The sequence below is a fragment of the Sebastes umbrosus genome, chromosome 18 (genome assembly GCF_015220745.1).
Source record: "Sebastes umbrosus isolate fSebUmb1 chromosome 18, fSebUmb1.pri, whole genome shotgun sequence".
NCBI lineage: Eukaryota > Metazoa > Chordata > Actinopteri > Perciformes > Sebastidae > Sebastes > Sebastes umbrosus.
In genome coordinates this window covers 13,444,886-13,733,243 of record NC_051286.1, presented here as the reverse complement: position 1 = coordinate 13,733,243, position 288,358 = coordinate 13,444,886, and the positions used below count along the sequence as shown (strand labels likewise).

The following is a 288,358-nucleotide window of genomic DNA, read 5'->3' as shown; positions in this document are numbered from 1 at the left end:
TCTCGCAATTTTCTCTTTCCCATCCAAGATTTCAAACCGATAAAGTAATCAGGAGGAAACTGCAAAAAAAAAAAAAAAAAAAAAAAACAGCTTGGTGACTATTCAACACTTGCCACACATGTGAAATGTTCCTCTTTGATTGCTGCATAAAAAAAAAAAAAAGTGAAACGAGGACGGACGTTTGCACTGTTAAGCCCCCAGGGTCTACAGAGCTGATGACACCAAGCTGAGGTGCTTTTAACAGTTTCCTTTTTTCTCTTTTTTTCTTTCATGTGTCCCTGATTCCTGGAAGCATTCCTTCTGTAAACAACGACTGAAAAAAAAAAAACAGGCTTATTTGGAAAATGGCTAGCACCTTTTTTGCAGGGGCTGAATAATTAATGTATGCTAATGCTTAAAAAATGTATTAGTTATTCAAATGTGATCCTTTTAGACAACAGAACTGTTTACCCCCTATTACTCCCTCTGATCGTCCACTCCAAAAGGGGAGCGCATAAAGAGAAGAAAGCAAAGGAAGGGATGAGTGTATGTGACACTAGCAGACACCAGCCAACACAACAAAGAAACACAGTGAGATTAGCATGACAGAGAATGCTAGAGCTCCACACATTAATACACAACATGAACTATAGCCATAACCCTCGGGGGCCCGATGCAATATTCATCTCCTCTACCTCCTCCTTCAATCTTTCTCTTTTCACACCTCTCTGTCATTTTACATTTTCTCCCCTCTCTCCGGTCTCTTCTGTCCTCTGCCTCTCTTTTCCCACCCCTCTGCTCTTTCTCAGTAGACGTCTGAAGGGCCCTTCAGCCCAGAGGAGATGGGGGACTGGTCTTACCCGGGGCAGGGGCCACTGGGGGGGGGGCGGTGGCTCAGGAGGAAAGGAGAGGGCTCTCTGTCTGGAGGATGGTTATGTGTCTGAATGTTGGGAGAAGAGGAGGGCCTCCCATTGATAGATTAAGGACCAGGTTGGCTGTACTTGAGTACTATGGCTCTCTATCGCAAGGAGGTGAGACTGGAGAGCCGGGTCACACATTAGCATGCGTTTTGTTTTCGGAATCGGGCCGTCCCAGAGTCCGTTACTCAGTTGTATCACTAACAACCAGGGGGGATGTAGAGGAGGGTAAACCCACCGTCTTGTTTGCTGAGCACTATTTGCACAGCGTGTTAGGCTTATGTAAAGTATGTAAATCTTTCTAACACACATTTATACTACGCAGACAGGGGATTGGTTCAAAATGCTGCCCCATTGCTACCTTTTAAATATACTGTATGATGTCAAACTTAGTTTTGTAGCTGAGGAGCCTTAGACCAACCACACAGTACTAAATATAATCCAGCGAAGTTAAACTGTAAAGGAAAGTTTGAGGATTATCACGATAACGCCATTTACCCTGATATTTTTGGCCACAATAATCATGGTGTGAAAACTTGATAGAGGCACGTCCCTGTTATCAATGATTACGATTTAGATGCATCATTTTTCTGTGAACTTCTTGTGTTTAGGCAATCCGGATGCATTTTGGGAATGGCGCCATTACCATTAAAAACTACAATATAGAGGGGTAATTACAGATTGTTAATACATTGAATGGCTAATGCAGAAAAAAATGAGTCCATAAGTAGTATTGATTTAATAAAATATGAAGGATTATAACTTTAAATCACATCAAATTTAAATTTAAAGTTCATAATTAATGTAGATTGATTACAGATTGTCTTCTAAGCAGGAGAAAAAAGACTTAATATAGGCAGTAACAGCATCATTTCACACTAAAAAGAAGTGATTTCATCTTCAGGAAAGGTAGCTGGCAATCCATAAAGTACGCATGCGGTTGACAGTAGTGTTGGGGATTTTGTGTCTGTTACTTAACCGCAACTACACTTGTGTATCACTAGGGGTTTGTTGGTACGCCTGGTCTGGAGTAGTTGTAATAATGCAGCCCAGTCACACGAAAAGGCGTATGAATGACACAATAATGCGCAATAAGAATGGCGTTCTTGCTTTTGGCGTTTCACTTGTACGCCATGTAGTCTGAACTGACTGCAATGTAAATATATCTGCTTAAATATACCACGCTCAGAGATAGTGACATAGAACAAAAAGGTCTGGAATAGTTAACACTTCACAAGCACAAGAAGAAACTGATCAATCTGATTCTATGCGTAGAAATGAGCGAACACAATGTTCATGCACAAAACTGTGTGTGGAGGTGGATGAATTAGGACCCTGGTTTATTACAGTGGGTCTTATTTTTGTAGTTTTAGCCATCATTTCTATTGGCTGTGATAACATTGCACTCAACAAAGTGAGTAGCTGGGAATCAGAGAACACAGCAACATCTTGTCTGACCTCCCAGATCAGCTAACTTGTTGTACAATCGTATTATTACTGACAGGAGTGATGGCAAAACTACTAGTGAGAAATCTGAAGGACATCATTTTGAAACTTTATGTTAACATTAGATGATGTTTGCCTCGCAAGGACCACGGAGCCAAGTCAATTAGTTATCCATGTTCATATCCATCCCTACTTCTCTGCAACTTAACCAACCATATCCTTAAATATTAACCCCAGGATCTCGTTCTCCACATTAACTGCAATCAAAATTCAAATACTTGAGAATATTTGCATGAATGAGACACACCTTTGGTGGCTGAGGTTGTGTTCAGCGGTCACAATATCGTTTCAAGGGTCTTTTAAAACATATTTTCATGCCAGCTCCCATCCGCGAGCCGCTTTCATTTGTGAGTCAGCGGAGCTAAGACCGCCTGAAGCAAGCTCCTCAAGGTGATTCAGTCTGGGAATGTCTTTGAACCTCCCCGCAGCTACGCCTGCCTGCACAAAAGATCAATGCGTCTGCGATAAATGCAAGCGCAGTTGAGTTTACCCCCGCCTCCTCCCCTCGTCTACTCATCAAAGATGAGCTTGAATTAGGTGCAATTAAGGTATTTCCACAGCCACCATAAAACAAAAACCACATGATAGTAGAGCCGTGGCTTCACCATTACCAACAATCGCCCGCTAACTTCACACATTGTCACTCCGCAGCAACAAGGTCAAAGATGTGAAGCTGACCTGTTTTTAAAAAAACGTACATGCCAATCACGACAAACAGTAAAATCCAACTAAGGGGTTGTGAAACAAAGTCATTTAAACGCTGAAAGCTATAGACCCCTCCTCCGTTTCCCCTTTTGATAATGATATCAGTAATAGAGTCTTTTGTTTGATAATGAGAGCTGCTATTTCTGATAGGGAATAATAATACATGGCTATTACAGTTTCATCTGTTGGGATCGAATGAATAACAATGCTCTGTGCGATATTCAGCGTCGCGCCGAAACACACACATATTCTGTAATTGTGGGGTTGATATTGAAGTGGCCGGCCACCTCAGTCAGGCAGCATGGAGAGGAAAGCAAAGGTCCTTGGAGTTATTGTTACGGGTGTAACAATGAAGTCGATTTGGAGTGTTAATCATACGCTTTAGTCCAGCGATAAAGTCCCGGCTGTGTTCACCCTTTGATGAGACTGTTTTGATGCTAATTGTACAGCGGAATAATAATTAAGTTAATGACATGGACATTTAAGAGAACATGTTTGTGGTGCTGAGAAAGACTGGCACTCGTAATGAGTGACTCAGTCCTCGCTGTTTACAAAAGCTGGGAGAGGTCGAGATCACAATTCACTGTCGTAATTATAGTTCAAATCTTGCAATATGGACGTTAAGGGAAAGCAAAGTTTTAGCACACCCTGTATAAGAAAAATTCTGAGAGTAAATCTACTAGGGAGTAGGGCTGGGACGATACACCTATCGCTGATTCGATACCATCACGATACTTTGGTGCCGATTCAATATGTAATGCGATTTTTAAGTATTTCGATTCTACATGTATTGCGATTTTTGTTAACTTTTTAACACTAGACCATAGGAAAAAAATTTAATCATACACTTCGAGGGACTTTTACTTTGGAAAATATCTAAATTAATATGGTAACAATGTTTAATTTTCAGCATGTATGTAGTCAGAGATGTTCTGAAGTCAAATATATCAGTCATCGTCAGCCATTATTTATAATAAATATTATATAATTTCTCTCACAAATAAGTGGTATTTTCTTTTTAATTTATAAGGGGCAAGTAATGTTTTATACTTCTGGTGAATATAATCCAATCAATCTTATTTCCATATATGTATGTTGTATATACAGTACCCTTTGTGAAAACCTTATTTTGAAAACCGGACGTAGTCTCACATGTATACTTCCGCTAACTTCACCAAGTCTATCGCTACATCTCCCGTCAGCTCCGTTCTCTTTATACATCCATGGTCAGCTCCATCGGGGCCGTTTGAACGCATTAAACATAAATGTCAGTATATGGGTGCTCTACAGTTGTAATTGTGTCAGGTGATTTGACCACAGAGATGTGAGACGGTTAAAAGAAATATAAAAAATGAAATTAAAAGCTGAGCAAAGGTCAGAGGAGCAGCTTGTCACTTAAAGGAGAATAGCTAGTCCACCTTAAGTGAGCCTGAGCCGGAGTTGTTGCTGGCTTCGGGGCTGACCCCTTTCACTTTAACTAGCAGGTGGCAAGCAAGCAAGACACGGGAGTTTGGCTTTGGTCTTGAGGAGTTGTAGCATTTATTCACCGACAAATAAACTGTACACACACTGCCCTGCTACATTCACAGCTATAACATTACTGATAACTTCATACTCTGTCTGTCGGACTCTCGCTAACGTTATGCCGGGCTGACAGAGTACACCAGGTAGACACAGCTGACAACCTCGCAGCCCACTTTTACTGGGAAAGTGGCTGCATGTGTCCACGACAATACACGCAGCATCGTGGCTGCTAACCCTCCCGGACGGGTGAACTGGAGACTCCGCGTTGTCTGTTTTGCGCATATACTGCAGCTGGTGATAAATGATGGATTTAACCTGTTTGTGCATCGGCTTATCGTTGCAGCTGGGGGGGCTTGTTAGGCACTACCACCACAGCACCATGGCATGCAACACACTAATCTTGTCGGTTTACGGTTAATGATCGTTTAACGAGGGTCGGCTATCGGTCAGCAAAAAATTCAAAATTAGCATTCCTAAAATCTGCTCTGAAATTCCTTTTCAAAAGTTCAAGCACGACCAGTTGTCGTTTTCACGCAGCAACCTGTGAGAGTGAAAAGCTGAAAGGCTAAAAAACTCTGCAACAAATTGACAACTTTCTGCTGCTCCCGCCGCCTGCCAACTGCAATGACTCCAGCAGCGACTGCCAAAACACCGATTCACAATCTGACAAAACTGGATGATGACAAAAAAGCACATTCTTAACTCAAAACACTGTGCCGATGCTTGAGATAGAATTTCTCTCCTTTGTGGGATGGATGATAATAGGTGAAAACAAAGAAGCGGGGTGTAAAATGCTTCAGCTGAGCGTGATTACAGCTGTGGCCATCATTAGGCAGCCTCTTTAATGTAATTGATGGAGTGGATTCTCATAGCAGACCTCAATAGACTGGGCAGGGTCTCCTCGTTTATTTGGACTCATCTGCATTTGGTCCGCGTGTGTGTGTGTTTATGTGTTTATGTGTGTGTGTGTGTGTGTGTGTGCGCACGCACATGCAGGCATGAGGTAGAGCCAGAGTGTGCAATAATTACGACTTCACACTCTTCAGACACTTAGAGAAAAGAGCAAAACAAAGCGCAGTAATCAGTGTGTGTGTGTGTGTGTGTGTGTGGTTTGGTACATTCTAAGTGCAATTGTGCAAATGTGGTCTCGGTGTCTACATGTGTTTGCGCACACACGCTTGTGTGAATGTGTGTGCAGCAGCTACTGCACACAAGTGAGTCCCGTAAGTGTGTGTGTGTATGTATGTGTGTGTGTGTGTGTGTGTGTGCGAGACGGAGAGAGACTGTTTGCATTTGCTCAAGGATCCTGACCCTTCAGAAATGACACGTTTTCTCTATCTACCCCATCCTTTCCCCACACATTAGGTGCTTACAAAAGACAGAGCACTAATGCATCATCTAATTGGCCTAGGCTCCTGCCTCTGCCTCTCCCTCCATCACTCTATTAGCTCAGTAATTACCCATATGCCTCAGCGAGGCGGGCGTCCAGATAATGGCCGCCTCAAGGGCCCTTGAGCGCGGCAGAGAGGGGCCGCAGTCTGTCGCCGCGGGAACACAGCGAGCTCTCCAAACTATCCCAGCACCGCACTGGGAAAAACACAATGGGGAAGGAGTTTGGCAACTTCGTCTCCCCCCCCCCCCACCCCACCCACACCCTCTCCTCAAAAAAATTAAAAAAAAGTTATGAGTTGAGGGAGTGGAGATGCAAATTGGGGCTGTTCAAATTGGATGTTGTCTATTTAGCTAATTGTGTGTGTGTGTGTGTGAATGAACCGCAGACATACTTTTGCATTTCTTTAAAGGAGAGAGAGGGACTTTTTCACATCTGTCTTAATACAATATTCAAGCCCAGTAGCTTTACAAATATGTCCACACTGAACGATGCCGCATCACAACTTCTGTCCTATGTCAATGTTCCAAATGAAGGAAGTCATGTGCCCTATACTGTATGTAGTGAGGTGGATGGTAAGGGTTAGCGTTGTCACGATACTGGAATTTCTAACTTCGATACGATACCTTGAAATGTTGCTGGAGGTGTGTTGTTTCAGGTACCGCTAAGACGTAACATTATTCAGGAAGGCCAGTTTGAGTAACAGATTCAGGGGTTCGAAAGTGTAGCAGACGCCAAAACACTGCACACAGGTTTAAAATACTTTGACACTGGATTTTAAGACTTTGGAAAGTTATCACAACAGGGATTAGTTTCTCTGTAATCTACCCAGATTGTGTGCTTGCACTTATTTCATTTGCCGTGCCAGATGATGTCATGTCGTGTTGCGGCAAATGTTGAGCCGGGTTCAGCTTTTTTGACGGACATCCCTGAGATTTTTGAGTCCTCTACGTTGGTATTTGCTGTGTTGGCGGACTGGCCTCATTCAAATGATTCATACAGGGCTAGAGTCAGTCTGAATGTGACATCCTGTCAAAGAACCTACAATTAACATTTGCCTGCAACCACGATTTTTTTCCTATCCTTATCAATACCGTAGTTGACATGTGCATATTGTGGAAAGCGTGAATGTGAAAATGCAGTGCGTGTAGTCCAGGGTTTTTGCAGAATCATCCAGTATCAGTGTCTGGTGATGGTCGAATACTCACAAACCATCAGATGTCTCGGTCACTGAATATTTTTCCGTCATTGACTGAATTTTTTAAACAATGATGGAAAAATCTGAAGGCTGTCCGTCGGACAGTTTGACGGACTTGGAGGAGGCCTCGGAGCGCGTCTGACCATTTGGGTCACTGCGCGGTGCCGATGCAGTACCGATTTCCTCCCGGTGTAGTGAATCCAGAAATCCCACGTTCAGAGAGCTGGTAATTCCACTCTCCAGTGTGGCAGCAGAGCGCGGGTTCAGCACAAAATATAAACGGCCGTGAGAAATCGTCTGTCCGAGGAAAAAACATTCATCTGCTCCTGTGTGTTGACATGAAAAGTGAGCGCCCGGTCGGTCTCATGTCTCATGTCTCATGTTCATGTTTTCTCTCCGTGCCCTTATAAATGCATAATCTATAAGCTTGTTCCGTATATTCATTATTGAAAAACAAACACACAGCGCCGCAACAGCGAGTGCAGCCGCTGTGTGCTCCGCTGTGAGTCAGTCTTCAGTCCAATAGGCCTGCTCTAAATTTATTGTAAAAGATAGGGCTGTGTATGAACACTGGATTTTTTGCAGCGGACACGCGCAGAAGCAGACTGTGAGGAGATATTCGCCAAATAGGCCTATGTATTCTTGTCATTAAAACATTTAAATTAAAATGACGGGTAATAATGGATGAAAGATCAGTGATAAAAACCATCATCCTGTTCTGTTTAAAAACGCAATTCCAAAATTCATATTGTGAGTTGTATCAAGACTCACATCTCCTCTGTCTTCCTCTCTGTCAGCCGCTCTCTCCTTCCTATCTAAATCTCTCCATTTCACATCCTTTTGAAAATGGAAATCATAATTCTCCAATCTTCGATCTTCAGCCCTCTTAATTGAAATCGCATAATCTGTCACAGAATAGAAAACGGCCGCCCTCATCCCATCCCCAGATGACACTTCCGAAAAGGGTACAACAAAGAGCTTCTTAAATAATTCCCTCGCTCTCTGCGTCATATAATATGGATTACAGAGCGCTCTCCCTCTTCTCCTCTCTCCACCTCCCCGCTCTTGCTCCCTCAATCTGGGGATGTGATCTCATCCCTCCATCCTACCCAAGGCAGATTTTGGGACACTCAAGCTGACCCGGGCAGCATTATCTGTTTTTTAAAATCAGATAAATATATAAATAAAGCATCCGGCAGTAATGCTAATATATGCCCTAAGAGGGTCTAAGGCTTCAGATCTCTGGACTTAATCTGGGTTTTGGGAAGGTATCTTCCCTTGGCCGTTCAGAGATTTGCGAGATCACTGTCAGTCGTGGGCCGGCTGAATTATCTTTGCGTATTGTGTTAATCTGTTGGCATGCAGATTGTGGTGGACTAAGGTTCAAGTGGGAAGGATTAGGGGAGATCTGAGCAAAGCTGATGCAGGCAGCCTTCTCAAAAACGGTCCATGCGTTCAGGCCCCTCTGTGGGTTTTTTGCACACTGACCAAAGGGACCACTGAAGCATGCTCTCTCTCTCTCTCTCTCACTCCCTCTCTCTCTCTCTCTCTCTCCCTCCCTCCCTCTCTCCCTCTCTCTCATACACACTCACACACAAAGATACACACAAATCGCCTTCATTCCTCCCTCTCCATTCCAGATAATTCCCCTCTTAAAATCTCCCCTCAGACCAACCACTGCGAGTGCAGGACCCAAAATGCAAAAACCAGTGGCCATGCCCACTCTACAAATCCCAAAACCTTTTAGAGCTACTTGACAGAGAGAAATCCATCTGGAGAGGATATCCACCGTCCATTACTTAGAGACTAATGTCTAGTTTTAACTCAGCAGTATTTATTTACATCACAGCATCTGAATAAAGCACATTTTTATGCCCCAAAGTCACCCCGATAATACCTTATTAAGATGCTTCTAACACAGAGCCTGAACACGGACAAGGTTTGTAACTTTGTTAATTGTTCGCTGTCAGTTCAATAACCCAGCACTTTGTGTCGGACTCTCCATGATTATCTCTGGAGAGTGATAAAATCACTTCAGGTAAATGAGTGATTGGACTGGAGGACCGCTGAAGTACAACTTAGCAGTCCTTTAGTAGCTTCTGTTTGCTAAATGGAGCCGTGGAGTTGGGAGTATGAAGAGGCTGGAGGGGTCAGAGGGGTCCATATGGACCAGCACTTGGACGACTCTCGGAGAGACGAGCAACCAATCACGTTCTCTACGAATCCTCGACCCGGAGATCCAGCAGGAGAGCCCTGATTTCGTTTCCACCAATCACTTGCCTTCAATGAAAGCTAATTGGAACAATTCTAATCTCTCAAATCGTTTTTATTTGGTTTAAGTTCTCGGTGACAGGAATAACAGCGTTGGAGGTGCACTTGCCTTTATGGAAATGGAAGAACAAAATCTCATCGTGGAGTCGTCCAGACTAAACGGACTGCTTTGATTTTGTAGGAAGATGCGAGGGATAAAAAACACAGCTCTTGCACCAAATGACACACACATTAATGTATGAATTTATACATAATAAGCCCTCGAAAAAACTCAGTGTTGTTGAGACTAATGAGTCCACTAACCAAGACATTGAAACAGAGAGAACATCTAGTTTAATCAACCAGATGTCTTCGTTTGGCTTCCTACTCACAGTCCTGCTCTATTAGAGGCAGAATCTTCCGGGTCTTTCTGCCTGCGTTGATACGGTTAATAGGTCTCTAATATGGTAATCGTCTGGTCAGGGAGGAAGGAGACCAAAAAATTTTAATTAAGGAGCGAGTAGCTTTTTTTTTTTTTTGCCGTCCTCACTTCGTTTGTACTCCGGCCCTTAAATTATCTTCCAGATATGAAGACTTCCAGTTGTTTTGTCATCTCTCCAATTAAAACAAGCGGACGGTTGGGAGGAAGTCGCCGTCTAATTTCTTTTTTCCATTTGAGATCCATGAGCGAGCAATAAGGACACTAATAAGATCAGATTAGCGGCCGCCACAGGACTCCTTGATTGATTCTTGTCCGATATTGTTTTCCATAAATGTAATTAGGTTCAACTCTGGATGCTAATGCAACTCCTCCTTTCATCACTCCAGCATCAGTTTGCTCTCCTCGTATTCTTTACTAAATGTTCTACAATTATTACCAATTATTACTGCCCTCCTTTTCTCTTAAGAAATAAAAAATAAATGCGTTACAAATGATCAAGCAGAACAGAAGGGGAAATGCGGAACAAATAACTTGTAAGTCCGCCGGAGAAGTTACAAAGAAAGACAAAAGCTTGATTAGCATTCATGTCAAACAATTAAAGCAGGAGTATTCATAAAGGGAAGGATCTTATTAGCCGGAGAAAAACAGAACGAGACGGACCATTTCTCGGCTGCTTAAGCCTCAGGATTACTCAACCTTTGGTGGCACAGAGGAACAATGTGGCTTTTAAAAACCCATTTTGGAGAGAAGCGTTTGGCGGACAATTATATGCCTCTAAGCTGTTTAATAGGTGGTCGGGTAAGAGGTCTTTAAGATCCTCATTCAGGACGGGCGATCTGGGCCGCGGCGTTTGAGGCATCTCGGAGAGAGTGTGTGTGTGTGTGTCTGTGTGGTGTGTATGGGGGGTATGAGAAGGGTTTTAGGAAGAGCCTGACATAAGAAAGGACGGAGGGAGAGAGGGAGAGTTTTAAGCCTGCTAAGCAGATCAGTGTCTTTGTGTGCGGTCAACAGAGGCACTTGAAACTTTTCGTGAGCCCCAGCTGTCTGGAGCTAATTCTTTTTGTTAAATTTCTTTTGTACGAAAGACGAGGAAAAGACAGAAGAGGGACATTTTATGAAATACTTACAAATCTTTTTGTTGTACTTGTACACATGTTGAAAGATTTAGCTGCACAAATGTTACATATCAAGGGAGAGGAGGGTCCATGAAACTGAGATATAAAGCACAAACTGATGAGTAATGTTATTCATGACACTTTTTTAAAGTGAAATCTGAATGAACAGATAAAAATGTTAACTGTTTCTGACCCCTTTTGACTCCTTAAAGCAGCCTGTTTGTGTTTACAGATTGATTTAAAAAAAAAAAAAAAAAAGAAACAGTCAATAATCTGTTTTCCCAAACGATTTTTAATCACCCTTTCAAATATTTGTGCCGTCGCTTGTGTGGAGTCGTGTCCTTTAGGATTTGAGATGGCCACAAACAACAGGAGGAGAAAAAAAAAAGGCACCACCAGAAAAAAAAAGATCAACAAACAGGCGAAGCATAGAGACAGAACAGTTTGAGGATGAACGCTGCTAATCCTGACCTCGGCTAATGCTAATGCAAATGCATGTTTATCAAATATGTAATCGACATTAGTTAGAAAAACAAGGGTCTGCCAGCACTCTGCTCTTTGTTCCGTGATTGTGGAAGAGGGAGATTAAGATGGGCTTTAGTGATGCTCAGATGGATGGAAGGAGAGAGGGATGGAGGGACGGCTGGATGCGCTCGTGCTCACTGTCAAGAAAAGAAGTGAACCTTTGCAGTTGAATCTGCTCCTCTTTTTCATTCGAGCTGAGTGGAGCTGCATCCAGACAGTGTTGGCAATCTTTGCACCTGATTAGAATTGAGTTTTAGTCGTTTGACAGAAGTGTGTATTAGTTTTAGCCATTTTATTTTTTGGTTCATTTTAGTCTAGTTTCAGTCAACAAAAATGAAAGACTTCTTTAATTTAGTTCTAGTTTTCAAAAATGACATTTTAGTGTAATTTTTATGAGAGAATTCTTATACTGTAAACATTTTGAGGCTACAGCTGTGTGTAGCATTAAGGGGGATCTATTGGCAGAAATTGAATATTATATAAATAAGTAGTTTCATTAGTGTATAATCACCTGAAAATATGAATCGTTGTGTATTTTCATTACCTTAGAATGAGTCGTTTATATCTGCATACGGAGCGGGTCCTCTTCTACAGTAGCCCATAACGGACAAACCAAACACTACCTACCATTTGCGTTTTTATGTTGGCCGCTGTAGTTCTCCTACACGCTTGGCACACGGGAGAAATTTCCGTTGGTTGCAATCTGCAACCTCACCACTAGATGCCGCCAGATCCTACACACTGCACCTTTAAAGGAATAGTTCAACATTTTGTCAAATAGGCTACGCTTGTCTGCTTTCTGGCGTAGAGGGAGATGAGAGGATTGATATCACTCTCATATCTGTCCGTTAAATATAAGGCTGCCGGCAGCAGCCTGTTAGCTTAGCTTAGTATAAAGTTAGGAAACAAGAGGAAGCCGCTAACCCGACTCTGTCCAAAAGACACAAAATCCACCTACCAGCACCTCTAACTAATTACTAAATAGCACGGTATATCTTGTTTGTTAAAGCCATACAAAAACCATAGCAGTTTTACAGTTGGGTTATTCCATTTTGAATCCTCGAGTTCGGCCTTTTGGCCTTCGCCATCTTGGTTTTTTGCAACCAGAAGTGACGCGAGAGGGTGGAGCTAAGTGCAACCGAGCGTTGAATAAGACATTTGTAGGCAAACCAAAAAGGTTATAATTAGCTTTCGTGAACTGAAAACACACTGTGAAAAGGGTTCAAGTTGTAAGACGGAAACACGGACAACGCCGTGGTAGCAAACAGTCAATCACAAGGTAGCCACGCCCTAAAGCATTACAACATACACCTTACTTTCTATTTAGATTTAGTCTCATTTTCATCATGAAAAAAGGCTGTCAATGAATATTTTTCATCACAGTTTTTGTTAATGAAACTCTGACACTCCCACAACCAGCTTGTGTCATTATTTTAAATCTTCCAGCTAAACGAGGCATACATCTTTTGTTTCTAGAGTGAGCATTTAACTAAAAATGTCACACATAAAGCACATTATACGTCACACGTTCTCCTGTGTTACTGGGGAGTGTTGTCAGTAGTGTAGTGGGGCAGTTTTAGTAGTTAAATGTTTACAGGATGACACAGGGGCACAACTCTTGCCAGTTTGTGCGTCCCCTGGGCACCCGGAGAAACAGAGGTAACCTATTTTCTTTGGCAAGGTTGAGCAGTCACACGGAGACTGTGTTTGTGTTGTTGGATTTCATTGCTCCTTTAGGCTCTCTTACCTTGCTCTCTCCATCTCTCCTTTCCACTTTAACATCTCCTCTTTCTTTTTTTTCCTCCTCTCTTAGCCAACACTTTCTCCTCTCCTGCAATTTCTTCCTCGTCTCCACGTTTCCTTATTCCCCCTTGGCCTCCTCTTTCCTCCTCTCCTCTCCCTCCATCCTTCTTCCCCTCCGTTCACTGTCACACAGGGATAAAGGAGAGGTCTTGCTGCGCTGTGTGTTTGCCTGCTTGGTTGCAGGGTTTGTTGTTAGTAAATGAGGTCATTAGAAGACACTCTGACCTAACCAAAGGCATTTGTTCTGCATGCTTTATATTTTTTTTTTACCCTCTTTTTCCTCAGTATAAATATACACCTTTGATGGAACAGCCAGATGCTGGGATCATTAACATGTCATTATATCATCCGACAAATTAGGGTGAAAAATTCCTTTCTATATTCCTTTCACCTCTCTAAGCATTACACACAATGACAACTAAATATACACCCAGTGTCTATTCTTTGTCACACACTTTCAGACGTTATCGCCAATCCTCATCGCCGTGATGTTTCGGTACATCTTGCGGCAGGGTGACACCTCCAGGCGAGCCTCAGGGCCTTTGGGTCTAGTCTCTGTGGCATGTAGCCAGATCCCTGATGACACCTGTGAGCCTTGGCAGAGCTCCTGGTTTACAGTAGCTGTTAGCGGGCTTTTATGTCAAACAAAACACCAACACAATGTGTTCTCTCTCACTGTACCTCACCGATCCCCCCCCCCACACACCCCTCAAATGACTCCAGCCCACTTTCTCCTGCACTCAGAGTGGTCGCGGCTCTTTCTGCGATCATATGCTACTGTAAACACCGCCAGTGAATCAGTCTTTTTCTCGCCGTGTCAACGGGTTTTAATTAGCGGTGAATGTCAAGGATGTCTGCTGGGTCCACCTCATTTCTCTCAGAGCCAAACCCATTTCTTGTGTTGTGTAACATTCATCCCCCCCCCCATTGTCCGAGCGCACTCATAAACATACTTCATACGCAGCATCTCTGAAGTGTATTCCATTGTTCCTCAAGTGGGGAGACGAGTGTTTGCTGCTCTCCAAATGGACATTGGCGCATCTCCTGAAACAATACGGTTCCCCCACACCACATCGCTCGCATGTGTTTAAAAAACGCCAGACCTTGACCACTTACGCCTGGAAAGAAAATTACCTGAGCACAAAGCGGGAGCTCTTGTCTACACCCTAAAACACATCATAGCACTCTTGTCATTGCAAGTGGAGGGTCTATTATAAACAATTATTTTAGCCCTTCACGGACAGTTTGGTCTTTGTGATGCATTGTGTTTTTGAGCGAAGAAGTATAGGCGGTAATCAATGGAGGAGCCGTACGGTCAAGGTAAGGCTGCCGGGTGATCTAAACGCATACGTGCGTGGGAGGGAGAGCGGGGCGCTGTGAGTAAGATGCTGATGTATGATGTATTGTATGCATGAAGGCTGAGAATAGCACGACAACGGAGCATACTCGTTTCCGATTGGCTGGCACGTGTCCGTTAAAAATCATATAGAACAACTCCTCAAACATGGTTCTCATGGCAACAGTTTAACCGCAGTTGTGTACAATATATGTTTAATTTAAGGTGACCATAGCAACAGTGCTTGCTGCTACATCGCAAGTTTATTAATAGTAACAAGATGGTTTATAAAGACAAAAAAACACCATAAGATCACACATTGATGTTTGTTAATTAGGAAAAAAACACATTAGTACAAGTAATGTTGTCACGACAACCAAAATTCTTACTTCAATGCGATACCCTACCTAAATATCTCAATACCAATACTGAAACGATACCACGGCAATTTTTTTTTATCAATTCAAAATGTAAAAATGTATTAATTAAAAAATGTACACGGTATCCAATAATCTGATGTCGCCTATACTTGAGTTTGTGATTTATAGTTAACTTTATATTTGCAACCAGATATGACTTATTAAACATCATTTAATAAGGATTTGTTTTGGTAAAACAGCGCCCCCACCGGCGCATCAGTAACTGTTCAGGCGGAGAATGGTACTGCAGCACGGGAAACGGCGAGAGGCTTCCAAAACAATATAAAACATATGAAGTTCTGTGAGAAGTTATTGAGGAAAAAATCAGGAAGACGCCACAGTTACTATAGAAAGCCCAGTGTTGTGTCAAAGTGGTGTTTGTGAATAAAATCCCACTCTCGCCGCCGGACTGCTTTCCCTTTACGTCCACTTGATGTTACTGAGAAACACGACAAAACAATACTTTAACACGCGCTCTTTGGTGGATTATGTGTTTGCCGAATTACAGGAGATGCTTGGACCGATTCAGAAAAGATGGTGAATCTAATTTAATTGGTACATTTGGTTGGTAATTATAGCCGCGCTCTTATTTTCCTTGTTTTTTTTATCAGAGTTCTGCTGTCTAATATCGGTATATCGTGCAACACTAAGCACAACATGCAGTTGTTGTACTCTGCCACATTTTACTGTAAAGGTTTCTACTGTACATGTCTGTCATCTACATAAGATAAGACAAGAATTATTAATAATAATAATAAATGTGCAATAAACTAGCATACACCTCAATTAAAATCTACAGTTAAAATTTCACATTTAATGAGTTTTAATTTCAATTTTACATGTTATCCGTTTCAATCAGTCCAGATATTAGACTCCAAAGAATAAAATAACCACATAATAGAAGGAGATCAAGCGTGAGTATGAGGAAGGGTGCATAAGGGCGAAATAGAAATATGGAAGGAGAAAAGAAGGACAGAGATAAGAGACAAAAAGCGAGAAAGAGAGGTGTGAGACGTGTGGGTGGACACTGGGCATGGTGGCAATAGGCACAGGGGCTTAATGAGAGGTGAGCCAGAGGAGAAACGAAGCAAGGACAGACAGAGAGAAGGTAGCAGGGAGAGGGAGAGGTGAGAAGGAGGGAGTGAGTGATAGATGGTGCAGCAGGAGAGGGGAAATAGAGGAAGAGAGGGAGGACACGGGACTTTGGAAAACAGAAGCAGTAAACAAACAGCCAAGAATAGAGTCCAGGTGTGAAAAGTGAAGAAACAGGTGAGGGAGACAGGGATAGAGAAGGACGGGATAGAGGAGAACGCTGAAGGAAGAGCGAGGCAGGGTCAGCAGGAGTTGTCCTCCAAGTTAAAGCTGTGCGTCAGCCTGAAGGAAAACAAAGAGGAAAAACAAAGAGTTTTACTATCTATTTTTTCTCCATGTATAATCATAATAAAACTACTCACATGACACATTTTTACAGTCTTACAAAATATTTTATAAGATCATTGAAACGACAAACACGATGCAGATTCAGAGCAGCGAGCAATAATCAAACGTGAAACGGTATGCCTTCATCACAAGTTTCCAGATTTATGTAGAATTTGTTGTCATTTTTATTCAAACAAAGAGCTACCGTAGTATTGCATGCAATTTAAAAGTAATCTTTTCAAAAATTGCATCCTATTTTGTAGGCTGGAGTTAAACATTCGACTATTTGGATATTCGTTTGTTGGGCAGGTATTTGGTTTTCAATTTTGGGAATTTATTTGCTAAATATAGGCTATTTATTTAGGTCTATAATTTATCCATGATAAGAAACATTTTCAGAAACTGTCATTATGTCACAAAAATCGCATGATAGGACCTCGTTCAACCAAACCCCTCGGGATTATAAACATGCATAAACTAGGGTTTCTGGCAGTGTATTGCCAGTGGGGCCTAAGTTGACTAAACTAAAATGTGTTATACAGGTAGCGAACTCCTTTAAGGATTAACTCAAAGTGTAGGTTATGTGCATGACGTTAGTGTGTGATCAAGAGAGAGAGAGAGAGAGCGTATATGTGACAGCGAGTATGAAGTTGACAGTAACGTTATAGCTGTGAACGTCCTCCTAGGATGAGTGCCGGGCTTTGAAGCAAATTTTAGAAGTGGCCAAACGATGGAATTACAACTTCCGTGTTTGCCATGTCATTGGGCCCAAAAATACTTTTTCCCATAGACTTACATTGAGAAAGAGACATCTGTAACTCAGTGGATAATTTGTTTTTGAGGTAAATCAACTTCCCAGTATGAACACTTGAATAGCACTTATTTAAATCATTACGTCCTAAAAATTGTAAAATGCACTAATAGCCAAATCCAGAGTTATTTTCCTTCCTCTTAGGTAAGATTGTCGGAAGATCCGTTTACTTAATCACTCGTAAATCAAACTTTTTTTGCCTCATGCCCCACTGAGCAACTTTCATAGGAACAAACGGGAGCCCGCCTCCAACGCTGTATCCACTTCTCTTTATACATCCATGATTTGCACTGTCGACTTCTGTCTCATAACCGTCTGCAAACAGTTCCTCTTTTGTGCAGCAGTTTATACTCAGACAGAGGAGGTTAAATAAAAGTGGATGGTGCAACGCAGCTAATAAGCCACGATAGCTTCCTCCATTCTAGACACTCCGACTCTCCAACGAACCTAAAGGTCACCACTGTTAAGAGGGCTTGCTATTGGCCAGTGTTGGATAGTTGTGGGTCAAAGTCCACAAGACTTGGCCTTGATGCTAGAAATGTGCGTGAATTTACTTTTTTCCCCACAAACATATCCACTGATCATGGCGATACCATTGGAATTAATTGATTTCACCGTGAAATTTTGCTGTTCTAAATGCTGGCGCGACTAGGCCTTAATGCTACTGCGGCACTATTTGCAGTCAACTGCGTAGCTGAACATCTAAACCTCAATAAAACCACTTGAAGAAGGCTGATAATATTTATGTTTTGGGGATTCTGGGAGACGTGAAGAGTTTCAGAGAAAGAAAACAAGAGAAAACACTAAACAAAGAAACCCACTCCTCAGACACAAAGGAAAAAGACACAGGGACAAACTTGGCTCTGTCCCAACTTGTGAAGGAGTTTGGGACAGCACTGCGCCCCACCCTCCTCTACACCTCCTCCACCATCCCCCTATAAAGGTGATGTATGGCCAGGGGATGGATGTGCCCTTGTCAGAGCCCTGTGTCTGAAAATGCTGATGGATGGAGGGATGGAGAGGAGAAGGCGAAGGAGGAGAAGGAATGCAGGTGATGGGGAGATGACAATGATGAAGCATGGTAGCGCCACTCTGCCACATCTCAGACAGCTGTTTAGCGACGGGGGCTAACACTCTTAGTGTGTGTGTGTGTGTGTGTGCGGAGGGTGTAGGGGGACGCATATGTGGAGGAGGCTGCAGTGTGGTTCTGCAAGATAGGTGAAAAAGCATTTGAGTGTGTATTTATAGAAGAGTGAACATAAAGGACGTAAAAACAGAAATCAAAAGAGAAACGTTCCGCTGTACACAAGTCTATTTTTTGGTAGTAGCTTGTCAAAATCTGTTGGTTTGGTGTAGAAAAGAGTCAGCGTCTCCTCTGTCTGTATCTCATGTCCTTCAAGGCCTGGCTGTAGCCTCCAGGCAAGCCTCGGGCTCCAAGGCCTCCCTCCGTGTGGCAGGATACCAGATCGGACTCAGACACACACACAGCTGTGGCCCAGGGGCCTTCACTCCTCCCGGGGAATGACACTCAGACTCCCCAGAGCCATATTTAAGTGCAACAGTAAGTGATTATGTGTGTATCAACTGTATCTGTGTGTTTGTGTGTGACTTTTAGCCTGCAGCCAGCAGGTATTCAAGGGCCCTTTCAAATTAGAAAACGGGGTGGGGAGCGGTTGGCTGGCCGGCCGATTCCCCTCAGAGCCCGCTGGGTTTTCCGGAGCAAGGACTCTGGGAATATCAGGAATATCTGTCACAGTGGAACACGGCAGAACATCACAGCGGCGGTCATAAATCACACAGCGTGTCCCACTCATCATCCACCGGCCACAGGTTACACCGTGACCACACTGAAGTTTACTGGACTACAAATCAGGAATAGAATACAGTAGAATAAAACAATAGAATTAGAGGGAGACTGCCATTACACTGGAGCAATTAGGTTTGTCCAAGGAGCAAGGCCCTGAATCCGTATCAGTTTCAGAGATTCATGACTTTTAAAGGAAGCTTACAATGTTTTTGGTGTGGTCAGCCAGCACGTTGCCCACTAGAAATATCACCATGAGGAAACTTTCCCACCGGTTAATAACCTTGTGACAACACCGGTGTTACCGATGACACTGGACATTTTACAAGAAAAGATGATGCTTAATATATATATGTGCTTACTTTGATCTTTGATGTTGGATGGCTGTGTGTCTGGCCTCTCTGGTCGAGCTTTCACTGCGAGGTCGCAAGTTTCCACCTGGCTCCGCTACGTCGTGCACACCGGCATGCCTCATTAACGTTATGATTCACTTATAGCATTGGGTTTGAATCCGAAATATTGCCAAATGATATATGATAAATGATATGCAAAAATAAACTAAATGGGTTATATTTCTATAAAAAATTAAAGCAAAACAACGGTGGGGGCGGTGGGCAAGTAATCAATGTTTGCCCGAACACAGTGTAACACTGACTACCGCGGCAAGTCTATTGCCCACAAAGTAGATTTCAACCCAGAGCTGATTTTAGTGTTTTTTATTTACTTTTAATTAGAATTTAGAGACAGACTTTGAAATGGTTTAGGTAACATTATTACTTGTTGTTACATTACTTGTTGTTGAACAAGGACTAACCGCTGCTTGACTGAGTTACTGAATCTTTTTCCTTTCCTTTCTCTTGCTTCCTTCCCTCCCTCTTTCCTTCCCTCCTTGCTTCCTACAGTATCAGGGTCTCTCCTGAGGTTAAATAACACTGGTTTACATGAGCAGCAAAGAGCATTACACTAATGACAATACATGAAAACAACATAAGTCTTAACTGAAGGTCCACTTCTAGCCTTTTCTGGAGCTTTCAACTGACGAGGCTCCAGCTCGTCTGTGATTGGTTGTTTTCCTCCGGTCTGTGAAATCTTGCAGATGCCATTAGGAGCACCAGAGGACACAGAGGCACATCATTTTTTTCAGATTACCTGTCTCATGCACTACTGTCAGGATATAGTGACCGTTTTGATCATATTTGCTCCAATTCACTCATTTTTTTTGTCTATTTCAAGGTCAAGAATGAACTCCAATCAATATATTGAATATTTTATTCCACTAACTATACATTTGTGAAATTAAAACTTAATTTCTCTAAAACTAAAAATCCAACTTAAGTTGAATAAGTGCAGCTCAAGGAACTGAAAGAGTACTAGAGCGTTGAAATGAATCAAATGGGACACACAAAGTGCAACAGCAGCTCTGTTACTGGTGTTTGATTATAACATTCCTACATGGTAGAAAACAGAAAGAGAAAGATCACTGAGACCAGGAGGGCTTAATAATGGGAAGATGTGATGAAGGGAGGGATGTGAAAAAGTGGCAACATTGGGGGCAAGTTTAATTGAGGACTGGAAGAGCGGGAGATGAAGTGAAGAGGAGGGGCGAGGGAGAGGTCTGGCTTGGGACAGTGAACTGGAAGTGTGTGTGTGTGTGTGTGTGTGTGTGTGTGTATGTGTGTGTATGAGTGTGTACAAAATGCACTTGTGACACAGAGCAGTATTGACAAGCAGGACTGATGCCCCTGAGAAAACCTTCAGAATTCAATCTCATTGATTCCCACAGAGGAGTGGAGGACGCTGCCCCTGGTCCATACCCTGAGTCATTACACACACACACACACACACACACACACACACACAAAAATATTGTGTTTACAATTTTGCAGAAGAATTTTGCATTTCTTGTAACGTTTTCCACATTTCTTTCAAAACAAAGTAAATATTTTCACTCAAATTGCCCTCAGATGTTTTACACAAGAAAAATACATATATTATTTTTTTTTTTTTTAACCATTCACAGAACCACCCCTGAATCTCTCTGAGCACTCAGTGTTTTCATGCATGCTACTAATGTGACTCATTTCTATACTCATTTAAAACTTCAATGCATTGTTAATGCCTTTCCCTTTGTGCAAGTATGTATGATAGACTGAATGCATGCCCGCTCGTACATGCATGTGTGCACCACCGTGTGTGTGTGTGTGAGAGAGAACTAGGGAAGAGGAGGAAGAGATGGTGGTGGGTGTTGAAGGGGGTGATGGTAGTGTTGGGGAGGGGGTGGATGGGTGGCACAGAGTCCATGTGTTGTATGACCTTGGTCACTGCTGAGGGGACCTAGTTTCTTGCCAAGCCAATCAATAAGCTAAACAGGCGGAGGATGGCTATTTGGAGCATGGGAAGCCAAACTCAAATACTGATAGGTTATCTGCCTGTCCCAGCACCACTTCTGTGCAAATATTGGACCAGCACATTTTTCACGGTGACTTGCATTTGGAAAAAAAGAAAAGAGAGTCAGAGAGGAGTGAGAGGGGGGTGTTGAGAACAGACATGGTTGAGTGGATATGTTGCAGAGGGCAAAAACCTCCCTCCTCCCTCCATGTCTCTCTCTGCAGGCCCCCTCTTCTTACCCCCCCCAAAACCTTTAATCAACAAGTGCCTCTCCCTCCATTCCCCCCTCCCTCAATTGGGGCAAGTGTACAAAGCAGTGCACACAAATAGAAAACAAAACGTAAAAATAATGGTATAACTTGGATTTGACATTAATTCATTTTTTTTTAATGAATTTTTACCAATCACATTCAGTAAATACTTATGTACTTACCTAAAGTAACGCAAATTCGTTTTAACGCCACTAATTTCTTAAAAGCTTTAACGCAACTTGCGATTTTTAGGTTGTAGCGGGCTCAGTTTTAAAGCTATAAGATAGAAAACCTAAGGAATCCATTGGTACCAACCATGTCATACTAGCTTGTCACGAAGGAGGTTAAATAACATTACAAACTTGCGCTCAATTTTGGTGAGGAAAAACTGACATGGCCATTTTCAAAGGGGTCCCTTGACCTCTGACCTCAAGATATGAAAATGGGTTCTCTGGGTACTCGCAAGTCTCCACTTTACAGACATGCCCACTTTATGATAATCACATGCAGTTTTGGGCAAGTCATAGTCAAGTCAGCACACTGACACACTGACAGCTGTTGTTGCCTGTTGGGCTGCAGTTTGCCATGTTATGATTTGAGCATATATTTTATGATAAATGCAGTACCTGTGAGGGTTTCTGGACAATATTTTTCTATTTTATTTATCACTGTTTTGTGTTGTTAATTGATTTCCAATAATAAATATATACATATATTTTCAAAAAGCTAGCATATTTGTCCTCTCCCATGTTGATAAGAGTATTAAATACTTGACAAATCTCCATTCAAGGTAAATTTTGAACAGATAAAAAATGTGCCATTAATTTGCGATAATCGCGACTAACTATGGACAATCATGCGATTTAATATTTTAATTGATTGCCAGCCCTAGTTGTAACATATTTACTGCTATTCAATCCTTCTTTAAAGCACTTTGAATTGCTGTGGCGTGAGATTGCACTCTACAAATAAACTTGATTCACCACTGTCTAATAAGGCACCTTTTCTAAAGGGTTTAAAATATTGCAAATAAATGGATTATTAATGGTTAAGCCTTTATTAATGCTTTATAGATTATTATATAAGCAATTAATAAGAATAACCTTTTGGTTTCAACTAACCGGTGTAGATCCTCCTCCAGCATGACACTTGATTATAAATGCTGTTAAGTCATTGAGTGTTTAAGTGTTAAAATAAACTAAATCTGAAGTTATAAACAGTTGTTAATAAATGTATTGTGTTCCAAACTCTCTACAGATCATAATTATTATGTTTTTGTTCGTATTTAAATCGTTGAAAGACATGTAGTTCTACCTAATGAATTAAAGAGTATTTTATTTTATTTAAATTAAAATTTTTTATGTATTAAAAAAAAATACAAAGTCATCCAAAGGGAATTTGGTTTCACAACATGGCAACCCAAACGTTGTTTTTATTAATGACTTATAACTGATCTACGTATAAAGCATTGGTGAATAATTTATTAACCATTAATGAAGCTATATTATAATTTATAAACCCTTTATAGAGGGTTCCTATGTCTTCATTACAACCGTCTTTGACACACCCGTTCATTCATTGAGTGGTTACAGGTGTAATGAGAGAGCTGGGTGTTGGTCGTGTGCCTTGTATTTTGGGAGAAATCCATTCCCTCCCTTGTGGACAGAATGTAAAGTAATCCAAAATTCAATGTAGGAATAATTACAGCAAAAACTAATTATGAATTTTTCAGATGACAACAAGACAATAAGCGAAGAAAAAAATAGATGAGTTAGTGAGCGAGCAAGCAAGTTTGCTTGGGTGTGTGAGTGTGTATTAGTGTGTGTGAGAGCGAGACAATGGCGTATCTCTAAGTGATCTGTAGATGATGGCAGCTGGATCTAATCAATAATGGATGAGTGACACATGCCAACCACTGTATCCCAACCACTCTGGAGAGACACCAGACAGTCCAATGTGTGTGTGCGTGTGTGTATGGATGTAGAAATGTGTGAAAGCAACAGTGAGACCCCCTTCGAGACGATTCAAAGCTCAGAGAAAGAGAGGAAAAGTAATAGAGATAAATAGACGGAGGGAAGGAGGGGGGGAGCTGTGCTTTTCCCATCAGGTGTAGAAGTCAAAGCCAGCTCGCGTTGGTACAGCGGAGACTGGAACAATGACTTCAAGAGCAGCGCGCAGCAAAACCACATTAATTATTAGAGAGGAGCGATCAAAGCACAACTGTGACATGAAATAAATGAATTAAAGCTGGAAAAAAATATCGCCATCTGGACGAAGGGTTTCACATCCCAGAAAACAACTCACTGCTCAGATGCCTGCCTTTGTTTTTCCCCCCCTTTTTTCTGTTATTGCTCGTCAGTTGAATATTTCTACAGTATGTAGGCTGAACTAGATTCAGCAATTGCTCGTATTTATTTGCCTCAATGTTTTAAATTGTTTTACTGCCTGTTGGTTTTAGTGGATAAAACGCCTTTACACACCAGGGGCGTGACGAATAAACAACACAAACATGCTAAATACTCGCCTGCGAATATTATATGACTAGGGCTTTTATTGTGAAAGGTAAGAACAGAAGGAGTGGATCTGGTCTGCGCTGCTTTTGTCAAGGTTGAAAGGAGTAATAAAGTTTGCCGTCTTGGTTTGGACTCCGTGATGAATATAGGCACAACTCAACCCGTTCCGCACAACGTGATTGGTTGATGCCTTTATTTGTGGTGCGAAAGCTCAGAAAATTAGCCTTGTTCCAGAAAAAAAATTACGCAGCTTTATCGCCACATAAGTATTCGCGTTCTGTGTGGAAGCACTAATGACAGTTTGAAAAATATGAAAATTAATCGCACAAAGAAGACAAAAACGCTGCCGGTGTGTAAAGGCCTACACTCGAAAAGACCAATCTCATGTGCATCAAGTACGAAGATGGATTCAGGACATGGTTATCCTAGCTTAGCATAAAAACTGGAAGCAGGGCGAAACGGTTAGCTTGGCTCTGTCCAAAGTTGAAAAACTCGTCTACCAACACCTCTAAAGCAGACTTATTTACACCATGTTTCTAGATATAAAACATGCTGCACAGGAGTGTTGGGCTGTCTATGTCGACAGATGAACTGTTGTTCGGCAATAGGGAGTTACACTAGCCTACGTAACTGCCAGTGAGAAACCCCCGGGTCTGAAAAGTGAAGCCAATGCAGAAGTTCCTTAAACTTGCATTCTCTCTAATAACCAGCAGGGGGCGACTCCTCTGGTTGCAAAAAAGAAGTCTGATTGTATAGAAGTCTATGAGAAAATGAGCTTACTTCTCACTTGATTTATTACCTCAGTAAACATTGTAAACATGAGTTTATGGTCTCAATCGCTAGTTTCAAGTCTTCTTCAATACAGCATGATATTCATTTAGTAAATTATGGTCCCATTTAGAGTCAAATAGACCATAAAGCAGGGTATGCTTTAGGGCGTGGCTACCTTGTGATTGACAGGATGCTACTACGGCGTTGTCCGGTCTGGGAGTTGTCCACGTTTTCGTCTTACAACTTTAACCCTTTCACAGTGTGTTTTCAGTTCATGAAAGTTAATTGTAACATTTTGGTCGTCCTAAAAATGTCTTATTCAGTATTTGGTTGTACTTAGCTCCATCCTCACGTGTCACTTCTTGTTGCAAAAAACCAAGAAGGACAAAATGCTGAAGTCGAAGCTTTAAAACGGCAGTCCACAAACCAATGGGTGACGTCACGGTGACTACGTCCACATTCTGTGTAAACTGCCATTAAAATCACAACTACCAGTCTTGTAAGCGTACCAGAGCTTGGCTAGGTATTTTTGCTAAGCTAAGTTAATCGCCTCCTGGCTCCAACTCTCATAAAAAACCCTCTTCCAAAACTGTTGAACTATTCCTTTAAATCCTTCGCTGTTGTCATTGAGACCTTGAAGTGCTGGTGGAGACCACAGTTCAGTGGAGGCATGTGATTACAGATTGTGTGTGTTTGGTAACAGAGATGGCCCCTCTTTCTGTCTGTCTGCAGCGCTGGCTGGCTGAACTGGTGTGATGTTGTCTTCCTGTTTCAGCTCCTCCACTCGGCTCTGGCTGCCGGCCCTCGTCTCTCTCTTTCCAACTATCTCACTCGCTCCCTATCTCGCTTTCTCTCTCTCTTTCCATTTCTCTGTTTCTCTCTCTCACTGACACTGGGCACTGCTCCCCTCCCTGACCATCTGGGCCTCTCCTCCACGAAAGTGAGTGTGTTTGTGTTTGTGTGTGTGTGTGTGTGTGTGTGTGTGTGTGTGTGTGTGTGTGTGTGTGTGTGTGTGTGTGTGTGTGTGTGTGTGTGTGTGTGTGCACATGCAGACAGGCGAGTTTGAGAGCAGTTTCTCCTCAAGAGGGCATATATGTCTATGTTTGTGTGTGCGTGAGTGTGTGTCTATTTGTGTTTGTGTGTGTCGGTAGAAGGGTCTTCCTTCGCCAGGTGGACAGCTGCTACTTAGTAGCCTTACAGCCCAGCCAGCAAAGTCAGGGAGAGTGAGCTGGCGGACTTAACCCCTTGTATTCCAAAACAATGCTGAACACGGACAACACACTGGTGTGTGCGTGCGTGCTGCTGATGTGTCTTGTCAGTATTACTTTACTCACCAATACTTCATACCAGTGTATTGCTATATACTCAGTTTGTAAACACACAATATTTTAGTCATAGAGCTAAAATAGGGGTAGAACGGACAGTCCAATTCAAATCAACGTAGCAGGATGATAGGAGCAGCATTTTTAGGTGTACCGTTGCCATAGCGACTGTCGTTGCGGGCAAACTAAACCGACTTACGGCAAGTCGTGGACTTGGTTCTGCAGTTATGACTGTAACGAGCAGTGGAGTAGTAAAGCGGGGTTTATTGCCGCCGTAGTGTTTCCGGCGCGAAGGTGCGCAAGCCAAAAATGACATCATCACATATCGCGCTGCCGCTGGCCACCAGCCCACTGTTGGGGCTCATTTTCTGTTGCCAGTTTTAACATCGTGCAAATTCCTACCATGCTTTAATGCTACATTGGTTACAGAAAATGAGTGAAACAAAGTTGTCGCTCATCTGGCGATAGCAATGTGTGGATGAAGCATTAAGTTGTTCAATTTGACTCATTTACTCTGGCTCTCTATGCTTCGTACTGTTACGGTCCCTCCACTCCCCGCCGCTCCGGAGCTGCGTCCGTTCTCTTCCCGACTGGCTTACAAAGTGTGGTCGCAGCTTGCCAGCCGTGAACGCTGACGGAAACGCTCCGACGTGTGTTCCGTCACCATAACAACTAACAACAATCTGTTGTACTTGTCAAATGACCACAGAAAACAGTTCAATGTCCGTTCTACCCCTATTCTATTTCTATGGTTTTAGTTTTTCTTTATATTTGTGTGTGTATGTGTCGTTGACTTGTGTATACTGTATGTATGACGTGTGTGTGTGTGTGTGTGTTTTCAGTGTTGGGGATCATATGGTATGTTTATTTTAAATACTTTTTCTTCTGTTTTTCTTGTAATTTTTCCATTGAATTTCAAAACAACACACTCTCTACAACTCAAATGACAAAACAAATTAGTGCTGCAGCATTTACCTATAACTCAATACCTCAAAAGGTAATCTAACCTTAATGTAAAGTAGCTCAGAACTTAGAAAAACTAACCAACGTTGTAGTTATAAGATCTGCTGCTGCTGCTGCTGCTGCTGCTGTGTGATGTGCATATACTGTATATTTACCATCACTGACTGTGTGTGTGTGTATACATTGTGTACAATCTACATCTGTGTGTTTGTGAGCCTGGCAGTCAGATTTAATACTCTTATCCGTCCCGGCGGTCCCGTCTTTGTCTGGTCCTTAAATGGAGGTTTAGTCTGTGCAGTGCGGGCCGGGGCTGGATGAGCTTAATCAAACCATTAGAGTCCTGAGCCCTGAGGAGCATCTCACCACCTCCTACTGAGATCTGCTTTAAGACATGGTGGCAGTGGCAAACACTCAAACCTCTGGATTAGATCGGCTCTCAACGACTTAGCGGCGTCCCTCTCGCTCGCTCGCTCGCTCTCTCTCTGCTCTCTCTCTGTGCTCTCTGTCGGGCTTTATCTGTCTGTTGGACTAAAAGCACTTTCTTTAGAGACCTTTTTAAAATAGTCTTAGCAACTGCAAATGAACAGGAGACAGGTGAAAGCACAAACACAGGTGCACAGCAATAGAGTTTTTATGATTATTGATAGCAACAACTAAATTTAAACATTGTTCTTCACCTGTAAACTAGACTTGAGTCCTGCTACATCACAGAGTGGGATGTGCAGGTGTTTCCGGACTTGAATTGGACAACTTGTGCAAAGTAATGACCTCTATGTATCCTAAAAACCCATGTCCTTGAACATGCAAAATTCCCACTCTCCAAAGATTTCTTTATAGTGAGTCCCCCTCAGAGTGATCATCCACCCTGGTTTTCCACGGGCTCTCTCCTTTAATTGATTTCACATGCGACAACTGTGGATTGTCTTTCCGAAATGTCCCTCTATGGCCAGTGTGCAAATGACGAGCAGCGACAATGCCGGTTTTGTCCCTGGCCTCTTTTCTTGGCCGCTTGTGTTTCAGTGTTCTTGCTTTGATAAGCAGTATCGGAGCGCATTCTTCCTCGCCCCAAGAGGATGATGGGTATTAGTGTTTTCTGAAGAGTCTGGAGTCCACTTCCTCCGGCAGCCTTTTCGTCCAAGCGTATCAAAATACTTCCCCTCAGTCCGGCTGATGCGCCGTGTTAAAAGATTAGAAACAGTGGCTTAATTTGAAGGGAGAGCTTTGGAAATATCAAGAAGAGGCCATCTTCCCCTGTGTTTAGTTTGTAGGAAGTGGATAGAGATATCCTCCATTGTAAATCTTTCACTGTGACATTTGTCTGAAAAAAAAAAAGAGGGGAGAGGGAAAAGAAAGAAATGGGACATATTCTAAAGCCTTTCTGTGTTGCAGGAATTAAACAAACGCAAAAAAAGGGATAAAATCGGCTTAGACTGTTGAGACAAGTACATCTAAGAGAATGCACAAAAGGAGGGGTGTAAACGGCGGATTCTTCCCAGCTAAAAACTTATCAAGCGCAGGCTTTGTGCTCAATCCATTTAAGTGAGTCCCTAACACGCCCCTATTGTATGCCTTTAATGGTGGAAAAGTGACTTGTGCAGGGCTATCGCCTCTTCATGGGGATTACAGCTAAGTGCTTAAGTTGTAGTGAAACCCGGATTTACTGATGGCAAAGAGAAAAGGGCGAGGGAGGGAGGGCAGAAAAAGGACCCTTACCAAGGATTTGTGTCAGGATCGCACTGTTCCCCTCGTCTGTCTGTGGCAGAGTCGAGAGAGGACAACTGGTGTTCACATGCGAGCCAGCACGCAGACACACACAAGTAACAATGCTTTTGCACAACATCCTTTTTACTGTGCGTGTCTGTATTTTCCTTGTGATCTCTACCCGTCTGTCCCCCCTCTTTCTCTCTTACCCCCCCCTTCTCTCTTTCTCTCTTGTTCTCTACTCTCATCTCCTGTTTTAATTAATTTCTAGCTGTGCTGCCGTATGAGACTTGGCCGTGGAAGTGTCTGCTCCTGCAATTTCAGCCCTCATCTCTTGCGGCTGCCAGAAAATGACTCAATGCTCCTTGCGTTTCAAGAAGGGGAGCTAAAACAAGGCCAGCGAGAGAGAAACTGTACACAATGATTAGGCTTAATGATTTATACAGGTGCTCAGTGTGAAGGATGCGGTTTACTGAATTCAACTTGCGCTACTACACTTCCAATCAGCTACTGCCAAAGTTCAGAAACTCTGTCTCATATTCTCTCATTTTGCTTTAAATGGGCATTCCAATGAAGGCAAAGGTACGCTTGAAAACAATTAGCTCGTATTTTCGCAAGTGTTTTTCTGACCATGTCTAAAAACAAAGGTGTTTATGGCTGTTCCAAAAAGGTGAGAGAGACGAGAACTGAGAGTGGTTCAACTATGGGAATAATGGCGGACACTTTAAGACAGTCTGTACTCGAAGGCATTCATGGTGTTGAAAGTGAGAGAAGTAGTTTGTGTGAAGAAAGAAAGGAGGGCTTGAGAAAGAGTTTGCATTAAGGGGCCAGTATATATACCAGAAATGGTTGTTGGATGGTCAAACAGCTTGCACCTTTCCCACATCGGAATTGGGGGCACTGTGTCCGGCAGTTTCTTTAACTTTCTGAAACTGACACACTGAAAAATCCCGCTGCAGTTGGCCAGGTGTGCAGAAGCAGCCCAGTCTCACCAAATGACGTATGAATGACACTGTTATTTCTAAGTCATTTGACGTGCATTAACAATGCCTTGGTTGCTTATGGCGTGTCATGTGTACGCCATGTAGTCTGTACTGACTGCAATGCAAACGCATTTGCATGAATATGCTGCGCTCAGAGCTAGTGACGTAGAATAAAGAGTGAGAGTGACTGCTTATTATGGGCGCGTATAGAGGGTAGGCGGATGGGTCCAACAAACACATGATTTTTGACTAGGAGACCGGTGTTCGAGACCAATGTTAGTGTTATGAGTTATTTTGAAGTTACGTTAGTTACGTTAGTTACGTTAGTTACATTAGTTACATTAGTTACGTTTGTGACATGTTTTCCTTTAGTTATTTTAAGACCAATCCTTTTTCCTAAACCTAAGTGGGTTTGTTGCCTAAACATAACCACAACCATTTCATGGTAACGACGTGGCTTATAAATAATAAAACCGATAACGCTTACACTAACTCTTTAACAATAACATTTCAGAAAAACGCACTGTCGCTATTGCTCTTACTCTATAGTCAGATGTTCGTTTTGCTCTGCTGGCTTTGGTTGTTTCTTTTTGGGATCCTGAAATATGTCTCCAAGCACACACATGCTTGTGCCTCTTCTTCTGTAACGCTGGATCAGCAACTTCATCCAATAGAAACTGGCCTCTGTATCACAGCGACTCCACTTCAGTTTCCATCGTAGGACATTTACCGCAGCGGCACTGCGAGTTGATGTCCTCCTGTGGTGGCCTCTTCCTCCTCCATGCGCCGTAATTCCTCAGCTGTATTCTGGCTCACACAGCCTACTGAAAGTAGTGTCCGATTCCAGCATTGCAATGTTAAAATTGCTTTCTTCCATATCTACAAGAACATTGCCTTCTGCCATGGTCTTCAAGAGGTTGTTTTGATTTTGGAGCAGAGATGAGCCGTGGGGGCGGGCATAAAAAAATGCCGAAGTATAATCTGTAGTTCGAACAAACAGCCCTAGAGTCACCAAAAGTCAACGCATCATCAGGTGGACTAAATGAGCCGGGGCCTTTGGGTGCTGGCAACACGGAGGGAAGTTCAACATTGTTCATTTGCATCTACTACCCACATCGTAATGACACAAAGCTGGTTGAAAATCAGCAAAGTATCCCACCTTGACATGTATGATAACTGGAGTGCCCCTTTAAACAGCGAGCGTTATGTGTGTTTTCAACACAGGAAGTGGTTGCTTGTCATCTACGTGTGCCAGTGGCAAAGCGCTGTCACTTTCAGACACGAGTGATATGATACACCTTCATGTGAAAAGGAAGAGCTCATGATGATGGCGACGATAGACGAGTGTGTAAGTGTCGGGGAGAGAGCGCTTCTCCTTGAGCACTGTGTGTTTGTGTGTCTGTTCCCTGAGCTAACAAACTGTGCGAAGGTAAACTCAGGAGCACCTGCCCCTATTGTCATGCTCTCACCCACCCACACTCGCACACCTTTTCACTTGAGCACACAACACCCAATACTGAGTAAAGATGAAGAAAGGGCCAAGCCCTGCATGAGGCAATGGCCGCCTATTCAAATAAAGACGGCAAACCCTCTGTCTTTTCTCTCACTAAGCCTTGATATGTTCCTCAAAGCTACTGAGGCCCATTGTGTGTCTCTACCTTTGTTGTCTTGTGTTTAAGCAGCCTGATGATTATAATGATGATGATGATGATGGTAATGATGACGGCGATGGCTTAAGGCGAAGCAGCTGCCGAGGGGTTGAGAGAGGCGCAGACAATCGGCCTGTTTACTCAAGAAAAGGTACACTTTAGATGTTCAAAGTGACGGCTGCTGAATGGCGGCTGACTTGTGTGTGTGTGTGTATGTGTAGCAGGAGTGCCTTCAGGTCCATCTCGCACAGTCTGCAATTAATGCTTCAGGTTCCTGCTTGATTTAACCTCACCTTTCTGTTCATCGTTTCATTTGGAGCTTCACGTGCATATGATATTATCATAATGATGTCAAGTGACATGACAATTCAATAATATAAGTAAACAAGATTATGTACCTCAATCAATGCACATCTATAAGTGAGAGGAATAGCTTGGTTTCTATTACCCATGTGACATGGATGTCTTTTTTATGCCTTTGCATGCAACTCAAAGGTATGTTGACAAGTGAGATTAGAAGTTCAGCTCAGTTGCAGTTCACAATTCTTCTTAAAAGAGTAATAATTTATGTTTGGCTCCCTGGGAGCAGTGGAACAAGCTGTAAACGTTGACAGATTTTCACCCTTTAAAGTTGTTAACCAGCAGACATTCATTTTTAAGTCCAATATCTATGTTAGTTGCTGATTTTGTCTGTCATTAGGTGCTGAGCATCAGAGCTCTTTATGCAGAAAACTGCTGCCTTCTGCAGCTGGAAACGAGGTTGATGAATTCTCTGTGGGTTCATCACTGCAAGCAGCACCTCTCTACATTACATGTAGTCATTTATTACTGTTATATAAAAGCATTGATTATTGCAGCTTTCAGAAAAGCTTCCACAGGTGCAGACAAAGTTGTATTACTTATATAAAGTTGATCAAAAATAAGTAACTTTATGAAAAATGTAAATCACAACCTGTGGTTAGTTGTGGAGAAGTTTGACTGGAGTTAACCTGCAAACGGCTCACTAAGGGACTGGATGACTAGTCGAGTCAATGACGGCTAAAAAAATTGTGTATGTATGTGTGTGAGCATTGTAGTTTGTTATATTCTCACTATAAATGTTAATATCACACTGGCTAACACAGACAAATAAGGTATGATGTAACACAGCAAAATGCATTTTAAGTGGCTGCATTTAAAAATACTGTGCAAAAGAGCATCTTTTTTTTTAATAACCAGGTCAATAACAGCTAGTAGACTAGTCTAGACTGTCAGATAAAACCTAGTGACCAGTATCTGCATGCAGAGACGTATGGCATCCATGAGTTTGTACCCTTGTCAGTACAAACAGGGTTTTCCCTACCATTATAAGGCTTAGGCTCAGCACCCAAGTCGTTTTGGGCAACACCTAATAAGCCGAATGAATGTAAATGTACTGTGTCCTCACCATTGTTTACAAGAGAACAAAGTTTTTCATAGATCTAGCCTCTTAATTTTGCTCTCAAAGTGCACCAGATTGATGCATTTAACTTTAAAATATAGGCTACAGCATTTTTTTTCCTAAATGCATGACGTGTCCAAAGTCAATGAGTAATCATGTTAAATAATTGTGATCTCAATATTGACCAAAATAATCGTGATTATGATTTTTGCAGTAATCGAGCAGCCCTAATAATAATGGTCCAAAATGATGTGAAATTGTATATTTTTAAGTGAAAGACTTAACATTTTCTCGGGGGAGGACCCCCAAACTCTCCCACCAAATACGTGCGCCTAAGTCTTCCACAAACGTAGGGTAAATGCTGACAAAACTAGCCCTTTAAATAAAGCTGATGTTTATTTACAAAGAGAAAGCTGCAGAAAATGGAGTGCGGAAAGAACAATTATGTAAGCCGGGCTCCCCATTTAGCCTTTTTTTTGTTTTTAGCAAAGGCTTAGCATGTAATCGTATGCTGCGTAAGACACACATCAGACCGGTGTGTCTTTTACATTTGCGGTGCCATGACCCGCTCTTCCATCTTCCAGCCTGTTTCCAGGATTTGTTGTCCCCTCACCGCGGCGACAGTGATATTTCCGCCCTACTTAAGCTCCAGATGCTGAGAGGCTCCTTGTACTGGCACTGCTGCAAGAGGGCCAAAGAGGTTAATGCACCGAGGGAGGGAGACGCAACCAGCTGTTGGCCTTCTAATGTTTAAAACCGCCTCCCCTCCATCTATCCTATTCTTTCTCCCTCCCTCCGTCTCTCAAAGGAAGAAAGCCCAGGCAATAAAAAGCGCTCAAATGGTGAAACATCTGCTGGGAGCATTTCAGAGCAGCCAAGAGCGTCTTAAGTCCTCCTGAGCAACAATATGAGGACATTTTCTGGGCAGGGGCGACGGGGACTTAGAAAGAGATAAGAGGAGATAATGGCTGGATGGAGGACTTGGGAGCTGCAAATGCACAATCGGGAGGTCCACACGGAGATGGGGATAGGAAGGGAGGGACAGGAGGGGGGAGAAGGAGGGAGGAGGAGGGTCTAGGAGGCCAGAGGAAAGTGGTCTGGTAAACAATGCCTCCGCATTAGCATGATAATCTGAAACATGCCTTTATTTAGATAAAGATGTAGGTTATACTGGGGGAGGAGTATGTGATGTGCAAGTGTCTGTGTGTTTCTGCGTGCAGGAGTAGTACTGCTTCTGTTTGTATGTATGTGTTTCAGACATGTACAAGGATTTACAAAGGAGCTCTTGTCCACGGATGCATGGACATGCAGTCACAACATAGCAAGTCTGAATGCTAAGCAGCTTATGCCAGGCTATTACGGCCTTTCTACATCACACACTGTTTTACCATTCAACATTTATGAGACTGCGACTGACTTGAAATGCCCTCTGTGTCGTTAAAAACCTGGATTATAGCAAGACAATGTACCATTTAAAAGAGGAAATAGCACAATCTTCTTACAAATGAAAAGTTTAATTCATAAGCAATAAAAAAAGCACTCTTGTTTAATTCAACACACTCAGGGGTTTTGCCACTACAGCGTCACTTGGTCTGGTATGAGTAGCCCTACGCTTCAAACTATAATGTTCTACATACGCCTCTACAACGTCAGTTTTAAACGTGTCAATTTCCATTTGTTACATGCATACACTGTCTTTTCAAATTAAAAACTCCCGTGTTCACAGAAAATAACTTTGGTTTAGGCAACAAAACTACTTGGTTAGGTTTAGGAAAAGATTGCGGTTCTGGTTAAAATAAGTACGTTAGTTATGTAGTTAAGTAGGCTACCGTACGTACGCAATATAAGTTAAGTATGTTACATAATATTGCGTAACTTAAATGTTCTCAACAGCTGTCAACGTGTCAGTGTTCTGACTTGACTATTACTTGCCCAAAACTGCATGTGATTATCATAAAGTGGGCATGTCTGTAAAGGGGAGACTTGTGGGTACCCATAGAACCCATTCACATTCACATATCTTGAGGTCAGAGGTCAAGGGACCCCTTTGAAAATGGCCATGACAGTTTTTCAAAATTTAGCACAAGTTTGGAGCATTATTTAGCCTCCTTCGTGACAAGCTGGTATGACATGGTTGGTACCAATGGATTCCTGTTTTCTAGTTTCATATGATGCCAGTATTGTCACTCTAGCTTTAAAACAGAGCCCGCTACAACCTCAGGAAGATCGGTCTCGTTAATGCAATTGAAGAAATTAATGGCGTTAAAATGAATTTGCGTTAACACGTTATTATCGCGTTAACTTTGACAGCCCTAGTTCGGTTCCATTCAAAAGCCAGTGGATGTTGAAGGCTAAGACAGAAAAGGGAAAGTAAGAAGAAAGGTTTCAAGATGACACACACACACATGCACTGCTGTTTCATGTCCTCATCACATACTCTTGTCATGTACTCTGAAAGTGAGAAGTAGCAACAGCTGGTTCCACCGCTGTGTCTGGACGGCAAGACGGACCTGGAAGTGTGTGTGTGTGTTTTTAACAGCTTTTTTTTTTTCAATGATAATGATATCTCTGCCATCTACTTTCATGCTATAGTGTGAGTGTGTGTATGTGCAGATGCATTTGTATGGTGCATGAATGTGTGAGTGGTGTGAAAAATATGTGTATGTGTCAGTCCAGGCGCCACTCACCCTGATAAAAGCCCTTTGACACTCAGCTGTTTAACAGCTCAAACTGTCTTTGCTCCGTGGATTAATCACACATACACACACACAGCTTCAGTGACCTCCACGACACCTCCAACACACCCCTCCCCAATGTAACAAGGAATAACTTGTGAGTGCGTGCGTGTGTTTATGTGTGTGCGCGCGTGCAAATTGAAGCGTTTACACACATACTGTATCCAGTGGCCTGCTGAGGGCGTCCTACACCATACGACCCCTCTCCTCTGTGTTTTAACACTGCCGTGACAGGTGCTGGTGGTCCAAGAGACAATAGAGCTCCTCCAGCGCTGGCAGCCAGCACACTACAAAGAGAGAGAAAAAAGAAGAGGCGTTTGTAATTGTGAGTGCATGAGAGAGACTTTCCAAATCTCTTCTTTCTCCCAAGTTTTGCCTGAATTCAAAGGTGAGAATAAGTGCTTTGAGTTATTGTAGAAAACAGAAATGGAGACAGAATAAGTGAACTTGAGTGCTGCTGAGAGAAGAAGAGGTAAAAGGAAAAAAGGAGCATGAAAGATACGGAGCTACACCCAGCTCACAGCTCTTTCAGCTCGAAAAGAGAATAAAAAGCCTGTCGAAAGTTTTCGGCGAGTCTTTGATTCCGCCAGTTTGCAATGTGACTCCTCACGAGCACAAAGACGAGACGTCCGAGCACTTCTGTGTCATCGCGCCGCCCACACAATACAAACCCCTGCTGCCAAATTGGATTCTATGGCCCCGATTCAACATGTTTGGTGGTTTTTGGCAGTGTATTTTTAGTAAGAGTGTAATGTATGTTTCCTGGGTGAGGTCATGTACAGATAAAAGGTTCCCTTAGGCCTGTGGCTTGTTTCTTAATAAAGTTCATCTCAGGCCAGAACGCACGTCGATATAAACCCCCCCCCCCCCCCCCCCCCCCCCCCCCCCCCCCACCTTCAAAGTTCTTAGAAAGCCTTTTTCTGCGTGTGTGTCAGCTTGAATCCCACAGGGTGAGTGAGCGATTTAACCTAGCTAATAACTGTTTAGAAAAAAATTAACGCTTTTCACCTTTTGTGTTTTTTAATTTCAATTAATAAGCTGAGCTAATTTTAAGTTTTATTTGTGTCAAAAGTCTAAATCACCTTTAAAAATGCAGTCCAGAACACAGATGGATAATATATATTATCAGTTACCTTCGTTGATTTACTGGAGTTTTTCATTACTAGTATGGATTTATTATCTCATAAAGAAAACACAAGTTAGAAAATGTATTCCTACTTTCTTTGGTAGATTTTAGTCATAGAAACATGCCTTAAAGGTGCTGTGAAGGTGGAAGCAGTCTCCAGGCCTCAGCATGCTTCAAACAAATGGCGCGTTTCTGCCAAGCAGTCCAGTTCAGTTCGTTACACATTAGAACCGTTATTTTTACGTTTCCATTAGCAAAAGTTGTACCAATAAAACCACTCCATATTTGGTACCACGTCGGTCGAGGTTCCGAGCGAGCTGAGCCGATACTAGAAGGTGTGGTCAATAGCGACCACGATTTTTTATAAACTTAACCCAGATTAAAAAAAAAAAATGGCAGCTTGCAAAACTACACCGTACACTACGCCGTACAATTGATGAAGTGCAGATCCTCTGTTTGGTTGCCATTGAAATGATCCAGCGAGTGTTCCGTTGAAGATGATGTTACGGCAGTTTCATGCGCTGCTGTTACGGCGATCAGCTAAGAATCCCGCATACACTGAGGGGGTGCTATCCGCAGTGGAAACACGGCTAGAGAAAATGACCTAGTACCAAAAGTCGAGTCAAGCAGGGCCATACTATGCCGTGGAAACACAGCTAAAGTGTTTGTTGATGTGTCATTTTTGGAAACTCACAATAATGCTACAATATAGCGTTAACACAAATTTGTTTTAACGCCACTAATTTCTTTCATGCATTAACGCAATCAATCTTCCAGAGGTTGTAGCAGGCTCGGTTACAAGATACTGGCATCATATGAAACTAGAAAACTTAAGGAATCCCTTGACTGAGGAACCAGTTTTTCAGTTATCAGGTAAACTTGAACCAAGTAAATATTCACTAATTATTCATCATTTATTATTGGAAACTTTATGCTCGTCTATAGACAAATGTTCAGCTGACCTGCTGCACACTGACCAAAAGACTCTCTGGGTTTCGCTAGAAGTTAATTGGAAGTGTACCAAATGAATACGGTCATCATAAGAGTAGCTACTAACAACTGTGGATGTTACATAGTTAAGATTCTTGTACATACTTTCTCACAATTTCGTAGTCTTCTTGCATGTGTGTGTGTCATACATTGTGTATTTTATGTATCGGCCCGTCTTGTGTGAGTGGAGCAAGTTGTGTGTGTGTGTGTGGTTGGGGAGGGTACCAAAGTGTGCGTACTTGGCATGTCACTGGGGCCAGGTGCAGGGCTGGGTTGTAATCACGAGTATGGGTTCTGCTCAGGATAAACAGGGTCTCTTTCCCATCTCTCCAGGGGCCACCGTTTCCTGGTAGTCTTTGTAATGGGAGGAACACGACATCACAACAGCAGAGAAGATCAAACGGTGGTCGTTCGCTGAGTCAGGGTTAAGAAAAACCACCAGTTGACTCGAAAACATGCGTGACTGACTGCGGTAAATTGACAGAACAGCAAATCACGCAAAGTCACAAGTGTCTTATGATCACTTCTTCTATCTTAGCGATGTAGAATTTTATAATTAAATGTTTTTGTTTTGTTTTTGTTCATATCTGGCGTGTGCTACATGCCCTTTGACTTTTTATTTCCGTCATGTTTTGATGTTTGTTTCTTTTGCAACTGAGAAGCTGCTAGATTTGATCTGATTCAGTGAGTCTGACCTTTTCAATCCTTCAGCACAAAAGTCTTTATTTTTTCTCTCCAGAATTCCCCCTTCAGCCTGTGATAACCTGCCGTCCATCCCCACTACCCCCCCTCTCCCTCTCCCTCTCCCTCTGCCTTGCAGGGCAGGAAGCGGAGCAGCTCAGACATACTGTACGGTCCCTCGCGTCTGGGCCGGAACCAGGATGTGTTGCTAGGCGCGGGGATGATTGTGTCAGCACTTGCTGGCCGCTTCGTTTCCTTACAGGTGATCTCCTGAATGGACAACGACAGATATACGTTTCCTGCTATTTTTCACTTCAGCAGGAGGGGATCAGAAAAACACGGGACTCTGTGACCACAGGGCCACCTCCGCCAGCGAGTAAGCAGGCTCCCAAAGATAGCAGAGCTTCACACCGGGTGAGACAATGACACATTCAGCTGGTCGGCCACGAGACCTCGCGGTGACCCCCTGACCTCAGACTGGAGGCGGGTGTAGGGTTCAGCCAGTGGTGGCAACAAATCTAGGAGATGAGGGGCGGCGGGGGTGGATGATGAGGAAATATTGAGGAAGCCACTCTTGATTTCTGACGCGTTTGACGAACTTTGATGGGTAGAAGGTCGAGGAGGATGAGAGGGTGACGGCGTGGCAGGAGGGGGACGGGGAGGGGGGGGAGCGGGCGATGGCGTGTGGCAGGATAGCTGAGGTCGTTCTTTTGATTTATGATTTTTCAACTTTTCCTAACTGCTGAGAGTATATGCACAGCACGGGAGGGGAAGGGGGAGAGGGGATGGGAAGTGAAGGAGGGATGCGGCGGGGCGCTGAAGTGGAGGGGTGGTCACGCTCTTTTGATTTATGACGGGGGTGATTAATGCCCAAGGATATTACCCCTTGGAAAAAAGTGCTGGCCCCTTGACTGAAGTTGTGTTTTGCTACATGTCTGACAGGCAGGAGCGATTTGGCCTCCTTTTGTTTTGTGACGACAATGTGAAGAGGGGTCATCTCTTGTTCACGAGTCAGGAAATATCTTTTTGATGAACTTATAATGAGTATAAACCAGGGCTGTCAATAGATTCAAATATTGAATCGCGAATAATTGCATGATTGTCCATAGTTAATCGTGATTAATCGCAAATAAATTACACATTTATCTTTTCAAAATGTAACTTAAAGGGAGATTTGTCAAGTATTTAATACTCTTACCCACATGGGAGTGGGCAAATATGCTTGCTTTATGCAAATGTATGTATATATTTATTATCGGAAATCAATTAACAACACAAACAATGACAAATCAAATCATAACATGTTAAACTCAAATCCAACAGGCAACAACAGCTGTCAGTGTGTGAGTATGCTGACTTGACTATGACTTGCCCCAAACTGCATGTGATTATTATAAAGTGGGCATCTCTGTAAAGGGGAGACTCGTGGGTACCCATAGAACCCATATTCATTCACATAACTTGAGGTCAGAGGTCAAGGGACCCCTTTGAAAATGGCCATGCCAGTTTTTCCTCACCAAAATTTTGCGTAAGTTTTAAGCATTATTTAGCCTCCATTACGACAAGCTAGTATGACATGGTTGGTACCAATGGATTCCTTCGATTTTTCTAGTTTGAGATGCCAATATCTTCTCTCCAGCTTTAAAACTGAGCACTGTTACGACCTAAAAATCGCAAGTTGCATTAATGCGTTAAAGAAATTAGTGTCAGTAAAACAAATTAGTGTTAACGCGCTCACTTTGACAGACCTAAAATAAACCAGTGGGAGTAAACTGGTTAGTCTGATCAAGATTATTGAAGAAAAACATCAGTGGTAAAATTTTGTTTTGGTGAGATCAGCAGTAAATTTGCTGTTAAAATGAAATAACCTTGACCTGTCTAAAAATGCTCCCTACAATAATGTCATGTGTGTTAGTGAAAAGCTGTTCCTTAAGATTAGCACAAGTCATTGAAACTACATTAAATGCACAACACACAGTTAAATATAAACTGTTTCCTATATATAAACCGTTTCCTCTCATTCACACTGCAGCTTTAGCTGCGAGACAGTCAGTCGACAGTCTGGAAATACATACAATGCAACAGATCTCAAGATTTCTTGTCTTACTATGATAATCTTATGTCTCTATGTAGTGGCACAGTTTAAGTACAGCTGTGTTTTGTGAACCGTTCTGACTGAGTTTACCCTTCAGGACTTCAGATTGAGACATTCATAAATGCTGTAGAATCATTTATGTGCTTGTTTTTGAGTACTTATCCCCTGCTGAGCAACACACACACACACACACACACACACACAAAGACACACGAGGAGGTGACAGGAAGCACTAAGGTCAGCCATGGTCCGCTATCTCTGCTCGGCCATCTCGTTTTTAAAAGACATAAATCACACGAAATCCACCGGTTCCTCTCCTCTTCAAAGGCCTTTGTTCTACAGCCTCGGCACAGAGGTTATCAGCAGGGCAGCGGCAATAGTGTGTATAATAGACCTACTTACGCTGCCTGATAAGATGCATTGAGGGTCTGTGACTCTCACTTTAGGCTGTCAATAAAACCAGAGAATCAGTGTGTTTTTTCAGGCTTATGAATTATATCACATCAATGTGACAGCGGCACCATTTTTCGACGCTAACTTGTCTGCCAATATAAACCGTGGAAGAATTGTTTGTGTTCCTGTCTGCGGGTTTCTACCACTGACCCTGTCGGCTTGATTAAATGGCTCCGTGCGGCAGGTTTCAGCGCCATCATCCCCGGCTGGATCAGAAGGTTACACACACACACAGCCGCGTACAGTAGATATTGATGTCGTCAATAAAAGTGTCTTGGAGTTATGTCAGCCGACTAGACGCTCCAAGGTTAAGCGGTGTTAAGCACACCTTCTCCTCCTCGTTAGACACTGTTTGTCTCAGTGTCAATCACGCCATATGTCAGCCTCTTTTATGTTTGCTTGTTCGCTCGCGATGACGACTTTTTTTCTCGCTCCCAACCGCTGTGGCGTCCTCCTCCCCGCTGCAACACATCTAAATCGTAGGTCACCCTCACGGTCCTGCGTGTGTTGAACCAAGGAGCGGCGGTTGGGGAGGAGGGGTTGGGTTGTGGGGGCATCGGCTATCGCTAATCACTAACACTATGGCTAACGGTAGCGCTGTGGAAGCAGTAGCCTTGCAGCCGTGTGATCTCCAGCTAACCTTGCCCACGGGCCTCTTTTGTCTGCACGCCGCACACGGCTGGCTCCATCCTCTCTCTGTTATTGAGCGGGTTGGATGGGGAGGACGGGGGGGGCCGAATCAATGGCGAATCGCTGGCACTGTTCTCAGGACAGTGACCGAAGCCCAGTCTGTTGGCCCCCTTTGCCTCCCTTCCACCGAACTCCCCCCCCCCTTTCTCCTGCCTCCCTCAACCGGTCCTCCACCCCTCTGTCACCGCCGCCCCCTCCTGTCTGATTGACACTTGAAAGGTGGCCGAGGACGGGGCCGGAGGCGATGTTCCACGCTCTGGAACCCTCCGTGCAGGGGAACAGCTGGTGACATCTGCAGAGAGGCCCACAAAAGGCAGTTGAAAGCGTGCAATCGCGCCCCCTCCTTCTCTTCCTCCCTCACTCTCTCCTTCTCTGTGTCCCCCTCTCACCCTCCGTCTCTCTCTAACCCTGCTTTCTCTTTCATTCTCTCTGCTCCTGTCTCCCTCTCTCGCTCTCTCTCTCTGCCTCAGATGTCCCCTCTATCTCCTAAGAGCTGGGCCATTTGTCTAAAGCAGTGATACAGGCGCCTTTGAAATGCATGCTTTAAACTTGAAGAGCGTACGCCGGAGCATGTGTGTCTGAGCAAAGAGAAAGAGAGGGGGGGGGACAGAGAAAAAAAAGCGAGGGGACGCCTGTATGTTGTACAACAGCAAAACACTCCTCTCTCTCTTTAAAATAAACTCCCTCTAGTCATTTCATTTATTTATCTGTCTGCTTCTTCACTGAGGATTCACCCAGTGTCTCTGCGTTTGATCTTCTTACATGGAAAACTATCGGCTGTATTGATATCCACCCACGCCCAGTTAAAAGCGGCCTTTTAAGAGGGCCCCATTGTCCCTGTTCAATGGCATTACCCCGGCTCAGCTCACAGTGAGTGCTTGGGAAGCGGAAGGGGGTATCGACTCCCGTTAAAAGAATCCAAACGCGTTCACTGACGAGACACACATCGCCCACAGGAATGTCAAACTTCCGACCCATTCCCCGCTCCCTCCCTCTCTCCCTCTCCATCTTTCTCTCTCATCACTCCATTTCTCTGTCCTAGAGTCAAAGGCTAACTCTGTGCTATCTGTCCTCTAGTGATTGTTTTCTCTTAAATGGAGGTAATCATTTAAAAATTCATTTTTTTTTGTCAAACTACATATGAATCCCTGCTAGTGTCCGCCGTATGCATTGAAACAATTTGGTTTATCTGTACGTTTTCACATTATTAGTTGACACCTGGTCACATCCCGCACTTCCGGCCTCCTCCTCCTCCTCCTCCTCCTCCTCCCTCCATCTCCTCCTGTAAGAATGTAAAGGAGAGGTCAAAAGGTCGGCGTGCTCCAGGTATCAATATTTCAGAGCTGTGTGAATCCCTCCTTTCACGGAGCCGGCCCTCGCTGACTGAAGGTATCTTCAGGACCCAGGGGCCGGCTGACGGATGAGCACAAAGCGCCCGTCAAGCCCCGAGCAGCGCCGCAGCTCGCACGGTCCGCGTTATGTGTGTGTGCGTTGTGTATGTGTGTAAGCGGAAGGCTCGGGCAGCTCCCCTGCGGTCTCCTTTGTTGGGCTAACCTGCTGTTTGAATGGAGCAGGAGCCGTGAGTGACAGAGGAAAGTGTAGCTGGCGGTAAAGTGAGATATTGACCTCTCAATCGCCATGGAGGGTGAGCGGGGGGGAGTAAAGCGGTCAACGCTTGTGTGCGAATGTACAGCATGCGTCCGTGAAAGGCGTGTCGGGCCTATAAATAAGATTGTCGGTGAAGGAACTGGGAAGTGTAGATTTCTTTGAATAGTGTGTGTACATAAAACTTGTCTGTGAGTGTTTGAGAGTGAACCGCTGCTGTCAGGTGAAGTGACGGTGCACTCAGCTCGCTGGCCTCGCCGCTCAGTAACATGAAACAAGATTCCCCCCAATGATAATATTCAGTTTCAGCTCTGCCAGCGCGTCCTGTCTGCCCCTGTCCAGAGCCCCTCCAAGACAAAGGGGGAAGGAGCCTGGCGGGGGAACAGTAGCTTCTTGTTATTATGACATGTGGTAACATGAACTCCTTGGAAGACTTCTCCTGTCATCCCGGCCTGAGGTCCTCTTTATTCCACAGGCAGGGGACGTGGAGGTCACGACCTCCCGGACAGATTATGTTGGAACACGCCGCGCCGTGTTGAAACTGACTTGAATAAGTTTATTGGCTAAGCCGGTGACGGTCCTTTGTGCGCACTCCCTTGGGAGGCTGAATACAGATTAGTCCATGGATTGACTATTCATATCAGATTGTACTCAGCCGGAGTTTTATCTCGCATCACACTTCTCGCCGTCTTTACTTTAGCGTGAGGAATTCTTGCGCTGAGGGTGACGTGATTTCAAATCCCATTTGTAGATTCTTTTTTTTTCTTTGTTTTTTCAAAGCACTGAAGGATTTTTTTTTTCTTTTTCAGCTGTGATTTATGATGTGAAGGAGAGTTAATTCACCAGGGTTACGAGATGCATACACGTTTTATCAGTAACATACTGTGTCAAGCTTTAAAGTTAAAGTCTAAAGTTAAAAGGAAAAAAAAAAGGTGCTATTGATAACATTCATCCATTAGATGTTGCATTCTCCCTCCCATGTCCCATTGCATTTACTTCACAACAAGTCATTGCCAGTCTCGTACCGTCAATCTCAGCCATTTATCCGTTTTTTCCACACTAACTGACGACCCAGAGATACCACGTGATACCAACGTCGTTTTACTATTGGCTCACAAGCCTTGTTAGAAGTGGGACCCAAACATCAGATATCTTCCGCAGAGATAAACAAAACATTAATTTTGCGCCAAAAGTGGGGCTATCAAAGTTAACGCTATAGTAACGCATTAACCCAAATTCGTTTTAACGCCACTAATTTCTTTAACGCATTAATGCTACTTGTGATTTTTAAGTTGTAGCGGCCTCAGTTTTAAAGCTAGTGTGAGGATACTACCTAAGGAATCCATTGGTACCATGTCGTGTTAGCTTGTCGAGAAGGAGGTTAAATAACGCTCTAAACTAAGATGCTTAATTTTGGCGAGGAAAAACTGGCATGGCCATTTTTCAAGGGGTCCCTTGACCTCTGACCTCAAGATATGTGAATGTAAATGGGTTCTATGGGTACCCACGAGTCTCCCCTTTACATACATGCCCACTTTATGATAATCACATGCAGTTTGGGGGCAAGTCATAGTCAAGTCAGCACACTGACACACTGACAGCTGTTGTTGCCTGTTGGGCTTGAGTTTGCCATGTTATGATTTGAGCATATTTTTAATGCTAAATGCAGTACCTGTGAGGGTTTCTGGACTATATGTATCATTGTTTTGTGTTGTTAATTGATTTCCATTAATACATATATACATACATTTGCATAAAGCAAGCATATTTGCACACTCCCATGTTGAGTAGAGTATTAAATACTTGACAAATCCTTATAAGGTACATTTTGAACAGATTTTTTTTTTTATTTTATTTTTCAGGAAAGCCATACTTTTATTCGGCACCTTTCTAAAGGCTCTGTAGATGTATTATTAAAATAAAAAAAAGATTTGTCTACATACAAATGTTATCAATAAGACACTTAATTATCACCTTTTAAAGTGAAGCAATTAAAAACGTTATGGATTAATTCAGTGCCTCTAAAGTCATCATCTATTTTAATTGACATGAAAGTGTCAATATTATTATTCTCTATTATGCCAAATGCTTAGTTTCCTGTAGCAGCCATGGTGTCTTAATGATGAACCGGCACCTGTTGGAGCCACAGAAAGAAAACCCCTTACAACGCTCATTTTACTGTAGCCATCTCTGTCTCAAAGAAATATAAAAGACATCTTGAACCGACAATAAGCTGAATCCGATTTGTTTTATACAAATTATTTGGTGATGTGATGTGAGGTGACAAAACGAGCATTTCTTTACATGTTTATATAAGATCATGACTTTTGAGTCTCATAAAACCTGTCCTAAAACACGTGATGCTTTTTTTTTTCAGTCTGTTACACGAAAAGCGTCCGTGACACTCGGCCTCTGACAGAACTCTGCTATTTTTAAAGTCTTGTTTGTTGCACTATTAATATTCTCACTCTGTAGTCCGTGGCGGGGTTCAAAGGCGCTCGCCACGGCGCAGGAGATGACAAGTCTGCTGTGGCACCGAGCGAGCCAAAAGAGTGACAGCGACGTGGCCACTCTCTCTTGTTAACGAAATAAATAAATGTGCTCTGAAAAGCCAATAAGCGGCAGGCGGGAAGCGGAGCCAAGGATCGCTGCGTCAAAAACAACCGCTTCAGCCATTAATCTCTCTAACTCTCTTAGCCCCCCTTCTCACTTTCTCTCTCTCTCTCTCTCTCTCTCTCCTCTGAGAGAATTACTGCCATAGATGTATAATTCACGGTGGTTTGGCTTTAGAAGGCAGCGGTTCTGTTGGAAAACACGGTGACAGCCAAGTTAGCGCACCCTCTCATTCAACTCAGCCACCTGTTCACAGGGGAGGGGGCAGAGAGAGACGCTTGATTTATATTTCATCTTTCCTCCCAGTCTAATGACTTTGTTGCGCAGTCGGGGCTGGAAATCGTCTCATGTATTAAAGATGACAACTTAAAGGAGTCCTAAAACCCTGACATGATTGAGCACTTAGGCAGACACTTTTGGTTGTAGTTTAGATTGCTTGTGTCAAGTTTAACTTGTCAGCCCCCCTATTCCCAAGACCAACTCGTCATTTTCAAGTCCAATCAGTGTCATCAAGTTTAAAAGAATGACAAAACTTTGTGCATGTGTATTAAACTCTGGGAAGGCTGCCAAAATGTTCATCAGTCTCTCTCCTAATAGTTCATTCAAACTATATTATTTTTATGATGAAGCGTATTGTTTGTTTGTGGCCGTACCTGTGTCAGTGTAGCCCCGTACACGTGCGTGCCCGTGTCAGTGCCATTTATTAGCATGGCGTAATTTTTGGAGGTGAGGAGGAATAACAAGTTAGGACTTTGGCAGCCGCACGCTCTCGCCCATCTGCGCAGCCCCTGCATCAGTCTCAGGGTTTCCTCGCCGATGATGAGGGCTGTCAGGGGCTTTTTAACCTCCTAACTGCTGCTCCCCACCGGCCCTAATCACACATTAATGACATCAGGAGGACCCCGGGGCTGGCCGCGTCGCTGCCTGCGCAGACAGAGTACTGATGAAGAGGGCAATTACCGACCAGCAAATAGCATAACCTCCGCTGATCTGTACAGGGGTTATGGGCTATTAGCGCGCAGGTTACGCTCAAAAGATACAGCGCAGGCTTAAGGAAGGATCTGGTGCTGAGAGTAATTGGGGTGGTGTGTGTGTGTGTGTGTGTGTGTGTGTGTGTGTGTGTGTGTGTTCATGGTTTTATTATTCTTACTGAGAAGCGGTTGTGTCCATCTTTTTTTTTGCATTTCTTCCCAGATCTGTGGCCAAAGTCTCACCTTTGACAAACAAGTGTGATTACTGATTACGATGCACAAGGAGTCTAGCTGTGAGTGGGAGAACTATTCATTTTTTAAAATGTCTTTGATTTCTCACACACACATTCTCTTCACACACACACACACACACTTGCCCCCTTCACACACTCACGCTGCGCTCTCGCTCCTGTCCGTTTCCTTGCTCGGAGATGAGTGAGAGTGTTTGTATGAAATATTAACAGGCCATTTGCTCCTCTGCTCCTCTGTTTGAGAGCTGGATGTCGGCCCTGTGTCTCTGGTCCCTCTTTGAGGCCATCTGTTGGGTACGGGCACCAGGGAGGTTTTCCGGGAGGGGGGCCCTGTCACCCAGGCAGGGCCAGCCCAGAAAGCAGCACCGCCCTGGGGATCGATACACCCGACCTGCTGGGTGACGGAGCATCAAAGCTCCCCAACCTGCCAGATCACTGTACATGCTACGAGGACCACTGATATGTAAACGCTGCTGCTTACCATCAGGCCCTCGGGGAGCCGCCGCAGTCTTTGTGCCACTTCTGAGGGGGGCCGTTTTCAGTGCAGTTTATGTGCTATTTATGTTAACCTTTGTAGAACGGCGGTTTGGTCACAGAGCCCTTGACAAAATGCCCAGAATCCCTTTGGAGAGGTTTTCTTTTCCTTTAAAGCTTCCCTTGTTTTTTTTGTTTTTTTAAAAAACACTTAGAAGATAATTTTTTATTCCCTCACGAAATGTATTTTAAGTTTAAATTAAGTGTTAATTTCAAAGTTTTTAGAGCTTGAAGACGTCTCTGAATACTGCCAAATAAATCATCCGCAATATAAAGACACATAACTCCTCCGGCTTTTTCTCTAACAACTGGCATTAAACTAAAAACGAATCACAAAGGCGTGTCAATAACTATTGCCTCTGTGTTTTCTTCCCATTCAGTAATTGTGGCATTTCATAGAGACACTTCCCTCTCATGACATCAATCAAATACGCTTTGGAGCAAGTATATACAATCTGTGTGTGTGAGTGTGTGTGTGTGTGTGTTTGTTGACATTTGATGTCCTTGTTTTGGGTAATGGATTTGTCCCTGGCAGAGAGAGGGGCTGGGCCAGAGGCGGTCTTATGAGGCCCCTGGGTTAAGGAGGCTGCATTAGCCCACTGCTAACTGATTACTGATCAGACAGCTGGTGCACACACACACACACACACACACACACACACACACATGCACAGACATGCCGGCTTGCATACATATGTGCAAACACACACACATACATAGATACATGTGCACGTGCACTCACAACTGCGCTATTACCGTAATTAAATGCTCCTGAAATTAAAACGCACTAATGTAAATGGTCAGAAAACAAACGGTGAAAAGGCTTTAAGACGCTCCGGTGTTATCTCTTTACATAGTAAAGCTGGTAAAATAGATTTTACTTATTTACTTATTCTAACTGGCATTAAATGCATTGCATGACCTAAATAAGCTCCTGTGTGAAAGCCCTGCAACATAGAGCAAAGATTTGTGATATAAAGAGATGGATTAGCATTAACATGGGTATATCATCATTATACTCATCTGCATTCCAGACCAACACTGGCCTTCTCTCAGGCAGGAGAGTCACACACACACACACACACACATAACACCAGAACTTGTGTTAGCCATGTTGTATGCACGCACACATTCATCCACACACACGGTAGCCACACACGCGCCACGTCTTGGCCCTCCTCCGGTTGGCCGGCGTGTGCCAGCCAGTACACCGGTGCCATGAGTGTCCATGTGTGACGCTGGCAGCACCTGGGGCCTCACAATAAAAATACAGCCATCATCAGAGGTCTTATTCACAGACCAGCACACCGTTACCTCTCGAACACATGGAGATGATCCTCTGGCCTCCGTCTCTGAACTCAAACAGCATCTGATCTGTGCTTTCCTGATAGCAAAACAACACTTGATGCTTTTTATTTGTCGGGATATACAGAAGAGAAAATTAATGAATTTGCTTAAAATATGGCTGTCAAAAGTTAACGCAATAATAACGCTTTAACGCTAGTTCGTTTTAACGACACTAATTTCTCTAATGCATTATCGCATTCGATCTTTCAGAGGTTGTAGCGGGCTCAGTTTTAAAGCTAGAGTGAAGATAGTGGCATCATATGAAACTAAAAACCTGAGGAACCCATTGGTACCAACCATGTCTATTAGCTTGTTGAGAAGTAGGTTAAATAACGCTCCAAACTTGCCCTTAATTTTGGCGAAGAAAAACTGTCATGGTCATTTTCAAAGGGGTCCTTTGACCTCTGACCTCAAGATATGTGAATGAAAATGGGTTCTATGGGTACCCATGAGTCTCCCCTTTACAGACTGGCCCACTTGATAATCCCATGCAGTTTCAGCACACTGACACACTGACAGCTGTTAAGGTACATTTTGAACAGATAAAAAAATGTGCCATTAATTTGCAATTAATCTTGGACAATTATGCGATTAATTGCAATTAAATATTTTAATTGATTGACAGCCCTATCTTAAACATAACGTTCTGTTCTGTTATGAACTAAAATTGTCACCAAATCTAAACTCACACAGTGAGTGTTTTGGCTTTAGGGTCAAGGATTTGAGAAACTCTTTATCCATAAAGACGGCATCCTATTACTGCGCGCTGTGAACTACATTAAAGAAGCTGGGTAGCCAAAGCACTAAAGCACAAATGGCTCATGGAAGTGTGACACAACGGAGAAGAATAGATTTGATAGTGTGTTAATGGACGATTTTAGTGTCGGATTACACCCCATGGGAGCAGCTATACTGTACAGTGTGTGCTCATAATAAGGCTCAAAGGCTCTCTCTCTCTCCGTCTCTCTCTCTCTCTCTCTCTCTCTCTCTCTCTCTCTCTCTCTCTCTCACTCTCTCACTCAAACACACTCACACAAATATTTAGTTTGCAAAAAAATTGGAATACAATTTATAAAATTTGGGTTGGATTTAATTTCTAAAGACATTTGTGTGTGTCATGGTTTACTTAGCAGAGACAAATACTAAAACTGTGTCTGCATATATATATGTGTGTGTGTGTGTGTGAGAGAGAGAGAGAGAGAGAGAGAGCGTATGTAATGGTTAAATAAGGCCGATTGAGGTGTTAACATCATTATTGCACATTTCCTCCCATGAAATACCACATTGTTTCCTCTGTTGCCATCACGATGGGAATACCATAATCCCAGATTAAAAAGGATGGGTTAGCGGACACACAGCAACACACAATGAGCCTTTTGTGTTTGCGTGTGTGTGTATATATGTGTGTGTGTGTAAAGCGTTATTGTTTACTGTACTGCTTAAACACCTGCGGGAGGGGGAGAAATGTTCTCATGCATGCACTTTTCGCAACGTGCAGCTCTTTTTTTCTATTCAGCACCAACGGGCGTCCTCGAATGCGGCCACATGGTCACAAAACAGCAACAGACGTGTCGTATGGTGTCAAATGATTTGTGACACTAGCTGAAAGTTGACACATTTTCCTGTCAATGTGTAATTTTTGTCATGACTTGACATAGATAGATTCAATTCTGCAGTATTATTCAGTATTATCCTGCACGTCCGCTCCGTATGATTTTACTTAATGGTCGGAATGGGGTTTCCGAGGCCGTGTGCAGGGGCTAAGGCCCCCTTCTAAAACTCTCATAGTTCTTGGTCAGTCATGCAAGAGAATCCGTGGGTCACAGAGCGGGCTGGAAAAAAAAGCAGCTCACAAGTTGCTCACTGTGACAGATGTCCTCTGGAAGATTTCTCCATCTCGTTCCCCTCCCCTCCACCTCCGTCACCCATCCCTCCCGCCCCGACTCTCTCTGTGCTTCTAAGCTGGGAGAGAGCAGCGAGAGGTGATCCCGGCCTGCTTAACCTACTTCCCAAGACCTTGCTCTTAAAATGGGTATGTGTGTGTCTGTGTATGCGAGAGTGTTTATTCACCAGGATAAACTCTCCATACTTGTCTGATCGCCTGCGTTTGTGCCTGTAAACGCCTCCTGCACTCTGACATTATGAGACATTATGAGATCTCTGAAAATCATCTAGAGTCGGGACTCACCAGAGGCCCCAGGAGACGATCTTACTGTGATTCTAAACATTTTTGCTGAGTTTTGCAATAAGATATATTGCGATTTATTACCTTTATTCAAATGTAAATTATGCAGTTTGTTAACATCTGTTTTATCTAATAAGATACAGTTTTCACTCTGTTCATCTCAGAGTTTTCATTCACATATCTTGAGGTCAGAGGTCAAGGGACCCCTTTGAAAATGACTGTCAGTTTTTCCACGCCAAAATTTTGTGTAATTTTGGAGCGTTATTTAGTGTTCTTCCCGATGACCTAACATGACATGGTTGGTACCAAATGTTTTATTAGGTTTTGTAGTTTCATATGATATGATTATCTTCACTCTAACTTGAAGACTGAGTCCGCTACACCTCTGAAAGACAGAATGGTGGGCCATCCGATTAAGAGGTTAATAGATTATATAATAAAAGATTGATACTTGACGTCCGTGAATCGATACAATATTGCCACGCAAAATATCGCGATACTATGCTGTATCAATTTCTTCCCCAACCCTACAGTCATATCTGTCATATTGGTGAGGATGATTATGATCTTTAGAGCTAAACTACTGGTTGATTTTTAATTTAAATTAAGTTGCAACTTTTTTGATTATGCATGAATTGTTTTAATCACGTATCAGTCACAAATGTGACATTCCCTGTTTCCAGCTTCTCAGTTGTGAGGATTGCTGCTTTTTCCCCGTCTTATGTGACAGGAAACCGAATATCTTTTGGGTTTTGGATTGTTGGTTTAAGAGAAGAAGTAATTCAAAGACGTCACCTTGGGTGTTAGTAAAATATGACCATCACAATTTTCCTATTTTCTGACATTTTATAAAACGATTAACTGATTGAACGACAAAATAATCAGTAGCTGGTAATGACAACAATAGCTTGATGCAGCCATAATGACATTTGTCAATTCATGCTTATCACCATCCTTAGTATTTTCTCTGATTTCCTACTTTTTCTTGTCAGATACTGAATTTTCTTTGCATCCAAATCACATAAAAATACTTGAAAAAGGAAGTTTCATCTTTTCTCTCATCCATCTGCAGCTTTAAGGGGCTGTGAGCCAAAAATCTAAGCATTTAAAACATGTCTTCTATGTTAGTTATTTTCAGTTATACATGACATACAGGGCCATGAAAGTATTTCAATAGTTCAAACCAGGCAGAAAAAAATCTTTTAAAAAATCCCCATAAATTAACACTAATCAATAATACCTATGTCTTGTATTTTCTTTTCTTAAGACCCTTTCTATGATTTACATCAGTGCAGTATTTACTATGAGGATACTGTATATACTGACAATCTGCGTGGGTTTACCCTCCTGTGCTCTGCTGCGTATGTACACTACAAAGCCGACAATGCAAGCAAAATTTATACAAGTCTTGTCAGCAGTAAAACAGGTTGTAAAATAAATGCCTCATTTGTGCTACGTAGAACCATTTTTCATGAAGAGCTTAGCTCCGCGATGATAAAGTCGCCTCGTCTCCGCTCAGTCACAGCGTCCCCGTCACAAAGGTTGGATTAGGGACCTTGCAGTAACTAACTCTTCCATGTCATTTGCACTGAGACACAGATCAATCAGTCAAATGAAGAGAGGGAGTCTTTAGATAAAGAGAAATTAAACAGAGGGAGGGAGCGGCGTAAAGGGAGGAGGGAGTCTCTTAAATAAAGAGAAATTAAAACAGATGAAGGGGATGGTGTCTTTAAATACCGCTCAGCGACTGTACAGCCTCCCTCATCCTTTAATGTAATGAGAAGAGGCGGAATAAAAGGCTTGGCCCTAGGATGAAAAGGTGAGGCCGTTTTTTATTCTTCTTTTTTTTTTTCCTGAGCGGTGAAAGCCTTATCCTAATGTAGATTAGATGTTAAATCTGACAGAAGGGTGAAGCTTTGGTTAGAGTGTGTTCACCTCATTTCACTTGGCCTGGCCGAGGGTGACGGGAGGCTGTACGATGTTCTGGTAAAGACGAAAAGCAAAGTGTGTTAGCACTCTAAACTCTTGGGCTTTCTGGAGACTGGTTAAAAAGGAAAATTGGGGGTTTAATATGTCACAAAGTGGCAAAGACATGCTGTAAATGCAACACACACACACACTCTGAAGTGTATCACAATGTGTGTTCGTCTCCCCTGCACTGAATTTGAGGATAAATACCATTTGTTGGTCAAGCAGGTCATTAGTGAGTGACAGAGAAGAAAAAATCTGTCTGTCGGCGTGTGTGTTTGTGTGTGTGTGCGCATTTTCTCTGTAATAATAATCCCTATGAAATCCAGATTTCTCAATCCGGTAGCTCAAGCTGACACTTTAAATAAAATCATTCTAATCCCACATGGTAAGAGAAATGAAAATGAGGAGATTAACATCGGGAGGAGGAGGAGGAGGAGGAGGAGGAGGGGTGCCCGCCTCCCCCTCTGTCTCTCGCTCTCACCCCTCTCTCTCTCTCTGTCATCCTTGAACCCCTGTTGCTTCTTCCATTGAGACTGTCCTCTTTCCCATCATGCTCAGAGTGAGAGAGATAAATATATAGAGCTTGTGGCAGCAGGTCTGGAAGACTGAGGAAACTTTTTCCTTCAGTTTTTCTTGCGCGGGGAAGATTTAGATCGTGTCCGTTGGAATACGTGTGTGTGTGTGTGTGTGGGGGTTGCGATGTGTGTGTGTGTTGTACCAGGAGAATAGCCCACAGTGATTTGACACTGGCAGGACCACTGATCCAATCAAATGATGGGGAATGATCTCTCTTTCTTTCTCTCGCACAATCATACCCCCCTAAAAACAAACACATCCCGGTTCATTCACTCACACATATAAATTGAATGGGTGGAGTTTGAATGTGTTGGTATTTTGCATTCACACTAAACCCGAGGCCTTTCTACCCTATCACTCTATGAAGAAAAAGATCCAAACCTGTTGCAGGTAAAATTAGAAGCATACATTTATAATATTTCCTCTACCCTACACAGATCCTTTTCCAGATTTTTGTTGTCCGAAAGAAGCAAGTATTGAATGACTGACTAAATACAGAAGACGGCACACATGTAGACTGTGAATAGTGCTGTAGAGAGGTAATTCTGTGTAAATCCAAATTCTTTTGCGTGATACAACAAAAACTAAAGGCTAAACTTAATTGCAACAGAAAAACTGCTGTAGTTGTGTGTGCACGTAGTTTTCCTATGCAATGAGGGGTTATTACTGACGCTCACTTTTGTTTCTCCCTTTAAAGCGGCTATAATTCATACTTTTGTATTAACAATGGATCAAATAACTACATCTATATGCAAGGGGTTGCTCAAATTGACAAACCCACTGATAATTATCAGCTGACTCTCTAGTTCCCTTCAGCTCTATGTGGCATTTTAGCTTCATTTAGCTCATTGTTTTGGTTCACTTGCATCTGTTTTCAGCAAAAAAACAAACAAAATCTGGCTGCTCGGAAACAAAAATTAGCAACTACCTGGTGAACACAACGGAGCATTTAGCAGCTAAAGAGCCTGATATATCATTCAGGAGTTGTTGGAGACCAAAACAGAGCTAAAAGGAGAGTTAATAGTGGACTTCAGTTTATCCAGGTTGATACAAACACAACTCCAAATGAGTGCTAATGTTGCTCCATGTCTGATGGATGTGCCATTGTTTGCTTACACATTTGCCATTTCAACTTGCCGGCCTTGCTCGTGTTTCTTGGCCCATTTGACATAATTGTAGCAATGTTGCTGTGTTCCCAGATCTCAGCAAATACGAGTAAAGTACATATAATGGGCCGCAAACTGTAAATCAGGTCTTACTCTATATTGTTCTGTTGATGTTTGACTAATACAAGTCAGCATATAGACCCCATTACTCATAAAAAGCACAGCCAAAGGTCCTCAGTTTGGTTAGTGAACACTTCACAATCCCTGTTTTTACTGCTTAATCCAGCTCTTGTCCTCATCCTTCCTGCTTCCTCCTCTCTTTATCTCTCCATCTCTGCCTCTCTCCGTCGACCTCTCTCTCTCTCGCTCCGTCACCTCACCTCCATCTCAGCTTTTCGTTTAGACGTTTCCCTCGTTGCCGTATTTCTCTCCTCGCTTTTTTGTTAACCCGCTCCCACACACACTTTATCTCCATATGATTCATTTGCCCTCTCTCCATCACTCTGACCGTCCTCGCAATCTCTCCCTCCATCCGCCCCCTCTACATCCATCTCTTAAGCACATCCTTTTTTCTCCTTCTCTCCTCCATCTCCACCGCCATCCCTTCCTTTTAAAGGATAATCTTCAGCTAAGTGGACAGCACTTCGCTCGCTCTCGTTCCCTCTTAAGTGACCATCCGATAATCTCAGGATTCTCTGTTGAACCCCCCCACACAGAGGGGAGAGTGGACGGATCAGAAATGCCCAGAATGGAAGTCCTAAACTGGGTCAAGAAAAGGCCAGTGACTGGGCCCTCTGGGGCTGATGGGACCAGAGAGGGATGGAGAAAAGGCTGATGCCAAACAAAGTTGGAGAGAGATCATCAGAGCAGATGGACATCATCTCTCTATCCTTTTATCTGTCTATCTTCAAGGCTGCAAGGCCTCGACTTTGAGATGGAAAATAAAGAAATAAGAGCTGATCTGTTTGTTTAGAGAGCAGATAACAGGACATCACTTGGCCGATAAGGGGATTTAATGTTCTTTTTTTTCTATCTGGACACACAAAAGAGAGATGGAGCGAAGATGCTTTTCACGTTGTTGCGGTCAGTTATAGGACACAACACTGGATCCATGACATACACACATATGCAGAGGTAGTGCTGATTGCACAAGATTCATCGCACCTCCTTACTGCAGAGAAAAGAAGCCCTTAGTCAGGTTACACACACATGCACACACACGTACTTTTTCTTTTTTTTTCTTCCGCTGTCCTCTTTACGGGTCAGCGGGTGAATAAAGCCGCTGTCACTTTCCTTTGGGAGGCGTCAGTGACGGGCAGGCTGACCACGATAAACTTCCGCACAGGAAGAGGAGATTCCTGCAAGGAAAAGGCCAGGAGGATCAGGAACGGCCCTGGGCATCACTTGTCCTCTGGCTTAGCTAAAGACACTAAAAGCAGCAGTGTGTGGGAGTGTGTGTGCGTGTGTGAGAGGATAGTTGGGGTTGGGGGTGTGTAATACAACAGTCAGTATGTCACTTAAACAGAATAACCGAATTGTATTGTGTATTGTTTTATAAATTTAGCTTCCCTTAGACTATACAATACCTGGTTTATCTCAGGGTAAGAGGCAGCAGTAGTCTGTGATACCACCCACTGACTCTTTCTGCGCCATTAGATGTCAATATGACAAACTTGCCGTTTGTTTTTATTGGTTATTGACTCACTTGCGTTTTGAAGCCTCGAGTTTGGCATTTTGTCCGTCGCCATCTCCTTTTGTTGCAACCAGAAGTGACATGAGCTAAGTACAACTGAACGCTGAATAAGACATTTCTCGATGACCAAAATGTTACAATTAATTTTCATGAATTGAAAACACACTGTGAAAGGGTGAAAGTTGTAAGATAAAAACACGGACCACTCCCAGACCGGACAATGCTGAGGTAGCAACCTGTCAATAACAAGGTAGCCACGCCCTAAAACATACCCTGCTTTATGGTCTATTTGACTCTAAATGGGACCATAATTTACTAAATGAACATCATGCTGTATTGAAGAAGACTTGAAACTAGTGATTGAGACCATAAACTCATGTTTACAATGTTTACTGAGTTAATAAAATCAAGTGAGAAGTAGGCTCATTTTCTCATAGACTTCTATACAATCAGACTTCGTTTTGCAACCAGAGGAGTCGCCCCCTGCTGGCTGTTAGAAAGAATGCAAGTTTAAGACACTTCCGCATTGGCTTCACTTTTGAGACTCTGGAGGTAGCCCACAGCATATATTCTACTGAGAATATTCTATTTCGCCACTTGGAGAAAAAAGTGGCGGAGCTTTGTTCCGGTGCACGACACCTATGCATGCGCGCACACGCACGTCAGTTGAGTAGGTGGTCTTTCAATGTGGCCCTGGACACATTTGAGTACACACCGCTAAAAGAATGTGGCCATATGTGGCCCAGATCACCTCCGAATGTGGTCTGAGCGATCGGATCTCAATGCGTCCTCAATGTGTCTTGTTTGCATTCACACCTGTACTTAGAGCTGTCCACTTGTGATCGGATCACCCCAGATGCATGTTAATGCCAGGTCTGAGCAGGGCTTTACTTTACATTTACATTTCTTGATTCCTACAAGAGATGGTCGACAAATTACAGCACTTTTCACATAGCTGCAGACAACCCAAAAAACAAATAGCACCTATACTAAAAACCTCTTCCGTATATTTTTAAGATCTGGTAACATATTATTGCAAAATAGGATAGAACCACTTTGCAGTTGCATTTAGAGGATTCATCCTCTACACGGGATTTTCCCTTCATCGTACCAATCCCACAGGTACTTTCCCTGCTGTGTAAAAACACAATCTGCACCTCAGATCCAGTTCATCTCAGAACATTTACTGTACGGAGGAGGAGGGGACATTATTCTTAGAGCAGTTATTCATACCAACAGAACAAAAGACACAGCGTCCTATTATGGGACTCTCCTCTGTCCCAACACTGGATCCGTACCGGCACAGGTGCCACTGTGGCTCATTTATAGTCAGGTTAGCCCATGGTGAAGGCATGGAGCTGTGGCCCGGCATTCACACACACACACACACACACACACACACACATACACTAACGTACTGTACACACACTGCAAGCAGCCGAGTGAAAGAAGCTGCTTATGGGTGTATAGAGAGGAGATCACTCCACTGTCTCTTCTAGGAACTGCCCAGCGAGTATGTGGGCCTGTTGACTGATGAATGACCAATGTGTGTGTGTGTGTGTGTGTGGTGTGTGTGTTTGAGAGAGAGAGAGGTGTTTCTGTACATACATGTCTTCCATGGGTGGATATTAGAGTTTTTGTGGTTGTACCTCATGGTCCTGACCAGTGTTTATGTATAATATTTCACCTTGACTGTATGTTATGAACGCAGTGCATGATCGCTCATGCATGTGTGTGTGTGTGTGTGTGTACGTGATTGTGTGCGTGAGTGCAACCAGTGAGATCTTTTATCTCTATAACAATGATGCCACAAATAGGCACATGCCTCGCTATTCTTGTCCTCTCAAGGCTCCTCTGGCGTTCTGGTGGATGTACCAGGCGTACAAGGGGTTAGGGAGAGATTTGGACCTGTGTGTGTATGTGTGTGTGTGTATGTGTATGTGCAGGCCCTCATGCAAAGACATATTTGTGTGTGCTTGTGGCTGTATGTGTTTTGTAGGTGACTAAAGGAGCAATTTTGCTCCAAAATTAGAACCCCGACATCTAAAACATGCGTCTCCTTCCTCTAACAAAACAGCTTTTCAAATTAAAACACAGTGTTGCATATCAGTGAATTTATTGGCAGTTCTGAGCCTTTTACTTAGAAATTAAATTTGAGAGGAGGTAATCATTTTGTGTGATTGTATGCCAAGCAACACACTGAATTTTTTTGTTGTCTTTTCCAAAGTGAGATTCGTCTATAATAAGACCATCAAGTGGAATGCCAAGAGCCAACCGCTGGGCTGGATTGTTTGCTTAGCTTCTCCCTCTGCAGCCGTAAAAATCAAGGGAAACAATCAGCAGATAACCCAACACTCCACACATTCTTTATTCTTTGTTCACTTTTATGTCTCTGTTGGGTGGTTTATTATGAGCCTGCGCACGGGCAGTAAAAAAAATCCTCTCCTTTTCTTTCCAGAAACATTATACTGTACTTCCTCCAGAGGGGGTCATGAAGGAGAGGTGCACCTTCTAAGCCAAATTCGGCACACCCTGAGGTAAGTGGAGCGGAGGGAGCCGATTGGCCCGGAGCACCTGAACCAAGCCGGCACACGACAGGATGAGGGTGTCGGCATCCTCCTGTTAAACGCTTGCTTCCTGCTGTTTTTGCTGTTCTCTTTCTCCCTTTTTCTTTTCTCTCATCCCACTCTTCGAGCAGGAAGTCATTGGAATGGAGAAAAAAAAGAGTTAAATGAAGATGAGGAGGGGGTTGCTACAAACGAGCAGAGCCCTGCCCAACCGTCCACTGCAACAGCTTAAATTCCTAAAGATAGATAAGTTCAACAGAAGAGGAGGAGGAGGAACAATAACAGGGATGGGGTGAGAGATGAGATGGAGGAAGGGAGGAGGAGGAGGAGGAGGAGGAGGGGAGATGAGGGCATGAGGGGGGTCTCCTCTGGGGTCGTGCTCAGAGGGCGTCGGGCAGCACGAGAGGCAGGATGTTATGGTTTATTCAGCCCAGAAGTGGGGGCGACGTGGACAAGGTGTGCCTTGCCCTCAGCACCAGCCTCAGCGTGATTTATAGCAGCGCTGGCAGACGCTTCTGTCCGCGGGGAAGTCTTTGAAAATACCGGGAGTGATTTGCATGCGTGTAGACCTGTGGTGCATATACACAGTACATGTTTTAGTGTGCACGGCCTCACTGGTGTACATGTACATGAGCGCTTTATAGGCTGCTGGTTTTTAACCTGTGGTTGGAGCATGTTCATGCATGGGCCCAACAGAGGATAGATGGCCAAGCTACTCTGATTAATTACCAGCTACACATATACATTACACTATATAAAAACACCTCGGTCCTCTGGGCAATGCACAGCAATATAATCAAAATAGTATGGCGAGTGCCACTGAAAAAAGGATTCAGGTCCTTAGTAGGGCTGTCAATCGATTAAAATATTTAATCGTGATTAAACGTATGAATGTCCATTATTAATCGCAAATTAATCGCACATTTTTATCTGTTCAACATGTACCTCAAATGGAGATTTGTCAAGTATTTAATACTCTTATCAATATGGGAGTGGGCAAATATGTTTGCTTTATGCATATGTATGTGTATATTGATTATTGGAAATCAATTAACAACACAAAACGATGACAAATATTGTCCAGAAACCCTCACAGGTACTACATTTAGCATAAAAAATATGCTCAAATCATAACATGGCAAACTCAAGCCCAACAGGCAACAACAGCTGTCAGTGTGTCAGTGTGCTGTCTTGACTATGACTTGCCCAAAAACTGCATGTGATTATAATAAAGTGGGCATGTCTGTAAAGGGGAGACTCGTGGGTACCCATAGAACCCATTTTCAGGTCAAGGGACCGCTTTGAATATGGCCTTGACAGTTTTTCCTCGCCAAAAAATTAGCGCAACTTTTGAGTGTTATTAACGTCTGATCGCGACAAGCTAGTATGACATGGTTGGTACTAATGGATTTCATTAGGTTTTTTTAGTTCCATATGATGCCAGTATCTTCACTCTAGCTTTAAAACTGAGTGTGTCACATTAACTTTGACAACCCTAGTCCTTAGCTTAAATAAAAGCACGCTGTAAAAACACTCAATTACAAGTACAAGTTCTGTATTCAAAATATTACTTTATTAAAAGTACAAAAGGTATTAATCCTATAATGATAATCATGATTGTAATAATAAATGTACTTAAAGTACAAGTACACTGTAAATCATTTTAAGTTGAATTAACGTGAAATTAAATTTTTTTTTATATATTTACGTTAAAGGAACAGTGTGTAACATTTAGGGGGATCTATAGGCAGAAATGGAATATAATATTCATAACTATGTTTTCATTAGTGTATAATTACCTGAAAATACGAATTGTGTTTTCGCTAGCTTAGAATGAGCCATTTATATCTACATAGGGAGCGGGTCATCTTCACGGAGCCAGCCGCCATGTTTCTACAGTAGCCCGGAACGGACAAACCAAACACTGGCTCTAGAGAGGGCCATTCACGTTTTCACGTCGGCCACCGTAGTTCTCCTACACGCTTGGTACACAGGAGAAATTTCAGTTGTTTGCAATCTCCAACTTCACCGCTAGATGCCGCCAAATCCTACACACTGCACCTTTAAGTTACTGAGAAAGGATTAATTGATTCCATAATGTTTTACAGTGTAGAGCGGTAAAAAACTTACTTACTTTTTATTTAACCAGGCAATTCAATAAAGGACAAGTTCTTAATGCAAGTGAAAGCACAGTACTTAGTTTTCCACCATTGGAAATACATTGAATCATTTCCAGTTTCAAGTAAGCAGAAAACAACCCATCTCCTCAAATCTATGCCTGTTTGTCTGCGTCTCTGTCTCTGTGTGTGTTTACAGGCCAATTATAACAGCGTTACCCTCCTCCTGACCTCCCCTGAGGCAGCCGAATCTCCTCTGGTGTGAAAGGTCAGCGGGAGGTCAAGAGAGGTCGCCAGCGAAAGGCCCGCTCTAATGTGGAGAGCCGGCTGGGTGCCATGCCAAACATCCACGGTGGGGGTCAGAGGTTACGCAGATACATAAACCAGACAAAAGGGTGCCAACAGGTACAAGACGTGTGAATGTCCACTGTTGTAACAGGAGAGCGGACTGTTGCATTGGAGCTAAACTTATAACTGGGGACTAATGTGTGGTGAGAGAGGCACTTTAAAGCTACTTAAGCCTTGTATGTCACTTCATACCCTATAGACGCTGCTCTTTATGGTGTTCGGGGAAGTGCAGAAAGACTGAAACGCAGGTAACTGATCACTAATTACTCTTAATTGCCTCAGTCAGCTAGAAAAAGCTGTGTGTGTGAGAGTGTGTCTGTTAACCAACCGTAGTCGTAGAAGCTATTAAAAACTCATTAACCTGCGTTTTATTTGAAGCCCCCTGCCCCCGTCCATCATACCCCTAATGTATTTTCCGTGAGGCTTTTTTTTTTCTCTCCTTCAGATTTAATTTAGCTACTCTTTGATTTTACGACTCGCCTCTGTTATTGTAGGATATCTTCTCCTTTCCTTGTAATTTTATTTTATGACATGGAGTGAGTCGAGTACAATACGCCCCCCGGGGAGGACCACTTACCTCCACGCCAACAAATATAATTACCGCTGATCAGAGGAGCGAAAACAGACCGCCGCTTATCTGCCACAGCCCTTTTTTTTTTTTTTTTTTTAGCAGTAGTCGCACTGGAGGATAATGGCTGTGGAAATCTAAAGAGGAAAAACGCAGAGACCTGCACCCTGCATGTGGTAGACGGCTTGCTGCCACACTCCTTTGAAAAATTTTGAAATTCCTGTTGCTTTATTTATGGACAGGTAATCCATACATCCCAGAAATCATTGAAACCCATACTTACATTCGGCCGTCATTAAATCAGCAGTGGGTTGATTGTTTTTTTTTAACGGTCACTATATCCTGACAGTACTACATGAGACCGGTAATCTGGAAAAAATCATGTGCCTCTGGTGTCCTCCGGTGCTCCTAATGGCATCAGGAAGATTTCACAGACCGGAGGAAAACAACCAATCAGAGCCGAGCTGGAGCTTGCCGTCTCTGAGCAGCTGTCAATCACTCGCGAACTCCGTCCAAACGGTCAAACTAGGCAGCGCTGATCAAATATGAATCAATATTCTGTTACTGTAATGCCTATTTCTCGCCTCAAATGTTTTCAGAAACATCTTGTAGTGTACTGTTTAGCTATAAAATGAGAAAGTTTGTGACCCTGCAGCCATGTTGAGATCAGTTGAGGATATCCCAAGCACCGCCCACCAGCCGGAGCACAGCCAATAGGAACGCTCTCTCTCTGAAATGACCTGTGATTGGCCAAAGCCTCCCGTCACGCCTGAAAACAGAGCCATGAGGATTCAATTACAACTTTTATAACTGTTAACCTGTTATTCCCTCAAGTGTCTACATTTAGGGGGATCTAGAAATGGAATATAATATTATTAATAAGTATGTTTTCTTTAGTCTATAATCACTTGAAAATATGAATTATTGTGTTTACGTTTTCTTAGAATATTATACCTATTATAATATTATATCTACACATGGAGCGGGTCATCTTCATGGAGCCGGCTGCCATGTTTCTACAGTAGCCCAGAACGGACAAACCAAACACTGGCTACCCTACACCGTGGGGACGGTAGCGAGCAGAGTTGGCAAAATCTAAAAGTTGATCCACATGTCAGACTGATAGAATCAAACTAACTTGAATGTATGCCGGATTTAACCTATCGATGAGGCATACATTGTCAAAAAAGTATTCGTCATATTTAACAAAAGATGCAGGCTGCATTAAAAATTGTCACATTATTGAACGGAGTTTGGCGTGGATTTAACCTCGCCTTGAAACGCACTCAAAGCCCCTGTAGAGCCAGCTGTGACCGTGGCCTTGCAGTGAGTAAAATAGGCTAAGTTGCCGCCAGAAGTAAACAGCTAAAGTCCTTTCGTGTTTACCAAGTAAAGTCCTCTGCTCCATGTTGACAGGTGAGAGTTCATAGGAGCAAAGTTGGTCCCCTCCAATGGAGCTGCGAGCCTGACTGTGTAACCCCCAAGAAATGGTGAGTGTGTGTGAATATGTGTGTGTGTGTGTGTGTGTGTCAGACAGAGGGAGAGATAAACAGGGAGCGTTGCTGAGGGGGCTCTTTGACTTTGAGCGCATAAGCCCTTATTTCATGGTGCCATTGTTTGTTTTAAGGACGTCAGGCTTAATACAGTTCCAGGCGATTTCCCAACATGTCTGTCCGTCCAAGCACCTCCAAGGCGCTCTGCGTGCGCGTGTTTGTGCGCGTGCTCACATGTGTGCCGCGCGCCCTTCATTCCTGTCGACTTTAGCTATAACCTCCCTGTCATAGGCAGTGATATTACAAAATGTGTATGCTTTTCAAGGTTGTTCGTAAGACATGTTGAATTAACTCAGAATTTACTGCATCATTTTCTGCTAAAGAAATGTCAAATGTGTAGCTAATCTCCACAGCTAAGACTAATAACGGTGTTTTGGAGTATATCTGTGGTTTTAATGAGTTTGACTGCAGCCATATTTCCCATCAGCCTCACTGAGCAGCATTCTTTTAATTGCCTATTATTTCCACGCATAAGACATGGAGCCTTATTTAATGTAGGGATGCACCGATCCAACTTTTTCAGTCCCGATAGCGATACCTGGGCTTTGGGTATCGGCCGATACCGGTGTTTGATTAATAATAAGCTGTATGCTTCACTGTGTGAAAGTGACTAGGATCATTCTTTTATGTGTAACGCAACATCAGGCTTGACTTAAACATTGTTTTCCTAACTTTGTAAAACAAAATGTAACAAAACAATACATAGATATAACAGAAATATTACAAGATTCTTATTTATTATTAAAATAATAAATCGTGCACCAGCAACTTGGTAAAAAAATCTTCAAAATTAACAGGAATTACAATTCAGGTTCAAACCTTTTTAATGCAGCAACAAATTTTAATTAAAATTCCAGTATATAATGTCTGTAGTATATAAATATGGAATAGAATAGATCGGCCCCATTGTCACCGATACCCGGTCCTGCTATTTGAGTCAGTATCGGCCCGATATCCGATCCGGTATCGGTATCAGTGCATCCCTAATTTAATGTTCGAGCAAACTGTTTTTTTTTATTAAATGTTGAAAACAGGATCGTAGAAGTGTTGCAATATTGCATTTTATCACGAGGAAAAGTAGAGGTGGTCTAGAGAGTTTATAAATGTAAATTCTTATATATGAGAATGATTGTGCATACTTCCATTTCGCACATTATTGTTATAGATTGTTCATCATTTGGTTACTCAGTGTTTGGTTTGTGCATGTTGTCATTGTTGACTGTCACGTTGTCTTTACATTCATGCATTCACTTCTGCAACAATGGTCAATACCCATTCATGCAAATAAAGCATATTTGAATTTGAGAGTGTGTGTATAGTATGCAGTAGCCTATTGAATGGCTTGTATAAAACAAGCCAGAGAGGATGACCAACCTCTATCCCTCTCTCTCTCTCTCACACTCACACACTCACACACACACACACACACACACACACTCGCCTCCATAATCACCACTAGGCTACTTGTAGCCTAGAAAGAGGGATGTGGGTCATCGGGGGCCACACTGTGCCAGCTATCACAGCCCTGGCAGCCAAGGAGTAATATCACTAATAATAACATCTATGTAAATTATTGTTATTTTACTACAGACGTCTCTTATATATATATACTCACGTTCAGGTCACACAGACTCCCTTTCTGCCTTGACAAACAGAAACATAATTCCCTCCAGCATCCTCATCTTTGGTGAAAGCTGAATACATTAAGTGGTGGATGTGAGGCCCAACAAGGACTTTAGAGGAGTCAGACGCCTACTCACTTATTACACTCGGACAAATCCTCCTCTCCTCTCCTCTCCTCTCCTCTCCTATGTCCTGTCTCCTAAACCTTTTTATTCAGGGACCCGGAGACCTCTCCGGAACAAAACAGCTTTTAGTGCTACCATCTCTCTCTGCTTCTGTTTTCGCAAATAGCTCTCTCTCTCTCTCTCTCTCTCTCTGTCTCTCTCTCTCTCTCTCTCTCTCTCTCTCTCTCTCTCTCTCTCTCTCTCTCACTCTCTTATTTTTTCTTAAAAAAAAAACTGTCTGTGAAAAGAAATGGAGCTGCTGTAGGAGCACATCAAGTCATTATCTGATTAAGGCCATTTTATAACCAACTGCTGCTCAAGAGATTGCTTCTCCTCCTCACAGAATAATATTCACTCTTTCAATAATAAACTTAAATTCAGGAGACAGTACAGTTTGCTTATATATTTGTTGATTTTCTGCTTTCAATTTGCACCCAAAAAAACAAGACAAAGAACCCTATAATAATAATAATAATCCTAATAATAAGAGTAACAGGCCTACTAATAATAGTGTAAGATTAGATTTATTTTTTGTAAAGATTTATTTTATACAGTATACATATGTTATTCTGCTCCTTTAAAGTTAGATCTGGAACTATATAATATGGCTCACCTTACATGAGGTGAGTGATGATTAAGATTGGCGGAGCGATATGAAGTAAGAAGAGATGTGCCACCTTTTAGGTTATCGGTGTTAAATCGTCCTATATGCTGGAGTTGAGACATTAAAGAGTAGACCTACAGTAATTTAATTCAGTAACAAGTAAGATTATAGTTAAGGCAGCGAGAAGCCTGCCTTACAATAGTAGTAATGATAATAGTAATAATAACAATAATAATAATAATGGAAAGACAGTTGCCCTGTCTTTGATCCAAATTAATGCGCAGGAAAATAGGCCACTGTCTCTTCTCCACTCCTGCATACCATCACCGCTTGCGCGTACTTATTAGTACTTAATTGTGGTCAAAATGTGATAAAATGTACCTTTTATATCACCTCTGAGAGAAATATTCTCCCTCCTTCTGCATTTTGGTGCCCAACTCTAATAAATATGTCAATAAATGCAGCCATCATGAGTGCGCAGTCAGTGCCAGAGCGCATTATCAGTCTTGGGCATCGAGGTGTGTCGCACTGGACCCAAAAAGAGAGAGAGAGGAGAGGGGGGGGGGGGGGGGGAATAAAACCACGGGTTGATCATCCACCTGGACTGGGCCGCGATAAGAGCAGCTCACTGTGTTTAACCGACACGTTTCCTCTACACCTCATCCGAGTCTTCCTTTTCCAAACACGCGTTTCTTTTAATGTCCCGGCCTGTTTTTCCAGCCTGTGTTGCGCACTAGAGGCACCCAGAGGAGCCGAGGCCAAATCAGACGCACAGTGAAGGGAGCAACACCTGCTTTGGAAAAAAGACACTCCAGACACTATAAACTTTGCTGACTTCGTTGCAATTCGTTCGTTTTCCAAAAAAAAAACACTTGCTTTGCGATATGGAAAAAGAGACCTCGCCTTTTTCCCTTTTGGCACCTGACAGAGAGAGGCGCGTATGGAAAATAAGATTTCTAGTTAAGTGCTTTAGGATCCTGTTTTGTGCTGCAGAGGATTAAAAAAAAAAAAGAAGATTCTGTGAGCAACAAATGAATCCAAAGTGAAAAACAGCCCCCCCCCCCCCCCCCCCAAAAAAAAGCACGCTGATTTGATAATAATAGTGCATGAACAACTTTTTCTTTTCTGGCTTTTCTGCAAAGGATTTAAAAAAAAAAGAAGATTCTGTGAGCAACAAATGAATCAAAAGTGAAAAAGCTGGAAAAACAGCAAAAAAAAAAAAAGCACGCTGATTCTGATAATAATAATAATAGTGCATGACCAACTTTGTCCTTTCTGGCTTCAAAAAATTGACGAATACATGTTACTTTATTCACTATTGATGATAACATTATTTATAATAAGACTCTCTTTATACGTTCGTTATGAAATAAACGAGTCGACAATTTCTTGCTTAATACTTTTCTATAATTGCAGAAACGCAGGCTGAAGCAGATGGATGTGACCTGTTTTATCCAGAAATATCGAAAAAAAATAATTCTCCTAAGTAAAGATTAATTCCAATGGCACACATTTTTGTAATTATATTACTAAACTAATTTGTGCTGTACACCTGTTGTAAAGGTCGAAGGCTACAAACATATTTGCAGAGCGCAAAAAAACAAACTGCAGTGTTAATAATTATAAATACCCCAATTTGTCGGAATGCAGCCAGTCATCATTTCATAAATCATAAAACAGGTTTTTTTTCTGTTGGAGAGGATCAGATGTCAGTGTCCGCAGGGTTCAGCCGTATACAGGTGGGGGAAGTTTCAAAGGGAAAGAAAAAAAAATCTAATAATTCACTGAAAGATCTTTAGATTTGTGAACATAAAAGGTGGATTTTTGTTTTTATTTAGAATACTTAATAATATTTTTTTTTGGATGACAGTGCACAGTCTTTACGCACGGGGTTCTATTCTAGAATAGAATGGAATAGAATAGAGACTTTATTGTCAGTGTTCTAGTGGCAGACTGCGGATCCGAGTGACAGACGTTCCATGGTGATATTCGGCTCTTAACTGAGCGCTTCACAAACAGATAGTTCAGCTCTTCCTCGCATATATTGGCTTCTCTGGATAATCTGAATTCCAACGCAAAGCTCGGGAGCTTCTGCTGTGCCGCTTTTTGCTTGTTCATAAATCAGACTTTTGCTGCAACCAATGAGAAAACTCTGCTGCGTAAAAAATATCTCTACATGCCACTCTGAACCTCCTATTCCCAAGTGACCCACTACTATAGCTGCTGTTTATTCCCTTTAAGAAGTCTGAAATGTGCACCAGTTTGCAAATGAAACAAATGTTTCAAATTGAACTCTGCGTCGTTATATTCAAACATATTAAAAAGATCAAATTACAAAGTTGGTAATCATTAAAAGTGACTGCAGCTTGAAGGAATGTTAATAGACTCTCATAAACATAATCGAAACATGCGTTAACACAAGTCGTTTGGATTGTAAAATAGACTGTTAATTTTTAATTGTAATGCCACAAGAAAGGCTGGAAGATTTGCATTAAAATGGTTAACAATTCACTTAATGCTTGCATTCATCTTAAAAAAGTTGTATTCTCAAATGTGGTGAATAAACTCACCGGTTGTGCCAAATAAAGCTTAATATGAATTTTCTCAGTTATTGTGGTGAAATTGTTCTCATTCTGATTTTTTTTTCCAAAAAGTATTGACACGTTATTCAAAGTATGTTGGAATCAAATTGACACTTAACCATTTATTATAGAAAATATCTTGAATATGAGAATAAATAACATAATATGTTGTCAAGGTGCGTAAAGTATTGACACGTTATTCAAAATATCTTGAACTCAAACTGTCACTTAACCATTTATTATAGAGAATATCTTGAATATGAGAATAAATAACATAATAAGATGTGTGTTTATTGCTGTAAATGTCAAAGTGCGTAACGATTCTTACTCGCGCAGTTGGTGATTTTGGGAAGAAAAGAGATTAGTAAGAGTTGTATATCCTCTTTTTCTTTCTCCCCTCTCTCTCTCTCTCTCTCTCTCTCGCGCGCGCTCTCTCAAGTCCTCATTCTCTGGTCAAGTTCAGTGCGTCGTTTCTCCGGACCGGACGGACGCTTCTTATTGGTTAAAAGGTTGCGACAGTTACATCACGTCGCTCGGTGACGCGCGCACGTCTTCCTGTTTCCTTCAGCCTTCAGCGTCTTAAAGTGAATCTTTTTTAGTGGCGGAGGAAGCGCTCCAGCATCCACAGTCCTCCAGCTGCCATCCAGTGCGCCTCGGAGACGCACACACTCACTCTCTCTCTCTCTCTCTCTCTCTCTCTCTCTCTCTTTCTCTCCTCTCTCTCTCTCTATGTCTCTCACTCTTTCAGTCACAGCAGAGGATAGAGGGAGACACCGACGCGCAAGAGCTCTTTTTTCATCTTTTCCTATTTTGTTCCTTTATTCCAGCTCTTCTTCCTCCTCCTCTGAGTTCTATCCACAGCATCCAGCGGTGCGCACCTCTGCGTTTATTCTCTCTTTTTTTTGTGTTGTTGCAGTAGGAGTTCAGGTTGTCCCCCTCTTCATCTAAAAGGGTAAGTAACCTTGTCCTCGGATACCTCCCTCTCTTGTTCATGCCTGTTCTGATGCGCACGGTGGGCGGACAAAAAAAATAAACAAATCCAACATGATGAGTTTATTCTAGTGATCAAGCAGCTAATCATATCTTATACCACATTTATTTGTTTCGTTTCCCCTCATCCATCCATGATGATGTGTGGTTAAAGAGTTGCGTGTTGTTGTTGTTTTTGCGAGGATGATTTGCGGACCTGGTGTAGCCCAACCTTCCTCATCATCACAGCGGATGATCTTGAGTTGATTTGCAACTTTTTACAAGTAAGTTTTGGTTGGAGCGTGTGTTTTGAAAAGTTGATTTTATTTAGATGGAAACTGAGATTTAGTTGTTTGATCTCCGTGGATTTGCGGTTATACCTTATGTTGTCTTTGTCCTGTGGGGCTAAATCTTATTCTAACACCTCTTTTTATTGACACAAAATCCTCAAACAGGCTGTTACACAGGAGCTTGTCAGTCCTGTTTTGTAAAAATGTACTGTCTGTCTTCTGCGGCAGCACTTTTTGGAGGATTGTGCCGGTATATTGTTGTAAAGTTGGTCTCTCTTTGGTTTCGATATCTTAGTTTCACCAAATGCGCAAAAAAACAGCCAGATCCTCTTTCTCTTTTATCATTTTATAGCGTAAATGTGCCAAAAACTTACAGTAACTGTGTACAATTTTAATTTAGACCATGTTTTACACCTGAATTTATTATCTTTTTTAACTTTTTGTTATATCAGCCAAAGGGAAATAACACACACAATAGGTTTCAAGTGAAGAGCCAGTTTAAAGGTGACTTCAAGTGAACATCTACAAGTCGTTTGTTCATGTGTGTGTAGTTCATAGCTTGAAATTGTTGAAAGGTTTTGTTTTTTTTTACGAGAGAGAGAAAGAGAGAGTGCGCATGGGCAATGGGAGACAGGTGCGGTGTCGGAAAAGACAGGTGCTGGTGACTATTTCAAGCTCATTGTTAAGATCCTGAGGCGATCAAGTCAAGGTTTTTTTTTTTTTTCTTGGGAGATGTATCACCTCTTGTCTGAACTGCTGGATGTGGCTGTCAAGACTTGGGCCAAAGCCATTTATCAAAAGGGGGGTTTTATTTGAGAGAAGTCACTTCAATAGGACAGTTTTTAAGGGGGAAACATTTAACCAAACCTGTTTTTCATGTAAATTTGGATTTACACAGTATTGTCAGTTAAAAAAATGTCAAAATGTTTTCTTTTTTAGAGTGAAAAACCTGTAATGCATGCCACTTGTGTGGCACATCACACTACACAGTGTCTAACAAAGCCACCAGCAAAGTTGTGTGTGTGTGTGTGTGTACAGTGTGAATGTGTCTGTGAAGCTTAGTGACAAGAAATAAGCTGTTTTATTAAAAAATAATAATAATTTTCACATGCAGTGATAATGTAAAGATGATTCAATTTATTTTAGTCGCAACAAGCGAATATTGAGTTAAAGTAAATGTTTTAAATCTCACTGGGCTTTTCTCTGCTGTTTGCACACTGAAACTGAGCCTTCAAATTTGACGTCTTTGACTTTGGTTTTTTGTCTTAGATTATCATAGCAAAATTAAACAATCATTTGACTTTTTTAAAACTTAATTCTAAATTTGTATAGCTACTTTGCAGCTCTATCTTAAGGTTTTGCCTAAATTGTGTGTAACGTTTGCAACCTGTAAAATTAAAGTCAAAGAAAGATGTATTTGTTTCTATTTTATTATGTTTCACTGAGACACTGTGAGTCTTATTAAAGGCTCCTGAAGAGTGTAAAAAAGAAAAATGTAAATTGTTGCACCGCTTTTATGCTGTTAAGAAAACAAATTTAAACATTTACAAACCTCAGAAATATTTAAAATTTTTGAAAGACAGGCATACAGATTAAATAGCCTCTGATAATATCACTACATTTGAGATTGGATGCATCTGTTGTGGCTCTGACTAAGACACTGCCACTGCTGCTTACATAGCAGTATTGATGCAGGCCTGTACTGACAAAACGTTTTGCTTTCAGAGGGGCATTAGGGTTTTTGTAAGAGCGCTTTAAGTTGCTCCTTGCCAGAGTTGACCCTTGTGACCTATTCATTTAAGCAGAATTAACTGCCCCTGCCAGATGAAAAGACAAACAAAAAACACAGAAGTGAGCTCACGCTGGCACGAAAATCAATAGGCCTATTTTGTGTTTCTTTTATGTGTCACTCTCCCCGTTGCTTAAGATATGATGGCCATATTGATCAATGTGAACACAGGACTTGCATTTTAAAATTACGCAATGTGTAAACACGGTTTGAAATGAGAATATTTTGTCGAATTGACCAAACGATTGCTCACTTACGTAATAGAATTTAGTAAACGGTGTACAACCAATGTGCCTCCCCTTGTATACCACTTTTTTATTTATTTTTTTAGATACTCTTAACCCTATTTCTTTTTATTTTATTTTGTAAGTTAATAGCTCCTATGTCGGCTCACACCGCACAAAAATGGAAATGAGGACAAGTACTTAAGTAATTATCATAATTTTATGCAGCTTTGTGTTCCGTGGGAACTGGTTCAGTGTCGCGCGGCGTGTAGCAGGGGACAGGATAAAATGTAGGACTTTGCCCTGGAATGTCGAGCCAAGGCCTAATTCTGACCCCATCTTGCCTGTTCCCTTTACCCCTCTGTCACTCGTCCTTACTGCCTATATGTAATCATGGATGTGCCCGTCCTTTTAGAAACATATTAGGGAGGGATTGTCTGCTGGCTTGAGACAGAAGTCTCCACTTTATATGCATAATGTTGGCTAATGCAATTCTCTAGAGGTTGATGGATTTTAATTGTTTCAGTCTCAAAAACTTTCTGAAATTGAAGTGGACGTTTCCTGCCTGAGACTTAGATTCTGAAAATATTTTTCACTTTGTTGAGTCATTTATCTGGGCATTTGTGTCCACAGGCACTCAGAGGATTTGATCCTAGAGGACTGGCTTTTCGGGATATGGCCCATTAGCAGCAGCCCGTGATGCCGGACCATGACAGCGACTCCCTCCTGAACAGACAGACCAAGCGAAGACGTGTGGACATTGGTGTTAAGAGGACCGTGGGCAGCACAGCCTCCTCCGCAGCGGCAGCCACAACAACAACCACTGATAACATTGCCCGCGCCAAAGCAGCCATTTTCAGTGCCATGAACTCTCTGAGCTCCCACTCTCACCACGGATCAGACACCGACTCCATGGAGTGCTCTGTAGTGCAGCCACATGGTGGACCTGGCGTCGTGTCAGCCGGCGACAGCGAGTCCAAGTCCAATGTACTCCGAAAGCTACTGAAGAGGGCCAACTCTTACGAGGACACCATGATGCCCTTCCCTGGCACCACCATTATCTCCCAGCTTCTCAAGAATAACATGGCTAAAAATGGAGGAGGACACGAGAGGGGAGAACGAGGGGATAGAATTGATAGAGGTGATAGAGTTGATAGAGGTGATAGAGGTGATAGAGGGGATAGAGGGGATAGAGGGGATAGAGTGGATGTCGGCTTCCCCGGATCAGGGCTCTCCAATGCAAGTTCCGATGCTCCCCAGGAGGACGCGTGCAGTAACTCCTCCCATGACAGCACCCCTCAAGAGTGCTTGTCCCCCTTTGGTCGTCCTCCTGGCCTGGCCGCCTTTGACATTGAACGTCTCAATGATGAACACCTGCGTGCCAAGCGAGCCCGCGTAGAGAACATTATACGTGGCATGAGCCACTCACCCAGCGTGGTGGTACCTGCTGCTTCCCGTCACGAGCGTGACCGCGACCATGACATGGATGGAGACCGGGAGATGGATCTAGACTGCCCACCCCCTCAGTCTCAGCAGCAGGCCCCCAGCAGCCCACGGGGAGGCGAGGTGTGCAGCAGTAGCAGCCGAGAGAACAAGCGTAAGCAGCGTCTGCCTCAGCAGCAACAACAGAGCTTCACCCAGCTGGTGTGCCAGAGGAAGGAACAGAAGCAAGAAGAGCGACGGCAACTGAAGCTGCAGCTGGAGGACATGCAGAAGCAGCTACGCCAGCTGCAGGAGAAGTTCTTTCAGATTTACGACTCAACCGATGACTCGGAACACAACGACCTCCACAATGAACTCCACAACGACATAGGAAACTTGTCCGAGGACAGCCCAGCTAGGTCTGACACGGGCGGCGACGACCGGGGTGGAGATGACTTGCGCTCTGACAATGAGATGTCTGACTTGGACCCGGGCCACTTCCTGGACAGGGCGCGGGCATTGCTTCAGGAGCAGGCCTTGCTGGCAGGCCGAGAGAAATCAAGAAGAGAGGGGCTCAGTCGGAGCAAAGGACCGGGAGGTCCAGGCTCCTCCATGCATGCTGAAGGGAAACAGCTGGCAGAAACACTGAAGCAGGAACTCAATTCAGCCATGACCCAGGTGGTGGACACAGTGGTTAAGGTGTTCGCCAAACCTCCACGCCCTACACCCCAGCAGGCCTTCCCATCGCTTTCCATACCTCCTGAAAGATTTCCCACCACTGTCAACGGAGACAACCCTAACTTCCACACAGCCAACCAGAGGCTGCAGTGCTTCGGCGACGTCATCATTCCCAATCCACTAGACTCCTTCGCCAGCATGCCCGGGATGCCCGGCTCCACCACTGACCAAACCGAGGCGATACCCTTAGTCGTGAGGAAGACACCCAGTGAGCATCACCACCACCACCACCAGTCCTCAGCTGTGGGCGCCCACGGCGGGCACCACCACCCCGTCCTTCACCCTTCCTCGCTCTCTGCCTCCATGGGCTTCAGCCCCCCATCCTTTAGACACCCCTTTCCGCTGCCTCTCATGGGCTACCCTTTCCAGAGTCCCCTTGATGGGCCCACAGGTGGCTACCCAGGCAAGGACCGTTCCTCTCCAGACTCCATGGACCTGTCCCGGGAGACCACCAGCCTGAGGACCAAGATGGCATCGGGTCACCACCACCACCACCTGGGGCACCACCATCGCTCTTGTTCATCACCAGCGCACCCTGGCAGTACAGCCGGGGGACTCTCCCTGTCCCTCATCAAGTCTGAGTGTAGTGACCTCCAGGACATGGCTGACATCTCACCCTACTCAGGCAGCAATGTATCCTTTAAAACAAAATCTAAGAGTAGTTGTGAGAATAATAAGTGAATGTGTATGACCCTGATGTTTTATGTACGTGGTCCAGTTCAGACCAGCTCATGCCTGTGTAAGCCAGATACAAAAATCTGATTTCAGGTGGTGATTCCCTGCAGACACAGGTGCGAAACATCGCATCTGAACCACAAAGAGTTAAAAAATCAAATCTTTTTTAGCCTGTTTGAAACTAGCCTAAGAAACTGAGAAATTGTTGATGAATCACTTTTCCTCCCACTGCTGTTCTCTTCTCCATTGTACTGCATTGTTGTATTTATTTTTACACTCATACCTCTTCCTTCTCACAGCGCCGCGCAGCCTTTTCTTCCATCTTCAATCCTAAGTGCTTTAAAAGCTCTCTTGTCACATATCACTTACTCACGAAGATTAGGTCCCCACGACATTTACTGCCCCAATTCCTTTTTATAAAAATGGCCTGAAAGAACAAGGAGGGAGATAGCGTCGCGAAACTTGGCACACAATGGTGTTATATAGCCTCCCTTATAGTTTAACCCCGGTGTGCCCCAATCATGCCCTACGGATAAAGAGGCTATCCCCTATGGGAGGCTCAAATTGAGTCCCCCGGGGTCTCGGGACTAATAGCTTAAACAGATACGGTCAGTCCCGTCTCTGTTTCCCTTATACCTCCTTAGTTCCTAAGTATTCAACACCCCTTAACCCTTATGAAAGTTTGATTCGCGTCACACCGGTTGTCCTTAGAAAGCTTTGTCTTCAAGTCATTAACATTCATTACACGCTTAAGAAATTAATCCAACAGTTTTTTTTTTTACCTGTTTGGGCTTTATTAGTTAAGTGAATTTGTATATTTAACACTTTAGATGCCTTGTTTTTGCTATTGTACCTGAGCGCCTAGCCTTTTTCCTAGAGTGTGTGTGTGTGTGTGTGTGTCTTTGTGTGTGCATGTCACAAAAGGTTCGCCTGAGGACTCAGTAAAGATGTATATTTATGATTGCTTGTGTTTTCTCTTGTGTTCCTCTTATCATCCATCGCTGTTGTAAAAAGCCCACAATCATTGTCGTTTCTTTTCCCTTTTTTTTCATTTCATAAAGATCTGTCAACAGCCCGGGGGGCCCTTCGGCTGTTGCTTGGCAGCCAAATACTTCTTTTTTTGTTTTCCCTCCCTGCGAACCCCCCCCCCCCCTCCTCCTCCCTGTCTTTTCTTTGAAGCAGACGTTAACAGGTGTTTGCAGCGAGCTGTTTATCTTTCATTACCTCGCCTTGTCTTGTCTTCTGACCCAAGGGTGAACGCTTTCCAGAGATCCATAATCCTTTGCTTCTACGGGCTCCCGATGGAGGGATGAAAAGAGAAAAGGGAGAGAGAGACATACAGAGACTGAGAGAAAGTAGAAAACAATCAAACAATAACCACATATGCCAGATGCTGTGGCTTTCATTGTAGCATTTATAAATGCAGGGCATTAACAGATGTAGTCCCCTAAATACAAAGAATAGCAGAATGTCCACATCTTTTTTCATCTTTTATTTTTGATTTTCTCACGTTTAGGAACAAAGTTTGGCGTTATATACAAGATATAGTTTTGTATATATTTTATTATAATTAATATGACATTTGTGGCTTACTTACATTTGTACTCTCTCTGTTTGTTCCATTGATGTAGGATTTTTTTTTTTAATAATTTTGTAGCTTTCTTTTTTTTTTTGTTTGGAGCCTCAGAAGCCAGAGACAGCTTGTCAGACATTTTGCGAGGTGTGTTCAAGTTCACCAGCTCTCCGCAGCGTTGCGGAGCAGATGGCTGCTATCAATTTCCTCATTTGTTCTCAGTCCGACTCCAAATATTCTTGTCCTTACACCTGGAATTAGGAAATGGAGCAGCCATTTCCCTCTCATGACTTTGGGTTTTGGGGATGTGTCGTGAGAATGATGATGTCTTGTCAGATGTGGCAGGCGAACAGTGGGCCAGCTGGTATGAGTGCACCATCATGACAAAATAATAGCCTTGCACGCCACCCCTAAGTCCAATCACAATTACATTTGCAAGCTGTGAGTGAATTGGAGATGAAAATGCCTCATCAGGAGATATGAAGCTTCTTAATTGTCGTCTGAAGGGAGGTGATATTGTGTTTATGGCTGGAGAGGTAAAACCTCGACGTCTTTGTTTTAAAATCATTTCTAATTTCAGTGATAAGGGGAAAGCGATGCTAATCCTAATTGAAAAAGCAAAAACAAATTAATCTAAGTGTAAGTGCGCAGCTTTCACCGCAAACAAATCCCACCTTGCCTTACTGAGAAAGAGCTCTCTTTTTCTGTCTCTCTCTCTCTCCCTCTCTCTCTCTCTGTCTGAGGATCCATTGTATCCCCTCCACTTGGAGCAGATGGTGTGGTGTGGAGAGTGAAGTGCTGCTCTTTTGGCCAGGCCTGACAGAGTAACACCAGTCTGCCAGGGTTTCCCCCACAAGACCCTCGCTGCGTATACAACCAACTCTCCCTCTTTCCCTCTCTCTCTCTCCCTCTCTCTCGCTGAATCAGACAAAGTAGACAGGGTTTTTAAGGAGCCAACCCAGTGTGGTTCAGTATTTGCTGGCTTTGCCGTGTAACCCTGAGGCCAAGGGCAATCCAATCTAGCAGCTGATGCCTTCTTCCCACTCTATAGTTACAGCTACATCTGGACACTTGACTGATTTTAACGATCACAGCCACCCCTGTAGATCATAAATAACGCCGAGCAATGTATTTTATCCACTCGAGTGTAAACAGTCTTCATGAAAACTTGGGGCTGCTTCTTCTGTGTAATTTAAAGCCCCTGTCTTGCTTCAGCGTGATGAAAACCCTTGTTGAAACAGCCCGGGGTTTTAACATGCAGCCCGCCCCCCACCCCCCCATCCCCGTTCCCTTTTCAATGTCTTATCCTCCAGATTGATATTATCAGATGCATTATACGGCCGTTAATTCACCATGGAAATGGCTTGGGCCGTTCGGTGGCGCAGATGTGTTTCAGTCCCCCCCATCACTGGCTGAGTCCAAAGCCTCAGAGCCCCTCTTCTCCTTCTCCTCCTCCTTCTTTTGCTCCTCCAAGGGTTTGGCAGCGGCAGCGAGGCTGGGGGGTAGGGGTGGAGCAGAGGGAGGAGGAGGGGGATGTAATTGAAGGTTGGAACCACACTATCCCTCAAGGTGCCCCCACCAGCCCATCTCCATCCTCTCTGCTGTTCAATCCAGGCGATCCATTAGGAAAACAAGGCCTCTGACATCTGAATGTGGCCCTATGCGAGTGTGAGAAGGTTTTCCTCGTTGTTTGGGACTTTCTCCTAGACCTTGTTTTGTCACTGATATGACGCCAATATTAGACAGTCATATTCAAGCTTGGCATGCGTTGTCGCCAAGCCATTAGGCCTTCTTGCCCGTCACTGGCGTTAACTGCTGTCTTTGTCTGTGATATGCAAATGTCTCCTTTTTTCTTCTTCCTTTTTTTTTTTTGGGTGGAGGTTAGCGCGGGGTGTAGGCAAAGGCGTTCGCTTGCTTTGACTGTGAAATGAGCCTCCTTATGTAAAAGCATCGGCTGTAGTGCTGGCCAGTGTTTTATTTACCGTGACGCTCTCACACCTGATACGGACGATGCTAATTGCAAGCAAATGGTTTTGCTTTGGTGCACTGTCTTCAGCCCCCCCGTCCCTCCCTCCAGCAGCCCTGCACTCATGCCTGAAAGGAAATTTGGTTACCCATCACCCAAATGGTGAATTCTTGCCAATCTTACAGCCAATTATCAGCATGTACATGTTGTATTTGTGATCAATATAAGTAGCTACATTTGCTTGATCTTGTTGTTTCCCTCCAAACAATTGTTAATGTCCTTAACGGCAGCTACTTCCAGATCCAAGAGGGTCTCTCTCCCAATCATCTGAAGAAGGCCAAGCTCATGTTTTTCTACACCCGCTACCCAAGCTCTAATATGCTCAAGATGTTCTTCTCTGATGTCAAGGTAAGTCTGAACATGCCCTTTTTTTTAGTTTACAACCTTTGCCAATATCTTCCTTTTTAATTTTGGTACACATTTCTGTCTACGTTTGGCTATTTTCATTTGTTGTACCTTCATGCTGCGTGTAACAAGTGTAAAGATGGACAACAGGTTTTTTTTTCTTTTGCCTAATTTCTTACTTTTACATTTGTCGGCGCGCCTGCTTTAAAAGGGGGACGTTTGATTCATTAATTGTGATGTGCCGGCTTCAGTTGAAGCGCCTGCTTGTCTATATCGAAACGAGGCCCCTCTCGCTCGCTAAGTTATGGTTTTATGCAAAAGATGAAAGAAGAGGAAGTTGAATGGGTTTACATGAGGGAGCCGGAGAGAGCCGATGAGTATTAGCGGGATGAGTAATGGAGGGGTGGAGAGGGCAGAGAGGAGGATGGAGCCTGGAGACGGAGGAGTGGTTATCTGAGCAGGTGTAGGGAGGATGGTTTGATAATAGAGGGAGGGGAGAAGAAAAAAGAGTCGGTTTGGGGGAACATGGCAAGGATGAGCGTTGGCTCTACTGGGAGTTTAATGAAGGAAATTTGGAAAACAAAGCACAGTATGCGAGCTGCACAAAAACAACAAGAACAACAACACAATGGCCGTTGTAGTGTGTGCCGCCGCCGAGCTTGTTCGTGTCGTTGTTGTTTTGTGTGTGCGCGCCCCTCTCGGACCATACGGAGGGGTAAACACTGTGACATATCCAGGCCATCTTATTCAAATCAGAAGATAAAGGTCCCCCTTTTTTTCCCAGCTGCCCCCTCGCCACCAACCATGACTAGTGGTGTCACAGGGTTTTCTCTCAACGCATCATTGGTCAGGTTGTTGGCAAAGCGGGTAAGCACCTGTAAACGTCGACTCGTTACAAAACTCCTCAATATTAAAGCATCCCACTGATTTGATATCGATGTTATTTGCCGTTGAACAATCGCAGCGACAATTAAGATTTGAACCACTTAGTTTCACTGACTAATCGCTCCCGGGGAGGCGGCCTCTTCTTGGTGACCTCATCAGATACTTAAACAAGGTCAAGATAGTTAAGGGGATTATGAGTCACAATTGTTTGTTTTCAGTGGAGGACAATGGACTCAAGCTGTAAATTAGTAGACATGTATGGGAATGAGACTGACTATCTAATTAGATGCAGCCAGCGCGGCCTCTTAGCGAGTGGCTGTCCTCAGACAAAAGTCTTGAAGGCTAATCAGGTCTCGACTAATCAGGTCTTGACTGTCAAGAATCTAATGAACGTGGGAAGTGGGCTGCCCTAACAACCGGGGGGACGCCGTGGCTGCTGTTCCCCTTCATTAAGCTCCTTTTAAGACTGTTTTTGACTTTTGGTGTTTGTGAAATGTTTTGACAAATGCCATTGTTCCTCAGCCTATAGTATCATCTTGCTAGCTTTAAGACGTCTCATTATGATTGCAGATGTTGTTTTGATTCATTATAACAGATTAATGCACAGATTAAATAAAGATATTCAGTGTATTCATAAAGTCAGCAAAGGTTATTGCCTTTTGTAAAGAGATAGTGTGTGTACTGTATATTCATTATAGGCTTGTTTGGACCTTCATGTATTGTAGATATACACACTCACACCTTGCTTTCTTTATCTATCTCTCTGTGGCTCTTTTAGCGACAAGCTTCACTATTTGGGCCAGTCATGTGCTGTGGAGTAGCGGAGGTCAGGAGGGTTTTCCCTTTTCTATATGTCATTCCTTCTCTTTTCTTTTTTTTCGCTGATGGTGTGGCATGGTATGTGTGCCTCGGCGGGGCCGGGGAGAAAGAAAAGCCAGCCGCTGGATTTGAGTCGCCTGCAGTAACAAAAGCCCGCTTTCCAGGGCCCGCTTTTTGTGTGCAGTCAGCCAATAGGCAGCCGGAGATTATCTCCCACAATTCACCCCTGCGAAAACAGGAAACGTTGGAAAGCCCTGATGACTGTGAAGGGGCTTACGAGAGAGAGAGAGAGAGAGAGAGGGAGAGGGAGAAAGAGAGGGAGAGAGGGAGGCCCGTACAGGCTTCTCTGTCTTTCTGCTCTCCTCTCTGGTTGTTCTGGACGTAGCTTAGCACTCTGAGGTCATCTGTGTGCTTTCTGCTCCAACGCTGACCACCGTGTCAGAGAAAGTGTTAGCGAGAGACACACTTTTGGCTTTTCAGCCAAACGTCGTCATCCTAAACCACGAGACAGAACTTTAATTTCATTCTACATATTAATAAATTAGCCGAAGTATGGGACCGACGGTCAAAGCGCCGGAATACCGTTGGCAGGCGACTGATATAGTTTAGACCAAGGATACTTGAGTGTTTTCCTATTCTGGACTTAAGTGTGCGCCTGTGCATGAGCAGAACATATGTGTGTGTGTGTGTGTGTGTGTGTGTGTCACTTTCTATCTTGTGCTGTTAGCACTAAGCGCTGACCTTTCACAGGCTCTTGAGTGTGAGTGTGAGAAACACGCTCTCGCTGTCTCTCTCTCATCTGCCTCTCAGCCAGGCGCACACACACACACACACACCCTTATACACACTTCTAATGCGCAAACACACATTTTTCTCGCTGCATCTCATGTCTGTGCTGGCTGACCCCTGCCAGCTCTGATTAAGGAGCCGCAGTGATGCGCTCCTTTGAACCGATTCCCTCCTTTTTACGCTGAACACACTCGTCTTTAGCCGCTATCAGGGGGTCTCTGTCCCCCCACCGGCAACTTAATGAACCAAGACTGCTGGAAGCTGTAGGGGGGAACTTGCCAAAATTGAGTCCCTGAGTGTGTTGGGTTGCAGCTGATGCAGATATAATGTAATTTAGTGTATTTAACTGCATGCACAGTAAATATTGTATCTGTTGTGTGCTGTGTGCTGTGTAATAGAGCCACAGTTCAGCTCAGTCACACAGGCCCTAATACATCTTCTCCGGAGCTGTCCGTATAATAAAGTAATCCTTGTCCAAATGACAAATCTATCCGTCACTCTGCTGCGGTGACACCAAAGGTCTCCTGCATGAGCGATGGCAACTCTTTCCCTGACTTTAATCTCAGTATGTAGCGCTCAATCTCGCACGCGCTCCCATGCATGTACGCACACATGCTTTGACGCCAATTCACTAAATGTCTCAGACTCACACCCAGTGAGACTTGTTCTGATCTTGCACACGAGGAAAGGGTTTTATTTTACACTGACAACTTGGATGTTTTTGTGCTCTGTCACACTCCTGACTGTCTGCTACATTGTGTGGGTTTAAGAATAGCCCCGTGCGGACGGTGTATTTGTAAGTGTCAGTAGTTTGTTTGTTTGACACTGCGATGTCACGACCCCAGCTTGCTGACTGCTCACGTTCCGACCCCCCACCCCCCTCCACCAGCGAAACGCCATTGTCTGACGGCGCTGACCTGCACCCGTCCTCCTCTCCTCCCTCCCTCATTTCCCCATTTATGCTCACCCTGCACTTTAGGACAGCCACCATGCTCCCCCCCCCCCCCCTACATACACCCTCCCAAACCCCTGCCAAACAATGTCAAGCGGACTTATTCTTTTCCACTCCGCCATTATGTCATCTGCTGATCATTCCAGAAAGGCACGGCCCCTCTCCTTTCTAGCCCCGTCCCACCTTGGTCCGACTCTTTCCTGATTCGCCAACTTTCCTGCCACATCTCTCTGTTCCGCTGCCTCGCCCTCCCATCTTCGTGTGCTTGCGTGTGTTTGACTGCCATGCCAGATCGCGAAGAGTGCGTGTTTGTGCGTGTCTGTGTGTTGTCGAACAATAGCCGGAGCCTAATCTCCATGTCAAAACCGCTCTGCCTCCCCAGCGAGCAGTCCGCTCAGCGTTTAGTAGCGTTTTGTCCCCCCATTCTTCCAGCACCACAAAAAGAGCAGAGGGGAGGGAGGAGTGAAGGCCTCTGTGTGGGTGATGGTTAGGGCTATCAAGCTTTCACTGGCTAAGATTTTTTAATTTATGAGATGTCATTTCTGAGGAAAGAAGTAAAGATGTTATTTGTATGTTTTCAGGGGTTTGATGAGAGCTTTCAGTGGGGCATTTTAGGGTGACTGAGCTCGGCAGCTATCCCGAGCCCCTGAGGTCCTTATCTAGTGGTTTGGATGTTTAGACAGTGTGTTTTCACTGCTGAGACCAGGCGGAAAAAGAGCCGGGACCAGCCGAGGCTCTTAATAGGTTTACCTCGCCCTATTGAATCCAGCCGAGCGGCACAGATCAGATAGCCACAGCCTTCTCCCTCCGCAGCGCTTATCGTCTCTGTCTTCCCCTCTCTTTCTCCTTCTTTTTCTTCTCCTTTCTTCCTGCCTTAGAGGTGCGGAGAGGGGAGGAGAATCAGGGTGTAATTGGTGAACGGGGTTAAGTACATGTTTGAGCCCCCTGCGGGCCAGGGCGCTTCAGATGATGACTTAATCGTTTTTCTGGTCAATTATGTGTTTGCGGTCTCGCCCCCCCCTCTCTCCCACCTCTCTCTCCACTCTCAGGGTTATGATAGGGGGGAGGTCTGCTCCCAGTGGGGAGGATGAACCACACACACACTCTCACACACACTCCCTCCCCCCTTTCCTTGCTCGCTGTCTTACTTAATGTCTCTATTATCTTCCCTCACTCCACGACCTGTTTCTTGCTCTTTTATCTTTCTCTCTCGGTCTTTTAAGTCATCACCTCACGTCTCGACACCCTGATGTGAAATGACACGCTGTCACCCTTACGCTTCTTCTCAGGCTTAATAAGGTTTTAGACGTAACAGCCTCTCCTCTACACTGCTTGCATGAAAAAATATTTACAGATTCCATTTCACATCTCTTGCTTTTTCAATAAAACCTAAGCGGTGCTAACTCCTCTTCGTCTCTCGTTCCAGTTTAACCGCTGCATCACCTCCCAGCTGATCAAGTGGTTCAGCAACTTCAGGGAGTTCTACTACATCCAGATGGAGAAGTTCGCCCGCCAAAACATCAACGACGGGGTCACCGGAGTGGAGGAGTTGGGCGTCAGCCGCGACAGCGAGCTCTTCCGAGCCCTCAACATGCACTACAACAAGGCCAATGACTTCGAGGTAAAAACACCAACACAATTTAATGCAGAAAAAAAAGAATCGTTTGTATGTGAGAGGAGGAGCTGAGAGCTAATGCGGCCCGTATCAAAAAACGTTGAATTTCACCTGATACCTCGTGATGCAGACGGGTAGTGTGACACCGTCTCACTGTGTCCTCTCTGACACCGCCTCGCAGTGACTGTTCTCAATGCTGAGTTCAAGTCTCTCGTACATCCTGCCGCACTCGGCACACTGTACTATAACGTGTATCGTCGCTGTCCTGTGAAAAACATCTCTAGAATCTTACCTGAAAATTTGGAGCTACATGGTTTACACTGGACAGCAATATGGAGAAAATATATTTTTTGTAAAGCGTGCTTCACAGGTTTCAGTCACATAGAGGTGTGAGGAACTCTCATCCTAATGAGGAAGAAACCTTACTGACGCCTCGCTCGTTTTGCCTCTTCCTCACTGTTAATTTCCCCTTCTTAGTGTGTGTGTTTGAGAAACCGCATTTTACTTCCCTGTCCTCATTTACCTATCTGCGGCGAGATGTTTATGTGTCTTCCAGTGTATTGTATCATAAATTCTCGGCAGGCAACTTCACCTTTAATACGTTCCATTTTCCGCACTTCTCCTTTTGCCACTGTGTGTGTGTAAATGTGTGTGTGTGTGTGTGTGTGTGTGTGTGTTTGAGGATAGCCAGTGCTCTCTCAATGTCAGCTGACAATAGACCTTTAAAAGGCTTGTGTTAAGGAGTGATCTGGGTTTGTGTGTGTGTGTGTGCGCGTGTGTGTGTGTGTGTGTGTGTGTATTTGTCAGAGAGATCGAGTCTATGTGTGTGAGTGTTTTGTTGTTGCTGCATTTCCCAGTGTCCTGTTCACCTCGAAGGGTACAGCCGTCCCTTGGACCGGCCTGGCATGCTGGCAAAGCACTTCTCCAGTGTGTGTGTGTGTGTGTGTGTGTGTCACTTTGAGGGGGGAAAAAATCTCACTGTTATCAAGGTTAAGCGTCCTACTGTTTTAGTGAGAGGAAGGGGAGAGAAAGAGGGGGGAGAGGGGGAAGAGGGAGATGGATAGATAGGGGATAGAGGGTGAGAGCTCGGAGACAAAGGAGAAAGCGATGAAGGGAGGGAGGGAGGAAGGGAGAAAGGGAATGGGAAGGGGAGAAAGAAGGGTGGAAGGAGAGAGAGGGGGGAAAGAGAGATGACGTGCAGGAGAGAAGTGCCCTTGCGAGCAGTGGGAGTTTTGCAGCGCTCACATTTAAAGTGCTTCACTCTCTTTCTCTCTGTTTACGTCTATCTCTCTCTGTCCGTTATTTGTCCACTGGGGCTCCTCTGTGTGCACCCAAACACACACACACACACTCATACACACACTTCCCCACATCCATCTTCAGCCCTCTTAAGGGAGGCTTTGAAAGACTCTGGCAGGCAGAGGCACTTGTATATATGAGGTCTCAATAAGCCCAAAGTCCATCAGAGCAAAGCACAAAGAAAAATGACACGATTCCTCCTGTTCAGCTGCTCGTCAATAAATTATTTGTTTAGTGACGGGGAAATAAGTTTAAATCAAGAGGAAAGTGACCCTTCTTCACCTGCAACCCTTAAAAAAGTTTAGATTTTTATACCACCACTGGTAAAAAGCAAAGCACCGTCAGGAAAACAGCGTTAAAAGGATAACAACAGTATTTTTTTGTTCGAATCATTTAGGTTTCATTTCCTGATCCTGGAATCAGGGCACATTTTTCCTTGTCATATCAAATTATGCTCCGCTTATGGTAAATCACCTGACACCCACAACAGGAAATGGAAGTAAATAATATCCCCAAAAACACACCGCTTCACAAACTTGATTCTTATAGATATATGTCTGTGATTTTGCCCTTTCACAGAACAGAAGATGTGTTCTAAGACAGCGGTTTTCAAAGCGGGGTCCTTGAGGAGGGCCCCAGCAAAAAGGGGAGTCATTTATTTTAACAATAATTCCATCCATAAGTAACACAATGACATAATGTATGACTATTTTGGTCATGGGTTTCATGCACTTTGTGTAATAAAACATCTAAAAGCAAAAATCCTATCAGATGGGGGACCCTGGGATAAAATCTTATCAAATGGGGTTTGTGGTCTAATTCGTGTAAGTTTAGGAGTGCTTGATGTGAAAAAGTTTGGGAACCACTGTTCTAAGACATGCTGTATATATATATATACTTTTTTCCAAAAAAGAAATTTCAATTAGCATTTATAAAAATAGATTTATTCCCTCTCCCTCATCAATTATCCAGAACATGCAAATATTGTTCATTGTTGGAGACAACATGTTTCTCGCTTCACTGAAAAGCCCATCAGTGTCACACATTTTGGACCACATGGCTTCCAGACTAGTTGTTATGTCACCAAATCAAGCTTGTACGTATTGTACATGTGTTAAACTCAGATTTACAGTGAGCATGAAGAAACCTTCCCCCTTCAGCAGACTTCTAGTGTCAAACATCATTCTGCACAGTCAAACACTGAAGAGAAGAATCAATAAGCAAAACACATTTTTGGACTTTCATTCAGTGTAGGTTTTACTTTGTTTGTGCCTTAAAGGTCCAGTGTGTAGGATCTGGTGGTATCTAGCAGGGAGGTGAGGAGATTGCAACCAACTGAAGCCTCTCCCGTGTGCCAAGCGTATTGGAAAGCTACTGTGGCCGACGCGAAAACGTGAATGGCCCTCTCTAGAGCCATTTGGAGCAGAGCCAGTGCGTAGAGTGTGTGTGTTTGTGGGAAGTGAGTGGTGAAGCAAGAGAAAGAGAGAGGCGGCGACGGGAGCAAGTAACGTTATCGACTCCGTCCCAAGCAGGAAAGGTTCACAGTGTTTGTTTTTTTCGTTCTGGGCTACTGTGGAAGCATGGCAGTGCAACATGGCGAGCTCTGTGGAGAGGAGACCTGCTCTCTATGTAGATATAAACGGCTCATTCTAAGGTCACAAACAAAACAGTTCTTATTTTCAAGTGATTATACACTAAAGAAAACATACTTATTAACATTATTTTCCATTTCTGCCAATAGATCCCCCTAAATGTTGCACACTGGGCCTTTTAAAAAGTCAGTATTATAAATCTAACTACATGAGGCAGAGCAAATGTAACTGGTTGACACAAGTATATATCTTTGACTGACACTTTAAAGAAATGAAACAGAGATTTTAGACAGGTTTGTGTGACTCACATAACCTTTCTGAGAAAAAACACTGACAGAACAACTTCCTAGGAAGACTTAATACCTGCCCAAACACTGGTAACATGCCACCTTTCCCCCCCCCCCCGGACTAACCCCTTTTTTCTTTCTGAAGCATAACCTACCCCGTCACATCTCAGACAAAACTCTCATTCTTCTCCCGGCACCAGGAAGCTGCTGTTGAAACAGGCTTAAGGGGAACAGCCTATTTGCATACATAAATGTGAAAATTTGCAAGAAGACAGACAGAGAGGAAAAGAGTGAGGGAGGCCAGGTGAATAAGTCTTCTGTTGGCCGAGGAGGCGCTGCAGCAGTGGAGGAGGGAGGGAAGGCGTTTTGCATATTAAGGTTTTTTTTTTTGCTGGGCAGGTGTCTGAGAGAGATACAGGAGCTGATTAGAGTTTAGCACAAGGAAAATTTGCCCAGCCATGCAAATTCTAACCCCCCTGACAAACCAACCGCCTTGGTGAGCACGAAGACTCTGCGTGTAAGTGTTTGTGTGTGGCTGCTCGGTGTGTGTGGGGGTGTTATGTGTGTGAGTGTGTTTGTGAGTGCGGGTGCGTGGGTTGTGTGTGTTTTTTGATGTTTGGTGTGGGAATGGTGTGTTTGTGTGTGTGTGTTACATATGTGCGCGGACACATTTGTTATGTGTTTCCGTCTTATACGTGTGTGTGTGTGTGCGTGAGTCATAGAGGTAATGTGGAGATGGAAATGTACTGGATGTGTATCAGGATGCCCCCAAGGCCCTTTTCTGTGGATCTCTCCCCTTTCTCCTCCACCACCTCCACCACCTCCTCCTCCTCCTCCACCTCTTCCTCCCCTACCTGCCTGCACCACCACTTGAAACAGGAGCCTACGCAGATTCAGCACACACACACACACACACACACACACACACACTGAGTTTTCCCGTTGCCAGATTCTGCATCATCAAAGTTCCTATCCACCTTGGTGGCGTCTTTGGAATGAATATGTCCTCTGTTTCAGTGATCACACACACATAGACACACACACACACACACACACACACGTCTGTGGCCTTTCTTGTTTGATGCTAATCTGCTCTGTCACTGTGCTGGCCTAATACGCTCCCCATCTCCCTCCCAGCTCCTCTTTTGTCGCGATTGTTTCCCCTTTTCCTTTCATATCCCTCCTCCCTCGCTCCCTCTCGTCGTTCTCTCTTCCTTCTGTTGCCTCTCTCCTTTCATTCTTTCATCCTCTTTTGCATGTCTTCCGTTATCCCCCCCCTCCTCCACCTCCTCCTCCTCCTCCTCCTCCTCCTCTCCCTCGCTTTTTCCCCCCATTAGGAAGTTTTAATGGCATAATTGTCACATTCCTTCTGGCACAATGAACACCAGCGGTAATTAAAGAGCTTGCCGTTAATTACCTAGACCCCGGCTCTACTTTCCTCTTTTCTCAGCCCCCCTCCTGATCCCCTCTCTTCTCCTCTTTCTTCTCCGCTTCTCATTCGCTCTGTCCATCGCCATCAAAGTCTTCCCGAAACACACCCGGCCTCCCAAAGCCTTGACTTTGAGCGAGCAGCGCTTTCATGTGAGGACTCAAGTGAAAATTCTCGCTTAGTGTCCTTTTCTTTTTACTCTCCGCAGCCCCCCCTCTGTCTGTCTTTGAACCCCCAATGACAACACACATCATCTTTCATAAGACAGGAATGTGTGTGACCTGGTAATGGGTTAGAGAGAGAGAGAGAGAGAGGGGTGGGGTCTGATAGAGAGGCAGTTTTATGATGGCTCTGGGAAACTCTCAGATTTCCATAGGACAGACTAGGCCAAGTTTCCTCTGTCAGTGACCACTCCTCCCACAGAGGACACGCATACATACACACACCTCGGCATTTAAAAGAGGAAGTCCCTATGATCTCTATGTAGAGGGAGGTAACAGCGAACACACACACACACGCTCAGGTATCATGTGTCCTCCCTTATCAGCTGCTCTTTCTCCTATTGGAAAGATGTCTCACTCCTTTTGTCCCTCTTCCTCTTTTGTGTGTCCATCCGTCTGTCATCCCTCTATTTGAATTGATAACGCCCTTCCACACACACACAGTGGTTTATCATCCAAAGTGACAAAATTATGAAAGGAAACTTTAAGTTTAACTCTAGCTCTATTCCTCTCTCTGCCTTTTCCCTCTACTATCCGCTTTTTTTCCCCCCATCTTTTCCTCTCCGCTGTCCCTCCTTCCCGCTCTCCCGGTGTCTCCCCAACTCTCCATCCATTACCAGAGCCACAGAGAGATGAGAGCAGATGCTGTCTGTCCAACCGCCGTGCCCCATAGCATTGTGTGCTTCACCTCTCCTTCCCCCCTCACTCCCTCGTTCCTCCTCTTCACGTCCCTCTCGGGGCTCCATTTGTTCTCCACCCAGAGAGGCTAATGTCTATTTTCTCCTCCTCCTCCTCCTGCTTTTCCCCTCCCTGTCTTGCACTCCTTCATTCCTGTTGTGTTTTTTGGGTTTTCTCACCAACGTAGCGCATGGTGTGTTTGTGTGCGTGGGGTGCGTCTATGACCGGGCTTCGACCTCAGGGAATTAGAGGTGAAAAGGTCACGGCCGTTGCACTGGATGCAGAGGCAAAGACACGGATACAAACATGTATAAACATACATACATACGTACCTAAAAGCACACACACACACTTGCTCACAGGTGTGGTGTTCTCAGTAAAAGGCTCTAGGGTCCTCTTTGAAGGGCGATTGAAGACGAGAAGAGGTAGAAGATAGAGGGAGAGAGATGAAAAGCTGGTAGTATAGATTTAAGTTCAGAGCTGCCAAAAATACAACCAATACAATTTGCCAGTGGGTTTATGTCAACTACACACACACACACACACACACCTCCCCTAACCTGCTTTCTCCCCCTCTTATCTAGCGTCTACTGTCGCTCCCCTAATCTCTATTGCTCTCATTGAGAAAAGGTTGTATAAGTATACACCTATGCGTGCACATTACAGCTGCCATATTCAGCAACACATAATAAGTAGAGTACATGCTGTCCTTGTATACCAACACGTGTACACAACCTGCTTTTCCCACCAGAGCCAGCAAACACCTCTGTTTATCCAGAGATGGCATGATTAAGACAGTCATGATGACCTGAGCAGAGGCGGCGTCTTACGTTATCATTTTCAACGGGAGCCGAATCACAGATTTGATAGATAGTGATAGATGCAATCAGAGACGTAGAGTTCAACAAGATAATGTGATACGTACATATCAGATTCTCATTCAAACTTGTTGTGTTGTTATTTTACTGAAGTCATGAGACTGTGACTGTTAGGAGTAATAACTTTGTGATGCTAATAGTAGGTATGCACCGATACCGATATACTGGATCGAATATCGCGCCGATACTGATTCATATAGCTGGATCAGGTATCGGTAACAATGGAGCTGATCTATTCAATTAAATGATATGTTTATATACTTTATACATTATATACTGGAATTTTAATTCCTGTTTAAGTTTTGACTAATTTTTTGCTGAATTAACGAGGTTTCCACTTGAATTGTAATTCCTGTTAATTTTTTAAGATTTTTTTACCAAGTTTCTGGTGTACGATTTATTATTTTAATAATAAATAACAATTCACTAAATTTATATCTATTTATTTATTTGTCACATTTTGTTTTACAAAGTTAGGAAAGCAATGTTTAAATCAAGCCCGATGTTTGCTTACACATAAAAGAATGATCCCAGTGACTTCCACACAGTGAAGCATACAGCTTATTAATTAAACACTGGTATCAGATCGGTACTCAGTATCGAGTATCGGGACTGAAAAAGTCGGATCAGTGCATCCCTAGCTAATGGGCTTGAAAAAAAGAATATGTTTTCATTAAAACTCGCACAGATAGTTTCAGTTTTATTTACCCAGGTTTGGGGATATCCATCTCAGATGTCTGCTGCCCAATACAATGGAGGTGAATGGTGTTCCCATTCGTGGTGCTCACATCATTTAAAAAAAAAACTACAGCAACATGTCTCTCCAGAAGTGTCCTTGATACTCTGGTAGAAAGAAGTTGACAAGAACTTAGTGAGAAAATGTGTTTTTAAATAGACACTAACACCACTAGTGAGTTCACTGTACCCTAGTCGTTCCTTCTCTTCAGATATTACCCTGGGCCTTCGCCGTGCCGTGAGCATAATTTGCGACTTGTCTTGGCTTTTTAGCTCTCTTAGTGCGAAGAGTTAGGGAAAGAAAAGAATGGCGAGCGGGATCATCTGCTTCTCAGTGAATAGCCGGGGGCTATTGAGGGCCCCCGTTTGACGTAGCCTGACAGGCCTTTTCTTCACCGCGTGTGTGTGCGCATATGTGTGTATGTGAGAATAAGCCACTTTATTCTGTGCACTGATTAAATGACCAGAGCTGTGTGTGTAGAGCCTGGGGCACCGGGGGGGAGCAAGGAATCACTTAAACATAAAGAACTACATGATCCCCTCTCTCCTTTTCTCACCTGCTCACACAAACATCCTCTCACTGCGCTCGTCCAACACTTGATTCTCCCTCCTCCCTGCTTTTCCACCCTCCTCCTCCTCCTCCTCCTCCTCCTCCTCCTCCCTTCTTCTCCCCTCTCCTCCCTCCTTCTGTCCCTGGTCACCTTGTGAGGGGCAGCCTGCTCTGTGGCACAGCTGCTGATTATGTCATTATTTCTGGACCATTTTGGTCTCCCTCCGTGTGTGTGTGTGTGTGTGTGTGTGTGTGTGTGTGTGTGTGTGTGAGACTAATGAAGCGTGGCAAAGGGACTCATGCCAAAATGACCAGGGCGTGCATCAGAGCTGCAGATGTGTCAAAGCAACCCCCCCCCCATTCAAACACACACTTCCCATTTCCCTCGCCGATGCCAAACTCTCCCTCCTTCAATCCAATCTGCAGTTTATTATTTCTCTTTCTTCTCCTGCCATCTCTCACTTGCCCTTCCTTCCTCTCTCCTTCCATCCATCCATCCTCCCACCTTCGCCGCAGCTCCTTGCTCTCCATCCTTTATTGTTTGGCCCGCCCACCCACACCCTCCTTCCTCCTACCCTTCTATTCTTCCTCTCCCTCCCTCCCTCCCTCCCTCTGTTCTCCTCCTCTCCAGATGTCCTGTTCCTATCTTCCAGACTCCCTTGCTCCTTTCTTTCCCTTCTGCCTCCTGCTCTCTCGCGCTCTCGGAGCCGGGTTGACTTCCTGACCTCCGGAGGCCCCGTTACAGCGCTCTGTGACCCCCCCTTCGTTTAGATTGCTTTCTCCCAGCCTGTGTCCGCCATAGAAGCTCAAACGATGAATTTTTAAGTCTTTAAACGAGGGCTTGAACTGTGATTTCTAGCTTCCCCTGCTGGGTACAGATTATTTTTCTGTCTGTTGGTTTGATATAAAGCTCCCTCGCCACAACCCCCAATTTCTATAAAGCAAGGTAAAGAGTGGGAAGGGTAGACATGTCAAAAGAGGCCCTGTTATGATATGAATTTAGAGCCTGTGTGTGTGTGTGTGAGGGTGGGGGGTTGAGGCAAGTAAAGACGGAGGGAGGAGCGAGGAAGATGGGATAGGAGAACGACTTCATCAGCGTCTTTGACCCTGTCCCGTCCTTGACTCCCCGGCGGAGGTGCACCTTGAGAAGAGCCCATGTGACGCTAGTGCTCGAGCTCACATACGCACACACACCGAACCAGACAGCAAGACACACACACATGTATACACAACAGCCCCTCAAGGCTCCATGTTCTCAAGGCTATCAGTGGAGTGAGGGTGGCTGGTGTTTGCTCAGCTTTGAGGCCCGTTTCCCGTCCCAGTAGTCGCAGTAAACACGGAGAAAAACGGCACACTTCATGGTATGAGAGATTTTGGGATTTAGGAGGAATTTAGGAAAAGTGGAAAGGTTGAGAAATTGAAGAAAATTGAGCACACTTAAAATTAAATGATCCACTGCCTGTTTTCTGGACTCTTCAGCCATGGCACAGTCCTATCAGCGGGAGAGAGGGGGTTGGGGGACGAGCAGCGAGGGGAGTAGGAAGAAAGGGGACATGGGTTGTGTTTGCCTAAAGTGACAGTGTGGACCAAGGGCTTATCAAGGCCTTTGTAGATTATTGATCAGAGCAGATACGTGAGGCACAGGGGCCTGTGTGTGTGAGAGTGTGTTCGAGGTCCAGGAAGCTCTGGCTTGACTCACTGAAACGTCCCTGGCCACCTCAACTTCAGGTTCAACTCTTGTTTTTAAACGTTTGTTTTGCCATTCAGCAGAAGTGAGAATATTCGTAAGATGGAAACATATTATACATCAGTGCCAGAGGACCCCATCTATGATACGATGCGATACGTATCATGATACAGGGGTAATGATTCAATATATTGCAATACTGTAAGCAAGGCGATATATCGTGATTTTTTAAAATCAAATTCTAGGATAACTGTCATAGTATAAAGACACACCAGAAATACACCATCCAGCGTTATTTAGCCTCCTTCTCGACAAGCTAGTATAACATGGATTCTTTAGGTCCTCTAGTTTCATATGATGCCAGTAACTTCACTTTAGCTTTAAAACTGAGCCCGCTACAACCTCCAGAAGATCAAATAGCATCCGGGCACGATGGCGAAGTTAATTAAAAATCAAAACAGTATTTTGGAGAATCGATACAGTATCACAACACATGATATCGCGATACTCCTGTATCGATATTTTCTTACACCCCTAGTGTTTAGTGTATTACAAAATCTATAAATTCCCCGTCACGTACACAAATACAGTGACTGAAAAGCATGGGAAGTGTTGGTATTCCCATGCTGAGTTGGGGTTAGGAATTAACCTGGCTGGCAGCGGGGGCTTATGTTGTGTCCCTGCATTTCATCCTTCAAGGCTACAGCTCACCAGCGCACACACTCTCTTCCACACATACAGCCTTATCTTCCAGGGTCTCGTCTTGTTTGGCCAACGCTGTGCAAATAGAAGGTGCAATACATCTCCTGACAGTTCCCAAAAGCAAAGGGGAGAAACACGTTGGCCAAACAAACAGCTCAACCCTGAGTCACCGAGAGAGAAGAGATTTCTCAGGCTTTACCGAAACACATGCACTTGCACGCACACAGTGTGTGTGTGTGTAACAGTAGCCTTTATTCGAGGGCTTGGGCCTCTGGCTACCTTTTTTAAACGTTTGTCTAAGCAGTCTTAAGACAGGGGCCGCTGCCGGAGTGAATAGCTCCCAGCAAGCCGTCCACAGGCTCCTATTGTCCTCCGTCATATTTTATTATCTCATCAAAAAGCAGGAAATCCGATTCCCTCTCTCTGAAAAAGAGCTTATCCTTCTGTCTCAAAGCAACCTGTCACGGGAGAGGGAGATGGAGAGAATGGGGGAGAGAGTTGTGGGGGAGTCGGTGAATGAGAGTGATTAACTGCCTCATCGCTGCCTCTTGTTGAGACGTCCCTCTTTTCTTTCTTTATTTCTCTCTCTTTCTTTCATCCTTCCTCCTTGATTGGTATTTACCCAACACACAGCACGATGCGAAGGTTAGGGCGACGTGTGTGTAGTATTGCTGATTATATTCTCTCTTTTCCCCTCCTCCCGCTCCTCCTCCTCTTCCTCTTTTCATATTGTGTTACACAGGGGCAAAGCCACAATAATATCCCTTTTCATGAAAGCTTTTGTTTTTTTTTGGACCCCCTGCCACACACACACACACACTTCCATCCTCTCCCTCGTCTTCCTCACACCTTCTCTCAGAACGAAACCACTTATTTTTTCAGACGACTTTATCAACAGAGAGTCTGTTTGTGACACATGAAGAGGTCAACGGCAGTCATGCTCGACCTCTTTCATTCAGACTCATCCACACTAAGTCGGCTAGATTTTAAAATGCTGGATGTGTGTCCACTCTGGTGGGGTTTTCAGGTTGAAAATGGTTAATTCTTCTCCCTCTCCCTCTTTTGTCAGGCAAACTATAAAACTGTGCAACACAGCCGACATCTGCTAGAGAGTGGAACAGACAGACGTTTTATTCTGCTGAGTCTCAGTTGCTTCCCATCGTCACTTATACTGTATTTAATTACATGCAAACGTGATTTAGTTATTCTAATGATCCTCTTTCTTCCTTTCTGTTACCTGAGAAACCGTAAAATAGTGATCACAAGACTATAAATGCTCCCTGTTGACGAGGCAAACCGTGTTTCCCTGTTATGTCATGATTGTGAAGTCGCCTGGCAAAACAAAAAAACATAAATGCAGATTAATGACGACACCACCGTGTGATTGTGATCGCAGAGAAAGTTCGAGGTGACAGACAGTTATCTGTCAGTCGCTGAGCAGGCTGACATTATTTTCCAAAAGCCTCTTTTTCCACATGAAAACGCAAAGATTTTTCACGTGTCCACTTCTGGGGACAGTTTTCGAAAAGTTTTCAGGTGAGAAAAAAACGCTGCCGCAGTGTGGACAGAAACCCAAAGAGAAAAAAGGTGTGTTGTCAAATTTAGCCGGCATAGTGTAGATGAACTCTCAGTCACCTTGTTTGCCTTTTCCAGGCGTCATTCACACACACGACCCTCCATCCCTCGCTCTATACTCTTTTTTCCCCCCCTCCCTTCCTCCCTCCCTCTCTCTTCCCCTCTTTGTACATCTGTCCTTTAATTTTGGGCTCTGCTGAGAAGTTGTTAAAAAGCCCTATGAAATATGTATGAAGGATTGTGAGCCACGCGATTGGCCCCATTTACCGGACAGCCGAGCGAATGAACGGCCACACTGGATAATCCCCCACAATGCCTCTGGAACAAAGGCCCAACAGCTGACCCTAGAGAGAGAGAGAGAGAGAGATGAGGAGGAGAAGGGGAGTTAGGGGGGGGGGATAGAGTGGGACAAGGGAGGGGTTGCAAACAGTTAAGGCTCACTGCTGGTCAGCCTGCTCACATACACAACTCACACGTCCTCACAAAACAAAGGCTTGTGGGACAGGAATAACTCCCTCTGTTCTGTCGCTCCGCTCTCTCTCCTTAGACTCTTCTCAGCCCCTCCTTCCTCTCGCCATCGCTCTCTCCCTCCCTCCCATTCTCACTCTCCCTCGCTCTCTCAGTCAAGAGGATCTGAAATACCAATACCCTTTTCTCCTTGACATTGCTTTCTCCTTCTAGTCAGCGTTTTGCTGTCCTTTTATAGTCAAAACGTCAGGAGAAATTCCATGCAGGAATATTCTTAGTAATGCGGCACTCCCTGCGTCTAATGGCTATAGGGCGCTCGCGCTGCACCCGGCCCGTTAGCGAGGTCTTTTGGGAAAAGGTTGCGCATGCCCGCGCAGGCACTTACAATAGTTGCCCTCGCACCGGGGTCATTGTGCCAGTATTTCAGAGACGACAGCAGCCCAAACAATGAATTATATCCACTCCTGTCCTACCAGAGGGGAATTCAATATTTGGGGAATTGGGTTAGCGTGTGTGTGTTTTCTCTCTCAGTCAAACACACACACACACACACACACACACACACACGCACACACACACAGAGCATACAAGCTCCTTATTCACGACTCACCTTTTCACTCGAGCGCTGGACAGAGATATGCACACACACCAGACACACGGGCATCTTAGCCACCATTCATCACCCCGAGGGGGGGCGGGTGGCTGTCCCATGCGTCTATAAGTGTGTGTGTGTGTGTGTGTGTGTGTGTGTGAGAGAGAAGAGGCATGCCTGTGTGTACATGTCCGTGTCTGTGTGTGTGTGTGTTCCAGTGGCCACTAACCTTGCTGTGTCCTGACACTCCTGATGAGTATCTGCAGGACACTGGAGGAGAGGAGTAGAGCGGAGTGCGCACTGTCAGGCATTTGGGCAAGCTGCTGCTGCTGTATATGTGTGTGTGTGTGTGTGACAGTGTGTGTTTGTGTGCGAGCATCAAGGGAGGCGGGCAGGGAGACAGTCAGCATTATCCAAGCAGGTGACCCCTGAAGGCTGCGTCGCCCTGGAGCTTTGAGTCGAGGAAAGAGACTCAGCCAAACACACCCGGGTAGCTAGTGTGTGTGTGTGTAGCGAGCATTATGTGGAGCTCTGTAACAGTACAGGATGTGTCATCTCCTTGGCACAAGGAGGTGTGTGCGCTGGTGTGTGTGCTCACGCCTGCATGACTGTGTGTGTGTGTGTGTGTGTGTGTGTGTGTGTGTGTGTGTGTGACAGAGTGTTGGCTTGGGGGAAGGTGTCACAGATCTTTGCCAGACTAATCATCTCCATGGTGTCGGTGAGCGCTGCTGTCAGGGACACTAAAGAGGCGGCGTGTCTCCCCGTTCCCAAAGCATTTAGTACTTCCTCTTTCGCCAGCACCTCTCCGCCGCTCTTCACTCAGTCCCGCTCTCTTGTTTGGTCACAGATTTACAGTGGGACTCATAAAGATGTCACGCTCACCGTGTTGCGGAAGAGGGAAGTGGGAGGTGTGAGAAACCTGAGAATTCACAAGACTTTTCTCAGGCTGACGCCTCAATTGGTTTTTAAGGAAGTAGATACTCAAAGAGACGGGAGATTTATGGTTTTACATCCACTGTGAAAATGTGAACATATTCTACAAAGTGAGGAGATAACAGTGTTGTTGAGCATAATGCAAGAAAACACTGCTGTAAATGATAGAGATGTGAAAGGGAAGGAGTTGTTTTTGGTAATCCTGTGTGCGTCGCTAAGGGCGAGTGGAAGCGAAAGCCACGCATTATAGAAACCTGAACTTTTTGAGCTTATGTAGAATATACTTTCACAGGTGAATTAACGTTTCTTTCCTTCTTGTGTCCGTACAGGTCCCTGAACGCTTCATTGAGGTTGCAGAGATCACGCTGAGGGAGTTCTTCAACGCCATCGTGGCCGGCAAAGACGTGGACCCGTCCTGGAAGAAGGCCATCTATAAGGTCATCTGCAAACTGGACAGCGAGGTTCCCGATGTCTTCAAGTCCCCTAACTGTCTCCAAGAGCTTCTACACGAGTAAATTTCTCCTCCTCCTCCTCCTCCTCCTCTTCCTCCTCCTCCTCGCTCGACGCTTTGCGCTTTTTTTTATTTTCTCTGATTTCATAGAATTTCAAAATATTCTCTTTTATTGTTTTTTTTTTTTTTCCTTTCCCCCAACTTTTCTTTTGATTTCCTGTTTTTTTTATTTTTGAATGTATGAAAAGTTATGAAGTAGCATTCCCAATCTGAAGCCTCTTGTGGCGGTTCCTAAACGACCTAGCTATTGTGTTGTTGTTCTTATATGATAATTATCATAGAATGGTTATTATTTGTTTTGTTTTTGTATGAACTGAAGAGACTCTAATCTTATTGGGTGTTTTTTTGGACCGCGTGAACCCTCATCCGTTTGGCTTGTTTTATGATCAACACTAACAAAGTCCTCAGTGTGTGGAAGGAGTTACACTACTAAGAACATAGGCTGGGTTCCCCCTAAAGACTCGGCACCCAGGGGTGTCCCTCCAATCCAGTGGGTGTCCAAATGAACTGTCCCCGAAAAAGTGGGTGCCCAATAGACTGTGCTACTGAAGATGTCCCCGAGCAGGACAGTCACACACACACAAAAACAAGGCCTAGTGAGGTTATTGACTGGACTAAGACTGGACTCGTGCTACTGGTCTGTACTAGTCTGTGGGACTTGGACTGGTTTCAAATAGCTACTGAGCTCTACCATGTTTTGAAGTGTGTTTTCCCTGCAAGTAGGGCATTGTGTTTATTGGGTGTACATTATTATTTTGATTATTATTGTTGTTGTTTATGATTATTATTATTTGTCATCACTGCTTGCTGAAGATTGGCACTTCGAGATTTGTTTGTCCCTTGATGCCGTTGCAGAAAAAAAATAAATTATTGCTATTAATATTATTCCAAGAGTTTAGATTCTGAAATACTTTGCCCCCCATTTCCTTCTCCTTACTCTTGTTTTTGTTTGTCCAGCTCTGAAGTGGACTTTGGTTTTGTTTATTTAGTTTTTTTTTATGGTCTGGGGCAACTTGCCTGGAAAGTTTTTTGATTTAGGGTTTGAATGGAGGACCATCTCCAATACGCCTGTAGTGACTAGCCTATCCTGCAGAGGACCAGTGTGGAGTAAGGCTGCAGAAACACATGAAGTAAACGGTGCAGAAGTATAAAATTATGCAGAAGAAGTGTGGCCTTTTTGGTGCGTGACCTGCTGTTTTTTAAATGGCTAAATTTCCATAGCCGTTCCAGCTTTGATAACTAAACTGCTCCCACTAAAAAAGAGCCATTTTGTCCAGCTATCAAATAAATCGTATTCGTCTAATTACCTGCTCCAGATTGGTGAACATACACACTAATAACTGCATAGTTTTTCGTCTTTTTATAGTCACTAAATAGCTCGTGTGTGAGATGAAGTCAGCCTTTTATTGTGATTAGCCTACACAAGGTGTAAATGACATTATGAAGTTATTTCAATAGCAGAAGATACTTGAATCTATCAGAATACTGTGGCAATCTAGAGTACAGTGTCGCTGAAACAATACGAATGGAAGCATCACAGAGATAATTAAAGGAGGGCAAAGAGAGAGGTGGATATAAGCTGAAATCATTAATTCTGCTTCAAGTGGAACTTCCCCCACAAACAACACACGCACTGCTCCTTCCCTCCGTGCTCACCTGCCTTTGAGTGATCTAGCTCCTCTCTCAATGCAACAATACGAGGTCGGAGGTGAGCACTCACCCCAGGGGTAGACGGAGAAGCTCTCAGCACTACAAAGAGCGGGGACAAAGGCACAGAGCGAGGAGCAACACGCACCTGAAACCCTCCGCTCTGTCCCTCCGTCCCAAACTGGCAGCTTTTTAAAAAGACCCAAAGTGTGATTCTGTCGAAGCCACTGTGCCCAGTTTGTTAAACGCCATTCCTTTTACCTGAGATTCTAATCCCAGATTTTTTCCACTTGAGTTGCACATGTATACCTAGCGTTTTATGAATTTTATCCGCCCTCTCAGGCTTTTAAGAATTTTACGAAGCATTTAGCATAAGCTGCCCTTTTTGATGAGGTAAGTTTGAATGCTTTCTGGAGTGCGTGCGAGCTCGCTGTTGATCTCACCTTGGCGACATTATCTTGCGATGTGTCTGTGTATGTGTGTGTCACAAAAGATCAAAAGGGGCAGGTTGCTTAACCTGCTGACTTGTCTAAGCGAGACAAAGCGGCTGACAAAAGGAGGCAGAGAAAGACAGAGAGCTACTCCCTTCATTATGTCCCCCAACCTCTCCTCCTCCTCCTCCCCGAACACTGTTCTTCTTAAGATCCGGGAGCCCTGAGAGAGCGAGCCGGACACATTTCTCACTGAAGGATGGGCTCGGCCCCGCATGTCTCAGAGTCTCAAAGCACCAGCCAAGGGCTCTAAAGCGCCACAAACAAAGGAGAAAGGAAAGGACACTTTTATCTGATGCACAGATTATTATCGCTCCGCACCCTCCTCCTCCTCCCCTCCTCTTCCTGCAACCCCGCCCTAAAGTTAAAGAGTTCCTGCGCCTAAAAAGATTAATTCAGGATAATGAAGACTTATGTGCAAAAAGGATTAGCAAGACCTTAATACCGCGTTGAAAATATTTTTGTCAAGTTTTTCTTTCCTGGGGTCGTTTGATTTTAAGGATATTGAAATACATATATAGCCTTTTTTTAAGAATTGTAAAAGATAAATCTATGGGAAAAAAATATATACAGTAGTGGAAGTTCCTGAAAATTTGTTTCATAAAAGAAATCTTGAGGGTATTTTTAGTGACGGCTTTGTTTAAATCTGTATTCTGAATAAGTGAGTTGTTGGTAGATTAGGAGCAATAGTTGTAGGTTTTTTGCAGGTTTTGTGACCTTTTGGTTTCTTTACCTTTTTTTTTTGTATCGTGCTTGAATGGCTGTCTTCTCGAGATCAGAAAAATACATTTTCAGAGTATGAAATATTGTTACTGTAAATACTGTCAGGATGAAAACAAAGAATAGCTGTACAGTTTTTCTATTATCACTCAGAGTGCTAGAGAAGAGTGAGAGTGGTTTAAAAAAAAAAAAGAAGACCCGCTCTCTCCAAACCGGACTCATAACCACTCTTCCTAAAAAACACAGAGGAGAGGTTTTTGTTGTTTTCTTTCTCCCTGCCATGCCTTTAACGGGGGTCTGCTTCCCCTCGGCAGCGCCCTTGAAGTTGCACCAGCATCCGTTTCTTTAATTTTCGCTGACAGAACGATGCATTAGGCTAGCGGTCAGGCAATGATGATGTCACAGAGCGGCCCGTTGGCAGGACTCATCCAAAAAACGAGGGCAGACTGCCGCCGACGTAGCTCTAGATTTGACCCGGGGAGAGAGACAGGAACTCATTGTCATCAGAAGACTAGTGTCATGGAGGGGGCACATGTTGTACAGTAACACTTTAAAAAGAGACTGCAGACAGAAAAATAAGTGATTTATACCCTTTTTTACCGGGTTCAAACAGTTGGGAAAAGTTTGGACTTTTGTGGAATTTCTGTACGCTTTGCATTATGTGTGTGTGTGTGTAGATGTATATGAGTGTGTGTCTGTGTGTGTGAGAGAAAAGACCGATTATGAGAACCTGTGAACCAGTGAGTGACACAATTCTCAACACTGTGGCCCCTCCCCCACCCCTGGGAGTACCATCCTGACATGTAAATGATTCTCATTAAGCGTTGGCAACGTGTGTGTGTGTGTGTGTGTGGGTGAGCGTGTGTGCGTGTGTGTGTGTTGCGATAATTTCCTCTGATCTGTTTTCTGACCTGTTTGAAAGGGTTTTTTGTTTCTCGATGCTTTCAGTAGTAAATCTTTTTTTATTATTATTATTATTATTATTATTACATTGCTCCTCTTTTTTTTGTAAATATAAATGATGTGGACTTACAGTGATAAATACTGCCTTTGTGTAACTTAGCAATATGTTATGTAAATAGTGTTTTGTTGATGCTTTTTGTATGACATTATTATTCGATTCTAGTGCAGTAATTCCAACTGGAGCGGCCATGTTTCCAATACAGTCTGAATAGTTACACTCAGCAGGTTGTAAGATAAAAACTCATGACGTGGCTGCTTTTTTTTTCTGTTATCGGTGTCTATTTGTCTTGCAGATTTTGTGTAATTTATTGGTTTAATTTATCCTAATTTATTTGATGTTGTTTTCTTTTGTTTTTCAAACAGGGAAGGCTGTACTGCATTTCATTAAGTAGAACCAATTTAAAAAAAAAAAGATTTAAATCCTTATCCTAAAATTGAATTTAAAATAATTAGTATTCTAGCGTCCTCATTCAATTGAGAGAAATGATAAAAATGGAGATCTTGGCAGCTAAATGGAACCGGACAGTTTTAAAGAAAAAAAAAAAAGAAAAGGTTGTTATGTTTTGTTCCTGGACCGGGCCGAGGGTGGGCTACATAGAAAGCTGAAACTAGTTGGAAGCAGTTTTGTATTTTCTCTTGAGATTTTTTCCCCCTGTATTGCTTTGGCCCAGCCCAAAAAACAACCAGTAGTCAAATTGCCTTTCGTGCCTTCACCCTCTATGAACTGAATGTATGTGCAGTATATATGCAAGCTTGTGCAAAATGAATAAAAAATGGAAATAAAAATGAAAAAGAGTAGAAAACGTCTGCTGTTTGTGGTTTATTTGTATCACTTTCTGCAAGGTACATGCACACAAAAAAAATATTTTATGTGTGTGTTAAAGAAAGAAAGTGATTTAAGTGATATAAATATACGGAATTATCTTGGTATATGCTGTCTTTTTGATCCTATCTGACTAAAATGTATGTATGCTACTGTACAGTTAACTGTGTCCTGTTAGAATGAATCAGCGGCGCTCTGCTCTCTGACTGATTCAATGCACTAATGAGGAGTTTGACAGCAGAGCAGCAACCTCCCAGCCAGCCTAGTTCTCTCCACAGATGACTGCAGATGCCGCCTCATCGGGATAAATGCAACAGTCGCCATACCCAGGTACACACACACACACACTGAAATCATCTTTTCAACATTAAAGCTCAATAATCAACTTAATAAAATAAATAAAGTTAATAAACGCTTCGATAAAAGTTGAAGAAAACTACAGAAAGACAAACCTCTTGGAGTTTGTTCCAACTAAAGCTGCAGCTAACGTTTATTTTCATTATCGAGTAATCTTCTCAATGAATCATCTTGTCTATAAAATGTAAGAAAATGCCTGTGGCAAAAGCTTGTTATAATTTTCCACAGCCCAAGTATGTATGAAGATTTTTTGTTATATTGATTGTCTTTGTTGTATTTTCATTATTTTGTCACTCTGTACACACACATCTATTGCACGTCTGTCCGTCCTGGAAGGGGGATCCATCTTCTGTTGCTCTTCCTGAGGTTTCTTCCGTTTTATTCCCTGTTAAAAGGGTTCTTTTGGGGGGAGTTTTTCCTCATCCGATGAGAGGATCGCACTGTAAAGGACAGAGGGTGTCGTATCCTGTACAAATTGTAAAGCTCCCTTAGGCAAATTTATGATTTGTCATATTAGGGCTATATAAATAAAATTAACTTGACTTGAGATGTATTCAAATTGCTTGTTTTATTCAATCAACAATCCAAAACCCAAAGATATTCTGTTTATTATCAGATATGATTTTAAAAAAAAAATGCATCAAATCATCCCAATTTGAGAAGCTGGGACCAGATCATGTTTTTTAATTGTTAAAATGATTAATCAATATCATAATCGCTGCACTTATTGATTATTCAACTAACTGTATCAGCTCTAATTCTAACCAATAAACTGTGTATATGTAGTTTGTCTTTGTGTGTGTAGTAATTCAAACTCGGAAACATTATAATGAACAAAATTCTAATAAATGATATTAAAAAACTAAATATAAAGATATAAAAAAAAAAAATGTAATGACACATTCCCACATATTTAACGTTTTTTGGGGTTATTTTATTTGCTGATGATGTTTGGGCATATTTTAAAAAGAAATACAGGACTGTTTTAAAAAGGCTCGGTGTGTTCTCTCTGCGTCATTTTGCTGTTTTCTTATCGTGACCTCTGTTGTACTTTCCACCACGCCAGCCCGTTGCTCTGTTCCTTTTCTTCCTTTTGTTCTTGCCTGACTGCTTTTCACTCGTTTTGCTTTGATGCTCATTTTTGGAGTTGCTTCTTTTGTGTCTTTCTTGCTTGCTTGCTTTTATTCTTTTTTTTTTTCTCTCTGTCTCTCCCTCTCCCGTGTTCCTTTTCCCTCTCGTCCTCCGCCTGCCTCCCTCCGCTTGCCTTCACCGGAGGCTACAGCTCCTTAGGTTGGGCTGAGACAGCATCTTTGTACAACACCGACCGTCTGCTCTGTAATCAAATACCATCTGTCGCTACATCTGAAGACTCACTCTCTCGCTTCCTCCATCACACACACACACACACGCATGTAGGCACACACACACACACACCACATCTGTGCTTCCCACTCTTGAACAATGTGTGTGTGCGTGCGCTTTTTATGTACAATGACCCGTGTTCTTACAATCATTCCACCTGATTCATTCTTGGCCTGCAGGGAGGAAGTCACTGGAGTCACTTTCACCACTTCCTGTTTTTTTCCAGCTCTCCCGCTGGGGGTTCAAAGGTCATTGTCTTCAGGTATCCATGTTTGTTCTGTGGCTCTGTGTGTCAGCGAGACCTTGGCTGCTGTATCAGACGGGAGATAGTGGACTTTAGCTCCTCAGTCTTAGATCAACGGCCCACTATCTCAAAGGCTGCCAGCCTTTCCCAATGTTTGCCCAATGTTTGTCCCTGCTCCGGCACAGAAAACGTTGACACGGTCCCCAAGGTCCCTCTCCAAGTCCCCCCTCCCTCCGTGGTCACTTGTTATCACACGCTCAGGTTCAAGAACATTTTCCATTTACTGTTAAGAGTGTGTTTTTTCAGCCGAAATTGTTTTCTTTAAGCTTGCACATTAGTGGAAAGTGTTTTTTACAGCTTGGCAGTGGGGGATTTTTACAGCAACCCAACAACAAACAACATTTTTTTGGTATATAATATCACCACACACATGCACTGATGTAACCGGGGAACCTTTGTGACGAAGAAACACGAGGACCTCATTTCGATTTCTCCTCTGTGCGATCCTCCTACCAACGACCAAAATGAGCGATCCGCCGTTTGAACCACTTTGACACCTACACCTGCGAAATGACTGTGGGCTTGAAACTAACACAGCAGAATGTTATTGAAGTTTTTTTTTTCCCTCCATCAGAGGACTTTTGTGTACAGAGGACGGCAATCTGTATGTATGCGTGCATCCCCCTTCTATTTGCTTAACAGTGCATTTATTTCATCAACGCGTTTTCACACAAAAATGATTCCAGTTTCAATCAGAAAAGCATGAAAACAGATTTCCACACTGCACAGATTGATGGATTCATTCTGCATGTGTTCGTAATTAAACACTGGATTTCATCTATTGTGGATGGAAGCAACACACTGGTCTTATGCTCCAGAGCCACTGGCACGGGGTGGGATTAACTCTGGGTTGCCCACGTTTGGCATCAGTGCTGGGGACACCTAGTGGTCAGTATGTGCAGCTTACACTCTTCCGTGTGCTCTTTTTGATTTCGTCTTCGTGTCATCCTTGTGCAATCTTTGCCCTTTTTGTTTGTTGTTCAGCTCTATTTGTTCTCCCTCTTTTGATTAATTTGTTCTTTCTTTCTACCCCCTCCTTTCTTTCCATCTCCTCATCACTTGTGTGTGTGCATTTGTTTTGTAGAATTGGAAGATTCCAGTTGGACAGATCATTGTGCCCCCTTTTTCCTCCCAGTCTCTCTTTCTCTCTCTCTCTCTCTCTCTCTCTCTCTTTCTCTGGAAGGCTCCAACGCAACTGGAGCCTCGGAGGCTCAAGAGAGGAGCCTGGGAAAGGAGGAACAAAGGGCCGTCCGTCTGCAGCCATCACCACCTCCGCCATCTCCCCCCCCGTTCTTCCCTCCCTCGGTCCCCTCGCCTCTCTTCCCTCTCCCCACTGGCCAGCGCTCCAAATTAAGACTTCAGACAAGAAAATGGGCTCACTAAAAAAGGGAGAGAAAGCGCGAGAGAGAGAGAAGGAAGTCCATAACAAGCCAAGAGGAGCAGAGCGACAAAGCCTCTGTTGTTGGATGGCAGGGCCCCTCTGTCGCCCGGCGAGGAACTGTCACCGTGTCAACTTGGACCCCTTGTTGTGAGTAACACAAACACAAACCATAATGAACACACACATAAAACACACACGCACAGGCAGAAACATGAGGACGCACACTCATACCCACAAAAAAAAAAGCGTACAGTGCACATACAAATCATGCCAAACACATACTGATACTCCAAAATGAGTGTAGACAAGTGTAGGTGAGAAGACAGCAGCGGTGAATCCCCACAGCACACCTTCATTTTCACTGCCAAGAAAGGTGAGGGAAGGGGGTAAACGAGGGGGGAGGAAGTTTCCCTTAAAACTGAATGAAAGTTTGTGAATGTGTGCGCATGTGAAAACATGCTGTGAATGTAGACAATGGCAGGATAAATGATATATAAATGATATCAGGACACCCATTGATTCGAGGCCTTTAAGGTGCACTTGGGGGCAAACACCTGTTAAAGGCCGGTCCTTGATAAACTTCTCAATGAAAGATCAAATAACTGCAGGTGCCTTTAACATATCACCCCACACACCCTCAAAAGACACACTTCAAGAGAGGAAGTGGTCACAGGGAGTGTGTGTATGCGTGTGTGTGCTCGCATATAGTGCATCGGGGGCAGAGATAGAGACTGAACTGGTTTGGCTTCTTCCAGTCTAAACTGGGTCTAGTGGGTCCAAGACAGATGGCACTCAGGGCAAAGCTGGTCTCTCGCTCTCTCTCTCTCTCTCACACACACACACACACATGCACACATCTCTTTTAATAGCCATTATTGGCATCCTTTGCCTCTTCCAGATCCCTGAATCAGAAATCACAGAGGCCCATTATATTTCCTATTGACCCATTTGGCAAGATGGTGGGAGCATCGAGTGCTGGATTAAATCGAAAGCAGTTTATAATCCAGTAATTCTAATGTTTTAATTACTTAGATGAACAGGAGGTGTTTGAGCAAAGGCTAATCTCTGAGACATAAGGGGGAGAGAGAGAGAGGGAGAGAGAGAGAGAGAGAGAGAGCGAGGCGGGAAGAGATTTGTCTTTCTCCTTTGCAACACACACACATATATAGGCTTACTCCTGGAATATTAGCGGCGTATTAAAGTTTATCACCTGTTATCAACACAGATTAAAAGATTCACAGACTTTATTATTCATATTTAAGATGAGGCCCACGGAGTGGAGGCGCGAAATGATTACTAAACTCAGATGTCACCGTGTATTGGTATGTAATCTGCATTTGCGGCTGCTTTGTTTTCACATCTGGTTGTGAAAAATCCATATTTCCAGGCGAAATTCCTCAAATTATGACAAGTATTTGTCTTTATCGGAGATCTGCTGTACCTTGAGTGACATCCGTGGTTGGAACCGATGCCACAATTGTCTCTGATAGCCAACCCTCCTGTCAATCAGGCTGTAGGACAAAGGCTGCTAAACCAAGGCTGATGACCTCATGCTTGGGGTCTGCTCCATACCGAAGGGGTCTTAACACCGTTCAACTCGCCTTTTGTGTCTGGGGCCGTTTTTCAGACGCTGCAGAGTACTGAGAATCGCCTCGCAGTATCTCTCGGGGCCCCGGGATGCACGCACACACACATGCGCCGCACACATCCCCTTGATCCATGGGCTGGAGCGTTGAGCCAGGAGTGAGCCTTAAGACAAGGAGTGACAACCGGGACAGCTGCAGGGGCTGGAAGCCAGTCTTAGCCCCCCCACCACCATCACCACCACTACCACCACCACCTCCCATACCGCCTCCAGCCAGCCAAACAAGCCATTGTTTCTGGCCAGGGCCTTTGGTATTTCATTTGTCATGAAATGGATACGGACACGGGACGAGCATGAGGCTCTTTCTCTAAAAAAGAAGCTGCTACCGCGACTGCTGCTGTTGTGGCTGCTGGTTGCTAACTCCCCTCATCCTTAACCTTCTCGTGCAGCTTGCCCCAAGCACCCTGCTCTGAACTATTAATAAACCTGCTTTTTCCAAGGTAGAAAGAACGGGAGGGGGTGGTCCGAAGGGTATTGTTTTCCAAAGGGGTGTAAGAAGAAAGAAAAAGAGTGTGGGAGGGTTGGGGAGGCTTAGCGTATCTGTTGTTGTCATCCTTTATGATCTTCATTTTCTCAGGTTTCTCAGTGGACATTAGGCAGGTTAGGCCTGTGAGCCAGGTAGGTCGTCAACGTCCCGCTCAGCTGTCGTCAATCTCCGCCGAGAAGGAGTTTGGTTATCATGACAGAGGGGGCTATATGAGCCACCCAATAATTTGCCAACCTTTACACGTTCGCATGGCTGCTCGACGCTAAGCTGCTCGCAACATGCCGCGTCTTTAGAGCGACTTTCAACACGTTGTTAACAGCAATAAGGAGGAACTGTCAACATACAGCTGCGCTCCTCCTATCAGTCATGATAGCCGTAGAGATGCTAAGATGTTCATCACCCCTCGCGGCTCCATCATCCTCAAGTCTAAAAGAGTTCATGGGCGTAGAAACAATACCCCGCTATCTCCGTCAAGGGCATTCCTTGGCACAACAATAGGACCATCTCCCCCCCCCTGTATTTTCCTTTCCTCCCCTCCCTCCTCATTCTCCAGCCCCTCCATCAAAGAGCATTCCAGCTCCAGAGCCCCCTAAGCCCTTCACTCTGGGCCTGTCCATGTGACACGCAGACAGTCATCTTTAAGAATTGATTCACTCTGGTATCCAAAGCCTATGGAGCCTGGCTGCCAAGATACCCAGCAGGCGCCAATCATGGGGTCCAGGTACACAACAGCTGCTCCCCAACAATAAAGGCAAAAAAATGGGAGGCACTCAGGGGGAAGATGCGACCCTAACCTCCCTTCAAGCCCGAACTGGTCACCTTGAGCCAGTTGTTGCCCGCCTGCCTGCCGTTAGAGACGGCAAAGGATTGGGTCCAACTTTGGGATGAAGGGTGGCAGCTATTGAAAGATGCCAACAATTCAGGAGAAGCGCAGAACAAAAGAAATATTTCTCCCTTCCTTGGAAGAAGTCACAGCTGTGCTACCAAGATGGCACAGAGCGACACATGGAAGACCATAAATAAGACAATGGCATGTTGTTGTTCTTCTGAGCCACATTGGGTAGTAGCCTAGAGGTCAAGTGAAGGAGACGCAAGCCCATCCCAGAAACCTCACGCACACATGCACACGGGGGGAAGTAACGCCGGGTATGTCGGGATACTACAGATAGAGATCACAAATCACACCGAAGGAGACAGGAGAGATATTACCTCACCTGAAGTGTTTCCATAAACTCCAGTGTACCAAAGCCTTGGGAAGTGGTATCACTCTTCAAGCTGTGATTTATGATGATACAATCCAGCACATCATCCGTCATAAATAAGGGAGATTAAATGAATAGGCTGAGGCTGTGTATATAGTAATGCAACCCCCAGAAATTATGTTTACTGTTGAGCCACTGTGTCTAAAAACTAATTCAAGGATGGTTTCGGAAAATAGGAGACATGCATATGTCACCTTTTCCTTAAAGTTAAGGAGAGAAGCAGGAAACAGAGAGAGGAAGATGAGGACAGAGAGGAACTTGGCATCATCAGTCTTCCTGTTAAAGCGGAAAAGGCAGAAGAGGCAAAGCGAGAGCGATGGAGAGCCGGGGAGAGAGGGGGAATTTGCTAAAGCAGCTCAGGAGGGCCCTCATTACGATATTAAACAAGATTTAATAAGTGAGAGTGATTTGATGAGGTGATTATCCTGGCCCATTAATCAAGCAGGCTTCTGGCCTCGCTGTAATATGGCCCATCTTTCCCCCCTATACCAAAGCCTCTTTAGACGCTGAGCTCCTTACTGCACTAACGGCGCTTCAGAAACAACACCAGGCCAAAAAAAAAAAAAAAGGCATATTACGTCTCATCTCTGAAGCCTGCGGGTATTTTCGATGCTCACTCATCCCCCTGCCTCCCTGTCCGCTCTCGTGGTGCATCTGGTAAATTGAACTCCTTAACATCTGGGTCAGAAAGTAAAGTCTTATCAGAGGGAGCTAAGAGTGATAACTGGCAGTGATAACCAGAAAGCATCTGTTGGCTTTAAGGCTTTTGGTTCGAGAACAGAAGGAAGTTGTGCGGATTTCACTGGATTGTTGGGTTTTGTAGAGAGGTAGGGGAGGCGCGCCCGCGTGTGTGTTTGTGTGTGGGTAAATGTGTGTGGACGGGCTGATTCATAGAATGCTTCTTAGCAAAATGAGGTGCAAAGTTGCATCAGGACATGTGAGAGCGAGCACAGTCTGCTGTTTAAGCTTAAACAGACTGGCAGACCTTGTAAACCATATCTCCCCAAGGGCTGCAACTTATTTATTATTTTCACTATTGATGAATTTGTTGTTTCTTTTTTCTTTTCTCAATCAGTTGATCATTTTTTAATTTTTCAGTGAAAAATAGCCAAGTTCGCAGAGCATTTTTTTGTTGCACAAATCCCATAAGATGGTCCAATGCCTTCTCATCCCAACCCGTCATATACTGACACTTTGTCAAACCCCTTGGTGGCTCTTTTCGTTTTCAGTAAACACGTGTTTAATGTTGTGAAGTAAACAAAACCGCTTGCTGAGGTTCAGGCAATAAACCGCTATAGTTAGGTTTAGGAAAAACGATTGTACAGTGAAAATGACACTGAACGTTGTGAACACGGGACATGAACGAACAGCTGTGTGTGACGCACAGGACACAAACAGCGGTCTCCTGGATGAAAGCCTTGTGTTTGTTGGACCCGTCCACCTCCCCTCCCGCCCGCCCTATGTGTGTCTTTTCACTCTTAAAGCTCACCACACTCCCAGCGCATTTTCCCTGAATGTTTAATATTGAACCGGATGGGTATACATTGGAGTAAATAGAAAGCCTGGTGCGTCTCATATCGACGCGTCTCATAACCCTAACCCTAACGCCGACAGCCGCAACAAAGCGTTGGTATTTGACGCCCTGGGAATGAGAACGGGCAGCATGGTCACCTTACAGTGACAGAAATGTAGAAAATCCTCACATTTGTCAAGCTGCAACCAGCAAATGTTTGGCATGTGTGCTTGATAAGTAGCTTAAACAATTAATCCATTATCAAAATAGTTGGATTCATTTTCTGACAACTGACTAATCAATTAGTAATCGTTTCAGCCTTAACACCATCATGTCTGTGTATCGTACAGTAGGATAACATGTGATCTACAGCAGCTGTTGCCAAATAAACGTCAGTCAACTGTGATTAATTTTTAAAATTCTCTCCCCGTTTTTTAGGCAATAATCTTCTGTCTGTTGCGCTCTTTTTAAGCCATTTTAGATATAATTTCTTACGACCGTTCTTCAGCTGCGCTCCAGATAAAGTTTGATGTGGAGAGTTTTTACTTGATATTTCCAATTTTAGGCAAAAATGCCTTCCAGCACCACAAGCTGAGAGAGATGACGCATAAACAAAGAAAATGGCTGTAGCTGATAACTTGAGGTTTGTTTTGTAGGTGTACAACACCCTCCTTAAGCCAAATAAGATTTATTAATGAGCCATATGGGAATCTGACGCATGAGAGTCGATATTCCTTCTGAGTCTTGAATACAGCATTTAACTATTTAGTCCCAGGAAGCAGCTAGGAAGCAAAATGCATCACTTTCTCTGCACTAAAGGAGAGTTAGTTGAACAACATAAAATTAATTGGCAAGTATTTTGATGACTGAACAAAAATGCCAAACTCTCGGATTTTCTTTTTTCTTTTTTTTCTTTTTTTGCTATATATGATAGTAAACTGAAATCTGAAGGTTTTTGACCGGAAACAAGGAATTAAAAGGCTTCACCTTGTGATTGTGATTTTTCACTATTCCCTGACATTTGATAGACAAAGCAATTTGTTAGGAACCAAGCAGTGAAGCAACGAGGAAACAGGAGTTGTTGAAAGTCACTGGGCTTTTTATTTACCTGAAAAATAACAAAACATTATGAACCAAGAATTTAATAACCAGGCCTATAAAAGAGGCTAAAGCAACATAACTATACTTATTACCACAACTAAACAAGGTGTTGACTGAACAAAACTGACCTGACACAGTGACACATGAGGGCACATATAGGGGCTTGGCCAAACCAAATAGCACACAAGGGTAACCAAGATGGATAATAACTATAATTAAATACAAAGCAAAACTAACTAAACCCAAATCCCAACTAAACAATGTAAGGTTAAACGCAAATAAACAAATTCCAAATCAAAACATCAAGGTGATGTTAACTATGTGATGTTAATTGTTCAGGTGTGGTTGGCTGCAAATGAAATGAACCTGTGTAGGTAGCAAACTGAGGTTAGAGAGTGTGAACTGGAATGATGTTACCCTGTGTGGCATCACACAGTTAATCGGTTAATTGAGAAAATAATCAGCAGATTACTCAGTAATGAAATAAATCATTATCAGACTCAAGCTTTCACGAAGTTAACTGCAGGTTGAATTACTAACGTGCTATTTCGGTGAAAGCAAGGAACAATAGACTTTTGTGAATGCTGTACTGTAAAAGTCTGAAGGCACAGCTAAATCCTATAATTAGAGCACAATAATAAGACATCCTGTAGACACATTTTGATCTAAAGCAATGTAATGTTCTCCTTACAGTGGAGTAAATCATACCTCTAGGGCAGCCGTCAAAACTTTTTAAACCTTTGGTGGGTATACTGACTAAACAAGTCCAGTCCTGCACTACTTCAAATGCACATATTTATTAAAAGATTTATAATATACCATGTGAAATGATATGATAGAGCAGTTGAGTCAAAGACAAGAGGTTAAATGTAACCTCAAAAGTGGGAGAGAAATAGGTATTACAAAGACAGACAACCCCCCCTCCCCAAAAAAAAAACATTTTAAAAGCTCAAGTGGAAGAAGATTACCTTAAAGCAGGCGTGGGACGGAGCTTTTTCTGGGAACTGCCGGAGAGTATTAATACAATAAGCACAGAAAATATAATACAAGAATGTTTTTATCAACGTAATCCGGAGAGATGAGGCCGAACCAACCTGGACTGTAATCCCAAGGAGAAGGTCCCCTGGTTATCTGTCATCTGGGACACACACACACACACATACTTATGGAGACACACTCACACACAGTGTCTCGTCCTCGCTTCAAATAATCAACGGATAATCTTCAAGAGGATGTTGTCCCTTCAGTCTCATCTTTACTGTAATGTCCCCACCGGCAGTAAGGGTCAAGAGGTCGACTGCTGGGTTAAGCTATCAATGAGAGGTCAGCTTGTTAATATTCCTATTAATATGACATGTTTGACCTTATACTCCTTTTACTATTTGAACACTGGAACGGTTATCTGTTGGCGTAGATGCTACTGTATATTTAATATAGGCTGAATTTAACTCATCCAGTGCCTTTTTTTGCAACGTAAGAATAAACCAAAGCATCAAATAAGCCACTCAGTAGGTCCGTTAGATGTTTAGCATTTAACTGCACACAGATGGAATCAACTTCCTGCTGATTTTAAATGCAATTGCAAATTTAAATGACTCATTTAGTTTTTTCTCTGCACTATAATTTCCTTTATTAATTTTTTTGGCAACTTATTACTGTGCTGAAACTGAATTTACTGTATCTTATTTCATGTTTTCTATTTTAATTGCTTTTATTTTTCTCTTTATTGTTCTTTTAAAGGTGCTAAATACAGGATTGGCGGCTCTCAACATGGCGACGGCGATCCGTGGCTTGCAGCTAACGCTGCTAACAGCGCAAACAACAGCTACAGTGCTGACAGAGATAACAGTGTTTACCTGAGGGGTAAACGGAGGATGGATGCTACGCTTCCACGACGACGCCGTTGGTTCGGACGACGTTATCCGCTGTAACCGCCGTATGAAAGCAGTGCAGAGCGGCGGCCATGAGCTAGCCAGTGGGGCACGCTCACTGGCACGAACATGCCGTAAAAGCACACGTGGTCGGCCCGGCGGTGTCAACAAAACATCGGAGAAGCTCAGACTACACCACCCAAAGAGGGAGAGTGACTTCATTCTCTGCTCAGGTAGACATTACTCCTCTATATCCTCTATATTAATGCTCTGGATATCAAATATAGCACCTTTAAATGTTGTTTTAATGAGTTTCTTTGTCACATGTAAAGTCCTTTGGATCGCCTCCATATTTGAAAGGTATGAATTCACTTGCCTTGCCTTTATTATAAAACCACATAATAATGATAAAGCAAATAAAGCAGTTTAACTGCCATTAAGGAACACCTCGAGGGAAGAAAGTCGGGGTTTACTTGAAGGACAGATACAGAATTTGGTAGCTGACACTCTGAGGGCTGTAAGACAATGTCGCCTTGGCGAGTAACTTTCTCTCTCCAGCTCTCTCTCTCTCTCTCTCTCTCCCTCCGTGTATCTAAGCAGCGTAATTTGAGTAAATGACAGGGGAACATCTGCTGTGCATAAGAGAGAGGCCAACACTTTAACATGCAGATGTCTCTCTCCATCTGCATTAATTCAATAATTACCGCAATGGAGGGAGGGGGAAAAAAATCTTTTTTTATAGCTTAAGACAATGTTATCTGTGCCAGTTGGTATGGGGAGGGCGAAAGGGAGGGGAGGGGGGGTCGAATGAGTGTGTGTGTGTGTGTGTGTGTGTGTGGGTATGTGTGCATGTGCTGCTGGAGGTTTGTGAGAGGAGGGGTAGATTATTACACCATTTAGCCAGAGCAAGCTGTCACATTGCGGAGAATCTCACTAATTCCATTGTGCCCTTGGTGAGTCACTGGCAGACTCCAAGTGACCGACGATGCCTCAACGCCACCACTTTGTCACCCGCATGACCAACCTGCTTCACTCAGGGTGGAACTGTGTGTGTCTTATATTGTATGTGTGTGTGTGTGTGTGTGAGATGACTAACTTGTGTGTTTTATTATCCGTAGGAGTATGTGAGTGTGTGCTTGCATGTGTGAATGCAGAGAGAGAGAGAGAGAGAGAGAGAGAGAGAGAGAGAGAGATTATGGTAGTGCAACCCATCGGACGAGGTCTGTGAATCCCCAATTAAAGGGAATTTGAGGCAACACCAGAGAATGACAGGTCAAGGCTTTGACATACCGCTGAATCAGTCCTTGTGACATTTAAAATGTCAGGCAATCATATTTTGGCCGGCACCATCAATTACAACGAAAATATCGGGCCAAGGAGAACATTAACATGTAATGGTTTCCATTCAAATAGAGCTAATTACTTTATTGAGAGGTGGGCTCCAGTATCTCATTTTCATCAAAAGCATTTATAAAGCAATCAGACAAATCTGATTATAATGTCCTTGTTCAATGAATGAAAGGGATGACATGTGGAAAATTATTTTAATGATATTAAGAGGTTACTTTTTGCACATTAAAGACACTCATAGCAGTTTGACCAGAAGTTTTGGGGTTGGTGATTTTTTCCTTAAAAAGGATCCAACCGTCAAAAACCGAGCCCAGTGTTGCCATCTCTTTTCAAATAAAAATAGCTAGCAGCCCAAATTAAACATTTTTCTTACAGTCCTGTGACAGCCACAGCTAATTTCAACTAATATAAAAAAAAACAATTCTAAAATCTTTACCAACCCTACCTTTTTTCGACCTTTTACCTGGGGATAGAAAAAGACAGGTAACACTTTATTTTACAGGGCCGTAAATTTCATGGTAATTAGGTGATAATTAGCAAGTATGTAATCTATACCTGCAATTACTGCCAAATTATCCCAATATTTACTACAAAATGTATTGAAAATTACTTTATTATAAACAGTATTTAATAATCATATTCCAAGATTTCCAAATAGCAGGTAATTTATTTAATACATTTCCAGGAAAAGAATACAAAGTTAACTGACTTTATTTCCATGTCTGCTGATAAATAGATGATAATTAGCAAATAATTTATTTCAAATTTCTTTAAAAACTCCCTGAATCATGACATTAGCTACTAGGTTACATTTGTGTAAACAATAAGTCACACAATGGTAATTTTTGATACATTTCTAGGTCAATTTTGGGGTAATTTGGCGGAAATTCAAAGAAATTTCAAATAGGTCACTTGCTAATTATCATCTTATTACCATTAAGTTTGCAGACCTGTAAAATGAAATGTTACCAAAAGACAAATTCTTATTGTGCCGCACCAGAAGCAGGTTGTACAGTACAATAGATCAACACCAGAAAAGCATACCAACACTCCAACAACCTGTGAGGGCACATGACCTCTCGAAGAAAAAAGGTCACCGCTGTCAATGAGGGGCTTACAGATACACTCGCACAGACACACACAAACAATTAGAGGATGTATCACTGTACGTATACGATTACACACATAAATAAACATACAACCTGACATAATACCCACGAGCATGCACTCACTTGCTTGCCACACACACACACATATCTGACTCTTAGATGCCTGCCAAACATAGGGACAAAGGAAAATAGTTGTATACTTAGCAGGCCAACTTCCTTTGATTGCAGCAGTGCTGCTGTAGGAAACAATGCACAGGCAGGCACTATTAATACACCAAGGAGAAAGAGAATTCCTCTTAGAGGAAAGCTCAAAGGAGCCATCGGCCGAGCTATTTACAGACTTACTGACTGATTGGATGACTGACTGCACTATACTTACTGTAGTCGCTGCATCTTGTCTTACGCGACTCCTTCTTTTTTCTGCAAGGACTCCGACATGCTGACACATACAGTACACTGTGCATTAGAGGGTCAGTGGTACATATTCCTGCACAATACCTTCTTTTATACATTTCGCTGACTACTCTGGCAGTTTCAGTGTACAGATATCAAATTGTGCCTGAGAAATGTAACAGATCTCTTCCACTGCTGCATCGCGTCCACACGCTTGTGACATTTGACTGTTGGTAAATAGCCGCCCGGCCACACTTATGACCGCCTCTCCTTTCTAAAAGTGCCCAGTTAAAGAGCATCAAATCCCCACTCGCTAAACCCACACAAGCCCAACCTTCATTAGCATAGCTAACAAACTCCCTGAAAGAGCAACAGTGAGGGGAGAGAACAATGGCAGTCTATTAAAGGGGGAGATGAGGGGGTGAGAAGAGGAGACGAGGGGCGGTGGTGGGGGGGAGCTATTGTTCTGGTCTTATTTAGCCCTTGGTGTCACCCTGCAACTGTTGTCACTTCTAAGTTTAGCCGGACGGCTGAAGAGGACAGGGAAGAGAAGAAGGAGGAGGGAAGGCAGGCGGAAGAGGAGGAGGAGGAGGAGGAGAGAAAGATGGAGAGCAGAGAGAGATGGTGTGAGGAAGAGGGGAGGATGGAGGGTGGAGGATAAAATGGATGCAAATGGAAGATGGAAAGAATGCAGAGTGAAGTGATGTCAGTCTCTGTAAACCAGACACAAAATCATGACTCAAGTCTCACGACTTTGAGTCGGAGACTATGTCACCGTAACGTTCAGGCTTAACAATAATACAACTATTTATAGTCCTTTCACTGCAGATGAATGATATCCGATTACGAACAGTTCATATGGCTATAAATAAACAATGCGATCATAACTGAATACAATTAACAGCCTTAATGTTTTTAAAACTGTTTCTTTCAAATGGCCAAAGAACGATGGCAGTAATGCTCTTTTGACTACTAATGTAAGCAAACCTCTTTTATAAGATGTCTCTTAATACGCTACATGAACGAAGTTAACAAGCAGTCAACACAGTGGAACACCTGAAAATACAGACCTATTCATAAGGCTATAAAGTCTTTTTTAGGGCTGCAACGATGAACAATTATTTGATTAATAATCTTTTTGTCTATAAAATGCCACAAAATAGTGAAAAATTGCAATTAGATTTATAAAGTGGCGTCCTCAAATGTCTTGTTTTGTCTCCAAAACCCAAAGATATTCAGTTTACCATCATGTATGACAAACATAAGCCTAAAAAATCTGAAGTGAGTAAATCTTTGGCCATTTTGCTTAAATATTTTTGTACCTTATGTCAATGACGTTTAGTTCAAAGTCCTACAAGTCCCTGAATTCAGAGGTTTCAACTTATCGGACAAATCTCACGGAAGATGCTCTGAGATCAATTCAGGTGGTGCATGATGTGTTACAGTACGATTAACATACTTTGCATACAAAACTTTGCTTCAGCAAATATGTTCACGATGCTTTATTAAACTTTGAGATAGTTAAAGCCACTATTAGTGAGTCAAAAAGCCAACTCAACTCAGTGAATTTGAATTGCAAGTCGTGTAAGATTGATTTAGTTGTAGTATCCTGATGAGCTCAGGACCAGAATTAAACTTTTCTCCTGTGATTCTCCTACTCTCAAGCACAGAGGCATACAAATGGAGTAACTGTCTGTGTGTGTGTGTGTGTGTGTGTGTGTGTGTGTGTGTTTGTGTACCGTGGAAACAGAAAGAGCAGTGTCAGTGTTTGAAAGGCATGAGAGCAAACTAGACTACAAACAGACGACCGAAGGAGCCAAAAGAGGAGATGAGGCAAGACCCAAGGAGAAAGAAAGAGGGAGACAGATTAGCCCAGCTGTCTGCTCATAAAGCGGCCGAGGGGTGAGGCGCTAAGCCCTCCAGTGAAAGCAGAGCTTAGGTGGGTGACACAGGGCAGTGGACCCCACTCAGCCCACAGTGGTCTGCAGCGCAGGGCCCGAGCCAAAGCAAAGACACATGGATAAACAGTGGGAGATGAGGCTCCGCGCCTGCAAAGCCCACAGGGCTAAGACGGCCGGGCAGGCGAGCAGGCAGGCGTCACATTCCCCCCCAGCCAGGAGTGGAGACAGAGGGGTTAAGGCTTAAGGCTTGGCTCCCTAACTGACTGACAAGGGACGAGGCGGGATGGCAGACATTGTCTCAGTCGGTGAGTTCATCAGAAAGAATGTAGATTTATTAGTATATTGCTTAGGCTCAGCTCAGGAGAATAAAGGCACAATTACATAGGGTCTTGGCCATGCACCCCCCTCTCAAAACAAAGCCCAGAATGATCAATTACTCTGTCCCGACTCTCTCCACTGTACGCAAAACACACAGGGCCGTCCATCTCTCAAGCCGTGCCCTGCCGTTGACCCCTGGTTAGCACAGCAGCCTGGGAGTGGCCTGCGATGACAAGGTCTCGGGTATGAGAGGTGAGGAGGCCCCGGTTCACCGCTACCGCGAGACCGAAAGTAGCACAGGGTCTTTAACCGCGCTGGATTTCACACACAACCCTCGTCCACGACCTCGTGGCAGTTGAGGCATTAGCAGCTGCTGTTTTACGAGCTTCCCAATGTGACAATGTATGCATCGCATAATATCCATCAACAGTACGGTCATAAGTTATACCTATAGTGTCTACGAAGGGTGTAAAAACAGCCGGAGTGCTTATGTAGTTTGATCCTTGAAGAGGTGCAGGGGGAAGAGAGCTCTGACAATGTGGAGATAATAAATTATGAGACAGTAAAAGTGTAGATTTGCGATAAGCCTTTTAACACTGTGTGTCTTCCCTTGGATAGCTTATTGATACAAATACACAGAGAAATCATTACATGTTTTCAATGATTTTCTTATATTAACAATAAACCACTCCATCTACCTTAATCTGTACAAAGCTTATAAAGACCACACTCTATTGTTCATAATTTAATCGCCCAGTCTGTACAGTATGGTGCCCCCTGTTGAAGTATGATGGTCCTCCGTCTGCTTCGGTTTACAGCATCATTTACTGAATTGAAGATCTTTTCTTCACTGCTTTGAGCTTTAATATAAGGACCGAAAATGTGGACCTGGAGCCTATCCCATCATGCTCTGGGCAGAAGGAAAAGAAACACCACTACTTTCCATTCATTTTTCACACATGAAATTTAATTTGCAAATGATCTAGCAAATATTTACAAATCACCATACGGTGCAAACAGGAGCAGTTTTCCTTGTTATTTAGCAACTCAAGAATTTGTAAGCTCTTCATTTTCACAGCTCTGTTATGAAGAAGACAGAGAAACCTTCATAGATAAGAGTACACACAAGATGTATTCAAACTTTAAAGGTGTCCCTATCTCTGGCGTTACCCTGGACATAGTCACCTGTTTAGGGCTGCAACTAACAAATACTTTCATTACCAATTAATCTGTTAATTAATTGAACATCATTTGGTCTATCTAGAAAGTTTAAAAAAGTCATAGAATAGTATAACGAAAAAAGAAAAAGTCATCGTATAGTATGTCGGAAAAAAAGTTAAAAAACATTTTATAGTAAAGTAAGTCCAAAAAATTCAAAAATAGTCACAGTATAGTCTGTCAAAAAAAGGTCAAAAAGTCATAATATTGTAGGTCAAAAAAGTTAAAGAAAACAAAAAGTCATAGTATTGTATGTCATAAAAAGTAAAAAAAACAGTCATAGTATATTATGTCGAGAAAATGTAGTAGAAAATCCTAGTATAGTATGTTGAAAAAAGTAAAAAAAAAAAAAAAGTAATACTATAGTATGTCGAAAAAAGTAAAAAAAATAAGAAATAGTATATTATGTCAAAAGAAGTTATAAAAAAAACATGGTATAGTTTGTCGAGAAAAGTCATAAAAAGACATAGCATAATATGTTGGAAAAACATTAAATAAAACTCATAGTATAGTATGTTGAAAAAATTCCTAAAAAGTCAAAGTAAAATAGTAAAAAAAAAAAAAAGATGCTGATCAAAGTCCCTAAAGCCTAAGGCGAGGTCATGTTTCCTTGTGACTTTCTGTTTCGTCCAATGAAGAGTCAAGGCTTGCTTCTATCCAAGGCTGCAACTAGGGATTACTTGCATAGTCAAATAATGTGCATTTTCTTTGGCAATCAAAATGTTAAAAACAATGCTCAATTATATTTTCCCATAGACTAAGGGAATGTCTTCAAATATCTTGTGTTGTCCGAGCAATAGTCCAAAACCCAAACACTTTTTATTGTGATGTACGACAGTGAAACGCAGCCAATCTTCACTTTATTTTGTGCTTGAAAGGTATGAAACAATTAATGTATTAGTCAAAAAGACTACTTGATTAATAAACTAATCTTTGCAGCGTTACTGCTATCGAGATGCTAATTGCAAGAACATAACTTCTGACTGTCGAATGAATTCTATAATAACTTGCGTTTAAAACAACTTATTCTGAATCAATACAAATGTTATGGTGGGATTCATCTAATCTGAGTCGAGGTCTCTCAGACCGACTGTATCTATTTAATACCTCCGTCCTGTCTCTTTTCTGTTCTGTCTCTTATTCTGTTGATTCTCCCTAACAGGGTTTCCTTGAGAACTAAATCTACTTAGGATTTATTGTTTCTTATTATTTCTCATCATTGGAAATTATAATCCTTTCACCTAATCCCCCTCTCCCTCCCTCTCTTTCAGATCATATTCATCAAGATCATCCCCTCTGACAAAGCAAGAAATCAGCACAGTGGGGAGGTCTAACGAGAACGCGTACTGGAACATGGGGGTTTCTTCCAAATCAAATCAGGTTCCTCTGATGTAATCAAGACGAGATGCAAAGACGACCACATAATCTCCCAGGGACATGCCTCCCTTGCTTGCAGGTTATTAAAAAATGAGGAGGAACAAATCTTTAGATTGAAAGATTGGAAAAATGGAATTATAATAAATCGGGGGAATCTGGGGCAAGGTTGGATAAAGCCTTCAGATACAGATGACGGGCAAATCTTCACAGTGGTTTGTGCTTGTATTTATATGAGTGTGTGTGTATTAAATATTTCAATTTACTCAAGATCAAGTTCCTGAACTGAGCTCTCCCTCTCTACCTCTGTGTAAATCAGGAGTGCTGGTTGTCCCACTAGAAGTCACTCAGTGCTGTTGGATTATCTGTCTGCATCTAAGGTTAGGTGACTGGTGGACAGTGATGCATCATGGTGGGGCTTCTCAATCATTGGAGGGTGCACTTGCAAGTAACACCCACATGATGGCACAATATGACAAAAGTGGACAACTTGAGGGCTCTTAATGCTCTAATTAATGTAACCTGATCTCCATAATGAACACATATAATGTATAATGTAATCAAGGCCAGTGTGGTTACAGTTCAACCTTAATTTATTTAGTGAAGTTATTTAGTGAACTGATCTCCAGACGCACAGCTGCCACAACACAGAATAAACTTGTATCAATTGAGTAGGCATAAACAGCAAAGATATTATTGGCCTTCACCACCAGATGGCCTTCTTGAACTGCAGTAAAAAAAACAACAACACTATGGAGATGAACTGTGGGCAATTCATATATATGTTAGTTTTGGTTTTTAACAAACATTACTTTTTGATTAATTCATTACTTGCTATGTTTGAGATGGATGTCTGATGTCTGAGGGTAAAAACATTTCCAAAAATATACAAATCATTATGGTTGGTGTTCTGCCTGCACGTGCACAGCCATTTTGCTAGTATAGGTTGGTGTGCCATGGTGGCTTGGGGTTTAGGGCACTGACCACGACCCGCAATGTCCACGGTTGGATTCTGGTGAGGGACTCTTGTTGCATGTCATTCCCTATCGTCTCTCCCCTAATTTCTTGTCATTTCTCTACTGTCCACTACTTTTTTCAACATAATATACCATAACTTTTTTATGACTTTTGTTTAGACATACTATACAATGACTATATTATGACTTTTAACGTTTTTTTACATACGATACTGTGACTATTTCAAAAAAAATATTTTCAACATACTGTACTGTAACCTTTTTGGGGATTTCTTTTTTTTACATACTATACTATGACTTTTTTTATGACTTTTTTCGAAAATACTATACTATGACTTTTTTACCTCTTTTTTCGATACAATATAACATGACCTTTTTTTTCGAAAATACTATACTATAACTTTTTTATGACTTTTTTTTACATTCGATACGATGAATTTTTATTGGCTTTATTCAAAATACTGTACAATTACTTTTTTATGACTTTTTTCGAAATTATGTACTATGATTTCCATTTTTTTCGACATACTATACTATGACATTCTTTGACATACTATACTATGACCTTTTTTTGATTTTTTTTCGACATACTTTACAATGACTTTTTTTGATTTTTTCGACATACTATAGTATAACTTTTTTTCCGACATACTATACCATGACTTTTTTCTACATACTAATCTATGACTTTTATAAAAAAAAATGTACATATTATACTATGACTTTTTTTCGACATATTATACTATGACATTATTTTATTATTTCAACATACTGTACTATGGCTTTTTTTCGACAAACTATACCATGACTTTGCTTAATTTTTTCGACTTTTATTTCTACATACTGTACTATACTATGACTTTTATTTCGACATACTATACTATTGCTTTTAATTCATATTTTTGACATACTATAGTAAGACTTTTTTTTGACATACAATACTATGACTTTTTTTGACATACTATACTATGACCTTTTTATGACATTTTTTGAAATATTATGCTATGACTTTCTTCTGAAATACTATACTATGACTTTTTTATTTTTTCGACATACTATACTCTGACTTTTTTTTTTAAAGTTTTCAACATACTAAACTATGACTGTTTTCCGAAATACTATACCATGACTTCTTTTCCACATACTATACAATTACTTTTTTTTTTAAAGTTTTCAACATACTAAACTATGACTGTTTTCCGACATACTATACCATGATTTTTTTTTTCGACATACTATACGATTACTTTTTTTGACATACTATACTATGACTTTTTTTTTTACTAACTATATTATGATCTTTTTTTCATAATATAGCATGTCGAAAAATGTCATGAAAAAAAAGTCATAGTATTGCATGTCGAAAAATTTCATGAAAAAAAGTCATAGTATAGCGTGTCGAAAAATTTCAGGAAAAAAAGTCATAGTATAGAATGTCGAAAAATTTCATGAAAAAAAGTCACAATATAGTAAATCGAAAAAATTTCATGAAAAAAGTCATAATATAGCATGTCGAAAAATTTCATGAAAAAAAGTCACAGTATAGTACATCGAAAAATTTCATGAAAAAAAGTCATAGTATATCATGTCGAAAAATTTCATAAAAAAAGTCATAGTATAGCATGTCGAAAAATTTCATGAAAAAAAGTCATAGTATAGCGTGTCGAAAAATTTCAGGAAAAAAAGTCATAGTATTGTACATCGAAAAATTTCATGAAAAAAGTCATAATATAGAATGTCGAAAAATTTCATGAAAAAAAGTCATAGTATAGTATGTCGAAAAATTTCATGAAAAAAAGTCACAATATAGTACATCGAAAAAATTTCATGAAAAAAGTCATAATATAGCATGTCGAAAAATTTCATGAAAAAAAGTCACAATATAGTACATCGAAAAAATTTCATGAAAAAAGTCATAGTATAGCATGTCGAAAAATTTCATGAAAAAAAGTCACAATATAGTACATCGAAAAAATTTCATGAAAAAAGTCACAGTATAGTACATCAGAAAATTTCATGAAAAAAAGTCATAGTAAAGCATGTCGAAAAATGTCATGAAAAAAAAGTTATAATATAGCATATCGAAAAATTTAATGAAAAGAAGTCATAATATAGCATGTCGAAAAATTTCATGAAAAAAATTCATAGTATAGCATTTCGAAAAATTTCATGAAAAAAAAGTCATAGTAAAGCATGTGGAAAAATTTCATGAAAAAAGGTCATAATATAGCATGTCGAAAAATTTCATGAAAAAAAGTCATAGTTTAGCCTGTCGAAAAATGTCTATATGTTGAAAACTTTAATGAAAAAAGTCATAATACAGCATGTCAAAAAATTTCATGAAAAAAAGTCACAGTAAAGCATGTCGAAAAATGTCATGAAAAAAGGTCATAATATATCATGTCGAAAAATTTCATGAAAAGAAGTTATAATATAGTATGTCGAATAATTTTATGAAAAAAAGTCATAATATAGCATGTCGAAAAATTAGATGAAAAAAAGTCGTAATATAACATGTCGAAAAATTTCATGAAAAAAAGTCGTAGTATATCATGTCGAAAAATTTCATAAAAAAAGTCATAGTATAGCATGTCGAAAAATTTCATGAAAAAAAGTCATAGTATAGCGTGTCGAAAAATTTCAGGAAAAAAAGTCATAGTATAGAATGTCGAAAAATTTCATAAAAAAAAGTCATAGTATAGCATGTCGAAAAATTTCATGAAAAAAAGTCATAGTATAGCGTGTCGAAAAATTTCAGGAAAAAAAGTCATAGTATAGAATGTCGAAAAATTTCATGAAAAAAAGTCACAATATAGTAAATCGAAAAAATTTCATGAAAAAAGTCATAATATAGCATGTCGAAAAATTTCATGAAAAAAAGTCACAGTATAGTACATCGAAAAATTTCATGAAAAAAAGTCACAGTATAGTACATCGGAAAATTTCATGAAAAAAAGTCATAATATAGCATGTCGAAAAATTTCATGAAAAAAAGTCATAGTAAAGCATGTCGAAAAATGTCATGAAAAAAGGTCATAATATATCATGTCGAAAAATTTAATGAAAAGAAGTCATAATATAGCATGTCGAAAAATTTCATGAAAAAAAGTCATAGTATAGCATGTCGAAAATTTCATGAAAAAAAGTCATAGTAAAGCATGTCGAAAATTTCATGAAAAAAAGTCATAGTAAAGCATGTCAAAAAATTTCATGAAAAAAAGTCATAATATAGCATGTCGAAAAATGTCATGAAAAAAAGTCATAGTATAGCATGTCGAAAATTTCATGAAAAAAAGTCATAGTAAAGCATGTCAAAAAATTTCATGAAAAAAAGTCATAATATAGCATGTCGAAAAATGTCATGAAAAAAAGTCATAATATAGCATGTCAAAAAATTTCATGAAAAAAAGTCATAGTTTAGCCTGTCGAAAAATGTCTATGTTGAAAACTTTAATGAAAAAAAGTCATAATACAGCATGTCGAAAAATTTCATGAAAAAAAGTCATAATATAGCATGTCGAAAAATGTCTATATGTTGAAAACTTTAATGAAAAAAAGTCATAGAAATTTCATGAAAAAAGTCATAGTATGTCATAGTATGTTCAAAAATTTCATGTGAAACAATGAGTTTTAGGGCCATCTTCAAATGAAAAAGTCAAATACAATAACAAACACAACATCATAATATATAACCCTATATTATACACCTAACGTATATAATATTTTACCCTAACCCTGAATTATAATAATATATAACCCTAACACTAACCTATATAATATATAACCCTAAACCTAACCTATATAATATATAACCCTAACCCTAACCTATATATGTGCTGGTAGAGGATCTCTTCACATCTCCTTCAACATCTCCTCAGAAGCCCTAAAGTCTTGGCCGATGGACGTTACTGCTGGCACCACGACCAGGTGCTCAAGGTTGTTGCGGAAACAGTCACCACAGCCACTCAGTCCAGCAAACACCACCACAGGAAGAAAACCATCCCGTTCCTCAAGGCAGGAGAGAAGCCCCATTCCCTACCATAGATAAGACCACTGTCCACAGCCCCAGACTGGCAGCTGAAACTGGATCTTGGACAACAACTAAAGTTCCCTGAACACACTGATGATGCAGTGTAGTAAACACAGATTTTCAATTTCTGTTGCATAACACCCCAGTTGTACCTCTGGTAAACCCTGGGAGGAGACACTCGCCTCACTCCACTGTCGGGCACCAGGCATTGATGTGAGGGAGGGGATTGAACCCTGCTCTGCTGCAGCCAGAACCGTGAACTTAACAACCAAGCCACCAATGCCACACGCACCTGGGACTGTTCTCTTTGTATATTTGACTTCGTCATTAGAAGTTAGACCTGAAAACAAACTGTGCCACATAAGGATCAAACCCACAACCTCCAGTATTTCAACCAGATATTCCAACCAGTTATCTACCAGACTGAGCTATCTCACCAGATACCATGATGTGTTGTTTGTTATTGTTTTTGTTATTATATTTGACTTCTTCATTTGAAGGTAGGCCTCAAAACACATTGTGTCACATGACATTTTTCCACATGCTATAATATGACTTTTTTTTCACTACATTTTTGACATACCATACCATGACTTTTTTTCATGAAATTTTTCGACTTGCTATAGGCTACTATGAATTTTTTTCATAAAATTTTTCGACGTACTATACTATCACTTTTTTTTGCATAAAACATTTGGACATACTATACTGTCTTTTTTTCGACATATTATACTATGACTTTTTCATGAAATGTTTTGACATACTACAGTATACTATGACGTTTTTTCATGACCTTTTTTGTATACTATACCTTTTTTTTCATTAATTTTTCGACATACAATACTATGACTTTTTTCTCAACATACTATACTATGATTTTTTTCATGAATTCTTTTTACATACTATACTATAACTTTTTTTCATAAATGTTTTGACATATTATACTATGACGATTTTTCATGACAATTTTTCAACATTATATATTATGACTTTTTTTTCATGAAATTTTTTGAAAAGTATGTTGAAAAAAAGTCATAGTATAGTATGTTGGAAAAAACTCATAGTATAGTAGGTAAAAAAAACTCATAGTATAGTGTGCCATAAAAAAGTCATACTATTATGCCATAACAAATGCCATAGTATAATATGTCATTGAAAAAGTGTCATAAAAAAGTCATTGTATAGTATGTCAATAAAAAAGTCGTAAAAAAGTAATAGTATTGTGAGCCATTTAAAGAAACTGTCATTTACCTTCATTTCAATTCAAAATATAGTAGGTATATTTCATAAACATTCTTACTGAGGTGAACTGCGCAGGGTAGTAAAGTAGGTCCACCTGTCACTGAATGCATGCGCGCTCCCGCAGCCAGGCGCGCACCTCCTCCTATCAGAGGGGAACCACCTTTTCACGACAACTCCGGGCTCCTGGTGAGTAAAGGGTCATTTCAGAGGAATCCAACCCGCAGAAGGACACTATGACGGGCAGCATTGCGGGACTCGAGAGGTTTGATAGTCCGGGTAAAGGGCGAGGTCTCCGCGTTACCAGACCCTTTAAAGTTGGAGAGCTGCTGTTCTCCAGTCCGGCGCACTCTTTCGTGCTGTCAGTGAAGGAGAGGGGCTGCTACTGTGAGTTCTGCTTCACCAGGTAAAGTGGTTAGTTTTTTAATCCCTGCATGCTCTGACAATTTTCTTGCATAATTTTCTTTCTGAGCTTTATTGATAGTTCTTAAAGAGTTTCATTTGCTTGTATCACAACCTTTGTCATGATACCTGGCATGCTGTGGCTGCATATACCCTGCAACACACCTTATTACATAATATGTTTAATAAGATGCTATATCCCTGTACCTGCAAATCAGATTATGTTTTGAGTATTGACCACCCCACACACACACACACACACACACACACACACACACACACACACACACACACAGCACCATACAGACTGTTTCTCATGAAAATGTCACTCAATAGGATCTATTTTGGTTGTCTGGTTCATATCCTGTCCCACATGCCCTTTCTGACCCTCTGTGGGAGTATATGAATGGAGAGCAAAAGATTTGTGATACCTGAGTAGCATCAGGATTACATAATGTCTTTCAACTCTATAGCTGTAGCTGTGATTAATAATAATACAGTGGCTCTAAAAGGTTCATTATGGATGATTACTTACATTGAAGCTACTATAATTTGTACTCTTTGAATCCTTAAATGATATGCTGCTGTTTTAATGAAGTTCCTTTAAACCAGGGGTCAGCAACCTTTACTATCAAAAGAGCCATTTTAGGAAAAAAATAAATAAATGAAAACTGTCTGGAGCCACAAAACAATTGAGCATTGTGATGAAGGTAACACAGTTTATAGTATAAGTATATAGTATATAAGTCTAATGCAGTGAGGGCCCAAGTGCAAATGTACGACGAAGTATTAGGGCCACATTGAGGGAAAACAAATCGGATATTTCAAGAATTAAGTCATAATATTACAAAAAAAAAGTTGTAATATTACAAGAATAAAGTCATAAAATTTACGAGAAAAAAAGTCGTAATATTACGAGAATAAAGTCAGAACTTTACGAGAAAAAAAGTCACAATATTACGAGAATAAAGTCAAAAGTTTACAAGAAAAAAGTCGTAATATTACAAGAATAAAGTCAGAACTTTACGAGAAATTATGACTTTATTCTCATAATACTACGACTTTTTTTCTCGTAAACTTCTGACTCTATTCAAGTAATATTATGATTTTATTCTTGAAATCTCTGATTTATTTTTTTCCTCAATGTGGCCCTCTGTCGTACCAAAGACCCACAACAATGATAAATAAAATTGAAAATGTAACAAAAAAACAGTAATTCATTTCCACTAATTTTTTTTAGTCTGCTTTAAACGTAAAAGATGCCAAAGTCTAATTATGTGCACAGTTTGGATTCTGTGCAGTGACATTTTTTTATATTGTCACTATCTGTTGATAAAAAGTAGATGTTTGAAAAGCATCACTTGCTTTTTTTTCTATTGTAATCCACTGGAACCCTCTGACCTCAGCTTTACCTCCAAACCTCTATGTGACCTCCGGAAGCAAGCCAGCCTAACTTTCCTCAAAATATGAACTTAGTCTCGCATAAACAGACCTTGACTTTGTTAATTTCAGAGAGATCTTGGCAGAATAAGGAGACATTTTAAGATCTAGGGGCAGCCATTCAATATGCTGTAAATTAGAAAAGACAGCATTTCTTTAAAGGGAGCCACAAGCCTAGAGGACTTTTGCAGATACAGTTATAGACATCCAAAGGTGGGACCAATCGTTGTTTTGCAAGTCAAATAAGTCTCAAGTCTTTGAACTCAAGTCCTAAATTAAGGCCGAAGTCCTAAACTTTGACTTTCGAATTCTAAACCAGCCATAATACGCTCTTCGCCAGTTGTAATGCCATTTGCATCTCCGTCTGTAATCATCGACCCATGATTTCATTTTTTGGTGACCGCCGCATAGTTTTTGTACACGAACGAAATTATCTTTGGTATCATTTTTTCCAACTGGCGCTCGGTAACGTAACGTTAGTTCTTCATGGTTCTCCGATGTCAGATTGGTTCTAACAAAGTGAATCTGGGAGATTAGGTGTGGACTTGCTGGGAACGTTACTCGATTCAGGAAATTAATGAATTTGTCGCACACTTTTAAATAACATACTTTGTAATCTTTGGGCTTTGGGGAAGGTGTCAAGTATTTTCAAGTCAAAAGGCTCAAATCCAAGTGAAGTCACGGGTCATTGGTGTTAAAGTATCAGTTAAGTTATCAGCGTGAAACTGTAGTGCGTTCCCAGCTTTAGCCAGTCATGTTCACCGACCATTACGCAGCTTGTTCGACTTGGCCTGACTACCGACAGCAAGCCTTAAAATTAAATGGGTGGACTTTTGCTTTAGTTTTCAATGCGGTGGAGAGACAGCTGGTCCGTCATAAGGTCAGCTCTATTAATACCCACAGAATGTTTTAAAGCTCTTCATTGCTATCAGTTACGACGGGCCATCAGCAACTGCTGCTTCTTGTCTCAAACTAATGGAGCAGGATGTTTAAATGTCCACACACACACTTACACACTCAAGCAGCTACATAAAAGTAGATACTCACATACAGATTAATTCACAACATTGAAGTCTGATACCTGCAGAGCCATCTTTTGTATGCAGGTTGATATCCACTGAGCTCTGATGTCTACCGTTTGAGTGTTGTTTGTTTGTGTGTCTGGGAAAGTAAATTATATAAGGAAGTATGAGGATCTTTGAGTAACTTTTGAATCGTATGCTGTTTGCTATCTATAAGCTAAAACACCCTGTTTTTTTTGTCATAAATAGGAAAGAGGGCTTGGCAAGATGTGGGAAGTGCAAGAAAGCCTTCTACTGCAATGTGAAATGCCAGGTAGGAAACATTTGGAGTAGGGACAGAATGACTGTAATGTAATGATTCCTGTGTAAGATAATGGATCCTATATTGTAGCGTATAAGAGCTCCAAACTATTGTGCAATTCCTTTACAACAGGAATGATAATATTTGCTTGTGGACGGTCCTGACGTTTATATCAGGGGTGCAATATCTCATCTATTGGATGGATTGACATGAAATAGAGGATGAATCCGAATGATTTGGGTGATCTCTGACTTTGCATCCTGTGTAACCAACAGGCTAAATTTAAAGTCCATAACAGTTCAAGTGCAGTTTTGGCTATTTAACGTTGAGTTAAGTCTGATAATGTAGAGCTGAGCCTGCAAAGCTGAGTCTGAGATGACCTAAAATAGTCACTGGAGAGAGGATGAACTCTTGTGTTTTAGGCGACAGTATGTTCTGGTTGTGTTCATCCATCCTATAATTTAGTTTTCTGGTGTGAAAAAGAGCATAACAACGCCATGGATAATGATGAACTAAATCAGAGGGAGGGACTGAGCAGTCAATGAAGGGGTCTGTCTGCATGTGGAGGGGTAATGGGGTTGAGGGTAACATTAGGTCAACACAGTCTGGAGTGACATCCCAGCATGCCGCTTAATGCTTCAGCTGGTAGTGTAGCTCAGGGGCCATATATGCCAACTGTTAGGCCTTTTGTTGTGGTGGGAACTAAACCGTACATTTGTAGTTGACTCTATACCGTAGATGTTCACAATTGAATCAGCTTCAAACTACAGGGTTGCTCTTTTGTGTGCTGTTGTTAAATGTATGTGTGTTTGTGCGTAGAAAGCGGACTGGGCCATGCACAAGCTGGAGTGCTCGGCCATGACTGCGTTCGGAGAGAACTGGTGCCCGTCAGAGATATCTCGTCTAGTGGCCAGGATCCTTGCCAAGAAGGTTGGACAGTTAATAAAAGACAACACGTCATTTTGGACTGTAGTTCACTGAGGTCTTTTCTGTTAATTGTGCTTGTTTTCCACAGAAAACGCAGAAAGAAAGATGTGTTTCTGAGAAGATCTTGCTCATAGAAGAGATGCAATCACGTGAGTAATTGCTCCTTTAACACACATGCATTATTTTTTACTTTGATTGCTCTTTGGGGACAACCCTTATGAACCCTCCTGGAAAGTGTCGGATTCAATATAAAGTGTTCAGAGAGTTTGAGTTTGTACTTCAGTCCTAAGTGTCACTAGATATCCCTCTTAAAAAAAGCACAACCCATTCAGATTAGACTGAGAGAAACACCCATGGCTACATCTATATATATCCTATAGATGTGGGTCGAATGGCCATTACACAACGTAACATGTGTAACAACTTGAATGGGAAGCAGGGGCACTTTAGACTAACACACACAGTGCTGACTGCATGTGTGTCTGTAAGTCAAAGTCTTGTTTGATCGAGTTAGTCGTATTAGTAAAATTCATAGTTGAGGTTCAGTTCAAAATCATAAAAAAGTATTAACTAATATTTCCTGACGTTAGAATAGAATATTGCATGTATAAACGTATATGTTGTTTGCGGCACAGAAATCAAAGTCTAGGCTGTTGAAGGGGAACTCCACTGATTTAAACATCAAAGTCTGTTCACATGTGTTGGGGGAGTGCTACTGCACATGTGAAAAAAGGTTGTATAAAGCCTTTTGTGGCTCCAGAAGGAGCTGCGTGATATCTGATAAACTGCCTCAAGTGATGTCACTTGAGTCAGTGTCAGTTTGGGCTGAAGACTACAAGTCTGAACAGCCGATTAGACTGTTATCAGGCCATTAAATAGGTGTTATTGGTCGCTACATGCACCATAGATGTGGGTCAATAGGGGCCTACTACACCCACTAGTAGGTTTTTATCATCTATTCACATAGTCGATCACCAAAAGAAGGAATAAAAGAACACGACAGCGACCTTTTGCGGCCGTAGTAATTACAAAACAGGGATTTCCCCCAGGAGGCAACGCCAACAATGTGTAGTTGTTTTTGTGTTCACAAGCATTGAGTTTCGCTTTCACTTTTGAAACAGTTATTTTAAGCCAAAACATGTTTTTCTCCTAAACTTAACCAAATGGTTTTGTTGCCTAAACCTAAAGAAGCCGCTTTGTTAGTGTTCAAAACGTAACGTTTCATGCAATTTTTAAATGTTAGAACGTGTTGCTTTTAAGTTTCGCTTTCACTTTTACAAAGAAGTAGGTGTAGTAGGCTCATAATGACCCACATTTATGGTGCTTATAGCGAGCGATAACGCCTATTTAATGGCCTGACAACAGTCGAATAAGGTGGTCTGAAAATGAAAAGAATTTGGAGGTGTGGCATTAGAAAGAAGTGAGCTCTGTAGCCCGCTCCTCATTTCTGCCTGAGGCTACTCGAGGCTACATTAATCTCTGCCTCTGTCTTTCAAATCTCTGACCAAACCGTTGGTGGTCAAGTTGCATTGTGGGTAATGTAGGCACCAGGTTTTGACAAGGAAGAAGTAAGCGTGGAATAAAAGAGACAATATCTCTGGTTCTGCAACAGCTAGTATTTGCAAATATTACTTAATTGCAGTATGATACTCTGTAACTAGTAATACTGTGAAGAACAGCATGGCGATGTTAGCTGTTAATAACAGTTTTCTCAGTGTGCCCATGTTTGTGTGTGGCTTCGATCTTGCGTGTCTCTGTGTCTGGGTGGAAAAAACTAGTGTTTCATATATTAAAGGCAATCATAGTCTCAAATAAATTATGCTAAAGAGTATGCATGCTACCCTGGGTAAATACAAGTTTAAAAAGTACACATTTTAACAATAAAAAGGTCTATCCTTCTTCCTGTAACAGATGTGGAGGATGTAAATAATGAGAAAAGAGAGATGGACGAGACAGATGTTGCTGGACTGCATCGTTTTTTCTCCAAACATTTGGAGTTGCCCGGCCATAAAGACCTTCTCACACTCTTCTCCCAGGTACTACACACACACATACTGTATAAATGCCTGGAGATAATAATATCTATAGATTCTTGCTCTCTTTTTTGATGTCCTTATCAAGTAAGCATACATTTTGTAATACTAACAATTCTCTTGTCCATCAACAGGTTGCCTGTAATGGTTTCACTATAGAGGACGATGAACTGTCCCACATGGGTACTGCAGTCTACCCAGAGTAAGAAGGAAAACTCACATGCATACGAGCACATTTTCATTCTGTACTGTTTCAACTACGCATGTAAAGGTACAGTATATTACACAGTACATTCTCCCCTCCTTACACAGCTTCTTTTGTGTCTCTCAATGTGTTTTTCTCTCAGTGGCTTCTTTGGATATGTGTTAGTTCCTTCATTTTATTTTGGGACATTGGTCATTTGATTTGGACTCCAGTCATTGGGCCTCATGCAAGAACCACTCGTACGAACAGATGCGTTCTTAAGTGGCTTGTATAAGTGATTTAGGAGAACTTGTTGCATTCAACAATTTTCTCTTTTTCAGATTTTTCTCTAAGGTACGAACACATTTATGAGTCATGTGCAACTAATCTACTAGTTTTTCACTAATGGATTGAATATTTCATTACAAATATAAAAACAATTAAAAATTAAAAAATTAAATCCTATATAAATAACACATCATAATTATGTTGACATTATCCTGTTTGACTCTGCAATTGGAATTATGATATAATTATAAATGTATTCATATAGCCTAACGATATCATCATTAACTTAAATTGGGCATTGATGCTATTGTAGAACACTATAATATCAATATGAACATCTCAAACTGCAAAACAACTTTAATTATGCACTAATTGAAGGTTAATTTGTCTCTTTATATAATAAGGTTAACGTGAAGTGTAACCAGGCGCGTCATGGCTGACTTACTTCTTTTGGATGCGCATCAGGCTCTTGGAAGAGAGCGTGTCTTTAGACACTGTACTGATATATTGGCAGAAACAGATGAATGGGGCAGGGCGCGTAGCCATATATAGTATCATTGGGGCGTTATCCTATTTTACATTTCTTATGAATGCACGCTCATTTACACACAGGTGGCATTCATCATGTTTACGCAGGTAATTTACAGTTATAGTTATTAGAATCTGACGTGGCACACTTGTAAAAGCCCACAGTACGAAAAAAAAAATTAAGATAAGAATATGAAAATGTTCCTGCATGAGGCCCATTGTTCTTGAAAAAAAAACTGGAGAAGGACAGACATATTACTCCATGAATGCCACTTTTAGCGGTAATTGTTTCAAAGGTCAGTATTCAGAGCAACAGATATCCAAAGAGGCCAGATTGTCAATTCCTATCAAGACAACTATTCTTCTCCAGTTGTTCATTTGGTGGTAAAGTCAGCTGAGGCTGTTAAGTTTTAAAACTGTCTGTGTGAAGGAGAATTTGCCCTCTCAGCTCTTTTTTTATGCTATTTCCAGCCTGCCATAATAGCAAGGTCGCTAATATATTTCAGGGACACTGAAGACCTCTCTGTAAGTGCAGTTGTAGCGTAGTGTTAATACCACTTAAAATAAAGTTATGTCACTGTAATGTCATTAATAATAATGAGTTGGCACTTTTCTCACTGCTCCTACTACTTCATCCATTGTATCTGTTTCTGTCTGTCTCTCCATAGTGTGGCACTGATAAACCACAGCTGTCTCGCCAGCGTCATAGTCACATATAACGGGACGTCGGCGGAGGTTCGGGCGGTGCAGAACATGAAGCCTGGGGACGAGGTGAGGAAAGGGGACAGCTGCCATTAGAGGGGGATGGGTTGGTGTGTGAAGAAGAGAGCCATGTGTGAAACGTGTGTCTGTCTGTGAGCTCGATTCAATTCACTAAATTACTTTTAAACTAGTAAAGAACAGTAAATGTTTTATGTTTAAACGACACAATACTTCCTTTTCATCTTCCAGTAATATATAGGAATTGATATAACATTTGAATGATGTGTTAGCTAGGCATTGCTTTTTGATTGTGTTTTGTGCCACCTTGAGGTTAAAGGAATAGTTCAACATTTTGGCAATGCGCTTATTCACTTTCGTGCCAAGAGTTGGATAAGAAGATAGACACTATCTGAGAGCGGTATCTATCTTCTCATAACATATTTCTTTCTCAAGATGCCAAATTATTCCTTTAAATCTTGAAACAAACTTGATAGGTTGATAGTTTTGGATTAAAGTTTATTATGGATGAGACAGTAGCTTAAAAATGGAAAAGCCTTGGACACTTGACTGTGTGATTAAAAGGTAAAAAGGAAGACTTTGGCCTCAGCATCACTGCTGGTGGTGTATAGTACCAGGTCAATGACAGTTTACTTGTCAGTGTGTCAAGACAACATTGTGTGTGTGTGTGGTTTAAAGGGGGGATGCAGCTGCTGATTAAAGAGGCCGGCGGGGTTATTTTCAGTTGCAGTTTAGAATCTATCTGGCAGCAAATTGAGACATACAATTTGATGCAAAATTTTTTAAAAAGAGAGTGTGCATTACCTGTATTTAGGATTCTCATGTGCTGTTTGTTATTTCCACCTCTAGGTGCTCATCAGCTACATAGACGTCCTCTATCCAACAGACGATCGCAACAACAGGCTGAGAGAGTCCTATTATTTCACCTGTGAATGCAAGGAATGTAAAACCAAGTCCAAGGTACGACACAACAAGAAGTGCTGAGGAGAAAAAAACACAAAATCAAACAATCATACAATTGACATTGTAATTCATGTGTAAAATTTAGAAACAAAACTTCACAGTTTGGTTGACTTTCCTGCTCAGTATTCTGTCTTCACCTCCAGGACAAGGCAAAGTTGAAAGTACGCAAGCAGAGTGACCCCAAAGAGCCAGAGGTCATCAGCAACATGGTGCGCTACGCCAAGAAAACCATCGGAGAGTTCCGGGCCTCCAAACACATAAAGAATATCCTTTAATGTCACTAAATAACAGCGTCTCTTTTGTACAATTCATCATTAGAGGCCCTTTGACGTTTCACTTAAAGGTGCTCTATACGAAATCCAGAGCATTAATATAGCAGCAAACAACAATGTCTAACATAACATCTATGTAAAGATATAGAGGAGTAATGTCTACCTGAGCAGAGAATGAAGTCTCTCTCCCTGTGTGTGTGTGTTGTAATCAGAGCTTCTCCATCCTTTGTTGACATAGCCGGGCCGGATGCATGCGCTTTTAGTGCATGTTCGTGAACACTACGTCCTCCACACGGCGATTGCCTCATTAACGTTATGGTTCCCTTATAGCATTGGGTTTAAATCAGAAATATTGTCCAAAAGGCACTTTTGCTTTTCGCTTTGACACCAAAATCTCCTCCATCGTCTCGTCTGTCCACTCTCTCGTCCCGTGTGTGAAATCTGACTCCTGCTACTCTGTGCTGAGACTCCGTACGGAGCAGATGCATTCACTTTCAGTTTGTAACATCCGTCGTCCGAACGATGTCACAGAAGCGTAGCACCCACCCTCCGGTTGCCCCCCAGGTTAACACTGTTAGCTCTGTCAGCAGTGTTGCCTTTGTTTTCACTGTTAGCACCTTTAAAACTCAGCTTGTGTTGATGCAGTCCTTGACTCCGTGGCACCCGCCAGTGAGTTGCTGGAGATGTGTGAACAGAGCCTGGAGGAGATGGGAGCCGTCTTTGATGACGCCAATGTCTACATGCTCCACATGATGTACCAGGCCATGGGGGTTTGTCTCTACTTGGAAGATCCAAACGGAGCTATCAGATACGGCGAGAAGATCATCAAACATTACAGGTGACGAGAAACAGTGAACCCTGAAAATATGGCAGCAGACCATGTCACAGCGCCTCTTTCACTGTGACAACATGTAACTAAGTAACAGCCGCATATAGATTGCATTGTGGGGATTGTTTTTTTTTTGGAATTTGCACATACCTGGAACTAAAAGTTAGGATCTGCCTCGGTTAATCTGTCGTTTACGAGTCCATCAATTTCTGAAAAACTGTGAATTTGTGTCAAAAGTAAATCAAATCAATTTAAGTGTAATCAGTATGTATGCTCTCTTTCCAATGCAGCAAGCTGTATCCACCCTACTCTCTGAATGTGTCCTCCATGTACCTGAAGTTGGGCAGACTGTACATGGGCCTAGGCAGACTTTCAGTGGGTGCCAACGCTCTCAAGAAGGTAACTTGACCTGCTGACTTTTTACATCAGACTTTCATACTCAAATATAGCAGCTATAAGGCACTTTTTTACTAATTGAACACCAGTAAATACTGGATATCATTTGAAATCTCACAATATTAAGTTTTGGTACCGATACTTAAACTTTTTCCGACACCTTAGTTAGAGAAAAATGAAGTTGTTTTTCGACAAAATCCATGTTTTAATTCAAAAAATGAAGCCTTCTTCTCAAGCAGCCATTCAATAACGTCTAGAGACCATCTTGCGATGGGATCACACCAGCTGCAACGCCAAATCACACCAGGGGTGTAAAGTGGGGGGGGCTCGTAAATACATCTTGCACAGTTGAGATACTATCACAAAAATCTGTCCACAGACAGACTCACAAGGTGAAAACAATACCAGCCTCGCTGTAGCAGCTGGTAATAACATTCTGTCTGAAATTTAAATAGGAAACCGTCTAATCAAGGAACAGGTAACTATAAACAAGCATTGGATGATAGCTTTTAGAACTTGACAGTTTTCAATACTGCTGTATGCTTTAAATGCTGAAGACACATTTCAGTTGGGATCAAAAAGGTAGTGAGGTTCGATATACCAGACCTAGAAATGATGTACATTCTTGCATGCTGTAAAATTGTATTTGTTTGTTTGTACACAGGCAATGGCCATAATGGAGGTTGCACATGGGAAGGATCACTTCTACTTGACAGAGTTGCGCAAAGAGATGGTACGAAAATGACGAGAAAGTAAAGAAATGATGTAACACGGCTGACCCGTACGGACTGCATACACTCCTTTGACTCGGAGCTTCACGGAACTGAAGGCACTTTGTAGTATTTTTGGTACTGAAGCAAAGATAAAGAGCATTCATGTTTTTATGCAAAGTTTTATGCATTAAAAACATTTTTGGGATATTGGACTTTTTACATCAGTTTGCAAGTTTGTTGAATGCAGGATACTTTTGTACCAAGCATGCGTTTAATGTTCAGTTATGGGCAAATGTGAAAATCTGACATTGTGAACAGTGCTTTTTTTAAAAGGTTTTTCCAAGTTGTTAATGATTTCTTGCTTTTTTTGGCTCGTGAACAATGTCCGAAAATGGTGGAAATTGTTGATCGGTGTTTCCCGAAGCCCAAGATGACGTCCCCACGTCTTGTTTTGTCCACAACTCAAAAAGATATTCAGTTTACCGTCATAGAGGAGTAAAGAAACCAGAAAATATTCACATTTAAGAAGCTGCAATCAGAGAATTTTTATTTTTTTTTCTTAAACAATTACTCAAACCGATGAATCAATTATAAAAATGGTTACCGATTAATTTAATAGTTGATAATCGATTAATCTTTGCAGCTCTAACGCACATTAAAAGAAAAAAACATTAAAAAAAAAATATACAAAATAAATTAATTTGGGGCCACAGTCTTAAAGAAAATAAGGCTTTATTGCATAATAAGCAAGTACGACAGCTTCATACATGTCTGGGGAGAGAAAAACAAAAGACTTGATACACTGAAAACGCATATACAAAACATATGTACACATACTTTGAAAGGTATTTGGGAGTTTTTGCCAAAAAAAAAAAAATGAAGGGGAAAACTTAAATATAAACAAACAGTGGAATGCCGTGTGAGGAAATACTGTCACAAAGAGAACAGAAGTGCAACAAAACACTTATATGTCAAGAGAGCATAAAGCTTATACTTACTTGAGAATATATACATTGAAATATAAAAATGCATGCATAGTTTATTATGTTGCGGTATTTTTAGAGTACCAAGTCAAAAGAAGGAACTATATAAAACATTTGTAGAAATCTTTTTTTCTCACATGCCCATTATGTACAAAGTTACTTTGGACACGGCTGGCTTTGCATCACGATTCAGAAAAATAAAAAAGAAGGAAATTCTAAATTATATAAACAGGAACATGGCAATATAGTAATCTATTAGGTTTGGATCAGATTTATACTAATGGCAAAGTCAGTTGTGTCACTTTTACACTATTATCCTTCAAAAATAAACCAAGATATCAGTATTCTCTTACTGCCAATTCCTAACCCAAGAGTTTGGTAAATAAATTGAAATGTTAAAAAAGTTATTCTTATAAGAAAACAAACTATTAAATACCGATTTAAAGATTTAATCTTTGGAGGTAAAAGGTTTAGTTTACCAAACCCATCCAGAACCCTAAAACAATGATAAGGCTGTCAGCTTCTCCTTGTTTCATGTTTCAATAAGGCACAATGATTAGTATCAGTATCTGCTGTATAAGGACACAATTCTATATTGACTGCCAACTGTGAAATTATATTTATAAATGACCTCCAAATCATTGGACAAACACTTGAAGACTTTTGAAATGCTTTTAGGACACGTTTGATCACTGCAATTCAGTCTTAAAATGCACTTTGTGTGTTTGCATGTGGAGGAAGATCTTATTGAAATGTATCGCGGAAAATGGGAGCAATCCTTTTTGACACTGACAAGGAAGGCTTTCTGAAAAATATAGTAAACATTAAGACAAGTTCAAAAGATGACAAATAAAAACTGACAGGGCAGGGATCGACATGCTTGTCAATGCTCCGTTAAAATGGCGAAAGGTGACCACAATCTTGATAGAAATAAATAAAAACATTTGTTACAATGTTGAAGTAAATATTTGCTGTATTAATCAATACTCTGTTAAAAATAAAAAAGGAACATTTTTTAGAACAGTGATTCAAAGAATACTTTTGTTTGGCAAACTCTTTCAGAGTGTAGAAAATAGTAATAATACTGCTGCCACCTACTGTTCATGCAGCGTAGTGCCATTACTAACAATGGCTAAATAATGAAGGAGAAATGTAGCAGGCAGGCGATCTATCCCAACTGAAACTGAGATTTCTCAAGATCTTTGTTAAGAAATCTCAAGAAAACACATAGACAGACACCTGCGTGAGGGAAACGCACAAACATGCGTTCTCCACACAGACGGACCAGGTCGAAGAATTAAACCCAGGGGGAGAAAGAACTACATACACTGATTAGGAGAAAAATAGTTGTCAATTTTCTATACAGGCCTACACAAATCCTTTCCTCCCTTGAGGTGAGTGTGTATGAAAATCTGCCAGAATTTCCATAAACTGCCGAATAGAAAACTCAACATGAATCTGTGTATCTGCTTCCAACCAGCTAATTTAAAGTACCATTGTCGTTATCTGGTGCCATGTAAGGTCAAAGGTCCGAATCCCGGGGCTCAGATGAGGCGAGAGTTCTTGAGGAACTGGATGAGGACCTGGTAGACAAACTTGTACTGGGAAATGGTCTGCACCATCAGCATCCTCTGCTGCCTCAGCCCGGACAACATGGTGGGAACCTCCACGGGCTGAAAAAGAGAGACGGACGACATATGGTGATTGAAAAACAAGACATAAAAAGAGAAAAGGAAGAAAGTGAGAGACAATCCTTTGCATTGTCTCACTACAGAGGATTCACCCAGTGAAATAATCAAAAGGGATCATACCTGGAGTTACCTGATCTGCATACTTAGATGAGAAAGTATATAATGTTTTGCAAATGCGGTGTATCTTTTAAACAACTCTTCTTCAAAGTCACACGGTCTGCATCCTCATAGGCAACATCTTGATTTACAAAATAAAAGACCTGTGTATGCTAACCTGTCGCCGCATCACCTCCGTCTCCATGAGAGGAGCTCTCAGCCTCAACTTGACCTGTTTGTGAGGAGTGACTGGGCAGGAGAGGAGCTGCCAGTGCATGTGCTAGTCGCTGCAGAGGCACCAGCGTTAGCACCGGGTGTCTCCACTATGTTTTTGTTGTTATTCTGATTCAGCTTTTTAGAAGTTAGCAAGTAATGAACTTTGCTTTCTCTCTTTACATATTTCGCCGACTTGATGCGTACCAATCTGTATTTTTAACCAAGATTTTTAACCATGATGTCGAAGCAGAAAAAAAATCCACTGCTTTTGTGGTAAAAGTAGGTTTTCTAAACAACACACTTGCAACATCATTTACAACAGCGCCACCCATGGAAGAACGCCTTACCAAAAACAACCAGGTATTCAATGCCAATATAAGAAGAAACACCACAACACTGCACACTGCAATGGTTTCAAATGTAAAGTGCTTTTAGTTTTGTATGATGTAATGTTTATATTCTCTGTACCGCTGCCTGAATTTGAACATTTGATTACATAACTCTTTTGTGGAGTGACAAATATTTTTCCAGAGACCCTAAAAATGTTGCTGTTAAGGCTTTCAGGGGGCCTCAAGTATCAATCAAGATGATGATCAAGATTGATTGACACTTGAAACATATCTCACACACTTATATGAGACATATATCTTGTCAGAGAAAAGCTGTGATCCTAAAATTGACTAACACTTATCAGCCTCTTTGCAGCCCTGTAAGTCCTCCGTCCACCCACCTCGTTGTGCTCCAGGCAGCTGATCATGAGCTCAGTGAGGATGACCACTCCGGTGCGACCCACGCCGGCACTACAGTGAACCACCACAGGTGGATTGAGGCTCTTTGAGGTGTCCAGCATGGAGTTGGTGTGTCTCCTTACAGACTGGATCTCCTCCAGGTAAGCTGCAGGAAAGAAGAAGGAGACAAAGGTAAGATGTGGGCATTGTGTTTGCCAGGCTGAAGAGAGAATTCGTCGAACTGATTTTGTTGCTCACTTGTTGTATAATAACATCTTTTCAGGCTTCTTTAAAAGGAATGACATTTACACACTAACTTGCCGAGAGTTAGATAAGAATATCAATACCTTTCTCACATCTGTGAGAAAGGTATTGATTTAATACCTTTAATGACACATTAAATAATGAAGGTATATTGTTTCATCACTTCCTGTTATGTCTTGAAATTCACACAAACTGATGATGATGATAACGATGACACTCACAGAGGAACCCCTGGACATATTCGGGACAGCCCTGCTCAGGCCAGTCAGTGTACTGCAGGTGCCAGACCGTCCTCTCCTGGCCAGAGAGCAGGTGTTTGACCTTTAACCCCGTGGTGGCGTAGCAGCCGGAGTCGGTGCGGAATTTGGTGGTCACCTTGAACTTGCCGTGAGTGGCCGAGTTGTGTTTGGAGCCCAGTTTGGGCCAGTAGCGGTGACTCTTGGACCTGCCGCCCTCCTGGATGGAAGAGAGGGTGAAGATGGAAAAAAAAAAGAGAAAAGAAGGGGATGAGGGGAAATGAGATGATGAGCACTGAAACATAAAGACACAGTAACACACACTCTCACCGTCATCCTATTTCTCACTCACAGAGACAGACGCCAGCTGTCAGCCGCTGAAAAATATCCACATCTGCTTGTGCCATGTGTGTGCATATATGTGTGTGTGTGTGTACCTCCTCGGCAGTAACCATGGCGATGACGTTGACCCCCTGCTCCCAGACCATCTGCCAGAAGTCGGCACAGGTGTTCGCTAGCGGGCCCTGGGTGGCAATGTAGTGCCACTCCTCCCCTCTGATCATCACCTGGGAAAACACATAAAGAATCAATTAGTGCACATGGAGATTACAGTGACTGCAGCGCAAACAAGAATCAGCTGACACCTGGGTAAACAAACTCATTTGCGAGCACATTTCAATTAAATAAAAACTCAGAATTTATATTTATAATATATGAAATGTTAACAGCTTTATTTACACACATTGACATTAACCTCATCCACCACCGGAGGGCAGTATAAACACAATCTGTATGCACAGTTTGAGTCTTTTCTCTCATTTCGACCCCTCTTCTTTAGCTTTCTTTTGCTTTCCCTCATTAATAATCACAAGGCCACACACCGCACTGAAAAACTCCCCATCTTCAATACAACCACATAGACCTTACATAATGAGCATGTCCCAGCTAATTCCTCAGGCCCACCTCGTGACTGTAAACACTGTATTTAGAGATGGATGGGGAATAAACAAGGCCTTTTGTTCTGTGGCAGCTACCTTAAATGACGGGGGGGGAAAGTAAGAGGGTTACACCGTGATAGGCAGCGATTCGGCGCTGCTTTGGTGAAATGCAAACTCATGCATGCACACAAGCTTGTTGTGCGCACACACTGTTTGCAACTAAGCATGAATAGAGGGCCAGTGAGAGCAGCTCAGGTTGACTTAAGAGGGTTTGGAGTTTGGACCACATTCTTTGGGAATTCCACGAGCTCTGTGAGCTTAAAGGCCCAAACAGGCTTCAACAGCTGCCTTTCATCCGTTCCTCCGAGCCATTCGCTGCTTAGGAATGACCACAACAAAGACGGGCCGAGAGCTGAATGTGTCGAGTTTATGCTCTGCGTTTTAATTTATGGTGTATGATGTGGGTGTTGCAAAGCATTTTTAAGAGACTGATTAAGTCGAGCCAAACACATAAATTGGAATCTTATGAAACACTTTGTGAAATACTCTATCAGTTAAATGGACTGTTTTACCAGCATATGTCATCCTTTCCCTCTTTATTGGTTCACACTGAAAACTGACAGATGATCTATCTGTAGTTGCACTTGTTTTTATGCACATTTTAGATTTTTTTTGACACTGATATTTTAACAAAACTACTTTTACGCTTTGCTGAGGAGGAAAAGATGGTGAGCCGATAAAAGTGAAATGTGACAAAGTCCAATGGAAACAGCTCTTGGTGAATAAATCATGATACACACGAAGCATGTGACCTAAACTTCCACTGAAGAGACGAAAAATTGCAGCAGCCGAAAAGATCCGTGTGGAGGAAACTGTAACGTTCATTATTAAACAAACATTAATGCCATCTACGTTGTTTTTCCACCGTTTGAGGTTTGACTGCTGCTGGTTTAATTACATCATCTCTGCAATGGTATAACGGCATCTGACTGGAGAATCAGCGAGAACTGTTTATAGTAACAGCAGTTGATGGAAACGCACATCGATTTGCATTAGAGCTGGGAAATACATATAAATTATATCAATATCATGATATGAGACTAGATATTGTCATAGATTTTGGATATCATAACATAAGGCTGTGTTCACGATCAGATGGTGCGGCAAAAACGCAGGTTATCCCATTCATTTTGAATGGGGGTAGTGCATTTGAGCTGTGGCCTGCAGCGGAAAAGTTGAATCAGAATCAACTTTTGGAAAAACGCAACCCGACGTCACGCTGCAGTGGCCAATCACGTAACCGGTTATCCAGAGCTGTACAACCCAGCCATAAGGGAACAAAAGACGTTAATCGTCGCAGTAAATGGGCCATCAAAGTGACTCGCCCCGACCTCTGCACAACCCTGCAGAGAACCGCTGCAATGCCTGATCTAAAGAGAACGCAGCCTAAGTGTTGTCTTTTCCTGGTTTTAAAGGCTGCATTACAGTAAAGTGATGTAATTTTCTGAACTTATCAGACTGTTCCAGCTGTTCTATTATTTGCCTTTACCCACTTAGTCATTATATCCACATTACTGATGATTATTTATCAAAAATATCATTGTGCAAATATTTTGTAAAGGCACCAATGGTCAACTCTACAACATCGTCATTGAGGTATTCGGTCAAAATTATTGTGATATTGGATTTTCTCCATATCGCCCAGCCCTAATGTGCATTTCTTTTGACGATTTTCTGGAAATTTAGGTAAAATTTGTATTACATTTGAATGTTAATGTTAATATATCATGTTTATTGCTTCTGTCCAATGAAAACCATCTCCAATTTTGGTGATCTTAAATTTTTCAGGTAAACTAGACAATTAAGTGTTCCTTTATGGATTTAGCTACTTAAGATAAATAAACCATTTAAAAACCCATTAAAATTTCCTGAAAAATGTATTGTCACAAAGACATTTTTTCTTGGCTCATGAAAAGTTGACATTTTGGAGGTACCCGGTGTTCATAAAACGATATAACATATACAAAAAGACCTCCCACCTTTCAGGATTTAACGAATGAATTAGATAAAAGTCTGTTTTACAGACAGTTAGATGCTATAATCATCCCTTAAATTCCTGTTTACACTTGTTGACATTTTACCCTTGACCCCTCGAGCACACCTTGATATGCGAGGCGTTGATGTAGCCCGTGTTGTTCTCCTTGTTTGGCACAAGCTCGACCCGATTCTCTTCATACGGAACGACGTCACGGAAACGGTTGCGCTCTGTGTTTTCGGGCAGAGTTGCCGTGGTGAGAGCACAGTCTGCCCTCTTCTTGGGCACCTGCTCATACTCAGTGAAGACCCGCTCCTCTTCCAGCTTCAACTCCAAGGTCTTGCACTGGAGAGACGGAGAGAAAAAGAAAGAGAGAGGAGGAGGAGGAGGAGGGGTGTTAGTCATTCACATCATTCAGAGGTTTCTCTTTCAGTTCCCAAGGGGCTTTTATCCGTTTACATTCCACCATATCGAAAGAGACTATTCAGACCAGAAGAATCCAGAAATCTCATTATAATATACGTCCACATTTCTAAACCCTCGTCACCACTCGCAGCTGAATACTGACTTCAACATCAAAGAACTCAAAGCATGTATAATGCATCAACACAGCTGTAAAAGAGCAGACTATGCAGTGGTGGTATTCATCCTGATGGAGCTACATGTTTATTAGGCCAGTCATGTTTGAGAGGGCAGCATCTCTGTCTCTCTCTCTCTCTCTCTCTCTCTTTCTATCACTCTTTCTGTGTGGCTCGCTCTCGCTCTCTCTCGGGTCAAATTCTTAACATACCAACGGGCCTAGAGGCGATAAGCACCACCATGCCACGCGTTCCACAGCCCACTTAGGGCTTGCCCCCGTTAGCTTAGCAACAGACGGGACAAAGGCTGCGTTTCACACCTCCGTACTCAAAAAAGGGAGCCAACAGACAGTATTTGGGAAACGGGATGCATGAAATAGTGTGATAATCAGAGACTGTTTGATAATCTTCAGACAAGCCTCCTTTATCAGCTGCTCTTAATTCAGAAAAGCAGCAGTTGTATAATTATATTTTCAGTCTAAAATTGATTTGAAAATTTGGTTACGTACCTTTTGAGCAATAGTGAGTAAAAAATGAGCTATAAAGAGCTCGTTTTGTATCTACAGTACCATAAAATGACAAGAATAAACCTAGAATTTAGAGCTGCAACTGACAAATATTTTCATTCTCGATTAATCGATTAGTTGTTTGATCTATAAAATGTCAGAAAATGGTGAAAAATGTGGATCATTGTTTCCTTTATTAATCAATTGCACATACTATACATACTATCTAACTGAAAAACAAACAAAAAGGACATTTGCTAGATCTTTCAAAATACTTCCTGACACACTGTTAAAGGCATGAAATCTTAAAAACTCAAGCAACTGCACATATATTCAAAATAACATTTTTTGTAAACATCTTACCCGTTCGTCGGTTGCAGCCTTGGCGCCTTCTTCCGCAGGACTCTCGGGGACCGGCATCCGGGCCACGTAGAGGCCGTTGAGGGCGGCCATCATCAGCGGCCTCTTCATGGAGTCCACGGACATCTTCTGTCTTTCCAGCGTCTTCAAGAGAGAGGAAAACCCCGGTGTCATGGTTACAGTTACCGGCAGCATTGCAAGACTGACTGACCTGTGCTGGCCTCAAATATCGGCGAGCGCGCACATGTGAGTGTGTCGAAGTGGGTGGAGAGAATTTGACGTGCATATGAGTGTGTGTGTGTGTGTGTCCTGTTTGTAGGGCAAACCTGGCTGTACCAATCCATTTGTATTCTGTCCAAAGGTGTGAACTAACAAGCCCTGAATGCAAAGCCTATTAAAAGTAAACTTCTTATCCAGCTCACTTCCCCCTCAACTCCTTTCATCCTTGTTTTGTCTTCCCTCACATATTTCTCATTCTTTCAGTCCTTTGTTTTTTCCCCCACCTACCTATTTTGGCCTCCTTTTCTTTACAGAACACACGCTCCCTCTGTCACCATGTCTTTTTTCCCTCTCTAGCCAAACTCTGACCCACATTGTACGGTCCCTCCTTCCTCCTAAGGATTACCTCTCCTAATCTCTGATGCTATTAAACCTCCAGGACAGCTCCACCTCCTTCATTCCCTGTGGGACAGTCAAAACAACAGCTTGGGGGTCACCAGGGGTGTCCCTCTAGGTATGAGATAAAGCAGCTGAGGGATAATCACTTTGGATCGAAGCAAAATATTTTGGAATTTCATTGACTTGCGTTATAAACATCCGGGTCACACCAGGTCCGTCTTGAACAGAGAGGTTTATCACAATTAAGTGAGGCGATTAACTTATACCTGGACTCTGGTGCTGTGTCAAATGTTTGTGCTTTAACAGAGAGCCGACCAACACAAGAACACCCAACCCAGAGAATAATCTGAGGGATTTATAAGGGTTTAAGCTGCCCGGGGGGACTCAGAGCCTAGTGCTACCCTCTCAGGTGCTGAACCCCGGATTACTACTAATCAGGAGATATGAAACTAACTAGCAAACAACAGACTGAAACATTTAGAACTGTGCCAATGTGGTGGGTGTTTTTTTGTCCGGTACAGGATGATGTGCAGCATGGATTTTATCAACCTGTTGATTATTTTACTTATTTGAATGACTTAATTACTTTAATATAAATCGGATAAATTGTTTAGTGTATAAAAAGAATAGTGAAAAATACCAGACATCTTCAAATTCAGTCCAATACCCAAAAATATTCGGTATAGATTGCAAAGTATTAAATCTAACATCATATAATACAGAGAAAAGCAGCAAATCGGAAATCACATCTGAAAAGTTGGAAGCCCCGATGTTTGCCGTTTTTATTGCTGTCGAATAATTTTCTGTCAATTAACTAATTAATTAATCAACTTAGCATTTCAGCACTGATAAATAGCACATATTATTAAATATATGTTGGCACTAGCATAAAATAAAAGGTGTCAAGAAACCGAGTTACTGAATGATTGTCTTACCCTCTGAGCGATTTCCCTCTCCACTATGCTGTCTTCTAAGGAGAACATCTCCGACACCGGCCTCTCTTTGACCGGCTCTTTCCTCACCCTCTCCTTCACACTGGTGAGGTCTGGTTCTGAAATGGATGGACCTAAAACCGCCCCATTCACCCCACCCTGGTCCCCTCGGGTCAGTGTCCCACCAGCACCTGCACCACCACCACAACCACCACCACCTCCAGGCCCGGCGCCACCTGGGCTCTGCCCAGCTTTGTGCGCTCTGCCCTGGGCTTGGCTTGGGTCCATTGGTCCCTGGTTGCTCTGTGGTCCTTGATTGTGGTTATGGTGGTGAGTGTGATTGTGGGTGCGGATTTGAGCATTGCTCGGAGGTCTGGGAGGACCCGGGTACTCTGGAGGGGGTTTGTTGGGCAGTTTGGCCAAAGCAGCTTGGAGCTGAGCGCTAATGCTGATGTCCTCATTGAGACCTGGGATCTGAACATCCAACTCAGGTCTCTCCTCTTCCTCCTCCTCCTCTTCACTCTCACTACTGTGTATGAGCATGGTAGCATTGGAAAGAGTCTTTTGATGCTGGTAAGCCACTGGTCCAGGTGGTGTTACAGAAGCCTCAGGTGCTTTCTGGGCAGGCATCTGCATGGGCAACTCCTGTGTCTGCTGAGGTGGAGGTGGAGGCTGAGGTGGGGGCTGGGGTTGTGGCTGAGGGGGCTGGGGCTGAGGAATGGACTGAGGCTGAGGGGGCATCACATGTTCTCTGAGAGTATTCCTCCGATGAAGGGGAGCGTTCATGCCCTTCATCACAAGGCCCTCCATCCCTCCACCTCCACCTCCTCTCATGCTGCTGATCACCTCCATGCTGTGTCTCTTGCCCAGGGTGGAGCGGTGCTTAGCGGCTGCAGTTAACGGTTCACTAACCTCCTGCAGGGACTGGTGCACCACGGCCGAGCTGTCCGGCTGGAACGTCTTGACCGACAGCTGCACCATGCGGGTCACCAGCTCTGGACTGCTGCCCCCCATGCAGCGGTGACGGTGGCTCGCCAGGTCTGGCGTGCTGGTGGCCGGGCGGAAGGAGCTGGAAGGGTAAGGTGGAGGAGGGCGCGACATGTGGTTTCTCAGCATGTTGGCCGTAGCTGCATAGCTTCCCGCATTGTTCCCCTGTTGTTTGGTATTTGCCAGCTCAGGAGTGCTGACAGTGTGAGAGATGGAGCTTCCTACACCTCCACCCCCGCCTCCACCTCCATTAACGCAGGGCGAATGACAGGGGCCCTGGCTGCTGGCTGGTCCTCCCTGATGAGGGCCATGGGATACTGGCTTACTGTAGCTGATCTGCAAGGCCAACATTGATAGAAAAACAGTGTGAGATGTAGACAAGAGCAATACATATAACAAAATCAAACTCAGAGCGTCCACCTCTACCTGTGGTGCGTAAGGACCCGGGCTGGGCCCCAGGCCATGATAAGGGCCCCTCTCCCTCATCTCTGGCTGGCTGTACACCAGAGCCTCAGGCTGGCGGTAAGCACACGCATTACTGATGTTCAGACTGCGCAGCGATTGGCTGTGGAGGTCATGGTGAGCGGGGAGCATGCGCCGCTTCTGCCGCATGACGGCGTCGTACTCAGGTGTGGGCCGGTAGGACGGAGCAATGATGGCGCTGTGGCGGTGGCTGGGGATGTAGTCAGGGCGCATGAGCTCGCTGCCGGGGATGCTGAGGTTGGAGGACATGGGCGAGGGCGGGACGAAATTCTGGGAATGATTGAGGGAGCTCAGGCTGGGGCTGCTGTACATGCTCCCGTTGGGTACGGTACCGTTACGGTAGGGGAAGTCCGCCGGGCAGCGGTCCAGACTGGTCTCTGACTTGTAGTAGGGGTCGTCATGGAAGATACTGTCTAAAGATCAAAAGAGGGACGAAGAAAGAATGAAAAAGTTAGGGTTATTAGGGTTGTCAACGTTAACGCCACTAATTTCTTTAACGCATTAACGCAACTTGCGATTTTTTAGGTTGTAGTGGGCTCAGTTTTAAAGCTAGAGTGAAGATACTGGCATCATAAAATAAATAACTAAATAATGCTCCAAACTTGCGCTAAATTTTGGGAGGAAAAACTGTCAACTTCAAGATATGTGAATGTAAATGGGTTCTATGGGTACGAGTCTCCCCTTTACAGACATGCCCACTTTATGATAATCACATGCAGTTTAGTCAAGTCAGCACACTGACACACTGACAGCTGTTGTTCCCTGTTGGGCTTCAGTTGGCCATGGTATGATTTGAGCATATTGTTTTATGCTAAATGCAGTACCTGTGAGGGTTTCTAGACATTATGTGTCATTGTTTTGTGTTGTTAATTGATTTCCAATAATAAATATATACATACATTTGCATAAAGCAAGCATATTTGCCCACTCCCATGTTGATAAGAGAATTAAATACTTGACAAATCTCCCTTTTAAAGTACATTTTGAACAGATAAAAAATGTGCGATTAATTTGCGATTAATCATGGACAATCATGTGATTAATCATGATTAAATATTTTAATCGATTGACAGCCCTAATTTTTATACATCTCTACCAAGCGTTCAAACAGTTGGTAGAGTTGTATGGTTAAATTTCTAAAACATAAATCAAGTATAACAGAATATAGAAGATGATGAAACCACAGTAACTTATAGTTAGAAGAGTGATCAAGCTAATAAAACAAACAGAAATTCAAAAGAAAAGGTACATAAATTAAATTAAATCAGGAAAAATGGGGACCAAATTTTCCTAAAAGTCCTTTAGAGCAAACCTTATTCTTTCAAAGTTGAGTTTACTGGAGGTGGTTCTGGTGTTTTGATTTAAGGCCATAAGCAATGAGCAGTATCTGCGGCACCCTTAAGGTGTTTCTGATGTGGCAAAAATGATCATTGTTTGGGTCTGGTTGCACGGAAGCACCGACCACATTTGAAACAATTCTGAAAATGTCCTCCCAGTAGTTAACCAACTTACAACAGCGTAGATTTGGAATATTTTCTTCCCACCATAATGAAGGAGACAGTGGTATGCATGTCATTCCTCTTTACTCAACAAACAGAGCATTCTCTCGTGTGAAACTATCTCAAGCCCACAAGCAGGCAGACGTACATAATCTCTGTCCACACAAACGGAGTGTGATGCCTGAGGTCGCACACTACAGAATGATCTCACACCCACGCATAGTAGCACACCCAGAATGTTTTTCCACTCCGTTTTACTGTCAAGCCGACATCAGTGAAGCTCTTCGGATTATAAGGCCGACTGAGTGTGTGAACAAGTCAATGAAAGAGCGAGGAACAAAATGAGGTCACTGCTCTGCACCCCAAACGTTGGGCTCTAATTGGCTGGGAGATTGTTAAAATACAAATGGGGCTGTGAGTCACACGCCTGACGGGAAAGACACAATTAGCTCCATTCAAATGCTTCAGTTATCATCCGGGAGGCTGAGATCTTAAATCACACTGCGGTCACAGCAGTGAGCTGGAGGGGTTGAAATCACTCTAAATGTGTTTGTCTGTGTGTGTTTTACACGTACCTTGAGAGCTCTGTGTGTCCTGGTAATGCTCGCCATACTGGGAATGCATTGACTGGAAGTTACAGGACTGGGGCCGCGGCTGAATGAAGAAACACATTTAATGCAATTAAGTAGAAGCAATTAATTTTTATACTCCATTAAATTGTGCTTATATCATGATCTGCCTCTAAATAAACCTTAAAATGTCACATTGCAATCTTTCCTAGCACGACAGGTGACTGTGACCGACTCAGATCCATGCCAGGGCCGCGGAGTTGTCAACCGCCAATGCCTGCGGTTCTCCAGACAGACAACTGAGCACTCGAGTGGACTGACTGAACAGCTATTGTGCCACATTTAGCCGAGCCATTGTCTGGCCAGCAGGGAGGGAGACGCACAAATCACTGCCTTCATTGTCGCACCGGAAATCAGAGCAAGCAACACCCTTGCAAACTTTCCAACAACACCCACCACACCACCAACGCACGTTAAAACCAAAGGCTCCATGGCACAATTAAGCGCTGCCCTGAGTGGGAGAGCAGGGTCAAATCTCTAACCACAGCCGTTTCTGTCTTCCCTCCCAAATTCTCCCTCCGTCCCCTGCCTTCTGGTCTCATTTACACACTGTGTCAAACCACTGAGCAATAACCAGCGATAATGAACCACATCAATGCGAGCTGACGGTACCAGAGAGAGGCGGTTGGTCCAGGTGGGTCTCCTCCTGATTGGTGCAGGTGAGTGCGTGGGCCTAAAGAGAAACAGAAGAGATGATTCACAGACTGAAAGAATCATGAACTCTATATAACCAATTCAAGATTAACGTTATACAATTTGTTTTGGTATTTTCTTTTCCATAATCTTCAAAAAGTTGGTGAACTCTATTTTACATTAATTTACACATATTAAACATTAAAGGATAGTTTGGGTGTTTTGAAGGGAGGTTGTATGAGGTACTTATCCATAATCAGTGTATTACATACAGTAGATAACAGTCGGCACACGGCCTGCTAGAAGAAGCAGACAGGAGTTACAGCACAGGGTCGGCAGCAAATCGTGTTTTAGCCACCTAAAAGAAAGGCCCACTTAAAAAAAATCAATATCAGTTTAAGTGTACGCTATATTTAGAATATTTTCACCGGTTGACAGCTATACATGTTTCCTTCGTGGAACTGAAGTAACCAGACTCCATTGAAAAAAACAGTAATTTTACCTCGCAGATCACAGAACTTGCTGGTCTACTGCTGCTGCCTTAATCAATTAGCTTGTTTGTGTTGTTGTGTGACTTTGATTAGTTCGGATTCACCAAAGTCACACAATAGCACAAACAAACTAACTGATCGAGGCAGCGGTAGACCAGCAACCCCCGTGTTCTGCGGAGTAAAATTCATTTTTTTATCAATAGAGTCTGGTGGCTTTGGCAAGAGCATAGATGGATACAACGGCTTCAGTTGCCCGTCGAAAAAGGCTGTTTCATGGCAAAGTAAAGCGGTGAAAATATTTTAAATATAGAGTACACTTAAACTTATATTGATTTGTTTTAGGTGGCTAAAATACATTTTGCTGCCGGCTCCGTCCACAGCAGTAGATTGCTTTGCTTCCGAGCGGTGTCTCCTGTCTGTTTCTCCAAACTGGGAGTGTGCCGTCATCTATTGTAGGTAATACACTGATTATGTGTAAGTACCTCAAACAACCCCACTTCAAAACAACCAAACTATCCCTTTAAATGGCAGATAATTCAGGATATATAGTGTTCTAGCGGCCTTCATCTGGCCTCTCCGGTAGCCTCGAGACTCACTCTGCACAGATCTTGTTCTGTTTGTAGAATTTGTGTCTGGCCGTGAAAAGACGAGCGATGTACTTTGCCATTTCCATATCCTCCTGCAGATACAAGCACACAGAGAAAAACATGGATATTGTAAATTAACACAGCAGTCGTATTTATAGAAATTCCAAACCCTGTATTTGTCTCTGTACAGGGATATCTAGGAATGTGTTTGTGCTTTTTTTTGTTTAACTTCCCACTAGAAACCTTGTATAAAGCATGTTTGTGTGTACCGAGACCACCCGCAGACACAACACTCACCATGTGAAAAATGATGGTGTCGTCTCTGCTTGTTATCTCCACTGTGATGGCTGACTTGTTGTGCGCTATGGTGCCAATGTCCTTCCACCTGTCACACACAAACGGAAACACAAACAAATGCACACAAGGATTGAATTTTCCCACACAAAATTCATAATATTTTCTTCCATATTCATAGATTTGTATAAACCCTGCTACCTCATGATCACAGAAAAAAAATAGATAAATACGATGGAGGGTTAGGGGGCTTACTTGTGGAGCATGATGGATCTGCCATTTCTGTGTTTGACAAACACTCCAATGAAGGACACACCGATGAAAATATCGTTTGTGTAGTTGTCCTGTGGAAGAAGAGTGAATATCGTTAGGACTAAGTCTTCTCACAATCAAAGAAATGGGCTACTCTAGGGGTTTGTGTGTCTGTGTAGGAGGCTGTGAGTGATACGTTCACCTACCTTAGCGGGAAAGCTCTCCTGCCCAAAGCCGTCCAGTTTCTCCACCTCTTTGATGTACAGCAGCTCTGCCTCAGCGGTCTGCATTCGACTGAGAAAGCACAGACAGATATAGTACCTGGTACTAGGTCTATGCATCTTTTTTCTCTCTCTCTCTTTTTCAAATGTGCACATGTACAAACAGAATAAAATGAAGCTGACAGTACCAGTGACTCTTGTGCTCCTCAGCGACTTTCTGGGTCCACTCCTCCAGCACCTCGTCACTATTAGGCCAGTTCTGAGAGGAAAAACAGAAGTGAGCAAAACATGAGGCAGAACATAAGAAAGAAATGTAAGAGGAAAACACAAAAAAAAACTGACTAAAGACCTTTTCACACCGGGGGCGCGATGAATAAACGACACAAAAATACAAAATACTTGCTTGCTAATATTAAACGTCTAGTGCCTTTATTGTGAAAAGTAAGAACGGAAGAAGTGGATCCTGTATGCGCGGCCTTTATGAAGGTTGAAAGGAGTAATAAGTAACAAGTTTGCCGTCCTGGTTGGGACTGCGGAGCCTCCGTGTTGTTGTTTCATATATATAGGCGCAACTCAACCTGCCTTTATTCACGGTGCGAAAGCTCAGAAAAAACAGAAGTTGTTCTAAAAAAAAAAGTATGTAGCTTTCTTGCTGCATGATATTCACATTCTGTGTGAAAGTATTCATGACAAAAACAACAGTTCGAAAAAACATATTGATGTGCAAATTAGGGCTGTCGCGATATAAGATTCACTACATGATTGCTGTGGCCAAAAGAATTCATGTTAACGATATTATCGCGATATCTATAGAACATTTTAATATAAAAATACCAGTGCAATCAGTCAAATTCAACTTTGTTCATTGTGCGTTTTGTCTCTTTTTTGACAAGTGAATTACACTCAAAATTTGTGTGTAGGGAGGTGGAGAGAGAGTGAGTAATCATAACTGTTTATATAAAATGATTTAAGAGACGCTGGATTATTTACACACTATTATTATATGTGTATTATTAACATGATATCAATATCTAATTTTTAATCATCACGGGTATTGTTAATACCGGTATATCGTGGCACCCCTTGTGCAAATTCATCACAAGACCTCCGCTGTGTAAAGGCCTTTTTACTCTCTTCAATGAGTCGATGGTGTAGTAATGAACATCAGGTAGCTGGATATGTAACAGAGTCAAATAGTGTTCCGTTGATGTAATACATTTGGTATCCACTAGATCTTTATCTCACTCCGCTTCTTATTCTTTCTCTTTATTCTGCCTGTCAATCAGGCATGCAGAGAGAGGAGGTACACAGGTGACACAAGAATGTGTGCCTTCAGGCGCCACACAAACACACAGAGAAAAACACACACACACATATTTGAACAGTGAAGGACTCACCACTGGGAAGAGCACGTACTCCCTGAGGAAGTCCTGAGACATGAACTGAGTGAAGTCCCCAAAGTCAGCTAGAAAAATACAAACACATACATTTTATAACCTTTTAGGTAAAAAAAATAATTTCCAAGTGTTTGAACGTAACATTTACAAATCACACATCATGCCTTTTGTTGTGAAAAACTGAAAACTGTCGGGTAACATTCACACTCCAGATGATATGAACAGACATTTGTTATTATAAAATACTGCATATATGTTTTAATTGGCCTTCATCTAAAAGGTTTTTATCTACATAGTTATTCATTCCTAAGGATATGTGCGTGCCAAAGAAGATAACGTCGAGATAATGTCAAGATAATTAGTCTTTCCAATTAATGCCAAGGTTGTTTTCTTTTTTCTCTCCATAGAGTTGTTGCAGAAAGTAATAAACACAACATATTTGCCTTGTTCCAAGTAACATATTTTGATATCAAGACTGTTAAATTGCTGTAGCTAAAACTTTGCTACACTTTTTTTTTTCTTTTAATGTAGCTAAAGGATTACTTTCCAAGTTTTTGGAGCATTTCTAGGGAAGAAATGTACACAGTTGCCACATTAGGGAAGCAAAAATGTTCTACCTTGGCTAATAGTCCTTGATTCAGAGTAACCAGAAGCTGCTTGTTAGCTCAATTATCTAACCAATTAGTTACACATGGCTTTGTTCCATTCTCGTAACTAATCAAAAATCAGTGCACCTTATTGTAACGTGTTACAAAAATTAAATGTCTACAGCACACCAGTATTGACCCCACCTGCACACCATCTCCATAACATTGTCAGGCCTCCAGATAGGGCATTGTGAGTGCATCCTAAGTACTGTTCTGCTGTCTGTCGGACAAAAGGAGGTGCAGCGGAGGATCCTCGCCTCCTTTCAGATAAGCGTCTTCCTGATGCTACTAATGCTAACCTTGGAACTAGTGATAAGCTAACTGTCTGTTTACATTCCCCCCGAGACACAGACAGCACCCAGGAACAAGACCGAGGAGATGGAGTGAGGTTGTGTGTGTATGTGTGTGTGTGTGTGTTAAGACTGATACCATAGGAACTCAAGTGGACTGGGCTCTCCCAGTGGTATGCAGCCATATTAGGTAGTGAAGTCGAGATGACCTGAGAAAGTGTGAGTTTGTGCTCACTCTTTCTCTCTTGTGCTGCCTGTCTCCCTCTGGTAGATTATTCACATGAGATGTTTGTTCATGCATGTGTGTGTGTGTGAGTGTGTGTCTTACCTTGTACTGCTAGGCCAGCTAGTCTGATCCCCTGCTCTACTGTGCAGTGGAGACGTCCATCCAACACCACTTTCTTCACCTGCAGGTAATACTGATACCTAAGGAGAAAGAAGGAAAAAAGAAAGAAAGAGTTATTAAGATGAGATGCTGTGTAGAGTGACACTGGTGTTGGAAATGTTTTACTTTGATAAGAAATTCATGTTTTTAGCCACGGCAGCCGCTAGCAGGGGTAGTCTACAAGGAAGCCCGCAAACTGGGGAAACTCTTGCGTTAAGGTTAGGCATTGACCTCTAATAGTTAAGGTTAGGATAGGTCGTCGGGCAGTGAGTCTCGCGAGAGTTTTTGCAGATCTCAGATCAGATTTCACAATTTGCGGGCTCCCTTCTAGACACGACCGCAGGCTCTAGGAATGGCAATATGGGTCTGTCGGTCAGTCCACCACAGACTGAAATATCTCAACAACTATTGGATGGATTGTGATGACATTTTATACAGACGTTCACGATTCCCTGACTTTTCCTCTAGTGCCACCGTGACGTTGACATTTTTGTTTCGTGGTGAAATATCTCAACAACTATTGGATGCGTTGCTATGAGATTTTGGCTTTTTCTAATCTCAAACACGCACACACCACAAGATTTGAAAATAATGACGCATCACACACCACAGGATATTATTCATTATTGTGCCAGAGGGAGCAATGCACCACCTCACGTGATCTCACATGATCTCATTGGGAAGCAGACGTAAACAAAGTGGAGACTGACGTGCTCTAGTAATGCTTTGCAGTGAGACAAAACAAAAGCAGAAGGTTAAATGAGTCTGCATGATGTGGTCAACACGGGTTGTCTAGTCTTCAGCGTGAACTGGAGGTGAGAATTTAACTGTCAGTTTTAACATCTGTCAACAGTAGTATACTAACTAATGTTAGCCTCAAGGGCTAGAATGTTTATTGTTGCTTGGCAACACCATCAGCTGCTGTGGGTTGGCTTGGGAGGTACTGATGTTATCATCCAGATTTTAACTCCTAAATAAAATAATATCAAACACGTTTGATATTAATCGTGTCGGACCCGATGAGTCTGTGAACAGTTCGGGAGGATTAAGACTGGATCTGTAAACGCCTCACTTTATCAGATAATAAGGGCCGAACATCAGTACCGACCAAGGGCCCAGACCAGATCTTTCCTCCGATTGTCGGGAGGGGTGAATCAGGGATAAAACTCCTGTAGTCTGAGCCTGGCTTTAGTTTTGCTCACACTGCATACCACAGCATTCTCTACCAGCTAAAACTGCACAAAACATCTGACTAGGTGGGTGGTAGGCACTCTTATTAGCTTTCAGAAACTCACCAGAATTTGGGTTGGTGGTTATTGTAATTTTTCCAACTAGCCACACTGTCTCTGAACACCACTTCTATTAAATCGAGTTGGAAAACATGATGGCTTTCACTTCAACACATTTGACCAAAGAAAGTAAGAAGAGCTGTGATCAAGGCGTTGCTACATTAGCAACTGAAGGATTGCAAACATCCAAAGAGACACCACAGAGAGACGTATTCTTCTGCTTCTGGTTTGTGCAACAGAAAGTATGCGTCAAGACAGTATTGGCAACAAGCATTAGCCATTTAAAACAATGCCAGAGAAGCTTGTTGCAGAATCCAAGTGAGGAATGAGTGAATCACCTCTATTTGAAATACCAGTGACTCATTTTTGACTTGAGAGGAATGCCAAATGTACACCAGTACGGGATAAACAATACCATTTTATAGGTCTGTAAATTTTCGGCTAACGGCGAGCATGTTACACGGAGCTAAGGACTGAGTTTAATTTTAGGTAGTGCCAACACAAGCTGGACAAAAGAGGAGTATTGTAATTGAGGCAAACTGGGGACTGGGCACTGTGGTTTTGGGCAGTGGTGGTTTTGCCAAGTGTAAGCCAATATGATGACACAGTTCAGATTGTTGAGCCCACTTGCAGCCTTCACATAATGTGGTAAAAAAGTCCCAAAACCCCAAAGGCTGAAATACGCCGAGCTCCTTAAAAGTTTCTGAGCTCCTTTTGTCCACTTTTAGCCCGCGGTCCAACTGGATGTTTGTCTTTTGGAGAATGGAGTGGCCACACAGGAGGAAAGAGAGAATTGTCAGGGTGACCGGGCTCAGCTGCGTAAAAACTCGCACACACCGTTTCCTGTTTGTTGCCATGGTGACCACCGGTCTTTCCAATGTGGGCCGTGAGACACCTTTTCTGACGTACACACACACACACACAGTCAGAAGAAGCTGAGTGGAAGCGTACATTAGACAGTCCATGCCAGAGTACACAAACGTCTACGTGGGAACCACTGAGCTATACATGCTTAGTCATTCACTCAGTCGCTCTTTCACACTCAAACACACACACACATACTTTTGAGTTCCTCAATTCCTACATTTTCTTTCCTCCTCTGTCATCTCAGTTGCTCTCACCAATCCTCCACCATTTAGCTCCCTCTGAATTGTTAATTTACCCTCATAGTTTCAGAGTTTCATGCCCTCCTTTATGTTTCTTTACATCTTTCATGTTCATATTCTTCTTCACATTCTCTCCTCCTGCTTGTTCTTTTCTTTTTTGAGCTCCACTCAGCATACTCCCAGGCCTATAATCTGACCCCGCCCTCCTCCCTCACCCTGTCATTACACCCGTTGGCTATGCTGCCATTCCGTTCCCGTGGCAACCCCCTAATTAGCCAACCCCAACCGCCGTGGCTGCAGCGTTGGGGAGGAGCCTGATGCGGTGTGGAGGATGGGGGGGGTGGGAGGAGCTTCGCGGGACACAAAACCCCTTCAAATGATTGTGGACTTTGTTTTTACAAACTCTCCATGTTTTCCCAGCGCTCTCAGTATGGGGTCTGGGGAAATGTTGAGGTTGACAGTGGTTGGTTCTCATTCTGAGGTTCAATGGTAACAGCATGATGGTGTTTATATATATATGTGAGGCTGGCGGTGGAGAGGCGGACGGTAAACTGTTAAAATAACTATGAACAAGTGAAAGCGCGACACTGAAATTATACAAAAACATCACAAAACAAACCTTTTAGACTTTTGACCTTTAAAAAAAAAACAACCTTTGTCTACTTGTTTACCCTGTACACAAGTTGGATAGGTCTACAGGTTGGGACTAGTTCAGACAAAAGGTGATTTTCCTCAAATATGTTGATACTTTGCAGACAATGATCATAAGATTACTATTCTCTAGTAAGTTTACTGTCTTGTTGATAGTCTTTGCCTTTGTAATCTATGCTAAAAACACTGAGAAAAATACATCTTTCCAGACAAAGTGTCCCCATTACTCTGGATGATCTATAGAACAAGTTTTCAAAAATTAAATTTACCTTTTTTTGTATGATGTTGAAACTTCGAGCTGCAATTAATGATTATTTTCATTGTCAATTTAGCTTTGTTTGGTCAATAAAATATCAGACAATGGAGAAAAATGCTGATCAGTGTTTCCCCCAAAGCCCAAGATGACGTCCTCAAATGTCTTGTTCTGTCCACAACTCAAAGATATTCAGTTTACTTTCATAGAGTAAAGAAACTAGAAAATATTCACATTTAAGAAGCTGGAATCAGAGAATTTTTTCTTAACAAATAATCAGACAAATTTATCGATTATCAAAATAGTTGGTGACCAATCGATCAATCGTTGCAACTCTAGATTAAAGCATATCTCCTGACCCGCAAAACCATGTTAAAGGGACAGAATTAGGGTTTGTATCTATGACACTAAAACATGTTTTGCAAAAGCTGCCTTTTCTCATTAATTTAGGCAGCTATACTTTGCATCATACACAACTTGATATTGTTATTCTATCAGAGGATCTAGACTTTTTTTTTTTCTTAAAAAATTACTCAAACAGATTAATCCATTATCAAAATAGTTGGCGATTCATTTAATAGTTGACAACTAAATCGATTACTCGTTGAAGCTCTACCTCCAACACATATCTAAAAAACCTGGGCTAATAAAACCAAAACTATCTGCATGGCTAGATATCACTAGAGATAAGTGAGAAAACATGCGTTAATGTAATTTGGGTGAATCTATCCTTAAGAGTAAATCAAATAATAAAACTTAATTAACAACCCAATCATGTTCTGGCCACATAGACTATCACTCGTAAGCCTACAAATATAATATGTGTCCACAAAGACGTCCTTATGATGGCACACACCTGGCACGCATGTCAGAATGACATCACTATGCTGTAATAACAGGTGAACGTACACACACACACACACAGACATGAGGTAGAGCTTTCCTCCTCACTGAGAGTTACTTGTGACTTCCACCATGGCAGAGCGCTCTGCTGGCACTCCAGGCAGCCACACAGGCACAAAGGGCCCTTTATATGCCCACGCATGTTCAAGCCCCGCTCAAGATATGCTGCCAGATGTCCAAGTGGCCCCGGACAACAAGCCTGCAAGCATATGTGCATGCATGCATGAATGTGTGTGTACATATGCTTCACAACCCCCACCCCCCCACCTCTGCAGTGGTATGACCCTGACCACCCCCTCAACCCTGGATGGGTGCAGACGGCTTGTGTGGGAGGCCGGAGGATTTCACTTTGAAATGTGTTGAATCAGCAAGGGGCACAACAGAGTACAGCTGTATGTGTGTGAGTGTGTGTGTGTTAGTGATAACTAGCTGAACAATGCAAGGATTTCAAGGCTGTTGGTGCTGCTAGCCTTGGGGGCTGCTGAGGCCAGCTGGCCTCGCTCCGGTCAACAGCTCTCTGTTTAGGTTCCTCACTTTCTCTCTCTGGGCCACTTTAACCCTCCTTCATATCAGTGAGACAGAAGGAGCAGAAGGCTTCAACCACACACACCTTCTGCAAGATGTGTGTGTGTGTGGTAAAAATGGAAAGTATCCAAAGAGGTGGTTTCCAGAAAGAGAAAAAAAAAAGGAGGTGGTACAGGAGGATATCTAGTTAAGTGAGTAATATATAGGAGGTAGTCTGGGATTAGTACAAGAAGCAGATCAGGGCTCAAACACGGTGCAACTGACTCTGGATGATACTCTCACACACACCTAAGCAGTCCAACCAATTTGGTTATGACTAGTAATGTGAGTAAGGCATTACTCTGATTTATGTGTTTACATGGCTAAAGGGCCATTCGGGCTAAAATTACACTCTACAGATTCTGTTACAAAGTCAAAGCTCATCCTCCACTGTTCAACTTCAAACCCAATCTGTGGTTTATCCTTGCAGCCATCTTGGTGTGAATATTGCCATAAAATCATTAGCTTTTTCTATTAGCTTCATCACCGTAGAGCAGGGCTGCCCAAAGTGGGGCCTGCGGGCCCAAGTTGGCCCTCCATAAGGTTTGATTTGGCCCGCCAGATGTTTCTAGCAATTTTTTTTTTTTTTAATTAAAAGACCTGCGTGATTGCCTGCAATCCTGACTGACTTTACTGTCTTTTAGAGCTAGAGTGAAGTTACTGGTATCATATGAAACTAGAAAACCTAGCCATGTCATGCTAGCTTGTCGGGAACAAGGCTAAATAACTACATTTTCGGCTTGGCCATTTTCACAGGGGTCCCTTGACCTCTGACCTCAAGATATGTGGATGAAATTGGGTTCTATGGGTACCCACAAGTCTCCCCTTTACAGACATGCCCACTTTATGATAATCACATGCAGTTTAGGGCAAAAACATGCAGTTTTTTAGTGTTTAGTGTTATTTTCACCTATTGTAAAAATGGTGTATTTGAATATTCCTGCATACTAGGGTCCTTAAACAATCTTGAAATTGCATAAATTGGGTATGACTGGAAATGAGCCCAATTGTATTAGGCAGGTGATTTTATGTGTAAAGACTATTCAGTTAGGGGAACTTGGGATCCTAGTACCATTATGCATCTTAACAATACAATACACTACAATAGGTGGTTGCTTTTGGGCCGTGGCCCACCATTAAGTTCCAGTTTCGGCTCTCCAAATGAAAAACTTTGGGCACCCCTGCCGTAGAGCATGTACAAAGTTGTTTGGTAAATATGCCACTTCAAGCATGGAAAGTTTGTATTTTAGAGGACGTCTGGAGATCATAAAACGAAAAGAGAAACAAAGTGAAACATCTTCCCAGTAAAAATATCTTTGTAAAGCATCGTCAGGAAATTGGATAAAAACGTGTGTTGTAAAAAAAATTCTAATTAAGTTTTTACAATTACATAATATAACCCCACATAGTGTATCTTGCATCAATAACTGAAACTATGAGCATACCTGCATCAACATAATGGAGAACAGTGTTTACATGGGCTCCAGCTTTCTTGCATTACTGCCTTAATTGCTTGATAATTCAATTATTGGTGTGAATATGCAGCCAGTAAGCACACACACACACATACATATACACACACACACACACGCACTGATACTTTAGCCCCCTGCTTTGGGTAATTTTCACAGCTGCATGAAGAGAGGAAGAGAGCGAAGGAAAAACAGATGAATGGATGGACGGGAAGAGAGGGAGATCTCGTATCAGGTTACACATCAGTCAAACACTGAACTTCAAAGAGCAGACCACATTATAAAACTCACATTACTTTCTCAGTAAATCTCATTTACTCAGAGGAGGCAGAGTCAACACTCTGTCTTTCTAGTTTCTGGCAACAAGTTAAGATGAATTTGTTTATAAAACCAAGTGTTCTTTTTCTTACAATCTAATTTCTGTTCAAATGAACAGAGGAGGCATTTTAAACCCATGACCTACATCTCAGTTGGTAACTTCAGTTTAAGGCCAGGAACATTTTAGTTTTAAAAGTAACTTTCCTAAAAAAAAAAAAAAGGGTTTAGTGAAACAGTAAATCAAAGCACAAGCGTCCCAAAAACCAAATCCACTCACTCCTACTCTGTTTTTAGACACAAACACAAACATACTTTTCTATGCGGACACATAAATATGTGTAAGTTCCAGCAGAAACACATGCTGGCAGCAAGCTTTAACCACATAAATAACAAGGTACAAACCCAAAGCCAAGTGTTGCTGCCAAACTTTTACTTTCTCTGTCCCCACTTGTCTTCCTCTTTGCCTCTGTCATTCTTTCTCTGATTCCTGCCCTTCCCCCCTTCATCACCAGACCAGGTGTGTAGAAAAAACAAAGATGTGCTTCATTGGATGTGACCCAAATCAACCTCAATAAATTATCTACATTTAAAAAAAAAAAAAGAAGGGCCGTCAGTTGTAACTGTTATCATTCCCACACTGATTTATGTTCTCAAAGGAAAGTACAGACAACATAAGAGCAAAGAAAGCTTTTTTAAACCCTTGATTTAAGGCAATAAAAAAAAGTGTGTTTTGAACTTCATCAAAAAAAAAGATTGTTCTCAACTTGATGTGAAGAAAAAAGGGGATGGGTCTTTTAGAAAAAAAGCTTGCCTCGGGGGTCGTGTATGTTCTTACAATGTGGTGTATTGTGACTAACTCTTCTGACAGGGCTGCAGCTGGCTTCTGAGAGGATTCTTGGGGGGGAGTGTGCGAGGTGTGCGAGGTGAGTGAGTGTGTGTTTTGTAAACCAGACATCCCCCCGCCATCCCCCCCCCCCCATTTACCCCCAGCACTTCTGCTGGGAGGAATGTGTGGTCCGCCTCCTACGCTGGACGGCTGTGCCAACATTCCTGACAAACAAAAAAAAAAAAAAAGAAGAGAAAGAGGGAGAGAGAAAAGGAGGACGAAGGGATGAAGAGAAAGAGAGTAAAAAATGCGGGATTGGAGTGATGTGGAGATCTGCTCTTGATAAAAAAGGAGCAGGGGTGACACTATGTAGAGGGATTGTAAGAGAAAGAGAGGGGGCTTGAGGAAAAAGAGGCGACCATTGTTCCCTAAATTGCCCCTTAGGCCCCATCATAACCCCTTCAACCCCCATAACCCCCATACACACACACACCATAAAGGCCTGCAGGGGTTTCCTGGAAAACCATCTCTTTACCAGAGCAGATCCTGACTTCTGTATAACGAACCTGCAGACACACACACACACACAAGCTCTCTCTGAGTGTATCAGGCCGGTCACTGATACATGATGATTTCATTATTTACCATGTAAGCACAGAAATAGCATGTCCAGTCCTGCCTCCTCCTCAAAAAAGCGAGGTGATTCAACAGCGTAAATGGTTAACACACTCACACACTCACACACCTTAAAGCTAACTCTGGCGTCAAAACATCAAGCTGTGACCTGCAGTCGACCTTTCCCACATCCAGCGAAGCAGAAGCCGCAAATTCACCAGCTCCGTGCGAGGCAGACCTGCGGAGTGTGTGTGTGTGTGTGTCTGTGTGTGAGTGTGAGAAGGAATCTGAGACGGCAGACTGTCCATTACACACTGACCCCTGGATGCCCTTTTCACAGCTAGCCAACATGATAATTCACACTCTTTCCCTCACACACACACTGCTGCTGATAATCAGACTGAAATGACATCCATCTTGTGGTTGTCAATCTCATCCACGTTTGTCGTCATTTTCCTGTTACTATTTTTCATGAATGTAACCAGCGAGCTAGCTAAGTAGGGAGATGACAGCCCCATTCATAATCCCGCCTGCTTAGCTCCGATTGGTCGTCTGAAAACAGACATCGGTGGACACATGATGAACAAATCGATTCATAGGGTCTGGAACCACAGTAAATGTGACCAGGTGTATCCAAAGATCAAACACAAATCAATTTTCTTCCCATGTCATCAATCATTGTCAGTATGACACTGTTACCATGGCAACCTATCTGGTACTGACATCCTTTTTTGTTTACTTGAACATTTCTCCTCACAGACACATGGGTTGCGTCCGTAATTCCATACTAACATGTTATTTAGTACGGTAAAACAGATGGTGAGATTTTTTAGTATGTATGAAACCAATAGTACGCAAATTGGATATTATTTCCAGTGAAATTCAACAGTATATAAATGCTGGACACTACGGCGGCATAAATATCCCACAATGCAATGCGGTAGTGACGGCAACTTTCATAACAGACGTTGACGGACAGCTCTGTAACGTCAATAACGCTTCAATTTATCTGTAAGTATATTTCACTTTGTTAGGTGTAATGTATTTTTTTTTAATTAATTCAGACTTTGATTATCACAAATTGTCATTTTGGTCATATGAGGTTGGCACGGGTTACCATGGTTATGCGTTTCCAACCGGCAAGGAGGCTCAGTGCATCCGAAAAGATTCATGCTACTGTTTATTCACACAAAAGCATGTTGAATGTAGTGCATAGCATGCGATTTCTGACAAAGCCTTTACATTTCAAGTAGTGTTCCTAACCCCGCTATACCTCTTTGCTCAACGATAATATGCACAGCATATTGGCCGTGGCTACATGGAACATGCAAGGGTTCATTTACATTATTCAACATTTTTCAAACTGGCAGATTCTTTACACAAATTAAAGTAAATAATATGCATCTACCAGGAAAAAGCCACTACATAAATGAGAAGACACTGGTAGAAAAGGTTGTCGCTGCTGTGACTGAATATTAAATATATAAAACAACATGTGAGTGTCTGACAGCTGAACAAACTGAAGTGGTGTTTGGAGACTCTTTACCTGGTGGCTTCTTGCTCCAGCCGGGAAACGCTGGGCACGTAGAACATGACTCCGAAGAAGAGCAGTGGCTCATTGCCAAACTTGTCCAGCTGCTTCTTGAGGGGTTTCTCCAGCTCCACCCAGCGATGGGCCGGGGCCTGGGTCTTTCCTTGGAACCACAGCCCAAAGTAATGGGTCTGGAGCCGGGGGAGAGAGACGGAGGTAAGAGGTCAGTGTGGTGCAACAAGGTCAAGAGATGGAGATGACGGAAAAAGAAACAGGACAAGAAGGAGAGGAAAGGAAGAGAGTGGAGGAAGCAAAGAAAAGATGAGTTGCGTAAGATGGATGGAGAGAAATAAAAAAGCGGAAACACAAAGTATTGGGATGGGAAATAGGGGTTTGTAGAGATGAGAGATAATAGATTGAGGAGTGAAATGGGAAATTAGTTGAGAAATACATTGGGGACAATTGAGCAGAGCAGAGAAGAGATTAACAAGCAGCTGCAATACAACAAGCACATATTTCTCCTTCAAATCTGATCAAACCTTTGACGTCAGCAGCGTAACTCTATTAAACATAAATATTACACTGGACCCATTGCCGGTGAGATTACCCTGGGAGAAAGGAAACAGGCAACGATCCTATCTCACTAAATCAAAATGAAAACTAAGTCTCTTGCTTATCATTTCATCTAGAGATTCATATGCTGTTTGAAACACACTTCAGCTGAATAAACAGAAGAAACAACATTCATGGATAACAACACAGGCCTTTTTCAAGTGAAACAGTTGATCTAAAACATGCTGTGTTGATTACAACACTGGCTTAAACAAGAGCGAGCGGTTAAGCAGATGAGATCAGAAGTGCTGTAACTAGTTAAAGCAGCAAGAATCAGCAGGTATACCTCAACTTGGGCTAAGAATATTAAACTAATTAACTAAAATATGACATTTGAGGTTTCTAGATGCAGGCTATAAATCCTATTGAAGCCCTTTTCTATGGATCTGGGGCAGGTTTCACCACCCGGCGGTGGCGATGTGCAACACAAGATCGTTTCCCCTTCACATTCATTTTGACACGTTTCACTCATCAAAACAAACACCATACTTGCAATAGGGCTGCATAATATATAATTTTTTTTATCATCATCGCGATGGCAACTTGCGCGATAAACACATCGCAAAAGACTGCAATATTGCGCTCAGGGATTTTTTGACTGCACTCAGACTCGTAGAAAACGGCACTTTAAAATGCCGTTAAATCATTATTTTCGTTACCTTTTGTGTTCAATGTTCTATAAAACAATGCTGGATATCATTTCCTCTAATTTTCTTTAATTCAACAAGAAATTTGTTGTATTTTGGCAGTATACTGAAAGCAGAAAGTCAGAACTGAGTACACTTTTTGTGTATTTATTGTCAGTAATATATCGCGACATTCAACGTTGTTGCATATATTTTCCTCATATTGTGCAGCCCTAACTTGTTACCCATGCATGAGCATGCCAGAACCCTGCAAGACTCGCAAATTTACCTGCAACTTGGGAGAGACCGTCATTTGTGACACATGACACTGCTGCCTATTGTGATCTGCGTGTAAGCAGCGCTCACAAACCGGCTTTTGTGAAACGGACCCCTGAGAGTTTGTCTCCTAAATAAAGATCTCACTAAGTTTGTCAAATCTATTTTTCTTCATCTTCTTTTAAAAAGATTTAGCCCCCATATTACTAATGGTTAACCATGTAATTTAGAATAACACAAATGACGTTTCATGGGTGTGTGCGTGTCATATCACGAAGAGGTAAGCACACCTGTTTAGTCCGCATGCTTTGACTCTACTGTAATGAAAGTTGTAAAGCTGCAGCTGCAAGAGCACACACACACACACTCCCAAACACTCCTTCCTCACATGCAAACAGACCCACACTCAGGTACTAGGGCTGCACAATTAATCGAATATTAATCGCCATTACAATTTTGGCTTCCCACAATTAAATGAACATGATCGCCTGCGATATTTACGTTTAAACTGCACGTTCTGCTCATAGAAAACTGCTGCATATCAAATCAAGCGCTTCCTAAACTAACAGCCAGCCACCAGCTGGTGATCGAGATGTTTTGGCTTCACTTTTGGGGATAGATATTATCTATACAAGAGCAAAAAATGTTTATCTAGCCTCTTATTGTTGCTAATTTTGCTCTCAAAGTGCAGCAGGTTGAAGCATTTAACTTTAAAATGTAGCTAGCAAAAGGGGTAGGGTGAATATTCCTGTATTTTCTTATATTGCAATATATATAGCAGAAAAAAAATATTGCAATGTCCGTTTTTTCCAACATTGTGCAGCCCTAATTTGTAATCGTGATATCAATATTGATCAAAATAATCGTGATTATCGTTTTGGCCATAATCGTGCAGCCCTATCAGGTACAGCAATAAAGATGAAATTCAGATGGACACACACATACACACAGAGTCCTGAGCTGGCGTGCATGTATGGGGGCAGACGGCGGCTGAAGCTGAGGCGTCACACCACCTTTATTTATAACATCACTGACACCTGGCAAATACCACGACACTATGCGAGTACGCTCTAGTACACCGCCCCTCGCTCTCACTTTGTCAGCAACTCCAGCTGGCGCAGACGCACAGTCGAAACTCACGTATTCATCAAACTCAATCAGTCGTCAACCAAACAGACACATTGTTTCTACGATCTGTGAACAAACTGCTCTATTCACACGCAAAACAACTCCATCTACAAACAATAAGCCCCCCAGGCAAAGCTACATACAGTACCTGTGTGAGTACAGAGCATGGTGGTGGTTAAGCCTTGATGAAAGAAATGTAAAGAACATTAGGGAACAGAAAGAAAGGGATGAGAGAGAGAGAAAGCATGGACAGGAGGGGGGGGGGAGTGGGACAGGGGGATGAGCATGTATCTCTTTCTTCTGCAGAGAAAAGAGGACAGAGGTAACCACGCTTCGTTAGAGACAGACAAGGACCCTGCAGGAGAGAGACAGCAGAGGGCAGGGAGACACACACAGGGTGTGGGGAGAGACGCGTGGCCATCACACACACACACACAAACACACACACAATCTGGCAATGCATTCATAACTGTGTGAAAGTGTGAGAGTCAATGTTTTATTTCTTTTTATCCGTGCATGATTGATATGGGTGATAACTACAGGGTGGGTGTTTTGACAATAAATACTGTGTGAATTTAATTTATTTATTATCAATGATTTTGCCCCTTAATATGTCTAATATGATTACGGCATTGTGGACAATGTTGTACATCAAAAAGCATGACTGTTTATGGCAATATTGAATTTTCATTAGCGCTGCACAATTAATCTAAATTTGATCAAAATCGCAAGGTCGCGCCTAATAATAGTAATATTTATTCATAATTATAATATGTAATATATTTATTAATAACATGTCTTGCAGCTGACAACAGCTGATATTTTATATCAACATTCAATACCTTGACAATTAGATCATTTGTATGCCCTCAAAATGTCAATGTGTCCCTCAAGATTATGTTTCCTGGTACGGTGATAACCCCTGAAACAGTAACTTTGCACGGCAGCTAGATTATCGCGATGTCACATGACCACGCGAGAATTACGGGATCATACATCACACAAAAATCAATCGTGTCAGGCAGGCATTTCTTCATTGAAAGAAGAGCAAAGAACTGCACTGAAGGCTTTTCTCTATGGAGAAGATGTTTTCACTTTTCTCCCGACTGGCTTTGGCAAGAGTTTGATTGACAGGTGGTTCATCCAATCACCTGCCAAGTATTTTTTTGAAAGTGCCTGCCCCTTTTCAAAACAGTTTTCAATGACGGCTTCTCAGACGGTTCTGTGTAACAAACCATCTGGCGGGTCGGGTTGCTGAAACTTTGACACTAAAACTCTTCATTAAAACTTTGATACGCACTGTACATCTGTGAGGGTAGCAGTTCCTTATCTTGCCTTTATGTGTCTGAATAAAGAGATGATTACAGAAACTGACAATCAAATTGCTTTTGCTTAGATTAGGTACAAATGATCCAAATACCAGCTGACATATCAGTCTAATATGAGCATGTACTGTACGTGGGTCATATAATAAACAAAAAACTCCTCCTCACCTCCCGTAGTTCCAGCCTTTGGGCCACCGCCTCCAAACATTCCTGTCCCGTACTCTCCACTGACAGAGTGCATTCAATAACATTGCTGTCCAGCAGGCGAATCCGTGTCACAAAGTAGTTCTTGCTCAGGACGTTGTAGCGCCGCGTGCGCCGCAGCTTCAGCCGGAAGGGCATGGCTGGCTGGAGGTCGCTGGCTGAGTCAAAGGTCAAAAGTCACTTGGGAGCAAGCGAGCGGAGAGAGGGGTGGGCGGGCTCTATGACCTGGCCGCTGCCCTCCTCACTCTCGCACGACGCCAGCCACGCCACCGGATGGAAAGATGCACCCTGGCAAGGCGCTGGCCCATTCCCAAAGATTTCCGGAGAGGAGGAGGAGGACGATGAGGAGGAGGAGGATGAACGGGTGCTGCAGGGAGAGATGAAAAAGAGATGGATTAGTCAATAACGAAAGATAATCACGATAGTTTTGGGAATTCTTTTCAAACTATTGAGCCCACAGGAATGCGAAAAAATACTTGGTGCTGTAATCAGCAAACATTCTTCATATCAAACCTTCCTACATTATATTTCCCAATATTATCAACCTGCCTGCCTCCCATACACAAACCGAAACAAAAAGCAGACGAGGCTAGCAGAATCACCAGCGGTAACGGCGGTGCTACGATGTCAGCAGAGGCAAGAATCGCACGGTAGCAGACAGCTTTATCCTATAGTTATGGCAGCTGCGCTCTCTCCAGCCCCATGAGGCCCAGCGTCGGGCAAAGCCGGGAGACAGAGGCAGAGATGTAAGGCTATGGATGAATGGACATCAAACAGCCGAGCGCAGACATCCATCTGAACCCGGCAGCTGGCTTTGAGGAACTAATGGAGCTTCTAAAGTCTCATATCTGCCTGTGTGGGAGGCCTTTCCTTTCCTTTTTATCTCCCCTCTCCCCTCTCTCTCTCTGCCCAACAGCAGCACAGCGCCAGACATTGAAGCGTACAGTGTAGTAGTGTGTAAGATCACACACATGCGGTGCAGTGGTGGCACAGATGCTTGCCACAAAACAGAAAATGTCAATTCATGTTGTCAATAAGAAACTCGTAAAACTGTTAATTACTGCAACAAAAGTGCACTATTATGAGGAAGCCAACACACACACACACACACTGTGGTTTTAAGGTTGAGACAGGTCTTTGGGGAACACTTTGAACACATCTCTGGGTTTGTCGTCTTAGCTTTCATGTCTGTGATGAAGACAGAGCTTTGAAGTAAAGCACACATAAAGTATATTTACTATATTTATATAGTCACACCGGTAGTATAATGTATATACTGTACGCAACACTGAGAGGCAAACCTAAAAAACCTTTTGCCGCAGGTTAAAACATGAGCCCACCAAGGGATAATGCTGATGTTGTCAACGGGAATTAATTCAAATTGCTAAAAGTAGTGTCATTTCAAGGGTGGTGGCCACTTTGTAACCTTGTTAGACAGGAACTACACCACAAAACCACAAAACCACAAAACATCTCCACACCTCCTAATCAAGGAAGAAAAAAAACCTCTTCTCCAAAAACAAAAACACTGAGAAAAAGTCACTGACAAAACTGGCGACCCGTTACCAAAAACTTCAGGAAAGCGCATGAAAACGGAGACACAAAACAGGAAAATGCATCAAAAATGAAGAAAATGGAGAGAGAAAACCCAGACAAATGGAAGAATGAAAAGACCAAAATACAGCACGACAATGCTCCAGTGATCAGGAGAGGATGAAAAAGGAGGGGGGAGGAGTAGAGAGGGAGAAGGAGGAGGAGTAAAAGATGGAGTGGATGTGTTGCTTCTTGTCCCGGGCTCTGGCAATGTGCTGTTGATAGTCAGCTTGGACCCCGGCCCAGATTCCTCTCTACCCTGACTGGAAAAACAGAGCACACCTGACACAAGTATGCACCACAAGGAAAGAAAGTGTGTGTGCATGCGATTGTGTGTGTGTGTATGTGTGTGTGTGTGTGACGAGGCTGAGTGAGCGGGAGAGAAAAGACACAAGTGAGCGAGTCTTGAATGAAAAGAGCTGCAAACTGCTGTGTTGTTTGGTACGATCTGAATCACACTCGTCTTTTGTAACAGCCGTGCCCCTTTGGAAGCCGTAACGCATTCCTTACTCGTGAATCCATTGGAGACGGCTCACTGTAAAGTGGCATCATCTTGTGTTTTTTTACTGGGCGTTCATGCCAACACACACACACACACACACACACACACACACACACACACACACACACCGAGCGAGAAAGCCGCAGCAAGTGAATAATCGGGCTACAATGGGTGAGTAAAACCACCTTTAGGATATGTGACCCCAGCCGCCACCTGACCCCGAACCACAGACCCTCCCCCTCTAGCTCAAGCTTAGGGGAAGTGACATCACAGGTTGGCGGTAAAACTTCCCCAAAACACCTCAAGATATGTTCCCAAGCACACGGGCCCCGCGAAATCCCTGTCAACAAGCCTACAGATAAACACACAAAGACACAAATAAAGACACATACTTTCACTGTGTGTAGTGTACAAACATAGACATGCATGAACAGAGCACACCGCAAACACACGGGATCACACACACACACACACACACACACACACACCAGGTTCGACAGAGGTTAGCCAGAGGAGCAGACAGCAGTTAGTGCAACTCTAAACTAGTAATCAGTGGCGTGGTTGGAAGTGTGTGGTTGAGCATAGCCAGACAGACAGACAGACAGACAATAGCCGGGGACCGAACCCACTCCTCGACACAAAAAACGCTGCTTCAACGCCGCTACAGCGCGGCAGCAACATTCTCTCCCGACCGTCGTGTTTATTTCCAGCGTGCAAAAACAGCGTATACGTTTATGAATTTTGCACATTGTAATTTTGTGGCATGGAGAAAAACGAGAGGGAAAACTGAGGGAAGAGGGTTGTTTTTCTTTTTCAGGATAGCAAGCTGTGGCTAAATATACATATATATATGGAACCATTCCCATCTTTTGTTGTGTTTCTTCTTTATCCCCTCCAGACTGGTGTGGTCAGGGGCATAAAGGTGAAAATAAAAAAGTTTTTTTTTCTGTGTGTGCTTAAACCACATTACCACAAGTATATCATTTCTTCAGCACTGTTTGCAGACGCATTGTGTGATAACGGGTTTGTTTGTTTTTTATAAATCAATCAAGATAGAAGATATGTAGTGTGCAGGAGTAAATTAGAAAAGATAAGTCTAAGACCTGCATACTTTTAACTGAGCACTACATTAATAAAGTTGTGTGTGCTTCCATATGCAAAAGCAAAACAGTGTCGTGTGCTCCGTCAGCTAGACGTCACAAAATGTCAATGTGATCAATTTAAACAAAGATGGTTGATTGATTATTTCCAGCATGTTGTAATTGATGTAGTTGGTGATCTGAAATGTCTTTGTTTGACACAAAGAGAAGTCAATCATCAGAGACAGTAGTTTCTAGCATGCTGACTGATTGGCTAAACCCCTCCCCCAAGCAGCAATTGTCCAATCATTGCTTATCAACTGTAACAGCAGGGCAGGCCGGTCAAACTTTAGATTCCTGCACATGCACAAGGCCTATTGAAAGAGGCTGGGTCACACGTCATCAACACGTCATATCTTTGGGGTACAACACATGCGCAGTAAAATCTTGTCTGCACTCGCCGAAATTGAGCCAATCGCAACACACGACCGCAGCTTCAGTTACAATGTGAATGTGTTATACCACATACCCCAAGACCCGTGTCCACCCGTGTCCCAGCCTCCTTCAATGGGCCTTGCACATGCACAGGAAGCGGTGTGCAATGTTTTGTAGTAGCATATTGCATTTAGAGAGTTTGAGTGGTGGTCTTTTCTTTGGTCATGTCTAGAAGGTAACCCGCAAATTGTGAAAATGTGCAAAAACTTGCAAAAACTCGCACGAAGCTCGCTGCCCGACGACCTATACTAACCTTAACTATTCGAGGTCAATGCCTAACCTTAACCATGCAATTTGTGTGTTAATTTCTAGCCACCAACCTTTTCTGTTTTCCATTGTCAACCATTTCCCCACTGTGTGGAAGCTGCTTCTGGATGCTACGCTGACGTTAGCAGCTCTGTGCATCTCTTTATTGGACTTAAGGAAGTTTAAACTCCAGCAACCCTCAGCCAACGTTGCACAACGTTCATGTATGTAGCCATCAAATGAATATTAAAGACCCTTTTACAAGTTTCTCGTTTTGAAAAGAGTCAGTTGGAAACCCAAAAAAATTCAGAGAGATGACCTTTTCAACCAATTCATGGAGCAAATGTTTTATATAGCCATCTACAGTTATAGAATCCAGCAACAGTTGTCACCAGCTAGGAATGAGGAGCCTGCTTTTGTCTACCTCTGTGTGAGATAAAAAGATTGTTTCATTGTTTCAAAAATTACGAAGAATTTCAATTGGTAACTCTTCTCCCGTTATTATTGTAAACTGTGTGTCGTGCCGTACCATGCCGTGCCGGGCCGTGCCGTGCGGGAACGGAGAGCTTGACAAGTGTAGTAACAACAGTGACTAATGGGAGCACACTCAGTTGATGTAATGTGTTAACAGCTGACAAAAGACGGATATAAAATCAGTTTAAAAAACAATGTTGACACAGGTTTCCCCCCTCAGGGTGTGATGTTTTACTCACTACTCACTCAGGTGTGGACTCAGCAAAACAGGACCCACCTGAGAATAATAACCAAATCAAAACAAGTTGTTACAAACACCACAGCCAGCCGGGCAGCATTACACTAAAAATAACTACAACCAGACTGCAGGTCAAACACCACAAAAAAAACAACTTAAAATGTTTACTTAAATAATTACTTTTACATTATTGACACAAAGACGAGTTGTAAATAGTATTGCCAAGCATCTGCAGAGTAACAGAGGTGCTGCTGGTCTGGGTGCTGCTGTGGGTGCTCCGTCTCTCTCTCGGCAGCCCGTCTGTCACTTTGCTCCATTCACATCCACACAATAGCGGGAACAAAACAGCACTTTGTCGCCTACTGCTAAGACCATTAGACGCAGGCCGCCAAGAGCCGAGGACGCAAGTGTAGCGTGTGTAACTCAATCAATCTGATCTCTGTTGCTTGTCTGTCTGAAATACCAACACCACCCCCTTCCTCCTCCCCTCCTATTACACATGAGCGCTGTAGCAAAACAAAGGGGTTAAGTGCTTCACAGCTCGTAACTCCTCTTCCTCCAGCGGACTCTTTTTACAGTTTGGTCTACGAGCCTTAAACCAGGCCTGGGTCACGTAGTAGGAGTTCAAATTAAGAATTATTTACAGGCAGTGTGCTCAGGATGCTTGTTCCGACAATATAAAAACATTATATTCCCCAAATAGTGCTTTGCTTTTTCTGGATTTCTGGAATAATCTCTCGACTATCTTTGTGATGAAACCATTGAGCCAGGGCTGCAACTAACAATCGTTTTCGTTACCAATTAATCTGCAGATTATTTTCTCACTTAATAGTAAAAAGAAAAAATAATAAATGTTCATCAGAATTTCCCTGAGCCCAAGAGGATGTCTTCAAATTGCTTGTTTTGTCCAAACAAAAGTCCAAGAACTCAAAAATATTTATCTTATTTATATTTAAATTTCAGCAAATATAAATATAAATATAAAAGCAGTACATTTGGGGCATATTTGCTTGAAAAAAATAACTTAAAAATCAATTATCAAAATTGTTGCCATTCTAGATTTATCAATTAGTCCATACAATGTTGGCAAATAATTAAAGATACATTATTAAATTTATTTTTCACATCCAAAACCCAAACATTTACCATTAAATCAGAGAAAAAACATGCAAATTCTCACATTTAAAAGGCAGGAACCAGAGAATGTTTGGCATTTTTGCTTGATGAATGAGTTACAGATAAATCCACCATCAAACTTCTTGTTGATTAATAAATCAATTGACTAATAGTGTCTGCAGTCACACAGAAGACTCCCATGTATTGTCCTATCTTGTGACTAAGCCATCTGTTACTCCAAGCAGACCTAAAACACAAGAATTTGAACTATTATATTACAGCAACGTCTGCTCCAAAACAACCACATTTGGTCTGATGTTTACCAAAAAAAAATTCTTCTTTGGATTTTGATCCTCTTTTGCCCCACTGGCTTACCAAGGAGCTGAGACAAGCTCAGTCAGTATAGTGGGATGTTTTGGGGGAAATACAGCTCTGAAGTCTGCACACATTCCTGGACACACACAGCCAAAGCTACTGGGAGCTGACCCTGGATCAGACTTGACCTGACTGAACCTCACTGCCTAATTCACTGGGCAGTAAAAACACAAAACTGTGTAATCTTTTGCTATATAACAAAGAGCATACAGTAAAGGAGCATGCACGCACACTACACAGTAATTGTTCTCCCAGGAGGACACACCACCAGGGCTCTCTGTTATCTGACACTCAGACCATGTGTGTTTCTGTCTGAGCGAAGCATATATGTGTGTGTGTGCTTTAATGCTTTAAAAACACAGTAGACTTTGCCTTTACATGTCCTCACCTTAAAGGAATGAACTTAAATATATGTTACACAATATACTGTACGGTTGCTTCAATTGCTACAGTCTCTGCACACACGAACATACTGTCTGTCACACACAAACATTAGCAGCTGCAAACAGATGGTGGAGCCAGGCGGCCAGACAGCGTGTTTCTAACAAGCGCATCTGCTTCTTCACTTTCCAACTCTCTTTATTTTCCTCTCTCTCTCTTCCTCTAGCTCCATCTTTTGAGACAAAGACAGACACACACACACACATACATGCACACGTTCTCTCTACTACATGAGAGCACAGCGACGGTCACAAACACACAGAGCAGAGTGTTCGCACAGAGGTGACATCCAGACAGTGAAGGAGCCTCGTCTGTAGCTTGACACGCTCTCTCCTTCTCAGTCTCCCTCTCTATCTCCATCACACATACACACACTTCTGCACAGACCAAGGGGTTCAACTGGGAGGTGGAAATCATAAAAGCGTTGCTGAAAGTAAAACTAAATTCAGAAATTTAAAACTTGTATGTATAACAGAGCAACATATCCTCGTACAACGGTTCGTATGATATCTTACAAAAGGTTATTCCTCGTTTTTTCGTGAGTTTCCTACGAATGTCTGGCAACACTTGATGCTCTAGTCTTTTCAAAATAAACACCCGTCTTCACAGGAAACAACTTGGGTTAGCTTTAAGCAACAAAACTACATAGTTAGGTTTAGGAAAAGATCGTGGTTTGGGTTAGAATAACTACGGAAGTGGTAACTTAAGTACTGAAGTTACAGGACTAATATATCAACGCTGTCTTCTGGTTTCACGTGGAGTATGAACACCGGTCTCCTAGGCGAAAGTCTGGTGTTTTCTGACCCATCCATCCACCGTGACCTCTTACCTACCCGGCATTTGTCGCTCTTTATACTTCCTAGGTCACAATTACATGGATTACCTATGAATTGATTTTGTGGGATATATATATACGAATCACAGTGCATTACATTTCATAGGTATAGCTACGAATGTCTTTGAGAACAGCCCGAACAGAGAGCAGAACATTGTTTTGTGTTCATTTAGCAGCTGAGTTTAAGGACATTTCATTCTTCTATGAATAACTGCTACCATCAGCCGATGCAACATCACGTCCTATTTGGAAATGGCATGCATTTAGGATTGGTGTTAAAACATCCACCATATCTTCCACTTACAGGCGATAATTTAGCCTGAAATGCTGAATCAAGGCTTTGTGCATGCCTTGTGTATTGCAAATTCCATGTACCATCCTGTGCCATAAGAGGTATCTGAGTGCTGGGCAGGATGGAGTTCAAACATTTTTGCAAATAACTCTCAAGGTGCGTGTCATGCATCCGGATATATTGCAGACACGGCTACTTTCTTTTACAAATTTTTCAACTTCAATGCTTTGTAGTTACTGTTACTGGAGGAGACATGATGGTATGTGCAAAGACAAAAATCATAAAAAATCTCCAAAACCTAAAAAGATGCTGCTTTTAGAAAACATAATACTTTTGCTTATCAGCTGCAGACTATGAGTTTTGGAGGACTGAACCACTTGTGCTCCATAAAAAGGTAAACAATATGATTTTCTAGCTCCACGCTATTGATAGTAAATGTCTGACATCACACCTAAATATCATAAAACCAAAGTAACTGCAGGAAAACAATAGAAACGTGTTGATGTGCTGCAGCCCTGCGCCACAGTTGACAGTAATAGATAGGGAATGCCCAGTGTTTCAGGCTGGCATAACCATCTAAACACTGTCAATGGAACATGAAGAGGGGGAGGATCAAAGAGGGAGCAGCCTAACACTGACCAGAGACCGGTTTTCCAAACCCAACAATGACGTAGCGCTGCCGACTCATCCTGTGGCAGTGAAATCTGGGGATTGATGACAAGGAGGCAGGGAGAGTTGGGAGATATGATTGAGAGGAAGAGTGCATTGTGTGTGTGTGTGTGTGTACACATGTGTGAGTGTAAAGATAAGTGAGGATATGGGGAAAGGGGCAGAAAGGGAAGAAGAGGTGTGACACCGGTGTTTCTCAGGCTCTTATCATGTTGGTACAGTTGGTCAGGACGGATGGGAGCGACAGCGAGGCTGATAGCGGTGGCTCTCTACCTCAACAACAGAAACACAGGACCATCAACCGTAGGCCACCACGTCTGCTCCAGCCAAACCACGGTGCTGTTCACATTTTCCATGCCCCCTCCTCCTGGGAACCACATCACACCATACACACAAACACAACTCCGCACACACACATGCTCAATCACCAAAAAGCCACCGAGTGTTTTCTCACAGCGGAGGCACACCAACACTAACAGGGACCTCAATAGAGTTTACAGGCCTATGAAAGCAGCGACACTTTGCTACTGCTGCTGACATCCGGCCGTATCCAACACACATAATGGCTGCGAGGAAAGGAAAATTCACACATTTTAAACTTGACATCAAATGGAAAATGTGTCTGTTAGGAGAAAAGAGAAGTGGGCTAAACACTTCCTCACAAAATACCCTAATAAATATGTGTGTTTTCTGCTGATCAGACGGAGAGGGGTCTGAGGAGGGTGAGGGGGGGCGGGGCCAGCAGTGATTGACAGCTTGCCCGCAGCACCTGGAGGGTGGCGGAGTGTGGGAGAGTTGGGCAGGTCGCAGCACGCTCTCTGCTCTGTTGTTGTCTGCCGGGCTGCCAGAGAGCACCGCGCTTACACAACTCTGACAAAAGCATCTCTGCGAGTCTGAATACACTCACCACACACACACGTTACTGATCCACAGTCACATACATAAACCACGCTCGCACAATATTGTATTTAATAATATCACATATTATATTAGACTTTTTTTATAAACATGTTTTTAATTACTGCCTTCCTAAAACGCAGATTAATATTCTATTTATATTAATGACTATTTGTTTCAATAGAAAGAGAAATAATTGCATTTAGGTTTGTAACTTATAATAACAGCAATTCATTTGTTGATTATAAAATGTCAGAAAATTATGACAGATCACAATTTCCTACAGCCAGAGGCTACATCTTCAAGTTGCTTGTTTTGTCCGACCAACAGTCAGAAACCTAAATATATTTAATTTACAAAGATGAAAGCAGAAAATCCTCACATTTTGAGAAGCTGGAACCACCTAGTTTTTGGCTCTTTTGCTTGATAAATGACTCTAATGGTTAATTAATTATCAAATTTGTTGTTGATTAATTCCTTTGTGTAAATAAAGTGATTAATGGACTAATCATTTCAAGACTTTTTCTTAACAAATGATCAGACCAATTTATCGATTATCAAAATAGTTGGTGACTAATTTAATAGTTGAAAACTAATCAATTAATCGTTGCAGCTCTAGATTAAAGCATATCTGCTAACCTGCAAAACCATGTTAAATAGACAGAATTAGGGTTTCTATCTATAACACTAAAAAAATGTTGCCGTTTCTCATTAATTCAGACAGCTATACTTTGCATCACAACAACTTGATATTGTTATTCTATCAGGAATGCATTCAAATTAAGAAAGAGGTCAAAGGTCACGGCCTATTCTCTGCAGAATAACAAGAGAACCACAAATGTTGTTGTTTTATCCTGTTCATTTCTTCTCCTTCAGTTAAACTTCTACGACAATAACAACAATAGCTTTTTCTCCCTCCCTCTCGTCCTGTGCTACAGCGCGAGCACTTGACCAAAATTACAGGTATGTTCGCCCCACATAGCAATCAAATGGCCTTTACACTCAAATGACCACTGGCTACACAAACAATAGCCACTTTTACTTTTACGTTATGCAGTAAACACCTATTATAATCGTACCGTGCTGAATGTAAACAAAACAAGCCTCTGGGACTTGGTGTTAACATTTCAGGAGCACATAGGAACTTTTCCTTTTGTTTTCAAGGACATGGAGGGCAACATAAACATAATAAACATATATTAGATATGTAACCCCTCTGCCATGTGTGTCAAGACTTAAAAAAGCCTCACCATGCAGGTGATGCGGAGCATGAATGAAGGCGGTACCTACAACTCTGACTTCTTGGTCCTTTAAATCCTCCACCAGTGTTTTAAAAGTGGTGTGTACTCCCAAGCCACTTGCTCTGGCACCATATAATTTACACAGCATGCCTTTGAGCTTATAAAGACAGCCAGATGTGTATATGTGTATGTGTGTACGGCCTACGCCTCCTGCAGCTATGCTATATTTGCCTTTTTACAGAACTCTCCCCTTTTTTTTACAGTAATGGTTGTAGTCCAAGGTGCATGTCCAAACACATCTTTTACATACTCTCTCACACAAACATGCATGCACGGTGCACACACACACACACAGGGTGTGAGCAGGGCAAACAAATGATGATAATGTCATCATCTGCAAGCTCATTTATTAACCCATCATGTAAAAACTGCAATCACATTGGTTTACTACCACATTTCAAAACAAAACTGTAACTTGCACACTTTCATTTCATTCTCACTGTGCAATATCGTTTTCCACTTGTGCAATTTTGTTAATAGTCTGTTTATTGTCAATATTGTATATACTAATTTTATACTTCCTTCTATCTAAATGGTTCAGATTTTGTAATACTTTGTTTAGCTCTTTTTTTAACTGTGTTAGTTGATGCATCTTGTTTTTTGCACTATCCCCTTTGCTGCTGTACACCGCAAATGTCCCCACTGCCCCCACAGTATGTCATTGCACACTTTGCTATTGTATATAGTATGTTATTATTGTTGTTATATTTTGCTAGTAGTCTGGTATATTTATAGTGTATTCTAATATATTCTTCATATTGTGTATACTATAGATACTATCTCTGTGGATTGCCTGGATAACCTGCTGCTGTAACACAAGAATTTCCCAATTTGGGATCAATAAAGTACATCTATCTATCTATCTTTGAGATGGATGCATGTGCAGCTCTCAGTCTCTATGTCTTGTTTCTACCTGGATGACTCTATGCATTGCCCACTAAAAAAAAAAATCACAGTCAACTCTGTTAATGCAGGTTGTTTTCAGTGTACAATTGTCATTTTTTAGGTATAATAACAAAGTGCATGTGCCCATTTTGCTTCCCCAAAGGATGCCCAAACTGGATCCTATAAGGTCAAGGTGGGGGGGTCCTGCAGAAGGCTCCATATTTTGTATATTAATATAACTTCACCTCATTAACTGAAAGTTTGGGGCTGTTCTGCACACTTTGCTATTGTATCTAGTATGTTATTATTGTTGTTATATTATGCTAGTAGTCTGGTATATTTATAGTGTATTCTAATATATTCTTCATATTGTATATACTATAGATACTATCTCTGTGGATTGCCTGGATAACCTGCTGCTGTAACACAAGAATTTGGGATCAATAAAATACATCTATCTATCTATCTATCTTTGAGATGGATGTATGTGCAGCTCTCAGTGTCTTGTTTCTACCTGGATGACTCCATGCATTACCCACTAGGTTGTTTTCAGTGTATAATTGTCATTTCTAGGTATAATAACAAAGTGCATGTGCCATTTTGCCTCCCCAAAGATGTCCAAACTGGATCCTATAAGGATGGGGGGGGGGGGGGGGGGGGGTCCTGCAGAGGGCTCCATATTTAGTATATTAATATAACTCATTAAGTGAATGTTTGGGGCTGTTCTGGTTAGAGGTGTAACATCACACTGTTTTCCAGTTACCTACAAGTTCTCCACACCAAACCCCAACAGTAGTCTCACCAAGAGGAGAGGAGGATTGGGGTCTCAGTCTGTATTTTAATGCATGTTTATGTGGAGGAGGAGGAGGAGGAGGACAGGGTGGGGGCTTAGCATGAGAATATTTGGGATCCCCTGTCTGCCCTACGTGGCCCAGCCATTTGGCCTACATTAACACAGCTAAAGGAGTTTTTCCTCTAAACTAGAGAGGACTGGAAACAACCAAGAACATACATAGTAGCAAAAACTCTCCTTTTTTTTTTTGCAACAACTCACCCTCAGTCCTTTTGCTACATTCCGTGGAGAAAACTCCTCTTTCCTTTTTATCCTCGACGTTCGTTGAACCTCACAGCAAACACATAATCCCCATATGGTCTTCTGGATAAACTCCCATGTAGGAAAACAAAATCTCGAGAGACTCTTGAATCATGCGAGCGCAACTTTCAGAACAAAAAAAACTCAGTCCTTGTCTTTGCTTCAACTCCAAAAGTGTTTTAGTTTTTTCCACAGAGCACAAAAGTGATTAAAACATTTAGAAAAAGTTGTCCAAGTCGACCGTGGTTTAGCTCCGACGGGGTCTTCTTCTGGAGCAGGGACTCTGGTAATGTTTATAGTAGTGGTCCCTCTAGTGAGTCTAGTCCAATGGAGGCGTTCAGGACAGGGGGGAGAGAGGAGCACATGCTGCGTTCAAAAGCAGCAGAAAATATTGTAAATCTCGTGTTTTTAGTTTAAGGAGGTGTTTAAAGCAATGGTTCGGGGCCCTTACAGAGGGTCACAAGAGAAACCCCAAGAGGTCAAGAGATGATTAAAGGATGGTGAGGTAGAAAATACATATTTCTGCTGCACCAAATTATGTAATTGTATTTTCAGACTTTTCTTTGTTTCATTGTGAATTATTGTTTTTTTAAAGATTTTTTGGGCTTTTGCCTTTATTTGATATAGTATAATAGTGATAGTATAGCCGTGACCGAAAGAACTAGATCGCGGGTACAAGCAGCCGAAATGGATTTTCTCAGGAGGGTGGCTGGCGTCTCCCTTAGAGATAGGGTGAGAAGCTCAGTCATCCGTGAGGGACTCGGAGTAGAGACGCTGCTCCTTTGCGTTGAAAGGAGCCAGCTGAGGTGGTTCGGGCATCTGGTGAGGATGCCCACTGGGCGCCTCCCTAGGGAGGTGTTCCAGGCACGACCATCTGGGAGGAGGCCAAGGGGAAGACCCAGGACTAGGTGGAGAGATTATATCTCCACACTGGCCTGGGAACACCTCGGATCCCCCCGTCAGAGCTGGTTAATGTGGCCCGGGAAAGGGAAGTTTGGGGTCCCCTGCTGGAGCTGTTGCCCCCGTGGCCCCACCCTGGATAAGCGGTTGAAGATGAGTGAGTGAGTGAGTGAGTGAGTGAGTATAGCCATAGCAGGAGGAGAGAGAGGGGATGACATGTAGCAAAGCAGGTCAGATGTGAACCCGGAACGCTGCCTTAGTACATGGGCACCTGCTCTACCAGGTGAGCTACCGGGGCACCCGTCACTGAATAATTTTAGCTAGGGATGCACAATATGGATTTTTTTCAGCTGATACCGATAACTGATAATTACCTGCTTCTGCCGGCCGATCATTTTTGATTTTTTGTATTTTAAAAAAAGTAGTTTATGCACACGTGAGGGTAAGACAATGATGTCTTACCCTCACGTGTGCATAAACTACTTTTTTAATTTGTTTTAATTTTTGTAATTTTTGTTTTATCTTTTAAATTTTTTAGACAATAATTTATCTGCTATATTTCATTATCGGAATAATACTTAATTATATAAATTTCACATTATCAGACGATAATTTATCGGGCCCGATATATATCGTGCATCCCTATTTTTTTAGCCTACCTTTACAATTTTTTTTAAATATACTAAAACAAGGAAAATCACATGCTACACAACCGATGAGAAGTTATTGCAAAGTTTTGTTTTACGACATCACAAGCCAAAAGGGTTGGAGCCCCTCGTGGGATTTGATGTGCAAGAGGAGAACAGCTGATGGTGAAAGTGGTTAAATTAATTACACAGCAACTTTCTTAAAGTAATAGTTTGACATTTTGGGAAGTATTTGCTTTCATTTTTACACTGTGGTTTAATTATGTATTTATTAGTGGACTTTACAGGTGGTGGTACGTGGATTTTGTTTCCTTTGACAGAGCCAGGCTAGCTTTTCATATTTAGTATACAGACATGAATGAGAGTAGTATTGATGTTCTCATCTAACTCTCAGCAAGCAAGTGAGTAAGTGTGTTTCCCAAAACCTAAACTATGAATTTAATATATTTTTTTCCCTCTGTTGCACTATTACACAGTAGCAAAACATAACTCCATGCTGCTTATTGGTCAAAAGAAAGCAACTTTAAAATAAAAAAAGCTAGTGAAAAATATGTGACTCCTCCCACCCAGCTCATCACCTGTTTGACCTGCTGCCCTCTGGCAGGCGCTACAGGTCTATGAAAACCCGCACCTCCAGACTCTCGAATAGTTTCTTTCCCTGGGCCATACGAACACTGAACAAACAATAAATCTGTGCAATATTAATATACTGAATGTAAAATACATTTGTCTGTGCAATATCGTTGATGCAATATACACCTCAAGTGCAACTACCTTTGTTTACATTTATTTATTTATTACATCTACCCTACCTGTTTTACAAGTATAATTACCTCTGTTTGCATTACATCTATTTTTATATTTTATACTCTAGTGTAACACTTTCTTTATATTTATTTATTACATCTACTTTACCTGTTTTATTTGCTTTATAACTGTGTGTTTTACCTGTTATATGTTTTTAGTCTTGTCAGTATTTGTTTTAAAGCACTGACCAGAAGTGGCAAACTGTGAATCTCGTTGTATTTAATACAATGACAATAAAGCTTTCTATTCTATTCTATTCTATTCTATTCTATTCTATTCTATGTATCCATGTTGATTTTCCCCACTAAAATATTTTTTTCAAAATTTGAGAAAACCCAGCCCTGGTGTGGACCGTGAAGGCATCACTGTGTGTCCAGATGCCTCCGGAGCTCCGCCCCCTCCACTGTGACATCAGACCGGAGGAATGTGAGGAATGCTGGGCTCCTGGGAGAAGTCCTCCTGGTTTAATGGTTTTCCAGGGGCCACAGAGGTGACTAAACGTGGAACAAAGGAGGTCCCCTCACATATTTATGTCCCCCCTTTTTGCCTTTTGGCTGGGGATGAGTTACAGCCTCGGTGGGGTCATTTATTTGCATAGACTTTACATTTTTACAACATGTATAGGCTTTAGAAGGCACACAATATATTATTTCACACAATATATAGTATATTTTGATATAAGAGCAAGCAAGACACATAGACTTCTATGTGAACTTATAGTAGGTTGTGAAATACATACAAAATAAATACATAAATACATCTTATGTGATATGTGGATTAAGAACAGGACCATATATTGCTTGTTAAACCCCCAAATAATGCCCTTTTCTGATTTGTATTTTATTTTTTATTAAATATAAATAGACAGTGCTTAATTTACAGTGCAATTGCAATATGTTAATTATATAAAGTTTTCCATTTGTGCATGAAAAACATTATTTAAAAGATAGGAAGAGGAAAATGTATATATATTTTGTTAATACATGTATGTATATTTTGTTAATATTTTGTATTAAACAAACAAAAAAAAGAAACAAAAACAGTAACAATAGATAGAAAACAAACAAAACACATGTGTATTAATATGCACATACAGTGTGACCATACCAGACATAAACAGCAGTAAATAGATCATTCTGATTTGTATTTTAACATGTATTTATTTAATTAGTTAACTGTTCAGTTATGCTTTATGTACATGTTATAAGCCTACATATTATCTCCTCTACGTATCCCACTACCTCCCTTCATCCCTACGATTTTTAAAAGCCTTCTCCACATTACAAATAATTCAAGTGCAAATTAAAAAAACTCAGTTTTTCTTTGTTTTTCTGGTCAAACTTAAATATGTTCAGTTCAACAAATATCTTAACAAGCCTTTAAATGGCCAGTGTGTAGCATTTAGGGGGATCTATTGGCAGAAATTGAATATAGGCTAATATAGTCTTCATATTATTATATTTAAATACACATTATATACAATATTTTATATCATATGTACAGTATATTTGTAAATATTTTATCAATTTTATTCCATACATTTTGGATTCTTTTGTACATGGGCTTCTAGGCCTATCTACTATATCAAGTACATGTGGCCACGTGCACATGTATGCGTGAAGGGGTGATGTGTAGGCTACATTATGAAATGTTGGGTGTCACTTTTGACCAAAAAAAATGTTGTTCATTTTGACTTGAGTCTTAATAAATGTAGTAGTTGAATATGACTTATTATCTTTAACACCCTTTTTTTCCCCATATCTCATAGAATATTTGGTGTACAAAGATAATTTTGGTATTGACATAAAGCTGAGACTTTCCTCTTTACATATATACAGAAATGATGGAGGGGTCAGATATTAATAAGTAGCCTATGTTTTCTTTAGTGAATAATCACCTGCAAATAAGAATGTTTTTTTTTACCTTAGCATACGTTTTCGCATTTTTGTCTCGGCCACCGTAGTTCTCCTACACACTTGGCACGAGGGAGAAGTTTCAGTTGGTTGCAATCTGCATCCTCAGTAGATGCCACCAAATCCTACACACTGCACCTTTAACAACCCATCACATCTGATTGACCTCTGTGTCCCAGTGGTGCCTTCATCCCTGTGGTAGTTGTAGTAGTATAACATGATATTTTATACATATGGTCATATATACTTGTGTTTTTGTTGTTGTAATGATTTGATGTTTCTATTTCCATACCGCTACCTTAAACCACCTTAAACAAGTAATCTCATTTAAGCAAAATGTTATTTAATATGCTCCTGCAATGTACTGTCACCCACTTGCTGTTATGCTGTTATGAGCCCTTGTGAGTGGAGTCCATAGTGATCTCATTATACCCTTTTTCAAAGCAAACTCTATAAATACCACAGCAAATGAGTAATCCCTGTATCCTGCAGGGAGATCACAGGAACACTTAATGGTGCCACAGGAGAGTGAAAAATACAAGTTTATTAAACAGGTATTAAAGTGATCTTCTGTTTGGGATGAGTGTGGTGTTCAATAAGAGAAAAAGTAAAGGGCTATATATAACTTATTGTGGTCTTCTGAAGTTACTCTTCAGTTCTTATTTAGCTTGATAAGTTGGAAACAACATTGTGGAAAATAGGCCTACACATACTTAACAACCAACATAATTTATGTATGTATTTGCATGATGATTAGTGTAAAGGATAAAGCATTAAGTGAAAAATAACAATTCAACTCTCAGCAGCAGAATAACCTCTGCCTTATTTGTGACCAAATTGCAGCCTCTTGTGGCTAAAATGTAACTTACAGCAGCTGGACAAGAAAACCAACATGTCAGTCAGTATATCACTCAATAATTACTATAAGTAGCACTTAAAAACATGTGTTTACAAAGTTCAGAAAAGAGTCAAACCAGATAAAAAATAGTTTCCATAACAAAAACTTAAAAACTAATATATTAATTGTATGTCTTATACTAAAGTAATTGTAGTACAAAAGATACAAGTATTTTTCCCAGACTTATAAACTTCTCAGGCAGGTCGTCTGTGAGCCAAATGGTTAATCACCTTTATTTTTAAACCTAGACAAAACTAATATCTGATGATGCATGTGCTCTGTACTGCACTCTGACTCCGTGTAGTCCTCTGCATCCTCCACACAGCAGTGCTCCACCGCTGTCTATCACTGAGAGAGCCTGTTGCTTTAAAGGGGACTTATCATGCTTTCGATTTTGTATTTTCGTTTTTTTACAAGAACAGGTTTATACGCCTTAATGTTAAAAAAAATAAACTATTACTATTATACTATTATTCTTCTCATACTGTCCGTCTGAATATAAATGTATTCATCCTCTGTCTGAAACATTACGTTTTAGCGCCCGTCTCTTTAAGAAAACCCTCCAGAAAAAGCTCAGTCTGCTCTGATTGGCTTGCGAAAGAAATATTATGCACCTTTTGCAGGTAGTTCTCAAGCCGTGGTTGGAGCTACTCAGATGGGGGTATATTCTAGTGGACATATCATGAAAAACTCACTTTTTCCGTGTGCTCATATATCTGGGTATCTTGAGTATTCCCCTTTCTAGGTCACATACATTTCCAATATATACAGCAGCTTAGATTTATATTTGACAGTGATATGTACATGTTACCAAAAAAAACAACTGTATATTGAAACAATAAATTATCAAAAATATAGTGTCATTTAACTCAGGAGTTCTCAGCCTTTGAGAAAAAATAAACTGGGCTGTAAATATGTGTTATGCCACTGTCAGCTGTAGTGACCAAAATAAATATTCTGCTTACCCTCATCCATCATTGTCATAATTCCTCACCACACGCTTTGAAGCTTTTACTGGCGCAGGGTTGTCTCCCACATCACCTGAGGCAGGTTGAACTTACTGAGCTGGCGCAGGAAGTCGTCTCCACAGTTTCAAGAGCGTCCAGCTCTTAAAACTGTCAAGACGACTTCCTGCCCTTTCAGGAGTTTGACAGGCAGGTCTCCTGAGGTGCAGTCGTTGGTGTAGAGAAAGAAGATGGGGAGAGCATACATCCCAGGGGGGGGCGCCGGGGCTGATGGTCCGGGTGCTGGATGGGATTTTTTTCCCCAGTCTCACCTACTGCCTCCGGTCCGAGGCTTGAACAGTGAGCTGGGTGAGTTTGGAGCGTAGGATGTCTGGGATGATTCAACGCCAAGATGAAACAGTATCCTTGCATATGTCCCTGGAGAGATAAAGTGTTTGTGCAGCCCCACATTGACTGTATCATCCACTGACCTGTTTGCCCGGTAGGCAAACTGCAGAAGGTCCAGCAGGGGTCATGTGATGTCCTTCAAGTGGGTCAACACCAGTCTCTCGAAGGATTTCATGACCACAGACGTCAAGGCGACAGGCCTGTAGTCATTTAAACAAGTGATGGAGGGTTTCTTGGAGACTGGGATGATTCTGTAAGAGCCAACACATCCTCTTCACAGGTCCTGAGAGCACATAGGGGGTCAGAGTTAGAGGTGAGAGGGTGGCAGAGGGTGTAAGTGGTTGTTTTAAGTCTGGTCCCATTTCCTGCTGACCCAAAAATCACGGCTGACCCTGACTCATCAATCACACATGGAGAACTTAATCAGAGCAGGCAAAGATACCAATTCATACACCGTCAGAGGCCTCTGGAACATTACAAACATCACATTTTCAGAAAGGATTTTTTTTTTTACCTTTTGTCCAATAATAAACTCAGATTTCTGATGTAAAGTTGAACATTTAGCATGGGGGTCTATGGGAATTGACTCCCCTTTGGAGCCAACCTAAGTGTCCCTTGGAGGAACTGCAGTTTTTGGCACTCCTTTCAGCACCGGAGGTTGCCGATTGGTCTCAACTCTGACCAGCGGTTGTGCCTGAGATCAAAGAGAAACAACATGTTTTTTATTTTCTATTTTAGGAATGTTGGAAACAGGCAGAGGACTGTGCTTCCTGAGGTATCATGTGGGAGATGCTAAAACACTGGCATCGCTGTTATGAGACTTTCAGTCCTTTTACCCGGGTGGCATCGTGTTCTGCTTCACTGACATTGCGGTGGGTTTGAGACACTCAATAGGGCACAAGAGGTTCTTCCTTGCGTATATGTCTACATTTATAGTGGGCATCACCCTATAAAGCATGATTACAATGTTTTGGATGATTGGATCACTGGCAGCTGCAGCAAGATGATGTGTTGATGTGACATATAGTCTAGGGGTCTAGAGGGATGAAGATCCATTTATTGTGTTTTATTTGCTTTCTTGGTTAGCTTATTGTTATTGCCAAAGTTATTGTGCACTCTATTATATTGCAGTGTCAGTTATTGCACACTGTGGAAAGTCTATCCGGTCTATTTTCTATCCGGTTGGTTTTTTTTTGATAATCTTTTCTTAGCAATTTAACCCTGTCTGCGCCATTGGTCTAAAGGCCCTGACACACAAAGCCGACTGTCAGACAGTTTGGGGCTGTCGGTGAGCGTCTGTCGGTCTAGTTTTTGCGGTGTATCCAGCACCGTCGGCTCTAGTCTGCCCGTGCCAGAGGCTTTTTGGCCGATTTAGCACGTTGAATCGACGGCGGAGCTCATCTGTGAGAGAAATCACTATGATTGGCTATTCAGCTTCAGCGAATCACTGCACAAGAAGAGAAACAAAAGTGAGGAAAGCAAGCCAACGAATAAAGTCACCACAGGCGCCGCTTTGTTTCATGTACGTATCATAACAACAGAACGCAACTAACGGCTAACTGGCCGTCGGCTGTAGTCTTTGCAGTGCGTTCAAGTGCAACTTGTCGGCCAAGACATAGGCGACGTGAGGCGACACAACAGTCAGCCTTCATCGCTGCTAGTCCTTTGATGTCGGACTGGTGTGTCTGGGCCTTGAGGCTCCATACCAGCAGACGGCGGTCTGTATTCGTCATTCAAAAAGGGAAACCTGGCCTGCGGATATACAAGCTGTTGTTATGATATGTAGGAAAACTTCAGACATGGGGCCGACTAGAGGGACACCGCAAAAACTAGGCCGACAGACACTCACCGATGGGCCCAAACTGTCCGACGGCCGACCGCCAGCTTGGTGTGTCAGGGCCTTTTGGCAAGACTCACAGCTAGACAAATTTGGTTTCCCTGCTTTGTATTTTCAACTTGAGAAATACTTATGAGGAAGAGCTGTGTAAATAAACCTGACGTGACTAAGACCCGTCACTATGGGTTAAAATGCCAGCACAGACTGTTTTGATTTAAGAAACTGTTTCTAAAAACCTGTAAAGAATGATAAAAGACAGTTAAGCTGGAAAAACAAGTAAGGGATGATGAATTGAAAGTAAAACCACAAATTATGCTATGTTGACATACCAGGTACAGCTCATGACATTCACTGCATTTATCTTTTTCATTGTGTGATAATAACATTCTACTTTGTCAAAGGGAACCGGGAGTTAACGTCTATATCCTTCAGCATTAATCAACATCTGCAACATTAAAACTTCAGCATCACTTGGACAGATGTTAGTCTGCATCCTGTTTTCTTTGTTGGTTTATTAAAAGGATTTCATGTGGAGCCATTATGTTTTGTCAGCACATTTCTGTGTGCTGTCTCGTTTACTTTTTGGTCAGATGTATCCTAGGTCGGCTTGTTGTTTCTGTCAGTTCAGACATGATTGTGATAAACAGTTAGTTGATCTAAATTCACATGACCCAACATAATATCTCCAGCTGAACTCTCCTTGATGCATCAATACACCTATAAATGGGCCACACATGCCACTAATAGCTGTGGGTTAAAAGTGTAATGTCACTGATTAGCGTCTCCTCTCTGACATCAGTGTTTTGTTTGAATGAAAATCTAAAGACATCCTGGGGATTTTTTTTTTTTTTTTTTTTTTTCTCGTCTAATAAAAGTATAAATAAACATGTTATGTTTCCTCCCTGTACATCTATGTATTCTCTGGGCCTATGGACTAAAAATAATACTCATTCCTACTTAATGGAAAAATGTATGGACATTGTGGGGATGCGGAAGCTCACAGACTACCCCATAAGGACACTTGACCCTGCTATGCTATGTTTAATCTAAAGATGCATGCAGCTCTTAATGACATATTGTTGGAGACCAAAGATATAAATCAATATCCACACTTCTTTTGCTCATAAGAAGGCTCCCAGGTTCACTGTGTGTCGGTTGTTTAAATATGATCTTATCAACTGCAAATGTGTTGAGAATTTGCATATTACAGTAAGATGATGTAAGATATGTCTTCCATCATTAATTTAACTAATCATGGGGTCTCTTCACAAAGAGAGGATCTAGGTCAACATCTGGTTTTTAAACATTATTAGGGTCTTCTGCACCTGGGCCCCCTCCAGCCTCGACTGCGGCAGAGCGGAAAATACTTGCAACATACAGTAATCTAGCAAACTTTTAACCTGTTGCATGCAGTGAGAGAGCTGAAAAAAAGGGAGGAAGATGAATCACAAGTGTTAAAAGAATTAGCTGAACTTAGTTTTAAAGCAATCAAGAGAGAGAAATGACAAAGGATTAGAGAATATCAAGTAAAATTGACATTTATGAGTCAAATTTAAAGTAAAATCATAATCTTCCTGTCACACTAAAAATGTGACACCTTTCTAACACTATAGACTAGATCAGTGGTTCCCAGTCTGGGATCCGGGCCCCCTTTATGTGGGCCCCAAAGATAAAAGGTTGAGGTTGTTAAAATTAGATTTGCTCATGAATAACTAAAAGGATAATAACACACTTCCACATACCATCCATTATCTGTAGCCGCTTATCCCATTCAAGGTTGCGCAAGGGGCTGGAGCTGATCCCAGCTGACATTGGGCGAAGGCGGGAACACCCTGGACAGATCACCAGACTATTACAGGGCTGACACATAGAGACAGACAACCATTCATGCTCACATTCACTCCTACCGGCAAATTAGAGTCAACAATTAACCTAACCTGCATGTCTTTTGTATTGTGGGAGGAAGCCGAAGAACCCGGAGGAAACCCATCACGCTAACACTGGGAGATCATGCAAACTCCACACAGAAGGGCCCAAAGCCAGGTTTGAACCTGCGACTTGCTGTGAGGCGACAGTGCTAACCACTGCACCACCGTGCCACCTAATAACATAAGATGAAATATGCACCGATCAGCCATAACATTAGGACAGCATGAGCACCCTGACTGGTCTGCGGCTACACAGCCCAATACGCAACAAACTGCGATGCACTGTGTGTTCTGATACCTTTCTATCGGAACCAGCATTAACTTTTTCAGCAATTTGAGCTGCAGTAGCTCTTCTATTGGATCGGCACAACACAGGCCAGCCTTCTCCCTTGTAAAAGTCGCTCACATCCTTACGCTTGCCCATTTTTTCTGCTTCCAACACAAAGTTCAAAATGTTCACTTGCTGTCTAATCTATCCCACCCACTGCCAGGTGCTATGGTAACGAGATAATCAATGTTATTCACTTCAGTTGTCAGTGGTCTTAATGTTATGGCTGATCGGTGTATTTTTTTGCTACTCAGTAGCAAAATGTAACGAAATATTCTGCTTCAATCCATATTTGTTGGCGTTTAGCCTTTCAAAAACAACATTTTCACTAAACCTATTTGCTCTCCCGCTTGACGCACACAAAGGGAAGCCCACACCTGTATTAACAGGGCGGTCTAGCAGCAATCTAACCACACCATAAATTACATTAATTAACCACATATAACAAAAAATCGATTTCACTATTATCATATTATACATCTGCAGTCGCTTGGCGAATCAGTCAAGACATCATCACTTCATTAATGATGACAAAACTGACGAGTTCTATTCATTAAAGAAAGATGATTTAATTAAAAAAAAAGGACTAACTCATTAAATACAATCAATCACTTTATTCAAACTGAGGATTCTGTTCGATGATTTGTAATTTCAGGGGGGGGGCTCAGCTTTTCTTAGATAAATGGAGGGAGGGCTTCAAGGAAAAAGGGTTGGAACCACTGGATTAGATGAATGGATTCATAGACTACATAGATAGATACATTTTATAAACTAGAATACTAGTGTACACATCTACAACTCTGTGTTACCTGTTTGCTTGGTGTGTGTGTGTGTGTGTGATGAAGCAGCGTCCATCAGTTTGCCCAAGGCTTCCTGGCTTAAAGCCAGAGCAGCGCTTCTCTGAAGCTCATGTTTTGGGATTTGACGGTGTGGGAAAAGTTCATCCTGAGACTCATAAACTTGCAGGCATTTTGTTAAGCTTTGCTGATATAAACCAGCTTGCGCCACAGTAAATGGACACTTTTGAAACCACACATCTCTCTCTTTGTTTTGTTCTTTCATCCACACTAAGCCAGAGTTTCCCCGCCCACAATAACTCACCTTTTTCTAAAATGCTCTTCCGAGGTCATAACGTTAAAAACAGCTTCCTCACACACTGAAAATGGAGCTTTTCACAATCTGACATTTTTCAACCTTTTGCAGTAAACAAGCCCTTTCACTTGAATTGTGTCTTTGAACCTTGGCCTCTTCTTCCTACGACATAAGGGAGGAATCAAGGCAACAGACATTAGCCAGAAGGGACATTCCACCTCACTCGGGCAATATTTCGAAGTGACGTCTGCCGTACAGACCCAGGTTGTATAACCTGACACTGAGCTTGAGATTGCTTAAGGATTGGTCTAGATAATGAGAAAAGCAATTCACATAAACTCTGTAATTGGCTTGTAAAAGGTTACAGGTACAGTAAGTCTATTTATTTCAAGCTTAGATGGTTTATTATGGGACTAACAGCCTAAATAGTCTATCATACTCTGCAGCTTTGGGGGGGAAATAATTGGACTCTCTAGGGCTGAGCTGAGATGCACTTGGAAAGGAACAGAGGACATCACAAATAGAAGATGCCTGGCTGGCTAATGACTAAACAGTAAAAAGGTGGTGGCGTGGTGTCTTCATGATTCATTTATTATGTAAATCACAAATGCCAAACAACTCCAAAATGGAACAAAACATGTATACGTCATCTGACATATAAATGGATCGAATGTATTCACACCAGGACTGTTATTTATTTATCTCTTTTTTGCTCTGTTATCACAGTTTACAGCCACAGTGAGCACTAACGTGAGGGTTACAAATGTCCAAGAGGACTGTGTGATGTCTGAGGAGACAGGAGGACGTCGTCATGTGTGACCTCAATCAACTTACTGGTATTGACCTTATTGGTAAACCTATAGATATCAAAGGGTGCTGATGTCACACAATTATGGTCAGTATTGTTGCCAAAATAATGAGCCAATATATTCTTATGATTGGATATTCATATTCATTCATTCAAATGTATCACATTGTCCATGTAAAGGCACGTCAACGGACATTATACAAAATATAAAACAAAATGAACCCATAGTACCATGGTTATACCCATAATGCCCCACTCTGATCATGTAACCCGTTACACTCTACATCAAATAAAAGCTTTTTAATCTTTTTTTAGTGATGAATTTATGACCGAAAAATATGAAATAAACTTCTCATTGAAACATGTGTGAGACGGTTACACTCACATGTGGTTTACAGCTGTGTCATGGTGCATTCAGAGGCCCTGTTTTTGACAGGAAGTTGCAATATGTTTGGGGTTCAAGAGGTTCAGCATGTTGCCAGGCAATAGACATGTTCAATCATGTTGAAGGCCTTTGTGTGTTTATATATTTATTTATGTGTTTGTCGTTGGGTTTTTTCTTTTTGCATTTTCAGTGTCACGCTTGGGAACTCTCAGAAACGCCCACGGTCTTTGGCAGATTCTCTGACGATGTGAATAACCCATGAGCGGTATTCACAGAGCTGCTTGTATGGACTCTTGAGCACAGTAAACACAACCCCACTTAAAGGAACATAAGAGTAGGCTACTCTGGAGCCCAATCCCAGTGTCCACCACCCCTAAACAAGGACATATTTCATGTTTTATATGTTACTGATGTTATGTCATTTTCCAAAACATCATTCACAGACAAAGAAATGTACATTTTAAATGACATATAGCATATTAAGACAAATACTGTCTCAATAGTTGCCTTGTTTTGAACATCAACATTTACTGTTTACTTGTCTTCTCCATCTCAAAGGCTGGTTGAGATAATATCATTCTTTTTGCCTTTGCAGTCTCTAAAACCTCTGCAGATTGATGAGATAATAATACTTGTGTACATGGCAGTTGGTTAAATGGCAGAGTCAGTGATTCACACCCTGTGCAGCCTTGTCCGGGGGTTGCATTATCATCATTAAGCGGTGGAAGTAAGCAACATCAACAGGGGGATGAATTACGCATGCTGTTGGAATGCATCATCTCCAATTTGTTTTTTTTTACCTTTATTTATCCATCGAAGAGGTGGCTTAGCATGCATGCTCTTTTTGTTTTGCATCCATATCCAGAAATGACTGAAATGTACATACAGGAGCAGAACATAGACCACCTGCAGAGGAAGGACACATGGAGGTTAGGTGGGTTAAATCTATAGAGGCACTTGTTGCTGAGGGAGAAGAGAGAATGACTCCCACTTCAGACTTAAATAGTGTTCTCATTATTGTTTTAACCATCTGTACTGATATATAAGATCTTTTTTTATCATCATGCATTTCTTATGCATTTTAGTTTGTTTTCAACCATTAGGATTGACCAGGCGTCCATGCTGGTACTGGTAACCCGATTTGTTCAGGTCCTATGCCCTGACCAATGGGCTATCCCAGCCCACTCTCATTGCCAGGGCGTCAAATACCGAGGCTTTGTCATGGCCGTCGGCGTGTGATACTGCTGCACAAGGCACACTTTAGCGCCATTATGAGACGCACCGGGCTTTCCATTAATTACAATTAATGGAAAGCCCATTAAACCCATCCGTAGCAATAATTAACACTCAGAGAAAGTGTTCCAGGAGTGTGGTGACATAGTTTAAAGAGCGGAAAGACGCTGTATAGGCGAGAGGGAGGGGAGGTGGATGGGTCCAGCAACACAGGGCTTTCATCCAGGAGGGTCTCTGTAGATACAGACACCACCACACACTTCTAGTGGGTCATAAGTGATGATTGAGAGGGATTCTTTTTGTATGAGTCTATATTGTTTTTTGCGTAGTGTACCTTTAAAGGGACTATTTGTAACTTTCAGAAATGCTTGTTAACAGCGACACCTGTGGCCGTGAAATCAACGAAAGTCAGCGTTGAGCTCGCGCTTGCTCGCTCTAAATAGACATGGACGAGCATCGCTCAAAACAGTGAGGCGACACACGTCAGCTAAAACCACAATATCACTCTATATTTCACCTGCTTGGCAGTAATGTTAGCTGACCAGACGAAGGTCTCTCCATGAATCACTGTTGATACTGTGTTGGCTTTTCCTGCCTCAGCGCAGGCTCAGGCAGCGGGGCTCCTCAACGAGTTACGTTATCGCCTCCCGACCGCAGCCGGCAGCCGAAGACACCGGCACCCGGTCGGTAACGAGACAACAACGTAACACGTGGAGGAGCCCCGTCACTTCACAAGACACGGGAAACCTCTGTTGGTCTGGAGGAGCTGCAGCATTTATTTCTGCACAAACGTCCCCTGTACATTCACTAGATATTCTCAGAGCTAAACTAACTCTTCTGCAGTGTGGAGTGAGCGCGCGTTCACGTCTAGTAGAGGTGGAGCGAGTACGCGAGAACGCGCGCTCTGTCTGAGTGAAGGTAAGGAGGCAGTGGAGACGAGGCTCCGGCCACACGCGAGAGTGCATGCGCGAACACGCATGTGTGCCGACCCGCTACATTTATGCGCTTAAAAAGTTACAAACAGTCCCTTTAATGTGGAGTTTCATTACTTTATTACTCTGTGGCGGCAGTAGCTCAGTCCATAGCGACTTGGCTTGGGAACCGGTGCACTTGAGCACGGCACCAAACCCCCAACTGCTTAGGGCACCTGTCATGGGCAGCCCCCTCGCTCTCCATGGCATGTAGGTCCTGTTTGTGCATGTCTGTGTATTTAGGGACTGTGTAGGAGGTCACAGTTTTTAAAGAATGTAGACTCACTTTCAAGGGGTATTTGAATGGATTATAGTTTTCAGAGGAGAGCATTAACTTGATATATTCTTTACACGAACTTTGGAGGACATACCAGTTGAAACTAGACAGTGTATTTATACATTCATTTGCCCCAACATTTTTGGAAAACACCATTTGTTCTCATAAATTCAACAATATATTTTAAGCCTCGGAGACAGTCATGTGTTGTTAAACCAGATGAATAGACCTTGTGTCCTTTTGAAGAACTGCTTTAAGTTATAATACGGAACAGATGGAATGTGAACAAGGCGTCTCTTCATAACGCCACCCTGAAGGCATTTGTTTTCTAACTTAACAATGTTGTCATTTCAAAATGAGCACCTTTTAGACACAGCGCTATCTCATGATTCTGCGATGCTTTCTTTTTCTATTGTGTTAGAGCTTGGCTAGAACACATTTGACTTCCTGGAAGATAATAAAATAAAATACTCCGGATTCTGAGCAAGTTTTTCAACAACAAAGTATTTTATAAACATAAATGGTCATTTATTTCATGTTAGTAATCTTTTTCTATTTTTTCTTTCCGTTTTGCTTGCTGTTTTTATATGACATCATTATTAAATTTGTCTTTTATTTTGGTATATGTACTTGGCCTCTTTTTTACCAATATATATACATTATTTTGCATGACATAGATCATCTTTATTGTTCAAAGAGGACAGTTGTTTCCACAACCTGCCCATACTTGTGTCTCACATAAAAACATACAAAGAAAATGTGGTCACATATGCACATATATACTGTACATTAAACCTGCAGTAGGCAGTTTTTGGTATCATTGGGCAAAAAAAACATAATAACCTTTCAGCATATTGTAATTCAAGTGTTCTGAGAGAAGACTTCTGCACCTCCTCATGGCTCTGTTTTCAGGCTTTAGAAAATCTAGCCTGTGACGGGAGACTTTGACCAATCACAGGTCATTTCAGAGAGAGAGCGTTCCTATTGGCTGTTCAGGCAACTGTCAATCACTTGCAAACTCCGATCAAACGGTCAAACTAGGCAGCGCTGATCATATATGAATCAATATTGTGTTACTGTAATGCCTATTTCTCACTTCAAATGGTTTTAGAAACATCTTGTAGTGTACTGTTTAGCTGTAAAATGAGAAAATATCTACCCTCTGCAGCTTTAATGCCTTTACATATATCTGCACATACATGTATTTTGCCAGAAGTATTCCATTCATACATTTTAATCAGTAGCTTGAATACTTTGCATGGTAACTGGGCTACTTTGCACTTGTAAATTTACATGTTTGCATGAAGTAAACAGGTACCTGTCGCCATATCAACAACTTTTCTTTAGTATTCTTTAGTCTAACTAATTTTTTAGTCACATTGGCCTTTTAAAGACACAGCAAAGGCAGGATGGATGAACATATTTTGCATGGTAACTGCAAAATGAAAGGCACAAATGAACAATTTATTAGTTGTATCAGTGTTACAACAGGTATATGTTGTCTCCACTTGTCCTCCAGTTAACCTCCGTCTACTCATGCGTGGTGGATCCTTGTCCTTGTATATCATTCCTAGAAAATATGCAAAACGGGCTATATATGAAATGTGTATGGTCTTGGCATTCAACGCATGAAAGGAAAGTGTTTTTTCTTTTCAACAGCACGGCCTCTGATAAAGCACTCTGTCTCTGCGTGTGTGTGTTTGTGTCCTCTCCATTCAAGGTGTAGTCATGACGTCTAAACAAGTGAGTCAGGTCTTCCTAATGAAGTTTCCACACAGGGATACATGCACACCTCGTAAAACAAGAACCGCTGCAAAACGATCCAGTCAAATCGATTTGAACACTTCACTCTCCGTCCCGTTTCGAAAGGATGTCGCTCTCGGCGTCAAGATGTCGGCGATTAGGACTGACCTTTGAGGGATTTAGTGTCAGGATTGGCAGGAATCCACTAATGATCTATTTTATTTGCTTTTATGAGTGTATGATAATGTAAACATGCACTCAAGAACTGAGTGCTGGAACATCCTAATAAGCACCCATTCAGAATATGTGTAAGATTGCAACCCAAACAGAGGAAGAAGCAGAAGGAGGACGCAAGTTCAATAATGCTTCACCTGTTGTGGTGACGTGAGCCGCTGCACCATTGATTAAAAAGTGTGTGGGTGGCCTTTATAGGCCTACCTTCCATACACACACACACACACACACACACACACACACACAAACACACACTCCTCCCCGTCCAGAAAGGAGCAGGAGACCCCTTACCTCAATCACACCCCGAGGCCTTGAGACTCCGAGCTTCACACTTCATGCGTCTATAAAAAGAGCTTTCCTCCTCTAAGGAAGCAGCAGCAGACCCTCTCCTACTGAGCATTTCATCACAGAGCACAGAGAAAGCAGGAGAGGAGTAGAGGGATCACAGTTAAAGAGTCGCCACTCTGGGAGATCTTTGGACAAACGCAGAAGGAAAAACAAGAAGAGAGGAAAATTACGCTTTTGGAAAAGGTAAAAGAAAAAAACTTGTTTGTGGATTCTTGTTTTGGCATGGATCAAGATTGTGTCTGATTGTTGTTTTTAGCTTCTTGTTTTTCTGGACGAATTAGCACTGATTTAGGATTTTCTGACATCTGCATTTGCTCTGTGAATTATAAGTGAAGTGTATTTATATTTCATTGTTACAGTTCAGCTTTTTGAAGAATATGCACAGCTGTTTTAGGTGACATTTGATTTGCTTTCCGTTTAACATAAACCTCCACAAACACTCATCTAACTTGAAGACCCTTTAAATAAGTCCATATGTTGTTAACACAGAAGGTTTTAATCTATTTTGATCGCAGCGTTCAGGCTTTCTTTTTATCAGAGTACGTCTGTGGAGAGCAGAGCTCAGCTGAGTGAGTCATACTGTAGGAAGAGTGTAGAGTCTCTGCCAGAGTTACGAAGACGATGGCCCACCAAGGAGTCACTCCTTAGAACAGAGAGAAGGGAGGGAGAAACCACAAGATGCAATTTCCCAACAAAGGAAAAAAAAAATGAACTCATTGCACCAAGATAAAAAATGTTTTAAAAAGGTATTATACATTTTTTTATAATTTTTTTTTCTTTTCTGTTATCTTACTTCTTCAAAATAAATCCCCTGAACATTATATTTCTAAATAAATGTTTTAACAAACTAAGAGAGAGAAATAAGAAGTGATAATAGCATCAAAGAGATGAGGAGAGGCGTTTTCCTGGTGGAGATGCGTCATAACTTAAGGGAAAGAATTTGTTTGTGTGTCTTCTTCATCACCTAAGAACGATGAATGTAGAATCTTACAACACCTATACGTTTCCTTACATCGATCATCGTCCTTGAAGCAGCACAAAAGGTTTGCCGGCCACTGATCTCACAAAGCCACTCTTAATCATTTCACCTCACTGACTTCTCAATGTTTGGCAGCAGATCTCCCTTTTAATGTTAATGAAGGAGGTATAGCTGAGAAAATGAAAGCCTATTCACCAAAGTAATTGAATTATGTAATTACTACCATACCACTTGTCATTATTGTGTGGCCTTGAGCAGCTATAAAAGAGGCTGTTGCATTCCTTATTTGTTTGTTCATTTGTTTCTGGTTCTGTTTTTTTCCCAGCAGGGTTACGACATAAAAATTAGAGCCAATTGGAAGATAGTTTAGGGACTGTATCAAAATTACTGCAGTGGGGAACGGTGGATGAAACTTATCTTTGACTTTTTAAAAAGCAAGACCTTCCCCAGGGTCATTTGTTTTTGGCTATTCCCTTGACCTCAACTCAGCCCCAATTATTTCAGGTTTAATATGTTAGTGGAACAATCATAATAGTCCAAATTGCACATTAGGAGCGGAATTATCAATTGCCAAAATTATGTAAAACATAATGGTGCATCCCGAACATTACAGCTGCTCTCTATTTTTGAACCAAGAGCTGCTAAATGAACAGTTATCACCACTGACATTTAGATTTTTCAGCTCTGCAATATTTCCACTTCATCCATCAGTTTGAGTTTGAATTTGAATGTGCATGTTATGGGTTAAAGTTATAATCCTAAAGGGGAACTATGCCTATTTTCAAAATTCAAATACGTTATTCAAAGACAGTCCAAAAAATATGAGTAAACTTGACCGACTCTCTCCCAAATCCACAAACTAGAGCGCTAAAACTCAAATTTGTGATGTCATAGGGTATAAAGTGTGGAACTGCTCCATAGACAATGAATAGCTGGCACTGAGAACAGCCAGGACAATGTTCTGAGTATATGTGAACATTTTCTGTTTCACAACTAACAACATTACAATAGAATAAAGATCATTTGGGTATAATAAAGAAAAAAAATATTCTCCCATTTATTATCTATTGAGCAACTCCAGACTTTATAACCTATGACATCACAAGTTTGAGACATCTGGCTTTGAGAGAGTAGCACATGTTCACAAAGATTGATTGAACTTTCTCAGGTCTTGGAAAACAACATACTGGAATTCTTAATTTAGGTGGTGTTTCCCTTTAAGGTTTCAGTCTCTGAGCAGCTACTTTGTCAGAAATGCAGCCAAACAAAACTAACGTTGTTTTAAAAACAGCCAAACTGACTTTTTTTTTTTTCGTCATGCCATAACAAACCCGTGATTTGATTTCCTATTGCTGATAGTGCAAGTAGTGTCCCACACATGAGCTCTTTTTTTTTGCTCTTTTCATTACTCAATATCAAAAGAAGCACTGAAGATGTCTTTTGTAGATGTGTGTTTGATAAACGGTCGCCGTCCGCCCGAACCGCAGACAAACCACATTCTGTGGTTGCCTCTCAATAAAAGCCACCCAGGGCCAGCTGAAGGCATAGGCCATATAGGCGGTCGCTTAAGGCGCGACTTGCTGGGCGACACTAATCACCCTCTAAAAAAAAAAACACATGAACAAATAAATAAAGAAAGACATTTGAATTAAAACTTTTCACCCTTGAAACTCTCTTTCTCACACGTTTTCATTTGCCCAGCCACACTTTGAATTTGATAAGTAAGGGATAATGTGCAGCAAGCCGGTCATTGTTGTAAAATAAACCCCGACCCGGCGTCTTGCATCGCCCTGAATTGATTTATTTCACAACAATGACCCGCTAGCTGTACATATATATATATACTATACATATATCCCGCTTATTATATGGCTACTTACTTACAAAATCAATCATTTGGGTTCAGAACTGCGCCCATAGCAACGGTCTGTTATACATAGCAACAGTCTGCTATAAAGAAATAACAGACCATAGACGTAAGTGATTAGAATCGAGTATTCAACAAATCCGTGTATTAATAAAAGTGTAAATTGTAGTGCAACTGTCTAAACACTGTTGAGCCAACAATATCAGGAACCAATTGTCTATTTATATTATAATAAATACAGTTATATATGAAAATAAAAATCTTAATTGCTGTATTAAAACCATTGTGATGTCTGATGTGTGTTGCGGTTTACGGGGCTAGTGGTTCATCTCCCCAGAAGCCTAACCCTGCAGCGGTGTAGGCGGCGGCAGTGGGTGGGTGGCTCCAAATCCAAATTTCGTCTAGGGCACCAAAAGGACTAGAGCCGGCACTGAAGCCACCACCATGTTTCACCAATAGAATGTTTCTAATGTGCAGAAGCAGTTGTGTACAACAAGGGAAGGATCCAAATGCAGTCCAGGTAAACAAAAAGAGTTCAGGGATTTATTGAAAAACTGAAAATACAAAAGCTTTCTGGCATGGTGTACAGAAGTAACAGAAAATCCACAGGTGAACAGAAATGGAGCAGAAAAAAGGTGAGAGGGAATGAGTAGAAGAGGGGCGGTTATATACTGCACTGATGAGGGAAAGTGGAAACAGGTGAGCAGGTGGAATTGGAGTCAGGTGACTGGGAGAGTTGGGAGAGTCTGAGGGCATCTGGTGGATGGATGGAGAATGGGAATGCAGACAAGTGGCTGGTGACAGAAAATGAAACTGAGTAAAATTTAAAAACAAATCTGAGACAGAGTGACAGCAGCAGTGGAAAACGCTCAGTTTGCAGTAACTTAATACAACTCTGATGTGGCTGAGATTCAATTATTAATGACCACATGGCCAATTTGATTTTGGTACCATGCTGGTGGGTAAGATACAAAACATTAGAGTCATGACTAACAAAACAGACATTTGTTCACATATTACCACAAGACAAAAGTCACACAGTATTTACAAGATTGATACAAAGGATTTAAGTGCAGTACATCTGTCAGGGTTAGTGAGAAGTGTTCTTATTGTACTGGAGGAGGTGGTGGGCAGGTTGAGAGGGGTCAGAGATTATTATTTTTTGCTCTTTTAGCTGTGCATTTGAGATATAATGATTCACCTGATGGGAGGAGGGGAGAGCCGGTAATCTTGGTTGATTTATTGACTGATGAGAGGTGAGTGTGCTCTCAATGACGGCTGTGTTAAACTGAAGGGGGAGGCTTTGTTTTACTTTGAATTTTTTTGAGCTGTCTTTGGAAAAAACGGTCTTTGCTGGGCTTCTTTGGTAATGTGGTCTGTGTTGATGTGTTGCTGATGTGCGTGCCAAGATATCTGAATGAGTCAGTGATGATTATAGGCTCTCCTGAGACGTGTATCCTGAAATCTAGAATGAGTCTGTGTTTTAGACGTGTTGAGCTGGAGGTTGTTATCAAGGCGCCACTTGTTGTGGTGGGATGTGAAGTTGTTTGTGTAGAGGGAGAATAGCCGTGGCGAGAGGATGTACCAGAGGGTGAGATGAAAGGCTATTCATCTTAACCCTCTGTTGCCTCCTCCCGATCCAGCTGCATATGCAGCTGTTGAAGAGAGTTTATTGTATTGAAGGCCAAGCTGAAGTCAATTAATGAAAAGCATGTGAACAGTTTAACATTGAGGCTGATACCAATGAAATAATGCATGCCACGTTTCTTGTGAAGCCAATTTGAATCCAGGGATGGCTATTATTTAATTTTATAACTTTTAGGACATAACGATTTAAATGAGGATTATTTAAGTGTTCGTACTGGGAAGTTGATTTACCTCAAAAAAAATTATGCATTGATTTACAGATGTCTCTTTATACATTCATATCTATGGACTCAATGTGGTTTTCGGTCCAAAATGGCGAAAGCGCTACCGCAGCGCCATCTAGTGGCTATATTGTCAAAAAAGCACCAGAGTTTCGCCTCTTTGCCTCTATATACTCTTTGGCCCCGGTCTTGTATCGCCAGTCGGCCCTCAGTCCAGAGAATGAAGAAGTAGAGCTGTCCTCAGGGCTTGTCAATAAAACATCCATGGTCCGTATCCGTTTATAGTTTGTTTTATTGGATTAAGCTCAAAGTGGCTTAAATGAGAAAACGACCCTTGCCTCTACCTGCTTTGCCGGAAGGAGAGCAGGCGGCTCTTCTTTGGAGCAGGTGGCTCGGTATTACACATTGCACCTTTAATTGTGAAGTTTAAAATAAAGTCCCAACACAGTGACGTGATTGTTGTTCTCTGCATATGGCAAAAAGCATTTTGTGAGCGTAACTATTTTAATGTCATTATTTAATCTTTTACAACAGTAAATCTCGCAAGATAAAGATCAAATAAAATATAAATCTGGAGCAAGAAACTATAAATACCTGCTCGCCCAAAACAATCCTCCTTTTCCTAACACTATACCCGAATAAGTTTCATACAGTCCCTTAGGGTTAAAAGTTACAAACCTTAATCAAGCCTCATTTGGGAACTAAATCACATGCTCTATGGCTTCAATTATCAACCACTTTTAAATCAGATTCACATGCAACTGCTAAACAATGACAACAAGACCATCTGTTGTGATGTCAGGAATGTTGATTAATGGTATTTGAGCTCACAGTTATTATTAACATACACATACTGTTATCTCGATGTTGAAACACGCCAAGTTAGGTATGTCATGTGCGGAAGGAAGTCCTTTTTTTCCAAGAGACCATTATTATATTTCTTCACAAAAATATCAGTTTCTTCTGTTTTTTTTAATAAGTGACTATTTGAGCCTATACAGTAACTGTCGGCAACTCATAGCCTCATTTGTGTTTCTGTCCTCCACACCAGGCTGAAGATGGTGTGTCTGTCTTGTTTGTTAGTGGTGGTTATGACATATGTGTGCCTCCCCGGGTTTGGGTCGGTGTGCTGGGACAACGCCATCTGCAACGACCTGAGCAACCAGGTAAAGATAAGGGTATGTCCAACTGTCTTCTCTATCATCTACATTGTTGCTTTCTTTCTACTTGCTCTCTGTTACTGCCATCAGATTTCACAAAGGGTAATTCAAAGTGATGAATTTCTATTGGATACAGAGTAAACAATAAAAAACAGACTGAAAGAAAAGCATAAAAAATATAATTTTAAGTTTCAAAGTTCATTTTTGACTTCGGAAACTGCAGTTGACTTAATAATTTTTGCTCACGATCCATTTAGTAATTTAGTAGCTGTTCTGGAGCTTTCAATGTTATCACATTTCTTCTTCAGATTTTAATCTTTTAAGGCTCAACTTTTAAGCCAACATGGACGAGAAGTAAAATTAAAACATCTATCAAATCCATGACAACAGAGTAAACTCTATCTGCTTATAGGAACATCGTGTGATATGATCAAAATCTCTAAAACAGATATTAGATGGACCTTGAGGTGAGATTGTTTTGTGTTTGATTTAAAAGTGTGAAGTATTGTCTAAGATCCTCACAAACTTTGCTCCTCATTTGTTCAACATACTGTAGGAGGGACAATAAAAGCAGCTTCTCCGTGTTTAGATTAATATGTAACACCACACCAGTTTTGATCCATCTTAAAGGGGCCATATCATGCTCATTTTCAGGTTCATATTTGTATTTTGGGTTTCTACTAGAACACGTTTACATGATTTAATGTTCCAAAAAACACATTATTTTTCTCATACTGTCTGTCTGAATATACCTGTATTCACCCTCTGTCTGAAACGCTCCGTTTTAGCGCCTGTTTCTTTAAGACCCCCTCCCGAAAAAGCCATGTCTGCTCTGATTGGATTGCGAGAAAAATATGGCGCACCTTTGCAAAGGAAATTCTCAAGCTGTGGGTGATATATTATAACGAGCCTGCATGTGACATAGGAAGGGGAGTCAAATCTGAATGGCTTGTTGAATCAAGTGTTTTTTATCTAGGCAGCCCACAGAAAAAAACTGACTGGGTTGGTTAGCACTCAAGATACACAAATGTTTGTGCACAAGCACTGAACAAGCTATGATATGTCCCCTTTAATGGTCTGCAGGCTTGATTATATGGCATAGAATAAGCAGTAGGCCTATATTTTGGTCCTAAACCATTTCTAGAGATTTACAAATGAGTAGCAGTCAGAGCTGAAACAAACACTCGATTGATCAATCAACAGAAAATCAATTTCATGAGTAACTTTTCAAGCAAAAATGAAAAACGTGCTCTCTCTCCAGCAACTGAAATGGGAAGATTTGCTGCTTTTGTTTTATGAGAGAGTAAACTTAATATATTTGAGTTCTGGACTTTTAATTGTGATTAATTTGCACGTCAATATATTTTTTTTAGAACTGTTGTTTTTGTCATGAGTGCTTTCACACTTAACCAGAATATTACGCGGCGTAAAAGCGACTAAGGTCTGGAACAAGGTCGGGTTTTTTTAGCTTTCGCACCGCGAATAAAGGCATCAACCAATCATGTTGTGCAGAACGGGTTGAGTTGCGGCTATATTTATGAAACAACACAGAGGCTCTGTAGTCTGAACCAGGACAGCAAACTTTATTTTTCCTTTGACAAAGGCAGTGCAGACCAGATCCCCTCTATCTGTTCTTACCTTTCACAATAAAATATATATAATATTCACAGATGAGTATTTTGCATTTTCGTGTCGTTAATTCCTCACACCCCCGGTGCGTAAAGGCCTTTAGTCAGACAAAAAGTAAAAGTTTTAATTTTTCACTATTATCCAACATTTTATGAATCAAAATTTATTCGAGAAAAGAATGAGGCAGATTAATTGATTAAGTAATTGTTATTTTGCAGCAATGAGAGAAAGTCTATTATTTCAGTTTTAACTTTAAGTCATTGTTGGAAATTTTTGCACATTGATTTTTTTTCAATGCACGTATTCAGTTAGTCCATGAGACCAAACTTATTTGGTGATTCAGATATGTAAATTTGAGTGTCATCAGCATAATTATGATCAGAAACTTTGTTATTGGGCATAGTTGAAACTGCTGGAAGCAAACAAATCACTCTGTATCAAAGCGATAAAATACAGGCAGTTGCTCGTTATTACATTATTACTGTATCATCATCAACTCTTCACATAACAGTACGTTTTCAAATGTTTACTGGTGTTTCCTTCCACACAGGACTGCATTCGCCTCTGCATGTCGGTGATCCAGACCGAATTCCCACAGCTCAGTGCGTTGGCCCTGAATGTTAATGATGATAATGAGCTCTTACTCAGCATCCTTCTGGCCACCTTGGTGTCTGAAAACAAGATATCAGAGTCAGAACTGAGAGCCCACAGCGACGAGCGACGCTCCTATTCAATGGAGCATTTTCGATGGGGCAAACCTTCTGGCCGTAAACGGCGGCCTGTGAAGGTTTTCGCCTCTTCTCTGGAGGGAGGGGGCTCTTCTGAGGGCAGTTTCCCCCCTCAAGCTCGCAGGCAGCTGAGCAGCAACGAGGATGAAGCGAAGGAGGAGCTGATTGGAGGAAATCAAAACCAGGGATCGCCAACAGCAAGGGTCGGCTCCAAGTCACAGTTGAGCATGCAGGAGAGAAAAGATGGAACCTATCGGATGAGTCACTTCAGATGGGGGAGCCCACCTGCCTCTAAACGTAATGGCTTTATGAAACAGCGGGCAAAGAAATCTCAGGGGCAGCTGGCCAAACTCTTCAGGAACATTATAGTCAAGGATGTGCAGAGGATAATGGGCTGAATGGGGGATGGAGGAGAGAGCGAGGGCCGAGTAGTTGAAAGAATCTAATAGCCATTGCATGTTATTACCCACAGGTCTTAATTTTAAAATACATAAACTTGTCTCTATCATTAGCATGTTGTTGAATGTCTTTTCTGGGCCAAAGGTTTGTCTCATTAAAACCTTACCTAAAGATAAGAAACAAGGCAGTTTTATGTTAATAAAAGAAAATAATGCACCCGCAGACTTGACCGTGACCTTCTTGGTCTGATTTGAAAGCTTTTCAGAAGTGTTTTTTTTTTCTTGTCATTATTGAACCATATGTTTTGAAGAACAGAGAATGCCGTTCCAGGGCAAGAGGTGGGTGTGAATGAAAGTATTTAGTTTATTTACAGGGTGGTATCTTTTTGTAAATGAATATAATATTAAAGATCATTCTGTTTTGTCGCAAACAATACTGGCAATTGACTGATTTCATAAGAAGCACACACTTATAACATGAACTATAAGGATTATTATCACCTGATGAAGACCACTAGATGCAGCTGATGAAAGAAAGAAATGACAAAACATAAAATCAAAAAATATGTATTAGATTTTTACTGGTGACAGATGGGGAAGGCTGGGGACATATGGTTTATACTAGATTTTAAAGCTGCAGTAGGTAGAAATGGAGCAAATATGATTTAAAAAAATATATTTTTATAAAACGGTCACTATGTCCTGACAGTAGTGCATGAGACAGGTAATCTGAAAAAAAAAAGCATATGCCTCTGTGTCCTCCAGTGCTCCTAATGACATCTGCAAGATTTCACAGACCGGAGGGAAACAACCAATCAGAGCCGAGCTGGAGCCTGTTTAACTTGCACTCCACCTGACTTAGTTAGGTGTAGGAGCAGGTGATGAGTGAAGCTACAATAGTCAGATAGTGCTGCACTATCGAGCAACGTCTGGGTTAGACCTAACAAAGAAAACATTCCACTTGATCAAGCTTTCCCTATCAACAATAACAAAATAAATCAGAAACACATCTGACATTTTCTGCTTACAGACAATTTTATTGTACAACACAGCAACACCACTATGCATGCAAAGTCAGGTATGACACTCATAAGGCATTTTCTCCATGTAAAAGCTGCCTTTTGTCACTAGGTAATCCAGTTTTTAAAGTGCAAAGTTCACAGAATGAATAGATTTGACCTACAGCACTACGTTGTAAACAGACCTATTAACCAGACATGTAATGACAAAAGTAAGATTGGATTACCGTCAGTTAATATTACATTACACTATGCAATGACAACTAGCTCACTGGTAGATTTACAGGTCTTCACTGCGAAGTTGCAAGATGCCGAAAAAGACAATTTTACAAGATGGAAGGTTTTTTAGACAGCTGCACGTTGCTCTAAGATCGCTTGTTCTGCGTTAACATGGTGGAAAGAGTCACTGGACGAAGACTGTAAACTGTGTTTGAAGAAGTTTGGTCTTGGATAATGACGATTAAGACACACGTCTGCATGAATGTTCATATAGACACATGAACGAATACACTCACACACATCTGCACTGACAAAAAGGGTAAACAGATCTGATACACTGGCATGTGTGGACATGAATATACATACGGAGGACACTACATTGTAAAAAATAAAAATAATAAAACAACCAACTGGACTGTGACAATCAGGGGACAAACCAGACACATTAAACGAGATGACTGCAACGCGTTTCACGCTCGATGCCGTTAGTTCACAGAAGCGCAGGAGCGGGAGGGTCGGTCTCTTAACAACATCACAAAACTGATCATCACAGCACCACAACAACAACAAGAAGAACAGAAGGTACAATTTAAAAACACTAAAAGGATCTGCTACCAACAGTTGGGCTGTGTTAGCCAGGCTAGTGGCAAATTATTGCCATTATACTTTGTTTTTATATACCTGTGTGTGCACACATGCACACAAAAATGGCTTTTAGACTTATTTAAATCTTGCTGAATGAGACAGGTGCACTGCTTGGAGGCAGCAGTATGGCGTAAAAACAGAGTGCAAATTTAATTCCAGCAGGTTGAGAATGTAATGGCAACAATACGGGTCATGAATCTGGTGCTAAAATTTTCTCAAAATCTGTGGCTAACAATGAAATTGATTATTTCAGGTTCATTAATTGTTCACTTGTGTGATCTACTGGCCTGGAGATGATGTAGATTTCCACTGTGGGCTGTTCAGATGTTTGTCGATATTTGATTTCATGTGCTGCTGGTTACCTATTTGAGATTTTAACACACATATCTGAATACTAACTAAGTAGCTTCCTCCCTTATCTACGGACACAATCAGTGCAGTGGCAGTCTAAAATTAGAATCAATATACAGTATATATATATACACACACAAAAACATCCCTACTCTGTACATCAGCTTAAAGATTTATATATTTCTCTGTATATACACATTTATATGGAAAGGAGAAAAATAAAGGATCCGTAATTATCTCCTAGTGTTTGATCTGGTAAACATCACAGTAGACACTTCAGAAGTTTAGTGTGGTCGTGACTGTGGCGCAGTGTGTGTGTTTTTTTTGTTTTGAGTCACCTGTAAGGCACACTCACTTTGGGAGGATAGCACACAGATTGACAGTTATCTTTCATTTAAAACCACAAAAATAATAATTAGAAGAAAGAAAAAAAAAAAAGGTGCAAGAAAATAAATGCCCGTCATGAAAGAAAAAAGCACTTTTGGCTAACGCTAAAAAAGGCAAAATAAAAAAAAGCATTAAACACTGAAGACAGATGTTAAGTAACACAGATGTTCAGTAACATGGGAGATTGGGGAGAATTCATATTTGCGTATATCTATCCATATTTCATTCAAACATACACAAAAAATACACTGTCGGGTAAATAAAAAATGCATCTAATTTACATACGCTCTTCCTGGCCATAAAATCAACAAAAACAAATAAAATATCAAAATTGATCTAATTTGACGATCAAGGGTAGTATGGCACCCTGTAAGGGACAAACAGGTCAAAAGAATTGCAGTGCTATTAAACATGTCCAGTTACAGGGCATGCAATGAATTAATTCATCCTCAAGCCAATGAAATAACTTTCCCTCACAGTTCTTGGCAATTTCTAATTTGAAAATCCAACCAGTGGAGTTTCTACAGACATCTACTGAGGGGAACAAAATAAAAGTTTGTTTTTACTGCTGCATTTAATGACATTAGCCGGCTTGTTTTGGCTGCGATCACAGGGCAAAAGAATAAGCGGCTCGTTCTCGAGTTGGCTTCAAACAACGGTGTTTTTCTCTTCCTCCCCTTGCGGTTGTTTGATTCCACGATCAAGACGCCTTTACAGTGAGGATCGGCTGCCCCTCCCAAATCCCTTTCCTGTCCTCGAATGTTGAATAGTTCTGTGACTTCCCTTTCTCTTCTAATACACACAGAGGTCAGGAAACTTCATCTCGTAGATGGGCACAGATCGACTCTGGCTCTGGCCGTAACCTGACGAGATGGTTCCAGATGGGCTGGGCGGTGGTCTGAATGGGAAGAGGAAACAATCAGCATCATCTACTTAGTCAGTATTGTCACTATCGCCCTTTCGAAATTCATTGGAAATATCCCAAAGCGCCCGTCTCTTACCTGATTGTAATCTCAAAGATCTGATTTAGTTTGCTCTGCAGCAGTGTGGCCTAGACAGGACAAAACACATCATATAAGACAATAGTACAAAGTTGAAACAAGAAAAAAAGAAACAGTTTAAAAAACAATATGGATAAAAGGAAACTGTTCTTGTTGTACCCTGGCACCACAGTGGGCAGCTATCTCCTCGAAGGGGGCCTTCTGAAACTTCTCCACCACTTGTCTCCTCCGCTCCCTCTCCTGCTCCTCCATACCAACACTGTCCACTAGAGGGAGACAAACATTTACATTTCAATAATGCACCATGCTGCAGTAGATTGTATGTTGAAAATGACAAAGTGAAATCACAAGAATTAATTTCCCTAAATGTAGTTCTTTATTTTTTTTACCTGAACTAACATCGTTGTTTTCTGTTGGTTTCTTTCAACCAGTGGTGGAAGAAGTAGTAATAATCAATCAGCATGTTTTGGTACGGAAAACTAACATACATTAATAAAGGAATTTTCCACCACTGGATGCATTGATGTGTTCATTACATTAATGTTGCAGCTGGTAAAGGTGGGGCTGCTGATTTCAATTGAATACAGGGTAGCTTAATCTATAATAATCTTAATCTAATATAATAAATCATCATAGTTCATTATATTTTGTATTAATAATCTGAATCTGCAAAGTAACTCAAGTTATGAAATAAATGTAATAGAGTAAAAAGTACAATATTTGCCTCTGATATATTGTGTAGTAAAAGTATTAGACAATGGAAATACTCAAGTAAACAAAATTGTATTTAGGTACGGTACTTGGGTAAATGTACTTAGTTTCATTCCACCATTGGTTTCAACTACATCGGAGGACAATTTTACATATGGTGATACTGTTTCATGAATACTTTAAAAACCACAAAAGTTGATAAGTGTGTGCACGTACCGATGGCATTTTTCAGGGTTTCAAATGTGATCTCCTCTGCTGGTGTCCTCTGCAGAAAAGAACAAAACAAAGTGGTATGATGCACTAATAGAATAAGTAATATAAACCTCCTTGTAGTGGGTATATTTGAGTTCTAGACCATGAAATCGCTGTAAATGCTTTTTGCCTTTACCTCCTCTTTCTCTGGACTGTTTCGGGACTCCACCTCCACCTGCAGTGAGATGGTCTCTCCGATGCTCTTCCTCTTGGACAGACGGTCCTCATCTGGAAAGGTAGTGCAGACATTTTACTTTTTGTTTTCTTGAACAGAAAACTCTTAACTGTTAAGTTAGAGAGGGCTTGTCCTTCAAATGAATGATCCTGGCTACAGCCCCAGAGCTGGAAAAGGGTCGGCTCTGATGAAGTGTCCTTCAATGAAACACTAAATCCCTGCTAGCTCCAGGGGGAGTAGTTCAGCTCCGTATTTCCATACAGGAATCAATAAAGCAACAACACAAAGTTCTAACACGCTGGCAGGCTGATAAATATTATCATTATTTACTTGAGAAGAGGAGCGCATTTCTTATATCAAGAATTTCTCTCCTTTGCCACATTACATGATACAACAAGAGAGGTATTGTTTGAGCTCCTTACCAGTATACTGGGGGACATAAGGCGTAGCCAGTCTATCTGTGTTATAACCACTACCCCCGAGGACCTCGGTGATCTTCGACTGGAGGAACAAAACATCCCCTTCTACCTTCTCCAGTGCAGAAGGCAGCCTAGGAAGAAAGGAGTGGTTATTTACATTATCAAATGTAACATTGGTATGGTTTGGGAGAAGGGAGACTTGAATGTGTCTGGTACATACTTGGGATTATCAACGAAGACATCCTCAGGCAAAAGGTATGGACTTTCTTTCTGTCTCACCTCAATTACCTGAAGGGCAGAGGAAAAAGACAGTTTATTAAAAAAGGCTTCTTGGTATTCACACACACACATTTATATATATATATATATACACAGAGTAGTCCAGGCTCAGACCTCGTGTATGTGCTGACAGAAGGCTGGGACGGTGGTGAGTTGGCAGATGAGGTTGAGGTAGGCGGCGGCGAGGGCATGAACAGCACAGCGGTTATAAACAGGCATAGCCTCGTCGGTGGACAGAGCCAGGTCCTGCACAGGAAACAAAGAGACATCAGCAAGGAGACCTGGACAGTAAAACACCCACCAATTCACCATAAATACCTTCTTATAATGCACTCAGATTTCTTATGAATCTTGGACTGTGTTAGATATTGGTATGTATAGGCCTTATTTATTGTTAGTTTTACCACTCATCTTTAAAAAGATATTTCAAGCCTCCATCAATAAAAGAATGGTTGAATCATTTTAGAGACTTTACTCTCATAGAAGGATCATTAGCTGTAAATCATAAAGTGCATGCATCCACTGAAGAGGCTCATTGGTTCTCTTTCAAATCCACAATTTCTTGCACAGCTATGTGTCACTTCGATAGATTGTAAGAAGACCTATGAGGCTTCAGGAAAGTAAATTTGAAGAAATTTGGGAGAATTGAAAAATTTACATTGCCCCGAAACATCCTTGTTTTGTTTAAATTTGTGTATCTATTTTTTCTTCATGTCAAATGAAAAACACCACATGTTAGATTTTTGTGTACTATATTTACATTGTTAAAAGCTGAAAAGATGGATCATTCTGTAAATGTAAAGCAAAGATGACTTTGGGAATTGTTGCTGTAATGTGATCCCAAATAAAGGAAAAATATATTTAAAAAAATAATAATTAAAAAAGAAGACCTACACACATTATTTAGTGTTGGGATTTTTTTCATTAAATTTTTTATTTTAATTTTATTTTTATATAATTATTTAACTAATTAAATTATTTCTTTATTTATTGTTTTCAAAAATCCTTGTCTATGCTACCCCGTGTACAACAATTTTCATGTGACAAATTTAATAAGAAACTTCACAAAAAAAAGGTATTTCTGGTATTATGTCTTTTTTTCCAGATATTTCATAATCACAGTTTAAAAGCATTGTGAAATGCTTTGTATCTAGATAGGTGCTATATAAATAAAAAAATATTTGTATATTATGACAGTGATCACTGTAGTACAATGTTGGCAGATGACGGTGTTTGGGAGATGTAACGGCAAATGCCACAATTATTTCCTGACTAAATAAATACAACACATTACATCAGTACCTGCAAAGCGATTGCCAGGCGAATGAGATCCACCACCACCTCTTCGTTAGCCAGCTCCACGCTGAGAAGACCCAACAGAGCGAAGAGGGACTCGTAGTGCTGCCGACCGCTGCTCTGCTCCTTACAGCCCAAGTAGATGTGTCGGTACAGCTGCTGGCCGTGCTGCAGGTAGGATGAGAGGGGACTCAAGAGTTTAAGTGTGCTAGTTTTTCTGCAATTCCATCACGAGTGTAAATATTTATATGTTCAAAGCTCAAAAACATATTTGAATTTTTGATCTGTGATGATTTCTAACTTTACCTAAACTAACTAATCCTGGTTAGTTTCTCATTAGCAGAGTAAACTGCAGGGGAAACAAATTCATCTGGAATTAGTTTTGAATTCTAATGATACACAACTTTAAAATGAACAGAAGTTGTACCTTTTTCATGAATAAGTTGTCCTGTCTGGAGCACTTGTCAACTTTGAGCTTGAGCACAGAGATGTCTGAGATGATGCTGCATAGAGAGAAGCCACAATGATTAACACAAACTGTGGATTGCTCCAACACACTACAAAGAAGGCCCACAATTCTGCAGACACGCCCCACACACACCTTATGTCGGAGAACTTTGGCGTGTTGTCGTGCCTGTCGATGAGACTGAGAAGGATCTGGAGCACCAGCAGCCGAATCTCAGGATCCTCCGTTAGAGAGAAGGACAGCAGCGGCTCCAGGAAAGAGCTGGGCAACGCTGTCAGCATGTTGGTGGTCTGGAAACCGACCGTCACCTGAGAGAGGGATGATCACAATAAGCAATTTATGGTTTACACATACATGAAGAAAACATACATGAAGCCTTTAGAGCATGCAAGCTACGAAAACACATAATCAGAGGGTTCACCAGGTACATACATGTAACTGTCAGATAAAGTCTGATGAGGTCACTGACTGAGAGATGTTAATCTGTTGCAGAAATTCTGATGTTTGATTTTGTTTATATGAATTAAGATACCTTCAAATGTGCACAAATTTCATGTTGAGCAACAGGGATACTCTTCTGGTTTAGATTGAAGTGAGCATTGGGTTTACTTCCTGTTAGTCGAACACTGGTAGATGGATGGTTGCTTTCATAAGCACATATTTTGGGTTTGGTAAAAAAAAAATGACCACCTTGCTGTGCAAACACTCCTTAAATCATGTGAAGACAAATGTAAAGCCGTGCAGAGAAGATGAGGATAAAAGAATTGTGAGACCATACGAGTGCTGCCAAAACACACATGGTTTGTGGAAAATGATTTTCTCAGGTGCTGAGATAAAGTTTGATGGACTACAGCTGCTGATAAGTGAAGAGTCACCCTGACTGATTGGACTGAATTTACTTCTTATATAAACTACTTTCTTAGAATGATAAAAATGCATTGGGATCACGGCGAGGCAACTCCTGCTTCAAAGCTTTGTAAAGACCCGCATTTTTCAAACATTTTAAATTAAAGGAGCAATATGTAGCACTGACAGCTAACGTTTAAAATGGATACTGCAGTCCAAATTTAAAACATTGGAGCCTCGGCCCGTCCGTCTGTGTTAGCATCACGGGCGTTAACCACTGACTAGCAGTAGTCGGAATCACTTCACCGGCTGTGTGTCTCAAATATTCGCTGCTTTCATAACCCAGCTGCACACGGACCACAGAGAGATGTGCCAGGCTTTCAGGTTGGGTAAAACCTAATGTTATGTTATCTCTGTTGATCCAGTTCATCTGCTTACTTCCATGGCTGCAGAAGGCTGTGTTTGCGTACCAATTTGTTTCATATGTGGCAACGGGGTGTTGAAATGGGCAGTGGATGGGATCAAAACAGCCAAAATAAAAACAGACGTTCTGGACCAGAATGGAAATTTGAAAGGAGAACATACTGGCTGTAGCATTGTTGTCGGAGAAGCCAGTATTTCAATTAAGCATGTTTCCTTAATCTCTGATGACATATCATGGTCATTTTATGATTTATTACAGTAAATATATTACATATTGGTCCTTATAAATAATAAAAATGCATTGCTGAAAACTCACCTGGACCAAGGACTTGAGTAACATAACCTGAATCATCCTGGTACCCTCAGGTCTGGGGATGAAAACAAACAGTAGATGGAAGTTAAAACCCTTTAATTCACCAACATTCAGGTCTACACAGAGTTGTTTACAAAGTACGGTTAACTGAAGGATAGAATAGGATAAGTTAGAGAATTACATAAGCACATACAGCATTCAGTTTTGTCCAGGTATGTTTGTGTCCTGGGCATATGCTGCACAAACTGGGAACATGTGTTTATGAGATTTGTGAGAAACTTACCCCGAGCCTGAGGAGGGCAGAACTGGGTGCATTCCAGGGACAGGGATCTTGCCCATGATGAAGAGCATGACCTCTGACCTCTGGTATGTCGGTAGAGTGTTGGCGAATGACCCTGACAGAGAAAGATACAAAAAAAAGAGAGATGAGCATCAGATGGATGAGAGGAGGATTTGGAGCAAACGAAAAAAAAAAAGAGAGATATGTGTGGAAGGAGAGAAAAAATAAATTAACACTAGTCTGTACAAAACCCACACGTGTACACACACAGGCATAAATACAGACACAAGTGAGGTAAACATAAGCACCACAGACAAACTGATCCAGTCCCAGAGCCTGTCTTGCAAAGCCTCCCACACACACACACACTCTCTCTCTCTCACACAGACAGAGACACACTGCCCACAGACTCACCGATGGTCCTGATGACAGCCTCCTGCAGCTGCCTCTCCTCATGAGCTTTGATGATCTTGGTGCCGATGTTGGTGCTGCCGTCATAGGAGCCGGTCAACTCGTAGTCCACGCTCAGACGGAGCTGCCGCAGCAGCGTGTTAAACACCTCCAACACTGTGGGACCTAAATACACAAACAGTGAATAATCAAAAGACTAGGTCACCCCACAACATACCAGCCTGTACTGTAGGAGTGTGCGTGTACTGTGTCATTCTTCTCACCTACAGATCCGCTGGCTGCGATGGCGGCTGCCTCTAGCAAAACTTCCACAATTCCAGCTCGCACTGTGGCTGAATTCTTGCTGTTAGCATCCAGATGACCGAGAAGCTGCTGGATTACCAAGTGAGAGTGCTGGGACTAAGAGAGAAGGAGAGAAGGAATGAACGAATGGCATAAAAAACAACAAGAAAACAGGAAGAAACAGAGAAACCGGGGTAGAAAAGTGGTAAAAACTGTTAGATTACAGCAAGTCATTCAACCAAGATGTTGCCGTGGATGGCAACCTCTGTGTTGCTTTTTCTGTTTTTGTTTGTTTATTCAGTTTTCAGCTCTCCCTCTGTGGTTACATTCACCAGGGAGGAACTTTTGAACAACTTTTTCACTGCTTTCCATCCAACTGGAAAGATTTGCAGAGCTTTAAATTGGAGGAGCAGCAGCTCTCTATGGGATTACCAGGAGACGCAGACGATTAGATTAAATATATTTGTCCCAGAGGGAAATGAGTTTCCACAGCCGATACACAGAAACCTACAGATATACTCATAACAACACACAGCAACAAACATACAGACCAGATATAAACAGTACACAAAATCTTCATGCATGCACTCATTCATCCCAGCTCACAACAGTGTCAGTGAGGCAGATTGTTCAGGGCTGCTGTTGCAGAAGGAACAAAAGCTGCTGAAGTGAGCTCTTATCCATCTAAGTGTTCTGTATCTCCGATCAGATGGTAGTAAAGTGTTGGTTTAGGGGGTGGCCAGTGTTATTTGATATTGTGAGTGCTCGGCGTGTGATGGCTCTGCGGTTCATATCTGATAAACTGGGTGTGGGAAGGCAGATGATTGCAGAGGCAGTGCGTTTCTTTTCTATTTTTTTAATATTACATATTATCTTGTCAGTGTCAATATAAATCCTACACACTATATATAGAGTATATAGACATCTTTACATGCACATAATCATTCAGTCCATGTACATCCATTCAGTATTTATTTCTGTGCACTATTTGTATTGTTTACAACTTACAGAACACTTGACTTGTATATAGACGTTTTATTTAATTTTATTGTTGGTCACTAATACTTTTTATATATATTTACATAATATTTATATATACACCTATTTTTTTCACGTCATGAGTACATAACAGTCCTGTCTATCCTCTACCTTTATTTGTTCAGCTTTGTTGTCATAGCTGTTATATTCTATTTATGTGTAAGTACATCAAGAGAGATGCATAAATAACAGAGTATAATTCCTGGTATGTGCACTAAAATCTCTGGAGATACAGCACGTCACTGACTTGCGTTTTTCATTCATGTCCAAAATGAATCACAGCTGTGATGGGAAGGGTTGATGCCTAAATGGACTCTTCAATCATCTCTCCTTTTCAAAGCTATTTTTGTCTGTAAACTCCATGAATACTGGAGCATGTTTCTACTTTCCGTCCATAAATTGTGTAAAAAAACACTTTACAGAGATAAAAACATGGCACTGTGTAAATCACACAAAAGGTTCTAGGATTCCATTTGGACCTGGATTTACGGTCAACAGGGTGAAAGAGAGAAAAAAGGGGTGAGGAAGAGGTCTTTGTGAATATGTAGGTACTGTATCACTAACCTGGATGGAGTACATGATGATTTTGAAGCAACGCACTGCGAAGGTCTTCCCCTCCCATAGAGAGTGGTTATCTAAGTGCCTGGGGGAACACAGACAGGAGGAGGATACAGAAGATGTAATAATACAGTGATGGTAGTGATGGAGAGCAAATTTATAGCTCCCAAAAAAAGCCCAGACATCAAGACTCCATATGTATTTTTTGATGATGGAGCACAGGGGAGTTACTTATGTGATAAAAGTGTATGGAGGCACAATCAATGATTGAAGAATCTAGAGACGCGTAGGCATTTAACTCTGTCTTTCATTGTTGAATGGAGTCATCATGATGCAAAGAAATGGGGTCATCATGATGCAAAGAAAGACGATCAGGATCATAACATCCATCCAACATCATCATGACCACTACTACCCAATCTTTATGTTTACAGAAAAAAAGAAGAGGAAGATAGACTGAAATAAATATCTAAAGCTTGAAACAGACAGAAACAGAGACAGGGATGGACGAGAGCTGGTCTCACACGGCACATGACAAGTGATATGAAGTGAAAGGAAAATTGAGAGAAAACTGAAAATGGATGGATTAAGAGTGTTCAAAAGAAATATAAATGTAATATATAACTGCACAAGAAAATGGTTACTGGAGTTGCAGTTGGATTCTGGAGTACAAAATAAATCAATAAAGGCAATTATAGGCTTACAAGTCCCTGAATATATTGTATTTTTGCTGGCTTTTCATGTTGTTATACATATCAGCTTGAATCCAAACTAATACGTGGCTGTGTAATTATAAGCTGTATTATCTGGCAGTATTCCTGCAAACACATCATACATATTTTATCCATAGTATTCCTCGTCAGATCTCTGAACTCATTTAGCTTTAACTTGCTACTCAGACTATACCAACAACTTCAGTGAAATATAAAGCAGGAGGGATTATAAACACTAGCTGAGATGCAGGGGAGAAAGCCAAGAGGGGCAAAGAACAGGTGGATATATAACAGACAAAAACATTATGAGTCAACTCAATAAGAAAAGGAATAGTTAATGTCTAGGGCTCAAAGAGACACAGGGAACGGCTGAGACAAAAACAACAACATCTGAGCAGAGCTGAACTGATTCAAATAACAAGAGAGCGTAAGATGGATAGAGACAGACAACTAAAAAGGAAACACTAATCGCAGAGGACTAGCCTTTGAAGACATCCACAGTTAAATAACATCATCATAGAAGATGACCTCAGAAGCACAATGAAGCTGTGAAAAAGCAGATAATCTACAATATCTTGTCAGAAAAGAACTACAACTGTAATAAAATTACAACCTTGCAAGGCAGACCTCAACATAAATGCAGTAATATACAAATTAAAATGTCCCATCTGCAAATCACGCACTTGTCTGGAACAACTATCTAACCTTGCTTTGACCTTGGTGCACCCCCTCGTGCCAATCACGCACAGATAAAAATGCCGCAACACATTAAGATGCGTCCTTCCTTCAGGGTTTAGTCAATGCGTCAAAAAACAACAACAAATACATAAAGGAACAAATCACAAAAAGAGGATAGAACAGTTTGTGTTACTGTCTCACATCAGCACGGGCGTGACGGCGTTCTTGATGTTGCCATAGGCGGCACGTCCCAGCAGCTCCCTGAAGCAACGCTCCGTCAGCTCCACCGGGCTTTCCTTCTCCTTCTCCGACGCCTGCAGCGGAGAGGGGGAGCGGCTGGCGGGGAGCGATGCAGGTGAGAAAGCAGAAAAAGAGAGGGAGAGGAGGGGAAAGAGCAGGGGAGGGGAAGTCGAGTCGGGAGGGGGAAGAGAGGTACAGACGGCGAGAGAGAGAGAGAGAGAGTTTGAAATCAATTTGATTCAATAACACTAACATTTCTTGCACAAAAACACTCTCAGGACTGCTGTGTCACTGCAGCTTTCCCTCCTGAGGCGACTTTTCCCTCTGCAGTGACAATTAAGAGACTCTGTTCGCCATCATGTGTGTGCGCATTTGTGTATTGCACATCTGTTATCACCATGGGGGACACGTCCGTGTCTAAGTTTGTATATGTGTGCAAGTGTGTGCAGGCACTCCAGCCTGTCTTTGTTCTCATGCATAGTTAAAACCTTCACTATAACTCCATTACAGTCATGACTAGCTTCGGGTGGTCCACCAATGATGACATTATTTATTAAACAGCCTCACTCTTTCATCTTGTTTGCTGCTGCTGCTGTGGAGGAAATGTAACTTCCTGCCTCTCAGTGGCTCCTCTAACTTCACTCAAATTCACAAAAAGACACTGACATTTGAGGGGGCAATGGAAAACAGCTGCAGCAAGAAAAATACAGGATTAATACAACAGTTAAAAAATATCTAACTGCGATTATTTTGACTGATACTGCAATTGTGATATGATATGATATTAGAGGGTATGAGCATTTTTACATCATTCTTCTCATTTTCACTGAAAAACATTAAAAATGATTATGGTGTTATTTTTACGGGGATCTGTGCCAAACAAAGATGTTTTCTTAAGTCTGTAGAATATGATGTGTAGGCCAGCACATCTCTGCAGCACAACAATATTTCATTTAAAATGATATTTTGACACACATTTCACCTTTAACAAATATTGCGATTTCCTCCTCATCCTGCGATTTGAAAATTGCAGTCGGCCACATTGCGATTTCAATAGAATTTGATTAACTGTGCAGCCCTAATGTGGAAAACTCAGGTGAGTTCTAAGCTGCTGTTGGTGAAATGTTTTGCATTTGTTCAGCAGTAGCTAATAATGCTTACAAAGCCACTCTCATTGACCCCTGTCCAAATGAAAAGTGCATCTAAAACACCCACGGGAGACATCACTCTAAGGTCACTCTAACAGCCGCTCACTGCAGTTTTGTCTAATGATTTGGAAACTCGCAAGCATTTAACGAGAGGAGAAATCAGCAACACCATCATCTCAAAGCCTATTTGGCTACGGCGATCTGACCTCATATTTGCTTTCACCAAACAACTCACAGAGGCTGTTTTTCAGTCTAAAGGCGAGGATCATTTCGGTTCAAATGTTCTGCTGAGGAGAATAGCTTGGGGAACATAAAAGCCTTTGCATGCTCCTACACACCACATTAAAACCAATCAATCAGGCTTGTAGTTGATCTGAACACTCAAAACGGAGCTCAGAGAAAGATTTTAGTATCTCCGGAAATGAACTCTCTGCAGAAATCTGTCTCATCTTTCAGAAGGCTTTGCTAGAACTGTGCCCGATTTGATCTTTAAATGAACTAGTACGTGTGCATGGGGATTAATGTAGAGAAAAATGCACCATCTGGGAGTTTAATTAGACTGTGCTGACTGCTGTGGATTTTATGGCTGGTAATAACTGAGGATGCACAGCAGGGGCAGGCTTCATAATACACACAGAGAGAAGGGAAGCTGAGAGGGAAATGTGTCTCTGGTGGAGTGTGTCTGTCTCTGACTGTCCATCTGTCTCTCTCTTTCAATAAGCTCCACATTTACCACACTCCACATTTACATATATTTTCCTATTATCTACCCTCCACATAATCTTCCACTGATCTTCTCACTGCCCTCCCCCTTTGCCTCCCCTAACCTCCAGATCTCAGCATTGACGTCAAAGTGAATTCCAGTATGTGGAATACTGCCAAGAGAGGGAGGCTCCAGACTCTGCATCTCTCTCTCCCTCTCTCTCTCTCTTACTGGCAATCTCCAGCTCTCAATGCAATAGTGATGCTTTTATTCTCCACCCATTTCACTCTCTTTTCACGCTCTCCTCCTTTCTCCTTTCATTTTTCTCCCCATCTCTCTGCGTCTTTGTCCTTGGACGCTGCAGGTGGGCAAACCCTTTCGGAGCTGTCAGTGGGTTCACTCAGTGATGACAATGATGATGAATGACATGGGTGATGGCTGACCAGACTGCCAGGACAAATATGGCCTAACGTAAGACAAACAGCAGCAGTCGGCTACAACACAATGGCTTTCTGGGCTGTGTGACCGAGGCATGGCGGGTCAACGCTGACTCATTCTGGGTCATTAACTTTGTCACCACATGTTGGCACACAGCCTGGCCTGTTGTGTGAGGATGACGTGGTAACACCAGGGCCGTATTCACCTGCCTTAAACTGCAGTCAGGATAACGTGTTTGAGCACTTACTCACTTTTATTAAAAACAGGTCTTTTAGTAGGTAAAGCCTTCACCCATTTTCTACATAATCCACATTATCACAGGGTTATTACATTAAACTAAAACTGAAACTAAACCGAAAATAAGCAAAAACTAAAATGAAACAATATTGCCTGGGTTAAAAACTAATGCAAATAAAATAAAAATGAATGGAAATTCATTACGTTCTAGTTTTTTAGCTTAATATATCACCTCTGAAAAAAGGAAATAGCATGAATTTAGGTCAACTCTCGTGACATTGAACCACAGAAACTGAACGGACTTGGCATTCCAGGAGATGGCGCTATGCCGTAATTGCTTCACTAAAGTAGCACAAAGATTAAACATTTAACATACACAATATGGTCATTCCTACACAGTTCTCCATCCATGTATTTTTGTATGTATATGTAGCTAGATACTTCTGAGACATTATACCTGGCCCTAACAAAAACAAACTAAAACTACTCTAGAACTAAAACAGAATATATAAAAACTAACACTGAACCTTTTTGAAAAACTGAAACTAAACTAAAACTAGCCAAAACACTCTGAAAACTAACTGAAACTAAACTAAAATGAAATTGAAAAGTCAAAACTAAAATTAAATTAAATTAAAATACGAAACTAGTACCTTGCATTTTTACAATAAATATGATCATATCAGTCATATGAGGGAAAAAATAATGCAGACAAATGATGGAGTGGTCTGAAAAACCACAACTGGGGCAAGTGGCAGTATGCCTAAATTATCTGGATATACTGTAAGTGGATTAGAGACAGATGAAAAAGAAAACACTAGGGTATTCCATTAAATATTTACGACAGGCCTGATGAACAGCAACACACTAAACCCAATCAGTTGACATTTTCCTTGTGATCACTCACCTCTCTGTGCGCTCTCCACTCTGCAGGTTGAAAAGCAGCGAGGGGACGATCTTGTCCATGTGTTGAGGGTCCCAGATGTTGGCCTGCAGCTCATCATTCACAGTCTTCCTCACCACGCCCTGCAGGCCCTTGATACCTGCCATGCGGATCCTGGAGGTGACAGAAATAGAAGAGATCAGAAATCAGACACTGGTAACTAAATCTATAAATGGATGATTATATTTAGGAAATCTTATTTTTGTCTAGTTTTTAGTCTGTAGCTGTTACACTTTAATTCTGCAGAGTTATATTTAACTGATCAAAGATGTCACTTTGTCTATTTTCAGCAGCTGACAACACGATCACTTTGAAAGGTTTCATTTCTGACAAAGATATAAAAAAATGTCCAGGGGCAGCGGCGGTCTAAAATAAGACTTCCTGAAGCAGTCTAAAAACAGCAGCTACTTAATAATTCTAGCCTCTAGCGCAATCAGACATCTGTCCACTCACTTGGTACGTATGTCAGGGTCCTCGAAGCTGGAGTGGCACATCTCACTGAAGCGCGACACAAAGAAGTCATAACTGCGGTGGTAAGATGGTGTATCCTCTTCTATGTTGGCGAACTTCACAAACTGAGAAGGTAAGAAGAGTAAAATAATGTGTCAAACTCTAGAGATTTACAGTAATAAGTCTGCTCCTGAACGGCTCTAGCTTGTTAAGAGTTTGTTTCAATTTGATAAAAACTATTTAATGAAATAAGCCTAAATCCCCATGATGAATATCTCCTAAATTAAAGTCAAACCACAGCGCCATAACATCTCATTAAGAGTGAAAAGCACAGGGCAGAGGGGGGCTCTCCCGCTGGGCCAGAAAATGTCACCATTTAAACATGCTGACATTTAGCTTCACAGCACTCTCCAATTAATAAATTAAGAACTAGATTTCTTTACAATCAACACAGAACGGATGCTACCTGAAGCAAGAATCATGTAACAACATAACAGTACAGCAGATGGTTATTAAAGTACATACATTCAAAAATACAGGCTGGATTAGTGCAGTAAACCAAAAAGCAAGGTTAAAAAGGAGTTGATATAGAAAATAAGCATCTAGAGGAGCCCCTTATGAATCTATTTCCTGTGTAGAAAATCAGCATTTGGAGTGGTTTTGAAATTAGATGAAGTACACTTGAGCAAATGAAATGAAGTGAACCCATAACTACTTCTGTGCTCAGGTGCTGCAGTAAGCTGCTGCAGGAGTTGATACCCGGAAGCTGCCCACTATTACCGGCAGTAATACTGGGCAGCTTCCAGGTATCAATGCATCAACTCTGTGTCTGCTGAAACAGACTTTCTGTCTGATTGAAAGCTTTAAGAATAAGGGTCTAAAACCGTAGGCGATGGAGGGCTGCGATTATTAACATTTTTGTTGCGACTAAAGGTTACGAAAGGAGAAACTAACCCCTGTCCTAAATCTTTTCTATCACATCACATAAAGCAAGTTGACAGAAACACTAACTCAGGTACTGATGTGTTGGCTTTTGTTAGAAGGGGCTCTGCAGTACAGGGGCTTTAGGTCAGAGAAATAGAGTGGGAGAAAACCTGGCCGGTGCTTGAGTCCTGTGGTGATAAACTCTCTAATCCGCTCCTTTCACCTCTCTCCGACTCTGGTCTGCTTCAGGTTGAGCCACACAAGGCACACTAAGACGGTGACTATTTACACTGAAAAATACAGTATATGCATAGTTCTATGTGTGACGAAGTTCAGGGTTGTGCATGTATGGATCGAGCAATTACAGCGAAACTAATCCCAATCAATATCTGCACAGTGTTCAACAACAGGCACTCTGAATGCAAAGCTTTAAATTAGCACATACTGCACAATCCCTCTCCTGCTATTGATCATGTTAAACAGCACTGTGATCCACAATTAATTACGCAGCACCAGTGTGTGTGTGTGTGTGTATATGAATGGATCATTGTATGGCCCTTGCATTTGTCCTAAATACACACACCCGTGAGTGTGTGTAAGGAAGATTGATAGCATGAAGATTAATGAGCGAGAGGTTGGCGTGTCTCGTCAATCTGTGTAGATGACTGCGGAGCTTTGCATCTGTGGTGTGCAGCTAATCTGATTTCCTTTATATGTCCTCTGCTGACCCGGCCGACAGCGCTGATAGCAGTTTCCCACATCAGAGGACGCTCATCACTCCCACTCCCTCTGCCCACCACTCTCTTGATGAGCTCTGATCTTCCTCAACTACTGACGCAGTATTCCTCTCAAGGTTAACATCTTTTACTTTGTGCCATCACATCAGGAAAGTAATTGCGCCCTGTCAACTTCTGATTAGATAATATCTCTAAATCCACTGAAATGGGCAGAATTTAAAAGCTTAGGAACGAAGACACATTAGTGGCCAACAGTTCGAGGATGTGGGTATTTATCTAAATTTATGTCAGTAAAATAAACCTGTCTTAGTTTTTATGTTTCTTGTGACCAATAATTTATGGTTAGGCAAATTTATTATGCTTACTAAATTCTGTTTTTTACAGCACAAAACTGTCTGTGTTTGGCTTCTGCAGTAAATTGAAACTGTACGTCCTTCGAAAAACTACCTTGAATTTAATCATACAGACAAGAAAAAGAAATATTATCGGTGTTTCCCAAAGCCCAAGATGATGTCCTTGAATGTCTTGTTTTGAAACAAGAAAATATTCACATTTAAGAACCTGGAATCAGATAAATTTGACCTTTTTTTTTCTTAATAAAATTCCTCAAACTGATTAACCGATTATCAAAATAGATGGCGATTAATTTAATAGTTGACAATTAATCAATTAATCGTTGCAACATCTGATGGACGCTTAAACTCACAGAGTTGGTTCCTAGGATCTGCAGGCTGGGTTTGTCGGACTCTAGCAGCTTGCGCACCATCTTGAGGAAACTCTCCACAAACAGGTTGATGCTCTGACAGTGGCAGGCCATCAGCAGCTGGTCCAGGGCTTCCATGGCTATGCACACATACCTGAAGAGGAGGGTAAAGAGACACAGAAACATCGGGATGACACCATTAACCCTGTAGACAATAAAATGTGTCTGGATATCTTATACGTATGATAAAATACGTCCATATATTCTAAAATGTCTAACTGCACACAGCAACAGAAATAAAAATGTGATTAGCACTGCCAGACGAACCCTGGAGACTCGCATATTGAACAGATTTCAGCTGGACTCTGCCAAGTGTAAATGTAATCTGTACAGGCTGTTTGCATTGGCGAGGATCATCACAGTGTGTCCCAGTTATGAGTCATAAGATTCTTCGGTGGCATATAAAGTAAGTACAGAGTGTACAGACAGAAACAGTCGATGACCCTGCACCAGCCATGTTATTTTTTTTATTAAAAAAACAAGACTTTTTATCATTGTACAGACAGAAAAGTGTAAAACACCTATTTTGTGTACATGCAATGGCATCAATTTATGGTTTCTTATCCAGTTTGCATGTGGGATACATGTGATATGTATCCTTTTAGACAGGCCCGAAAATGAGGATCTTTAAAGCATCTAAAGCTCTTTGGTGGACTGTCTGACTGGCTAAATCTCTATGAAGAAAGGCTATTCCCTGCACCACTTTTCCTATTACTTCACAGCAAGGCGACCTCAAATTCTTACCAGGATTTTAATATATTCGCTTCAACTGTGTTGAATTTAAATCAGTTAAGTTGAGGTGTGGCAGAAAATAAATAACACACAAAATGTGCACCCAGTATTTGTCAGGGCAGAGACAGCTGACTTGTTTTTCGAGAGACTTGTTTTGAACGGCGATTGACTGGTGATGCTCACCCGTATCTGTGTCGGGCCACATCCCTTGACAATCTCTCAGACAGGTAGGCTCCGATACGGTCGAGCTTCTCTGGAGCCGACAGGGCGTAGAATGTCAGCTTCTCCATGTTGGCCTTCACCAGACCATCCTAAAAGGGTGACAGGAAGAAAGAGGGGGGTGGGACAAAATAGAGAATATAAGAAAGTTTTAGGGTCTCATTTACATAATTTAGAATCCTAAAGGGCCTGACACGCCAAGCCGACCGTTGGCCAGTTTCGGGCCATCGGGGAACGTCTGTCGGCCTAGTTGTTTGTGGTGAGTCCCGCACCGTTTGCACTAGTCTGCGGCTTTTTGGCCAATTCAGCATGTTGAAAGAAATCACTCTGATTGGCTGTTCTGCTTCAGCGAATCAGTGCAAGAGAAGAGAAACAGAAGTGAGGAAAGCAAGTAAACAAGTAAAGACAAAAGGGCACACACAGAACTTCTCATTTTTCATCTGGTCTGATCAATACATGGCCATCTGGAATGAAGCTAAGTGGTGAGCGAGAGTGGTGTGAAAAAGGAATACAGACTACCGCTACCTGCTAGTATGGATTTCTTCTCACGCAGGCGCATTATGTACATGGTAGTTGGTCGTTGGCTGTAGTCTTACGGTGTTCGAGTGCAAGTTTTTAGCCAAGACAAATGCGACGCGAGGCGATGCAATTGTCGGCCATCGTCGCCGCTAGTTCTTTGATGTCGGTTTGGTGTGTCTGGGCCTTAAAAGAGTAGTTCACCCAAAATAAGGTCAGATGAGATGTACATGAAGCTGGTATGTTCATTAAACAAACAGGCAGCTGGTTGAGACTGACAAAATGGCTGTGTTTGCCTCCGCCAAGTAAAACATCAGTGGCATTTTGACTGACATCAGGGTAAATAGGTCATGACAAATTAATGTATTCCACTACTATTCCATCAACATTTCCGAGCTAATGCAATTGTGTGTATACTGACTTGTGTATTTCTCCTCAAAACCCAAATTGTAAGAGTATAACTAGTTCACAAAGTTTCACCTCCTACTTTCCCCCTTGACCTACTTCACTGCTCTCCAGTCTGGTCAAGGGGAGGAGAGAGCTATAAACATCTACAGTCCAGTGAGATCCTGCTTACATTCAGGCAGAAGCCAAAACATACAGTCACTGAAGTAGCACTCCCAAAGAGAACAGGAAGTAACACTGCTAACTCTCTGTAAAATGATAAGATAAGACTGTCATGTGATGGCGACAGGAGGGCTGGTAGAATCTGTATAAGTATCCTGTGTGTGTTGCAAAGCAAAGTGACTCTAAAAATACTAACTGTGATACATGGGCAGAACATCATTCATCATTTACAAAGAAAGCCCAGCAAAAGAAATCCCAGTGAACATTCATATTCAGCTGGGAATAATGTGAGCAATAAACACATTTTGACTTCTCATAGTAAGAAAAGCACAGGTGTTACTAATAACATTAACAATGGCTCTGATCTATTCAAGTTTTCCAGTAAGTCATGACAGTGAGCCGGCATGCACATTACCAGGAACCTGAGACTGAAGCAGTTAAATGGAATTGAGCTGTCATTCATTTTATTATTTCCCCATGACAAGTTATAGCAGGAAACATTAACAGCATTTTAATGATAGCTGCGTTATTAAATTTAAGATTTTACAGTGGCAGGGACTTCCTATTGTGCATGCCAGCTCACCATGGCTTCCTGGTACACCTACATGAATTGAGGGCCTTATTATTTGCACCTGTGCTTTTCAAGTCAAAATGTCTGCTGTGAAAACAATGGCCTAATCCTCTCATCAGAGGGTTATTTTAGAGGTCAGCACAGGGTGATGGCTCTGCTTCTCGAAAACATCCTGTGGCTGGAAATCAATCACCGATCACACAGCCAGAATATTGCAGCTGGCTATAAAAACAGCACCCTCCAGTGTGAAAAGCTGATTTGAGGTTTTTGTTCATTAGAGTCAATCATTTCGTAGTTCTGTAAATAAACAGTGCAGGCGTCTGTAAAGTGTTATCAGAGTCAATTGTAGTCTCTTCACAATGACAAACTCATATCCGATCCAATTTAAACTCGTAACGTACACTGTGGGGACATTTTGGGTGTGGAGGAGACACACGCAAAGAATATAACAAGCACCGTACCACCAATTATCTGGGAAAAACACTGAAATATAGTTAATGTGAACAAACACACTCACAAGCTCACGCAGTGCAACACAGTTTTGAGTAAACGTTATCAGACGGCTTCATTATTCCCAAGTTGCTGGGATACTGTTAGTTACAGCCACAGCAGCTTAGAGCCAAACTTAGAAACCGTTTTTCGGGAGCACAATGAGCAGGTGCACGCACACACACAAAATAGGGAAATGAGGTCTGTGTGTACTAGTATGTCCCGTGCGTGTACTGCAGTTTTGGCCACAGATCTGATCGGTAAAGTGGGTTACTGCAGTAGCAAAGAGGCACTTATGAAAAGTTTCCTCGGCTCCTTCTTCTCCTCCCAAATTAATTCTCTTTATGACTCATCTGTATCAGATCTCGAACGGTAGCGAAGATAACGTCTGTGGTTTGATACCGACAGCTTTGAAGTAGATAGTTATGTATGGAGGCTGTGCAGTCTTTTCTTATCACCTCTACCTCACTCTTCCTAAATCTAAGACAATATCATAACACTGGGTGTTTATATTTACCTGCCAGGGATGGAAAGCTTCCAGCTAAATCTGGTTACAGTGCATTATTTATCACAATTTCTTCTCACATTTTTGAAATATGTGTTCTGTTGTGCACTGTTCCTGTCTAAATTAAACTTGATAACCTTGCAAGCTAAAGTAATCTTTACAAAGACAGTGTATCGTGTAGGGCTGCACGAGATCACGATTATTATCACGATTATTCATTGATTTTAGGGACAAAATATTTTATTGCAATTTCACGTTTTAGTTGTTCCAAATGTTTTTAAGGTTATTCCTCCACGGCTTATTTTGTACTTGCAGTTGTTCAAATTGTAGCTTTATGTCTTCTTCACTCACGCTGAAGAACTTCCACACCGACGACATGTTGTGTGTGACGTTACCGACTGTGCCGCTGTGTGCCGACGTAAAACCATCATGTGGCTGCTGCACATGTGACTGGCAAAAACTTGAATATATGAATATGAGACTGCTGAAAACCATCCGGCTTCTACCAGCTGCTGATTGACGGTGCATCTCTAGCTGTTAGTTTAGGAAGCGCTTGATTTATGCAGCAGAGTTTTCTATGAGCGGAGCACGCATTTTAACGTCAATATCACAGTCGATCATGTGCATTTAGTTGTGGGAAGCTAAAATCGTGATCGCGATTGATATTTGACTAATTGTGCAGCCCGACCAAATGCATTAGCAAGAGCCACACAATTTTTAGGAATAGTTATCGACGTCAGGCAATACCTGTTTCAGTTCGGAAAGGCATGATTAAAGAAACACAAAGTCACTTGAGCTTCTCACCTCTGGGTCTTCTGGGAAGATGTTGTCTACCAGTCTCTTGTACCGAGGCCTGAGCGCCCCGCAACAACCACAAACCCCTGAGGAGGAAGAGAAAAAGAGAGAGAGAGAGATGGCTAATTAGACTTGTGCAGAGTGACTGGCAGAAATGCAATAAAAACAAAGAGAAAGAAAAACAACACGTAAACATGTCTTCTTCTCTCGTCCCTTCTGTCGCAGCACTATTCGTCTGTTCTGTGTGTAAATGAAAGAACACAGTGGCAAAGTAATAAGGTCTGTCTTAAATCAGCCACTTGACACTTACAGACACTACATACTGCAGGTGTAGGCCGTTATTGCCACAGTGATATACAGTAATTCTAAGGCAGCAACTAATAATGACTTCACATTAACATCATACTGAATCCCCACAGAGGTAAAAAAAAAAAAAAAAGAATTTAACACGTGTAGCTGTAACAACTGTCAAATTGACTTGTCAGCAAGGAAAACACAGCTGCAGCTAATAATGGGTAAGCTAACGAGCAGTATTGATAACACCCTCGCCTCGTCAGTACTACTGTCAGGGACTTACTTAAGTGGCACACTTGAATATAAATGTACACATTGTTCATTTTATTAGGCGCCTGCTGTGACAGGTAAAAATGATCGGCTGACGTGCAGACAAGCAGGGAATTTCCTGGGGAGCTGCTGAATATGGAAAGAAAAGACAGACTGACAGAGCTCCATCAATAGCTTTCATTGCATCAGGGCAGAAAATATAGCGAGTATATGTACAAAACTTGCACAGTCAAATATCCGGCTGCAAGAATACCAAAGCTGCCAAATTAAATGAATTAAAATCACCAGTGTCAGTGCTGGCGTGATGCAGTCATTCAAACAATGGAAGGTCAAGATTAAAAGGATGAAGATGTGCTCATCACTATGGAGCCTCTGGTAAAACAGAAGGTTGGCCAAGTGAAGGTAATTCTGTCGAAAGGCATTTGAGGAAAGCCAGATATGGAAAGAATGTGGTCACAAGACAATTGCAGTCACAACATCGCAGCTCAGATGATAACACACACACACACACACACAGTCTCTCTTTCTCTCAGCGCAATCAAGACAGCCTTGAAGAGAAAAGTGCAACACACTGAGGATTGATTTCTCTGACTTTGCATTGAGGAGAAAGGCAAGCTAGGCAGCAAACAGAGAGCTGGATTGTGATTGGTTGAAGGAATTCAGCAGTGGTGAGTCATAAGGGTACCCTGGGAGAACGAAGAAAACGCAAAAAAAAAAAAGAAGAGATAACCTCCAAAAAACCCCAAATGCATCATTTAACCCTTCATGCAGCTTTGCAGAACAACTATTATCTCCCTGCTTACACCAAACATGGATATATGAGTTTAAGAGTCACAAAAAGCTAATGACAAAAAGTAGGTCATTATGCTGTCAGCGATGTAGTCACATTTAATGAATGGTTTGACACTTCAAATAGAAACAACAGAAATTGAGTGGATGTTAGATAAAAGCAAAACAATTTGCAAAGAAACCCCTTTTTTCTTCTTTCCTTTCTCCCTCCCTCCCTTCCTCCCTCCTAACATGAGTTTCCTTCCTTCCTTCTATTCTCCTGAAGGAAAAACGTTTCATTATTCATTATTTTAGTTTGCTGTTTGAAGCCTTTTTTGCTGATGTGGCACTAAAACCCAATTCTGAGAGCCTACTGACCAGACATTAACAAGATCGACAGCTGCCCAATTGCTTCCGCCTGCCTCACAGTGTGCTGAATCCAGCATACAGTAAATTCTCTCTTGACTCGTCACACCAAGGCGACACATTTCATCTTTTTAATGCAACGACAGAAATGCACAAGAACTCTAACCAACCAACAAAACCAGTGAGAAGCCACTGTTTGCACAGTGAGACGCCCAGCCTCCTACAGAGATTAGATCGCCCAAACCAGCTGTCAACTGGTGCTACACGTCCTCAACAAAATCACAAAATTAATTTTCTGAATATAAAATGGACCAACTGTGCACATTTCACACAGATGATGGAGGCAATAAGCTGCCACGTGTCTGACTCACTAATGCATGAGCTGAGCCCAGTTATAACACCACTTCACAAGACACACAACAGCAAAGTTTCCTGTTAAATACAGTTGATTTCCATTTGATCTACAACCACAATACATTGAAAAAATGAAACAAATTCAAACACAGACCACTTGAAATATAATAAGGATGAGGAACAACCATAAACCTGCAATATTTCCAGATCCTTTATAAGTATAAACCCCACAAAATGTCATAATAGGGCTGTAACTAACATAAGTGACTGATCTGCAGACAATTTTCTATGGTCTATAAAATGTCAATGTCATCAAAAACTTTCTAGAGCTCAGGTGTCTTCCAGTTGCTTGTTTTGTCCGAAAGACAGTCCAAAAATTACAGATATCCAGTCGACTATCACATACAAATAAAAGCTACAAATCCTCACATTTGAAAAGCTGAAATTGACCATTTTCTTTTGGCAATTTTGCTTGAAAAATGACTTCAATGATTAATCAATTATCAAGGCAGTTGCTGGTTTGCTTTCTGTCGTTTCAGCTCTATATTATATTGGCTAAATGTCCATCTATTCGAGGAATTGCATATTAAACATGTTTAATTTTTTGGTTCATTCACAACTTTTCAAATCTAAATTTAGGAATACAATTAACAACAATGTGAGTGTTAAAACGATTATTTTCATTGTTGATTAATCTGCCGATTTTTTTCTCAATTAATCGATTAGTTGTTTGGTTACAAAATGTTAGAAAATGGTGAAAAATGTCAATCAGTGTTTGTCAAAGCCCAAGATGATGTCATCAAATGTCTTGTTTTGTTCACAACTCAAAGATATTCAGTTTACTGTTATAGAGGAGTAAAGAAACCAGAAAATATTCACATTTAAGAAGCTGGAATCAGAGAATTTTGACTTCTTTTTCTTAAAAAAATTACTCAAATCGATTAATCGATTATCAAAATAGTTGGTGATTAATTTAATACTTGACAACTAATCGCTGCAGCTCGAAAAGAACATGTTCTATGTCATACATAATCATTTCAAACGAAGGACAATGTGGCCTTAAAACAATATTGCTTAGCCCTATGGGTACTGTAGTGTGGGGACCATCTTTTACACCAAAGCAAGGAGGCACCGCAGGCAATAAAGGGTAAACGGCTGCCTTAAATCAGAGCTTCTATCCAAAGCACTTGCCTCTCATTCACCTATTCATACACTCACACACCGATGGCAGCAAGCAACCATGCAAGGCGCTGCGATTTGGTGTTCACTGTGTTGCCCAAGGACACTTCCGACATGTGGACAGGAGCCTCCTGAGCCACAGCCGTCCCAATAATGCTCCCTCTTCTGGGCTATATTCCTGTATTCATGAGCCTTCTGGTATGTTATCAGTGACCTACACCTGGGAGGAGGGCGGTCAGTACAGACAGGATGTCCTTGAAAGAGAGTAAAAGGCATTTTCAGTGACTTAAAAGCCTCTCTGTTTTCAAGGCCTCTGTCTGCTCTCTAAAAGTTCTGCTGAACTCCACAGCAGGAGCTCAGCTGGTGCTCGGGCTTATCTCTGAGAGCCATGTGACTATTCATAGACAGTGCTGCTCCTCTCTCCTCCATCACTTCAAACACTAATGAGGCCTCTGCACTCCTCCCTACCGTCCCTCTGTCCCTTCCTCCTGCACCCACCCAACCACCTTCTCTCATCCTTGCTGTGTTGGCCCGGGGCCTGAGTGTAGGAGTCGCCGATGAATTAATAAAAATGTAGCAGGTCCCAAGAGTAGAGAGGGAAAGGGTGGAGGACAAAGAATGACAGAGACAGAGGCAGCTAAAGAGAAAAAGAGACAGAGATGGAAGTGTGATGGGGGAGGTGGATTGTGATGCACTGAATGAGTCACAGATTAGTGCTACTTATTGCATCTTCTCTGTCCAGCACAAATCTGTCCCGTCCTCTCTGTCGGCACTGCAGAAGAGATTTTGGGGAAGAGTGGAGAGATGGCATGGGAACCTTTTTACACAGGAAAACACCAGTGCCCAAAATCCACAATCATTTTAACAGCTCAGCTTAGTGGGAGTAGCAATTTACATGTTATTTCCACTCCTGTGGTGCACTGCACGCATCTGCATTTTCCATTACAATTGGTTATAAGCAAAGTTCTATTCATAGGTACTTTATTATGTGACTTTAAAGTTGCTGCCATTATTTTTTTAGGTCAGTTCAGCTGGTAGGCCACTTGCTTGCAGTGTTAATATGAATTTCAACTATACGTCTGAACAGTTTGAAACAAAAGCCAATTTATCTTAAAGCAAAAAAGGAGTTTTTCTGCATTTTCAGAGGCTTGGTGAAAAGCAGTTGATGTGTTAAGGTTGTTCAAAGCGGCACGTAACACATACTGGTCACTACGACCACCCTTCTTCCCCTCAAACAAGCGTGCAGGAGACCAGATAGAAGATGTTGTGTGTTCAGCTCTGAGTACTTTTGTAGCTTCTAACTGAATCTCCAGCTTCCCTGTTTGTACTTGACTTTTACTGTGAGGAATACAGGAAATGAAATGTGTTTATCACCGTTTTACAGACGCTCTTTTGACCACTAGTCACAGCCGTGGTTAAACACACCCAGGCGGGTAACTCTGTTGTAATTGAGACATAAATCCCTGCCGTGCTGGGCTTAGTCATGTATGGAAAAAACCCTACAAGACACGGGAACTTTTGTCTTGAGGAGTTATAGCATTTATTGACTGACAGCCTAAACTGTACACACGCTGCACTGCTACGCTCACAACTAGTTAATGCTGACTTCATCTACCGTCACTCTGTCAAACACACACACACTCCCTCTTTCTCTCTTGACCGCAAACACCGACACTCGCTAACGTTACGCACGGAGTTATTCCTTAAAGGAGTTCGCTATTTGTATAACACGTTAGTTTAAAAAACATCTTAAAAATACATAATTCCCCAATGCTTTGGCCTGGAGAGGAGTCATCTCAGGCCGCCAGCCTTGCAATATACTGGCGGAAAAGCAGCAAATCCTCAAATTTGAGAAGCTGAAACTAGTGTTATTTTTTTTTTTTTTTTTACATGATAAATTTAGACTTAAACAATTATCGATTATTAGAATTGTTGTCGGTAAATTGTTTCAGCTCTAAAAGTGCAACTGCAATCATTTTAAGTTAACATATTCTGCTCCCAATGTGCTCAGGACTTCCAATGTGTTGCAATACCATGTTTCTGTTGGACATTACTCCAGCTGATAGAGAATACTGTATAGCTTTATAGAGTTATGTTGAGTTTTGTGTGAAAAACAAACAGACTTGTTAAGTGTTTCTGGTGTTGATAATGGTGGGTTAGTGTGGAAAAAGCTCAGAGAGATCAGCAAGGTGGGTGGACATGAATTTGGATGACAGCGGCGGTGAAAAGCACACACACAGGGGGTCTCACGACATCCACCCACTCTGCATGGCAAGCTGACAACACATTTAGGGGCTGGACTCCATACACACTCACACATAAAACCCACACACACTGAGGAGGAGCACGGAACAATGAATTACCGGTTGTTGGTAGACAGAACAAGACAATGAAGAGAAGGCAGACATCTCTGAAGCCTGGTGCACCACACTTGGGGAACTTTGGCCTGTGTGATGTCTCTTTACTTGTTTCACTAATTGCATGCTAAGCTACACATCCACGCAGAATGAATTTATGTGTGCATGTGTGTACAGATGTGCGGGGGGCCCCCAACCCTTAAATCATCACAGCAAGGAGCCAGCCAATCACAATGCTATTTTTATCCCCGTAACAATGGGCTGGTACATTAACAGATTACACTCTCCATTTCCCCCAGGATGTCAGCTTAACGTTTCCACATTAGGGTGAGAGAGAGAGATAGAGGGTAGAAAAAAAACTGCATGCTGAAGTGAGAAAAATAGAAGCAAACAAAAAATAAATAGATATGAAAGGCATGTTTGTGCATGATAATATACAAAAAAAATCCCCCACACACTTACACAAACACGTTCAAGTGTTAATAGGAGCCCTGGACAATAGCGCACCACAAACCAAATAGTTTGTGCATTAATGTCTGAGAAAAAAAGAATATATCTAGAGGAATATAATAGTCTAACTAATTACAAAAACACACACACAGAAGGTAGTGTGTGACAAGTAGCCCGGCACATCTTGCAGTATCGTATCTGCACCTGCTGTCCCTAAGCTTCTCTGTTGTACCCAAAGTCACATGGCTGACAAGAGAGAGTAAATATAGTCCTGCAAGGAGAATATCAAACACACTTCTTATCTGTGTGTGTGTTTGTTTGTGTAGTTGTGTGTCTGCACGAGAAAAAGAGAGAGAGAGAGAGACAGTACCGTCAATACACATTTAGACCTCACCTTCAACTGGGATCATGCAAACTTAAGCACTGGTTTTACTCACAAGTACATATACAAACATACAGAAGCAAACACTCTGTGGCCACATACATGCTGTGTACCTGTGCATAATACATGACACTTCTAATGACAGTTACAAAGCATGTTGCCCTTCAGGGGTGTTATTACATAAGAAGGAGGGGGGGAGACAGAGAGACGAACCAAGTCCTGCTATTTTTACATCAGCAAACAAAAACGGGCAAAACATCCTTAAACAGTGGAATCACCCAGTAAAATGCAAGCACACACCAGCAGAATCTACAAATACGCAGAGAGAACAAGACAAGAGGCGAGGGGAGTGTAAGTAAATAACGGATAATGAACAAGGCTGATTCAACAGCCAGCCAATATGCACATAAGCTGTCGCTCAATGAGTTTGGGAGAGCAGTATATTAGCGATGGAGAGGAGGTGAGTATCGTGGAGGAGAGGCTGATACCATTAGGAAAAGCGTGACAAAGAGGAAGAATTTTTGTCACTAAGGCATGCAGACGATGACAGTTATTCAAATGTGTTGCATATATAACCACAACATCAATCTATCCCCCCGTTCTCTCTGTCACGACGAGCCCTACCTCATTGAGAACGTATCTTCAGGCTATAGACTTGCATGCACACAGCACGCACACTTTGCAGAGGCATATGTGCAGCATATATATATATATATTTTTTTTTTTTCAGACATCAATCCATGTGCAGATTCAAAGCACACATTCGATCCGGTGTGGGTGGAAGAAGCAAACATGGCTTGTATAATGCGACCGACATACTGATGTACAGACCCAGCTGCCAACAAATCCTCATGACACAAGGCCAATCCGACACACTATGAATCACAGTGAAACAGCCACTGAAACTGGGCTGTGAGGGACTCAAGCCCAGAGCACCATTTCCATAGAGTAGCTCACCAGAGTGCCGCTGCACGGTGAAGCCTGAAAACTGAGCTTCCAGTATGCAGTGTCTGTGTCCATCAGCCTACTACAAACCAAAGACTGTCTCCATCAATAGTCTGTAAACTCAAAGCAAAGCTCACTACATTTTTAATAGGTGCTAATCGATGAACCATATATCAACATGTCCCGGTAACACCGGAGCAAGAGTAGACGCTAACACCAAGAGCATTTTCCTCAGTACCACATAGGGCCGGCCGCAACTAACGATTATTGTCATTGCCAATTAATCTGCTGATTATATCTTGATTAATCAATTAGTTGTTTGGTCTATAAAATGTCAGAAAATGGCCCAAGATGACGTCCTCAAATGTCTTGTTTTTTTCCACAGCTCAAAGATATTTAGTTGACTGTCATAGAGGAGTAAAGCAACCAGAAAATATTCACAATTAAGAAGCTGAAATCAGAGAATTTTTCTTTTTTCTTAAAAAATTGCTCAAACATATTTATCGATCATCAAAATAGTTGGTGATTAATTCAATAGTTAACAACTAATCGATTCATTGATTAATTGTTGCAGCCCACAAATCTTTACTTTAACAGCACATATACTACATTTCCTGTTTTCAAGGAAGCATGGATTTATTATGTGCTACCTAAAATATTGAAGAATCACGAAAAACATTAGGGATGGGCGATATGGAGAAAATCAAATATCACTATTTATGACCACATACCGCAATATCGATATTGCGACGATTGACTATTGGTGCTTCCACAAAATATTTACACAATGACATCTTTGATAAATAATCATCAGTAATGTGGATATAATATAATAGTGGGTAAAGGGAAATAATAGAAAAGCTAGAACGGTCTGGTAAGTTCAGAAAAATACATCATTTAACTGTGATGCAGCCTTTAAAACCAGGAAAAGACAACACTGATGCCATATTATGATATCCAAAATCTAAGGCGATGTCTAGTCTCATAACACGATATCGATATAATATTGATATATTGCGCAGCCCTAAAAAAACATTAAAGCATAACAAGAAAATTAAACATCTACACCATACGCTTGACAACATCTCAGAGTATATCATACAGATAACTATAACAGTTATGTTACAAGTTTAGGGAACACAATGTTACCACCTCAAATATAACAGAAGGAAACTATATGAGTAAAAAGTGTTTCGATCGAATAAGTGTCTATTACCAAAAATAAACATCTTCAAAGCGGTGTCTCCTCATAAGCTAATACTGTAATTTAATATAGCAGTATCCTTATAAGAGTCCCAAGTTCCCATAATGCGTTTTTAGGAGACGTTACACTGTAGTCTATACAATCTGTAGTCACAGCTGCAATCTATGACAAGAAAGCTAAGAGGAAACGTGTTTGTAGAATGTAGGAAAACTGGCTGAATGCTGCATGCTTCACATTACTTACATGCTTACACAGCTCACAAATACACACAATGGAAGAGTGATTGCTATTCTTACCGTACATCGCTCGTGATGTTGGAGCCTCTCACTACAGACGCTTATGTTTTCTTAATGCAGCTTCAGTCGCTCATACAGACACACTGCCGTGCCAAGAGGCACTGGAAACGCACACAAACACACACCGCTCACTCTGATATAAATGCCTGCACATGTGCTTGGAGCTAAAATGCGCACCGTGATTGGTGCAGAGGACTGGCTCGATGCACTGAATTACACACGCTCTCCCTGCCTTGTAGACACACACACACAGACACAGGCATGCACACACACGCGCACAAAAGGGGGCTGAAAGGCAACGTCAGAGGGAAGCGTGCCGTGATGACCTTGGATTTTCCTGATCATCTTCTGCAACAGCGCTCCTTCTGAAGGGGGGTAGTGCAGATTTCACATGCAGGCGCCACATACAAACACACCCACCTCACTTCTAAATCATTTTTTCTCAGTTGCAGAGAAAGAAACAGACAAAGGGGGGCGGGTGGGGAAGAGAATAAGAAAGAAATGTGCACCACGGGGATGGAAAGGGAGACCTCCCACCCACGCAATCTCCTTTTCTCCCTCTCTCCACCCCCTGCCAGCATCACTCCTTCCCTCCTCTCCATCATTAATCTTCCCATGCCTCCTGCTTTATTTACTTTCAGTTTTTCCTTCTATGCTTGTGCAACTTTCTACCACATTTCCTTCCATTTTCTAGACTAATACCAAAATGTCTGTGCGATTATATAACCATGTTCACTGGTATTTTACTATTACTATTTTTTAAATGCAAAACTGTGAAATAATATCCTTTTCCAGATGCCACTATTGACTCATTCTCTTCCAGGTTTCATTTTCCAAACCATAGTGCATAATAAATACAATACTGTTCAGCAGCTGCATCATGGCAGAGCTTCTCACCTGCACATGAATGCACTGACTGCATGAGCAAAACTTGTCAACATTACAACCAGCCCATAACACTGTGACAAACATAAAACCAGACATGATGTTTACATAATTGGCTCTAATACACAAAACTGCAGTGAAACCATAAACCCGGTGATGCTGCAGTGTCCTTGCAAAAGCATGAACGAGTGCTTGGATTAGAATATATGCCTACTCAACCTTTTTTGGTTCACATTTTTTCATTATTCCAAACATCAGTTTATATATAACACTGCATGCATTTTCAACACTGACTTTCAGCATTTGAAAATAGGATTTTGGAAACAATCTAAGATAGAAGTGGCTTCTCCGGTGTGAGAAAGCAAAGATCCATTAAAGCTTGGTTTTGCAATTACCAAAAGTGCTCGGCTGTCACTGATTGAACAAGGAGAAGAGAGTGGGCTACATCCGGACTGGTTCAATGAATTAAAGATGGTGAATTGTTCTCAGTTGGGCAGCAGAGCTAATAAAAAGATAGAAGCTGTTCATCTTTAGGCTGCATCTTTCTACTGTATGATATATTCATGCGCTGCATTTCACTGCAGCTTGGAGCAGGTGTATTTGTGATACTTTAATAAACTCCTTTGGGGAAATTCATCTCTACACATAGTGTGAATTTCCTTCTTTTTTTTTTTTTTACTTGGGTTGAACAACAGGGGTCTTGTGTGATATCGCTTTGCTTGAATAATCATCATAACCATTTACAATCAAGCTTTGTTTTCCACACGCTCTCGCATGCCAGAAATGCTGGTTGCTGATCAACAATATTCCCCGTGGAGCTATAAGCATCTCTTTCTGATGGGAGAACAAACATTCCTCTTATCCCACGGAGAACATTTTAGATTTTATGAATCCAACAGCCAGTGCTCCTTTTGATGCTGACCCACTCAAGTGCTCAAGTACCCTCAACAAACTATGAAATAAGCTAAATCAATTTTACAAGACAGGGGGCAGCTCAGCAGAAGTGAAACCCCAAACAGTAATTTCCTTTAGCAACATGACATATCAAGTGTCACGGAACCATATGGAGGAAAGCAACTTTTCAGTTATAAATAAATCTCTGTTCATGCAACTGAGAGGCAGAGAAGGAGCCAGAGAGAGAACAGAGGAGGTGGTGTTGTCACTTACCCTTGCTAGCGCGATGGTCCAGAAGGGTACGACAGTCCAGTGCCAGCCTCTGAGAGGCCGGGACATCAGGCGCAGGCAAGGGCATGGCAGGCAACAACAGACCACAAACACACACACACACACACTCAAACACACACTACTCCTTTTATAGACGCAGAAAACCTCCTAACCAAAGCCAAAAACATACACGCAAAACTACAAGCAGCAGACTAAAAATCCCTTATTTTCCGGTTATAATTTAAAAAAAGCCGACCAATACTCACAAAAAAATGGCGTCAAATTCACAATTCCTTGATAGATAAGCTAAATGCAAAAATGTACTCACTTCATCCACAACTCCCCAGTTTGGCTGCAATAGATATTAGACACATACACACGCAAACATACACTTTCCCTCAGTGAAGCCTGAACAGAAAACTACTGTCTAAAGTTTCACAAACTCTCAAAGTCACTCCTGCTGAACACCAACTCGCATGTCCCTGTCTTGAGGCTCCTTAGTTATAATTCATGTTAGTACATAGGCAGGTTGACCGTATTAACGAAGAGATTAGCGATTAGTCCTTCAATAGCAGCTCTGGTTCTCTTGTGTGCAGCCTCGCTCATTAATAAACATCTCACTGACACAATGGACCTCACTATCCACCCCAAGTCTCTCTCTGGGTGAGAGAGAGACAAGGAGAGGAGGGTGGATAGAGGCAGGGAGAGAGGGGCACCGTGGGATAGCCATTCAGTCAGTGGGCTTGAGGTTCAAGGAATGTAGCCATCAGCAGATGCCAACACAGGCAAAAGGTCTGGTGAGTGATATCTGTGCAAATTCACACATAACACCCACTGCAAGAACAGACACACTCTCACACATACCATGCATACAGTGCACTTTCATAGACTAAGCTACTGGAGTTACCCTGCACTATACTCATTTTTAACAGTCTCTTCTGCACTATACTCACTTTTTTAAGAGTCGTGTATCACAGCTGTTACCCTGCACTATATTCAGTTTTAACAGTTTTCTTCATCTCCTTGTATTTTTATATCTGGTATATTTTTTTGTACTTTGTACTAACTTTCTTTACTGCCTTTTTACTAACATGTTTTGAACTATGGAACTGTGATGCTGGAAACTTGAATTTCCCTCGGGATCAATAAAGTTACTATCTATCTATCTATCTAAAGCAGCAACTGACAAGCCTTTAATATTAAGTCTGTTGATTAGAACTACAAAGCACTTTGGGAAAACTACAAGAAAAATAAATAGATACAGATAAACCATCCCCACTCAAAGATTTAAAACTGGAAAGCATTTAAAGTCAGCTTTTTATGCATTTTAAATAGTATTTCTAAGGTTTCTATGAGGAAAAGCATTGTTGACATCCTATACATTTTCTTCATCTCCTTGTATTATATTTTTATATCTGGCATATCTTGCTGTACTTTGCACTACTAACTTTTTTACTAACATGTTTTGCACTATGGAACTGTGATGCTGGAAACTTGAATTTCCCTCAGGATCAATAAAGTTACTATCTATGTATACCTGTAAAACTGATGCAAAGCTTCTCTCACAAAACATTGTCATAATCAGCTGTGTGACTTATTGTTGATTTTGGATGAGGCAGCTCATACAACTAGTTTTAATTTCCTTTCTGCAGTGTCCTTCACTGAACTTTTGGAGGGTACTTTAACACCTTTTCCTGTACTTCACACATAGTACAGGACAGATGTGTAAATGGGTTTGGTGTTTGCCCACCTGTCATGTTGGATGCTTGTCACAAGGCGGCGTTGCTCTTCCAGGTTCCACAGAGGCAGCGAGATAAGTTCCACTTCAACGCCCGAACGGAGTCTCCACCGGCGGCTCGAAAAATCAGGAAAACCGCTGGATCTGGATTGTCTTTGGCCTGTGGAAGTAAGTTAACATTTTAATATGTTTTAACCCATCAAAAATACGGTAAGCACCCGGTGTTAACGTTTGACCTGACCCGTGACAAGCAAAATAGTATCATGTAACATCTTATTATACATCAAAAGAGAAAAATATGACAGTTGGCAGTAAATTAATTGAATGCTAATGCTAGCAAGGCTAATGAGAAAACTGATGCCGGCAATGCTAATGCTAGCAATGCTAATGCTAATGCTAGCAATGCTAATGAGAAAACTGATGCCGGCAATGCTAATGCTAGCAATGCTAATGCTAATGCTAGCAATGCTAATGAGAAAACTGATGCTGGCAATGCTAATGCTAGCAATGCTAATGCTAATGCTAATGCTAATGCTAATGCTAATCCTAGCAATGCTAGCTGTCACAGATTTTTCATCTAACTTTGCCCTCTCGTTTTACTTTACCTGAGTGTTTCAACACTTCCCCCCTGATTTTGATTAGCTTTAGACATAAACTTATCAAACTTATCAAATCTAACTCATATTACTCATATTAGCTAGCATTCGTCTGTGCTAGTAGCATGCTAACGTTAGACTGGCTTATAACGAGACTAACTGGCTGAACGTTAATTAGTGGCAACACCCAGTTACTACTTACCATGAAGTGAGCGCAATTAAAGTCCTTAAAATGTGTGGCATCCGGACAGTTAACGTCAGCCTCCTTCTCTTAAAGTTCAACTATGCCAGGACACCTTACAGTCACAGCGTTACTGCTGTTCCTGTAGCTGCTATAGCTGGAGGTAAACAGTGAGACAGCCCACCACTGGACACCACAGGCATGCTGGAACAAGTGCCCAGTAAACCTGTAACACTAATAACCCTGCATGTTTTTACTGGATGAATACTGGAAAAGACAAAACAGGATATCATACAAATACTTAGTCAGATGTTTGATTAAATAAAAGCTTTAATATCAGAATCAGAATTGTGTTTATTGCCAGGTGTAAGAGGTATACACTAGGAATTTGCTTTGGTTATGTTGGTGCAAGTCAAACAGTATAATAACAAAAGAATAGATCAAAACGTTAGAATAAAATAGAATTTAAAAAAAGGAATTCTAAGAATATACAATATACAAAATAAGCTATAAACAAAAATAAACTATTATTAACTGATATTACAGCCTTATGGGTGATTTTTAAGAAGTATAATAATGAGTTACTGTGACTCTCCACATCATGGCTGAGCTGAATTACAGTGAATATTATTATTGATGTGTCAAATAGATAGATAGATAGATCAGAATCAGAATCAGAATCAGAAAGGTGTTTATTGCCAGGTGTAAGAGGTATACACTAGGAATTTTCTTTGGTTTTGTTGGTGCAAGTCAGACAGTATAATAACAAAGAAATAGATAAAACGTTAGAATAAAATAAGAATAAAAATGTACAATTTACAAAATAAGCTATAAACAAAAATAAAAATAGATAGATAGATAGATAGTAACTTTATTGATCCTGAGGGAAATTCAAGTTTCCAGCATCACAGTTCTATAGTGCAAAACATGTTAATAAAAAGGCAGTCAAAGAGTTAGTAGTGCAAAATACAAAGTACAAAAAAATATACCAGATATAAAAATACAAGGAGATGAAGAAAATGTATAGGATGTCAACAATGCTTTTCCTCATAGAAACCTTAGAAATACTATTTAAAATGCATAAAAAAACTGACTTTAAATGCTTTCCAGTTTTAAATCTTTGAGTGGGGATGGTTTATCTGTATCTATTTATTTTTCTTGTAGTTTTCCCAAAGTGCTTTGTAGTTCTAATCAACAGACTTAATATTAAAGGCTTGTCAGTTGCTGCTTTAGATAGATAGATAGATAGATAGATAGATAGATAGATAGTAACTTTATTGATCCCGAGGGAAATTCAAGTTTCCAGCATCACAGTTCTATAGTGCAAAAACATGTTAGTAAAAAGGCAGTAAAGAAAGTTAGTACAAAGTACAAAAAAATATACCAGATATATAAAATACAAGGAGATGAAGAAAACTGTTAAAACTGAATATAGCGCAGGGTAACAGCTGTGATACACGACTATTAAAAAAAGTGAATATAGTGCAGAAGAGACTGTTAAAAACGAGTATAGTGCAGGGTAACTCCAGTAGCTTAGTCTATGAAAGTGCACTGTGTGATTCAGATTAGTAATACTAAATATAATCAACAAATAAATTATTATGGATTATTATGGATAAAGATAGCCTATTTATTGATCCCTTGGTGAAATTCAGAAGCTACCCAGCAGTATATAGATAAAAAATAGAAAATAAGCCCCTCCTTTACCAGCTGGAACACTTAAATGATGTATCAATAATTATAATCCAAGAATATAATATATATTATTCTGAAATGGGCCATTCTGTAAAATGAGTATTTTTACTTTTTGTACTTTAAGTATATTTTGATGCTAATACTTTTATAATTTTACTTAATAAAATTTTGAATGAAGACTTTTACTTGTAACAGAGTATTTACAAACACAAGTAAAATATACTTATTCCACCACTGCTGATTCTAACCTATTTAGAGTCTGCAATTCCCTTTTCATTTATACAATCCCAGATCATACAGTATATCCTAATTTATGCAGAACTGTTGCAGAGTTCAGTCATCCAGACCTCTCCGATGTGTTCAGTGATGCAAGAATAAATGAAAATTGATGAATATTGAAACAAAAAGGCAATTCAGTGTGACTATCAGACAGAATTTTAAAAAAAATATTTAAAATCAGTATGTAGCCTGTATCTGTGAATGGGACATCCTGCTTTTGGAAGTCTTTATGTCTACCAGTTGGTGACAGCAGTGAGTCAGGAGAATCTGATAGAAGATTGTTACGAGCAAAACAGTCTGCGATTTCCTGAAGTCCTTTGAAATTGTGTGACCTAAACCAAAGTATTTTTCTGGACAATATACCATAATTGTTGTACATGACAGGTCACGTTATCCGCCACCTTTTTGAAGTCTAAACTTCTCAGTGGACCTCTAATGCATTTACTTCCCAGGGTCTCTTAAGCCATCTAAGCCAGTATTTTTGTCCTGCTATGCTGCTGTCACCTCTTTATCTGTTCAGCCCCGTTAGGTAGTGTGTAACCCTTTTAGAATTGGATAACACCATCTTACGTATGATGAGTTAATGATGGCTAAGCTACAGCTCAAAACAAAGGGGTTCGAAGGGATTGTCAACTTGTAACTGCTAGTGTATTTTAGTGCAAGAGTAGAACATCATTTGCAGAAAATGTGAACCTCATAAAGGTATTTCAGGATGGTTGCATGTATGGATTACCAGACGGGCCTACTCGGGACAGGCCCAGGGGCCCAAGGGTCTGGGCGCCCCCAAGGCAAGGCCTCTGTGTGATATGATTGTTAATATTTCTCGTTGGACAGGCAAAGTTGTCATAACATTACGTTCAAAGGGAGCATTTATTCCTGCAGACCTTTGGCCTCGTGCTCCTTAGTATCACCATGCCATACGGGCCCCTCCATCTTTAGGGATGGATGCTGCTTGGTAGGAAGTCCATTGTCTCATAATCCATTCATGTTTGTTTGTTGATTTGCAAAATCTTTTTGACGCAACACATTAAAGGTTTTGTGTGGTGGGGAACGACAAATTTCTAGCACAATCTCTGCTCTGGTCAACATCTTTGTTTTACTTCTTTGACCCTATACTGACCTGTACACGTCTTCACTTTCAAGAGCTTTGTGCGACTGCCAACAAAAGCTAGCGTGCATTCACCGTCCAACTGTAGTCTTACAACACAACCCATGCTTACACAGCGCGTTTGCGATACAACAACAACAACAGATGCAAATAGATCCCTGCGTCCTGCATAATTGAAATGTTTGGCAGCCAAGCACGTAGGCCAAAGGGTCAGTTCTGCCGCTTGAGCGCATGAGAATCAACTGATTAGCGGACGGCCAAAGAAGTTAGGCCAATTAGTTTCTGGGGTTTTGCCCCTTAGCGGACTAATTCATCCTAACTCCTCCCTCAGATAGGACACAAGTTCACAGGCGCTCCAAATAGAGTCAGTAAATGAAATGGCAGATTTGCGCATCAGACAGACATTCACGGGCATTAATTCCCAATTGCTCATAATGAAGACAAAGACTTCGCTATGTCAGACAATGATTTCATCTTATTGTTTCTAGTAACAGTGAAATCTCATTAAACATGTTCAAAGGTGCTTTCTTTACTGCATGCTTGCCAAGTGTAAAAGAGCTGATGTGGTACAAGCAGTTATAGTACTGTAGAACTAATTGCCTAAGACCTGGCGGTTATTTTTAGATGTACAGTAATCAGCAAGAAAGGTCTGACCATACATAGTCACGGTTGGGCAGATGGTAATTCATTAGATCAGCCTTAGGGGCCTGTACACAATTAGCAAAGCCAGTCTCAGAAACTTTAACCAGCTTACAACCATGTAGGACCACAGACCTGCTGATGCTATCAGCCCTATAGGTGCTCTTCATCTTAATACTGAGGGGCTTTTGTCTGTTCCAACACACCTGTTGCTCTTGATATTTTTCTTTTATTGGTCTGACAATTCAATCCCTCTCTTGTTACCTTACTGATATACTATTTGTCTCAATGTTGTGAATAGCAGCAAACTATTAACAGGTACATTCTTAACTGTAACAGGAGAATCTGAAAATAGTAATCCATCTCATTTGTTGAAGGATAACTTGTGAAAAACAACATCAGGATGCACCAAGAACTCAGTCAATCAAATCAACCCATCACATTTAAAGACAATTGTACATGGCACATAGTGCCAATAAAACACAATACAACAATATCCAACAATGCCACGGAATTATCAGACCATTTGTACATTGGTTACAGATGCATTAATATTATCCAGCCTGATATAGCAAGAACAACCATAAGACAGAAGACACTGAGCAGCAGAGTATATCACTGTTTTCATTATCTTTAATGAGACCCTGTGGAGAAAATAATTCAATCAATCAATCATCTACAATGTTTTTCAAGAAGAAGATAAAAAATACGTTTTGGTATTTGGTATTTTTGAACCGATTGACTGCGTATGTATTACAGAGAAATAACATCGGTAGAACATGACAGAAAGCCTTTTTGTATCATTGGAATATCAGAGACATGTCTGACAATCCTGAAATAGCTTTCTGTCTTCAAAAAGCAGGTATCTACATAGGGAGCGGGTCCTCTTCATGGAGTCCGCCATGTTGCTCCGCCATGCTTCCACAGTAGCCCAGAACGGACAAACCAAACACTGGCTCTAGAGAGAGACATTCACGTTTTGACATTACCTGAAGGCCACCGCAGTTCTCCGAAACACGCTTGTGAAACTGCGGTAACGTGAGCCGCAGAGTGCAAAACCGTGGTACCGCCACCTGCCGTCCTACTTCCGTTGCCTCTAAAGTAGTGTTATTATGGTAAGGATGGCCTCTGAGCGAGGTGAACGGCGTTACCACAGTTTTGCACACGGCAGCTCACCGCAGTTTTGGAAAGGGAGGAGTGAGCGGAGAGTTGCTCAGTTGGTTGCAATCTGCAACCACACCACTAGATGTCGCCAAATCCTACACATTGTACCTTTAAGCCCTTACATAATTGATGGGAAACAGCATTTTAATAAGGTCTGGATTGAAAAATGTTGAACCTATCCTTTAGCTCCAAATGAACAATGTCGGTGGTTTTCATCAGATTAACATGCCACTGGTGTTTTTTTAATAATACCCCAAAGTTCACACAGTAGCTCACAATTGTTTGAAACACATTTTCACCTTCAAAATGTTGGTCACATAGAAACATCTGAATTTAAATGCTTACTAAAGGCAGTTTCATTAGCATCCACTTGCTGTTGAATCACCTCAGGGTGCTATTACCAGCTACGAGATGATTCAGCGTCCTTGCTTGTAATGTTTTTAACTGTTCACCCTAATGGCTCTAATTGCACATACACACACTGACATGACTAAGAGTGCAAAGGCAATATGGAGGCAGCAACTCTGCTTTTTAATTTCCATGATGACATCAGAATGGGAGTAATGAAAAAGAAAAATATAGAGAGAGAAAGAGAGAGCATATGAAAAAGCGCTGATCATAATGCTGTTTAATTTAAAATGTCAACTCTGCTTTTTAAAGATTTGGTCGACTCGGCCAAAGGTTGAGAGCATTGCATTTATCTTGCCGTTGTCTTGGTGCCAATGCTCTCAGCTTCACAGGCCAGTGAGAGTGGCTGCTGATTTAGTAATCCTCTTTGCACTCCTCGCTCCTGCAATTCTACTTCGTGGCAGTCGTTGACTTCATTTCAAAACAGTCCAGGTGCTGACCTACAATCCTGCCAGAACGGCTCCACACATCTTGGCTTGGATCTTTATCCCTCCTCTGTCTTCATTTGCTCTTCTCTGGACACGTCATCATAGTGAGGACTATTTCAAGTTTCATTTTCCCTTTCATGGATTATGCCCTAATTTTCAGATCTGCATGCATTTCCTGTGCGATGGAGTCAGCAAATTTGGATTATGAAGGGCTGGACAGGTGTACCCTACGGCAAATGCTGGACATGAGGAGAGGATACACGATATGAAAAACAATACAGGTCAGTTGTGTGTTTGTCTGATAAGTTGTTCTTTATACTACAAGTGCTTTGACCTCTTTAGACTTTTCCCCTTCTCCATGCACCTGGGAAGTAGGTGTGCCAGAAATCCTGCTTCTACACATCTCTTGTTTTCCCAGAACAGGTGTAGACTACTGTATGTGATACAGGGAGCCTAAATTCAAATAGTGCATGCATGTATTAAAATGTAGTAAATAAGTCTGTATTTTATTTGAATATTAGAATAACAGGTGATCCTTTGACAGGAGAGATGTGATCAACAAGTCCATGAAATAAAATGCTGCCATATCACAGCGTTCACTCACAGGCTGAATATTTTTCAGCTGCCGTAATAATGACAGCCTTGATTAAAATGCAGCTCTTCTAATATGAAGCGTTTTTATCACATCCAGTGTGTGACAATCCGACTGCTGACAGTGGACTGAGAGTGGGTGGGACAGCAGCATCTACAGAGCCAAAAGGGCATGGAGGAGTTAAACTCTAGGCATTAACCAGCTCAGGTTTAAATCTAATCTAAATCTGGCCGCCGGATAATTTGTTGGAAAGCTGCCTTTCTTCTGGCACAAACTGTGTCAACACGTGGAGCCTATACCAGGTGGCTGTTTGTGTGCAGCATCACCAGTTCTGTCCACATAGATCATCATTTTTAAACAGGTTTAAATACTAAAGATGATTTTGATATTATTATTTTTGGCCCAAGTTCAGGAGCCACAAAGGCTTTAAAATCAATTGCTGTGTATTCACACTGAGATTTTCATGATTCAGCAAAATCAGTCAACACTACAGTAGAAAGCAAACAGTATGGAAGATGTAGAGATGATGCAGCGGTAAATAAGGTGTTTAAAATGTTCATCAAAAAGATGAATTTTCAGAGCTTTTCCAATGATTTCCTCGCTGTCAGACAGCCCATTCAGACAGTAACTGAAGCCGTTATATCAATCTCTTCAAAGCCACCAGACTACATTCATCAAAAAACATAATTTTACCTCACAGAACGCAGGAGTATACATACAACCCCACTTCAAAAAATGAAAACTAACCCTTTCAGTTATTTCCAAACTTAGCACAGCTAACTTTGACCCAGTTAGTGCTAGCGTTCACATTATTCATAACCTTATTGATAAGCTTACTTCGGTAACCTATGTCACTGCTTTTTGCAACAGCTGAGTGGCCGTTTTCATTTGACCAAAACGCAACAGAACGCAGATGGACCCGCCCTTTAACCAGGAAGTCCCTTGAGATTAAAATCTCTTTTTGGAGGGAGACCTGGCCAAGATAGTACTCCATTACAACATAAAGTAAAAAAAAACATCTGCGAAGTGAACTAAATTTAACAGGGCCTACTTTACGTAAGTAAATGTGTTTATATAAAACCAGAAATTATGATATTTAGCTCAATTTGTCGCATTTTCATGTGATTTTGCTCTTTTTTTGTTTTTAATCTGTTTCAAAATTTGTACAATTTGAGAATTGACCAAATGTGCAACAGTTGCAACACTCCCGCAATTTAATATTGTACTTCCATAAAGTTCTGGGACACGCCGGAGACGGAGTAAAAGAGAAGAAAATCAACAGTCGAGAGTCTAGCCGTTATATCTTGACTTTGAGTCAAACTCCTCCATTCCACCGTGACGTCATCATCTTGACAGAGCCACTTAAGATGTTATGCAGTTTCAAGGGCTGAGTCGTACTAAACATTACTAGTTTACTGAACTTAATGTATAAAATTGGTGGAGTGTCCCTTTAAGAATGACTTTGTTGATAGTGTGAGAAAAAGCAAGTCTGACTCCTCACTAAAAAACGTCTTTTCCTCTTTTTTTCACCCTCAACAATGACACTCTTCACCTTCTAGGCTGCTGCCTCCTCCTGATCTGAGACCAGCAGATGAGGTCAGCTAAGCTCATCATCATGGTGACCTTCTCTGAGACGACTCAGGCCTCCCACATGGGGCTGCGTGAGCCGACCGTCCTGACCGCGACCCTGTCCCCTGGGCTGCGGCGGAAAAAGATGCTGTGGCAGAACGCTGTAAAACACATCATTAACCAACAGGAGCTCAGCGCCCAGGTGATTTATTATCAGTCATCAGTAGATTTGCTGCATCCAGATGGAACTGTTGTTTGTACTGTTTCGTTTTCTATTGTTTTGTACATATTCCCCTGCAAGATTATGACGACGATGTGTTGTGGAAAAGATGTGGTATCCTCTGAACCACTGCCTCATTTTACACAAACCAAATCAAATTTAACTAAACTGAAACTCATGTTTCCAATGTCTGACAATGTCTGCATCGCCACCGCAGAATGAGTCCAGACCACCAATGCTGTAACGAAATGTTAAATTCAAGTAATGTAACTGAACAAATACTTTAAAGGGCCAGTTCACCCAAATAACCAAAAAACCTTACTTTCTCACTTGGTTTCACAGTATTTGTCGAGTGTTTTGAGATTCCTGCCATCACTCTAATACAATGGAGGTGAATGGAATTAAATTTGTGGTGGTCGAAGTTTTGATTCAGGACTTCAAGCGAGGTGTTTCAGGCAGGTCAGGAGCAGTGTTTCTGTGGGGGAGAGTAACTCCCTTCGGTGTGGACTTTGGACTTTGTAACTTTGCAGAATCTTTAACATGCACAAAAAACAATAGAACACACTAAAGGAAATGATTATTAAGAAATGTATATCCATCACCACATAGATAAAAAGACACCTACTTTCAAGTGGCCATAATCAATCAGTGTGCTTTTCAACATAAAGCCATTTCTGGACCATTACAACCTGTTTATCACTTAAAGCAGGGGTAGGCAACCTTAAGCATGTAAGCCACCATTGGCACCACTAGCAATAAGTGTGGAAGAGAGTTTTTTTGCAATGTCGAATTGCCCTCTCATCCGCATGTCAAATTACCTCTTTCACAACTATTGGCAGTTGCGCGGCCTGTCATTTACGGTAGTTTGATGGATTTTTCCCCCCCCTGCCTCTGATTTGCTAGTACTCGTTGCCTTCTTCTCAGAATTTGTTAAGTTTATTGCTGATGAACAAGATTGGTGGAAGGTTGGTAGGGTCAATGATTTCAACTCAGATGTGGATGTTTTTATAAGGAGGGCAACCTTCTTGTATAGTGCTCTCATACAGTATATAATTACAATAATAATATAATTAAATTGTTTCTATGCATGTTGCCTATGTGGATGGAATAACATTACATATCCTTTGGAGATTAAAATTTTGATGTGGTGTTCTAATAAACTTAATGCTAACCTTAATTTTGATATGGCACACTGATTAACAAGAAACTTTTAAAATCAATATTTTGTAATATTTAATATCAAAAAGGGTGCCGACTCCTGATTTAAAGGAATGGTATGACGTTCAGAACTGGAACAGGAAAAGTAGCAGATGTTACTGTAAACACATCTGATGTTCTGTGGTGTTTGACAGGTGGGTGTGGAGCCAGCAAGTAAAATGTTTGTGACGGATACCTACATGGAGGAGATCAACAGACAAATTCGCAACAAGGCGTCACGCGGGGTCACAAAACGCCGCGCCTCCTCGCTCAGAGTGCACCCGGCCCGTGGCTCCACCAGCACACAACACAGTGGCAGGACTCTCTATAATGAATACGCCAGCGATGCCGACTTCTTTTTGCACTGGGGCCACACAATTCGTGGAGTCTACATGCCCAGCCTGAGGCACACCTTTAAGTCTCGTGACCTGGAGAAACTCTACCAGCAACACTACTCCCAACAGAGACGCAACTCTCTCGCCCTCAACAATGTACTCGATGCGGTTGCCAAGCTACACGTGTTGGTTCTGTACCTGGTGCTGGCCCCCGAGGCGGACCCGGACGCTCTGCGCGGCTACCTGACGGGCATCTTCATGGTGCTAGCTATAGTGCTGTGCATCGTGGTACTAAACTGCAAAGACTCCATGCCCCCACGGTGGCTTCACTTCGCCGGCCTAGCCAGCTGGTTGTCGCAGACCACGCAGGTGATGGGAGGACTGGTGTATGGACTGGAAATAGATCCGTCGTGGTATGTTTTGTTCACATTGTTCGCCACATACACGCTGCTGCCGTTACCTCTGCTGTGGGCCATATGTGCCGGCTCCCTCACCTCAGTACTGCACTTCCTGGTGGAGATAGTGCGCCACTACAATGATGCTGTGCTTTTCAGAAAGGTGAGGAAATCAGCTTTTGATTTCACTTTTTTTTATTATTATTACTTATTTCATTGACTTTTTGTTTTTTTAAACATCGTCCAAAAAATATTACAAAGTGCTATGTCTGAAATTTTCATTATTTACATTTATTTGACACCTTTAGCTACTAGTTACTTTTTACATAAAAAAACATGTGATATGCTTTTATGATATGATGCAGTACTATACTACTAATCTACCCAGTAGTATTTAAAGTATCCAACTCCAAATTAAAGAACTCCAACATTAATATGTATTTGTTAGTGATAAGAACAGAAAAATATGATATTCTGTCAGAAAATCACACCTTGAAAGGAGCCGCTCTGCATAATGAGTACTTTTGATACTTTAAGTACATTTAGCTGATAATACTTCTGTACTTTTACTTAAGTAACATTCTGAATTCAGGGCTTTTACCTGTAATGGAGTATTTTTAGACTGTGGTATTTGCACTTTTACTTAAGTAAAATATCTGAGTACTTCTTCCACCACTGTCATTATCAAACCAAAAATGTTGCTTTATTAAATAACACTTCTTTAGTATACTAGTATACTATACTATAACATTTTAGTCCATTACAGGTAAAGATTAGTCTACTTCTGAGCTAAGTCATATATATTTATATCCTGCCCAGTTTTATTTTCCAGATCCTAATGAACTAATAAACTGGAGGTACCTGCACGGGGATGATGTAATGTCTGTCTTTGCACTTCCCAATTCTCAAACCTTTTCATATTTCAGTGTAAAAATTATCTCTTGAGCTCACCAGCATCTTGTGCAGAACAAGCCATGTTTTATCCATGCATTGAACTGATTTTATTTCCATTTATGGCAACAGCTTTCTTTATTTTCGTAATTATTTCTCCTATCTACAGCCCCAGCTATTGTCGTCTACAAGCCTACTACGCATACTAAAATGTCCCTCTGACCTTCCTCTAGTTAATTAAAGATTTTTATGTAGAAGTATATTTTTTTAGAAAATAATATATCTATAGAGCCTTTAGAAAGGTGCTGAATAAAATGATTGCTTTTCCTTAAAAAAATATTGAATTAATCATTTTAAAAATGTTGGCAGGTCCAAAATTAATGTTTTGTTTATCTCTGTGGAAGACATCTGATGTTTGGTTCCCACCTCTAACAAGGCTTGTGAGCCAATAGTAAAATGACGTTGGTATTACGTGGTATCTCTAGGTCGTCAGTTAGTGTGGAGACTGACGGTAAGTGCCTGGCAATAACTTGTTGTGACGTAAATGCAATGGAGCGGTGGAGGGAGAATGTGACATCTAGTGGCTGAATGATATCAATGTTATCAATAGTACCTTTAAAAGAAGAAGAAGAAGACCCCATTTCCTATGTCTTATCCTCTTCTTAGCCCACATGCATTGGGTTAAATTAAATTGCATAAATGCTCTCTTGTATGCAGGTGCTTGCCAAAGGCCTGCTGTACCTGGGTATGAACACAGCCGGCTTGTTCATCCACTACCTGACAGACCACGCCCAGAGACAGGTGTTCCTGGAGACGCGGCGCTGCATCGAGGGTCGCCTCAAACTAGAGCAAGAGAACCAGAGACAGGTACAGTCACTGCTGCCATTGTGCTATAGGTTAGCAATACTTTATTATGACCACAGTTGGCTGTGCATCCTAAATTCTCCTCTGACCCCTGAAGCATTATGCTGGTTACACCATACACCATCAAATACAGTTTATTATTTTGCCACACAGGAGCGTCTGGTGCTGTCAATCCTGCCTCGCTTTGTTGCCGTGGAGATGACTGCTGACATGGGTTCTTTGGAAGATGAACTCAACCCTCAGGAGTTTCACAAGATCTACATCCACCAGTACAAAGACGTCAGGTACACACACACATTGGAACTGGAAACAAACACTTCAACAGTAATCTCTATTGAAATTGAATTTAAGTGTGTACGATGTTAGCATACCACTTGTTTTACGACTGTTTGTCTCGTCTTTGCAGCATCCTTTTTGCTGACATCAAGGGCTTCACTCTGTTGTCCATGAACCTGTCGGCCCAGGATCTGGTCCGAACCCTCAACGAGCTCTTTGGACGCTTTGACCGACTGGCAGATGTGAGAATTTGAGCTCTTTTTTTTTTCTCAATAACATATATTTTCTATTCTATCAATAGTTAATTTTCTCTTTTCCCTGATGTCTTGACTCTTCGTCATCACAGGAGCACCACTGCATGCGGATAAAGATCCTGGGGGACTGTTACTACTGTGTGTCAGGGGTCCCTGAGCCACAGCGTGCCCATGCCCGTCATTGTGTTGAGTTGGGACTCGACATGATCAACGCCATACGGTCAGTCTGAACTCACTGGAGATCTTGAGGGGTTATCGTGCCGTCTTTTGCAAAACAATGATGCAATTAATTTCAGTTTATGTGCAGAAAGAACAGTAGCCATCACTGATTAGTCTCACGGGATCGATTTCTTTACTCCCACCACCGCCAGGTCTGTGCGTAAGCAGCTGAAATTTGACATGGACATGAGGATTGGGATCCACTCAGGCTCTGTCCTGTGTGGCGTTCTGGGCCTGCAGAAATGGCAGTTTGACGTTTGGTCCTGGGACGTGGGCATCGCCAACATGCTGGAGGCCGGGGGCATACCAGGGTGAGTGGTCTCTGCTGGTGCCAGCGACCAGCAGTAGATGAAACCTTTGATCTCTTCCTGGGTTACTACATATTTCCAGATCCCACTGTTATTCATCTATCTCAGATTGTTCACTTGTACTTGTGACTTGCAAAACAATGACTTGGTCCCACCTCTACCACTAGATGATACTTGACAGACTGCAGGCTTGTCAAGTCTATGGCTTCCTCATACTGTATATGTAAAAAGCTAAGCACATGTACTCATTCTGAATGAAATTATTAAAATGTTTCTTATGATTGGGGAGCATTTTCTTTGTGCATTACCATCACATTTCTCTGCTTCTGTTCTCTCTCATCCAGACGCATCCACATCTCGAGGGCGACTCTGGACTGTCTGGAAGGCACCTACAAGACAGAAGCCGGTCACGGCCGCGACAGGAACGAGTTTCTGCTCAAACACAACATCGACACTTTCCTCATCTGCCCTCAGGAGGAAAGGAACAAAGTCGGTCACGCTGAGCCCCCCAAAGTCCAGAAAAGAAATCGAACCTCGAACCCAGAGTTGCCCTTTGGGAGCTCCATTGACATGAACAGTGTAGGTGTTTTCTAAACAAGTTTTCTATTGTTGATACTAAGCACCTGATTAATCTCACACCATCGTATTCTTCTCCTACAGATCCTGGCCTCTTTTACGAATGGCTCGCTGCCCAACATATGGCGGTCCTCCTCCAAGGAGATCAACAAACGCATCAGACATGCTATTGAGGTTCAAAGCAGTGATCGCATGCACAGGGAGCACATCACTCCGCTGACCCTGGTGTTCAAAGACGCTCACATCGAGGACAAGGTACAGACGCTGGTTCAGACACTGTTTGGTAGGAGGAAATAAATTAATGCCACACAGTAAACGATGTTTGATCTCTTTTGGTTTGGTCCAGTTCTCCCAGATGAGAGATGAAATGTTCAACTCCAACCTGGTCTGCTCCTTCATCATGCTCCTCTTCCTCATGGCTGCCCAGGCCCTCATTGCTGCACCGAGGTAGGGAGACACCGACGTTGTCCAGTCGGAGCTCACATTGTTAGCACTAGTTAATTTCATTTTTATGGATTTATCAGATTTGTATAGTTCATTTATATGGAGTCGAAGGAGTGCCATAATAAAGAATATATCTGTAAAAGAATAAGAAAAAAATGTGGAAATATATAGAATAAATAAAAGAATATATAAGTAAATTAAAAAATTGTGGAAATATAAAGAGAAATAAATAAAAAAGTAATAAATTAAATACAAAATGTGGAAATATAAAGAGAAAACAATGAAAGAATAAATAAATGTGGAAATATAACAAAATATAAAAGAATAATTCTAAGCATTTTCATTTATTTTCACATTTATTCGTTTGTTTGTTTCTGTATGTATTTTTAATATATATATATATTTCAAAAATACATTAAAATTAATAAATGACATAAAAATATATAAATTGAAAATAATTAAAACATGCAGAAAAAATATTTTGATATATATATATATATTATATACAATATATATTATTAAAGTAATTTATATGCAATAAATAAATAAATAGATTTTTTTTTAAATACATAAAAATACATAAATAATTATATATAGAAATAAATGAACAAATAAATGTAAAAAAATAATAAAAATAATTATAATTATTCTTTTATTTATTTATTTCTCTTTAAATTTCCAAATTTTTTATTTGCTTATATATTTATTATATATAAATATATTTATATATAAGGTGAAATAAACTCAAAGAACATGACACATGATGATTCTGTAGTTTATTAGCAGATGAGTTATGGATTGTTGCTTTAAATTAAATTCTTCATTAAAACATCCTAAAGAATCTGTATTTATAGATACTGAACAATATCAGATTTAACTTTTTTCCTCCATTCCTCTTCCTCTGCAGGCTGTTCCCGGCCGTCCTACAGTTTTCAGTCTTCCTGCTCGTCTACATGCTGCTGCTGCTGTTGGCCCTGGCCGAGGAGTTCAGGTGCACTCCTTTACCACTGCAGCAGATCTGCTGCTGGATCCATGAAAACAACAGCGCCCGCAACCTCCTCACACTTACCGCCATCGTCATCAACTTTGGCTTGGCCTCTACTGACATGGTAAGAGTCTAAACTGAATAAAGTTTATTTTCCCTACTACAACTTTCCTTTTTATATTGATGTACTCATCATAAAACTGGACCAAGCAAATTACATGAACGTTAGTAAATACTCTGCTATTTGCATGATCCCCCCTTAAATGTATATGCATAAAGGAGAAAGGTGCACCTCCCTGCTGACATGGAGAATTTGCCTCAGATGACAAGCAGATTATACTTCCAGGGCAGGCACAGATTGGCACTTGAATCCAAATACAACTAAAAAATACAAAAACCTAAATGTCTAAATAAGAAGTGTCATTCTGATATTACTTCTTTCAGTCTTGTGTTAGATGTCAAAGGTTTTACGTGATCTGTATGTTTTGTGCTGTGTGCCCAGGTATGGTGCTTTCTCACAGACACAGGGGAGGCCGATGTAATGGACAGAACCAACGCAGCCTCACGTCCACTCACCGTCTGCACTTACCCTGAGGTAAAGACATCAACATATAACAACAATATCTGTCAACACTAACATTTGTTCTCTTATTAAAAGGGATATATCATGAAAAACTCCCTTTTTCAGTGCTTGTGCATATACATTTGGGTATCTGGAGTGCTTACCAACCCACAAACTGAGAAATAAGACAATCCAGTTTTTTGTGGGCTGTCTAGATCAGACATCGTGTGACTGAAAAAAACAGTATGTCGCCTCACACACAAGTGAGTTGAAGAGCAAGTCTGTTGCGTTAGCTCCTCCTATCCTCTCTGGCAGACCAACCAGTGCTCACTGTGCTCCGCTTGTGATTTTTCTCGGGGATGTTGCCACAGACGCACAGTGTGGAGTACTGCAAATGCAAGGGCTTTCATGAATAGGATCAGTCAGCATTGTGTTACGTCATTCTGCGATAGATAGTGACTTAACAGACATTTATTCAAATGAAAATCTCCGATATTATTACTTTAAATAAAATGTTATCACATTTTCTTGACTAAAATATTTCTCACCCAATTACCTTTTTCTTCTGACTTCACTCAGTCAATGTCTCTAACATCTTCTTGACTCCTTCTGTCTCCTCAGATCTTTGTATTGAGTGGTGTAATCGCCATGGTGACTTGTGCCGTGTTCCTGCGTCTAAACTCTCTACTGAAGCTGGCGGTGTTGCTGCTGGCGGTCGCCGTCTACTCCTACCTCATCCACCTGGCCTTTCTCACTCTCACACGCCATGATATGCTGCACAGGTCGGTGCAAAAACACTTCTTTTCTCTTTAGTCACATTTTTCCTTTCTTTTTTTTTAAAAACTAAATTTGCATCTCTATATTCCACCTCATTTCTGCACAGGTCTCACTATGTCAGGAGAAAAGGAATCGCCATCCTTCTCATGGCCATGTGTATTGTTGCTGTCTTCTACAACGGACGGCAGGTACTGTTAAACTCAGAGAACTTTTCCCAGCATGCTTCTTTTTAGTTTAGTTTGCTCCTAGTATTTTTAATCGCAGTTTTCTACATTTTTCTAACCTGTATTATTCAGTCCAAATCTGTCGACTGTCACTGCAGCTGACCTCTGATAGTTTTGTCTTTTATCTTTTACTTTCCAGTGGGAGGCCACTGCCAGGCTGGACTTCCTGTGGCGTCTGCAGGCCCAACAGGAAGTGGAGGACATGAGGGAATTGCGGGAACACAACGAGTGTCTACTACACAACATCCTGCCTGTGCACGTGGCGCGACACTTTCTGGACCGGAGCAAGCATGATGAGGTGCAGAAAACACGACCTCAACTCTGACTGGGTCACCCTCTTCCTACACTATGATTGTTTCCTAAATCATTCGGCCTTCATTGCCTTTATCAGGGGAGCACAAAAATATATGAAGGTGTATGTAGAGGAAATATTTTAGTTTTATATAAGCATATTATATGGAAGGGGAGTTGAGCAACCTCAATTTCATTTACAATGTTTCAATGGACTTTATAATAGTTATTTACTGAATGCCTTCACACATTTGTACAGTTTATTGTAATTTATCGAACTGCTTACCTGTCTTGCATTGATAACTAAATGTCCTACGGAATAAATCCATCTATATGCCAGTCAAACAAAGAGGATTTTAGGATGAAAGTTGATGTGAAACAATCAGATCCTAATTTCTCTGGTTCATATCCTTCTAATCTGTAATGCTCTGAGGTTTAGAGAACATACAGGAATATATTACAAACTAGTTACATAAAGCTCCAGAGGGTATATGACGTAAGCATAGATAGGCACCGGAGGAAGGAGGAGTTCTCATACAGATAAATTGAGCCAGGGAGTGAAACTGATTATTCACTACAGTTTCGTGACACAATTTGTCATTCCAGGAGCTTTACTCCCAGTCCTACGATGACGTAGGTGTCATGTTTGCCTCCATCGCCGGGTTCAACGAGTACTTTGAACAGAAAGAGATCAAACATGAAGGAGTGGACTGCCTCCGACTGCTCAATGAGATCATTGCTGGTTTTGATGAGGTGAGTATGAGACATCTTTCAGATATATGTATATATTTATCCGCGGTATATTTATATGGTATTCTCCCTATTAGAAGAGCTCTGTCTTCACCTGCCTCTTTAGCTGATAAGAATAAATAAAGCAGAAGTAGTGGACATGCTGTTGACAGAGGGGGTTGCTTATAAGTGCATAACTCTGTCTACTGTATTTATGAGATTGATGAGTGATTTGATCGTTTTTATCTCTAAATATTTCACAGTTGCTGGAGGAGTCGTACTTCCACTATGTGGAGAAGATCAAGACCATTGGGAGCTGCTACATGGCGGCCTCTGGCTTAGCTCCAGACAAACAGGTGGGACGTCTTCTTCTACACATTCTGCTCATTTTTTTTGTCCTTCCATCATCCACACCTGCTTTGCTTCATTCTCTCTCTTTATCTAACTACCCCACGTAGCATTCAGCTGCTTAACAAGCCTTGATCACATAGTCTGAACTCTGCACTTTTCTGAACTTGCACCTGGGGCTGCACGATTAATCGATATTTTATCGACATCACAATTTGGCCTACTGCAATTTTCCAATTGCAGGATGAGGAGGAAATTTGTTAAAGATGAAATGTGTGTCAAAATACCATTTTAAATTAAATATTGATGTGCTGCAGAGATGTCCTGGCCTACCATCATATTCTAAAGACTTATGAAAACATCTTGGCTTGGTTCAGATCCTTGCAAAAATCTCACCATACTAGTTTTAATGTTTTTCAATGAAAATGAGAATAATGATGTAGAAATGATCATTCCCTCTAATGTCGCAAATCATATCACAATCAGTCAAAATAGTCACAATTAGATATTTTTTAAAAACTGTGCAACCCTACTTGCACCTGATGTCCTTTATTGATTTACCAAATTATGCTTTTTTTATCATGTTTTTATTAGGGCTGCCCCCTCCTAGTCGATTAGTTGACTAATCGGTCGTTTTGGTTTTAGTCGACTAAGATTTCTTTAGACGTTTTTTTATGCTTTTTTCTATGCTGAAAAAATTTCCAAGAAACTTATGAGCACATCTCTGGTAAACACAAGATTTAAAGTGGTTCTTTTGTGTGATTCTTTGTGGAGAAACTCAGTTTTACAGATCTGTCGATTCGAGTAGTCGACAAAATCATGTGAGTGTTAATCAACTAAGAATTTGTTGGTCGAGGACAGCCCTGGTTTTTATGATGCTCATGCTTAATGTTGTATTATGTGCTGTCATTGACTTTATCTTGATGTCCTTTTGTGCTTTTTGTGCAGAGCAAATTTAGTGGCAATAAAGGTTTAATTCATTCATCTGTCTAACTCTGTGTCTCGCTCTCTCAGGCGTCTGTGGATGAATGGAATCACCTGAGTGAGCTGGTTTTGTTTGCGTTGGCAATGCAGGAGACCTTGAAAGAGATTAATAGGTTCACTGCCAAAAACTTCCAGCTGCGTGTGGGTAAGTGGCTAAGTGGCTCACGTCCTACACATACAAACAGTGGATGGATGATATAAACGGTTCTCTCTGCAAGCGTTTCTGGTGTCATAGATTTGATACAAATTCATTGTTTGTCCACTGAAAACAGGCATTGCTCACGGGCCGGTGGTCGCCGGGGTGATCGGTGCCACCAAGCCGCAGTATGACATCTGGGGGTCAACAGTGAACCTTGCCAGCCGCATGGACAGCACAGGTGTGAGAGGACGCATCCAGGTACCGGAGGCCACGCGCAGGATCCTGGCAGAGTGGGGTTTTGTCTTGGAGCTACGTGGAGAAATCTTTGTCAAGGGGGTGAGTGGCTGTTGCTAGGGGTGGTTCATTTACTGACATTACACATAAGTAGAGTGAAATAGACTGTTGTCAAAAGACAGCACCGCTAAAGGTCAGTCTCTCAGGCTCAGAAAACTTGGCACAAGAGGACAAATACAACAAGGGGGACATCTACTGGTGAAAACAGATGAAAGATAAGGGACATTAGTGCATGGAATGTGTAGGGGAGACCGGGGAGTGTTGTAACACTGGGATAGTTGTAACGCTGTCAGTTTAACCAATCAGCGAGCCCGACAGTGACTCGACACGAAGCGGAGGGGTCTCTCATCGCCCTTAAGGGGTTTCTTTCACAACAATGAACCGCTAGCTGTACATTATCCCGCTTATTGCACTGCTACTTCAATAAATAATCAATAATTTGACACAAAAATGATCTGCCAGAGTCCGACATCAGAACTGCGCCAATAGCAACGGTCTGTTATACATAGCAACGGTCTGTTATAAAGAAATAACAGACTGTAGAACGCCGTGATTCACCAATCAGAATTGAGTATTCAACAAAACTGTATAATAAATATAGGTACCGTGTATCAAAGTTCGAGAGATCTGGCACGAACAACCACTGAGTTACTGATGCTCAAACAAAAGGTGTTTCGTACCATCCCTGGTCTCCCCTAGATATTAATACCTCTTAACCTTATTTGTGAGGAGGTCTTGATAATAAAAAGAAGACTTGAGGGTCATCGAGAAAGGATTACCACATTTGTGTGACCGCTGCTGTCATTGCAGGTGAGCGAGCGTCAGGGGAAAGTCCGCACCTACTTCATCAGCACCATGCGCAGCAAGAGGGCCAACGTTGGGACAGACGGTCGCCTGGGGGGGAACCGGACGGGAGGACGCATGACGCTAGCAGGGGTGGTGTTCGGTCTGGTCCAGGCCAGACACAAGGAGAAGATGAGAGAGACCAACGGGGGGTTCGGTCGGACTCCCTGCACCCATCAATGCTGAGAGGACTGTTAGAGGTGGAGGAGGACACAGCCCGGCCATATTGTTTCTACGGGTTTACAGTTTTGTTGTGTGTGTGTTTCATACTTTGCCATAACTTAAATAACTTCACAAGAGGGTGCAAACAAATCCTACCAGAGCCTTTCTTCCTGATTTCTCCATGACTGTGTCCTCCTCTGCTTTCCTGTCGTCTAAAACATAAATATTTTATGCTGAATCATCTTGCTCATAAGCTTTCTATTTGTTTATTGCCATATCTACACATTATAAGCAGTATTAAGCAAGTTCATTTTATACAAAACTAACAAAAGCCAACAGTTTTTTTTGCTTGAATAACAATCCAGCAAATCCCCAGACCTCAAAGACACAAAATACCTCAAAACAACCAGCTCAACCTCTCATAGACTTTCCAATGGCCTGTACAACGCTGACTAGTGTTTGTTTTTTACTGTTATCTTGCATCATTTTGACCATTTTTCAGTATATTTTGTACCGTGAGTTGACACATCACTTCCACTAAGATAAAAATATCTGTTTTAGTGGGACTTTGGTCGACATAATAAGTACCATTATTTATGAATCGATTGCTGCTTGCTTTCATATTGTGCTGTGAATACTTTTCACCTGTGTGTAGCTCCTATTGAAATGGTATTTCTGAGTTTTTTTGTCAAACATCCAATCGTGACAAATCACACCGTGCTTCAGTTTTGCCTCAGTATACTATTACTCTCAATTTCGTTACTTAGCTGCAGATATATTTCCATGGCAGAGTATCTGTTGAACCAACTTTAATGCCAAAACCACCTCCCATGTAACTGCTCCTCTTGTGAACAAAAACCAAATGACACAGGAGGTTGTTTTCCTGTAATAATGATTTAATAATACTGTAGGCCTGATGCCTTTTGTCACTGTCACATAAGGAACACCTTGTTACTGCAAATTATTATGTGTTTTCTTATGTTTTAACTGAAGAATGACAAGCTAAACTATGGGACCAGTCTCTCCAAAAAAACAGAGAAACTCAAAAATATTAATATTGATGAATCCATGATCAAAGTATTTATACTTCAGATATATATGTTTAAACACATGGCATTCAAAATAAGGCTGTTTTCTAAAAGTTTGGCATTCTGGTAATATAATGTGCTACAGCAAAATGGTAACAATGTGAGATTAATTTTTCCAAGGAATATTATGCTTGTTTTTTCATCATTTTTACAAAAAATATTTAATAGCCTTCATTTTCTGCTAATAAAACCAGTAATGGCAACAAATCAGAGTGGTGTGATTTCATTTTAATTGTGCATATGATTCATTCTGAGAAAGATGTGATATTAAACTCCATTAACATTTGTCCCTTATACAATTATTTACAAATAATTGATCTTTTCTTTTGACTGGACAAGTCTGTAGTTTTACTTTTTTGGATGTAAGGGTTGAAGTTAGTTTACGGTCAGTGTCCATGGATATCAGAGTCACAAATGTAATCTGGGAAAAAAAAGTTCTGAAACTTGTGTTTGGTGGATTATTTCTCTGTTGTTACAATGCTAATTGGCTTTGTATTTTACATCGTTGGGAAGCCTGTTTATTTACCTTCACAATCATGTCCAACCTGTAAGGATCATGCATTTGTGGGATGAGCGTTGTCATCTTGGAGGATGAAGTTAGGTCCCAGATTGTGGAGATATGGGATCGCCACTGGCTGCAGAATCTCATCCCGATATCTCACTGCATTGAGATGGCCTTTAACGATGACAAGCCTTGTTTTGCCAGTGACATCATTGAGGGAACACACAACCACGCTGGCTGACAACGCTCGCCCCCACAGAACCAGGGTTATCACAGACTACCTCCACAATGTGGGAGTAGAGAGAATGGAACGGCCTGCCAAGAGTCCAGACCTCAACCCAATTCAACACTTGTGGGATCAGCTTGGGCGTGCTGTACGTGTTAGAGTGACCAACACAACCTCGCTGGCTGACCTGCAACAAATCCTGGTTGAGGAATGGAACGCCATCCCACACCAACGTGTGACCAGGTTGATGACCAGCATGAGGAGGAGGTGCCAGGCTGTTGTGGCTGCGTATGGATCTTCCACCGCTACTGAGGCTCCTGACGGTGTTTTAAATGAATAAAGTGTAAAATAGCCAATATGTCTTGTTTGTTCCTTGTTACTGATAGAGAGTTCAATCATCCAATCCACTAAACAACTCAAAACAAGAGTCAACACCAACAGGAGAATACACTGTTTACCATTGGCAGATAATTTTGGCAATTTTTTCTTGGGCGCTACCCACATAATCAGCTGTGCTGCTCATCCCACAAATGCATGATCCTTACAAGTTGGACATCATTGTGAAGGTAAATAAACAGGCTTTCAATCGATATAAAATACAATGCCAATTAGCATTGTAACAACAGAGAAATAATCCACCAAACACTAGTTTACAAAACTGGTTTTCCTAGTTTCAATATTATATTGAACATGTAGAGGGGGTGCACCGTTCCTGGAGGTACTGCAATACCAGGTCGATGCGCGGAGTGGACGGAGCAAGCCCCTATTCCATCTCCCAGCTCCAAAAATCAATTTAATATATGGTCCCCGGGTAGGGGACGTATCAGATATTAAACTGATAAGAACAGATACTACACTTGATCTTAGCCAAAAGGCCGAGAAGCGATAACCAGAAAGAATAAGAGTTAAGGAAGTAGTTCTTCGCACAGCTATTCTCACTGACGGGTCAAAAAAAACTAAGGTAACAGTTTTGGGACAGTTTAGGAAATAAGAGAAAAGTACAACTCATGATAGTTAAAGGAAAATGTCACAGAATCGCTATAAAGTATTTTAAATTAAAAAAACAAATGTAAAAATAAAATGTGACGTCAACACTTTCGGGTCACGTGGTGCCTTGTAAGCCAATAGGAATTAAAAACAGGAGAAACAGTTAAAACAAAGTTACAATACATTAAGCTGTGTTTATTTTTCATTAAAGTTAACACGTTAAAGAGTGATCATGACATAGTCCTCTGTGGGTGATAATATGTGCTGTTTTTGACAAAGTATTTTAACTTAAAGAAACAAATGTAAAAAAAATAGGATTCGTCAACACTTCCGGGTCACGTGGTGCCTTATAGTCCAATAGGAATTAAAAACAGGAGAAACTGTTATAACAAGGTTACAATACATCAACTGTGTTTATTTTTCATTAGTTTTAACACTTAAAAAAACTGGTCATGACAGAGTCTTCTGTGAGTGATATTATGTGCTGTTTATGACAAAGTGTCTCTGTTTTCAAAAACAAATGGAGCTCCAACAGTCTCTAGTGGACATACGACCTAACTGCAGTTAGTAACCTATATAGGCCTATTTATATACAAAAAAACACAAATACTGCATGTTGCATTGGCAAAGATTCAAAACTACATGTTTTAATGTGCTTATATTAAATGACAATGTTATTAAAAGGTAACAATACCTAAGTACAATTTAGAGATACATTTATTTCCATTTTATGCTACTTTATTTCTCACTAGCTTCACTTTAAGAGGGGAAATGTGTTTTTAAGATAAGATAAGATAAGATATTCCTTTATTAGTCCAGTGGTGGGGAAATTTGCAGTGTACAGCAGCAAAGGGGATAGTGCAAAAAATAAGATGCATCAGCTAACACAGTAAAAACGAGCTAAACAAAGTGTAACAAAATATGAACCGTTTAAATATAAGGAAGTATAAAAATAGGAGCAGTATATACAGTATTGACAATAAACAGACTATTAACAAAACTGCAAAAGTGGAAAAAGATATTGCACAGTGAGAATGAAATGAAATTTCACCTGAAAATATCAGGTTACTGTCAGTTTTTGGTGTGTAAGTGTATAAGTGGTCTACTACTCCACTAACTCCACTACATTTATCTAACAGCTAGTTACAAGAACAGTTTGCAGATTAAGATTTTACATACAAAATGACAGTATGATTGCCTTACATTATAAGGTGTGCAGTTTTGTTAATAGTCTGTTTATTGTCAATACTGTATATACTGCTCCTATTTTTATACTTCCTTCTATTTAAATGGTTCATATTTTGTTACACTTTGTTTAGCTCTTTTTTTTTACTGTGTTAGCTGATGCATCTTGTTTTTTGCACTATCCCCTTTGCTGCTGTACACTGCAAATGTCCCCACTGCAGGACTAATAAAGGAATATCTTATCTTATCTTATATAAACAGTGTAAACCAGAATAATGTTTAGGCTAATGTGATTAAATTGCCTGATGATAGGCTACTTAGTGTTATGTAATAATATAGCAACATGTAATATAGGCTAGTATATAATGTTTTAAGACAGTATTACATTAGCATAATATGATATGGTACAGCAGCTATGGTATAATAGGTTTATGGGGTTATCAGTGGAGAGGATGGTGGAGAGCGCGATCGCTTCTCTTCACTCGATTAGTTCTGGCTGCAACTCGCGCGGGTATTCTGCTGCCACCTCCTAGATCGTCTATTGTGAGAAGTGCATCACTCTGTAGTTGTGTTCTTGCTTTGTGATGTTTCTGAGGCAGAAAGGTCTACAATGATTAACCACGGACTACTGCACATATCAACTCATCTGGCGTCTAATGGCCCTGACACAAGAAGCCACCTTTAAAGAACTAGATATATAGTTATTAGTGTTTTTTTTTTTTTTACATAATAAGGCATAAGAGTTTTCAATACATAGGCCTACAAAATTAAACACTCAATGTGTGTGTTTATTGCTGTCTAATTTAGGTATTATTTATTGTTTCATGTTTTCCCTTCAAGTCTCAAGTCTTTAGAGTCTCAAGTCTTAGTTCCCGCTGGAATAATTTACAACAGAGCTTGAAACATGATATTCTGATTTAAGAAAACTCATTAAAGCCATGATTAATTGTAAATGTCTAAGGACTTCTTCTGGTTGGATGATTGTTTAAAAAAAAAAGAAGTGTGTTTTAGGAAAGGAACTTTTGTGGCACATTTTATTTGTAGAGTTTGGGAGATGATACAAAATATGTTGTTTGCATTGTAATGTTATATGTAAGAAGTTGTGGAAATGTTGTTTCACCACAGCAATGCTATGGGCTGGGCACTTGTATGAGCATGACACAATAAACAACTACATTTTTATTGCTCCCACATTAATGTGTTAAGCCTACTAAATGTGTGAAGGAGCGCTATCGCAGGTCCTTCCTTCCTGCAGCTGTCAGACTCCACAACCAGCACTGCTCCCAGTAGACCACTTACACACCAAAAACTGACAATAACTGCACTATACTGTATAATGCCTGTGCAATATCATTATCATTATAACTGCTAAGGTTTAATTCATACCGTGCAATATTTTCAGGTGGAATTTCATTTCATTCTCACTGTGCAATATCATTTTCCACTTGTGCAATTTTGTTAATAGTCTGTTTATTGTCAATACTGTATATACTGCTCCTATTTTTATACTTCCTTCTATTTAAATGGTTCATATTTTGTTACACTTTGTTTAGCTCTTTTTTTTACTGTGTTAGCTGATGCATTTTGTTTTTTTTGCATTATCCCCTTTGCTGCTGTACACTGCAAATTTCCCCACTGCAGGACTAATAAAGGAATATCTTTTCCTATCTTATCTGAAATAACAACCCAATACTACAATATTAAATGATATTACACCAACAGGGGCCATTCTGCCTACATAATGTATACTTTTACTTTTGATATTATTGAAGATCTGAATACTTCTTCTACCACTGGAGTAAATGTGTGGGCTGGGCACTTGTATGAGCACATTAATGTGTATAGCCTACTAAATAACAACCTAATAGATAGATAGATAGATAGTAACTTTATTGATCCCGAGGGAAATTAAAGTTTCCAGCATCACAGTTCCATAGGTCAAAACATGTTAGTAAAAAGGCATTAACAAAGTTAGTAGTGCAAAGTACAAAGTACAAAAAAATATACCAGATATAAAAATACAAGGAGATGAAGAAAACTGTAAAAACTGAATATAGTGCAGGGTAACAGCTGTGATACACGACTATTAAAAAAGTGAATATAGTGCAGAAGAGACTGTTAAAAATGAGTGTAGTGCAGGAAAAAAATATTATATTCAAAAATAGATAAATAAGTAAAAAGAATATACACAAGTAAAAAAAAATAAATTAAAAACAATAAAATAAAATAAAATCTATTTATATAAACATATATATACTGTATACACATATACATACATATACACACACGCAGTACATACACATGCAAAAACAGATATAATCAATTTAAAAAAGGATACTTAATTATTTAATTATTGAAGATCTGAATACTTCTTCCACCACTGGAGTAAATGTGTAGTGGTAATATCTGTAAATGTATAGAGCTGCTGATGCTTTGTGTGGGGTGAAGTTTTTGGTATCATGAAACAGAGACAGAGTGAGAGCTCCTCTGTGTAGTTCCTGTGCAGGAGGCATGCTGGCTTCTCTTCTCTTCTCTTCTCTCTCTGTGTGCAGCATTGATTGTGTCTCCTTGTCATCCAGAGAGAAGTTCCTCCTCAGCTCCTCTTTTAATTCGCAGTAATCTTAAAGAAGGGATGGCGGACGCTCAAGAGGACAAGCTGTACAAGGCTGAATACGCCAAAAGCGGCCGAGCATCGTGCAAGAAATGCAAAGAAAACATAGCGAAGGACTCTCTGAGGATGGCCATCATGGTGCAGGTAACTGGTAGCTAGCTAGCTCACCACCACACTGTAAGCTTGTTTAAATAAGCTGCTTTAATCTGCTAGTAGAGGGGGTATTAATGCATTTAAGAGAGAATGAAAGTATGTAGTTTACAGTGTGGGTTCAGATGTGTTAGGTTAGGCCTTTAGTTAGCATTTAAATGGTTAACATTGTTGAATCTTGTTCACAAAGAGCCAAATCTCAATAGCATCTCTGCTATGCATGGGTTCATTTAATGCATGTTTATGCAGCTGCAGGTTCTGTTTACAGACTTCAAACAGCACACAAACAATGCATGAATTATGGAAGTTTTTATTGCACTTTATTAGTTGTAATCCACAGAAGACAATTCACAAATATGTACCATGATCTGCAAATATTTCACTACCCACAAACATGTATTTTTGTATTTGAGAGAATTATTTCTTTATGTTAATCTTGTCTCTATAGGTGGAGGCTTCAGATAGGCCTCTTCCTGCACTGTGTATTATTCATTTATTTTTTTGTTATGTTGTAAAAGTCTTAAATTGTGCAAAACAAATAAACAAAATAAGCAATAAAGTGATGAACCTGAACCTCTCTCCAGAATTAATTAACTAAGGAGCCTAAGAAACCTCCTTATTCATGGTGTGTGGAGCAGCTCCAGACTCTCAATCACTTGACTTTTCACAGTCAGCAGAGGCACAGGTTCATCACTTTATTGCTTATTTTGTTTATTTGTTTATTTGTTTTGCACAATTTAAGACTATACAACATAACAAAAAAATAAATGAATAATACACAGTGCAGGAAGAGGCAAAAAACCCACTGGGTTTATCTGAAGCCTCCACCTAGAGACAAGATTAATATAAAGAAATAATATGACTACATAATAGTGATAACAAAACAATTAGGTCAAGATATATATATATATATATATATATATAATAATAATAGATGTGAAAATTGCTTATTGCTTATGACATTTTACTAAAAAGTAATATTTCAATAAGCCACTTTGTATAATTTATAGAAAAGCCTGTATTTGTAGTCCAGATAAAAACTGATTACATTGGCCACTTTAAGTATGTTTGTGTTTCCATCCTCCCTGGTGGTAGTGGCTGTTTATTGTGTCATGCTCATACAAAATGCCCAGCCCACATGGATCTATAAGATGCCAAAAATAGCATTGCTGTGGTGAACTCCAGTTACCATATTTCTATTCACTTATTGTCCAAAAACAATGAAATTAAATGAACTTTAGTCTAAGAAGTATCAGAATCTGCCTCCATAAACCACCACAGTTAGCCTACTTAACAACATCGTTAGTTTCATGTAGATCAGTAGTTATTTTAGGGCAAGTCAAGTCTCGAGTCCTCGAGGTCTAGTCCCAAAATTACAAGTCTTTAGGGTTTCTGAATGACCATAAAAAAAAAATCTAAGTTGTGTTACTGTTTTTTTACACAACAAAGACCTTTCAATACATAGGCCTAAAGATTAAATAATCATGTTGTGTGTTTATGCAATGCCTGCCTATTGCTGTCTAATTTAGGTAGTGAACTTCTTACATATAACATTACATTGCAAACAACATATTTTGTATCATCTTCCAAACTCTACAAATAAACTTTGCCACAAAAAATTCCTTTCCTAAAACGCAACTTTTTTAAACAATCATCCAACCAGAATAAATCCTTAGACATGAAAGACATTATATAACATGTTTGTTCTTTGTCTGGCAGTCGCCCATGTTCGATGGGAAAGTCCCCCACTGGCACCACTTCTCCTGCTTCTGGCTGCGAGCAGCGGCTCAGTCCACGGCTGATATCGGCGGGTATTCTGACCTCCGCTGGGACGACCAGGAGAAGGTCAAAAAGGCCATTGAAAGTGGTGGAGCGGCAGGAGGTCAGTTCTCCACTTTTAGCATTTCACTTACATCTTGAAGGGATAGTTCGGGTGTTTTGAAGTGGGGTTGCATGAGGTACTTATTCATAGTCAGTACCTACAGGAGATGACAGTCAGCAATGTACTGCTGTAGTCTATTTGTGTTTAGCAGCATTTTTTTCTATTCAGGTTGCCAAACAGCTTATTACACTCATACATAGAGGTACTATGGGCTTTCATTCAATGGCTTAGTAAACGTTGTTCTGTCAGACAGGTGTACAGATCATCATACATCATGACAGTGAAGCAGCAACTCACAGCAAACAGTGAACACATTCTCCCATCATCCCATTGCCTTTATCAGTGAAAAAAACAAACAGGCTCATATAAAATAAATGAAACATCTATTTATAGTGTAGTATCTCACAGAGGTTTGATATAATGTTTATTCAATATCTTTACGATTACTGCCTGTGATGTGTTTATTTATTACTTGATTGATTACTCTTGGTTTGCTTGCAAATTCAAATTGGATACCTTCCTTCTTGTAGGAAAAGGGGACCAGAAGAGCGGAGCTAAAGGACAGAAGACACTGAACGACTTTGCGGTCGAATACGCCAAGTCGAACCGCAGCACATGCAAAGGCTGCGATCAGAAAATAGAAAAGGTTAGCAGCCACTTTTGTTTGCACACATCTATGCAAATGCTATCAATGTATTCAATATGACCTCTATATATAGTCTGTGATTCTCTCCTTCAGGATCAGATCCGTGTATCCAAGAAAACTGTGGACGCGGAGAAGCCCCAGCTGGGTCTGATCGACCGCTGGTACCACACAGCGTGTTTCGTGAGCCGCAGGGAGGAACTGGTCTTCAAGCCGGAATACAGCGCCGCTCAGCTGAAGGGTTTCAACGCACTACGGGCGGAAGACATGGAGGAGCTTAAGAAGAGGCTCCCTGTTGTCAAAACTGAAGGGTGAGATGAAGAAGAAGGGATGATATTCTTTTGTGCAGGTTGGGTACTTAAAGGGTGGGTCCATTATTATTGTTTTTTTCTAAGATTTTTATATCATTCTGTAGCTTCCCAGTGGTGTTCCTCATGTATTCAAATACAAACATTCAGATTTGTATGTACAAGTATGTAGGTTTTAGCATCAAAATGTTATTTTCCAAAGCCCTTCTACATTATGTATACATCCTTATAGTTGCACCAACCCTTTAAGATTGCGACAGACAGCGTTCAGTGTTTGGGATCTCAGCGCTCTCTATCCTCACCACTGGCTGCATTCGAAACCTCTCTGTCTCCCACCGTCCTGCAGCACATGAAAATTGCCTTGAAGGTGTCCCTGAACGCTGTCATCGTGTACGCATACAAGAAGGGGTTGACAGCAGAGTTGGCATGTGACAGGATGATGGCGGCGAGCAGCAACTCTAGCGGCACAGGGCAGCGTGGGCAGAGCAGCAGGAAGCAGTTGATGAGGTGGAGCGGGATCCAGCAGACTGTGAAGAGGAAAAGAACCAGAAAGAGCGAAGTGGCGGTCTTCATCTCTCGGCGCATGCTGGCCGCAGCCCTCATCTGTCCCTCCCCTCTGCCGCTTTGCTCAGACGCGATGCGCCTCACCTGCCGCTTGACCGTGACGAAGATTTGGGCGTAGATGAGAAACATGATCACCAAGGGGGCCAGCACGCAGGCGAAGAAGTTGAAATAGACCATGTAGGTCATGTCCACCACGAAGACAAAGAAACAGTAGCCTGAATCAGGCGGCGTCTTGTGCCAGCCCATCAGAGGCACGAGCCCGATGAGAAACGCCAGCAGCCACGTGGTCAGGATCACTAACGCGGCGTTGCGAGGCGTCATCAGGACCTGGTAGCGAAAGGGCATGAAGATGGCCACGTAGCGCTCCACAGCCACCGCCAGCAGGCTGAAGATGGAGCTCTGGGTGAACATTATTAAAACGCTCAGCATGAGCAGACACAGGTAGAGATTGTGACGCGGTAAACCGACGTCAGTCAGGATGGCACAGGGAATGGCAATCGCGCCCACACAGATGTCTGCGACCGCAAGCGAGACCAAGAAGTAGTTGGTGACGGTGCGCAGCTTGCGGTTGAGGCCCACGGCAGCGCAGACCAACACGTTGCCGATTGTAGAGAGAAAGGCGATGACGAGCTCAGCCGCCATGTACGCCACGTTAGGGGAGATCACCAGGTCAGCGGGCGGAGGTGAAGGAAGGGAGGAGGTGAGGTTGGAGGAGGAAAGGAAAGGAGATGACGGAGGGGGTGTAGTTTGGTGGAAAGTGTAGAGTTGTGCAGTGGTGTTCTCCATGGTCGTCTCTAAAGAAAGAAATAAGATTCAAGTTAGAAGTCGAGCTGCTCAACGGGGCGATAAAATACAAGAAAGCAGAAAAGTTACTCACCAATCTACAGCAGGACGATTCTTTTTAAAAAGAAGAAACTAAGGTCTACATCGTCGTTATTCTGACAGCAGCCATCCTGATAACTGCACACACCTTTCCTCACATTAAAGTCTTCTGTTAGGACAAATCTGGTGGACGCTACTTTATAGATTTCCCTTCTTTCCTCTTGATATATCTGATAAGGGATGTTTGTCTTGTTTTTTGCACTCCGAAGGATCAGCCAGAGTCATTAACTGATGATTTGGTGTGTGTCTGCTCTCACAGGGAGGCTAATGGATATTTCTTGTCAGGGCAGGTTGGATGATATCAGCATTGACACCTGGGATCGTGGAGACATGTACCTGCTTGTGTGTGTGTGTGTGTGTGTTCATTAACTGATGGAGCCCTAATGAATTAGCCTAATGAATAAAGGTGTCAGGCTTGTTTGTTCCAAATCCTAGTTTTGTTCCAGCATCCCTTTTGGCCTCATTTAGGAAGTTAACTTGGGATGTTATTAGATAAATACAAAACAACAAATTAAAAGTTAGGAAGAAAACTATTTGGAACTTCTCTTTTTGCTCTTACAGGAAGCGTAAAGCTGACGAGGTGGACGGAGTATCAAAGAAACAGAAGAAGGAGGAAGAGGATGAGAAGAAGAAGCTGGAGGAGCAGTTGAAGGTATCTTTTTTTCTCCTCCATTGTATTAACATTACATTATGTTTGGTGACCATGTTTTTAATGTGCTGCTCTGTTTTGTGGTGTTTTTTTCCGTGCATCTGCAGAACCAAAGCCAGCTGGTTTGGGGAATCAAAGACAAGCTGAGGAAGTTTTGTTCAACCAACGATATGAAGGAGCTGCTGATTGCAAATAGCCAGGAGGTTCCCTCTGGAGAGTCCAATGTAAGAGACTCTCATCTTGTTTATCTATAACTGAATTCAAGATGAAATGGCATTTTAAAAAATCCATAGGTGTCCTTGACAACAAAGGTTGAGAACCACTGGTATATGTAACATATAAACAACTGCAACTGTAGCCCCTGTAATACCTGATGCTGTTCCATCATTAGCATGTGTGTGTTGTTTACAGTTGGTGGACTGCCTGGCCGACGGCATGGCTTTTGGTGCTCTGGAGGCCTGTAAGGAGTGTAAGGGCCAGGTGGTGTTCAAGGGCGACGCGTATTACTGTACAGGGGACATCTCAGCCTGGACTAAGTGTGTGTTCAAAACTGCAACACCCATACGCAAAGACTGGGTCATCCCCAAGGTAGGTCACCTCATATCAGGGCTTCGTTTGGCCCTTTATAGCTAAATCACCACCTGTTGTCTTGAGCAGTATTCATGTCATTGTAATGGTTTCATATAGCAGCTGAGTTATGGTTGGAAATGTAAGTATTAATTGGTCTTGTTGATTATATTCAGTTAGCGATATGAACAGTGCTGTAGCTAACATTGTATGGTGGATAAAATAACCTGCAACAATTAATCGATTAGTTGTCAACTATTCACCAACTATTTTGATAATCGATAAATCAGTTTGAGTATTTTTTTAAGAAAAAAAGTCAAAAGTCTCTGATTTCAGCTTCTTAAATGTGAATATTTTCTGGTGTCTTTACTCCTCTATGACAGTAAACTGAATATCTTTGACAAAACAAGACATTTGAGGACGTCATCTTGGGCTTCGGGAAACACTGATCGACATTTTTCACCATTTTCTGACATTTTATAGACCAAACAGCTAATCGATTAATCACGAAAAGAATCGTTATTCCAATAAAAAGATCAAGAAAAGGCCACCTATTCTTGTCATAATTTTACGAATATTTGGAATATTTTGGCTTTATCATTTTAGGAATTCCACGAAGTTCCCTTCCTGAAAAAATTCAAGTTCAAACGACAGGACCGGGTTTACCCGAAGGAGGCTCCCCCCCAAACCCTCGCCAAAGCCAAAGCAGAACCCCTGGCGAGTGCATCCAGCGCTCCGACTGAGCGACTGCCCGAGGGAGCACCTGCAGGTTAGTGAAGACACCCGAAGGAGTGCATCAGTATCATGCAAATATATAAAAAAAAATTGTATTTTGCATCCTCTCTGTTTGCTATGTATGCTTGGGATTTGATTTAATTGATGCATTTAATATGCACTTAAAATCGTATTTAAATAAACAGAAGACGGCTATGGCCAGTGGAATTTGAACACCAAATAGTTCAAATACTTCCATACAGTGGTGTTGTTTTGTAATATCTGTGTTTCTTGTCCCACAGACAAACCTCTTACTGGTATGAAACTGTTGACTGTGGGCAAGCTGACCAAGAACAAGGATGATCTGAAGGTTGTTGTAGAGGAGATGGGCGGAAAGATAACAAGCACAGCCAATAAGGCCTCGCTCTGCCTCAGCACCAAAAGTGAGTAACCAGTAAAAAAAAAAAAATGCCAATATGTGGGCCAGTGAGTTCCCTCAATGTCACATCTCCACTTTTCTAACTTGCCATCTTTTATCACACCTCAACGTTTTCACAGAGGAGGTGGAGAAGATGAGTAAGAAGATGGAGGAAGCGAGGGACGCCGGCGTGCGCGTGGTTGCCGAGGATTTCCTTACAGACATCAAGTCGTCGGGTAAAGCCCTCCAGGAACTGGTCTCCCTGCACGCCATCTCACCCTGGGGTGCAGAGGTCAAAGTGGAGGCTCAAGCTCCGTCTGCGGCCTCCAAGTCTGGAACGCTGGCTACCAAGAGCACAGGCAGGGTGAAGGAGGAGGAAGGTAAAGGATATATACATGTTGTTAATGCATGTGCTTATAGATGTTTATCTAAATGTTTGGTCGTGTTTTAGAGGGATGATTCATGTATAGCTTTGGACTCTTTATTTTTACAGGTGGTAGCAAATCCAAGAAGATGAAACTCACAGTCAAAGGAGGAGCTGCTGTGGATCCAGATTCAGGTAGTCATGAGCGCCCTGCATTGAAAACAGAATTTCTCCGTCCAGTTTTTTTGTTTGTCTTCTGACTTTGACTGATGAATTTTGATTTTGTAGGTCTTGAGAACAGCGCTCATGTCCTGGAGCAGAGCGGGAAGATGTACAGTGCCACGCTGGGCCTTGTGGACATCGTCAGAGGAACTAACTCCTACTATAAACTGCAGCTGCTGGAGGATGATGTACAGAAACGGTCAGTGTTGCTGCAGAAAATCATTTCACTTCCTTTTTTTTTTGTTGTGCAGAGGTTATTAAAAGCCACATATTACTCTAGACACCCCTTCAATTTCAATTTATGGGATGTCTTAGCTTGCTAGCTGCAGTGCAGTGGTACTGTTTGTTTCCTTTTTCCCATTATTTTTGCCATAATCGGAGAATTTCTGTATCAGAATAATCATTCTACCTCAACTATCTCACCTATATGTGCAGGTACTGGGTGTTCAGGTCTTGGGGCAGAGTGGGTACCACCATCGGAGGCAATAAGCTGGACAAGTTTCATGACAAGAACTCTGCCCTGGACAACTTCCTGGGTGTCTACAAAGAGAAGACGGGCAACGACTGGAGCTCCTCCAACTTCACCAAATTTCCCAACAAGTTCTACCCCCTGGAGATCGACTATGGACAGGTACACACATTAACACACACAAAACTAGAGAGAAGATATCCAACAGTATGTTTTTTTTCTGTATCTGACTGTTTGTCTCGGTGGCATTCATGTTCCTTGACAGGATGAGGAAGCGGTGAAGAGGCTGACGGCCACCGCCGGCACCAAGTCCAAGCTGGCCAAGCCCGTCCAGGAGCTGATCAAGATGATCTTTGATGTAGAGAGCATGAAGAAGGCCATGGTGGAGTTTGAGGTAAAACCTTTTAATTTGTTTGTGGTTGTGTATGTCAACTTTATAGTGTTAATGCAACCTCAGTGTGTGCATTATTCTTTTATGTATCCCAACATACGTACAGCTTATCTCTCCTCTCCTGTCTTCAGATTGACCTCCAGAAGATGCCCCTTGGAAAGCTGAGTAAGAGGCAGATCCAGAGTGCCTACGCTCTCCTCACTGACGTACAGCAGGTCAGCAACTAACAACCGTTCATAGTACTGTCTGGTGTATTTGCAATCCACTTTAACACATTCAGTTCCTTCTCCTGCTTCCTTTTAATTCAGTTGGACTCTTGTGATAAATTTGTGACATTTCTATAAGTAGGGCTTCTATGCCAGTGCTTTTAGCACACATTCTCCCCATGCAATCTATTTTTAAATCATTTTGACTATATTGGTCGTCTTGTTTTATCATAGGCTGTGTCAGATTGTCTGGGTGAGGCCCACATCCTGGATCTCTCCAATCGCTTCTACACCCTGATTCCTCACGACTTCGGTATGAAGAAACCTCCGCTGCTCAACAGCCTGGACTACATTCAAGTAAGGACACAAACACTCTGCAATTTTTCTCTTGCTTTATACGTGGATGGAGTATAAATGGATCTCACGACATCCACATACATCACTGTTCAGGCTAGAGTTCAGATGTTGGACAACCTGTTGGACATCGAAGTGGCGTACAGCCTGCTGAGAGGCGGCGCCCAGGACAACGAGAGCGATCCCATCGACATCAACTACGAGAAACTCAAGACCAAGATTGAGGTGAGGAGCGTAAACTCCATGTTTCACTCTGTCACAGTTACAGACGATGTGCAAGATGATCTACTTTTCTCTAAGAATAATCTACTGCACGGTCATTGTATGAAGAGATTATGTATGGAAAGATTACAGTATGCTATATATTTGTTATTTCACAGGTTGTTGACAAAACTACAGAGGAGGCTGAGATCATTATACAATATGTTAAGAACACCCACGCTGCTACACACAACACCTACACACTGGAAGTGCAAGAGGTACGTCAACTTTTTTAAAACTTGTATTTTTCAACAGCAGTCAAATAAGTTTCAAAATCAGTATCTTTAGGTTATAATATTAATAAAACTAATTATGTTAAGTTTCATCTGCCGAAAAATGTGGATTGTATTACTGTTAATTATTATATACCTACTGTATGTACCTTTGTATGTCTAGAATGAATTACCATCTCACTGTGTTTCCTGACTTTATCCCATCTTCTAGATCTTCAAAGTAGTCCGAGAGGGAGAGCGCCAACGCTTCCGTCCCTTCGAGGAGCTACACAACCGCCAGCTACTGTGGCACGGTTCTCGCGCCACCAACTACGCTGGTATCATGTCTCAGGGTCTTCGCATTGCCCCCCCAGAGGCCCCAGTGGTGAGTTTTTTGTATGTGGTTAGTCTGAGTTGTGGGGAACCAAAAGCTGCTCCTCCATTTGTTCTTATGCAACATTGTAATACCGTCGCTTTCATCGTCTTCTTTTTAGTTTGATTTTTCTTTCTGTTTTGTTCTGTGCTACATCGCCGTTGTGCTTTATTTTCTCTAGACCGGTTACATGTTCGGCAAAGGTGTGTACTTTGCCGACATGGTGTCCAAGAGTGCGAACTACTGTCACACCTCCCAGTCAGACCCCGTAGGTCTCCTGCTGCTGGCCGAGGTTGCCCTCGGCAACATGTAAGTGACAGTCCGAGTTCTTAAAAAAAGGAAAGCCTAAATATCATCTTTACTTGTGCTTTAAAAAGATGTGATAATAATATAAATGAATGTGTCTTTTTTTTAATGCAGGCATGAATTGAAGAAGGCGTCCCACATTACAAAATTACCTAAGGGCAAACACAGTGTTAAAGGTGAGAAAACGTGTATTTTGAATGTCAATGGGCTGTTTGAGAAACGTTTAGGCATAGACATATTTGCTTAATAATGTGTTATTTAGCTGATTTGCATAACTTGTTTTGTTGAACACAGCCATTATTATGGTAGGACATTTGGGAGCTGAAGTACATCTTGTTAATAATAGGTAGAAGTTTGGTTTGTATTCTGCTACAGACTTTCATTCATTAACTTATTCTTTTCTCGCAGGCGTGGGCAGAACTGCTCCTGATCCCGGAGCATCTGTCACTTTGGACGGGGTGCAAGTGCCTGTGGGAAAAGGAAGCCACACTAACATCGATGACACAAGTCTCCTGTACAACGAGTATCCTTTAATACTGACCACCTGGGTTATGAATTTAATAATCATTTTGCCAAATTACCTTTTTCCTGCTTTGCCTCATAATTATTTATTTAATAGTTTTAGTAGTTTGCAGGGTCAGAGACTCGGTGTAGATCACTCTGAAGCACCAACAGTGTTTTATACTAGGATGAAATAAACTTATTTTCTGGAGACCCACTTTTTAAATATGACGAACCATCGCAACCCAAGTCACAATAGGCCTTATCTATGAATCGTGAGAAGAGAAAATGTGTGCATAAATTAACATTCCTGACCGTTTTTACTGCCATTTCCGCATCAACTTATATTAACTTGAACAGGTAAACCAGCCGTTTTGAAGTGATATACATTTGATAAATCACAACTTCATTTTTAAGCATGTATTAAAAACAGATACACATGTTAAATACTTTATAAATGAAACCAAATAAATGCATTTAGGTGGAGTTAACAGGATCTCGTTGTTTTCCTCATCAGTAAAACAAACACAACGTACGCTAGCCTTCCATATTAGATTCAGTGTTATAAGTAGGCTACAATTATCAGAACAATGTGAACTTTCAGGCTCCCTCATGTGGCACAAAGGTGTCCTGCAGATATATATATATATATCTTAAATAAAAGACTGGAAGAAATTCTGCAAATGTATTTGGTGACCCTAATAAAATCTCCTGCGACCCACCTGGAATCACTGATATAAGGTATTCTGACATAAACTGACACGTAAATCACTGACTTAGACTGACTGAGTGTTGAGTTTAAAACCTCTCTGTGGTACTTGTCTTAACCAAATTCCCTCACAAAGTGTATGATTTACTGTACAGGGTCATTAATTCATGATCTCTTCCCGTAGATCATCTATTTCTGTTCACCTCATGTCTGTAAATTGTGTGAAATTTCCTCCTGTTTTGCTGTGTTGGTCATATTATCTGTTTAGTGTCTGTTTTTTTCTTTAACCGCTGCTCCTCCAGATACATTGTGTATGATGTGTCGCAGATAAACATGAAGTATCTCCTGAAGATCAAGTTTAACTACCAGACGTCCCTCTGGTGAGAGGAGCCGTGTCCGAACCCCTCTTCAGTGAAAACCAAGACCACTGTTGCCTCCAAACGCCTGGGCTTCATTCTCTGCAACAGAAGACGTTTGGTAAAAGGAGTGATGCTTTACCACGCTTTACAAATGGTCAATGGAAATCTCTAGTCACTTTATTGCTTTTTTCATCAGGTTAACTAGCCGGCAGCCTTTCCTTAGTAACACATTAGGTATTTAAATACCTACTTCAGAGTTGCTCATAATAACAGACACAGAAATCATAGTTCAATATAGTGGTTGAAGCACAGTGCACACTACATAGAAAGGTTTTGGTTTAGAAATGAACATAGTTTTCTGTCTCACGTGGTTATCTTGAATTTAAAAAAGGATCTTATTTCCTCATTCTTTAATAAACCTTTAGTTAATAAGGCCTAGTACTGCAAGTTTTAGAAGGAGTTGTGAACAACCCATCCGCAGACGTACACAAACCAGTAAGTAGCCGCTGAGACGAACATTTCGTAGACTGTTGGGTTCAAAGATACTGTACGAGGTTTGACATGTATATATTATGTTTTGTTTTTTGTCTCTCAAGCTGTCTTCCTTGCCGACAAATGGAAATAAATAAATGTGGTTAGCGTTTACGCAAAGTGTTCTGTAAAAGAAAACGACTGCCATGGTATGTGTCACACTTTTTCTTAGTGTTTTTCTCGCTTACCTCAAATACAATAAAAGGTTATCAAAAAAACGTCATGACTGCGTTTGTGAATCATTTGTTTTTCTTCCACTGCATGGTTGGATCCAATTTCAATTTTGGATTTGATTTCAGTGTGGAAATAAATGTAAACTTGCATGAAAGTTTTCAAAGTAATGAGATACTTGATTTATTACCTTTAGGGACTTCTCCAGCAGGGCTTGGGGCTTGAATCTGGATCTTGTAAGACATTTAATCATTAGAAACCCTCCTACTTGTATACACAGAAATAGTATTTATTAGCATCCCCCACACTGCCTGTTTTTAAATCAAACCTCAAAACGCACTTTTATTCCTTGGCTTTTGGCTCGGAATGAGAGTTGACTATTTTAATCCTTTTTCCTTTCCTATTGGTCTTTTATTATTTTAATGTCCTGTTGGTTTTAAGTTGGTCTTAGTGTTTTATTGTGTTGTTTTTTTATGTATAATTGTACAGCAATTCGGTCAACTTTTGTTGCTTTTAACTCTGCTTTATAAATAAATTTGGATTGGAATATACTTTACCATTTGTAAGAGAATGGTGTATTTCGTGAGGCGTTCCAGGTAAAACAGCTTGCACCTGCATGAAAAAATATTTAAACTCAAAGTATTAAAACCCTCTCCCAACAATGAATAACATTTAAGAAAAAACTAAATATGTCACAATAAACTCAAGTGCTGTATGACAATGGAGGGATGCTGAGTGCTTATTTGTTTATTTGTTTATTTATTTATTTTTTGTTTATTTGTTTTGCACAATTTAAGACTATACAACATAAACAATTTTTTTTTTTAATAATATACAGTGCAGGAAGAGGCAAAAAACCCACTGGGCTTATCTGAAGCCTCCACCTAGAGACAAGATTAATATAAAGAAATAATATGACTACATAATAGTGATAACAAACAATTAGGACAAGATAATAACAACAATAACAATACAGTAAATATATCAAAAAAGCTAATCGGTGTGTGTGTGTTGCGTGGAAGTGTATGGTTAGTGTTTGTGTGGAGGATATTGATATAAATGTCTATAAAGACATCTGGGCAATCATAACCAAACAACATTGTGAGTGGGACAAAATAAAAAACATAAAAACAGATACATGGACAACATGGGGGAAAAGCAATTACAAGACAGCAATTAAATGACCCTTTAAGCGACTTTTGAAACATTTGACAGATGAACAGTTTATTGATAGATGTGGAAAGCTATAATTTGGTTCCCCTAAATCTTATCAAAAACTGCTAACCTCTACTAGTGAGGAATTTAGGAGGATGAAGATCTAGAGATTGACGGGTTGAGTAAGAGTATTTGTTTTAAAATAGATCTTGAAGTGCTCAGAAATATTCCAACCAAGAAAGTATCTTATAAATAAAAACGCATATTTGAGAAATATTGATATAATGAATTAGTAAGAATCTGGAGTCTCTTTACCCTCCTGTTACCTTCAAATTTACTAACATCTTTTATCCTTGGGGTCAATTTGACCCCAACAATTTAAACCTCCAGAAAATGATTATAATTAAAATTGTTACCCGAGTTTATGTGTCAGATACTTCATGTTTGTTTGTTGACTACCTAAATAGCCCTTTAAATAAAATCAATATCTTCACGGAACCATATTTTGCCGCCCCCAAAGTGTGGGGAAATATCAAAGTTC

At 41.5% G+C, this 288,358-nt stretch overlaps 8 protein-coding genes, 2 long non-coding RNA genes and 1 other non-coding gene across 21 annotated transcripts; 7 read left to right on the top strand and 4 right to left on the bottom strand.

Annotated features, from left to right (window-relative positions):
- The first annotated feature begins 69,303 nt into the window (after nucleotides 1–69,303).
- Nucleotides 69,304–102,724, top strand: LOC119477273 (prospero homeobox protein 1-like). 3 transcript variants are annotated; one of them, XM_037751266.1, is made up of 6 exons: nucleotides 69,304–69,804; nucleotides 72,758–74,917; nucleotides 78,799–78,906; nucleotides 80,567–80,614; nucleotides 83,775–83,969; nucleotides 97,919–102,724. In XM_037751266.1, exons 2-6 carry the CDS (start codon nucleotides 72,824–72,826, stop codon nucleotides 98,102–98,104), a joined length of 2,631 nt encoding a protein of 876 aa, XP_037607194.1. In that variant the 5' UTR covers nucleotides 69,304–69,804; nucleotides 72,758–72,823; the 3' UTR covers nucleotides 98,105–102,724. The 3 variants fall into 3 exon arrangements, with proteins under 3 accessions (XP_037607194.1, XP_037607196.1, XP_037607195.1); XM_037751267.1 differs by lacking the exon at nucleotides 69,304–69,804 and adding an exon at nucleotides 69,945–70,105; XM_037751268.1 differs by lacking the exon at nucleotides 80,567–80,614 and having other exon boundaries at nucleotides 69,306–69,804.
- A 2,225-nt stretch (nucleotides 102,725–104,949) lies between these two features.
- On the top strand, nucleotides 104,950–122,672 carry LOC119477305. The gene is made up of 3 exons (XR_005204218.1): nucleotides 104,950–106,295; nucleotides 113,897–114,260; nucleotides 121,588–122,672. It is a non-coding gene; the product is annotated as an uncharacterized LOC119477305 (long non-coding RNA).
- Nucleotides 122,673–128,064: 5,392 nt separating this feature from the next.
- LOC119477286 (N-lysine methyltransferase SMYD2-like) lies at nucleotides 128,065–139,305 on the top strand. Its single transcript, XM_037751302.1, has 12 exons — nucleotides 128,065–128,342; nucleotides 131,050–131,113; nucleotides 131,921–132,031; nucleotides 132,117–132,177; nucleotides 133,940–134,064; nucleotides 134,196–134,263; nucleotides 135,730–135,832; nucleotides 136,631–136,741; nucleotides 136,888–137,008; nucleotides 137,680–137,854; nucleotides 138,136–138,244; nucleotides 138,906–139,305. The coding sequence occupies exons 1-12, from the start codon at nucleotides 128,173–128,175 to the stop codon at nucleotides 138,984–138,986; spliced, it is 1,299 nt and encodes a 432-aa protein (XP_037607230.1). The 5' UTR covers nucleotides 128,065–128,172; the 3' UTR covers nucleotides 138,987–139,305.
- A 364-nt stretch (nucleotides 139,306–139,669) lies between these two features.
- LOC119477265 (tyrosine-protein phosphatase non-receptor type 14-like) lies at nucleotides 139,670–184,492 on the bottom strand. 2 transcript variants are annotated; one of them, XM_037751255.1, is made up of 20 exons: nucleotides 184,122–184,492; nucleotides 171,594–171,996; nucleotides 167,474–167,649; nucleotides 157,874–157,971; nucleotides 156,609–156,676; nucleotides 155,400–155,470; nucleotides 155,197–155,284; nucleotides 154,994–155,082; nucleotides 154,742–154,829; nucleotides 154,454–154,536; nucleotides 153,346–153,406; nucleotides 152,680–152,758; nucleotides 150,549–151,018; nucleotides 149,139–150,458; nucleotides 147,589–147,729; nucleotides 146,268–146,486; nucleotides 143,606–143,734; nucleotides 143,154–143,388; nucleotides 142,671–142,834; nucleotides 139,670–141,610 (listed from the first exon to the last, which is right to left on the bottom strand). In XM_037751255.1, the coding sequence occupies exons 2-20, from the start codon at nucleotides 171,765–171,767 to the stop codon at nucleotides 141,482–141,484; spliced, it is 3,882 nt and encodes a 1,293-aa protein (XP_037607183.1). In that variant the 5' UTR covers nucleotides 171,768–171,996; nucleotides 184,122–184,492; the 3' UTR covers nucleotides 139,670–141,481. The 2 variants fall into 2 exon arrangements, with proteins under 2 accessions (XP_037607183.1, XP_037607184.1); XM_037751256.1 differs by lacking the exons at nucleotides 167,474–167,649; nucleotides 171,594–171,996; nucleotides 184,122–184,492 and adding an exon at nucleotides 164,889–165,037.
- LOC119477306 lies at nucleotides 147,757–166,199 on the top strand. Its single transcript, XR_005204219.1, has 3 exons — nucleotides 147,757–147,891; nucleotides 162,753–162,767; nucleotides 166,174–166,199. It is a non-coding gene; the product is annotated as an uncharacterized LOC119477306 (long non-coding RNA).
- Nucleotides 184,493–201,780: 17,288 nt separating the features above from the next.
- Nucleotides 201,781–210,924, top strand: LOC119477298 (pro-opiomelanocortin-like). Of its 4 annotated transcripts, none has more exons than XM_037751322.1 (3): nucleotides 201,781–202,044; nucleotides 207,627–207,741; nucleotides 209,915–210,924. In XM_037751322.1, exons 2-3 carry the CDS (start codon nucleotides 207,634–207,636, stop codon nucleotides 210,488–210,490), a joined length of 684 nt encoding a protein of 227 aa, XP_037607250.1. In that variant the 5' UTR covers nucleotides 201,781–202,044; nucleotides 207,627–207,633; the 3' UTR covers nucleotides 210,491–210,924. The 4 variants fall into 4 exon arrangements, with proteins under 4 accessions (XP_037607250.1, XP_037607248.1, XP_037607251.1 ...); XM_037751320.1 differs by having other exon boundaries at nucleotides 201,783–202,044; nucleotides 207,627–207,753; XM_037751323.1 differs by lacking the exon at nucleotides 201,781–202,044 and adding an exon at nucleotides 205,944–205,963.
- Nucleotides 210,925–211,501: 577 nt separating this feature from the next.
- LOC119477274 (protein EFR3 homolog B) lies at nucleotides 211,502–247,031 on the bottom strand. Of its 4 annotated transcripts, none has more exons than XM_037751269.1 (23): nucleotides 245,147–245,214; nucleotides 234,239–234,315; nucleotides 230,751–230,878; nucleotides 229,779–229,929; nucleotides 227,415–227,536; nucleotides 226,926–227,075; nucleotides 223,454–223,588; nucleotides 221,868–221,946; nucleotides 220,247–220,382; nucleotides 219,987–220,148; nucleotides 219,576–219,687; nucleotides 219,296–219,347; nucleotides 217,846–218,018; nucleotides 217,672–217,747; nucleotides 217,251–217,412; nucleotides 216,063–216,194; nucleotides 215,890–215,957; nucleotides 215,673–215,800; nucleotides 215,212–215,303; nucleotides 215,040–215,088; nucleotides 214,272–214,378; nucleotides 214,113–214,162; nucleotides 211,502–214,009 (listed from the first exon to the last, which is right to left on the bottom strand). In XM_037751269.1, the coding sequence occupies exons 3-23, from the start codon at nucleotides 230,855–230,857 to the stop codon at nucleotides 213,904–213,906; spliced, it is 2,349 nt and encodes a 782-aa protein (XP_037607197.1). In that variant the 5' UTR covers nucleotides 230,858–230,878; nucleotides 234,239–234,315; nucleotides 245,147–245,214; the 3' UTR covers nucleotides 211,502–213,903. The 4 variants fall into 4 exon arrangements, with proteins under 4 accessions (XP_037607197.1, XP_037607198.1, XP_037607199.1 ...); XM_037751270.1 differs by lacking the exon at nucleotides 245,147–245,214 and adding an exon at nucleotides 246,894–247,031 and having other exon boundaries at nucleotides 213,904–214,009; XM_037751271.1 differs by lacking the exon at nucleotides 245,147–245,214 and adding an exon at nucleotides 243,095–243,657 and having other exon boundaries at nucleotides 213,904–214,009.
- si:dkey-206f10.1 (adenylate cyclase type 8) lies at nucleotides 246,900–269,386 on the top strand. 2 transcript variants are annotated; one of them, XM_037751257.1, is made up of 22 exons: nucleotides 246,921–247,049; nucleotides 253,540–253,660; nucleotides 255,531–255,742; nucleotides 257,113–257,850; nucleotides 259,296–259,445; nucleotides 259,596–259,726; nucleotides 259,849–259,960; nucleotides 260,065–260,192; nucleotides 260,344–260,502; nucleotides 260,844–261,078; nucleotides 261,160–261,330; nucleotides 261,422–261,522; nucleotides 262,427–262,628; nucleotides 263,007–263,099; nucleotides 263,688–263,848; nucleotides 263,950–264,031; nucleotides 264,207–264,365; nucleotides 264,965–265,111; nucleotides 265,351–265,443; nucleotides 266,450–266,564; nucleotides 266,692–266,894; nucleotides 267,663–269,386. In XM_037751257.1, the coding sequence occupies exons 3-22, from the start codon at nucleotides 255,563–255,565 to the stop codon at nucleotides 267,879–267,881; spliced, it is 3,579 nt and encodes a 1,192-aa protein (XP_037607185.1). In that variant the 5' UTR covers nucleotides 246,921–247,049; nucleotides 253,540–253,660; nucleotides 255,531–255,562; the 3' UTR covers nucleotides 267,882–269,386. The 2 variants fall into 2 exon arrangements, with proteins under 2 accessions (XP_037607186.1, XP_037607185.1); XM_037751258.1 differs by lacking the exons at nucleotides 253,540–253,660; nucleotides 255,531–255,742 and having other exon boundaries at nucleotides 246,900–247,049.
- A 983-nt stretch (nucleotides 269,387–270,369) lies between these two features.
- On the bottom strand, nucleotides 270,370–270,560 carry LOC119477629. The gene has a single exon (XR_005204285.1). It is a non-coding gene; the product is annotated as a U2 spliceosomal RNA (small nuclear RNA).
- Nucleotides 270,561–274,340: 3,780 nt separating this feature from the next.
- On the top strand, nucleotides 274,341–286,709 carry parp1 (poly (ADP-ribose) polymerase 1). The gene is made up of 23 exons (XM_037751261.1): nucleotides 274,341–274,600; nucleotides 276,326–276,488; nucleotides 277,019–277,134; nucleotides 277,228–277,442; nucleotides 279,447–279,537; nucleotides 279,642–279,758; nucleotides 279,946–280,122; nucleotides 280,708–280,870; nucleotides 281,118–281,258; nucleotides 281,374–281,613; nucleotides 281,727–281,792; nucleotides 281,886–282,018; nucleotides 282,255–282,450; nucleotides 282,554–282,682; nucleotides 282,811–282,894; nucleotides 283,120–283,242; nucleotides 283,336–283,464; nucleotides 283,620–283,718; nucleotides 283,945–284,097; nucleotides 284,267–284,394; nucleotides 284,506–284,567; nucleotides 284,800–284,914; nucleotides 285,904–286,709. The coding sequence occupies exons 1-23, from the start codon at nucleotides 274,478–274,480 to the stop codon at nucleotides 285,983–285,985; spliced, it is 3,045 nt and encodes a 1,014-aa protein (XP_037607189.1). The 5' UTR covers nucleotides 274,341–274,477; the 3' UTR covers nucleotides 285,986–286,709.
- On the bottom strand, nucleotides 277,515–279,431 carry LOC119477291 (adenosine receptor A1-like). Its single transcript, XM_037751311.1, has one exon. The coding sequence runs from the start codon at nucleotides 278,787–278,789 to the stop codon at nucleotides 277,722–277,724; it is 1,068 nt and encodes a 355-aa protein (XP_037607239.1). The 5' UTR covers nucleotides 278,790–279,431; the 3' UTR covers nucleotides 277,515–277,721.
- Nucleotides 286,710–288,358: the final 1,649 nt, after the last annotated feature.

Excerpts from the sequence above, each read along its gene's own strand:
- LOC119477273 (XM_037751266.1), top strand. The coding sequence starts at position 72,824 with ATGCCGGACCATGACAGCGACTCCCTCCTGAACAGACAGACCAAGCGA. Across the intron at positions 80,615-83,774 it reads TGTGCTGTGGAGTAGCGGAG|TTTAACCGCTGCATCACCTC; the intron begins GTCAGGAGGGTT and ends CTCTCGTTCCAG. Across the intron at positions 83,970-97,918 it reads ACAAGGCCAATGACTTCGAG|GTCCCTGAACGCTTCATTGA; the intron begins GTAAAAACACCA and ends GTGTCCGTACAG.
- LOC119477286 (XM_037751302.1), top strand. The coding sequence starts at position 128,173 with ATGACGGGCAGCATTGCGGGACTCGAGAGGTTTGATAGTCCGGGTAAA. Across the intron at positions 135,833-136,630 it reads ACATGAAGCCTGGGGACGAG|GTGCTCATCAGCTACATAGA; the intron begins GTGAGGAAAGGG and ends TTCCACCTCTAG. Across the intron at positions 138,245-138,905 it reads GTGCCAACGCTCTCAAGAAG|GCAATGGCCATAATGGAGGT; the intron begins GTAACTTGACCT and ends GTTTGTACACAG.
- LOC119477265 (XM_037751255.1), bottom strand. The coding sequence starts at position 171,767 with ATGCCCTTCCGGCTGAAGCTGCGGCGCACGCGGCGCTACAACGTCCTG. Across the intron at positions 153,407-154,453 it reads CAGAACAAGATCTGTGCAGA|GCCCACGCACTCACCTGCAC; the intron begins GTGAGTCTCGAG and ends GTTTCTCTTTAG. Across the intron at positions 143,389-143,605 it reads CCATGGTTACTGCCGAGGAG|GAGGGCGGCAGGTCCAAGAG; the intron begins GTACACACACAC and ends TCTTCCATCCAG.
- LOC119477298 (XM_037751320.1), top strand. The coding sequence starts at position 207,634 with ATGGTGTGTCTGTCTTGTTTGTTAGTGGTGGTTATGACATATGTGTGC. Across the intron at positions 207,754-209,914 it reads GCAACCAGGTAAAGATAAGG|GACTGCATTCGCCTCTGCAT; the intron begins GTATGTCCAACT and ends CCTTCCACACAG.
- LOC119477274 (XM_037751270.1), bottom strand. Across the intron at positions 215,801-215,889 it reads GTCTTCGTTGATAATCCCAA|GCTGCCTTCTGCACTGGAGA; the intron begins GTATGTACCAGA and ends CTTTCTTCCTAG. Across the intron at positions 215,304-215,672 it reads TTATGTCCCCCAGTATACTG|ATGAGGACCGTCTGTCCAAG; the intron begins GTAAGGAGCTCA and ends CTACCTTTCCAG.
- si:dkey-206f10.1 (XM_037751257.1), top strand. The coding sequence starts at position 255,563 with ATGAGGTCAGCTAAGCTCATCATCATGGTGACCTTCTCTGAGACGACT. Across the intron at positions 259,446-259,595 it reads AGCAAGAGAACCAGAGACAG|GAGCGTCTGGTGCTGTCAAT; the intron begins GTACAGTCACTG and ends TTTGCCACACAG. Across the intron at positions 263,100-263,687 it reads CCGTCTGCACTTACCCTGAG|ATCTTTGTATTGAGTGGTGT; the intron begins GTAAAGACATCA and ends CTGTCTCCTCAG.
- parp1 (XM_037751261.1), top strand. The coding sequence starts at position 274,478 with ATGGCGGACGCTCAAGAGGACAAGCTGTACAAGGCTGAATACGCCAAA. Across the intron at positions 276,489-277,018 it reads AAGTGGTGGAGCGGCAGGAG|GAAAAGGGGACCAGAAGAGC; the intron begins GTCAGTTCTCCA and ends TCCTTCTTGTAG. Across the intron at positions 282,451-282,553 it reads TGGAGATCGACTATGGACAG|GATGAGGAAGCGGTGAAGAG; the intron begins GTACACACATTA and ends GTTCCTTGACAG.
- LOC119477291 (XM_037751311.1), bottom strand. The coding sequence starts at position 278,789 with ATGGAGAACACCACTGCACAACTCTACACTTTCCACCAAACTACACCC.